The sequence below is a fragment of the Lissotriton helveticus genome, chromosome 10 (assembly GCF_964261635.1).
Source record: "Lissotriton helveticus chromosome 10, aLisHel1.1, whole genome shotgun sequence".
Lineage (NCBI taxonomy): Eukaryota > Metazoa > Chordata > Amphibia > Caudata > Salamandridae > Lissotriton > Lissotriton helveticus.
In genome coordinates this window covers 26,926,819-27,196,014 of record NC_136071.1, presented here as the reverse complement: position 1 = coordinate 27,196,014, position 269,196 = coordinate 26,926,819, and the positions used below count along the sequence as shown (strand labels likewise).

Genomic DNA, 269,196 nt, shown 5'->3' with positions numbered 1-269,196 from the left:
ATCTGCCAGGCACTGGGTGTCCGGTTCATAACAGCATCAGATACTCGTGTTAGACCCCGGGTGTGAGTAGTACATGGTATATCTGCCAGGCACTGGGTGTCCGGTTCATACCAGCATCAGACACTCGTGTTAGGGCCCAGGTGTGAGGAGTACATGGTATATCTGCCAGGCACTGGGTGTCCGGTTCATAACAGCATCAGATACTCGTGTTAGACCCCGGGTGTGAGTAGTACATGGTATATCTGCCAGGCACTGGGTGTCCGGTTCATAACAGCATCAGATACTAGTGTTAGACCCCGGGTGTGAGTAGTACATGGTATATCTGCCAGGCACTGGGTGTCCGGTTCATAACAGCATCAGATACTCGTGTTAGACCCCGGGTGTGAGTAGTACATGGTATATCTGCCAGGCACTGGGTGTCCGGTTCATAAAAGCATCAGATACTCGTGTTAGACCCCGGGTGTGATTAGTACATGGTATATCTTCGAGGCACTGGGTATCCTGTTCATACCAGCATCAGATACTCGTGTTAGACCCCGGGTGTGAGGAGTACATGGTATATCTTCCAGGCACTGGGTATCCTGTTCATACCAGCATCAGATACTCGTGTTAGACCCCGGGTGTGAGTAGTACATGGTATATCTGTCAGGCACTGGGTATCCTGTTCATACCAGCATCAGATACTCGTGTTAGACCCCGGGTGTGAGGAGTATATGGTATATCTGCCAGGCACTGGGGTCAGGTTCATAACAGCATCAGATACTTGTGTTAGACCCCGGGTGTTAGGAGTACATGGTATATCTGCCAGGCACTGGGGTCAGGTTCATAACAGCATCAGATACTTGTGTTAGACCCCGGGTGTTAGGAGTACATGGTATATCTGCCAGGCACTGGGGTCAGGTTTATAACAGCATCAGATACTCGTGTTAGACCCCAGGTGTGAGGAGTACATGGTATATCTGTCAGGCACTGGGTATCCGGTTTATATCAGCATCAGATACTCGTGTTAGACCCCGGGTGTGAGTAGTACATGGTATATCTGTCAGGCACTGGGTATCCTGTTCATACCAGCATCAGATACTCGTGTTAGACCCCGGGTGTGAGTAGTACATGGTATATCTGTCAGGCACTGGGTATCCTGTTCATACCAGCATCAGATACTCGTGTTAGACCCCGGGTGTGAGGAGTACATGGTATATCTGCCAGGCACTGAGTGTCCGGTTCATAACAGCATCAGATACTCGTATTAGACCCCGGGTGTGAGGAGTACATGGTATATCTGCCAGGCACTGGGTGTCCGGTTCATAACAGCATCAGATACTCCTGTTAGACCCCGGGTGTGAGGAGTACATGGTATATCTGTCAGGCACTGGGTGTCCGGTTCATAACAGCATCAGATACTCCTGTTAGACCCCGGGTGTGAGGAGTACATGGTATATCTGTCAGGCACTGGGTGTCCGGTTCATAACAGCATCAGATACTCGTGTTAGACCCCGGGTGTGAGGAGTACATGGTATATCTGCCAGGCACTGGGTGTCCGGTTCATAACAGCATCAGATACTCCTGTTAGACCCCGGGTGTGAGGAGTACATGGTATCTCAGTCAGGCACTGGGTGTCCGGTTTATAGCAGCATCAGATACTCCTGTTAGACCCCGGGTGTGAGGAGTACATGGTATATCTGCCAGGCACTGGGTGTCCGGTTCATAACAGCATCAGATACTCGTGTTAGACCCCGGGTGTGAGGAGTACATGGTATATCTGCCAGGCACTGGGTGTCCGGTTCATAACAGCATCAGATACTCGTGTTAGACCCCGGGTGTGAGTAGTACATGGTATATCTGTCAGGCACTGGGTGTCCGGTTCATAACAGCATCAGATACTCGTGTTAGACCCCGGGTGTGAGGAGTACATGGTATATCTGTCAGGCACTGGGTGTCAGGTTCATAACAGCATCAGATACTCGTGTTAGACCCCGGGTGTGAGGAGTACATGGTATATCTGTCAGGCACTGGGTGTCCGGTTCATACCAGCATCAGATACTCGTGTTAGACCCCGGGTGTGAGTAGTACATGGTATATCTGTCAGGCACTGGGTGTCCGGTTCATAACAGCATCAGACACTCGTGTTAGGGCCCAGGTGTGAGGAGTACATGGTATATCTGCCAGGCACTGGGTGTCAGGTTCATAACAGCATCAGATACTCGTGTTAGACCCCGGGTGTGAGGAGTACATGGTATATCTGTCAGGCACTGGGCGTCCGGTTCATAACAGCATCAGATACTCGTGTTAGACCCCAGGTGTGAGGAGTACATGGTATATCTGTCAGGCACTGGGTGTCAGGTTCATAACAGCATCAGACACTCGTGTTAGGGCCCAGGTGTGAGGAGTACATGGTATATCTGCCAGGCACTGGGTGTCAGGTTCATAACAGCATCAGATACTCCTGTTAGACCCCGGGTGTGAGGAGTACATGGTATATCTGCCAGGCACTGGGTGTCAGGTTCATAACAGCATCAGATACTCGTGTTAGACCCCGGGTGTGAGGAGTACATGGTATATCTGTCAGGCACTGGGTGTCCGGTTTATAACAGCATCAGATACTCGTGTTAGACCCCGGGTTTGAGTAGTACATGGTATATCTGTCAGGCACTGGGTGTCCGGTTCATAACAGCATCAGACACTCGTGTTAGGGCCCAGGTGTGAGGAGTACATGGTATATCTGCCAGGCACTGGGTGTCAGGTTCATAACAGCATCAGATACTCGTGTTAGACCCCCAGGTGTGAGTAGTACATGGTATATCTGTCAGGCACTGGGTGTCCGGTTCATACCAGCATCAGATACTCGTGTTAGACCCCGGGTGTGAGGAGTACATGGTATATCTGTCAGGCACTGGGTATCCTGTTCATACCAGCATCAGGTACCCGTGTTAGACTCCGGGTATGAGGAGTACATGGTATATCTGTCAGGCACTGGGTATCCTGTTCATACCAGCATCAGCTACTCGTGTTAGACCCCGGGTGTGAGGAGTACATGGTATATCTGTCAGGCACTGGGTGTCCGGTTTATATCAGCATCAGATACTCATGTTAGACCCCGGGTGTGAGTAGTACATGGTATATCTGTCAGGCATTGGGTGTCCGGTTCATACCAGCATCAGATACTCGTGTTAAACCCCGGGTGTGAGGAGTACATGGTATATCTGTCAGGCACTGGGTGTCCGGTTTATAACAGTGTCAGGTACCCGTGTTAGACTCCGGGTATGAGGAGTACATGGTATATCTGTCAGGCACTGGGTGTCCGGTTTATAACCAGCATCAGATACTCGTGTTAGACCCCGGGTATGAGGAGTACATGGTGTATCTGCCAGGCACTGGGTATCCTGTTCATACCAGCATCAGATACTCGTGTTAGACCCCGGGTGTGAGGAGTACATGGTATATCTGTCAGGCACTGGGTTTCCGGTTCATAACAGCATCAGATACTCTTGTTAGACCCCAGGTGTGAGTAGTACATGGTATATCTGTCAGGCACTGGGTGTCCGGTTCATAACAGCATCAGATACTCGTGTTAGACCCCGGGTGTGAGGATTACATGGTATATCTGTCAGGCACTGGGTGTACGGTTCATAACAGCATCAGATACTCGTGTCAGACCCCGCGTGTGAGGAGTACATGGTATATCTGTCAGGCCCTGGGTGTCCGGTTCATAACAGCATCAGATACTCTTGTTAGACCCCAGGTGTGAGTAGTACATGGTATATCTGTCAGGCACTGGGTGTCGGTTCATAACAGCATCAGATACTCTTGTTAGACCCCAGGTGTGAGTAGTACATGGTATATCTGTCAGGCACTGGGTGTCCGGTTTATAACAGCATCAGATACTCATGTTAGACCCCGGGTGTGAGGAGTACATGGTATATCTGTCAGGCACTGGGTGTCTGGTTATAACAGCATCAGATACTCGTGTTAGACCCCGGGTGTGAGTAGTACATGGTATATCTGTCAGGCACTGGGCGTCCTGTTTATAACCAGCATCAGATACCGTGTTAGACCCCGGGTGCGAGGAGTACATGGTGTATCTTCCAGGCACTGGGCGTCTGGTTTATAACAGCACCAGATACACGTGTTAGACCCTGGGTGTGAGTAGTACATGGTATATCTGTCAGGTACTGGGTGTCCTGTTTATAACCAGCATCAGATACTCGTGTTAGACCCCAGGTGTGACTAGTACATGGTATATCTGTCAGGCACTGCGTGTCCGGTTTCTAACAGCATCAGATACTCGTGTTAGACCCCGGGTGTGAGTAGTACATGGTGTATCTGCTAGGCACTGGTTTGCCTGCCACGCCATTCCAGTATAGGCCCAGCCATATGCAAATCAGCCTTGACCCTGTTCCTCATGGAAACAGTCCCGCCGAGTTGCCAGGCCAGGTCCTCCCTGGACCGGAACCAAGCATCCTGGGGCCGTCCATCATCTCCTTGTGTTTGCTTTGTTCACCCTAAAATGGCAGGGTATGCTCAGACATGGGTCCCTTGCTCACTTTGCCACTGGATTCAAGCTAGCCTGGCTGATGAGGGGTGATAGCCAGAAACCGGTCCCAGGATGCTTGTTTCTGGTCCAGGGAAGACCTGGCTTGGCAATTTGGCCTGGACTGTTCCCATGAGGCACAGGGTCAAGACTGATTTGAATATGGCTGGGTCTGGACTGGGGTGGTGAAGTGGCTCCTCGTTGAAGCGCAGGCCCAAATCAAAATTGCTTGCATTACCTACAGAATGCTGCACTTCTCCTCACCCTCCTAGCTAAACAACAAATAAAAAAAATTCGAAGCAAATAGGGGTTCTAGAAATGTCCAATACCTGTTACTGGAACACACCCCATTAGGTACTGGCATGGTTTGCGGTTGGGGGGGTGGCCACATAGGGGGGCATACTTAAAAAAATAATAATTGAAACCTACCTTTCTACTGGGTCACGTGTCTTCTCTCCTCCTGCTCACCTGCTCTCCTGTCTCTGACAGGAAGCAGGCAGCCAGGCTCCCTCCCCTAAGCCAATCACACCGCTCAATGCAGCATTGTGATTGGTCGAGACGGCGCCCAGTCAGGGGCTAGTGGGGTGGGCATGTTCTCCATGCAGGCTGCAATGGAGCCTGCATGGAGAAAGTCAGAGTGCGCATGACTAGTTTGGGCGGCCTGAGAGGGCTGACCAAACAGTCTTTGCGCACTCAGGAGTGGGCAAACCACTCCTCCCCTGTCCTGCTCTGAGAGCAGAGCAGCCCCGTCCACAAAACAATATTCATCTTTTGGCTTCTCAGACTGCGAGAAAGCAGTGGGGCGACGCTCCTCCTCCATAGCCATCAGTCGAGAATGATACATAAACCAGTTTTTCTCTGGAAGTGCCACTGGAATCTGGAACTCTGGGCCTCCCTCCCTCTGTCTCTAAACTCCTGCCTAGCAACCTTCAAGAAGGACCTCAAGCCCCTCCTTTTTGACAGACATCTGGGTTAATTCACCCTCAACCAGACTTATGTACCCGCTTCATGGCTTTGTGACCTGCCTTCGTTAGTTCACCCCACCATCTAAATTGATGGTATAAATGTTTATTTCCTCTGCCCAATTGCTGTGGCTGTTTCTTGTGGTTACTCCTACGCACATCTACTGAAGAAATTGTTTGAGCTTAATTACTAGTAATGTAACCCGCTGTAACGCTTATATCCCGCTTGTTGTAAAGCGCTCTGATGCCGTCAGGCCATGTCCGTGCTATATAAAATTGCCAACAAAAATAAACACCACCCCGGAAACTGAGAAGAAACTCTTCTACTCATGAAGGATCAAGTGGGAAGACTTCCTGGCAAGGATGTATGCTGCCTGTTCAGCCAGAGACCTAGAAAACAAGTGTGCAGAGACTGGGAGCTGTGAACTGCTACACAGCCCAGATGTGTGCCCCCCTGCATACAGCCAGGAAGCGGGCGTGACTCATCCTGTTCTATGCCCAAGGATGGTGAGTGGCCCACATACATGAACACTACACCATTGCATCCTTTTTTTTCACCCACTGCTTTTGAGAGGGATGTATGTCGTTACAACGCATGCTTTTTCCACGCATGCCTTTACAATGCAGGTTTTACAACGCAAGTCGTTACAACGACTTGCGTTGGGGGCGCTGGATAGTGGAATAGTTTAACTTACTATTCTAACTCCAGTCCCCGTGGATAGTAGGGAAGGTTTTGGATGGTAAATTAAACTATTCCCTATCCTACAGCGCCCTCCAGCGCAAGTCGTTGTAACGACTTGCGTTGTAATACCTGCTTTGTAAAGGTACTGAGTGGAAAACGTTTCGTTGTAAAGGATGTTTACCTTTGAGAGGCCAGTGCACCTGAACACTACATCAACAATGACTTGTTCAATGACTGACAACCACCTGTCACCCATTGGCCTGACCTTTATGGACTGAATCATGTCTTCAGGTGACTGTAGGGCACTCAAGGCCTGTCGGTCTCCGCTTCAGGTACCGGCTGCCCCATGTTCCACAGGTGGCCTGCTACCCTGCTGCCTGTCAACCTTCTGTGTCAGGACCATGCATCCCATGGCCTCAAAAACCTGTGTGATCACTGTCCATCACCCCCAAAAAGGACAAAGAGTGCCCAGTATTGGACAGCGTTAAACTCGAACACTTACAAGTCAGCGCTCCATCGTGGATTATTCCACTGATTGTAAACCCACCTCTGTGCAGATTAAAGCTCAGTTTAGTTAGATAGTAATTTAAGATGCAAAGTCAAATAATATTGTTGAAACCTTAAAATAAATTAGGTTAGCAGGCATATTTCCTTAAAAACAGTACAATTCTTACATCTTTTCCAAAATAATAGCTGTGCTTGGACCATTTAATTGTCTTGAGTAACATATAAAACTTTATAAATACATAAATAAAATATGTGCAGCCTGAGCTAGACATTCTACTCCCCCACTATCCTCAGAAATAAACCTTGACTTTTAAACCCTGCTCCTCCCTCAAAGAGGAAGCCTTGGAATAACTGTCAGCTTGCAGCTGTCTCTAGTTCCTACCTTTGCAGCGACAGGCGCGATACTTGTAACAAGGAGTATCTAGGCCCTAGATGTTCAGGCTCTGGATATCTGGCCTGGCACTTTTGAGCACTTTTAGCTCAGTAGTTTAAAATGGGCCAGGGAGACAAGAAAGAAACTGTGCACGGTTTGCGAGAACCTGAATGTGAGAATTTGTCAACACTCACTCCAGGTAGAAATTACAAAAAGTACACTCAGATCCCAAGGGCAGGAACTGTCTAGGAGGGTAGACATGGAGTACCCGAGCAAGAAAAGATCAGTACAGTTTATGAGGGCTACCTGGATGAATGACGCCTGGTACCCTTACCTGGACACATTACCTAATTATTGGCTCAGATGCGAAATTTTAAGATTAAGAATTGCATTAACGGAGGAGCCAAGCTCGCGATCGTAATGGTCGCTTTGTAGCTCGGCTCCGTCAGCCTTCCGGCCTGACTCGCATATCCTGCTGCATATCCTGCCCCGAGACGACACACTCGAGAAGAAACAGAAACGTAACGTGTTGCTCCTACTCACCGTCTGACCTGGAGGCTCCTGCGTGCTGCGGTTCCGAAGTTGTGCCTCCGGAGGGACCGGGGCCTCCGCGGTGATGAGACCGGGGCCTCGCCTATTGGACCCAGCCTGGCGTTGATGTAAACGTCGGCCCCGGCCGAGAGAGTGAGCCACTGGCGAGAGGCCATTGTGCTCGCATCCCGGTGGTCCTGATCCGGGCTTGCCTTGGCGACCGTGAGGCTGGTGCGGGGCGCGGTGCTCCGAGGACTGATCGTGTGAAGAGGTCCCCCCGCCGCTGCTCCGTCCATCCACCCTGGAGCCTCGCGCCCGGGCTCTGTTCGTCAGACACGCCAGCGATAGTACAGGCGGACCCCCGACTTTGGCGGCTCTCCTTTCTGCACCAAGGCTGCCATTAGTGGGACCCCCTTAGTACCTGAGGGAGTCCGCATCTGTGGGACTGATCCGAGAGTCTCGGAGGGTGGTAACGAGGCTGAATCTACAAAATGGCGGCCGTCGAACTAGGCCGTGGATATCCTCAAGACGGCGGACTTGGGTTGCTGGACTGCACGGGGGCCTGGACATGTGTGCGTGAGCCTACAATTGGCGACGTTCTTGACGCATTACGATCCTTGCATGCGGCCTTGGCCCCCGGTGCCCCTGGGGGATCGGTGCGGTCCGCCGCCATCTTAGATGGATGGTTCTTCATGGTCCCCTCTCGTCTCAGTGATGCCACTGCCTCGCCCCCCTCGGTCGCGACGAGGGTTACTACCGCTGTCCGTCGTCAGGTCTGCCAGCAAGTGGCTTTGGAACCTCCTGCGCTTCAATGTTTGGAGTTTGGGGACTTGGATATCGTGCTGGGGCCCGATCCTACCCGAGTGCCCGAGAAGCATGGTGGACTGCTGCATATCTTTGCCTTGATGAGGTCGTGTTTCTGTACTGCAGGGGAACGCCCGCTTTCCCGAACGGCGAGACTGAACTCCTGTCTTTTACTGCCCTTGTTAACATTGTTGGGACACTTGAACTGCATACCCGGACTTTTGTTCCCTTGCCTATGGATTGACCTCCCTGGCCTGCGTTTTTATCGGAATTTCTTTCATTCGTGTGATTGCCCCGCACCGAGTTGCTCACTTCCCGCTGTCATGTGGTGGGTGGTAATTGTGGCTAAGAAAGGCCTGGGGTTAGATACATTGCTCCCGGTGGATTGCTGCTGTACAGATCCGTGGCGCAGTTGCCCGTATACATAGTGCTGTGGGTGACCCCCTTGTAAGTTTTATGACGCTCGAGATTGTGTCGTTTTCGTTTAAACGTATTACAATTGTATGGTTGGGCGGAGGGCTGAGGCCGACCGTTTTGTCTCTGCTCCTTTACTCCTCCCTCCTACTTCTTTCTGTCTTCATGTCCTTCTTTTTGTCTCTTTATTCCTCTTCTCTCTCTTGTCTCTACTACATTTCGGGTTCTGATTTAGGGCGACAGGCACGCTGCTGGGGGGGTAGGCTGTAGCCTTCTGCAGGGGTGCTGGGTGGGATGGGTGGGATGGGTCTTATCTGCTGTTTTATTTTCTTTAGTTCTATGGCCCTTTTGTGTCTCTTATAGGAGCGCCGCGTCTGTCCCTGCCTCCCATGGTATGATTGGGGTGGGGTCTGTATCATTTATTTTATTTTATTTATTCAAAGTTTTATATAGCGCGAACAAGATCCTTACAGATATCAGAGCGCTTCACAAAGACAGGGTAGGGGCAATAGGAGTGAACAGAGATAATGGGAGCAGTATAGTAGTCACTAACATGGTAGGATAATAGTAACATAAATAAAGCATATCAATATACACTCAGGTAAACAAGTAATATAAGACGGTACAAGTCATTGATCTCAACACAGAGGTGTTCAGGTGCACCTTGGGTGTGTGGATAGCTTAATTTGTGGGATTTGTGGGACGGGGGTGAAGCACTTGATGATCTTGAAAGCAGAGGGGATGCATGGAAAGAGAACCATAAGGTCAGAGAGGCAACTGTGACACCACAAGATTGGTCCTATTGCTCTTGCTCACCCTGCAGGTCTGTCCTTTAGCACATTACCCTACCCCACAGGATATCTACAACCCAAGCAGTAGTCTGGTACAGGCGCAGGACAGAAATGTAGAGAAAATACACCCTGCTTCAAAAGAAAATAAAAGCCTGATCTTGAGCTGGGGTAAGGGAGGGATTGTTTTGGGCCACACGTATAGCATCATACTAGGAACTTACCTGAAACCCCATACCTCTTAACTTACCCAAAACTGCTGATAAACATCTAACTCTGCCACCCAAACAGTCCCCAACGTTATAACTGCTACACTTAAGACACTGCTATAACTGTACACTTGGGAAAGAAAAGCCATGGCTCTCTGCACCAATCACTTTTTTTGTGGTCTAAGCGTGCCTTACATTTGAAGTGATGGATGAGCCAGGCATGCAACCTTTAGTCTGGATATTGGTAAATGAGGCGTCCACCTTTGGGAAGTGGGACTAGCTGTGCTGTTAACCCATTTTCCCCACCTTCTGTCCCCACCCATGAAACTAATCAAAAGTATAAAATATGGGAAACCCTACTGTGGCTATGTAATCCAGCAGCCTCCGATGCTGCTCCCTATTCTCACGAAGTCTCATGTGACTACATAAATACAGTTTAACCACAAAATGTAAGACAGAAGGGAGAATGAAGTGTCTGATTGGGGAAGGGAAATACGGAAAACATCGCTGCTCTCCTTCTTGTGGCTATGCTGCATTTCAATTGCGACTCCCATCCCTTCCTCGTTGCTAATAATCCTGCTCTTTTATGTGTCCTTGCTACGGGGTGCTTGTATCGGCGCGGCGTTCTTCTCTTTCAGTCTGTATTTTTCTTTTTCCCCTCTTCCTTCCCCTCCCCTCCTCCTTTTTTCTCTCCCAAAGGTTAGTATGACGGGTTAGTTCTAGTGATGTCAATATTCCGGTTCCTTTGTTCTGTTTCCGATGTACTACTGGGTGGTGGTTGTGCATAAGATGAGTCTAATTGAACATTGATTTGTGTTAACCGCATCTGTTTTCATACTGATGTATACTGTAGTGACACTCCTCCGCATTGCTGCCCTATAGCTTTCTTGTAGCCACTGGTTTGCTTTGGGAACCCGGATTCATTTATGCTGTAACCGAGCCTGTTATACTCCTTATCGTAATATTATAAAAATTAACCTTCTTTGTTCCTGTTTGCGGGCCGTCCAGATCCTCCCCCCCCTCCCCTTTTTTGGGCTGTATTGATTGCGCTCCTTTATGATTGATTCTGTATATTTTCCTTCTGGATTTCTTGACTGCTCTATCGTGTCATGGCCGGCCGGACTGGTTGTAGGCCCAGATTTGTATATCCTTTCTGTACAAATAAAGGTTTAAAAAAAAAAAAAAAAAATTTGCATTAACCCTTGGTTGATAAATGAGAAAACAAAAGCAGAAAGGTTGCAGCCTGATGGCAATTGTGTATGAGCCTTAGGATCGAAATGTGACATCCCGCACATATTAGTAGATTGAGTGGCTGTTTTAACCCAGCGGAAATTATTTTTACGTCCCATTTTTTTTAAAATATGGTATTGTATCACGGGCCCACGCTGTAGACCTACTCACTGATATGCCCAATCTAGATATTGCAATTGGAAGATATATGAAGGCTGTAAAAAGTTATTTTATGGAAAAGGGAATTTGAGAATATAGGTGTTAAATGTATTGGGTCTATAGCGATTTTAAAACATGATCTCTATTAATTTGCACTTATTTATTAATCTAAAGCTTTCCAACTTCTAACTTTTCATTTTTATTCATAGTAGGGATGTGTTGATAATGTTTACACTATGAATTTAGTTACTATGTCTTACTGTATGAATATCTGTGTGTCCTATATTCACTGCCCAATGGTTACCTATTTTAATGGAGTTACTGATGGATTTGTGATGATTTTAGGCTATTTATAATATGTTGTTTTTATGCTGTTTGAAGAGCAATGGTCTAATAAACGTTGCTTTTTGACTTGACTTGACTTTGGGCAAGCGCTGATGGATCTTCGTCTTCCACCCAATGAAGCACTAAAGCCAGCAACAAGTTAGTAATTGTCTAGTGCCTAGTTACGATGGCAGACACCGCACGTGTTCTGGTCTCCATTGCTAAAAGGAAAGGCTCAGAGAACACCCATGTCCGATACAGGGAGAAAGTAAAGAGCTCGACCCATCCATTACAAAAGCCCTGCTTTGAGCTCTGTAGAGGATCAATAATACAAACACATTACCCATCCCAAACCATTCGAGGGCCTTATTTAAGACGGCCCAGTGTACCTTATCAAATGCCTTTTCAGCATCCAGGGTCATTGTTGCAGCTGTTCCTGAGAATATCTGAAGTCAGGGATGTGTAGGCATCTCAGCATTGCATCTCAAAGGTGGCTTCTAGGCACTGTATACCATTAAACTGAAATGCTCACACACTTATGCCGCAGACAGAAGTATCTTGGGAAAGTGCTGAGGAAGACGCAGTAACCCTGACCCTCAGGGGAGGAGCCTCGACAGGTTCAGAACATCCCCTTCCTTAATATTTTGTCTGTGTCCCCTCATAGTCTTTTCTTCTTCTCACCTTTCCTACCTTATTTTTCATTCTATCCTGTCCTTTCTTTTCTAATACCACAGTTTTCCTTTTATTGCTGCGTCTCCTCATGCATCTTAATTATTATTCTGTTTGTTTATTTATTTTTTCGAATTTATATGTTAGCGCACAGCTACCCCCAAGGGTTTCCCGGCGCTATTTGGAACAGTAGAGGGTAGAGGGGCCTATTGGCTAAACCTCAAAGTTTTGAGTGATCTACGGAATAGGAGACGGTTAGATTGCATGCGTAGCAAAAGAGGCAGGGCATTCCATAAGATGGGGCAGAGGTGGGAGAACGAACGTCCTCCCGTTCGAGCTAACCTAATTTTAGGGGTTTGAAATTTCTCTTGTGTGGAGGACCGGAGGGTGCGGGGTGGAACGTAGGGGCTTGCTAGGAGTTGAAGGTAGCGTGGACATTTCACATGCTTAATACGAAACATGTAAGTCAGTGCCTTGAACTTGATCCGTTTCTCCATAGGAAGCCAGTGGAGGTCGGCCAGCAGCCCAGACGACGGGGCAGTTCTCGGTGCGCGGCAAAGCAGTCTAGCAGCTGAGTTTTGTACACGCTGCAGTTTGCGTGTTACAGCTTTATTGGCTCCTAGATAGAGAATGTTCCCGTAATCCAGCCTAGATGTTACAAGGGCTTGGATTACGGTTCGCTGGGCGTCAGGAGGGAGCATCCACACAATCTTCCTCAGCCATTTTAGGATGGTGAAACAAGTGGCCGCAACCTTGGTAGCTTGTTGCCGCATAGAGAGGGTATTCTCCAACACCGCCTCATTCCCTTATGTTCCTTCCTCTCACTCCTCACAAGCCTTCTTTCCTTCCGTACAGTCACCTCTTCTCTCACATCATTCGTTCTTTAATTCAACGTTCTCTCATACCTATTGAGTCTGTTTCTTTCATTGTTCTATTCTGTCAGGTGGTATATTTCATTTTTATGTTCTTAAATACAAACACATTTTGTAAGGTACACATTCTACCCTCTCAGGGTTCGGAGTGCTCTGTACTTTGAGTAAGTACAGTGGGTGCAGTATCAGATGTTCAATATTGCAGGAACATTTTCAAGGCCAAATATGCTGTTTCCATGGAAACAAAGTGGAAGCAATATTGAGAGTGCAACGTTGTGTAATCAGATACACAGTGAACAAATACAGGTATTACGTACAATAGGTTTAAACAAAAAGTGAGAATGGAGATTAGACTGAGAGCAGTACAAGGATAGTAGGCTTTCAGGCCTTTTGTAGGTAGATGCGATGAAAGTAGAAAAAAACAATGTTGAATCTGGATTTGCAGACAGGCGAGGGGGAAGTTATCATACAGATCATATACTTAAGAGGCCCAGCGGTCATTGTTGCGCCTTGTACCTCTGTTCTGTCACAGCGGCTCGCTCCAAGGTGCAAACTGGCAGATGCATCAACGTAGCCTTTTGCTATTCCTAAATAGCGATTTTTAAGGAATCGCTATTTAGGAATAGCAAAAGTCTATGCATGTAGGATTCGCTATTAAAATAGCGATTCCTAAACATTCCTTAATTGCTACTCGCAAATTGCTAGTCGCAATTAAGGAATGCTGTCCCATTCATTCCTATGGGCCTACAGGCCCTTAGGAATGTATTGGAAATTGCATGAGCAATTTGCGAGTACCAGTAGGTACCAGTAGGTACTCGCAAATTGCTCATGCAATTTCAAGGGTGCAAGGGTGTCAAAATGACACCCTGTTGCACCCCTTAAATTGATCTCTGCACATATGTTGTGCACACACATGCCCTAAGGGCATGTGTGTGCACAACATGGAACTTTGAAAAATGCACAAAAGTGCTTTTTTCAAAGTTCTAGCAAATTACCATGAAGTCCAACTTCATGGTAATTTGCTACTCCTATTAGCGAATTCGCTATTTTTTTGACTTTCATGCATTGCATTTAAGGAATCTCAATTTGGGATTCCTTAAATGCAATCGCAATTTAAGGAATCTCAATTTAGAGATTCCTTAAATTGCGATTTTTGCATTTGGGATGATGCATCCCAAATGCAAAAATACTGGGAGCAAAGGGGCAGATTCTGAGAATCTGCCCATTTGCTCCCGGTATTTACTTTGATGCATCTGCCTGAAAATGTTTGGTGGACAGGTGCAGTCAGTCTTAGTGGCCATTCATCAAACTTTTAGTTTTTTATATTTTTCAGAAACAAACACCCAAAACAGGAGTTTGTTTCTGAGAACCAAAGATCTATTGAACCCCACATCATATGAACTTTCTCTTAGTGTGTGTGTGGGGGGGTTGGGTCAATATTTGCTTCTTTCTGTTCCTCTCTGTCAAGCTCTTTCTGGCAGTGACAAAAAAAATCATCACTCTGCCTGCTCCAAATGAAGAGGGTTTTGGCTTTAATCTATCAGCCTTTACTTCCTGAGAACGTCAGAGGAAACTTTCCGTTGACCAGTGGTGTAGCAAGGTCAGGTGGTACCCGGAGCGGAAAATTTCTTGTCACCACTGGCTTGACAGAATGGTAAAAATATGCGTTTAAAACATACATTTTTGAGATTTTGTCACCCCCCTCAGTGATGACACTTGTCACCCCCGGCTAGACAAAATGGCAAAATATGTGTTTTGAACACATATTTTTCCCATTTTGTCACCCCATCAGTGATATTAATCCATGGGGTCGCACACTGCTCCACCCACCAGCGGGTTCGCCCCTAATGCGGTTCGATTCAGCGTGTGTGCTTCTTGTAAAGTCCCAAGTGTGTGTTCACCGTTGTGCTGGCCATCCCTGGACACGTGTTTCTGGGTCGTTACCCTTCATCAGCAGGGAATAGGCGTACGTATGGGGTTGCTGTGTAGGCTGCCAAAAGTGTTCTCAGGTCTGGTACCTCTCCACGGCGCGCAGGTGCGTGATCCCGAACTCGTCAGCTCAACCTGATCAAGGGAGCCTTAATAAACAGTAATCCATGGGGTCGCACACTGCTCCACCCACCAGCAGGTTCGCCCCTAAGCATTATGGTCAATGCGGTTCGATTCAGCGTGTGTGCTTCTAGTAAAGTCCTGAGTGTGTTCACTAGCTCTGTTTCAAGGGGTGCACAAACCCTAGGATGTTTATACAAAATGCGTTCTCTGGGCCATATTCACAAATCATTGTTCTTGTGTGAGTTTGGCACAACTAGACTTTTTACACTCAAGTGCAAAACTACTTTTAATTTTCTCAAAAAGCTATTTTACACCTGGGAAAGGATTTATTCACCCAAAGATTTTTTTGTGAGTAAATCTACTCACAGGGTTGGAGTGGGTGTTCCGTGGCTGTAATGCCCTATGAGTTTGTGCACACATTTCTATTTAATCAATTCCCACCCTTGAAACAGCCATATATGCATTCCTGACAAAGGAGAGCAGTAAATCTCTTTCCAAGGTAGGAAATAGATTGGAAAATCCCAAACATTGATGGGGTTTTGGGGGAATGGGTTACTCCAATAAGGAAAAAGTATTTGTGGCTTAGAGAAAAGAGAAAACAAAAAATTAGCTAGTGGATTTGCACTTGTTTGGTAGGTTTTTGCATGCAAGAATTTCACAACTATATTTGTCTATGCGTAAATGAGATTTCCAAGAGATTTCCGGGAGCACGCTTGAAAACCTGTGACTGTGGAGACGAACAGCATAAACTGTATCTCCGTGAGGGAAGGGTGAGTGAAGAGGTATGCTCGGGATAGAGGTATGCCTGGGCGGGAAGGTTGGGCGGAGACGGATCCCTGGGAGGGAAGGGTGGATGGAGGGGTATCCCTGGGTGGGAAGGGTGGACAGAGAGGTATTTCCAGGTAGGAAGGGTGGACGGAGAGGTATCCTTGGGTGGGAAGGGTGGACGGAGAGGTATTTCCAGGTGGGAAGGGTGGACGGAGAGGTATCCCCGGGAGGGAAGGGTGGACGGAGAGGTTTCCTCTGGATAGAGGTATGCCGGGGTGAGAAGGGTGGGTGGAGAGCTATCCCCGGGTGGGAAGGTTGGACGAGAGGTATCTCCAGGCAGGAAGGGTGGATGGAGCGGTATCCCCAGATGGGAAGGGTGGACGGAGCAGTATTCCCGGATGGGAAGTGTGGACGGAGAGGTTTCTCCAGCTGCGAAGGATGAGCGGAGAGGTATCCCTGGGCATAAAGGGTGGATAGGGAGGTATCTCTGGGTGGGGAGGGTGGACAGAGAGGTATCCCCGGGTGGGAAGGGTGGATGGAGACGTATCATGGAGAGGTATCTCTGGGTGGGAAGGGGGGTAAGAGGTATACTTGGGTGGGAAGGGTGGGCGGAGAGGTATGCATGGGTGGGAAGGGTGGATGGAGAGGTATCTCTAGGTGGGAAGGGTGGATGGAGAGGTATGCATGGGTGGGAAGGGTGGATGGGGAGGTATCTCTAGGTGGGAAGGGTGGGAAGAGAGGTATCCCCGGATGGGAAGGGTGGGTGGGGAGGCATGCACGTGTGAGCAGGATGGACGGAGAGGAATCCCCGGGTGGGAAGGGTGGGCGGAGAGGTATCCCGGGTGGGAAGGACGGTATCCCCAGGTTTGAAGTTTATTGGGTTGTACATGCTGACCAGGAGTGAGGCTTCATTAAAGTCTAATTGGACAATTGAGGCTGGCGAAGAGTGTGACTCTCTTGGGTCAGTGCTGCCAGAAGGGCTGACCGAGGGTAAAACCATTAATGTCTAAAGGGGTATTGGGTATTTCGTGGTATGAGATGAAATGAAGCCCTATGGACCCCCAGAGGCTGGAGGAGTGAGACTGTAGAGCCAATGAGGCTAGCCAGGAGTGAAACTCTAGGTCATAGAACACGGAGCCTGGCTAGGAACAATACCCGATGGAACGGTGGCATCACCAGGCCACTGAGGCTTGGCAGATGTGAGGCGCTGTGGAACACTGAGGGTGCTCATGAGTGAGACGCTGTGGAACACAGAGGCTAGCCAGGAGTGAGACCTAATGGAACACTGAGGGTGGGCAATTAAGAGACTCTGTGATATACTGAGGGTGGCCTGGAGTGAGACCCTTTGGAACATAGAGTCTGGCGAGGAGTGCGATCCTATGGAACATTGAGGGTAAGCAAATGAGCGACTGCGTTAAGTATTGAGGGTGGCCTGAAGTAAGACCCAGTGGATCACTGGGACTGGCTAGGAGCGAGGGCCTATCAAACAGTGAGACCCTATGAAGCCCTAGGGCTAGGTAGATGTGAGAATCTGTGAAACTCTGAGGCTGGCCAGTAGCAATGTTCTTCCAGAGTGTGAGAAACATGTCGGTGGGTGAGACGTTGAGTTTCATCCTGTGACCTCGCAGAGAAATATCAAGGCATCTCATTCAGCAGACACCAACCAGTTCAGAAACTTCAATGCAACTTCAAACCCAAGAAGCAGGCCTGGAAGAAAGAAAAGGGTGTCACACAACGAAACAGCTCAGAATCTCGCTCTTTACCCACCTACAATCAGAGTTTGTAGCAGGAAAGAGGCCCTGGCATGAATGTGGTTTAATTTTTAATGCAACACATTCAAAGACAATTTTACCGCAATTCGGCAGTTTTAAAACAGAATATACGTAATATATATGTGTAGTTAAAAAGCTAGCATTGCGGATTTTACGATCACTATTTTGTCAACATCACTACAATCCTATAAAAAAAAATGTTTAAACCGAGATATCTGAGTTGATCCTTCTCGTTAATGCGTTCAGGCTTTTGCACAAGTAACTATTGTTTGTTTGTCATATTCTAATAGTATAAGTGCCGTTTGGTACTGGCATTAACTATAGTAGAAGGAGATAGTGATTTGTGATAAACGGAAGCACTGTGAATATTTTGTGTATTTTTTGTATAAAAAACTATGAACTTAGGCAATAAGCCTGTTTTCTTAATAAAATCAAGATAATATATGCAATTTTGTGTGTGAATGTTATATGTAGAGTGGTTTATCTAAACTTTCTGACAAGGTCTTGAATACAATTACATTGAGGAACACAGAAAGGAATTTTCTTTTTGTTTTACTACTTGGCATATTAAAAGCCAGACCTATTGGCTTTGACAGTGCTTGCTGTATAATGCAGTCAATACCCAAGGAATGTTAGAGCGGTTTGCACAGTTTGAAAATGCATGCGTGAGCAAGCACAGTGCATATTTCGATTTTTACCCAGACTTTCCATTGCATTTTGTAAACGTATTAACTTGTTACATGCACTGCTCTGAGCCATAAGCGTCAGAGGAGGGGGTAACGCGGTACTTGGGCGCGGCTCCTTCTGTCTGGCTCTCCCTCCCGCAGTCACTCCCCCTCCAGAGCCACACACAAGTCTCAGACTCAGCGGGGTGGGCGGGCAGAGGCTCTGATTGGACAGCCCATCGCCTTCTCCCATCTGATTTGTTACTTAGACGTCCAATCAGAGTGCCCGTGCGGCATGCGCGTGTCAGCTGCCAAGACGTCCATCATTCATATAAATACAATACGCGTGCGGCGCGCGGGGTCAGCGGCCGCGCACGCGCACTCTCCCTCCAGCCGGGACAAACCCTGGAGCGGCCCCGGGAGCGGAGGACCTGCGGCGGCTGCGGAGGTGAGACGGGGCCGGGGGAGAGGGGCGCCCGGCCGAAGGGACTGCAGGGCGGGGCAGAGGCCACCGCGCACCCGCTCCAAGGAGAGCATCGACTGGAGGCCGGCGGGGCTGGAGGGGGTCCCTCACACACCAGGCAGAGCGCGGGGCCTCGGAGGGGCCGGCAGGGCTGGGGCAGAGTTACGCTTGCAGGAGTGACCCTAAGGGTAGTATGGCTGGTGCAAAATGCTTGCAGGGGTGACTTAAGGACAGTAAGGCTGGGGCAGAGTCACGCATGTCACGCTTGCAGGAGTGACCCTAAGGGCTGTGAGGTTGGAACAGTCACTCATGTTACGCCTGCAGGAGGGACTCGAGAGGACAGTGAGGCTGGTGCAGATGTCACGCTTGCAGGAGGGACTCTAGAGGCAGTAAGGCTGGGGCAGATGTCACGCTTGCAGGAGGGACTCGAGAGGACAGTGAGGCTGGTGCAGAGTCACGCAGATGTCACGCTTGCAGGAGGGACTCCAAGGGCAGTGAGGCTGGTGCAGAGTCACGCAGATGTCACGCTTGCAGGAGGGACTCCAAGGGCAGTGAGGCTGGTGCAGTCACTCATTTCACGCTTGCAGGAGGGACTCCAAGGGCAGTGAGGCTGGTGCAGTCACTCATTTCACGCTTGCAGGAGGGACTCTAGAGGGCAATGAGGCTGGTGCAGAGTCCTGCAGATGTCACGCTTGCAGGAGGGACTCTAGAGGGCAGTGAGGCTGGTGCAGAGTCACGCAGATGTCACGCTTGCAGGAGGGACTCCAAGGGCAGTGAGGCTGGTGCAGTCACTCATGTCACGCTTGCAGGAGGGACCCTAAGGGCAGTGAGGCTGGTGCAGTCACTCATGTCACGCTTGCAAGAGTGACTAAAGGGCAGTAAGGATGGTGCAGAGTCACGCAGATGTCACGCTTGCGGGAGGGACTTTAAAGGGCTGGTACTGTTACTCTCGTGCCAGGCTTGCAGGAGTGACTCTAAAGGGTAGTAGGCTGGTGCAGAGTCACTCGTGTCATGCTTGCAGGAGTCACCCGAAGGGTAGTTAGGTTAGTGCGAAGTGGCTCGTGTCACGCTTGCAAGAAGAGTGACTCTTAAGGACGGAAAGGCTGATGCAGATGTCACGCTTGCAGGAGTCACTATAAAGGACTAGTAAGGCTAGTGCAGAGTCACTCATGTCCCGCGTGCAGGAGTGACTGTAGGACAGTGAGGCAGGTGCAGTCACTCATGTCACGCTTGCAAGAGTGACTATGAAAGCTAGTGAGGCTGGGGCAGAGTCCGTCACTCGTCACGCTGGAGGCACGTCTCTGGGTGTCTGGGAGGGCTGGGGCCAGTCAGTCACTGTCAGACAGGTTTGTTGGCGTCATGAAGGCCCCCCTTTAGCATCAGCGCCTTTGCATCTTCGGTGTCACCCCTTCATGTAAGAAAGGCTGTACTATATATAGATTTGCAATGACGTGTGTGCACTTCCCAATTTATGGTTCGGTTTTGGGCTGTGAGTTAAAGGACTCTGAACCCCCGGCTTTGAAGCCCAGCTCACCTGCTAGACCGCAGCATTGTGTGATCCTGGGCAGAAAGCTAGGGCTGAGATCACTATCTACCCAAAATAGGAGCGCTTCGAAACAAGAAGTATTGTGGGCGCTAAGAACCCGTCGACATTCACATGCACTGGTTGAAACGGTCAGAAAACCGTTAAACTCGTTAAGAGGCGGCGGCCGAGCTCTTTCCACTCGTGGAAACTCCATTTGAATGTCGCCCCCTCCTTCGGCGCCGAAACGAGGCCGCTCTGTACCCCCGGCCCCAGGGAGGGTCTAGCAATGAAGGGGCCCCAAGGAGGGTCTAGCAATGAAGGGGCCCCAGGGAGGGTCGAGCAATGAAGGGGCCCCAAGGAGGGTCGAGCAATGAAGGGGCCCCAAGGAGGGTCGAGCAATGAAGGGGCCCCAAGGAGGGTCGAGCAATGAAGGGGCCCCAGGGGAGGGTCGAGCAATGAAGGGGCCCCAGGGAGGGTCGAGCAATGAAGGGGCCCCAGGGAGGGTCGAGCAATGAAGGGGCCCCGGGGAGGGTCGAGCAATGAAGGGGCCCCAGGGGAGGGTCGAGCAATGAAGGGGCCCCAGGGAGGGTCGAGCAATGAAGGGGCCCCAGGGAGGGTCGAGCAATGAAGGGGCCCCAGGGAGGGTCGAGCAATGAAGGGGCCCCAGGGAGGGTCAAGCAATGAAGGGGCCCCAGGGAGGGTCTAGAAACCAGGGCCCCAGGGAGGGTCGAGCAATGAAGGGGCCCCAGGGAGGGTCGAGCAATGAAGGGGCCCCAAGGAGGGTCGAGCAATGAAGGGGCCCCAAGGAGGGTCGAGCAATGAAGGGGCCCCAAGGAGGGTCGAGCAATGAAGGGGCCCCAGGGGAGGGTCGAGCAATGAAGGGGCCCCAGGGGAGGGTCGAGCAATGAAGGGGCCCCAGGGGAGGGTCGAGCAATGAAGGGGCCCCGGGGAGGGTCGAGCAATGAAGGGGCCCCAGGGGAGGGTCGAGCAATGAAGGGGCCCCAGGGGAGGGTCGAGCAATGAAGGGGCCCCAGGGAGGGTCGAGCAATGAAGGGGCCCCAGGGAGGGTCGAGCAATGAAGGGGCCCCAGGGAGGGTCGAGCAATGAAGGGGCCCCAGGGAGGGTCTAGAAACCAGGGCCCCAGGGAGGGTCGAGCAATGAAGGGGCCCCAGGGAGGGTCGAGCAATGAAGGGGCCCCAGGGAGGGGCGAGCAATGAAGGGGCCCCAGGGAGGGTCGAGCAATGAAGGGGCCCCAGGGAGGGTCGAGCAATGAAGGGGCCCCAGGGAGGGTCGAGCAATGAAGGGGCCCCAGGGAGGGTCGAGCAATGAAGGGGCCCCAGGGAGGGTCTAGCAATGAAGGGGCCCCAGGGAGGGTCGAGCAATGAAGGGGCCCCAGGGAGGGTCGAGCAATGAAGGGGCCCCGGGGAGGGTCGAGCAATGAAGGGGCCCCGGGGAGGGTCGAGCAATGAAGGGGCCCCAGGGAGGGTCTAGAAACCAGGGCCCCAGGGAGGGTCGAGCAATGAAGGGGCCCCACGGGAGGGGGGGGGGGGTCTGGAAACCAGGGCCCCACGGGAGGGGGGGGGGTCTGGAAACCAGGGCCCCACGGGAGGGGGGGGTCTGGAAACCAGGGCCCCACGGGAGGGGGGGGTCTGGAAACCAGGGCCCGACGGGAGGGTCTGGAAACCAGGGCCCGACGGGAGGGTCTAGCAATGAAGGGGCCCCAGGGAGGGTCGAGCAATGAAGGGGCCCCAGGGAGGGTCGAGCAATGAAGGGGCCCCAGGGAGGGTCGAGCAATGAAGGGGCCCCAGGGAGGGTCGAGCAATGAAGGGGCCCCAGGGAGGGTCTAGAAACCAGGGCCCCAGGGAGGGTCGAGCAATGAAGGGGCCCCACGGGAGGGGGGGGGGTCTGGAAACCAGGGCCCCACGGGAGGGGGGGGGGGTCTGGAAACCAGGGCCCCACGGGGGGGGGTCTGGAAACCAGGGCCCCACGGGAGGGGGGGGGTCTGGAAACCAGGGCCCCACGGGAGGGGGGGGGGTCTGGAAACCAGGGCCCCACGGGAGGGGGGGGGGTCTGGAAACCAGGGCCCCACGGGAGTGGGGGGGGTCTGGAAACCAGGGCCCCACGGGAGGGGGGGGTCTGGAAACCAGGGCCCCACGGGAGGGGGGGGGTCTGGAAACCAGGGCCCCACGGGAGGGTCGAGCAATGAAGGGGCCCCAGGGAGGGTCGAGCAATGAAGGGGCCCCAGGGAGGGTCTGGAAACCAGGGCCCCAGGGAGGGTCGAGCAATGAAGGGGCCCCAGGGAGGGTCGAGCAATGAAGGGGCCCCAGGGAGGGTCGAGCAATGAAGGGGCCCCAGGGAGGGTCTGGAAACCAGGGCCCCAGGGAGGGTCTGGAAACCAGGGCCCCAGGGAGGGTCTGGAAACCAGGGCCCCAGGGAGGGTCAAGCAATGAAGGGGCCCCAGGGAGGATCTGGAAACCAGGGCCCCAGGAAGGGTCGAGCAATGAAGGGGCCCCAGGGAGGGTCGAGCAATGAAGGGGCCCCAGGGAGGGTCGAGCAATGGAGGGTCGAGCAATGAAGGGGCCCCAGGGGAGGGTCGAGCAATGAAGGGGCCCCAGGGGAGGGTCGAGCAATGAAGGGGCCCCAGGGGAGGGTCGAGCAATGAAGGGGCCCCAGGGGAGGGTCGAGCAATGAAGGGGCCCCAGGGGAGGGTCGAGCAATGAAGGGGCCCCAGGGGAGGGGGGTCTGGAAACCAGGGCCCCAGGGGAGGGGGGGGGGTCTGGAAACCAGGGCCCCACGGGAGGGGGGGGGTCTGGAAACCAGGGCCCCACGGGAGGGGGGGGGGTCTGGAAACCAGGGCCCCACGGGAGGGGGGGGGTCTGGAAACCAGGGCCCCACGGGAGGGGGGGGTCTGGAAACCAGGGCCCCACGGGAGGGGGGGGGTCTGGAAACCAGGGCCCCACGGGAGGGGGGGGGTCTGGAAACCAGGGCCCCACGGGAGGGGGGGGTCTGGAAACCAGGGCCCCACGGGAGGGGGGGGGTCTGGAAACCAGGGCCCCACGGGAGGGGGGGGGTCTGGAAACCAGGGCCCCACGGGAGGGGGGGGGGTCTGGAAACCAGGGCCCCACGGGAGGGGGGGGGGTCTGGAAACCAGGGCCCCACGGGAGGGGGGGGGTCTGGAAACCAGGGCCCCACGGGAGGGGGGGGGTCTGGAAACCAGGGCCCCACGGGAGGGGGGGGGTCTGGAAACCAGGGCCCCACGGGAGGGGGGGGTCTGGAAACCAGGGCCCCACGGGAGGGGGGGGGGTCTGGAAACCAGGGCCCCACGGGAGGGGGGGGGGGTCTGGAAACCAGGGCCCCACGGGAGGGGGGGTCTGGAAACAAGGGCCCCACGGGAGGGGGGGTCTGGAAACAAGGGCCCCACGGGAGGGGGGGCCTCTGGAAACCAGGGTCCCACGGGGGAGGGCCTCTGGAAACAAGGGCCCCACGGGGGGGTCTGGAAACTCTGGCCCCACTGGGGGTCGGACAATACGGTTTTCTGTTTCAAATTAGTTTTGGGGTGGGGGGGGAGTGGGAGGCAGTGGAACTAAGAGAGGTGGATGTTTAAGGATTTACGCCCCATTTCATACTATATTAGATTAGCTAAAGTAAGCATGCTGTGTCTTCGTTGTAGCTCCAAACAGACCAGCTTCGGGGCGCCTTTGCCTGGGAGCTGAAGTGCAATCACTTTCACGAAGCCAGGCTGCTGCAGTGTGAACTCCCTGTAGCGCCACATTTCCTTATGATGTGCTGCGCTATATTCGTGTATGTTCTACCATTCTGTATTGTATAATGCGTGCGTTCATATGGTGTAGCTCAAATGGAATTATATTTTGTTCTAATGTCTAGTAACATAGAACTGTTCCACTTCATGACTGTAAAGTAGGTGGTGTTAAGGATAAGCAGGACGCTGGTTGAAGGTTCATTAATTATTTATTTGGGTAAGTACAAATTAGGTAAAGGAGCGCCGGCCGGCAACCTCCGGTCATTCACTGTTCTCGGCGCGCAATGCGAGGATGCGCGTGCATCCGCCAACATGGCCGCCGCATGTCACGTCTACGTGACGTGCATAAACTAGAGCGCACACTACATATCTCCCCTTTTTTCCAAACTTTGCTGAGTCACTTACAGTTCAGTGTCCAACTCCAAATCTCGAAATCTGGAAGGTCTTACCACCTGCCTTCCACTCCTCGAAATCCTGATCGGGTTCTCCATAGTCTCTTGGCTGTGCCTCTCATGGCCTTCTGCTCCTTCACTCATAGCTCCACCTTCATTCATGCTTCTCTCCGATATGTCAATTCCTGTTCCTTCACTCCCGTTCTCTTCTTCTTCTCTTTCCGTCCCAGCTCCTACTCCGTCTTGCTGCTCACTGGTACCTTGTCTCCTCTCTTCGTTCGAATCATCCGTGTCTTCCCATTCAGTTCCATGTTGCTCCCAGCCCAAAACTTTGTTGCACCTGGCCATGCGGTCCTGGGACCACACATTCCCATCACTCAGCAGGGCCGCTCGATCATACACTTCCACCACTTGCATCGGCTTGCTGTACTTGCTGTCTCCTTTCTTCTGTAGAGTGGCTAACTTCACTCGCACCCACTCTCCTTCTTCCAGGCTTGTCCTTTTAACATTCCTTCGTTTATTGTAATGATTGCTGTAAATTGTCTGTGCTCTTTCCAGGTTGGCCCGCACCACTGCAGGGGACCATTCGCTGGTGACGATCTTTTCCTTCCAGATCCTGTTGTCATGCGTGAATGGTTCACGCCCCCTCAGTATTTGGAATGGGCTGTACCCCGTGCCAGTGGGGGTTATTCTGTAGGCCCACACCATGTTCTCCAGCGCTTTCTCCCAATTTTGTTCACTTGATATGGCGGCTTGTATGGCTCCCATCACCACCCTGTTAAATCGCTCCACTAAGCCGTTACCGGCCGGATGGTAGATTGCCGTGTGTTTGACAGTGATGCCATTTCTTTGCATGAACTTGTTCCACCTATCCGACGTGAACTGGGGCCCATTGTCACTCAAGATCGATTTGGGTATTCCTTCCCTAGTGAAGGTCTCTGACAGAAACTTTATGATGTTTTCCGTGTCCATGGACTCGTCCACTCTCAACTCCGGCCACTTTGAATATCGGTCCATGAGTACACACACATACTTCTGTGTGCCTTGGTCATCTAGGACAGGTCCCAAAATGTCCACAGATAGTTCTTCCCACGGGTTAGAAGGAAGGTCAAACTTCCCTATCGCTGGCCTCAAAGGTTTTAAGGTCTTGTCTGCCCGTTGACATTGCGGACACCTTGGGGGAATCACCTTGTCTCCTCTGTAAACGAATACCCCCTTGTCTCCTACCGACAGTTCTTCCCGCACTTCATAGTACGGCCTGAGGCTCGCCTTCACGTTCCTTTTATCTGGCCATCCTTGTACAATGTGCACCTTTACTTCCTTCATGTCAGTGTCCTCCTCGTATGACTCTGGCCATTCTTGTTGGCTAATTAATTTCTCTTGGTCTTCTATGAGAGCTACCAACTCTCCCCCGTCTGCAGGGTCTTCCTCTCCAGGCTCCATGGCGGATGCCCTACTCAGGTAATCCGCTACTCGGTTTCGGTTCCCAGGGATATACTCCACGTCATACCTGAACTCAAGTAGTTTTAGGGACATTTTGGATATCCTGGGGGTGGCACTGGCGTGTCCACTCGATGTTAGCACCTTCACCAATGGCTTGTGATCTGTTTTGAGTAGGAAACGTGTTCCCCACAGAAATTGCCGGAATCTCGTCATGGCCCATACCACCACCAGCATCTCCTTCTCAATCACGCTGTATTTCCTCTCTGTGTCCGTCAATGCTCTGGATGCAAAACTGATTGTCTCCATTTCCCCTCTTCCTCTGTCTTGCATGAGTACAGCGCCCAGGCCCTTGTCACTGGCGTCAGTCGTCAGTACGGTGTTGCCTTGTGGGTCGTAACCCTTGAGAGGAACTGCTCCTGTAACATCCTTTTTGATAGTCTCGAACTCTGCTTGGGCTTCTGGTGTCCACTGGAACACAGTGCTTTCCCTGGTTAGCAGCCTCATGTTGTGGGTCTTAGAGGCGAAGTGTACCACGAATTTGCTGTAGTACTCCGCCATCCCCAAGAACGACCTGACCTCTTCCTTGTTCCTGGGGGGCGGTGCATCCGCGATGGCCTTTACGTTTTCAGACTTGGGTGTAACGCCTTGTTGTCCGATCTCATGTCCTAGGTATGTTACTGATTGTAGGCCCAACCGGCACTTTGTCCACTCCGCTGTAAGGCCCTTGTTCTCCAGCGTTTGTAACACGTTCCTCAGCTTCTGATCGTGGTCCTGTCTGTCACGCCCCATCACCAGGATGTCGTCCTGGAAATACTGGACATCCTTGCAGTCCCTGAATAGTTGGTGCATCATTTTCTGGAAAACTGCAGCCGCCGAGGCCAGCCCGAACGGCATACGACAGAACTGGTAACACCCAAACGGGGTGATGAAGGATGTAAGGCTTTTACTGTCCGGGTGGAGTGCTATTTGGTGATAGGCCGATGTCAAGTCAATGGTGGAGTACCACCTTACTCCTCTGGTCTTTGCCAACATTTCTTCGATTCTGGGGAGGGGAAATTTCTCCACCACAATATTTTTATTCAGTTCTCTCAGGTCCACACAGAGCCGGACCTTCCCATTAGGCTTCATTACGACCACTAAGGGCGCCAACCATTCTGCACATGTTATCGGTTCTATTATTCCCTTCTTTTCCAACTCTTGGAGCTCTTTCTGGACCGCATCTCTTACCGCGATCGGTACATTCCTCACTTTGTGAGCTACCGGGATGGCCCCTTCCTTGAGCACGATCTTGTGTTGGAATTTTTCCATCCGTCCCACCGTGCCTCCAAACACTTTTGGGTAGTTCTCCTTCCACTTCAGGTCCGGCCATTCCTCTTGCTCCGTGAGCAATATTTGTTCTTTGCCTCCTGGATCCAGCTTTATTCCTAGGTCGCCCTGGTCTAGCCATCCTAGGACGGAGGGTCCTTTCTCTGCAATGTACAGCTTGCACCATGCTGATCGGCCCCTGAATTCGAACAACAGACGTCGGAACCCCACCATTGGAATGCGGTCGCCATTGTAAGTGACCGGCCGAATGTCTAATTTCTCCAACTCTGGGACCAACTGGGGTCTGAACGTTTCTTCCCACACTGCACGTTGGACAATGGTGAATGGGGATCCGGTGTCTGCCACCACCGTGATGGTGATCCCGCCCATAGACATGTCTAGGGTGGGTTTTGTGGATTTCTTCCCTTCTACACTCAGTACCTGGTCGTAAATGCATAGGACGGTAACCACCTCTTCCTCTGCAACCTCCTCCAGGTCTTCTTCGCCTTGATCGATGCATTTCACCATTCCCTTGGGATGTTTCTTCCTACACACCTTCTCATAGTGGCCTAAGATGCCACAGTGTAGGCACTTAGCTCTGAACGCTGGACATCTTCTATCGCGTGCGTCATGGGACCAACTGCCGCATCTGTAGCACGATTTCTTGCTGTCATTGCCTGTTTGCTTTCCTTGCCATCTGTTTGTTCCTTTGGCTGCTGGGTCTTTGCTTCTCTGGTCCTTGCGGTGGTCTCCCTCTTGTATCCTGTTCACCATCATTGGGGTGGCTACGTCTTTCTTGGTTGCGTCGGCGCACCTCCTTGCGAGTTCCGCCCTCTTTACGATGACCATTACATCTTTGAGCGTGGTGTCGCCGCTTGCCCATAGTTTGTCTTGGACGTTTGTGCTCGTCGTATGCATCACAATCTGATCCTTTATGAATTCGTCTTCCCACAGTGCATATTTACACGGGGCAGCTAGCTTCCTCAAAGCCGCCACGTATTCTTCTATGTTTTCTCCAGCCCGTTGTTTTCTCTGCTGGAAGTTAAACCTGTCCACTGACACACATATAGTGGGGCGATACCGTTCGTCCAGATCTTCCAATGCATGGGCATATACATCCTTATCGGAGTCTTCTCTCTTTTTGGGCACCAGACTTTTGTAAATCCTGAGACCTTCCGGTCCCAGGTTCAGTAACAGGATACGTTTCTTCCTCTGGGGGGTGAATGTTTCTTCATTTTCGTCCTCCAGGACCCCAATGAAATTATCGATGTATTCTTTCCAATCCTCCCACTTCATCAGGGGATCCCCAGGTTTCGGTAGAAATTGCACTGGTGCAATTGCATAGCCTGCTGGCGTGCTCATTCTCACCTCCTTGATCGCTGTCGCTTTGACGTCCTTGCTGGTGGGACTCCCCGGGGTGCTGTCCTTCACTTCCGTAATGGTGTCCTCCTGGGGACTCTTATATCTGGTCCCCACCTCCTCTTCCTTGGTAGCCAGCGCTGTTCCTCCCAGTCGCTGTGGCGTGGGATGGTCTGCACTGTGGGCTTATCTACTGTGGGGCGTAGTGCTGCCTCTCCGGCCCCTGCGCTGCCTCTCCGGCCCCTGCGCCGCCTCTTGGGTGGCCTTGGCTCTGCCACGCTCCTCAGACCTTCCTGTACCTTAGTGGGCTCCGCCGTTCCCCTTATGCCACTGGCCAGCTGGGCTACGTGGGGCAGCTCTGCGCTGTGGCTGGAGGGCTGCCTACCCTGCTGCTGCCCTCGTGGGGGGTCCGTGTTTTCTTCCTTCCGAAATCGTCGGCTGGAGCCTCCCGACCTCGTCGCCACTGTAAAGTAGGTGGTGTTAAGGATAAGCAGGACGCTGGTTGAAGGTTCATTAATTATTTATTTGGGTAAGTACAAATTAGGTAAAGGAGCGCCGGCCGGCAACCTCCGGTCATTCACTGTTCTCGGCGCGCAATGCGGGGATGCGTGCGCATCCGCCAACATGGCCGCCGCACGTCACGTCTACGTGACGTGCATAAACTAGAGCGCACACTACAATGACGTAAAAACATATCATGGAAAGTTCAAAAACCACGCAGCACGCGACTCTATCACCACAGATAAAGCTCCGTAGCATTCAATCCCATATACTCATGCGCTTTCACACTATTACCTTAGAATAAAGTATGACATAGCATGGCCTGACGTCACACAACATTCATGCACTGCACGCACTAAAAGACAAATGGAAAGAGGACGTGGGGACACCGATTGGCGATGGAGCCTGGCTTTTAGATGGCGTCCAGAAGGTCTCCAGGAATGCACGTTTTACATTGATCAACTTCTGTTTAATTCCTAGGGCCATATTTTACCCCCGGCAAGATTAACACATTTGTCCCCGCATGGCGAGGCTACGTCCCCCAAAAGTCCTACACACTCACTCCTCCATTTCTTGTGCGCTTGTTTCTTCTTCACCGGTACCAGTGCTTAATTTGTGCGGTGGTTTCCGGTGTTCGGCACTTGATTGTCAACACCAGCACTTGTCACAGTCTGCCACATGGTGGCGCAGTTTGTCTGATTTAGGGATTAACACAACAACAGTTGTTTATTAATTCACTATGCATTCAAATTACTGATACCCAAGCCATTATTATAGGTTTGGGGGCTAGAATAGCTTGGATTTTCACACTTGTAGGAGTGTGGTGCTTAGTAGTTGTGTTGGTACTGGCATTCGCATAATAGGAGTACTCCAGGACTGATCCTTGGAGCAGGGGACTAAGCGGCTTGTCCTAAGTGTGGATAGCAGATGAATGCACACTAGCACCGATGAAAGTGCTGCCCCCTCCCCCCCCCCCCCCCCCCCCGGTGGAAGGGATATCCCCCCCTCACAAACTGGGAATACATTGGTCCAGTGTGGGTGACAGCCCTGCTGGCATAAGCTGCTTGTGCCCACTCCACACAGGCGTATCTTTGTGATAAAACTGCCCTATTCCTGTGGGGCTGGCATCCACCAATAGCCTTGTTTCTTTCATTGGATTAAAGTGGGCCAGGGTGGTCCCTGCTGTCAGTGCATCTTTGGTGTTCTGCAAAGATGCACCATCATCTTCCTCCCACACACAGGTGATAAATTATTTTGTAAGTTCCCGAAGAGGAGCGGTGAGGGCAGTCATGTTTTTGATGAAACACCCTCAATAGTTCACCATGCCCATGATGCTTCTTACTTCGGGCACGGAGGTCGTGGCAGGTGTTGATATGTCCTTCACCTTGGCAGGGTTGGGGGCCAGTCACTCTCCTGCAAAGTGGTACCCAAAGGGGCTGATCTGCCTCAGAAGCTCACAATTCTCTCAGTGGAGGGTATGAGCACTGCTAGAGTCTCTTGAGTACCTTCCAAAGGTGGGTGGGCTGCAACTTCATGGTTGAGCATAGACCAAAATGATGTTGCTTACATCGATAACCCCGGTTAGACCTCATAGGACTTCCCATAAGGTGCTCTGGAAGACCTCTGCAGCACTGGATACTAACCAATAGTCTTTTGTATCTGCTGAGTTGTGGAGAGTAGAGATATATGTAGTAGTAGTATATGTAGTAGACATTTGTACTTGCTACCATTCCTATGAGTTTAGAGTTTATCCGTTTGTGTCTCTTCCTTTAGTGACTTTACAATTTGCAGTTTTTTTGTGTGTATCTCTTCGTTGTGTGACTTTACAACTTGTACATTTGCAAGTTTTTCAACACCTTCGGGTAATGTTCGTTCTATATAAAATCGCATTAAATAAATAAATACAAATAAAAAAGGTGGTAATGTACAGGGACTCCAGATCCAACAAGAATTGGCGATACCAGAGGTCCATATTGGAGAATCAGCAGGACCTTGTTGTTTCACTTTAGTGTCTTTCCAGTCAGGTTGGCAGATTTGGGAGAGGTATCTCTACGCAAAGCCTCACCCCCACTGGTTGCTTGTGGGTGGGTCACAACAATTGATGACAGCCAGAGAGTGGGGCCATCCACTCTTTCAATGATGTCCTCCTCTTCAAATGTCCGGAGTTCTGCTTTGGGAGAAATCTGGAACGCCACACAACGGTGTCGCAAAGCCATGGGTTGCACTGACTGGTCAAAGTGGAATTTCAGCATTCTCTGCTTCAGGCATCCAATCCCAAGAAAGAGTTCTTTAAAGGGTCTTGGTGAACGCACCCCCCTGTATGAACTGCCCTGAGATCTCCATTCTGTGACATAAAGTGCACGTGTTGCAGAGCTCCTTCAGTCGGCTTTAGAAAGTGTCCACAGACTCATCGGGGCTTTGCTTAGTTTAACAAAGGAGGCATCTTTCTAGTTTGGATTAGCCATAGGCTGAAAATGAGACAGCTTCCTAATGTATCATAAAAGACCTGGGGTCCTATTTCCAACAGTTTACGTAATAATTTGTAAATTTCCTTCCCTGCTAGGTGAAGAAGGAAAACCGCGTTTACAACGCGGGGATTACATCGTGATGCTATTACATTGCGGTTTTTACAACGAGTTGCGCTGGATGGCGCTCTAGGACAAGGAATAGTATAATTTACTATCCAACACCTCCCCTACTGTACGTAGACAGGAGTAGTATAATTTACTATTCCAACTCCAAAGGGCAGCGCCCTACAACGCAAGTCGTTGTAACAACTTGCGTTGTAAAAACCGCGATGTAGTGTACCGCAATGTAAATGTATGCGTTGTAACATCATACATCCGGTGAAGCATAGGGCATTTATTTGCCCTCCACTCTGTGGACGCAAAGTACAGTGTAAGCCTTTCAACCTTCTGTGTTTACTCTGGTGCTTGTGCAGATGGCGCCCTTACAAATTACTTATTGGCCAAGATGGACGCCCTGGAGCTCGAGTCGTTGGCTCTGTGCTTTACCAGTAGTGTGGGGTCGGTCACACACTGCTTCAGGTCCCGCCACAACCACTGCAGCCAGATGTTCAGAGTTCTTTTCGCCTCCGCTGCGCCCTAGTGGAGTCTCTTTGGTTGTCTGGCAAAATATCGTCTACAGAAATATTGTGACACTGTGATATATATTGAAATTATCGTCCACAAAATATTAAATTGCCATGCTTTGTATGTAAACTACAAAAGTATCTTTAAATTATAGTTCCTATCACATTGCTTTGTCAGTGCTTTAGTAAACCAGTAGTGTCAACTTGCTCAGACTGAGTATCTGAGTGGTGGAGTTTCCAGAAGTGTGACCTTCTCCCACCAAGGCCGTTTCACTCCTTTACTACATCAAGTAGCATCTGCTCGCCCCAGTAAAGCCTTTTCGGTGCTGGTATATGAACTTGTTAATTATTACACACTGTTTTTCATTTTCCTTTTTTACGATTTCATTTTACAACCTGCTATTTTAATGCTAAAACATGTTAGTAGTGACTTGCGGGTTGAATTCGAGTTGCACCGGTGGTACCAGTTCTCTCAAGGTTTAGGAGCACATGTATCAAGCTAAATTGCGATCGCAAACGCTAAAATTCGCTGAATTTCAGCGTTTGCAATCGTAATTTAGCTGTGTGCAATGTATGAGAAAGAAACCCACTCGCAAAATAAGGAATTGCAAAATTTGCGATTCCCTATTTTGCGATTGCATTTAAGGAATCGCAAATTGTGATTCCTTAAATGCTATGTAGGAAGCACATAAGTGTGATTTGGCCGTAAGGTAGCACAAATTACCACCAACTTCAAGTTGGTGGTAATTTGTGATTTCTTTGAAAAATTCATTTTTTTGCATTTTACAAAGTGCCATGTGACGCACATACATGCCCTTAGAGCATGTATGTGTGCCACATGTGCACAAATACATATTTTAGGGGTGCAACAGGGTGTCCTTTTGACACCCTGGCACCCTTGAAATTGCATTCTCAATTTGCGATTCTCTAATTGCTAATTGAGAATGTCTTCCCATTCATTCCTATGGGCCTCCTAGCCCAGAGGAATGAATAGGAAGGTATTCCTTATTTGCAAATCTCAATTTGCGATTCGCAAATAAGGAATATATGGGATTCGCAAAATTATTAGCAAATCCCACATACATAGCATTTTGCGATTCTCAAATTGCGATTCGCTGAAAATCGCAATTTGAGAATCGCAAAACAACATTTTGATACATATGGCCCTATGTGTCTCCTGCACCCATGGGTGCCACTCAGACCTGTGTGACCTGGTAGTTGACTCGTGAGCAACTCATGGCAAAGCAAGCTCAGCTTTTTATCCTTTCGAGTTCAGTGAATTGCAGTAGTAATGGTGTTATTTACAGTGCTTAAAAGCACTTACAATATTAGGTGCTAGATAAAAGAAGCTAGTTATTGTGTGACCTATGGAGAAAAGATAAATGTGTGCAGAGCTGGTGGCGAATTTATTTTGAATTTCTCAATAGTGTGCTGGGAAATCTGCACGTCTTTATTTACCATCTCCTGTGGAATATGCTTTACTCCTCAGAGCCTATGATTCAAGACGAGACTAGCCACCCCCTCCCCCAACCCCAGCCTGGATTACAGCTCACACTGCCTGAGCTCAGCAGTGGGAGGTGAGATGTGTTCTTTTCTTCTGTCTTGTAAAGATTCCTTCAGCTCTATTTTCCTCCCCCGTATTTTCCGTAATATTTGTACAACCTTTGACGTAGGGTGTCAGCTCACAAGTCGCTGACATGGTAATTCTACCAACCTCCTTTTATGAAGTCGTTTTAAGTCTGATTGACAGATTTGTCACAATATTGACAATGAGGATTGCATGGTAGGTTGAATAAATGGAAAAATATTGACGTCTCTTTTCCTGTCACTCCTTCTCTTTGACGCTGCGCGCGTCTGGTGACATGTATCACCAGCAGATACTGAGTGCCTGACTTTGGATGTCAGCCATATATGACGTCCGTCACCAGGTGACCCTTTTGCATCCCTGTCAGACCCTTGGTACCTTCCAGATCCTGGCACGGGTGACATCATCTCCTTCCCTCCTCAAGGCCTCCTATGGCTGGCACAGGATATGTCCGTGGGCTGTGCGCATGCGCACCGCAGCCCTGGCCGCCTTTTCCTAAAGTTAGACACTGGTGAGCACGGGGTGTCTGGGAGGGGCAGTGCCAGGCGGGGACAGGTGAGGCCTGGCAGCAGGCGGGCGCGGTCACTGCCCCGCACAGAGGTATTGATTTCTGACGGCGCAGGGTAAGAAATGTGCCCTGAAAGAAAAATCTACCCAGCTAAAGGCAGATCCGGTGGGCAGTGCGAGGAGGCACAAGTGGCGAGCTGGGCACGAGGCGGCAGTGAGAGGAGCCACGAGAGGAGAGCTGGGCACTGGTGGGAAGTGTATGAAACCGCAAGTGGTGAGCTGGGCACTCGTGGGAAGTGTGTGAAACCGCAAGTGGTGAGCTGGGCACAGGTGGGCGCTGTATGGAACCGCAAGAGGTTTGAACAGCTGGCAGTAGCAAGCGCTGAGCATCTGGCACGTGGGGGCAATATAAAAAGCCGGCAGTGCTGGGCAGTATGTGTCGCTGGCAGTGCAGGGTATTTTGAGGAGCTGACAGTGGGGATTCTGGGGTGCACTGTGCCACTGGTGGGCACTATGCATAACTAGCACTAGTGCAAAGGGTGAGGCGCTGACACTGGTTAGTGGTGAGCAGGAACTACACCACTGGGCCGTGTAGTGGGCTGCTGCTGGTGGGCAGTGCCGGGAACTGGCACGGGGTGGGCAGTGCCGGGAACTGGCACGGGGTGGGCAGTGCCGGGAACTGGCACGGGGTGGGCAGTGCCGGGAACTGGCACGGGGTGGGCAGTGCCGGGAACTGGCACGGGGTGGGCAGGGCCGGGAACTGGCACGGGGTGGGCAGGGCCGGGAACTGGCACGGGGTGGGCAGGGCCGGGAACTGGCACGGGGTGGGCAGTGCCGGGTATCGGCACGGGGTGGGCAGTGCCCGGAACCGGCACGGGGTGGGCAGGGCCGGGAACTGGCACGGGGTGGGCAGGGCCGGGAACTGGCACGGGGTGGGCAGGGCCGGGAACTGGCACGGGGTGGGCAGTGTGCGGAGCTGGAAACGATGGACAATGAGGGCCGCTAGACTCTTTTGCATATGGCGTGCTCCTACCTGAGGTTGGCATGAAGGGCAGAAAAATGCTGGAGCGGAATTCACGGATTCCCATAGATTGCCAGTGACCGAGGTTCATTCAAGCATTCCACCAGCCACTTATTTGTGTGCCTCGATTACAGGATCTGGCGGGCACTCTGAGAAGCTGGCACTGGGGAGCCTTTTGAGGAGCTGCCCTGTGAGAAGTTGCCAATCGTTGCCCTTGCACTGACTTGGCACCAGTAGGCACTGTGGGAAGCTGCCAGGGGTTGGCTGTGGGCAGAGCGGATTGTGGATGGCAGTGTAAGAAATGGCACTGCTGGGCAGCGTGAGTAGCCACCACTGGTGTGAAACTGGCACTGGAGGAGCCGTGTACGGAACTGGCACTAGCAGGCAGTGTGTGGAGATGCCACTTGTGGGCACAGTGAGAGGCGCTTCCATTAACTCCTCTTTCACCGGCACCATTTCCTCGCTTTCAGGACAGAAAAGCGCCTAGAGGCGAAGAAGTACTCAGTGGCGCTATACTTGCTCACACATCCCAGTACTAGTGAGTCCTATTAACCGGTATGAAACTAACATCTTTTGTTTGAAGCGCCAAGAAGCTGCACGATTGCTGCGTCAAGCTCATACAATGCAAGTAATTAAGCAATTAACAAGTAATTAGTTTTGGTGCAGTGATCCTGGACAGAATTTGTATAATCCGAAACCAGTACTAATTAAACTCTACACTATTCCCCTCCACGGGGGCACGTGGAGGGGGCTTTAGAGTATATTTCAAGGTCTGTCTCCTGGTCTACTCTGTTCAGGGCTGGGTGCATAAATAAAAAAATACTATACCCTACTATTTATTACACAGTGGGTATGAACTTTGTTCAATATTCACTCCTTTCCACTTCCACTTAATGGTTTTAAGATTTAACCCCTCAGTCCCCAATAATAAAATCCTCTGAATTTTTATGGTCTTTCCACATCCCAATGTAAGTTTCAGTTTTTTTGTAGGGGGGGAGCAGGGGGGGTCCTACAGATTCCTACCAGTCTTATAGGAGGATAGTTTCAAATAATGCTGATTATCTGCTGAAAAGCTAGTGTCTCATCCTTTTCTTTAAGATTAGGTTCTTCTGATGCGTACAACATCAGGATGAAACCTCAAACACGAATCCTACTGAGGCAGGGCAAAGATAAACCCCTAGATTCATCAAAGTCCCGTTTTGCGAGTAATAGCGATTCATAAGGAATCGCTATTAAGGACTTGCAAAACGGGATTCATGTAGGAATTGCAAATAATATTGCGATTCCTACATCTTCCTTATTTGCGAGTAGCAAATTGCTAATCGCAAATAAGGAATAACTCCCCATTCATTCCTATGGGCCTAAAGGCAATTAAGGATGCGATTTCAAGGGTGCCAGGGGTGTCCAAAGGACACACTGTAGCACCCCTGAAAAGCAAATGTAGCCAGATGTTGCGCGCACACATGTCCAAAGGACATGTGTGTGTGTAACATAGCACTCAGAAAATGCACTAAAGTGCATTTTTCTGAGTTTTCGCTATTTACCACAAAGTTACAATTCGTGGTAAATAGCGGCCAAATATTGCGAATTCGCACATTAAAAATGGTTGAATTGCATTTAAGGAATCTCAAATAGAGATTCCTTAAATGCAATTCCTCGCAAATATGCGATTTCGCAATTACCGATTTTTGCATTCGGGATGATGAATCCCAAATGCAAAAATTGCGCTCGCAAAGGGCCAGATTCTCAGAATCTGGCCCTTTGCGAGCCGATTTTTCTTTCATGAATCTACCTGTAAGTTGTTCCGAAATGTAGAGAATCCCCAGTGTTGTAGTAATTTTTCGGTCACGAATGCACAAAATAAGTTACTTCCTCAAGATATAATCAAACCTTAAGGTACAATTATCCCTTGTGATTTAAAATAACAGCTGGCGGTGAGAACTGCTTCATATCTCCCAGATGTTTCAAAGCCTCTTCGGCACTTTACCCCCTGTCATATTTAAGTAAGAACCCGGTGTGTCTGCATCAAAGAAGGGGGTAATCAGAGGAGGGGCAGTGATCTGGAGGGTGATGGGTGCCAGGCAGAGATGTTGGGGTACGAATGAAGGATGCTTCAAGATGGGGAATAGATGACATGGGACTTTTTTGGCAAGGACGCTGCCCTCTTCTAAACAAATACACGTCATGAAGGCGGAAGGATGTGGCAAAGCGGCCCTGGCTGCACCCGGAGCAGAAACCAGAGGGCCCGATTCATAGAACTAACTTAAGACAAAATCCTAAACTTACTACCATTTTGGTATTCACAGAAGGCACTTACTCATTTCGGTATTCACAGAAGTTAGGAGTCCTAACTTTACTACTCCTAAACTGAGAAAAATCCTAATGTAAGACTTTCGGTGTTCACAGAAGGCATTTAGGAGTCCTAAAGTTAGTAGTCCTAACTTCTGTGGATACTGAAATGAGTAAGTGTCTTCTGTGAATACCGAAATGAGTAAGTGCCTTCTGTGAATACCGAAATGAGTAAGTGCCTTCTGTGAATACCGAAATGAGTAAGTGCCTTCTGTGCCCGGTCCCTACCCATTCTGCAATACCTGGCTTTCAAAGTATGCCTCGAGGCACGTGCCTCTGATCCGTGGAGACGCCACCCCACCGACAAGTGGCGGCTAGGCAGGGACATTCTGGAGTCTGCCTTTGGATTGTATAACCTGCGGGTGGGGACATTATCTGTAAAGTAACCTGTTCCCATTAAACTATGCAAATAAGAACAGTACACATACGCAATGTCCTTTATACTGCCACTAGCATACTTTCATTTGCAGACATTACACAAAAGAATACGAAATTACGCGAAATGTCACGACTCGCAGTCTTCGTCTAGTTTAAATTGTAACTTTTATTACCAGCTGGACCTTGGGCCTGCCCACCTGCAGTGCTTGGCACAAGGCTGATGCCGGCTGAGATAACCGGTGCCAATGTCTTGGTTTCGCTGAGAGCCTCATTTTAGGAGGGGGGGGGGGGTCAACCAGTGAAGTCGGCCCATGCCTGCCCAGCTGCCCAAATCACGAGCTTCCCCAGACACGGAAGTGAAAGCCTGACTTCCTGTTTTACAGTAAGTTTCTTCAATAACTCTACAGAATCTCTCTACCTCATTTAGAAGGAGGAAGGGCGGAGCCCTGGAGACGCACCGGGGGTGCAGCTGCAAGGCCTGAGATTCATCGCCCAGTCATTCAGAGCGGAGCCCGAGATGTGTCCGACTTCCCCCCCCCCCCCCCCCCCCTCTCAGAGGTGTGTCTGACTCCTTCCCAGCCCTGTCTGCCTCTCACGTGTCTGAGATGTAACTGACTCTCCCCCAGCCCACCCAAACTTTCAGAGGGGAGTGTGAGGCCATTCTGACTTCGCCTCGCCCCACCGGCCTTGCCCCGCCAGCTATCAAAGATGAACTTGCGTTATAGCTGTGTTTGTCCCAGCCCTACTGGCCTTTCACAGGGGAACCCGACACGTACCTAACTGCCCCAGGTAAGCTTGGCAGGTCACCAACTGACTTGGTAGGAGTGAGGGCAACTCTTTTTCGTACGACCTGACCTCATGACATTGCTTTAGTGGCAGAGCCTGACATACGACTGACTCAGCCCCAACCCACAGACAGAATCCATTTTTAAAAATATATTTTTATTGAGAAATACAAAAAGAGAATTGCACAATAAATCAAATATGGCCACGCTGTAAAATACTATGAAATGTTAACTTAGATATTTATACACAAAAAAATACAGATATTAATAGATACAATATCGGAGATATTGATAATGCATCCGGCAATCTTGGAAGGAAGACCTGAAAAGAAATCCTGGAGAGAATGAAATAGTGAAGGTGGACAGGGCAGGAGACCATATAGATAGAATACAATATCTATTAAACCACGTATTATAGGTCGTTGGAAGATAGTAGATATATCATACAAATCCACAAATATAACATTTCAAGTTGAGAGATTCCTTCTAATTCAACAATTTTCCAATAGATGAACAGTAAGTCCTAATTAAAATTACTGTTAATGGCTAAAGCATCAGCAGCCCTAATGATAACCGCAACAGCACGAATATAAATAAAGATAATGAATTAATAACATGACGAAAAAGGAAGGAACTCGCTTATTCTAATTTCCTAATTAGAAGGAAAAAACATAAGTATTACCAGAAATAGAATATGTATGAGCTAGAAAAGGTTTCCAAATTTGGATGAAAATTCCAACATTGCCCTGCGATCTGTAAATGAGTTTTTCATATGACGCCATTTTATACATTTCAATAAACCATTCATCATGTGTAGGTCTTTTTTTGTGATTTCCAATGTTTTAATATATAATATTTTGCTACAGTGAGTGCGATAGCCATCAATTGTCTCGTATGGTTTGTTAGATTTGGGAGATCAGTAACATCTCGTAATAAAATTCCGTTAAAGGAATGGACACCTGTTAAAGCTCTGTGTAGAGAGGCAGTTATGGAAGACTAATATTCCTTCATTATTAGACAGCGAAATAAAAAATTTAGTGTATCGCAGTCCTCCTGTGGGCACCTCCAACAGGTAGAATGGTGTAGTAAACCTGCAGTCTTGAGATTTTGTAGTGACCAGTTATAAAGGATTTTGAAAAGAGAACATTTCATTCTGGCCTCTCTGATTCCTGTACCTACGTTCATAACAAAACCCGCCCATTCCTCATCGGAATAAGCTTCAGTGAGTAACCCTTGCCATGTGACATGAAGTTGTGCTAGTGATGGGCATGAGTGTAGTTTATGTACTATGAGATTATAAAATCCAGAGACCTCTCCTTTGAATCCCTTCCTACATTTTCAGTATTGTCATAGCCATAAGTTTCTTTTTTTGGCACAAAACAATAAAAGTTTTGTAACTCTGGGAAAACCTCAAGAATCCATGGATATGGTCCTAGTCTACTAAATAGAGCTTGTTTTGGGTGCATTTCCCCTCCGGGGGGCTAGGGGATTGAAATTCAGTCTGAAGCATTTGAGGTTTTAAAAGCTCACCTTCTAAAGTGAGTAAGTGATCCAACATTAGAATACATGGCCTGTCAAAAATATCCCAGGAAATAGAATGTTTACCCATTCTAATATCAGCGTTATGCCTTATGGGGGCCGTTTTATGTAGTCTCAGGTTACTCTCAAGGAGTTTGTGGGCGTGTATCCAAATCTTAAGCGTAGATTAAATAATAAGGTTGGAACTTTGTAAAGCAGGTATTTTATGAGTATCGAACATTTCTAAACCTGAAGTTGCCTGTACAGATTGTCTTTCAATAAGAACCTGAAGTGTGTGTGTGTGTGGGGGGGTGGGGGGGGCAATCCTGTCTGGGACAAAGATGAACCAATTGCGATAAATGGAGGGCTGTATAATAATGCTTAATGCCCGGCGGTAAACTAAGGCCACCATATTGCCTGTGAGCAATCAACTTGGAGATTTTAACCGCAGCGGCAATTCCGCGGCGGTGGTTTAGCGCAGTTGGCGGGGCCATATCGCCCAACGGATGTGCGCAGCACTACGGAGGTAGTGCTTGCGACGGCCGCTGGCCGACAGAAGCATGGAAGGGGTTAAGTCTAGGTCTCGGAGATCCCCAATAAAAGGTTTTAATAACTTTGTCAATGTCTCGCAATATTCATACGACCGAATCCATCGTGGTACATTCCAAATACAAAATCTCTGTCTGCAAACGGTTATTAGTTGCAATTTAGCATTTCGTGTTTTGAATCTTTGTACTTGAGGTTTGGGGAAGGAACAATGCTGAGGTCAGAAACATTTCCAAGCCATGTTTGAGCTGGAGGTGGAGAGTCTGGAGCACAAGAGAAGGAAGTCTGTTTTAGTTGGATTAAGTGTGATTGTTGTGGCACAGCCTCAAGATCACACAGGTTGGGAGAGGTGTGCAATGGTGCAGTGGTGAACATGAGGGTGGTCAAGACTGGTGCTCATAGTAATTACCAGTGGCTGAAAATAATCCAAGCAGTCTTCCCATCAACTTTGTTTTTCCCAAGAATATAGGCTATCGGGGCCAATGAAAATGTGTGATATTGCGGCCGGGACATTTTTCACATAATTATGTTTTTGCTGCATTTGCCACACAAGCCATAATCTGATGCATAATCTACAGGTTTTAACACCAAAATAAAATCATTTCTAGCTCAAATGGTTCAAAAATTACATGTGTTGTCACGTACCGGAAGGCCTTTTACAAAGATTAACTGCATCTTTCTGTGCTTATTGCGAAGTATAGGTGTTAAATTGGTACCAATGAGGTGCAATTTATACTCACATTGCTAAAAAGTGTAAAAATGAAAAAATAATGAAATGATACTATCACAAAATGTGCTCCATTACGCCGCATAATTGGCCTTTCCTTGGCGCATAATTTCATCAACCCTGATGCATAATTTGGCTCTCCCCGCCGCATTATTCCAGTGGCGCTGATTATAGGCCGCATCCATAGCAGAGGATTCGATTCCTGAACTCACTATTCGACCGCAGCACAAAATTCTGCCCCTGTGACCGTTCTTCCTTTAACGTAGTTTGTGTCCTATAGATTTTATTATGTGGGTATGTTTGTTTCAAGAATACGTTTCGCCTCCCCAGGTCTCAGGAATAGGTGGCCTTCACCAGGACCTGTTATGCAAACTCTGGATCTGAAGCGGTGTGTCTGATCGGGAGAGAGATGAGGGTTCCCAGTGCCCTGGAACTGGTGCTGTTCTGGCTCGTCTGTCGCGTGGCCACCCCTGTAAAGATCTGTGCCTTCAACGCCAAGCGCTTCGGGGAGGCAAAGTTGGCCAAAGGTCCCATCCGTGACGCCATAGTCAAGGTAAGAGGCACTAGTGGTGCTGGGGAGGGGGCGTGGGGGCAGTAGGTTTCCTGCTATCAGATGTACTCCTGCAGGTTCCATATTCACCAAGAAAGACCAGAACGATGCAGAAGTGATTACGTCTACATCGTTCTGGCCCTTCTTGGTGAATTTCTGCTGAGATGTGGAACAATGGCGCCGGCTCCCCCTCTCCATACTAGGTGGGACAGCCCTATATAAAATATTGTACCTCCCCAAGTACATGTTGGAGGTCCCGACTACTTTTTTCAGTCAGTAGAGGCAGAGGTTCGAACGTTTGAGGGGTGGAGGCACTCCACGGTCTGCCCTTTAGAACTCCGATGAGACAGACCAGGGGCGGGGGTATTATAGCTTTGCCAGACCTAGGTTGGTACTAGTTGTCGGCCTGCCTGCTGGAGGTTAACGACTGGTCCTATGTGGACCAGAGGGAGCCGGCCCTGATGCCCGACAAAAGTGCATCGGAGCCCCACTGTTTCAGGCGGTGGCTCTACTGTACGGGGAGATTGACGACCCCGCAGAGCTTATGGATCTAGAGGCTCATGCCACGGAGGCTAGGCTGGGCGGGCAGAGTAGCGCTGAGACACTGCTGTGGGACTCAAGCGCATTGGCAGAGTTAGGTGGGGTTTCCGGACCCAGGCAGTGGGACAACTCTGGTATCTCGAAGTTGGGAGCCCTACGGGGAGGCACAGGTGGTTGATGTTCACGGACCTACAGAGTCAGTATGACATGCCAAGGGGACAGTCCCTGCGTTACAAGCAGGTAAAGTGTGTCCCAATAGGACAGATCACCCGGCCCCAGGACCTGGGAGATGAGAGCCTATTGAAATGCCGGACGTTGGGGGGGCTCCCCGCATAAGCACGCCGTGTGCATGATCTATCCCGGGTCCTCATGTTGCACAGATCATGCATGTTCTATCCAATCCTGTCCCTCACGTTACACAGATCATACAGGTTTGGTCTAGCCCAGTCCATTTTACACAGATCATATAGGTTCTCTCCAGTCCAGTCCCTCACATTACGCAGTTCAAACCGGTTTGGTCCAGTCCAGTCCCTCACGTTACACAGATCATGCATGTTCTATCCAGTCCCTCACGTTACACAGATCATGCATGTTCTATCCAGTCCCTCACGTTACACAGATCATGCATGCTCTATCCTGTCCAGTCCCTCACGTTACACAGATCATGCATGCTCAGTCCAGTCCCTCACGTTACACAGTTCATACAGGTTCTATCCAGTCCTGTCCTTCATGTTACACAGATAATACAGGTTCTGTTCAGTGTGGCCCCTCACGTTACACAGATCATACAAGTTACGTCCTGTCCCTCGTGTTACAAAGATCATACAGGCTCAGTCTAGCCCAGTCACTCATATTACACGATTCCTACTGGTTCGGTCCTTTGGTCCAGCCCTGTCCCTCGCGTTATACGGATCAAACCGGTTCTGCCCAGTCCAGTCCATCTTACACAGATCCTACAGGTTCTGTCCTTTGGTCCAGTCCAGTTCCTCATGTTACACAGATGTAGGAAGCTGGCTCTGTATATACTAGGAAAATGAGTGTCCCTAAGGTCAAGTCCTTCCGTTGATATGGTCTTAACGAATTAGGTACCCACTGCAACTAATTAATAACAGTCACCACATGCACCTATGGTATCCACCAAATAAAATATGTATCATGTGTATCAGAAATTTCAACTGACTAGCAGCGTGCAGTTTAGAAAACACTCCCTAGGAAATCGTGCTCTTTATACTTTTGACAGTCTATAACAGCACTGCAACACATAGATTCTTAAAAAATAGCATAAACTACAATGTAAAAAGACATACATTTATTACACTTCACAAGTTAAAAAGAGTTCTAAACATACAATTGTTATACAATGCATAAATCATATTAACAAATACTATTGGTTTACACAATGAATTTAAAATTGTTCATGAGAACAGTAGTCGACGCGGCGTTTCGGTTAAAAACCTTCAGGACAGTCTCTACAAGGAAACACAGAATTACTAAATAGTAATACAGTAATGAATACAGATGCTTATACACATACGTTAATTAATATGACTGTCAAAAATTTCTAAAGAGAAGGCACATTTTACCCAAACATGAGCCTTAAATCTCTTAAGAATCGTTGCTAATTCACAGGCTTAGTATGGTCTGATACTCATCACAGGTGGGTAACACAAGATTACATAAAGTTTTTGGTATTCTTAAAATGGGGTCTATTTCGTGTATACAGTCAGTGTATTCAGACTTATCTTGAACAGAATTAATTTAATAAAGAACGATGCAATATATATTGCATCGTTCTTTATGAAATTCATAATAAGCACATTATTCGTGGTGCTTAGTAGTTTTTATAATGAAAACAAACCCCACGCGATTCTTTAGCACAATCACCACAAGATAACAGCTGGTAGTATCAGTCATTCTGTTCAAGATAAGTCTGAATACACTGACTGTATACACGAAATAGACCCCATTTTAAGAATACCAAAAACTTTATGTAATCTTGTGTTACCCACCTGTGATGAGTATCAGACCATACTAAGCCTGTGAATTAGCAACGATTCTTAAGAGATTTAAGCCTCATGTTTGGGTAAAATGTGCCTTCTCTTCTCTTTAGAAATTTTTGACAGTCATATTAATTAACGTATGTGTATAAGCATCTGTATTCATTACTCTATTACTATTTAGTAATTCTGTGTTTCCTTGTAGAAACTGTCCTGAAGGTTTTTAACCGAAACGCCGCTTCGACTACTGTTCTCGTGAACAATTTTAAATTCATTGTGTAAACCAATAGTATTTGTTAATAATATGATGTATGCATTGTATAACAATTGTATGTTTAGAACTCTTTTTAACTTGTGAAGTGTAATACATTTGTCTTTTTTTACATTGTAGTTTATGCTATTTTTTAAGAATCTGTGTTGCAGTGCTGTTTATAGACTGTCAAAAGTATAAAGAGCACGATTTCCTAGGGAGTGTTTTCTAAACTGCACGCTGCTAGTCAGTTGAAATTTCTGATACACATGATACATATTTTATTTGGTGGATACCATAGGGGCATGTGGTGACTGTGTTATTAATTAGTTGCAGTGGGTACCTAATTCGTTAAGACCATATCAACGGAAGGACTTGACCTTAGGGACACTCATTTTCCTAACCTTTCCCCTGGTCCCAGACCTTTTACAGGGGGCCTCCTATATTTTCTGTATATACTAGACCAAAGTGAGATATAGTGTGCACAGAGTCCAGGGAGTTCCCACAGGTTTAACAGAGGCTAAATTAGTTAAGTACTCGCAGTTGTCATTGTGGTAGTGTCTGCGAGCAGTTAGGCTTATCCAGAGGGTGTGTTAAGTATTTTTTGTATCACTCACTCAAGGACTGATAACACACACTCCGAGACAGAATCCAGACCAATTGGGTAAGCATAAAAAAGGTATACTTATATTTTATTTCTAGAACCAAGGAGGACTTGGTACAGGTAGTTAAAATTTACTTTCAATTGTAAACCTTTACACAGAAATGCAATCGGAAATGGACTTGCAATTGTTATAGGTTGGTATGTTTTTAAAAAAAAAAAAAGCAGTTTAAATTACACCAATTACTTTTAGGATACTTTTTGATTACTTTCAGATTACATCGACTACTTGGGGTGGTATGCCTAGATAACACACAGAGGGCTCTCACACTACAAGTAATGTAAGACTTTTAAAGGTTTGTAGTTTAGTTATTCTTTCTCCATACAAACATCAGTTCAACTCTTAAAACAGTTTTAGGGTCAAAAACACACAACATTGATCCCTATGGGAGAAAAATGGTTATCGGTTTCACAGGTAAGTATTCAACTTATGAGTGGGTGTTTTGGAGGTAAGAACCAAGGTTCCCCAAGGCCTAGGTAGGCGCTCAAGTTGCAGCACTGGGGCGGCCGGGTGCAGAGTGCAGGGTTCCAATGTTAGCCAATGGGGCTAAGTGGGCCTTTGGTTAGGGGCTGCTTATGAGCAGGCCACTCTGGTGTGGGAGCAAAGCTCCTGGAGTAAAGGTCAGCCCTGCAGGGGCCAACAACAGCATCGGAGCTGCACCACCAGCGGCACTGGGGCGGCCGGGTGCAGGGTGGCAAGAAGACTTCGGGGACCCTGTGATTCTCAATGGAGACCTTCGGTTTGGCAAAGTTGCTGCAGGCTCGGGCAGGGAGGCTTCCTGAAGGCGACCACTGACTAGAGAGGTAAGTTGGGATCTTGGGGGGATGCCTAGACACCATTGGTTGGACCACCCAAGGCCGTGGGGCATTGGGTGCAGGGTGTCTTTTGGCGTCGGTTTCTTTACCAGCGCCGGTCGCGGGGACCCTTCAGGTTGTGGCTGCAGGCGTCATCTTGAAGCTTGAGGGAGGTGGGGATCACCAGATCCCAGGTCAGGATCGCTGGGGAGACCTTCCTGTGGTGTTGGGCCACTCGAACTCTGGTTATGGATGTAAGGTGCAGAATCATTGAGTCGCCCGAATCCGGATTCTCTGGGTGAGTCTTGGTTTGAGCAAATCTGGTGCTCACGGGAGGCAAAGTCGGTTAGTTGGGTGCCGGCAGGTCCTTCGGGCTCGGGGGGGGGGGGGGCGGGGGGGTTGCTGGCTGCTGGATTTGCCGGGGTTCTTCCTGTAGGCAAGTTGTAGATGGGACAGGCTGGTAGGGCTGGGGCCAAAGCAGTGGATGTCGTTTTCTTACTGGTTCAGCACAGCTCTTCAGTCCTTCTTTCTTCCTCAAATCTGAGGAGGCAAGGTTCAGGGTTGCCCCTAAATACTAAATTTAGGGGTGTATAAAGGGGTGTACAGGTCGGGGCCACTGGGTCCATTCCTTGGGGAGGGTAGACCCCCTATTATGCCACGCTCCAGTGGGAGGGGGCATAAGCCTCTTCTTAATTGGCTGGGTCCCCTCATCTTCAAGATGGTGGGGACTCAGTTGTGCTTCACCTCGCCTTCCCCACCTGAGGGGTGGGTTTGGCAAAGGTGTACCCACCTCTCTTCCTAGCTTGGTTTTCCCACAATTTTCCAACCCAAAGTGAGTAGCAGAACCAGTGGGAGCCAGTTGCTGGGGGCAGAAAAAGGCAAGGACCGCTTCCAAAGGTGGCAGGCCTTTGAAGCTTCCCCTTTGTGGACCCAGCCCATCCTAGGGGAGGAGGCAGGAAACCTCTACCTAGGATGGGCTTTGTTTCTTGACCCAGGGGTCCAGAAACCTGTCTGGTGGTGGCAAATGGCAGGCAGCCATTCAGGAACCACACCAGGGTTGGTCGGTTTTCAGGGGGCATCTCTGATACTCCCTGAGAGCATTTTACATTAAATCCCACACTAGCATCAGTGTGGGTGAAATGTGCTGAGAAGCTTTCTACCAGACTTCCCAGTTTTTAGAAAAACAATTATGGAGCTGTGGAGTTCGTAATGACCAACTTCCAGACTTTACTCTTTATGGCTTTACTGCGCTTACAATGTCTAAGAATGGACTTAGACACTGTAGGGATACAGGGCTCGTGCCACTCTACCCTCACCCGAGGGCTAGTGCACCCCGCTAGAAGGGTGACTTACCTAGGCCTCCGGCAGTGGGTTCCAGGCATGGCACACAGGAATGTGTTCCATGTCGACTCTTTACTTTTCTCTGTGCCAAAACACGCAGCCTGCAATGGCAGTGTGTGGGTGTTACAGTGCAAGGCCCCTAAGGGTGGCACAATAGGTGATGCAGTCCAGAGGTCTTCCCTGGTCACAGTGCCCTTGGTACACAGGCTACCTTTTACTAGAGGCTTATCTGTGGCAATCGTGGGTACAAAGGTACAGTGGTGGGAAAGAACACAGGCCCTGGGACCCTGATTAGCAGGGACACAGGGCACATCAAGTCAGGTTGCATCAGATATCAGGCAAAAAGTGGGGGTAACCATGCAGAAAGGGGCACTTTAATACAACAGTTAACATCGGTATCGTCCAGTCCAGGTTACACCGATCATACAGGTTTGGTCCAGTCCGGTCCCTCGCGTTACACGGATCATACAGGTTTGGTCCTTTGGTCCGGTCCAGCCCCTCATGTCCTGCAGATCATACAGGATCCATCCAGTCAGTCTCTCACGTTACACAGATCATACAGGTTCAGTCCAGTCCGGTCCCTCAAGTTGCATAGATCTTACAGGTTTGGTCTAGTCCAGTCCATGTTACACAAATCATACATGTCCAGTCCCTTGAGTTACCCAGATCATACAGGTTCAGTCCAGTCCGGTCCCTTTCGTTACACAGATGATACAGGTTCAGTTCCGTCCAGTCCCTCATGTAACGCAGATCCTACAAGTTCAGTCCAGTCTCGTCTCTCAGGTTACACAGATCATACAGGCTCGGTCCTCCGGTACACAGATTGTGCATGCTCACTTCTCAGTGACACTGGGATTATACAGGCTCAGGCAGCTGTGACTCTGCTTACAAAGGTCACATAGGTTCATCCTCTCTTGAACCCTGCTTTTTACAGAGTTTTGCACAAGTTGACTTATGACAAGAGTCCAGTGCGAGAGGCATGCCCGCAAGTTGGTGGGTCCCTCTAAGGTTCCGTTTGTTACCTCATGTACTGACCCAAAAGTGTTGGGGGGATGGAGGGGCCCTGCTGGTGATTTTAGCCTCATTTCCAATGCTCATCAGTGCCCCACTACGCACACCAGCATAGGCAGGGGCCATCTGGGAGGACCCTGGCTGTGTCGGGGCCCTGCTGTGGTCTCAGCCCATCACCGCCCCCTTACTAACGCCCATGCCTGTTCTCGCCCCCAGATCGTGGCGCGCTGTGACATCTGCCTCCTGCAGGAAGTGCAGGACGCGAAGGGGAGAGCCGTGGTGGCGCTGATGAAGGAGCTCAACAGGTGAGCAATTTGGGGATGGGGGATGGTCAGGGGTCCACTCATGGCAGAAGCCGGGCAGTCCTACGAAGAAGAGGGGAAGACTAAGAGTGGTGTGAGATGGAAAGAGGCAAGGCCTGATGACGTGGACTAAGATACACCTCTAGACCTGCACCTGCGCAGACGGAACAGAAGGTTCGACCCAGAAAGGGCCGCCATTGGGTCACCCCCTGTTCAGCTCTGGGCAATGGCGGAAGGCAGAGGCTGAAAGTTAATATAAGGGGTGCACTTGGCAAGATTAAGGGGCAGTTGCAGACTGTGGTTGCAGTATTTATTTATTTATTTATTTATTTATTTATTTATTTATTTATGTCATTTGTAAAGCGCCTGAATCTCCCCATCCGGGGTATCTCCGCGCTATGACGGCCTTGGCCAACTAAGCCCAGTGTTAAAACAGTGAGGTTTTTAATTGCTTTCTGAAGGATAAGTAGTTGGAGGAGAGAGTCGAATATGGATGGGGAGCTGGTAGGATTCTGGGGTGTTGTGGCGGATGAGTTGACGGGGTTGGGAGTGGGTGGTCAGCTTGCCTTGCAGGCAGGGGGGAAGGAGTGGTGTGCGCAGAGTGTGAGAGTCCACCGGAGGATGGACCCTCAGTGCAAGCTGTGGGGATCAGTGGATGAGGTTTTGGATGGCGTAGGATCCTTGGAGGCAACCTCGCAGCTTGGGAGTTCACTCAGGAGAGACTGGGGGTTGGTGGTAACATTGGGTCCAGAGAGTGACTTCAGGACCAGGGAGTCTGAAGGACTGACTCAGAGGCCTGGGTCTGAGTCGGGGGGAAGCACTGGTGCTCGGCCTCCGTGGCCTAGTGGTCAGACCCCACTGGCGTCCTGCAGAAGGGGTTGTTTGAAAGTAAGAGGCAATGGGTCGGAGGAGTGAAGGCGCGCCTGTGAGCACAACATTTTTTAACCCCTCTTCTTTCGGACAGGGTTCATGGTGCCGAGGCCTTCAGGTACATCAGCAGCGCATCGCTGGGCAGAAAAAGCTACCTGGAGAAGTACGTCTTCGTGTACAGGTGAGCGGCTTGGAGGATGTCCCTCTTCTCTCTCCTCCTGAAGCATACGTCATCTCACCAGCACCACTGCCTTTTTAGTTAGGTTATGTGATTTGCATATTATGCACACTTGCCAATTTTGGCTTCTGGATGCTCTTCGCAGTGTAGCGACGCCCTTGTCTGTTTTCCTCGGATGGTCTCCCGTCTGGGGTATGGATAGATTTTCCTTACTCGTGTAGCGCCGAGCAGATGCTGCATGTGGGGGCCTCTTCGCTGTCCTGTTCGGGGGGGGAACGTAGTTTACGACACCACTTTTAGCACGCAGTGCTATTACAACGCGGTCTTTAAATCGCATTCTATTACAACGCATGACTCTGGGGGGCGCTCAAGGATAGGGAATACTTTTAATTTACTATCCAACACCTTCCCTAGTGTCAACGGGGACTGGTGTTGGAATAGTAAATTAAAATATTCACTATCCAACACCCTTTTCTGTTTTGCGTTGTAAAAGAATGCGTTATAAAAACCGCGTTGTTACAGCATGCGTGCTAAAAGCATGCGTTGTAACAACGTACATCCCCTGTTCGGGGACCTATCCTGCTCATTTTTGGTGGTTTGCCCTGTATGCCCTGATTGCACCACTCTGCCCCGTATTTCGCTTTGCACCCTGTGCTCACTTAACCTTTATGATCTTCACCCCTGTACTTTTGGGGTCTCTTTTAGTGTAGATTCTCCCCAACCTCCTACGGTTGCTGAGGCCACATGTACGACAGGTTTTTATCGGTCACAAATGGAGAATCTGGCCATTCGCGACTGGTAATAGCCTTTTGGCATGTACTAACCCTATTTTGCAAGTCGGTAAGCTATTACTAACTCGCAAAATAGGGTTAGTGAGTCGGTATTAGGAAGGGCTGTGTCAAGGGCGCCCTTCCTAATAGCGAGCCACAGGGGGATGAATAAATGTTTTGTGATCGGAATGCGGTCGCAAAACATTTGCAGTTTACGGCCTACTTCAAGTAGGTCCCACACTCCACTGCCTACGCTTAAAAAATAAAACTGAAACGTTTCATTTTTCTTTTTGAAACTCATTCCGATTTCCTTTTAAAGAAAAACAGACCATTAAAAAAAAAAAAAAAGTTGCTTTATTTAAAAGCAAACTCCAACATGGTGGTCTGCTGTCCCCAGCAGGCCACCATCCCTGTGGTAACAAGCCATTCCCACGAGTCGCAAATTGCGACCTGCCTCATGAATATTGGTGGGGCAGGTCCATTTGCGACCCACCGGGAATCGCAAACCGTGTCAAACACACGGTCGGATAATTGACATCACAACGCATGCTTTCACAACGCATGCCATTACGACGCAACTTTTACAACGCATACCATTACAACGCATAGTGCTTTGGGGCGCTGGATAGTGAATAGTTTAATTTACTATTCCAACTCCAGTCCCCGTGGATAGTAGGGAAGGTGTTGGATAGTAAATTAAATCTATTCCCTATCCTAGAGCGCCCCCCAGCGCAATGCGTTGTAATGGTTTGCGTTACAGTTGCGTCGTAATGGCACTGTGTAGTAAAAGTTGCGTTGTAAAGGTTGTCTCCCCACACGGTCTACCATCGCATTTTGCAACTTTCACAAATAGTCATAATTAGGGAATCGCTAAATATAGCGGTCATACATGTGGCACTTAGCTTAGTTTTTGTGGCGGGGTCCAGGTTTTGTTGGGCGCCACTGATACTATATGGGAGAAGCTCTGCATCCAGCCTGTCAGTCCTTGATGGAGGATGCTAGATGCTCTGGCCCAGTCCCAGCCCTGTAGTGTAAGTGCAGGTGGGACGTCCCCTTTCGCTCAGGCATGTCCATGGATACTGAGGCGAGTAACTGCTCCTCTAGAGAGAAGTCATGCGCTCATGCTTTTACTGCATGTTCTCTGGTGATGCAAAGAGACGTTGTGATGCGTGGTCCCACTTGAAGAATACACAGTAGAACGATCACAACCTGTCTAAAGTGCTTCCTGTTCCCATGACCCGGACACAGATCATGGAAACAGGAAGCAGTTGGGAGGTAGCGATATCACTTTTTTGCTGCATATTTGCAAAGTCGCATACTTAATTTCAGCGAGGGACTAGGCAGGTTTACACTACTGAAGGTGGCCGCTTTGTGCTTCCCGGGGGTGTTGGGAGTTAGGTTTGCCAAAATGTGTGTTGCTGGTTCCTTTGTGTTACCATGGTAGCTACTCCAACAGAGTTGTATTACAGGTGGGGCCAGCGTCTGAATCCCTGTTAGTTTGGGTATGACGGGCACAATTGTTTGCCTTCAAGGGTGCCCAGTGGCCCCATTCCCTGCTCTGGAGGAGCCAGGCTGTTCGCCATTTGAGTCCTCCAGGGTTCACATATGGAATCCAAATTTACTTTGTGATGTCAGGTCCTAAGGGAATGAGGTCCACTTCTTCCAACAAGACCTGACGCCAGCACCTCCATGAGTCCCAGGGGCCAGCAGCATCGTTCCAGCTAGAAACCGGCCGGGGAGCTGGCATCTCCCTCCAGAGAGAGCATTGAAAGGCATCGAGACATCCCGAACCGGGGCCCCGACGAAGCGCCAGCGCCGGACATGCTCTAATCCCATGATTTTACCATTATTTCCATGGTGGACTCTTCTTTCTATACATGTTCTCTCCCAAGATTGTGTCTTAAACTACTATGGACTCCTTTGTATTTGTAATCTTTGCCATGTTCTGAAAGGGTAGTGTTGGACTTGGCCGCCTACCCTAGGGTGAGCAAGGGTCAGCGTAAGAGGCCGCAGATCCGGCTTTGGGCCTCATTGATGATGCTTATGTTGGCAGGGGCTAATATGGTGGTAGGGAGTGGGGGGGTGGCTACAACAACTTCCCGAGACCTGGCTCGGGCTGTGATCACCACCCTTCTGGGGAGACAGCCACGACAACGCGGGCTTTACACTGCGCGGCCATTACGACGCTGCCATCACGACGCAAGTCGTTACAACGACTTGCGCTGGATGGCGCTAGATACTAAGGAATAGTAGATTTGCTATTCCAACACCTTCCCTACTGTTGCGTAGGCTGGACTTGGAATAGTAAATCATACTATTCCAAAATCCAGCGCCTACAGTGCAAGTCGTTGTAACGACTTGCGTTGTAATGGATGCGTCGTAATGGCAGCGTGGTGTAAAAGCCCACGTTGTCATGACGTACATCCCAATCAGTTGTGGTAAAGTATGTGTGCCTCTGACGTCATCTCTACCTTTGCAGGTCAGACCAGGCCGAGTTGACGGACACATACCAGTATGAAGACAACCACCCGGAAAGGCCAGACATCTTCGCCCGCGAGCCGTTTGTCGTCCGTTTCAATTTGCCAACCTCAGGTACAAGACACTAGGGGGCGGGGTACGGGATGACAGGTGGACAGAGTGATGTGACTAGCAGCTCCCATGTTTAGGCAACCAATGCGAAGGCTGGGCTAGAGGTGGGCCGGGGGGGGGAGAGTGGGGGGGAATTGCCAACAATCTGGAACCCTTAAAAGACAAGTAGGATCAGCGTAGACTCAGTCGCAAGCTGGGCAGTCAGCCTAAGTAGCTCACCCTGGGGCAGGAGGTTCAGTAACCTTTGGGATGGAGATGGGGGGTGAACTCCAAAAAAGTGCATACAGGAAAAATAAAGAAATATGTGCAGTCGATAAATGAAAGGAGAGACCACGTAAGTGGGTTCTGGGGCCAGATGTCGGATTCACCTATGCAGACATTCTGGCCTCCGAAAAATCCATAGAACCATAAAGGTCATTCCACCATTATCCGTTTTAATCCTTTTAATGTAAATGCTTGAAATTGAAGCCTATACATTTTATTCTGCATTTCAGTAATCGCGATTGCAATGATTTTAATTAATTGTGCAATAAATTCTATTCTGTATGCAGACCACTCGCGCCATTTGGCATCATTACTCAGTATAGCTCCTACACTTGTGCTACATAGGGCTGAGGAACTATTGTTAGGGACTGGCAGGGTCCCTCACGGTCTCTAGACATCAGAACGAGAACCAGCAGCCAACTGCTGTCACAGCAGAGGAGGTATCGAAGCCAGCAGGCACCAGCGGCCTCTTTTACAGCAATACTGCACTGACACCTGAAACAGGAAGTCCCGCCTCCAGGAAGAATGAGGAAGTAGGTCTAGTCATTGTGCCCAATCCTAGATCCCTTCTCTCCAAGGATGAAGTCATAGTTCAGGACAGACATTAAAGACAATAGAGGGAGTTGTTGGTAGTCTGCAAGAGAAGAGAAACTTAGGGCTTTCTCTGGCCGGTTAAGCGCATGTCTTTCCTCTCAAGACAGGACTGCTGTTAATGTGATAACACAGCACCTGGGCCTGCATAATAAAATCTAAGGACCCGACTTAAAGTTGGGAGGGAATGTAAAATCCTCCTGAATTCTGCAAGGAAGTGCTGAATCCACAGGGGAAGCCATTGCTGGAATCTCCTTCACCAAGGGAATTGTTTGGTGGGTGATTTACCACTGGTGGAGTCTCCTCCGGATTTAGGGCCTCATTTATGAAATGTGTTGCATCGCTGCGTGAAAACAGCGATGCAACACTTTTCAGTGCACCCTCCTTGCGACGCCATGGGTGCACTGTATTTACTGTACGCCACTCCATGTCGCAAGGATTTACAGACACGTCGATATTTCTGACGTATCTGTAGGCACAGTAATGACGCATTACTGGAGTGTGTCGCAAAAGTGACGCTAGTCCAGCAATGGGTAATTTCACATGGGCAAGTCCCATGTTTAAAGCGCCTACGCCAGAACAACGCCTGCTATGAGGCAGGCGTAAGATTTTTATGCAGTGGCGTCCTAAAAGTGAAATCTTAGATTTCACTGCAACACTTTTACAAGCCTTTCTTGTGCAGGAATGCCCACCCTGCATACATTATGCCTGACTTGGGTATAATGTAGGGCAGGGCTTTACAAAGTGATGCATCTGCTTAGATGTGTCACTTGGTAAATATGGCACAATGTGGCTCATTTCCTATGCCGCGTCACAAAACGTGATGCAACAGCGATGCAAAAGGCTCATAAATAAGCCACTGAGATTCTCCTCAGGAAATCTCAGAATGTTCCATTCCCACCCAAGTCTGAACCAGGCCGTGTCTCTCTGCAAGTAGGGTATAGGCCCCTGTACCCTGTGCATATATTAGCTACTGTAAAGTCCAGATTACCATTGCCGTCATCAGCACAAGAGGAGGTGTCCTGCAATGACCTTCGAGCCCCCTCGCCCATGTCCACCACTGACTTATCTTGCCTTGCCTCTCAGTTCTGAAGGACCTGGTGCTCGTGCCACAGCACACCTCGCCGCCGGACGCTGTTAAAGAGATCGACGCCCTTTACGACGTCTTCGAAGCCGTGAAGGACCGATGGAAGCCCGAGGTAAGAACAGGTTACTTTGTGTGGCACTTCACTGCTGTCAGGTCTCCAGTGGTTACTGCACAGAGTGGTACTTCATCGCTATCAGGTACTCTAGTGGTTACACCACTGCGTGATACATCACCGCTATGGTTATATCACTAAATGGTACATCACCTCTATCAGGCACTCCAGTAGTTACTTCACTCCATGGGACATCACCGCTTTAGGTTGTCCAGTGGTTACTTTGCTGCATGGTGCATCACCGCTATCAGGTACTCTAGTGGTTGCATCACTGTCTGGTACACGCACGCGTCCTACCTGGTCCTCCAACACGCTTCCTGCTGGTGCCACGTGGGCGCGTGCAGTGGCATAGCAAGGGTACCAAGGAACCTAATGCATCGGTTGGTTAGTAAAAGACAGCGATATATGTGGTGTATTGTGCCCCTCGAGTGTCTGAGCCGTGGTGCCACTGCACATTGTACTATTGATGGCTATGCCCCTAGCCAGCTGTTGGGTAGTGAAGGACAGCTGTTACTGGGGTGCAGGGGCCACGTGCTCTCCTTCCAGAGGTCAGGGTTGTTCATGTGAGACGGGCAGTTCCACCGGTAACGCAGACAGTTCATTCATGGCCGCTGCTCTTCTTTTCCAGAGCATCATGTTTCTGGGAGACTTCAATGCGGATTGTGACTATGTGGCCAAGAAGAGGTGGCCCCTGATCCGGCTGCGCACGGAGCCCGGCCTGGCGTGGCTCATTGGAGACGAGGCGGACACAACGGTCCGAGCCAACACGAACTGTGCCTATGACAGGTAATGGGGTTACGTCCATTGTGCGACCAATGGGGGGGGGGGGGTGCACCAGTGTATTCCCCTGCAATAGTGCAGGCCACACTATCTACTAGGAACAGGTCTCTGCGACCCCTCCAAGAAACACTTGCCTCCACCAACCTCTCTGAGGACACTGAACCAAAACACCCAGCACTGGGTCCCCTCTCAGGGGACAGCTCCACTTCCTCCCCCACTCCTTGTGGTGTCCTGGAGGACTCTTATCCCTGTGTTCAACCTGCTCCCCACCAATGTCTTTCATAGCCACTGTGATGTGCCAGCAATCAGCCCTAATGCAAATCTATGTACTGCATCTGCCCCATCACAGAGACTCATCTGCCCCAGATATGTCTTTTCTCACTCAAATGCACTCCTTGTCTCGCACTTTCCCTCAATGACACCTCTCCTTCACCACTCCTACTCTGTTAAACCGCATGCCTCCCTATACGTGGCACACTCCGCATGCCACACCTGCCCCATACACCTCACCTACCGACAACTCTTGCCTCACACTCATACCCTGCCAACACTTCATGTCCAGACTCCTCCCGCTGCCAACACCTTGCCCCACACCCTCCACTGCCGACATCTCTTGCCTCAGACTCCTCCTTTGACAGCACCTCTTACCTGACACTCCTCCCCTGCCTACACCTGTAGCACCACACTCCTCCCCTACTGACACCTCTTGCCACACATAGCTCCACTAACACACCTCCCCTCACACTCCTTCCCCGCTGAAATCACTGTCCCACACTCCTCCCCTGCCAACATCTGTAGCCTCAGACTCCTCCTTTGACAGCACCTCTTACCTGACACTCCTCCCCTGCCTACACCTGTAGCACCACACTCCTCCCCTACTGACACCTCTTGCCACACATAGCTCCACTAACACACCTCCCCTCACACTCCTTCCCCGCTGAAATCACTGTCCCACACTCCTCCCCTGCCAACATCTGTAGCCTCAGACTCTTCTTCTGACACCTCTTGCCTCACTCTCCTCCCTTGCCTACATCACTCTTCTTATGCTCCTTCCCTGCTAACACCTTCCATCTCACACTCCTCATATGCCGACACCTCTCGCCTCACACTCCTGACCTGCCGACACCTCATTTTACACTCATCCCTTTATGTTTGCTAATTTACCCTACTTGTAACACTTTTTTTTATCTTTTGACAAATTCAGTAAATTGATTTGAGGACAAGAACAGCTGACCTACACGCAAAAGTTGTTTGATGTATTTTTTTCTTCTACATGTTGTGTGAGAACAAAGCAGGTCAGAAGGAGTACATGTCACTGGGCAGCAGCAAGAGTCTCTCCTTAAACCCTGTGTCTCCTGCTCACTGTTGGAAATGCTTCTACTGTGTAACTAATCTAAGGATAGTCAACAAACGGGTGTCTGGGCACTACGGGCGCACTCCTCTGGGTATCCCTAGATGTATGCAAGAATTAACTCATTATGGGGCCAATGGGAAGAAATAAAGAGGCGAATAAACACTTTCAGAGAAACCACAAAGATTCCATCAATAAGGGTTGGTAAAGCGCAACTACTCACCTGTGAGGGTCCCAGGGCGCGGGTGGGGGGCTCAGTTGAGTCCTGGATCATCCGAAGAGCCAGGTTTTTAGGTCCTTCCTGAATTGAGGCAATAAGTGTGCATAAACCCCGGGGAATTCTACCTTATATAAAGTTCAGTAGTGGATTCCAATGCTAATCCAGGGTTCTTTATTGCAATCTTCAGAGGCTGTCAGAAATATTGTGTGCGGGGCTACCCTCTGCCTTAAAGAAGGTAGCATCAGTGAACTTGGATGGTCAAGCCTGATGACGGATGAGCTCCCACGTCTTGCAGTTCTCCACACTCCGGCACAGCCCAAATGTTGAGTCTCATAAACACTGAAGGTCCCAAAATGAATCCGTTTTAAGATTTAGCCTTCCCTTGGAGAGGATCTCCTTTCACTTGATGATCATGGATTTACTCATTCCTGTTCTGGTGGATGTCAGCCACTGAGTGCTGGACTCTGGCACACTCTTCCCCCGGTGGGACACTCTTTTAGACCTGTATTCCAGGTCCTCCAGCCATATGACAGCATCCAGCATTTCCTTATCTCATCCCTAGATACACATCACCTTCATCTCAGATGTGACTGATATTGTCAAGGTATGCCATGGATTGCCCATTCCAGCGGCAAACTCTTACAGTGTAATCCTAAAACTAGACTGTCAGTTTTCCTTTCTGCTAAGTCGAGAAGTAGAAAGCTCAGATGAATAAATGCGCATACGCACAAGTGGATTAAACCATTTCTTCCCCCACAGGATTGTTATATACGGAGAGAAGCTCAGCAGAGAAGTCATCCCAGGTTCAGCCGGAGCCTACGATTTCCCACAAATCCTGGGTCTCACGGAGGCTGAGGTAAGAGTGAATTGTCATCATTTGAGATTCTGTTCGGTGGCTAAATCAGATTGGGGTCTTGCTGCTGCGTTAATGTGGTCTAGTGGTTTAATTGAAATGTGTGGTTTGTTAGCCAGGTAGAGGTAGGACTACGCGGTTATGCTGAAATGTGACCTGGCGTTTACCGTAAAATGTGATTTAGCGGTTGTGTCATTGTTTCATCCGCTGATCTGAGATGTGCTTTTGTGGTTATGCTAAATTAGGAGTTAGTGGTTATCTTTAGGTCTGGTCAATTTGTTTAGTTGAGATGCCACCGGCTGGTTCAGGTGCCGCCTTACCGTTCAGCTACCATGGGATTTTGTGTCTGAGTGGAGATGTGGTTATTTAATTCGAGATTTGTCAACAAGTTGCATTTGAAGTTGTTTAGTGTTGAATGTGAGCTGCCGTCAAGTGGCTGGATCCATTTGTGTCCCATGTAATTGTTGACCAGCTTCGCAAGTAATTCTGCTTAAGAGGCTCCTTGTACTAAATACGGTCAATGTCATGGTGGGTTAAAGAAATGGGGAAATCATGGGAAGTAGGAGAAAGTATAAGTTCGAGGCATGTGGGCTGCTGAATTCATATCTTTGCATAGATCGCCGCCTAGTGTTGGTCCGGATGATTGCACCTTTGTTGTCCTGGAAGAGTCTTCGAAGTATCACGAGATAGGTGACTCCTCCCCTGGACTACAGTGCGCATGGGCATCTTCTCCATCCTCAGATTGTTTTTTTTCCGCCATTGGGTTCGGATGTTATTCCTCTACTCCAACTTAGGAATCAAAACTAACCTACTGTCTACGGCCAAAAGGCCTTCTACCTCAACCGTATTCTCGTTCGGTACTCCTTGACTCGTTTTAACTTTCCATCTCGATCCGGTCGTCGATGCGGGCCGTTGGGCCTTTTCGACGCCACGTGGGACTGCTGTCGATGGAAAGGAGTCAGTTCAAAATGTGACCGCAATGCCTTTCACTCCTCCTCCTCCTCTCTATCCTAATATGCCTTTTGTGCCCTACTCTCCTACACATTCACAGTATGATGAGGAAGAGAACATGGGGGTAGATGCTCATGGCAATGTTGATGAGCCACAGGATCCTGATGCACAAGATCCTGATGCACAAGATAACCCATGGGATGACAAACGATCCATATGATCCACAGCCCATCCCAAACACCTCCACATACCCTACAAAACCGTCGCCTACTGACGACACCATTCTCTTCAATCAATTGATAGATAGGGCAGCAAAATATCACAATGTGGACATGCACACTGACCCCATAGAAGAGGACTTTTTATTTGACACCTTTTCTACTTCTGAGAAAAATGTCAGGACACTTCCTATGTTAAAAGGGGTACTCAAACATGCGCCAGAGATATTCAAAGATCCAGCCAGAGCGCGTGTACTCAATCCCAGAAAAGAGAAGAAATATAAGGTGGCTCCATCTGACCCCACCTATATCAAATCCCAACTGCCTTTAGACTCACTTGTAGTGGCAAACGCCCGAAAGAGCCAACTCACAAACTGGAGATGCTCCCCCTCCTGACAAGGAGTCTAAGATCTTAGAAGCCTCAGGCAAAAGGGTGGCCTCACAAGCTGCAAATTCATGGAGGATTGCAAACACACAGGCTTTATTAGCACGCTATGATAGAGCGCACTACGACGAACTTGAAGGTTTGCTACAACATTTACCAGAACCTTTTAAAGCTAACGACCTCATTCAGGAAGGCAAGTTTATAACTAATGCTTCCATTAAATGTGCGTTAAATGTGCGCTTGATGCAGCTGATACAGCAGCAAGATCCATTAATACTAGTGTATTACTACGCAGGCATGCGTGGTTACGCATCTCTGGTTTTAAGAACGAGGTGCAATTCACAATCCTCAACCAACCAGTTAACCCAGATTTCCTGTTTGGTCCAGCAGTAGACTCGATCTTAGACAAAATGAAAAAAGATACTGAAACTGCTAAGTCTATGGGCGCACTTCAGTTTCAACAACACAGAGGTTCCTTTAGTCGCTCCTCCTACAGAGGCTCCGCAAGAGGCAACACATCACAGGCTTCCTCTACATTCAAAAGTAACACCCAGAGTACCTTTTAATAAAGGCTCCAACCGAGGGGGTTATAGGGGAAACAATAACCAGGGCAGGGGACGTGGCAGCAATAACACCAGAGCCTCCACGGCCACCAAACAGTGACTTTATCACACTCCCTCCGGACCACCCAACACCGGTCGGAGGCAGAATAAAACAATTCCTACCAGTCTGGAATGCCATTACCACAGAAAGGTGGGTGAGACAAATTATCCAGTATGGTTACTGCCGGGAACTCACTTCTACTCCACCCAACATACCACCCAAACATCGTCCTATGTCCAACGAGCACACATCACACTGTTGCAACAAGAGGTCGCGTCCAAGCTAGAAAAGTGAGCCATAGAGCCAGTCCCTTTTCAACATCAAGGGACAAGAGTATACTCTCTGTATTTCCTAATTCACAAGAAGGATGGGTCCCTCAGACCCATTCTAGACCTCAGACCGCTAAATCAATACATGCTCTCAGAGCATTTCCATATGATTACTCTACAGCAAGTACTCCTGTTACTCCAGCAAAACGACTTCCTTGCTACATTAAACCTCAAGGACGCATACTTTTGCATACCTAGACATCCAGCTCACAGAAAATACCTCCGGTTCACAATAGAAGGCCACCTTATCAATTCAAAGTTCTCCCCTTCAGGGTATCTACGGCCCCAAGAGTTTTCACAAAATGCCTAGCGGTTGTAGCAGCACACCTCGGAAGGCAACACATCCAAGTGTTTCCATACCTCGGCGATTGGCTCATAAAGGCCAACTCGTACGCGCAGTGTGCAAGCCATACGTCAGATACTCCAGCTGCTGCACAGTCTGGGGATTTCCATAAATTACCCAAAATCACATCTAAAGCCCTCCCACATACAGCAATATCTGGGAGCCACAATAGATACCTCCGTAGCAAAAGCATATCCAAATCTAGCCAGAATAGCCAATATGCAGACTCTCATTCAAAAGTTTCAGCCACAACACTCCTTACCAGCTTGAGTGTTCATGCAGCTCATAGGCATGATGGCCTCCTGTATATTCATTGTCCCTCATACCCGACTTCAAATGCGTCCACTGCAAGAATGCCTAGCAAGGCAGTGGAACCAAGCTCAAGGACGATTAAAAGACCTAGTGTTGGTGGACAGTCGCGCTTACAACTCTCTGCAGTGGTGGAACCCACAAAACCTTTCCAAGGGGCGACTGTTCCAAGAGTCGGTTCCACAACTAGTACTAACAGCGGACGCATCACTGACGGGTTGGGGAGCCCACCTACTTCAATTCACAGTTCAAGGGCTCTGGACAATCAAACAAAAAACACTGCACATCAACCACTTAGAGTTACTCGCAGTGTTTCTAGCACTGAAAGCTTTTCAGAAGTATTTGCACAACAAGACTGTGTTGATCTGGACGGACAACGACTGCTATGTATTACATACAGAAGCAGGGAGGGACACACTCTCGTTATCTCACCTAGCACATAGCATATGGAGGTGGGCAATTCCAAAGAACTTCTTTCTCCTAGCAGAACACCTGCGGGGAAAGACAATCAGGTAGCAGATCTGTTAAGCAGGCACAGCCAACAGCTACACGAATGGGAGAATCACCCTCAGGTTCTCAAACCATTCTTTCAGCAATGGGGGCATCCAGAGATAGACCTGTTTGCCACAAACAAACTCAAAATACCAGTACTTTGCCGCCAGGTTCCCACATCCGATGGCACAGGGCAATGCGATATGGATGAACTGGTCAGGCAGATTTGCATACGCTTCGATCAGCCCCACTGATTCCGCTGGTGGCACGCAAACTACGCCAGCAGTCACTCACAATGATCCTGGTTGCTCCCACATGGGCAAGACAACCATGGTGCACAACGTTTCTGGAACTTTCAGTAGTTCCCCCACCAAAGGCTGCGCCTCTCACCCCATCTTTTAACTCGGAATCATGGAGAAATCAGGCACCCAGATCCCAATCGGATGTAAATGTAGATGTACAGGAATTTATATAGCGCAAATCACCGAGCGGTTTCTAAGCGCTTGCTTAGGGAACCCGTCCTGGTATTCCCCTGTGAGATAACCCCGGCAGGGTATCCGCAAGGTGAAAGCCAGGCATCCCGCCGCGAGGGGCCGTTGTGGAGATTAAGCAAGCTATTGCCCAGAGTCGCAGAGTGTGAACCCGTCAATCGAGTAGGCACCGGAGTGAGAATTGTCGAGTCCATGGACATTTTAGGACTCAAGACCCCGCTGAGCCAGGAATTGACCCCTGGTCCCTGGCTAACCTCTGCTTCCAGGTCTGCCTCCTCTAACCAGTGAGCCACACTTCTCCACTTCAATCACATACAATCAGATGAACCTAGCGATCACATACAATCAGATGAACCTAGCGATCTGGCTCCTGAAGTCCTAGAGTTTGGGTTCCTTAATTTGCCTCCTGATTGCATGAACATTATCAAGGAGGCAAGGCCTCCAACTACTAGAGCATGCTATGCAGCTAAATGGAAGAGATTTGTAATTTATTGCAAAAATAACCAAATCAACCCATTAGATGCTTCCATCCAAAACCTTATCTGTTACTTATTGCATCTTCAAAGATGCAATTTGGCATACTCTTCTATAAGATTACATCTTGCTGCTATGGCAGCTTTCCTCCAAAATAGACAACACATGTCTTTGTTTAAAGTACAGGTGGGTGGGGTCCGCTGCACTCCACAGTAATTATAATGGTCTTGAAGGTAATCTAGAATGTTCAATGATTTAGGGTGCTCAGGGTGAACCCCATCTGTCCGGGTGGGGCAAAGAATAAATGTAACAGAGAGAACCTTACAAGCGTAAGGTGAAAAACCTGAGCACTCCTACGTGCTAGATGAATGCCAGTTAAACAAAGGTATTCAAAGTTTTAATCACGTTGTAGTATAATGCATAGAATTCATCATTCCGAATCAAAAGTAATCCCTTAGATCAGGATATCTCAAATTAGACATGGCATAATGCTTCCATGGTCACAAAAGTTCAGTATATCATGATTGAGAACAACATGAATCAATGTCCCCGATGCATTTCGAGCTTGAAAGCTCTTCTTCAGGGGGTCAATGTGTTCTAGGAAAAAGGAGGAGAATGCGACATTACTAATCAGGGCCCGAGTGTTTTAAGACTGGTCAAAAAAGGTGGAAACAACCAATAGACTATGAGGTGAACGTGAGGTTGCTGCGAGAAAGTAGTAAATAATGGTGAAAGGAGTGGAAAAAAGTACACATGGGAATTCCAGAAATTGTGAAGTGCCGTTGAAGAGCCCCGCGTGTGAGGTGATTGTGCCATGCAATGGTTAAAGGAAAATCGGTAATGTGGCGTCTGAACAGTCAACAAAGAATTGCAAAAAAGAATTGCAAAAAAATGCGCAAGAGTGACCCGATATTCCATTCCCATTCACCCGAATCACCCTTCGGACCCACCACCACCACCACCACAATCCACTTTCTATTTCCTTCGTTGATGACACTACGCGCATGCACGAAATTCCTTTTCACTTCTGCACTCCCAGGGCGGCGTTTCACTGTGTTTGCAGCCATTGAACTCACTCGTTCACCGTGTTTCTCTTGAGGTAAGCTGTACCGGCATGACACGCATTTTCTCTTTAATGACCCACTCGATGTTGCTTTGATCACATTCGCAGCCTTTTTAACCTGCACGCACACTGAGTTACACTTTGGGTCAGCTTGACCGGCATGTTACGTTTTTAGTTCATGGAATATCGGGTCACTCTTGCGCATTTTTTTGCAATTCTTTTTTTGCAATTCTTTGACTGTTCAGACACCACATTACCGATTTTCCTTTAACCATTGCATGGCACAATCACCTCACACGCGGGGCTCCTCAACGGCACGTCACAATTTCGGGAATTCCCATGTGTACTTTTTTCACTCCTTTCACCATTATTTACTACTTTCTCGCAGCAACCTCACGTTCACCTCATAGTCTATAAATATTGGTTGTTTCCACCTTTTTTGACCAGTCTTTTTTTTTTTTTTTTTGCAAAACCTTTATTGTTACTTAAGACAGTTACAGTCACGGGCCTACAAACCATCACGGTCGGCCATCATGACCGAGGCGGTCAAATCAATTAAGCCATAAAAATGCAGAAATCCGCCTCCCAAATGGTCTGTTGTAACTCAGAGTACTCGTATCACATTGATAACCAGGATTAAAGAAGGTTTCTTTTAAAATTAAAGAGCAGGATCCGATGCCGTACAATTAAGCCAATACAAGTCAAGGGATGTTCATAGAACAGGACATGCACAGTCAGGACTATTGTAGGTAAGATATGAGCACTGGTGTATATAATCAGGATAAACAATAAACAGTACATTTAGCCCACCGAATCACTGTATGCCCGCTGTAACAAAGCACTGGAAAAAAATCGACCCTTATTATCTAAATTAGCAAATCACATGGAGAGTTACCTCAACTCTGATCCCAGGAAAGAGAGGAAAAGAAGAAAGTTACAGAAAAGCAAATATGACACAAATAAAAAGGCCATAGTAACAAAAAGGGAACATAAACAATAATACCCCCCACCCTGCACCCCTGCATACGGCTACGGCCCACCCCCCTAGCAGCGTGCCTATCGCCCAGTGTCAAAAACCCGAAATATAGAAGGAAGAAAAATGGAGAGGAATGACAATAATCTACACAAACAGAAGAAACAGGGAAAGCAGAAAAGTTAACGAAAAACCCCCACGATAGGGAAAGGAAGAAAACATTGGAGGGTCCCCAGTACGGGCCCCTGGCCCCCCCCCACCCACGTAGCATTTCAATTACGCCAGAATTATTAACAGAGCCTCAAGATACCAACATAAACAGGATAACAGTCGCCGCTCAGCTTCTCAATTCACGCAGCTATGATGAAAGTCCCCCTGTGTATCACCAGCAGAAATCAGAGTACCACTATTCACGTAAATCCACACAGCCCTAATCATAAACCTATCCCAGTCCATGTGGTGCAGGGTCGGGCAATCAAAGTACCGGAGTAAACAAACAGGCCAGTCCAAAAGAAGCTGGAGATCTTGCAATTCACCAGCATACGACACACTCGAAAGCCATCTACCGCCACTTGGTCGTTCACGATTCTGAGAACAAAGGTAATTGCAAAAAGAATAGTCATGACGCGGTTTCTGGGTCTCATGATGAAGCCAGCCATCGGAAAGAGCGTGAAAGGGAAAACGATAAACACACATCCGATGGTGTCTCCAAAGAAACCATGCACCCATGGAACCAGGTGTTTCTGTGTCGATCCACTTGGAACGAACCGGGAGCCCTCCAAGTACAAGCCCTCCCTCTCAGCCATCGATAGTCATCTCCGCACCCCACAGCAAAGTCTACACGGAAAACTGTAGAAGGGGCCACACACACAGTCTCATAAGGATAGTACCAGCATCTGGCTTTCTTTCCATTCCACATACACCGGGGTGTCCCGGTATCGATCTATTCCAGATTTCGTCCTTCCAATACACAGGGGGTATCCGGTCCCAACCCCTCGATCCTCAGTGCAGAATGCCACCGCCATGGTCGGGTATGTCCTATCGAGGCACTACCTCCAAAAGGGACTCCCAGCATGAACGCCGCCCAAACGAACACCAGTGCCACCAGCCCTTGACATAGAGAGGAGCATAGTACCACCGCGTCCTCCACGCTGCACACAATATGGTCGCCATTTCCACTTCCCCACTGATGGTCACATATGAGCTCCTCCCCAAAACCAAAAAGTTACGCAGCAGCTTTGTGCCTCAAGTGGCCACGATCACCTGGAGTGCGGGATGGAAACAGCTGCACGCGGGCAAACCAGGGTTCCGTTTGGGAACAAAGAACGGCGTCTAGGCCGCCATTGCATCAATCAGCAGCCGGGGGGGGGGGGGGAGCATGATCGGCATATAGGGGTAGCGTGGTTCGTGTTCACCAGGCTCCATGGATCTAGCGCTGGATGCACACTCTCGGGGATGGGCTGACCTCCATAGCGGTAGACCGGCACCTTCCGGGTCTGTAAGGCCGTTGTTGGTGCACTCGCGGGCGGCAGCAGCATCACGCGGGGTCCCGGCTTCATGTCTCGTGCAGGCCGCAAAATACGAAGGGTCATATCTCCATCTTCAGGGCTCGAAAAACCCTCGGAGTCGGACACAGCAACTCAGCACCCCTTCCGACGTCCGGGAGCACCGTCGCAGCGCAGGATAGCCGACAGGATCAGGCGGCGGGGGAGGAAGGTCGACAGAGCCGGGAGCCCGGGCGACCATCTTGGTCGCCGGTCTGGCTCCGCCCCGACCAGTCTTAAAACACTCTGGCCCTGATTAGTAATGTCGCATTCTCCTCCTTTTTCCTAGAACACATTGACCCCCTGAAGAAGAGCTTTCAAGCTCGAAATGCATCGGGGGCATTAATTCATGTTCTCAATCATGATATACTGAACTTTTGTGACCATGGAAGCATTATGCCATGTCTAATTTGAGATATCCTGATCTATGGGATTACTTTTGATTCGGAATGATGAATTCTATGCATTATACTACAAAGTGAATAAAACTTTGAATACCTTTGTTTAACTGGCATTCATCTAGCACGTAGGAGTGCTCAGGTTTTTCACCTTACGCTTGTAAGGTTCTCTCCGTTACTTTTGTTTAAAGTACCCCAATCAAAGCTTTTATGGAAGGACTTAAAAGGATAATCCCTCCAAAGCACCCACCTTCACCAGTCTGGAACTTAAATATAGTACTTACCAGACGTATGGGACCTCCGTTTGAACCACTACATTCATGTGAATTACAATTTCTAACTTGGAAGGTGGCATTTTTGATTCCCATTACCTCCCTCAGGAGAGTGAGTGAGCTACAGGCATTAACCTTTCAAGAACCTTCCATGCAAATACATAACAATAAGGTAGTGCTTCGTACTAACCCTAAGTTTATGCCAAAAGGTATATTCACTTTCCATATCAATCAGTCCATAGAATTGCCAGGTTTCTTCCAAAACCCGCAGTCAGTGGCTGAGAGCCCTACACACACTAGATGTAAAAAGGGCTCTGCTATATTACGTTGACAGAACCAAATAATTCAGAAAAACAACGCAACTATTCGTTGCTTTTGCACCACAACATAAAGGGAATCCCATCTCAAAATCGGGAATAGCCAGATGGATAGTTTTTTTTTTTTTTTTGTTTTTTTTTTAAAGACCTTTATTACAAGTTGTTAATCACACACAGCCAATTGCCTACAACCCTGGGGCCGGCTGCCAAGCAATAGTTCTATTATATTGACTTATTGTACATACATTACTAAACATGTCCACGTTAATTCCGGCCTTATAATGCAGATCATGAGGTCTAGCGTTTTTTTGTAACATGTTGTAGATTGTCAACTTCAAATATCAAAAGAAATAAATTGTAGTTTAACAAAAAGACTCTGTCAGGTAACCTAGTTCAGTGGTAATGTAAAATTTATATCACGGTGTTTATAGACTCAAGGGACTAAATGACTCTTATCTCCCTTAAAGTAGTTCTTACAGCTGGATCATTCCTCCTCGTCCGTATTCAGTGACAGTAAGTAGTCCGATAGAAAGCACCAGAAGTCCTTGGGCCTGACTTTTGCAGGCAATTCCTCTTCGTAGGTTTGCAATTTGTCTCTACAGCTGGCCATATCTAGCAGCCATCTGGATGTCTTGGGCACCTGCTTACTGTGCCAACATTTTGCAATCTGTCTCTTGGCCAATAACAGTGCTATTGCACAAAATTTACGTCGTGTAGCTCGGAGTTGCTGTATCACACCCAGCAGACAAGTGCGAATTGTGCATGCTATCTCAACCCCAAGCATAGCGGACAGTGCCTTTACCACTTCCAGCCAGTAATCATGTACCGCCGGACAGAACCAAGCCAAATGTGCAAATCCCGCCCGTTCCCCATTACATCGTTTTCACCGGTCAGTGTCTTGTAGCCCAAATTTGTACATGTGCTCAGGTGTGTAATACGCTTGATGGACAAACTTGTAATGAATAATTCTTAGATTCCCATTTGGAGTGAGTATTTGTGTCAATGCACAGGTTTGTTGCCATTCATTTTCAGATAGTGGTTCCTCAAGCACCCTGTCCCATCTTGTTTTGGCCTAGTCAGTGGTGTACGGTATCTCAGCCATTGCTGTGGTGTATAGCCGAGACACTAGGTGAGATACATCCTGTGTGGTAATGACCAGCTGTAGTGTGTTCAGGCTATCGGGTTCAATAGGAAATGTTGGGTAGTGTGCCTGCATTGCACGCTTCAGCCTATAGTGCGCGAATTTAAACATGGGCGTTTTATTTTGGATATACTCCAGGTGTTCTGTGTTAACAAAAGAGCCCTCATGGAACATGTCCCCCATTTTTTCAATACCCACTTGTTGCAGTATCGACATGCCTACTTTTTCTCCTGTGACTGATAATGCCTGATGGTAAGGTAAAGGCATCGCAGGTGCGTACAATGGCGTTTTATGCGCTAGTCGTCCCAGTTTTCTCCAAGCCTTAATGGTGGTGTCGACTGTGTTAATGTCCTGTGCATGTAGGGGCTGTCGGATATGTGAGAGCATAGATGTCAATGGTATTAGGGAAGCATCACCCTCCTCAATAGCGGTGTGCGTGAGATATGGTACTACGTGAAACCAATATGCAGCGTATTGCGCTTGAGCGCATAAGTAGTACAAAAAAAAGTCCGGCACCCCGAAGCCTCCCCTGATATACGGAAGTGTGAGTGTCCTAAGGTCGACACGTGCTTGCTTACCAGCCCATATAAGTTTTAGTACAAGTGTTTTTATACGGCGGAACACTGCTGCTGGTGGTTCAATAGGAATGTTATTAAAAAGGTACAACAGCTTAGGGAGTATGTTCATCTTTACGATCGCTATACGATCCGCTAATGATAGTGGTAGTTGTATCCAGCGTGCTATCTTATCTTCCAGTTTGGATATGGTTGTGCCATAATTTGATCTGATAACCATTCGGAGTCTCTGTGATACAGCACGCCTAAATACCTCACAAGGTCTGATTGCCACTCCAAAGGATAGTCAGTTTCTTGAGGGGTTGTCATGTCTGTCAGGGGTATAATTGAAGACTTGGACCAGTTTATGGCTAGTCCAGAGTATCCACCAAATTTGATGTATTCACGTAAGATTGGGTTTAAATGTGTGTTGGGGTCGCGGATATATAGCAACATGTCGTCTGCGTATAGAGAGATGTGCAAAGGTCTGGATGGGAATTGAAGCGCTGATTCTTTGTAATTTTGTCTTATTATGCAGGCTAAGGGTTCAAGTGCTAACGCGAATAACAGCGGTGAAAGTGGGCAGCCCTGCCTGGTGCCACGCTGGATAGGGAATGAATCTGACACATAACCATTGATTCGTACTCTGGCACACGGTTTCGTGTATATGAGTGATACCCATCGTACAAATCGTTTTGGGAGTCCCATTCTATGTAAAATAGTAATCAAATATTCCCACTCTATGGAGTCAAAGGCCTTAGCGGCATCTAGCATAACCGCAACTGCTTTTGTCGAAGGATGAAGGTAATGTGAAAGGGTGAACAACGATCTAGTGTTATGGGAAGTGGAACGTGTAGGGATAAACCCTGCCTGATCTGGCAGGACCAGTTTCGTCATTAGTGGTTTGAGACGTATGGCAAGTAACTTCGCCAGTATTTTAGAGTCTGTGTTAATAAGTGAAAGCGGTCTGTAGGAGTCGCACACCTCCGGATCCTTAGTAGGCTTGAGGAGTGCTATTATTGCCGCTTCTCGCAGCGTTGGAGGTAATTCTGACTGTTCGAACGCTGCTCCATACATTTCCACCATGTGTGGGGCAAGTATGTCTACAAATCGTTTGTGAAATTCATTAGTGTACCCATCGGGGCCGGGTGCCTTCCCATTTGGGAGAGATCCAATCACTTCAGTCACTTCTACCGTGATGGGTGACGCCAATAGTTCCCTCTGTCCATCCGATAGCCAGCCTATTGCCACATTTTCTAAATAGCTAAAAGTTTCTTCCCCCGATGCTATCGGCCTTGACCTGTATAGATCCTCGTACCCTACCGCAAAACATTTTAATATGTCCGTAGCCTGTGTGTGAAGCGAACCATCATCCGCTTTAATACGTAGGATAGGTGTGTGCCCTTTGCCCTCGCAAATTTTGGCCGCCAGTATACTGCCTGGTCTGCCCCCTTCCCCATACGACCTGGCTGAGTTTCTTATCTAAGTACTTAATTTCGTCGTCGACGAATGTCTGATGTTCTGAGTGTAGTGTTCTCAGTTCCCCCAGAATGGCGATATCTTGGGCGGCTTCATAGGCCAACTCCAGTTCCCTCATGCGTGTTTCACAACGTGTAATTTGTCTTCGGATATCTTTTAAAATACCTATTGTGGTGCTCATGCATACCCCCCGTATCGTGGCCTTGAATGCTTCCCATAATAGTCCCGGGTCCTCTACCACAGGTTCGTTTATTAGGAAGTATTCTTCGATCGCTTTGTGTATGGTGTCTGCGTAAATCACGTCTGTGAGTGCGCGGGAATTAAATCTCCAGTGAAAAGGCGGTGTGATAAAGTTTGGCAGTACAAGGGTCAGTAACACAGGATTGTGGTCCGATAGAGTCCTGGGCAAGATCTGTATATCTCTCGTCCACAGCGCAATGCCGTCCGACCCCAGCCAGTAGTCTAAGCGTGACCAGCTATGATGGGCTGCGGAAATGTGCGTGGCTCCCGGGGCGTCAGGGAACTTGTTCCTCCATATGTCTGTCAATGAAAGGTCTGAGAGCATGTGTTGAAGTTTGGCCCTGGCTTGCTTATGTGGTTCCAATGAGTGTGAGGAACGGTCCACCCCTTCCTTCATCGTTACGTTCCAGTCCCCCCCGCATATAATGTGAGTATTCGCTAGTGTTTGGAGGTGTACCCACAGTTCCTGGAAGAACTCCGGGGCGTCTGTGTTTGGGCCATACACATTTAGAAGTGTTATCTTATGCCCACGTAGCATGCCTGATACGATAACATATCTGCCATTAGGATCACTTATAGTTGTATGTACCGTAAAGTTCACCCCTCTGCGGATTAGCGTGATCACCCCTCTCGAGTAAGATGAGTAGGTAGCCACATATGCGGATTCCGACCATCGTCCCCCTATCTTTGCTTGTGTATTAGGTGCAATGTGTGTCTCCTGCAATACAGCAATATCTACTTCCCATCTCTTTAAGTAAGCAAACACCTGTCTAATCTTTTTCGGTTGAGTCAAACCCCGGACATTCCACGAGAGGAGGTTGACACGATTTCTATTGGTATCTCCAACTACCTGTGCCATCTATAAAATCTCTGGATCCATCGAAATAGCAGATGATATTCAAATACGGAATATAACTTCAACACCCCAGTTGAATCCAAGTGCATTACAACCGTCTCTCGTCCATCCACACCTCGTAAATGAACATATGGTACCTGCGTCTGTCTCAAAACCTGAACAATTCTCCCCTGTCCCCCTCCCCCACCCACTCCAGCAACCCAATAATGCCGAAGCCATTTCCCCATTGTACCTACCCTTAAGAAAAAGTAAGCCAGTAACAAAAAGAAAAAATATAGCAAACAAACAGTCAAATGTATACAACTTTGGTGGGGTTACCCTTTTGGAGGTCCGCCTAGGGCACAACTCTTCACCCAACGTAATGGGTGTGGGCGACTCACATAACTCTAATACACGTGTGTGATGTCTATCCAATTCGACACCCCACATTAGACCCGGTCTCTCTGGCGTGGTAGTGATACAATGTTTTATAGATTCGTGATCTAGGCTCCCTCATACGTGGTCATCCACGCGGCAGAATTACATCGCACTACACCAGACACCTCTGGACCCTCAGGTGAGTGCTGTTGCAGCGCGATCTTGCAGAAATATGTAGTATTCTAATTGCCTTCACGCATTTAGTTCCATATGTGCCATTGTTAGAGTTTGGTTCAGGCCCAATGTACGCCAGTAAAGAGCCTACAATCCATCGGCCCAGAGGGTCCGCGTATTCTGTCTACCTGGGGTTACAGAAACAGATATTCTTACCATAAGTTCGTATATTTCCCCCTCCATTCTTACTCTGCTCCGTCTGATTCCGCGTGTTGATCATCCCGTGCCCGTTGCTTGTTTTGCTGTACCACCTTTTTAACAAATTCCTGGGCTGCCTTTGGGGATGGAAACACCACTGCTTTGTCATTCCACGTCACCCGCAGCCTCGCTGGGTATAGCATGGAATATCCTATGTTCAATTCTCGGAGCTTGGCCTTAACAGATGTAAATTCCTTCCTCGCTTGTTGAACCGCCACTGTGTGATCCGGGTAGAACTCTAGGGTGTTTCCTTGATGCGTTATTTTCCCTTTCTCACGTGCTAGCCGCAGAATGGTGTCTCTGTCGCGGTAATTGAGGATACGTGCCACTATCGGCCTTGGAGTCGCTCCTGGTTTTGGTGTTGGCGCCAAGGATCTGTGGGCTCTTTCAACTATGAAAATGTGAGATAGCGCCTCTGTGCCAAAAATGTCTCTGCATAGTTGCTCGATGTAAATCTCCATCTTGCCCGTGTTTGTGGATTCTGGCAGGCCCGTGATTCGTACATTATTGCGTCGCGAGCGCGCTTCCAAATCTTCCTCCTTCGCTTTAATCACTTCCAGGACGCGTTCCATTCCGGTGCACTTGCTGGTCGTGGCGCGTGATTCATCCTCCACTGTGGATATTCTGGCTTTGGCGTCATTCAGTCTTTCCACATGTTTCTCAAGTTTGTCTGACATCCCGTCCATTCTGCATGTTAGGTTATCTAGTTTCCCGTTTATGTCTTGGACATTTGCTTGTATGGACAGTAATATCTTCTCCATGTTGGATATAGGTTCCATAGCTGGCGCCCCTTCCCCTTCCGGCGCGTGGTCCGTGACTTTTGGTGTTTTTTTTGTTCTCAAAAGAGATTTTTTTGCTGCTGTTTATCCGGCTTCCCCATCTTAGGTGTTTCAGGAGGTTCTGTAGTCGCCTGTTGACGCTTGGGTCTGGTGGTCCTGGTAGCCGCCACCGCAGTCACACCCTGAGTGACGATCCCGTCACAGCGCAGTGGTGCACCAGTACCTTCAATTACGTGCTCTCTCCTCTCGCCTATCAGGAGCTGCTTGCGACTACAGTTCTTCAGCGGTGGGTGCCCGCACTTGTCGGATCTGTCACCTCAAAACAGTCTATGAACACCACTATTAGGCCCCCTGCAAATCAGACCCTCCGATGTTACAGGGTTTCAGTTGCTCCGCCGAAATGTTGGACGTGGCAGCACGTGTATTTTGATGTGCACAGGATGACAGGGTATCCCTGCTCTAGATTTGCCGCCTGATTTGTGTACCTTCCCAGACAGGGCTCTCGTTCCCTAAGACTATGCTCGGCACTATGTGGCAACGCAATCCGCCTCAGTGGTGCTGCTTCACTGCGCGTGTGTCACAGAGACCTGGGCCATAGACTGCTGGCTCACATCCATGCGTCGGCCCCTGCCGCGACGCGAACTCCAGCGCCACAGACCCACTCCTCGCAGTTGCCCAGGTATCCGCTCGGTATATGATCTGGGGGGGGTCGGCAGGGGGGGCCAGCAGTGGAGTCGCGCCGCGTCCATGAACCGGCGGTCAAGTTGCCTCGCTGATCAGGGTTCGTGACTGTACCGTATTCACCTAGTGGTATAGTCACTGTGCGCTTCGGGTCAGATGTGCTTTCCGCTGTGCCTTAGACTCCGACGTTGACGTCTGTGCCATCCAGCCTGAATTGTGCCTGTCTCCGGTCCCCACAATAATACTCCTCGTTGCGCCCCTGGGCGCCGCCATTTTGACCATTGCCGGTCCGCGTTTCTTAAAGGGGCCACTCACTGTTTCACCGCGTTAGTTCCCGGTCACTCGGTCATTTCATAATCGGCGAGCCGGTGGTCATGTGGGCAGAACTCACATTCCATCATTTGATGAGTCTCAGAGGGCCATCTTGATCGCGGTGTCGTGGCAATCAGCAGTCACTCGCTTCGTCAGCCGCCATCTTATCACCTCTCGACACACACAGCAGAGATTTGCACCGATTCATGTCGATATAGCGCAGCATGGGTACCTTGACTCGCCGCATTAGGGCCGGTATGTATTCATCTCCCCGAATCTGTGGTCATTGGTTGTCTTGGGGGTCGAAATAGACCGCTCTAGTCGCGTTCTGCGAGCCGCCCGGCGGAGCTGTGTAATCACCCAGCCATTCCGCTGTGCGCCCCCTAGCGCCCCCCTAGCCAGATGGATAGTTAAATGAATTCAAATATGCAACCAAAAAGCTAAACTCACACTAAGTCTCCCTAAAAGCACACAACGCGTAAAATGGGGGCATCCATGGCATTCCTAGGAAACCTTCCCCTAGAAGAGATATGTAAGGCAGCTACATGGTCTACCATACACACTTTCACCAAACACTACTGTGTAGACGTGCAATCCAAGCAGCAAGCTGCTGTAGGCCAAGCTGTCCTTGAAACTCTTTTCCATACTGCTGCAGCTGGTACAGGAGACCACCGCTAGAGGAGATACTGCTATACAGTCTATGCACAGATATGAATTCAGCATCCCACATGCCTCGAACGGAATATGCTACTTACCAGTATGCATCTTTTCTTGGCATGTAGGGCTGCTGACATTCATATCGCCCACCCTCCTCCCCGGTGCCTGTCACAGCTGCAGTACTTTTCTACATACATTTACATGGACATCTTACTTTTCTATACTCTTTCTTTGCCACTATGGCGAAAAACAATCTGAGGATGAAGAAGATGCCCATGCGCACTGTAGTCTAGGGGAGGAGTCACCTATCTCGTGATACTTCGAAGACTCTTCCAGGACAACAAGGTGCAATCATCCGCACCCAACACTAGGCGGCGATCTATGCACAGATATGAATGTCAGCAGCCCTACATGCCAAGAACAGATGCATACTGGTAAGTAGCATATTCCTTTCTAAGAATGTTTTTATTGCTATTTGTCTATGGCATTTTAGGAACTTGATCACATTACTAAGTAAGTTGTGTAGTGTTGCAGCAGCAGTGAACTGACGGAGTAGGCAGTCCTGGTGGGCTTGTCTGCCTGCAGCATCTCTGTATCGATGTATCATTTATTTGGGTACCGGGCTCATTACGAGTACTTGTCTCATCCTTCTGTCTCCCGCCAGGCCCTGGAGGTCAGCGATCACTACCCAGTCGAGGTACAGCTCAGCTCGATCAGAGTGGGAAACAATGGACAGGACCAGCTCTCGCGGCCGGGCACCCCAACCCTGCTCCTCCTGGCTGCAAGCCTGATGATGGGGCGCTTCTCCTGAGCTACCTTCTGGACACAAACATGCACCCCCTCCTCAGAGAGACCCAGGACTGGTGCACAAGAGGAGGAGGAAGAAGCGAGCTCTGACACCAGCCTCAAAAAAGGTTGGGCTCGTGAGAGGACCTGATGAAGACTTCACATGCCGGAGCCCCAAGATGATCCTTCCGACGTGTCTCCAAACACCGGCATCTGTGGAAGCCAGAAGAGAATCGCCTCCTCTTCAGAGGCGCCAGTAAGGCCATCGCGGGTGTCCCTTTATACCATCACCGTGGCAAATGTCCTCAAGACACCTTTTTAGCAGCCACAGGAGGAACTTGACCGAGAGCATGCTCCCACCCTCATCGGGGGGAATCTTATCAAGAGCCCCGTAACCCACATTTGTGGAACCCTACCAACTGCCCTATACACCTGCATCGGAGAAACACATCAAAAGTTGCATTCATCTTCATCAGGGAAACCTTAGAGCCACTTATACCTCTATATACCCTCATCAGAGGGAACCTTATCAGTGGGCTCCTAAACCTTCATCGGGGGATCCTTATCCAGGGGGTCCTACACCCTCATCGGGGGGATCCTTATCAGCGGGCTCCTACACCTTCATCGGGGGATCCTTATCAAGGGGCTCCTACACCTACATCGGGGGATCCTTATCAAGGGGCTCCTACACCTTCATCGGGGGATCCTTATCAGTGGGCTCCTACACCTTCATCAGGGGATCCTTATCAGTGGGCTCCTACACCTACATCGGGGGATCCTTATCAGCGGGCTCCTACACCTTCATCAGGGGATCCTTATCAGTGGGCTCCTACACCTTCATCAGGGGATCCTTATCAGTGGGCTCCTAAACCTTCATCAGGGGATCCTTATCAGTGGGCTCCTACACCTACATCAGGGGATCCTTATCAGTGGGCTCCTAAACCTTCATCGGGGGATCCTTATCAAGGGGCTCCTACACCTTCATCAGGGGATCCTTATCAGTGGGCTCCTAAACCTTCATCGGGGGATCCTTATCAAGGGGTTCCTACACCGGGGGGTCCTTATCAAGGGGCTCCTACACCTTCATCGGGGGGATCCTTATCATGGGGCTCCTACACCTTCATCGAGGGATCCTTATCACGGGGCTCCTACACCTTCATCGAGGGATCCTTATCACGGGGCTCCTACACCTTCATCGGGGGATCCTTATCAAGGGGCTCCTACACCTTCATCGAGGATCCTTATCAAGGGGCTCCTACACCTTCATTGGGAATCCTTATCCAGGAGCTCCTACACCATCGAGGGATCCTTATCAAGGGGCTCCTACACCTTCATTGGGAATCCTTATCCAGGAGCTCCTACACCATCGAGGGATCCTTATCAAGGGGCTCCTACACCTTCATCGGGGGATCCTTATCAAGGGGCTCCTACACCTTCATTGGGGGATCCTTACCAAGGGGCTCCTACACCTTCATCGGGGGATCCTTATCAAGGGGCTCCTACACCTTCATTGGGGGATCCTTATCACGGGGCTCCTACACCTTCATTGGGGATCCTTATCAAGGGGCTCCTACACCTTCGTTAGGGATCCTTATCAAGGGGCTCCTACACCTTCGTTAGGGATCCTTATCAAGGGGCTCCTACACCTTCGTTAGGGATCCTTATCAAGGGGCTCCTACACCTTCGTTAGGGATCCTTATCAAGGGGCTCCTACACCTTCATCGGGGGATCCTTATCAAGGGGCTCCTACACCTTCATCGGGGGATCCTTATCAAGGGGCTCCTACACCTTCATCAGGGGGATCCTTATCAACGGGCTCCTACACCTTCCTCAGGGGGATCCTTAACAAGGGGCTCCTACACCTTCGTTAGGGATCCTTATCAAGGGGCTCTTACACCTTCGTTAGGGATCCTTATCAAGGGGCTCCTACACCTTCATCGGGGGATCCTTATCAAGGGGCTCCTACACCTTCATCGGGAGATCCTTATCAAGGGGCTCCTACACCTTCATCGGGGGATCCTTATCAAGGGGCTCCTACACCTTCATCGGGGGATCCTTATCAAGGGGCTCCTACACCTTCATTGGGGAATCCTTACAAGGGGCTCCTACACCTTCATTGGGGGGGATCCTTATCAAGGGGCTTCTACACCTTCATCTGGGATCCTTATCAAGGGGCTCCTACACCTTCATCGGGAGATCCTTATCAAGGGGCTCCTACACCTTCATCGGGAGATCCTTATCAAGGGGCTCCTACACCTTCATCGGGAGATCCTTATCAAGGGGCTCCTACACCTTCATCGGGAGATCCTTATCAAGGGGCTCCTACACCTTCATCGGGAGATCCTTATCAAGGGGCTCCTACACCTTCATTTGGGGGGGGGTCCTTATCAAGGGGCTCCTGCACCTTCATCGGGGGATCCTTATCAAGGGGCTCCTACACCTTCATCGGGGGATCCTTATCAAGGGGATCCTACACCATCGGGGGATCCTTATTAAGGGGCTCCTACACCTTCATTGGGGAATCCTTACAAGGGGCTCCTACACCTTCATTGGGGGGGGATCCTTATCAAGGGGCTCCTACACCTTCATCGGGGGATCCTTATCAAGGGGCTCCTACACCTTCATCGGGGGATCCTTATCAAGGGGCTCCTACACCTTCATCAGGGGGATCCTTATCAACGGGCTCCTACACCTTCATCAGGGGGATCCTTAACAAGGGGCTCCTACACCTTCATTGGGGAATCCTTACAAGGGGCTCCTACACCTTCTTCGGGGAGATGCTTATCAAGGGGCTCCTACACCTTCGTTGGGGGATCCTTAACAAGGGGCTCCTACACCTTCATTGGGGAATCCTTACAAGGGGCTCCTACACCTTCTTCGGGGAGATCCTTATCAAGGGGCTTCTACACCTTCATCTGGGATCCTTATCAAGGGGCTTCTACACCTTCATTAGGGGATCCTTATCAAGGGGCTCCTACGCCTTCATCTGGGGGGGATCCTTATCAAGGGGCTCCTACACCTTCATTGGAGAGATCCTTATCAAGGGGCTCCTACACCTTCATCTGGGATCCTTATCAAGGGGCTCCTACACCTTCATCGGGGGGATCCTTATCAAGGGGATCCTACACCTTCATTGGGGGATCCTTATCAAGGGGCTCCTACACCTTCATTGGGGGATCCTTATCATGGGGCTCCTACACCTTCATTGGGGGATCCTTATCAAGGGGCTCCTACACCTTCATTGGGGGATCCTTATCAAGGGGCTCTTACACCTTCATTGGGGGATCCTTATCATGGGGCTCCTACACCTTTATAGGGGGATCCTTATCAAGGGGCTCCTACACCTTTATAGGGGGATCCTTATCAAGGGGCTCCTACACCTTCATAGGGGGATCCTTATCAAGGGGCTCCTACACCTTCATAGGGGGATCCTTATCATGGGGCTCCTACACCTTCATTGGGGGATCCTTATCAAGGGGCTCTTACACCTTCATTGGGGGATCCTTATCATGGGGCTCTTACACCTTCATTAGGGATCCTTATCATGGGGCTCTTACACCTTCATTAGAGATCCTTATTATGGGGCTCCTACACCTTCATTAGAGATCATTATCATGGGGCTCTTACACCTTCATTGGAGATCCTTATCAAGGGGCTCTTACACCTTCATTGGAGAGATCCTTATCAAGGGGCTCTTACACCTTCATTGGAGAGATCCTTATCAAGGGGCTCCTACACCTTCATAGGGGGATCCTTATCAAGGGGCTCCTACACCTTCATTGGGGGATCCTTATCAAGAGGCTCCTACACCTTTATAGGGGGATCCTTATCAAGGGGCTCCTACACCTTTATAGGGGGATCCTTATCAAGGGGCTCCTACACCTTCATAGGGGGATCCTTATCAAGGGGCTCCTACACCTTCATAGGGGGATCCTTATCAAGGGGCTCCTACACCTTCATTGGGGGATCCTTATCAAGGGGCTCCTACACCTTCATTGGGGGATCCTTATCAAGGGGCTCCTACACCTTCATTGGGGGATCCGTATCAAGGGGCTCCTACACCTTTATAGGGGGATCCTTATCAAGGGGCTCCTACACCTTCATAGGGGGATCCTTATCAAGGGGCTCCTACACCTTCATAGGGGGATCCTTATCAAGGGGCTCCTACACCTTCATAGGGGGATCCTTATCAAGGGGCTCCTACACCTTCATTGGGGGATCCTTATCAAGGGGCTCCTACACCTTCATTGGGGGATCCTTATCAAGGGGCTCCTACACCTTTATTGGGGGATCCTTATCAAGGGGCTCCTACACCTTCATTGGGGGATCCTTATCAAGGGGCTCCTACACCTTCATTGGGGGATCCTTATCAAGGGGCTCCTACACCTTCATTGGGGGATCCTTATCAAGGGGCTCCTACACCTTCATTGGGTGGATCCTTATCAAGGGGCTCCTACACCTTTATAGGGGGATCCTTATCAAGGGGCTCCTACACCTTCATCTGGGATCCTTATCAAGGGGCTCCTACACCTTCATTGGAGAGATCCTTATCAAGGGGCTCTTACACCTTCATTGGAGAGATCCTTATCATGGGGCTCTTACACCTTCATTGGAGAGATCCTTATCAAGGGGCTCCTACACCTTCATAGGGGGATCCTTATCAAGGGGCTCCTACACCTTCATTGGGGGATCCTTATCAAGGGGCTCCTACACCTTCATTGGGGGATCCGTTTCAAGGGGCTCCTACACCTTCATTGGGGAATCCTTACAAGGGGCTCCTACACCTTCTTCGGGGAGATGCTTATCAAGGGGCTCCTACACCTTCGTTGGGGGGGATCCTTATCAAGGGGCTTCTACACCTTCATCTGGGATCCTTATCAAGGGGCTTCTACACCTTCATTAGGGGATCCTTATCAAGGGGCTCCTACGCCTTCATCTGGGATCCTTATCAAGGGGCTCCTACGCCTTCATCTGGGGGGGATCCTTATCAAGGGGCTCCTACACCTTCATCTGGGATCCTTATCAAGGGGCTCCTACACCTTCATCGGGGGGATCCTTATCAAGGGGATCCTACACCTTCATTGGGGGATCCTTATCAAGGGGCTCCTACACCTTCATTGGGGGATCCTTATCAAGGGGCTCTTACACCTTCATTGGGGGATCCTTATCATGGGGCTCCTACACCTTCATTGGGGGATCCTTATCAAGGGGCTCCTACACCTTCATTGGGGGATCCTTATCATGGGGCTCCTACACCTTCATCGGGGGATCCTTATCATGGGGCTCTTACACCTTCATTAGGGATCCTTATCATGGGGCTCTTACACCTTCATTAGAGATCCTTATTATGGGGCTCCTACACCTTCATTAGAGATCATTATCATGGGGCTCTTACACCTTCATTGGAGAGATCCTTATCAAGGGGCTCCTACACCTTCATTGGAGAGATCCTTATCAAGGGGCTCTTACACCTTCATTGGAGAGATCCTTATCAAGGGGCTCCTACACCTTCATAGGGGGATCCTTATCAAGGGGCTCCTACACCTTCATTGGGGGATCCTTATCAAGGGGCTCCTACACCTTTATAGGGGGATCCTTATCAAGGGGCTCCTACACCTTTATAGGGGGATCCTTATCAAGGGGCTCCTACACCTTCATAGGGGGATCCTTATCAAGGGGCTCCTACACCTTCATAGGGGGATCCTTATCAAGGGGCTCCTACACCTTCATTGGGGGATCCTTATCAAGGGGCTCCTACACCTTCATTGGGGGATCCGTATCAAGGGGCTCCTACACCTTTATAGGGGGATCCTTATCAAGGGGCTCCTACACCTTCATAGGGGGATCCTTATCAAGGGGCTCCTACACCTTCATTAGAGATCCTTATTATGGGGCTCCTACACCTTCATTAGAGATCATTATCATGGGGCTCTTACACCTTCATTGGAGAGATCCTTATCAAGGGGCTCTTACACCTTCATTAGAGATCCTTATTATGGGGCTCCTACACCTTCATTAGAGATCATTATCATGGGGCTCTTACACCTTCATTGGAGAGATCCTTATCAAGGGGCTCTTACACCTTCATTGGAGAGATCCTTATCAAGGGGCTCTTACACCTTCATTGGAGAGATCCTTATCAAGGGGCTCCTACACCTTCATAGGGGGATCCTTATCAAGGGGCTCCTACACCTTCATTGGGGGATCCTTATCAAGGGGCTCCTACACCTTCATTGGAGAGATCCTTATCATGGGGCTCTTACACCTTCATTGGGGGATCCTTATCAAGGGGCTCCTACACCTTCATTGGGGGATCCTTATCAAGGGGCTCCTACACCTTCATTGGGGGATCCTTATCAAGGGGCTCCTACACCTTCATTGGGGGATCCTTATCAAGGGGCTCCTACACCTTCATTGGGTGGATCCTTATCAAGGGGCTCCTACACCTTTATAGGGGGATCCTTATCAAGGGGCTCCTACACCTTCATAGGGGATCCTTATCAAGGGGCTCCTACACCTTCATTGGGGGATCCTTATCAAGGGGCTCCTACACCTTCATTGGGGGATCCTTATCAAGGGGCTCCTACACCTTCATTGGGGGATCCTTATCAAGGGGCTCCTACACCTTCATTGGGGGATCCGTATCAAGGGGCTCCTACACCTTTATAGGGGGATCCTTATCAAGGGGCTCCTACACCTTCATTGGGGGATCCTTATCAAGGGGCTCCTACACCTTCATTGGGGGGATCCTTATCAAGGGGCTCCTACACCTTCATTGGGTGGATCCTTATCAAGGGGCTCCTACACCTTTATAGGGGGATCCTTATCAAGGGGCTTCTACACCTTCATAGGGGATCCTTATCAAGGGGCTCCTACACCTTCATTGGGGGATCCTTATCAAGGGGCTCCTACACCTTCATTGGGGGATCCTTATCAAGGGGCTCTACACCTTCGTTAGGGATCCTTATCAAGGGGCTCCTACACCTTCATAGGGGGATCCTTATCAAGGGGCTCCTACACCTTCATAGGGGGATCCTTATCAAGGGGCTCCTACACCTTCATTGGAGAGATCCTTATCATGGGGCTCTTACACCTTCATTGGAGAGATCCTTATCATGGGGCTCTTACACCTTCATTGGAGAGATCCTTATCATGGGGCTTTTATAACTTCATTGGGGAGATCCTTATCATGGGGCTCTCACACCTTCATTGGAGAGATCCTTATCATGGGGCTCTTACACCTTCATTGGAGAGATCCTTATCATGGGGCTCTTACACCTTCATTAGAGATCCTTATCATGGGGCTCTTACACCTTCATTGGGGGATCCTTATCATGGGGCTCTTACACCTTCATTGGGGGATCCTTATCATGGGGCTCTTACACCTTCATTGGGGATCCTTATCAAGGGGCTCTTACACCTTCATTGGGGGATCCTTATCATGGGGCTCTTACACCTTCATTGGGGGATCCTTATCAAGGGGCTCCTACACCTTCATTGGGGGATCCTTATCAAGGGGCTCCTACACCTTCATTGGGGGATCCTTATCAAGGGGCTCCTACACCTTCATTGGGGGATCCTTATCAAGGGGCTCCTACACCTTCGTTAGGGATCCTTATCAAGGGGCTCCTACACCTTCATTGGGAGATCCTTATCATGGGGCTTTTATAACTTCATTGGGGAGATCCTTATCATGGGGCTCTTACACCTTCATTGGAGAGATCCTTATCATGGGGCTCTTACACCTTCATTGGAGAGATCCTTATCATGGGGCTCTTACACCTTCATTGGAGAGATCCTTATCATGGGGCTCTTACACCTTCATTGGAGAGATCCTTATCATGGGGCTCTTACACCTTCATTGGAGAGATCCTTATCAAGGGGCTCTTACACCTTCATTGGAGAGATCCTTATCATGGGGCTCTTACACCTTCATTGGAGAGATCCTTATCATGGGGCTCTTACACCTTCATTGGAGAGATCCTTATCATGGGGCTCTTACACCTTCATTGGAGAGATCCTTATCATGGGGCTTTTATAACTTCATTGGGGAGATCCTTATCATGGGGCTCTCACACCTTCATTGGAGAGATCCTTATCATGGGGCTTTTATAACTTCATTGGGGAGATCCTTATGGGGCTCTTACACCTTCATCGCGGGGGATCCATATCAAGGGGCTCCTACACCTTCATTGGAGAGATCCGAATCAAGGGGCTCCTACACCTTCACTGGGGGATCCTTATCATGGGGCTCCTACACCTTCATTGGGGGGATCCTAATCAAGGGGCTCCTACACCTTCACTGGGGGATCCTTATCATGGGGCTCCTACACCTTCATTGGGGGATCCTTATCAAGGGGCTCTTACACCTTCATTGGGGGATCCTTATCATGGGGCTCTTACACCTTCATTGGAGAAATCCTTATCATGGGGCTCTTACACCTTCACTGGGGGATCCTTATCATGGGGCTCCTACACCTTCATTGGGGGATCCTTATCAAGGGGCTCCTACACCTTCATTGGGGGATCCTTATCATGGGGCTCTTACACCTTCATTGGGGATCCTTATCAAGGGGCTCTTACACCTTCATTGGGGGATCCTTATCATGGGGCTCTTACACCTTCATTGGGGGATCCTTATCATGGGGCTCCTACACCTTCGTTAGGGATCCTTATCATGGGGCTCCTACACCTTCATTGGAGAGATCCTTATCATGCGGCTCTTACACCTTAATCGGGGGCGTCCTTATCATGGGGCTCTTACACCTTCATTGGAGAGATCCTTATCATGGGGCTCTTACACCTTCATTGGAGATCCTTATCATGGGGCTCTTACACCTTCATTGGGAGATCCTTATCATGGGGCTCTTACACCTTCATCTGAGAGATCCTTATCATGGGGCTCTTACACCTTAATCGGGGGCGTCCTTATCATGGGGCTCTTACACCTTCACCGGGGGGATCCTTATCATGGGGCTCTTACACCTTCATTGGAGAGATCCTTATCATGGGGCTCTTACACCTTCATTGGGAGATCCTTATCATGGGGCTCTTACACTTTCACCGGGGGATCCTTATCATGGGGCTCTTACACCTTCATCGGAGAGATCCTTATCATGGGGCTCTTACACCTTAATCGGGGGCGTCCTTATCATGGGGCTCTTACACCTTCACCGGGGGATCCTTATCATGGGGCTCTTACACCTTCATTGGAGAGATCCTTATCATGGGGCTCCTACACCTTCATTGCAGAGATCCTTATCATGGGGCTCTTACACCTTCATTGGAGAGATCCTTATCATGGGGCTCTTACACCTTCATTGCAGAGATCCTTATCATGGGGCTCTTACACCTTCATTGCAGAGATCCTTATCATGGGGCTCCTACACCTTCATTGCAGAGATCCTTATCATGGGGCTCTTACACCTTCATTGGAGAGATCCTTATCATGGGGCTCTTACACCTTCATTGCAGAGATCCTTATCATGGGGCTCTTACACCTTCATTGCAGAGATCCTTATCATGGGGCTCTTACACCTTCATTGGAGATCCTTATCATGGGGCTCTTACACCTTCATTGGAGATCCTTATCATGGGGCTCTTACACCTTCATTGGGAGATCCTTATCATGGGGCTCTTACACCTTCATTAGAGATCCTTATCATGGGGCTCTTACACCTTCATCGGAGAGATCCTTATCATGGGGCTCTTACACCTTCATTGGGAGATCCTTATCATGGGGCTCTTACACCTTCATTGGAGATCCTTATCATGGGGCTCTTACACCTTCATTGGGAGATCCTTATCAAGGGGCTCTTACACCTTAATCAGGGGGGTCCTTATCAAGGGGCTCTTACACCTTCATTGGAGATCCTTATCATGGGGCTCTTACACCTTCATTGGAGAGATCCTTATCATGGGGCTCTTACACCTTCATTGGAGATCCTTATCATGGGGCTCTTACACCTTCATTGGGAGATCCTTATCATGGGGCTCTTACACCTTCATTGGGAGATCCTTATCATGGGGCTCTTACACCTTCATCGCAGAGATCCTTATCATGGGGCTCTTACACCTTCATCGGAGATCCTTATCATGGGGCTCTTACACCTTCATCGGAGATCCTTATCATGGGGCTCTTACACCTTCATGGGAGAGATCCTTATCATGGGGCTCTTACACCTTCATTGGGAGATCCTTATCATGGGGCTCTTACACCTTCATGGGAGAGATCCTTATCATGGGGCTCTTACACCTTCATTGGGAGATCCTTATCATGGGGCTCTTACACCTTCATCGGAGAGATCCTTATCATGGGGCTCTTACACCTTAATCGGGGGCGTCCTTATCATGGGGCTGTTACACCTTCATTGGAGAGATCCTGATCAAGGGGCTCTTACACCTTCATTGGAGAGATCCTTATCATGGGGCTCTTACACCTTCATTTGGAGATCCTTATCATGGGGCTCTTACACCTTAATCGGGGGCGTCCTTATCATGGGGCTCTTACACCTTCATGGGAGAGATCCTTATCATGGGGCTCTTACACCTTCATTGGGAGATCCTTATCATGGGGCTCTTACACCTTCATCGGAGAGATCCTTATCATGGGGCTCTTACACCTTAATCAGGGGGGTCCTTATCAAGGGGCTCTTACACCTTCATCAGAGAGATCCTTATCATGGGGCTCTTACACCTTCATTGGAGAGATCCTTATCATGGGGCTCTTACACCTTCATTGGAGAGATCCTTATCATGGGGCTCTTACACCTTCATTGGAGAGATCCTTATCATGGGGCTCCTACACCTTCATTGGAGAGATCCTTATCATGGGGCTCTTACACCTTCATTGGAGAGATCCTTATCATGGGGCTCTTACACCTTCATTGGAGAGATCCTTATCATGGGGCTCTTACACCTTCATTGGAGAGATCCTTATCATGGGGCTCTTACACCTTCATTGGAGAGATCCTTATCATGGGGCTCTTACACCTTCATTGCAGAGATCCTTATCATGGGGCTCTTACACCTTCATTGCAGAGATCCTTATCATGGGGCTCCTACACCTTCATTGCAGAGATCCTTATCATGGGGCTCTTACACCTTCATTGCAGAGATCCTTATCATGGGGCTCTTACACCTTCATTGCAGAGATCCTTATCATGGGGCTCTTACACCTTCATTGCAGAGATCCTTATCATGGGGCTCTTACACCTTCATTGCAGAGATCCTTATCATGGGGCTCTTACACCTTCATTGCAGAGATCCTTATCATGGGGCTCTTACACCTTCATTGCAGAGATCCTTATCATGGGGCTCTTACACCTTCATTAGAGATCCTTATCATGGGGCTCTTACACCTTAATCGGGGGCGTCCTTATCATGGGGCTCTTACACCTTCACCGGGGGGATCCTTATCATGGGGCTCTTACACCTTCATTGGAGAGATCCTTATCATGGGGCTCTTACACCTTCATTGGGAGATCCTTATCATGGGGCTCTTACACCTTCACCGGGGGATCCTTATCATGGGGCTCTTACACCTTCATCGGAGAGATCCTTATCATGGGGCTCTTACACCTTAATCGGGGGCGTCCTTATCATGGGGCTCTTACACCTTCACCGGGGGATCCTTATCATGGGGCTCTTACACCTTCATTGGAGAGATCCTTATCATGGGGCTCCTACACCTTCATTGCAGAGATCCTTATCATGGGGCTCTTACACCTTCATTGGAGAGATCCTTATCATGGGGCTCTTACACCTTCATTGCAGAGATCCTTATCATGGGGCTCTTACACCTTCATTGCAGAGATCCTTATCATGGGGCTCCTACACCTTCATTGCAGAGATCCTTATCATGGGGCTCTTACACCTTCATTGGAGAGATCCTTATCATGGGGCTCTTACACCTTCATTGCAGAGATCCTTATCATGGGGCTCTTACACCTTCATTGCAGAGATCCTTATCATGGGGCTCTTACACCTTCATTGGAGATCCTTATCATGGGGCTCTTACACCTTCATTGGGAGATCCTTATCATGGGGCTCTTACACCTTCATTAGAGATCCTTATCATGGGGCTCTTACACCTTCATCGGAGGGATCCTTATCATGGGGCTCTTACACCTTCATTGGGAGATCCTTATCATGGGGCTCTTACACCTTCATTGGAGATCCTTATCATGGGGCTCTTACACCTTCATTGGGAGATCCTTATCAAGGGGCTCTTACACCTTAATCAGGGGGGTCCTTATCAAGGGGCTCTTACACCTTCATTGGAGATCCTTATCATGGGGCTCTTACACCTTCATTGGAGAGATCCTTATCATGGGGCTCTTACACCTTCATTGGAGATCCTTATCATGGGGCTCTTACACCTTCATTGGGAGATCCTTATCATGGGGCTCTTACACCTTCATTGGGAGATCCTTATCATGGGGCTCTTACACCTTCACGGGAGATCCTTATCATGGGGCTCTTACACCTTCATTGCAGAGATCCTTATCATGGGGCTCTTACACCTTCATCGGAGATCCTTATCATGGGGCTCTTACACCTTCATCGGAGATCCTTATCATGGGGCTCTTACACCTTCATCGGAGATCCTTATCATGGGGCTCTTACACCTTCATGGGAGAGATCCTTATCATGGGGCTCTTACACCTTCATTGGGAGATCCTTATCATGGGGCTCTTACACCTTCATGGGAGAGATCCTTATCATGGGGCTCTTACACCTTCATTGGGAGATCCTTATCATGGGGCTCTTACACCTTCATCGGAGAGATCCTTATCATGGGGCTCTTACACCTTCATCGGAGAGATCCTTATCATGGGGCTCTTACACCTTAATCGGGGGCATCCTTATCATGGGGCTCTTACACCTTCATTGGAGAGATCCTGATCAAGGGGCTCTTACACCTTCATTGGAGAGATCCTTATCATGGGGCTCTTACACCTTCATTTGGAGATCCTTATCATGGGGCTCTTACACCTTAATCGGGGGCGTCCTTATCATGGGGCTCTTACACCTTCATTGGGAGATCCTTATCATGGGGCTCTTACACCTTCATCGGAGAGATCCTTATCATGGGGCTCTTACACCTTAATCGGGGGCATCCTTATCATGGGGCTCTTACACCTTCATTGGAGAGATCCTGATCAAGGGGCTCTTACACCTTCATTGGAGAGATCCTTATCATGGGGCTCTTACACCTTCATTTGGAGATCCTTATCATGGGGCTCTTACACCTTAATCGGGGGCGTCCTTATCATGGGGCTCTTACACCTTCATTTGGAGATCCTTATCATGGGGCTCTTACACCTTCATGGGAGAGATCCTAATCATGGGGCTCTTACACCTTCATTGGAGAGATCCTTATCATGGGGCTCTTACACCTTCATTGGAGAGATCCTTATCATGGGGCTCTTACACCTACATTGGAGAGATCCTTATCATGGGGCTCTTACACCTTCATTGCAGTGATCCTTATCATGGGGCTCTTACACCTTCATTGGAGAGATCCTTATCATGGGGCTCTTACACCTTCATTGCAGAGATCCTTATCATGGGGCTCTTACACCTTCATTGCAGAGATCCTTATCATGGGGCTCTTACACCTTCATTGCAGAGATCCTTATCATGGGGCTCTTACACCTTCATTGCAGAGATCCTTATCATGAGGCTCCTACGCGTTCATTGGAGAGATCCTTATCATGGGGCTCTTACACCTTCATTGCAGAGATCCTTATCATGGGGCTCTTACACCTTCATTAGAGATCCTTATCATGGGGCTTTTATAACTTCATTGGGGAGATCCTTATGGGGCTCTTACACCTTCATCGCGGGGGATCCATATCAAGGGGCTCTTACACCTTCATTAGAGGATCCTTATCAAGGGGCTCCTACACCTTCATGGGAGAGATCCTTATCAAGGGGCTCTTACACCTTCATTGGGAGATCCTTATCATGGGGCTCTTACACCTTCATTAGAGATCCTTATCATGGGGCTCTTACACCTTCATTAGAGGATCCTTATCATGGGGCTCTTACACCTTCATTGGAGAGATCCTTATCATGGGGCTCTTACACCTTCATTGGAGAGATCCTTATCATGGGGCTCTTACACCTTCATTGGAGAGATCCTTATCATGGGGCTCTTACACCTTAATCGGGGGCGTCCTTATCAAGGGGCTCTTACACCTTCATTGGGAGATCCTTATCATGGGGCTCTTACACCTTAATCGGGGGGGGTCCTTATCAAGGGGCTCTTATACCTTCATTGGAGAGATCCTTATCATGGGGCTCTTACACCTTCATTGGAGAGATCCTTATCATGGGGCTCTTACACCTACATTGGAGAGATCCTTATCATGGGGCTCTTACACCTTCATTAGAGATCCTTATCATGGGGCTCTTACACCTTCATTAGAGATCCTTATCATGGGGCTCTTACACCTTCATTAGAGATCCTTATCATGGGGCTCTTACACCTTCATTAGAGGATCCTTATCAAGGGGCTCTTACACCTTCATTGGAGAGATCCTTATCATGGGGCTCTTACACCTTCATTGGAGAGATCCTTATCATGGGGCTCTTACACCTTCATTGGAGAGATCCTTATCATGGGGCTCTTACACCTTAATCGGGGGCGTCCTTATCAAGGGGCTCTTACACCTTCATTGGGAGATCCTTATCATGGGGCTCTTACACCTTCATTAGAGGATCCTTATCATGGGGCTCTTACACCTTCATTGGAGAGATCCTTATCATGGGGCTCTTACACCTTCATTGGAGAGATCCTTATCATGGGGCTCTTACACCTTAATCGGGGGCGTCCTTATCAAGGGGCTCTTACACCTTCATTGGGAGATCCTTATCATGGGGCTCTTACACCTTAATCGGGGGGGGTCCTTATCAAGGGGCTCTTACACCTTCATTGGAGAGATCCTTATCATGGGGCTCTTACACCTTCATTGGAGAGATCCTTATCATGGGGCTCTTACACCTACATTGGAGAGATCCTTATCATGGGGCTCTTACACCTTCATTAGAGATCCTTATCATGGGGCTCTTACACCTTAATCGGGGGGGGGGTCCTTATCATGGGGCTCTTACACCTTCATTGGAGAGATCCTTATCATGGGGCTCTTACACCTACATTGGAGAGATCCTTATGGGGCTCTTACACCTTCATTGGGAGATCCTTATCATGGGGCTCTTACACCTTCATGGGAGAGATCCTTATCATGGGGCTCTTACACCTTCATTGGAGAGATCCTTATCATGGGGCTCTTACACCTTCATTAGAGATCCTTATCAAGGGGCTCTACACCTTCACCGGGGAATCCTTATCAAGGGGCTCTTACACCTTCATTGGAGAGATCCTTATCATGGGGCTCTTACACCTTCATTGGGAGATCCTTATCATGGGGCTCTTACACCTTCATTGGAGAGATCCTTATCATGGGGCTCTCACACCTTCATTAGAGATCCTTATCATGGGGCTCTTACACCTTAATCGGGGGCGTCCTTATCAAGGGGCTCTTACACCTTCATGGGAGAGATCCTTATCATGGGGCTCTTACACCTTCATTGGAGAGATCCTTGTCATGGGGCTCTTACACCTTCATTGGGAGATCCTTATCATGGGGCTATTACACCTTCATTGGAGAGATCCTTATCATGGGGCTCTTACACCTTCATTGGAGAGATCCTTATCATGGGGCTCTTACACCTTCATTGGGAGATCCTTATCATGGGGCTATTACACCTTCATTGGGAGATCCTTATCATGGGGCTCTTACACCTTCATTGGGAGATCCTTATCATGGGGCTCTTACACCTTCATTGGAGAGATCCTTATCATGGGGCTCTTACACCTTCATTGGGAGATCCTTATCATGGGGCTCTTACACCTTCATTGGGAGATCCTTATCATGGGGCTCTTACACCTTCATTAGAGAGATCCTTATCATGGGGCTCTTACACCTTCATTGGGAGATCCTTATCATGGGGCTCTTACACCTTCATTGGGAGATCCTTATCATGGGGCTCTTACACCTTCATTGGGAGATCCTTATCATGGGGCTCTTACACCTTCATGGGAGATCCTTATCGGGCTCTTACACCTTCATTAGAGATCCTTATCAAGGGGCTCTTACACCTTCATGGGAGAGATCCTTATCATGGGGCTCTTACACCTTCATTAGAGATCCTTATCATGGGGCTCTTACGCCTTCATTGGAGAGATCCTTATCGGGCTCTTACACCTTCATTAGAGATCCTTATCAAGGGGCTCTTACACCTTCATTGGAGAGATCCTTATCATGGGGCTCTTACACCTTCATTGGAGAGATCCTTATCATGGGGCTCTTACACCTTCATTAGAGATCCTTATCATGGGGCTCTTACACCTTCATTGGGAGATCCTTATCATGGGGCTCTTACACCTTAATCGGGGGGGGGGGTCCTTATCAAGGGGCTCTACACCTTCACCGGGGAATCCTTATCAAGGGGCTCTTACACCTTCATTGGAGAAATCCTTATCATGGGGCTCCTACACCTCCATTGGGAGATCCTTATCAAGGGGCTCTTACACCTTCATCGGAGATCCTTATCATGGGGCTCTTACACCTTCATCGGAGATCCTTATCATGGGGCTCTTACACCTTCATTGCAGAGATCCTTATCATGGGGCTCTTACACCTTCATTGCAGAGATCCTTATCATGGGGCTCCTACACCTTCATTGGGGGATCCTTATCATGGGGCTCTTACACCTTCATCGGAGAGATCCTTATCATGGGGCTCTTACACCTTCATTGGAGAGATCCTTATCATGGGGCTCTTACACCTTCATTGGGGGATCCTTATCAAGGGGCTCCTACACCTTCATTGGAGAGATCCTTATCAAGGGGCTCTTACACCTTCATTGGGGATCAAGGGGCTCCTACACCTTCATTGGGGGATCCTTATCAAGGGGCTCCTACACCTTCATTGGGGGATCCTTATCAAGGGGCTCCTACACCTACATCGGGGGATCCTTATCAAGGGGCTCCTACATCGGGGGATCCTTATCAAGGGGCTCCTACACCTACATCGGGGGATCCTTATCAAGGGGCTCCTACACCTTCGTTAGGGATCCTTATCAAGGGGCTCCTACACCTTCATTGGAGATCCTTATCAAGGGGCTCCTACACCTTCATTGGGGATCCTTATCAAGGGGCTCCTACACCTTCATTGGGGATCCTTATCAAGGGGCTCCTACACCTTCATTGGGGATCTTTATCAAGGGGCTCCTACACCTTCATTGGGGATCCTTATCAAGGGGCTCCTACACCTTCATATGGGAGATCCTTATCAAGGGGCTCCTACACCTTCATCAGGGGATCCTTATCAAGGGGCTCTTACACTTTCATCGGGGGGATCCTTATCAAGGGGCTCCTACACCTTCATCGGGGGATCCTTATCAAGGGGCTCCCGCACCTTCACCGGGGGATCCTAATCAAGGGGCTCCTACACCTTCATATGGGAGATCCTTATCAAGGGGCTCCTACACCTTCTTCTGGGAGATGCTTATCAAGCGGCTCCTACACCTTCATAAGGGAGATCCTTATCAAGGGGCTCCTACACCTTCATCGGGGGATCCTTATCAAGGCTTCTACACCTTCATCAGGGGGATCCTTATCAAGGGGCTCCTACACCTTCATCAGGGGATCCTTATCAAGGGGCTCTTACACCTTCATCGGGGGATCCTTATCAAGGGGCTCTTACACCTTCATCGGGGGATCCTTATCAAGGGGCTCTTACACCTTCATCGGGGGATCCTTATCAAGGGGCTCCCACACCTTCATCGGGGGATCCTTATCAAGGGGCTCCTACACCTTCATCGGGGGATCCTTATCAAGGGGCTCCCACACCTTCATCGGGGGATCCTTATCAAGGGGCTCCCACACCTTCATCGGGGGATCCTTATCAAGGGGCTCCCACACCTTCACCGGGGGATCCTTATCAAGGGGCTCCCGCACCTTCACCGGGGGATCCTTATCAAGGGGCTCCCGCACCTTCACCGGGGGATCCTTATCAAGGGGCTCCCGCACCTTCACCGGGGGATCCTTATCAAGGGGCTCCCGCACCTTCATAGCGGGGAACCTTATCAAGGGGCTCCTGCACCTTCATAGCGGGGAACCTTATCAAGGGGCTCCTGCACCTTCATAGCGGGGAACCTTATCAAGGGGCTCCTACACCTTCATTGGGGGATCCTTATCAAGGGGCTCCCGCACCTTCATAGCGGGGAACCTTATCAAGGGGCTCCTGCACCTTCATAGCGGGGAACCTTATCAAGGGGCTCCTGCACCTTCATAGCGGGGAACCTTATCAAGGGGCTCCTGCACCTTCATAGCGGGGAACCTTATCAAGGGGCTCCTGCACCTTCATAGTGGGGAACCTTATCAAGGGGCTCCTAAACCTTCATCGGGGGATCCTTATCAAGGGGCTCCTACACCTTCATCGGGGGGGATCCTTATCAAGGGGCTCCTACACCTTCATCGGGGGATCCTTATCAAGGGGCTCCTACACCTTCATCGGGGGATCCTTATCAAGGGGCTCCTACACCTTCATTGGGGAGATCCTTATCAAGGGGCTCCTACACCTTCATTGGGGAGATCCTTATCAAGGGGCTCCTACACCTTCATCAGGGGGATCCTTATCAAGGGGCTCTTACACTTTCATCGGGGGGGATCCTTATCAAGGGGCTCCTACACCTTCACCGGGGGGATCTTTATCAAGGGGCTCCCACACCTTCACCGGGGGATCCTTATCAAGGGGCTCCTACACCTTCATCGGGGGATCCTTATCAAGGCTTCTACACCTTCATCAGGGGGATCCTTATCAAGGGGCTCCTACACCTTCATCGGGGGATCCTTATCAAGGGGCTCTTACACCTTCATCGGGGGATCCTTATCAAGGGGCTCTTACACCTTCATCGGGGGATCCTTATCAAGGGGCTCCCACACCTTCATCGGGGGATCCTTATCAAGGGGCTCCTACACCTTCATCGGGGGATCCTTATCAAGGGGCTCCCACACCTTCATCGGGGGATCCTTATCAAGGGGCTCCCACACCTTCATCGGGGGATCCTTATCAAGGGGCTCCCGCACCTTCATCGGGGGATCCTTATCAAGGGGCTCCCGCACCTTCATCGGGGGATCCTTATCAAGGGGCTCCCGCACCTTCATAGCGGGGAACCTTATCAAGGGGCTCCTGCACCTTCATAGCGGGATCCTTATCAGTGGGCTCCTAAACCTTCATCGGGGGATCCTTATCAAGGGGCTCCTACACCTTCATCGGGGGGGATCCTTATCAAGGGGCTCCTACACCTTCATCGGGGGATCCTTATCAAGGGGCTCCTACACCTTCATCGGGGGATCCTTATCAAGGGGCTCCTACACCTTCATTGGGGAGATCCTTATCAAGGGGCTCCTACACCTTCATTGGGGGATCCTTATCAAGGGGCTCCTACACCTTCATCAGGGGGATCCTTATCAAGGGGCTCCTACACCTTCATCAGGGGGATCCTTATCAAGGGGCTCCTACACCTTCATCAGGGGGATCCTTATCAAGGGGCTCTTACACTTTCATCGGGGGGGATCCTTATCAAGGGGCTCCCACACCTTCACCGGGGGATCCTTATCAAGGGGCTCCCGCACCTTCACCGGGGGATCCTTATCAAGGGGCTCCCGCACCTTCACCGGGGGATCCTAATCAAGGGACTCCTGCACCTTCATCGGAGGATCCTTATCAAGGGACTCCTACACCTTCATTGGGGATCCTTATCAAGGGGCGCCTACACCTTCATCGGGGATCCTTATCAAGGTACTCCTACACCTTCATTGGGGATCCTTATCAAGGGGCTCCTACACCTTCATTGGGGGATCCTTATCAAGGGGCTCCTACACCTTCATCTGGGAGATCCTTATCAAGGGGCTCCTACACCTTCATCTGGGAGATCCTTATCAAGGGGCTCCTACACCTTCATATGGGAGATCCTTATCAAGGGGCTCCTACACCTTCATTGGGGATCCTTACCAAGGGGCTCCTACACCTTCATATGGGAGATCCTTATCAAGGGGCTCCGACACCTTCATCAGGGGGATCCTTATCAAGGGGCTCTTACACTTTCATCGGGGGGGATCCTTATCAAGGGGCTCCTACACCTTCATCGGGGGATCCTTATCAAGGGGCTCCTACACCTTCATCGGGGGATCCTTATCAAGGCTTCTACACCTTCATCAGGGGGATCCTTATCAAGGGGCTCTTACACCTTCATCGGGGGATCCTTATCAAGGGGCTCTTACACCTTCATCGGGGGATCCTTATCAAGGGGCTCCTACACCTTCATCAGGGGATCCTTATCAAGGGGCTCTTACACCTTCATCGGGGGATCCTTATCAAGGGGCTCTTACACCTTCATCGGGGGATCCTTATCAAGGGGCTCCCACACCTTCATCGGGGGATCCTTATCAAGGGGCTCCCACACCTTCACCGGGGGATCCTTATCAAGGGGCTCCTGCACCTTCATAGCGGGGAACCTTATCAAGGGGCTCCTACACCTTCATCAGAGGGGATCCTTATCAAGGGGCTCCTGCACCTTCATTGGGGAGATCCTTATCAAGGGGCTCCTACACCTTCGTTAGGGATCCTTATCAAGGGGCTCCTACACCTTCATCAGAGGGGATCCTTATCAAGGGGCTCCTGCACCTTCATTGGGGAGATCCTTATCAAGGGGCTCCTACACCTTCGTTAGGGATCCTTATCAAGGGGCTCCTACACCTTCGTTAGGGATCCTTATCAAGGGGCTCCTACACCTTCGTTAGGGATCCTTATCAAGGGGCTCCTACACCTTCGTTAGGGATCCTTATCAAGGGGCTCCTACACCTTCATCAGAGGGGATCCTTATCATGGGGCTCCTACACCTTCATCTGGGATCCTTATCAAGGTACTCCTACACCTTCATTGGGGATCCTTATCAAGGGGCTCCTACACCTTCATTGGGGATCCTTATCAAGGGGCTCCTACACCTTCACCGGGGGGATCTTTATCAAGGGGCTCCCACACCTTCACCGGGGGGTCCTTATCAAGGGGCTCCCGCACCTTCACCGGGGATCCTTATCAAGGGGCTCCCGCACCTTCACCGGGGATCCTTATCAAGGGGCTCCCGCACCTTCACCGGGGGATCCTTATCAAGGGACTCCTACACCTTCATCGGGGGATCCTTATCAAGGGGCTCCTACACCTTCGTTAGGGATCCTTATCAAGGGGCTCCTACACCTTCATCGGAGGATCCTTATCAAGGGACTCCTACACCTTCATTGGGGATCCTTATCAAGGGGCTCCTACACCTTCATTGGGGATCCTTATCAAGGGGCTCCTACACCTTCATTGGGGATCCTTATCAAGGGGCTCCTACACCTTCATTGGGGGATCCTTATCAAGGGGCTCCTACACCTTCATCGGGGGATCCTTATCAAGGGGCTCCTACACCTTCATCGGGGGATCCTTATCAAGGGGCTCCTACACCTTCATCGGGGGATCCTTATCAAGGGGCTCCTACACCTTCATTGGGGGATCCTTATCAAGGGGCTCCTACACCTTCATCGGGGGATCCTTATCAAGGGGCTCCTACACCTTCATTGGGGGATCCTTATCAAGGGGCTCCTACACCTTCATCGGGGGATCCTTATCAACGGGCTCCTACACCTTCATCGGGGGAATCCTTATCAAGGGACTCCTACACCTTCATTGGGGATCCTTATCAAGGGGCTCCTACACCTTCATCGGGGAGATCCTTATCAAGGGGCTCCTACACCTTCATTGGGGATCCTTATCAAGGGGCTCCTACACCTTCATCGGGGAGATCCTTATCAAGGGGCTCCTACACCTTCATCGGGGAGATCCTTATCAAGGGGCTCCTACACCTTCATTGGGGGATCCTTATCAAGGGGCTCCTACACCTTCATTGGGGGATCCTGATCAAGGGGCTCCTACACCTTCATTGGGGGATCCTGATCAAGGGGCTCCTACACCTTCATTGGGGATCCTTATCAAGGGGCTCCTACACCTTCATCGGGGAGATCCTTATCAAGGGGCTCCTACACCTTCATTGGGGGATCCTGATCAAGGGGCTCCTACACCTTCATTGGGGGATCCTGATCAAGGGGCTCCTACACCTTCATTGGGGGATCCTGATCAAGGGGCTCCTACACCTTCATCGGGGAGATCCTTATCAAGGGGCTCCTACACCTTCATCGGGGAGATCCTTATCAAGTGCCCCATACATCTTCATTGGTGGAAACCCTACGTCGTTGTGGGAACCCTATCAAAGACCCCATACTCCAAGGAGAACCCTACCAACTGCCCTATGAACCTGCTACAGAGGAACCTTATTGAGAACCATATACACTCGTATCAGGGGAACCTTATCAAGAGTCCCATACACCTGCATCAGTGAGAACCCTATAAAGTGCCCTATACACCCACATCAGGTGAACCTTATCGATCACCTTATACACTTGCATCAGGTGAACCATTTCAAACACACTGGCATCAGGTGAATAAAGTCAAAGCCGCATATTGCTGTTCGGGACCTATTTCTTGACTGCCAAGGAAAAAGTGTCAAAAGTTTACAAAACTCAAGCCAAGTCATTTCAGTGACACTCAGTAAGTCCACACCTCGCAGACTTGACGTATGTGCCTTCAGCACCACATCCGGGCTCTTTCCCAACGCGGGGCCCTGAGTAAAGCGCTCACAGTTTCAATGGTTTGGGGATGTTATGTGGCCTTCAGCTTGTCACCTCTGCAGTCTTACACCACAATGACACAGCTTCTCATTCTTCATCGCTTCTTCAAAACTTGGGCTCATGTCTGGAGAAACATTCCCAGAGACTGCTTACTTGAAGCGCTGCCGGGGTCCCGTGTAGCGAAGCTACATAGGGTGGTGTTACTCCTAGCGGCGTTATTTATGTTAACTTGCACTAACAGAAATTTGGTTTTAGAATTCGAAACCTGCATTTTAGCCTTTCCTGCCACTTCCACTCAGGCCCTCTCTCAAAGGGAGTCTAGCTGTTCGTTCTTGTATTCAGTTGTAAAACAGACTGGTCAAAATGATATTCTGGGAATATTGCACTCTTGTTCTCAAGAAATTGTCCTGCTTGCATTGTGAATTTCTGTGCAAAGCAAAGTTTTGGGAGACGTTTCTAGGTTATACTTCGTGAAAAAATAACAACTAATATGTCAAATCGTATTTTCTTCCTGAAGTAAAGGTATACTTTATTACGTTTCTACAAGAAAAAATTTAATTTTTAACTGCCAAATTTCTGTTAAAAAACCGATATGAAATTATTTTAAATAAGTGCAAATGTTTTTTAAAGCTCGCAAAATTCCTATTTAAAATGAGCATAGAATTGCCCATGAACTAAGTGCAATTATCTTTTTCACTGTACATATTTTGTTTAAAAGTATTGAATATATCTGTTACGTGTATTGAATCCTCTAACCATTTTTGGCACAACTGATTTGAAAAAATGTCCAGAAATGTTTTTAAACGTACCTAAAATATTTTTTTAAGAAAATGATTTGAAGCTCTATTCTTAAAGATCCATCCTTAAACCTCTTGCATGCTGATGACGGCCCCCATCCGTCATGCACTACGGCGCTCGTGTGCTGATGACGGCTGGGGGCCGTCATGAACCCTCCCACTCGCGATTTTGCCGCACAGGCGCAGAATCGCGGCAGCATGCAGGGGGTTAAAAAAAGCAACACTTGTTTTCAAAAGTGGCATTTAATCATTTCAAACTATGCTTGCAACTGTTTTGCGAATCTAGCAGAAATGTTTTTTTTTAGAAATATATACAAATTCCAAAGAATTATTTTTATATATTGCACAGATTTTGTAACCTAACTGGGCAGAAATATATTGGATGAAAATGTACCAAAATCTTTGAAAAAACTTACATTATTTATTGTAAATGTTGTGTAGAATTATTTGAAGTTTGCAGTAGTGTTTTTAAAGCCTGTGCAGAATTCTTTGAAAAGGTTTGCTCAATTCTTTTTCAAAGGGTGTAGCAATGTGATTAAAAATTATATAAAATTCTTTAAAAGTGTGTGCATAATTCTTTGAAAAATGCTTCTTAAAAATATTTGTATTTTCAAAAACAATAAGGATGTTTCACCTTGATTTACAGATAAATATCAGGTAGATATATCTGACATGCTTCCTTATAATTCTTAACATATAAAGCAACATTTGAAACGTATTCACCTTGTATCATTTCCTGAGGGTGATTGTGTAAATAAGTGATTGCATGTGTGCCCTCAGTTCACGAGTGTAGCTTCAGAGAGGGAGGGGTGTAGGGGGGAGGGGGAAATCTGCTATGTTTGTCGGTTTTTCTCTGTTCTGATTTCAATAAGAGGTTTAAACGTATTGATTGTTTTGATCAAGGACTTAAATATATACAGTGGCTCTTTAACCCGCTTACTGCGGCGAACATTCTGCTGCGGTGCGGGAGTTCTGATGAGTGGGTGGGGCTTCGTCGGCCAACGGTTGTGCGCAGCAACTGGGAGGTAGTGCTTGCGTCGGCCGTTGGACGACGCGAGCACAGAACGGGTTAAAGAAGTAGGAAAGCTGCTCCCACAGAAGTACTCCTTGAAGGGATGCAAATGTTCTACTTTTTAGAATTCAGAACCATGGGCCGTAGCGGGCTTGGCACGCTGTGCCACGCATAGGTTTCCTGGCATACCACTGACAATCAAACACCCAAAAGGTGGTAAAGACGAATGCATGCAAATAGTCTAACCACTGGCTCTCCCTCGCAGTAACATTCCAATCCATCATTTTTTACCCTCTGTGCCACACTAGAAGGAAGGCCAGATTTGGGGTTTGGCAGATATAATAAAAGCAGACAGAGTGGTGGGCTTTACACACACCACCCTGCCTTTACTCCGCCCGCCAAATTTAAAGACTGATGTCCGCCAGCCGGCATAAAGACATCTCTATTCATTGGAAGGAACCACCAAAGCTTTTTTTTTTTTTTTTACAGTAAATTCCCAGAAGCTGTAATTTGTTTTTGAAAAATAAAAAACAGCTAATGACCCCCACAACATTTGAGTTTTTTCCCATGGTGTGGGGTCATTTTTTCTTTTTTTTTTTTTACTGTCCCTCACTGTAAGAAAACACCTGGCCGTGGCAGACAGTAATCAAAAACCATCCGACCATCTATTTTATATAGGTCGGATGGATTATCACTATTAGCACCTACTCCATTGGAGGAAGTTTTCCAGCAATGAAGTCAATTTAATCCATCCACATTAAAGTTGCGTTCTGCGCAGCTACAATTTAGGCAGACGGGTCTTAGATTTGGCCGGCAGAGTAGTCCGTCACCACTGCATTGGAGTACATGTCCTTCAATCTCCAAATTAGCCCCAGAGGCCCACCTAATGCAGGTCAGTACTGACCCTGCTCCTCATGGGAACAGTTCATTCCGATCCTTAGTCACCCATCTTGATCTGTGGTCACCTCGCCAATTCGCCCTGTGGCCCACTGCTTTGTTAGTTGGAAAATTTGAGATTCACCCCCCCCGAATATCAGACGCATTGCCACACAAACATGAGAGAGAACATAGCTTAGTCAGTTACCATACGTGTCCAACCAGAAAAGGGTAGGGGTCTGTAAGTCTCCCTCGTCCATATTATGCAACAGTGTTTGATTCTGACTCCTGCAGAATGTATTTCGTCCCCAGAGTGCATCACAAGTTTCAGTCTCAAATCATTACATCTGCTTCCAAAGCAGCCACAGCACAGAGACTGCCCTCCTCACCACCACAGACTACATCTGCTCCCTCCTTGTCTGAGGCAAGACCACAGCCCACATCCTACCAGACCTATCAGCCACATTCGACACCGTCTCCCACCGCATCCTAATCACCAGACTCCATGACTCTGACATCCGTTAAAAAGCTCTGGACTGGATCTACTCCTTTCTCACTGGCTGGAACCAGTGCGTCAGACCACCACCGTTCCTCTGAGAACCCACGTAGATCAGCTGTGGAGTACCCCAGGGTTCCACTGTGAGCCCCACCCTCTTCAACTTCTACATGGCCCGCCTCGCAGCCATCGTCAGAAGCCATGGACTCAACATCGTCTCCTGCGCCCACACCCAGCGAATCCTCTCCTCCACCAATAAACCCTCAACCACCAGAACGCACTCTACGCCGGCACCACCCAGAACCAGCGCAAGAAACTACAAAACATTCAAAATGCCACTGCTAGACTGATCCTCGACATTCCCCACCGCAGCCACATCAAACACCTCCGACAACTCCACTGTCTCCCAGTCAACAAGAGTCACCCTTAAGCTCCTCACACAAGCCTACAAGGCCCTCAACGACGAAACACCAGCATACCTGAACCACCGCCTCGCATTCCACATACCCAACAGACCACTCCGATCCTCCCAACTCACCCTCGCCTCCATCCCAGGGTCCAAAAGACCAGAACCGGAGGAAGGTCGTTCTCCTACCAAGACTTGGAACTCCCGCCACCTCCGGCAATCCGTGTCGCTGACCCAATTCAGGAAGGACCGCACCGCAAGACCTGGCTCTTCGAAAGATCCTCCACTGAGTCTGTCTACCCCCAGCGCCTTGAGACCCTTACAGGCGAGTAGTCGCGTGTTACAAGCCCCTTGATTGATTGTGGAAGAGGTGTGGCGCTGCGGCCAGGGCGTATGACATCAGATGCTGGGGCTCAGTTTGATCCCCGGCACCGGCGACAGGTCAGCCCAGCACCATGCGACTCTGGGAAATAGCTGCCTTAATCTTCCCGACGTCCCCCAGCACCGGGATACCTCCGGGTAGCTGTGCGCTTTTCAAATACTGGATTTACATTTACATTGATGGTCAGGTGTTATATTTACTGCGGACAGCTTGAGCTCCAGGGACAGCAGATTACAATGAACGCCAGGGTTTAAATCAATGGCATATTGTACATGTTTTAACAAAGGATCTTTCTCCCGCTGTCAAAATGTCCTATTGTCCACGTGTGGCACGTTCCTCTGCCCCTGTGTTCTGAGAGTCCCCGCAATCGGTTTCAGCAGTTTGATAAAGCACCAAGGAGCGGAGGAGAGGTCAAATGGTAGGGACATAAATCTGAACACCTACTCCTGCCAAAGAAATTGTAGATATTTCTGGTGACTGTGATAAATTGAACCGTTGGGTAAGTGTCCTTCAAATCTAAATGCGTCATCCTTTCTCCTGGAAGGAGAGTGTCCCTGAGACTGACTATTGTCTCTTTTGAAACTACGCTAAAGTACATATTGATCGAGATCCTGCAAATTTATTACCAATCTTGTTCTTTTTCTGCACTGGAAATATTTTGCTCAAACCCTCAGGGTTGCAGCAAACTAGGATCTGTCGCTCCCTTCAAGAGTAGCTCCTGTACCTCCAGTGAAATCATATTCATTTTCTCTTGGGGAAACTGTATCTGGGTAGAAACACAAATTTGAGATCAATAGAAATCTTATTTGGAATCCCTGGACTGTCTGTAGAATCCAAGGATTGTTTGAAAGTGTACCCCAGTTTTGTGCAAAAGAGGCCAAGCTGGCCCCACTAAGGGGAGAGGAGAATGCTTACCTTGGATTCCCTCTCCCCTTGCTGGCCCACTGTTGACAATAAAGTATACTCCCCTTCTCTGCAGACAGAACATTGACTGCAGATACCCCTATTGCTGACTGTAGAAGTAGGACCTGAAGAAGGCCGCATGGCCAGCGAAACGTGGCTCAATTTCGCAGGCCCTGGGAGAGTCTTGGCCAAACACTCTTACTAACGAGGAATGCGCCTTCTCCAAGGATGCAAAGACTGGTATGTATCTCCCTATTTCCCTGATGAAATTATACCAGAGATTCCTGGTCATTAGAGCCATCATCACAGTCCATAAGTTTTGTGTTGATTCTTATCAGAAGTCATTCACAACTCTTATAAGAAAGACCAGCATTTGCATTTTCCCTTTTAGGCCCATTAAGAAATAATCTCTTGATTTAAGGGTTCTCCGGTGTTTTTCACATGTTCCGCAAAGCCCAATATTTTTGTGATCCGACTCGGGGTATCCAACATTTTGTCCTGGCCTGAATGCCATGATCTCGGCGGATCTTTTTGTTCCTAGCTTAAAAATCTAGAAGAGGGCTTGTGGCCTTGTTGTCCTCCATAATGGGCCTAGGACATTAATCTCCCATCTTGGATCTGGTCGCCCTATGACCAGGATTACTCGTCCTAGGTTTGGGAAGCTAGTCTCCTCCACGAGTGCCAGCGAAGACCATTCAGAAGAGTCCGGATGTTGTAGTAAACCTGGGTCCAGCACAGGGTGCCCGGGCATCCAAAGTTACATCATGTAGTTTATCAACCGCTTTCAATTTCATAAGCACATAATTGACCTCACCATCAACAGTATAGGATGCATCCATTGCCTAAATGGACTCTCCGTTGGACCACCAATGGTCTGGGACCTGCCACGGTGACCACAGGGCATCCTCCCTCTGCAGAACAAAACTGCCACAATGACTACCCTCTCATCACTGAGGGGACTTCCAGGGAGTAGCACATGCTTGTTTTTTGTCAATGTCTTCCCACTTTACTTATACACCGCCCTTAGCTGTTGGGAGAAAGGCCTCCTACTCCCTGCAGCCTGGACCAGAGAATGGCTACTCCTGCAGGCTGGGTCAGAGAACTGCTGCTACTCCCTGCAGGCTGGGTCAGAGAACTGCTGCTACTCCCTGCAGGCTGGGTCAGAGAACTGCTGCTACTCCCTGCAGGCTGGGTCAGAGAACTGCTGCTACTCCCTGCAGGCTGGGTCAGAGAACTGCTGCTACTCCCTGCAGGCTGGGTCAGAGAACGGCTGCTACTCCCTGCAGGCTGGGTCAGAGAACGGCTGCTACTCCCTGCAGGCTGGGTCAGAGAACGGCTGCTACTCCCTGCAGGCTGGGTCAGAGAACTGCTACTCCCTGCAGGCTGGGTCAGAGAACTGCTACTCCCTGCAGGCTGGTTCAGAGAACGGCTACTCCCTGCAGGCTGGGCCAGAGAACTGCTACTCCCTGCAGGCTGGGTCAGAGAACTGCTACTCCTGCAGGCTGGGTCAGAGAACTGCTGCTACTCCCTGCAGCCTGGACCAGAGAATGGCTACTCCTGCAGGCTGGGTCAGAGAACTGCTGCTACTCCCTGCAGGCTGGGTCAGAGAACTGCTGCTACTCCCTGCAGGCTGGGCCAGAGAACTGCTACTCCCTGCAGGCTGGGTCAGAGAACTGCTACTCCCTGCAGGCTGGGTCAGAGAACTGCTACTCCCTGCAGGCTGGGTCAGAGAACTGCTACTCCCTGCAGACTGGGTCCGAGAACTGCTACTCCCTGCAGACTGGGTCCGAGAACTGCTACTCCCTGCATGCTGGGCCAGAGAACTGCTACTCCCTGCAGGCTGGGTCCGAGGACTGCTACTCCCTGCAGGCTGGGTCCGAGGACTGCTACTCCCTGCAGGCTGGGTCCGAGGACTGCTACTCCCTGCAGGCTGGGTCCGAGGACTGCTACTCCCTGCAGGCTGGGTCCGAGGACTGCTACTCCCTGCAGGCTGGGTCCGAGGACTGCTACTCCCTGCAGGCTGGGTCCGAGGACTGCTACTCCCTGCAGGCTGGGTCCGAGGACTGCTACTCCCTGCAGGCTGGGTCCGAGGACTGCTACTCCCTGCAGACTGGGTCAGAGAACTGCTACTCCCTGCAGACTGGGTCAGAGAACTGCTACTCACTGCAGACTGGGTCAGAGAACTGCTACTCACTGCAGGCTGGGTCAGAGAACTGCTACTCCCCTCTGGCTGACTGGGTCAGAGAACTGCTACTCCCTGCAGGCTGGGTCAGAGAACTGCTACTCCCCTCTGGCTGACTGGGTCAGAGAACTGCTACTCCCTGCAGGCTGGGTCAGAGAACTGCTACTCCCCTCTGGCTGACTCAGAGAACTGCTAGTCTCCACTGGCTAAGTCACAGAACTGCTACTCTCCACTGGCTAAGTCACAGAACTGCTATGCCCTTAAGGCTTGGTCGGAGAACTGCTATGCCCTTAAGGCTTGGTCGTAGAAATGCTACTCCTGCAGGCTAGGTCGTAGAAATGCTACTCCTGCAGGCTGGGTCGTAGAAATGCTACTCCTGCAGGCTGGGTCGTAGAAATGCTACTCCTGCAGGCTGGGTCGTAGAAATGCTACTCCTGCAGGCTGGGTCGTAGAAATGCTACTCCTGCAGGCTGGGTCGTAGAAATGCTACTCCTGCAGGCTGGGTCGTAGAAATGCTACTCCTGCAGGCTGGGTCGTAGAAATGCTACTCCTGCAGGCTGGGTCGTAGAAATGCTACTCCTGCAGGCTGGGTCGTAGAAATGCTACTCCTGCAGGCTGGGTCGTAGAAATGCTACTCCTGCAGGCTGGGTCGTAGAAATGCTACTCCCGCAGGCTGGGCAAGAGAACTGCTATTCCCTGTGGGCTGTGTCGGAGAACTGCTACTCCTGCAGGATAGGCCAGAGAGCCGCTATTCCTTGCAGGCTGAGAACTGCTACTCGCATGGGAGGGGGATGGGGGAGTTGTGCTCAATTAAAGGAAAAAAGAACATACCTTGCTGCCGGGTCCAGCGTCTCTGCTCTCCTAGTCTTGACTCGAGGACCAGGAAGCACAGCCAGGGTTCCCTGACCAATGACCATGCTGTAGTGCAATGCAATGCAGTGCTGTGATTGGTCTGAATGTCCTGGTTCGACGCTCAGCCTGGGAATGGGGGCCTGGGAATGTTCTCCAGGCAAGCTTTAATGCAGCCTGCATGGAGAACAGAGAAAGTGCTCATGAGTGTTTTGGGCGGTCCTAGAGGGCCGACCAAACAGTCATGTGCACTTATGGGAAGTTAGTGGGCAAACCACTCCTCCCCTACTATGAGAGCAGCCCCGCCAGTCCCCAAAGCAGCACAGAAACATAAAATTATAATAACTCTAAGTTATCATTTTATGTTTCCTTTACGTTGCAGTGCACTGCTTAAAAGGAGTGGGGCGACGCTCCTCCGCCATAGCAGAGGAGCCGCCTCTGCTCAGGACCCACACTTACTAACAACACAACAGACACAGCGTAACCAATGTCTGCAACAAATTATACACAAGTAGCCAGAAGCTTGAAACACACACACAGCTACATCAGGTAATGTAAATGTAAATGTCATGGTACTTATAGAGCGCACTGTCACCAGACGGTCACCTTGCGGTGTCGCCTATTTGGCTTCCTGGCGCTGATACTCATACCGCTGTGGAACCCCTCCTGGCTTTCCCTGTGAAGTGTCCACTCCTGGGCACCCTCGGGGTGAAGCCAGGCATCCTTAGCGCTGATGGAATACATCGTAAAAGGGGACCTGAAAACAAGCATTTGCATTGTAATAGGTCTCGCATTTGTGAAACTTAGAGCTATTGGGATGGTAAACCTAAAAGGGGTGCCAGGCTGAAACATAAAGCGTGGCGCCTGTCTACATGAACATTATGCTTGTGGTGGCCCACATGAAAGCGGGTGCCGTGCTATAACATGAGACGCAGAGTCCTTGTGCAAAAATGTTATGCGAGCGGCGGCCAGTGAAGCGGGCACCCTGGTGAATCACTATCAGGAAATAAAATAAGCAGTACCTAAAGGAACACATAACCACCTACCACCCAAGTGAACTGTAGTTGGCCGTTGCACCTCGGCTTACAACAGAAATTATGTAATGGGAGCACTAACCAATAAGGAGCCAGGAAAAAAGAGCAACGTAGGAGTGAACCAAAGCAAGCAGCAGGCGGGATTACACTCCGTACAGTGAATACAGCAGGACTACCAGACGGCGCATGCGCGCTGCGCAGGCTCGACCTAAACAGCAAAGCACTTCACTCATGTAGCAGCAAGAAAAGAGAACTTTTATTATGGACTACGCCTCCTAATAGAGCATGTTATCCTTTGTTTGTGTTATTTCCTGCCTTGGGGAGTAGGATTATGGGATACGTAGATGACTTTACCTGTGCTATGATTAATAACCCGCAAGAAGAGAGACTGCATGATAGAGCTTCCTCTCGTATAATAACATTGAAGCAGGACACAAATACATTTCAGGTGAAAGAAGCAGTTCTGACTCGCTGCAAAGATTGGTGGATGCAAGGCGAGCCGTGGTTTACCAACCTGGGCCCTGGGATCTGGTGTGATCCCACAGTGTCTGGAAAAATCTCTTTCAACTACAAGCGGGAGACGGCAGAGCGCGGATTGTATTATGGATGGACAAAAACACGGAGAAGATGCCCATGCGCACTGTAGTCCAGGGGAGGAGTCACCTATCTCGTGATACTTCGAAGACTTCTCCAAGACAACAAAGTGCAATCATCCGGACCCAACACTAGGCGACGATCTATGCACAGATATGAATTTCAGCAGCCTTACATGCCAAGAACAGATGCATACTGGTAAGTAGCATATTCCTTTCTAGCAGCACTGACCCTTCACAGGACAGAGCTGTGGTCAGGGCCTGCCCTTGCCTGGATAGTGCCCGGAGCGCCTCCTCTTCATGTAGGTGTATGCCACCCACCCTCAGCCTACGGTGAGGGTGCCACCTCATACCACCTCACTCCTCACCTCATCTTAACCACCTCTAACTGACCTCCTGCTGGGCACTAACCTTTAAGTACCCCCCTTGGCTTCAGGTCGGTGGAGGGACCGATGCCCTTGACTTCTTCCACCCTCTCTTGTGAACTTTTGGGATGGAAGAGGAGGGTGAGATGAGCCCACAAGATGAACAGATTTTCACTGCATCTGAGATAGGGAATGATGAAACACTTATCTTTGGAGCTGATCAAATAAACGCAGATTCTCACTGAAGTAGTCAAATAGTTGATAACAGCAGTGTAGTGGTACCCTCTACAGCTCCCAGAAGCTGCTCTGCACAAAGCAGCGCTCTAAACTAGGTCACATGTAGAGATCCGGTGTTAGACCTTCTCCTTAGATGTGACAGCCATCTGTGAGACTCCTTCGCGGTGAGTGCTTCAGACATGTCGAGGTTCTGGTGCCCGCAGACACTCAAAGGATGCTGAGGAGAGAGGGGAGGACCAGGTGAGAGGAGACACCATAGACCACAGACAAAGATGAAGCTGAGGAGGAATGTGTGTGAGGAGACAGGCCCTAAGATGTTATGTTATACTGCATTTCTAAAGCGCACAGCTACTCAAAGTATCCCGGCGCTGCTACCCTAAACCCCCCCCACCCACCAGCTGAACAAGAAGATGGACTTAAAATAGTAGTGTTTTAAGGTTCCTTTTGAAGACAGCCGGATCCGCAATCCTCCTACGAGCAAGAGGAAGCTCATTCCAAGCTAAACCAGCCTTACGGGTGAAAGAACAGCCCCCTAGCCTCTGGCGTAAAAAGCGCGGGTTCTGAATAAGAAGTTGATCCGAAGACCGCAAAGTCCTGGAAGAAATGTAGAAAGAAAAGCGCTTCTGTAGATATAGAGGTCACAATCGATACAAGGCCCGATGGACAATCACCAGCATTTTAAATTTCAAGCGGGCCTCAACAGGGAGCCAGTGAAGGTGGCGCAGAAGGACCCGCACGCTTTGCCTGGAAGAAAGACCCCGAAGGAGACGCGCAGCCGCATTTTGAACTACCTGTAACTTTTTTATCAGATAGCCTGGACATCCCACTAAGAGATCAGGGCAGGAGGCTGCGAAGGGACATGTGTGAGGGGGCAGACACCATGGAACCAGGTCAAGCGGCTGAGAGGTATGAGGTTGGCAGACACACTGGGGTCAATGCACAATGATCAGGAAAAAAGGTTGTGAAGGAGCAGGGTGTGGTAAGGATCGTGTCTTCCAGTGCAAGACCCTTTTCATTCCATTGAAATCATCACAATACGTCCACCGTTCATCACTTGTTACATGTGTTATTGAACATGTAACAAGCAATACATTGAAATGCCATCAAATGCACGTTTCTAGCGTGTACTTTTATCCTGTAAATGTGTAATAAATATGTCTGATGAGCAAGATCAGTCAAATCCCATTTAATGACAATTTATTGACACTTAAGGTAAGAAATGATTCCAAGAATGTCATAAATCTTATCACTGTTTACCTCCATAATTCTATTACTTTAATCAATCACTTGCTTTTAGGCTTCTTTTTTTTAGTTTTAGGTTCTTAAGCACATACAGTACAGGTTCCATTTTACACATAGTCTCCGTTTAAGTCAGCCTGTCCAGCTTGTTTACCTTAGCCCCCAAATCCATTCTAGGTAATGGAAGGCGCCATCTTAGACCATGGAGGCTGCCATCTTTGACTGTGGAGGTTGCCATCTTAGACCATGGAGGCTGCCATCTTAGACCATGGAGGCTGCCATCCTTGACCGTGGAGGCTGCCATCTTTGACCGTGGAGGTTGCCATCTCAGACCATGGAGGCTGCCATCTCAGACCATGGAGGCTGCCATCTCAGACCATGGAGGCTGCCATCTTAGACCATGGAGGCTGCCATCTTTCCTCAAATTATGCAGAATCATCAACAAGTTTGCCTTTGATGCTGATGTCATTGGTGCCTATCTTTCCAAGAACTGTGAAAGTGTCAAGTCCTTCAGATAAAGACATAAAAAAAAAAACCAGAACGACATCAATCTGGGACAGGTGCCTTTTTCAAAGGTCATATAACAACCATACCCCAAATAATGTAGTTTATATTTATATATTTTTACATTATTAGCACATCCACGAATGTACATGATTATATCAAAACATTCCTAAGGTGACATTAACAATTCCATCTTAGGTAAGATATAATATATAAGGACTACCACTTGACCACTTGGTTAGGAGAGAAACTTCACCCAGGTCACAGACGCAGATCCAGATGAGTACGGCACCAGATTCCATCACGGCCGAAGAAGCCTCCAGTAAGACTCCCCGGGGCTCTGCAAAGGATTCCATGCTGCCCTCACTACTGGTGCCAGGATTGTGTTCTATCGTAGGCACAATCGCCTCCCTCTTGGCCCCGTGCTCAAAATAGCTGACAAGCTCTTCCAAACAGACAACAAACCCTGTTGTCCAGGTATGCACGGCGACTCTGAAACTCGGACTCATTATTTATTCATCTGCTAGAACTAGTATAGTGCTTAGAGATAGCACGGTGAGCGTTTAAGGGCTACAAATTTTGATGTTACAATTTTTCCCTGTTTTCACTGCTATTAAAAGGCGTGGCTGTTTTTTATTATCTGCTGTTATGTTACCCATATTGTATGCCCTAGACTCCGGCATTTTAAAATATTTTACAATAAACATGTTGGAATACATATTCTGTTTCTAGGGATCTTGAGTGTGTGAATCATTAATGAATGATCGCTTGGATTACCACTGCTCCCTGTTAGTAACCCAAAAGCACTGACACCCCCTCTTTAATGTACTGGGTGGGGTTGCATTGGTTTCCACCTTTAGCAATGGTGCATTGAACTAAGTTCACTCGTGTCACCCGGGGGTGTGAAAACAAACCTTGTAGAGCTCACCCAGAGACTCTGCAACATTTGGGGGCAGATTTACGTTGCCTGACGCATCTCTGCAAATCAGCAGAGATGCGCCAGGAAAGAGGCGGCACGCAAGTTTATCCTTGCGCCACCCATGATGCGCCACATTTACAATGTGGCGCACCATGGCGCAGGAATAAACAGATGCGTGTCGTATCTAGGGCGTGAAGTTGGCGCAGTGCTGAAGTTGTGTTGCATGCGGCACGCAACTCCAGCACTTTTCCAACTTGCCCCATCTGTAACGTGGTGCGTCAAGCCTTACGCCTGCTACAAGCAGGCGCAGGGTTTTGATGCATCAGCGTTGGTAAAGTGATTCATTGAAATCTTGTAGATTTCACTGAGTCACTTTTCAGGGTCGTTCCTGCGACGGAACGCCCCGCCAGCGTGGAAACGCCCACATGAAACCTGACGCAGGTTTCATGTGGCGCAGGGCCTTACACCGTGACGCATCTCCATAGATGCGTCACGATGTAAGTATGTTGCAACAGGGTTTACGCCTCCGCTGTGTCACAGAAGTGTCGCAACGGAGGCACAAAAGTGGCCCAAGCCCAACATAAATCTGCCCCTTGGTGCTTCAATATCCAGCGTTTGAATTTTATGGACTTTTTAGTCGTTTCTAATCGCACACTCAAAACACCAATTTTACGCAAAAAAAAATGGATGTCCAGCATGTTGTTGGTATGACCCCTACTTCTTAAATAGAGAGCACCATTAAACATAGGCGTGTTAAGCGCGTGATTGATAAAAGGTTATTCCCCATTTGACTTCTGAGTATAAATCTCATATGTATTGAATCCGTTTGCAAAGGTGGTGCAAGTAGCTGTTATCGTGATAGGAGTTATTTCAAGCCACAAACAAGTCTTTTGCTTGACGTGCTCCTACCTGGAAGAGGGGGTGAAGCCTTGCAGAGCTGCGCCAGAGGCGAGGACAGGCCGTGAGGAGAGCCCTGTGTGGGGGACGCTCTCCTTGGCCTTAGGTGCTGCACACATGTGTAAAGGGCCCAGAATCCTAACTTTATGAAAGTGGGAAGTGTGTGAATGGACCTGGAAAGAGGACAGAGAGAGATGGGGCCGAGGAGATAAGTGGGTGACAGACAGCCTAATGGTTTCAATATCTTACTTTCTAAACATCCAGGAATGTTGAAAAATAATACAAAGGGACAGATTTACAACTTCTGGCGCATCTCTGCTAATGCTCCGTCCATCACCACCCCCTTTTGTACCACTTTGTTCGCCATAAGTTGGCAGGGTATGCTCAGACGTGACTTCCTTGCTCACTTTGCCACTGGATTCAAGCAAGCCGGGCTGAAGACGGCTGGAATCCCAGAAACCGGTCCCAGGAAGCTGTTTCCAGTCCAGGGAAGGCATGGCTTGGCAGTTCGGGCTGGACTGTTCCCATGAGGCACAGGGTCAGACTGATTTGCATATGGCCATGTCTGAACTGGGGTGGCAGAGTGGGCTAAAGAACGGTGATGGATTAAACCCAGATCTGTTGACTGGGTGTGAGTGTTTGATTGCTTCAGATGCTCCGTTCATCGCCACCCCCTTTTGTACCGCATTTACAATGCGGCGCAAGGAGGGGCAGATGTGTGTCGCATCCCCCAGCGGAAAGGCGGCGCATTGCTGGAGCTGCGTCGCAAGCGCGACGCAGCTCCAGCAAGGCTCAGGTGCCCCTATGCCAAACATACTGCGTCAATCCTTACGCCTGCTTCAAGCAGGCGCAGGGTTTTGACGCAGCATGGCCGTAAAAGTGACTGAGTGAAATCTTGTAGATTTCACTCAGCCACATTTCCGAGGCGTTCCTGCGCCGGAACGCTCCCCGCTGCGCTGGGACGCCCACATGTGGCGCAGGGCTTTACACCATGACGCATCTCCCAGATCCGTCACGTTGTAAATACAATGCACCATGGCGCTGGCTTTGCGCAGCCGCTGCGTCACAAAAGTGACGCAACGGTGGCGCAAATGTGGCGTACGGAGGTTGTAAATTTGCCCCAATATATTTAAGGGCAGATTTACAAGCCGCTTGGGCCACTCTGCGTCATTTTTAACATGGGAAAAGTGACATAAGGGTGGCGCAAGGGACTTGTAAATAAGCCCCTAAGTGCCTATGTTAGTTTGTTATTTTAACTTCGCTTAAAACAGATTTTCAAAGGTGTGAAAAAAGTGTATTCAGCTTTACACAGGCCCGGATTCAGTGTGCACTGTGTGCGTGCACGTGACGACACGGTGTGCACTCCAGCTCCTCTCCGGCTGTCCCAGGCTTCAGTGAGTTTATTCACTCTTGCTTTTGTCTCTCCAGCTCTGCCGGGCCCTCCCCGCTGGCTCCCCCCACCGTGAATTGTTATGAGGTGGTGAATGACAGGGGGGCGGTGGGGGCGACGTGAACCTTCCACGAGTGCGTGCCCTCAGCTGCGTCACAGCCCCCAAGCGCTACATATTCTAGACACGGGCTGCTGACAGAGCGCTGACAGGGCAGCACGTGTGCGCCACACACCAGGACAGGCCGAGCGCTGGGCCAGTGGATACAGCGCTGCGAGGCGGCCAGAGGACAGCTGTGAGGGAGAGGAGCTGTCACTGGGAGAGAGCAGTCACTGGGAGAGAGAGCAGTCACTGTGAGAGGGAGCAGTCACTGGGAGAGCACCAGGGAGAGGGAGCAGTCACCTAGAGAGGGAGCAGTCACTGGTAGAGGGGGCAGTCACTGGGAGTGGGTGAAGTACCTGAGGGGGAGGGGGTGCTGTAACTAGGGGTGCACCAGGAAGAGGCTGGCATTACTGGGAGAGGGTGCTGTCACTGGGAGAGGGAGCAGTCACTGAGAGAGGGAGCAGTCACTGGGAGAGGGTGCTGTCACTGAGAGAGGGAGCAGTCACTGGGAGAGGGTGCTGTCACTGGGAGAGGGGGCAGTCACTGGGAGAGGGGGCAGTCACTGGGAGAGGGTGCTGTCACTGGGAGAGGGGGCAGTCACTGGGAGAGGGTGCTGTCACTGGGAGAGGGGGCAGTCACTGAGAGAGGGCCCTGTCACTGGGAGAGGGAGCAGTCACTGGGAGAGGGAGCAGTCACTGGGAGAGAAAGCTGTCACTGGGAGAGAAAGCAGTCACTGAGAGGGATCTGTCACCGTGAGAGGGAGCAGTCACTGGGAGAGAGTGAGCAGTCACTGGGAGAGCACCAGGGAGAGGGAGCAGTCACTGGGAGAGAGAACAGTCACTGGGAGAGGGAGAAGTCACTGGGAGAGATACCAGTCACTTTGAGAGGGTGCTGTCACTGTAAGAGAACAGTCCCTGACAGAGGGAGCAGTCACTAGGAGAGAGAGCAGTCACCAGGAGAACATCAGGGAGAAGGTTCAGTCACTGGGAGAGGGAGCAGTCACTGGGAGTGGGTGAAGTACCTGAGGGGGAGGGGGTGCTGTAACTAGGGGTGCACCAGGAAGAGGCAGGCATTACTGGGAGAGGGTGCTGTCACTGGGAGAGGGAGCAGTCACTGGGAGAGGGTGCTGTCACTGGGAGAGGGAGCAGTCACTGAGAGAGGGAGCAGTCACTGGGAGAGGGTGCTGTCACTGAGAGAGGGAGCAGTCACTGGGAGAGGGTGCTGTCACTGGGAGAGGGGGCAGTCACTGGGAGAGGGGGCAGTCACTGGGAGAGGGAGCAGTCACTGAGAGAGGGAGCAGTCACTGGGAGAGATACCAGTCACTTTGAGAGGGTGCTGTCACTGTAAGAGAACAGTCCCTGACAGAGGGAGCAGTCACTCACAGAGGGAGCAGTCACTAGGAGAGAGAGCAGTCACCAGGAGAACATCAGGGAGAAGGTTCAGTCACTGGGAGAGGGAGCAGTCACTGGGAGTGGGTGAAGTACCTGAGGGGGAGGGGGTGCTGTAACTAGGGGTGCACCAGGAAGAGGCTGGCATTACTGGGAGAGGGTGCTGTCACTGGGAGAGGGATCTGTCACTGGGAGAGGGATCTGTCACTGGGAGAGGGAGCAGTCACTGAGAGAGGGAGAAGTCACTGGGAGAGGGTGCTGTCACTGAGAGAGGGAGCAGTCACTGGGAGAGGGTGCTGTCACTGGGAGAGGGGGCAGTCACTGGGAGAGAGGGTAGTCACTGGGAGAGGAGGCTGTCACTGAGAGAGGGAGCAGACACTGGGAGAGAAAGCTGTCACTGGGAGAGGGAGCCGTCACTTGGAGAGGGAGCAGTCACCGGGAGAGAGTGCTGTCACTGGAGACCACCAGGAGAGGGAGCCCTCACCGGAGAGCACCTCACGAGGCTTGTGTGAGAGCGCCACCGCTGGGGAGCACGTGGGAGAGCGCGTCTCCGACTGCACGTGCAGGGAGTGAGCGATGCACGCAGGTAGGTGGTGGTGCCCTGTGCACCAGTGTGTGGTTGTGAGGGACTGCGGGGTCTTAATCTGGAGATTAATATGTCTCTTTTACAGCAGGACCAGGGCCGGCTTCATGGCGGTGCGACCGGTGCGCCCCCACCTGGCGCTGAGCTCAGGAGGCCCTGTGTTTAGAAAGAACTTAGGGGCATATTAACAAGGGCTTCATCTCCGCTTTTTTGGCTTTAAAAAAAACAAAGTAGCGGAGATAAAAATATTGCCCTATCAACAACAGGGTGCTAACATGCAAAATCGCATGTTAGCACCCTTTTTCACTACGCTTCCCTCTGCATCTCTAATGCGATGCAAAGTGGGCGTTCCAGAGCAAAATATTAGGAGAAATGTGGCTAAGAGACATTTCTCCTATTATCATGCTTCACGCTAACCCTGTTAGAGACAGAAAAAGCAGTGCTAACCACGGTTAACGCTGTTTTTTTACGTCTGCTAATTTTCAAATTTAAATATGTAATTCAATGGGAGGTGGATTACATGGCTAAGTCCAGAGCCGGACTGGCCATAGCGGGCACCAGGCGTTTCCCCGGTGGGCCGCTGGGGTTGGGGCCGATTTTTGCCCCTGGGGGCTGTGTTTGTTACAGGGCAGTTTTTGCAGCATAGCTGCAAAATCGACCCCTGTAACAAAATCGGCCAAAACCGGCTCTGGTAAACAGCTCAGCCTCTCCCAGGGGGGCCGGCCAAGCTCTTTGCCAGGGCCAGTTTTGGTTCCCAGTCCGGCCCTGGCTAAGTCCACCACGGGCTATCAACAAGGATATCCCTATCCTTGTAATTTTATCACTGCATTACCAGCGATAACCTCCCAAAATGCCGCTATGGCTGGATTTTTTATCGGCTAGGCGATTAGCGTTGTTAATGACGCGATAACCAGGCGATATTATCCAGCGATAGCGGGCGTTAAAACAATTAACGCTAAGCGCCTTTAGCGTGAATTTTCCCTGTTCCTTGTTAACCGCATGCGCGCTAGCGGTTTTCCCGCTGCGTGCTGCGTTTTTTAAAAACCCGCGTTACATGACGAGCTCAGCTCATCATCAGCGTACGACAGGCGTCGCTGATGACCAGCTGAGCTCATCGTCAGCGTCGAAGGGGTTAATATGCCCGTTAGGCGTTTAAAAGTGCCTGCTGGTGTGTCCAGCAGTTTTCAGGCATCAATAAAAATGTTAAAATAACTCTGGTGATTAGTGTTCCTGCTGGAGCATGGCCAGTTTTGTTTAGTGTCAGTTTTGACTCATCATAAAGTAGTACAGAGGGTAAGGTGCCTGCTGCAAAGAACACGTATCATGCAGATCACAGAACTGTATTTTAAGTGGATAGCTCAGTGGGTTGCTGTTTATGTTGCAACCTGAATATAGCAGAGTGACCGATGAATTGTCATCAAAGAGCTGCGTGCAAACTGGTGTAGGTTAGAACATTATGGAGCATATTTACAAAGGGTTATCGCCACCAGAACATCACTTTTTCTGACGTTCTGGTGATGTTAACTCCTTTGGCATATTTACAAGGCAATGTTAAGCCACTTACCTTAATGCTGCCTTGTAAATAATGCCCTTATTCACGCAGCACTTAGCGTGAAAGGGGCGTGCAATGGGTGTTGCAGTGGGCATTCGGCCGCAACACCCATATCTTTTTTACGCTGCCCATATTTACAAGGTACCGGGAAGCACCAAAATAACTGCCAGGGAATGCCTGATCTTAAGCAGGCGATACGAGGAGAAATGTTTTATTGCTCCTCGTATATTGCTCTTTCCACGTGTGCTGCATTCTGCTGCATACATAGATAGAGCAAATCCCCTGTAAAGATTGTTTATACGCAGGAAGGTGTTCCTTCCTGCACATAAACAATTGCCCCTGCAGCGCAGGCACCTTAGCAAAATGGTGCTAGGGTGCACGTGGTGGTGCTACGCAGCTTTTTTCATTGCAGCGCTAGGGGTAACACAAGGGTGCGCCGCATTCTGCGAATACAATGCATTCCGGCATTTGGAAATTGTCAGAGCGTGGTGTTACCAATTTGGGCCTAACACTGCGCCCTGCCAGCTACTTGTAAATAGGCCCCTAGGTTTTTTCCCTATTCTTTTGTTATCCCAATGTTGCTAAAAAAGAGTTTATTTCCATAGAAATACATTCTTATTAGTAAAGCCAATCCTAGCCCAGTGCTTAATTGGAATGGGTGGATTCCTGGCACTTCATTCTCAACACCGACACTAATGAGACTCCAACACATGGTGGCGCTATCTGTCAAATTTTGAGATGAGCACAACAGTGTTTAATATGTCAATATATATTAGAAATTAATAATACCGGCCACCCACACAATTCTTATAGCTTTAGATGGCGTGGATAAATCTGAATTGTCACACTTGTAGGAGCACGGTGGTCAGTAGTTGTGTTGTTAATGACTTTGGTGGCGCTGGCAGGGGCAATGGGCAGAGCGGGCTGCAGTGTCCTCTGGAGAAGGGTTCTGGCACTTACTTTTGTTTTACAAATTAAGCACTGGCCTAACCACTGTGACCTAGTTTAAATACTAAGTTTATGTTTCTCCAGAACAAACACCCTTAAAATATATTAAAAGGGGTGGGAGCACACTGCTTCACCTCCCATCATAGTTCGCCCCTAAGCATTATGGTAAATGCAGTTCATGGTACATGCTTACTTAGATATTTACTGGAGTATTTCACCAAAGTTGGTGCAGGTTAGTGCTGTAAATCTCTAGACACGTGTTTCTGGATATCATCAGTACAGATGAAAACAAATTTAATCTGGGGTTGCTGAGCAGGCGGCCACAATCCTTTCAGGTCTCAGTACCTCTCACAGGCGCGCAGGTGCGTCTCCACAGGCTCGTCAGCTCAATGGCTCAAGGGAGCCTTTTCAAAGAGAAAGGGGCGAGGGCACGCTGCTCCACCTCCCAGCACATATTACCTACCAGTATGGGTGACATGTGGGCCCTACACTTGTATTTGTCATTATTTTATGCAACATTTCCTGTAGGTTTGACCTTGTCCAGATACTTGCTGTATGCCTGGAGATTAAGAAATAGGAAAATTAAATCCCCCACAAAATAATGTAAGTGATTCAGTGCTGTAGTGGCCTGTGGTGACTTATATTTAATTTAATTGATGACATTTTATATTTAGAAAAAGAAGATATATATGTGTATATGTGTGTGTGTATATATATATATATATATATATATATTTTTTTTTTTTAGCCCATGTGAAGAAGCCACACACAGGGGAGCTTTCACCTTCTTTATCAAGGATCGCAGGAAAGCCTCCAGTGCACCTCACACACACATGTAGAAGCCTGTAGGGAAACATGTAGGGAAGAGGTGTGGCGCCGCGGCCAGGGCGACTGACGCTGGAATCTGGGGATCACGGTTCGATCCCCGGCTCCGGCGGGAGGTTAGCCCAGCACCGTGTGACTCTGGGCAATAGCTTGCTTAATCTTCCCGACGGCCCCCCAGCGCCTAGAGACCCTAACGGGTGATGGTTCGCGCTTTACAAATGTGGATTATTATTATTATTATTATTAAGGAGTTTGTCGAGAGACAGTGATTTGTTTGAGGGCTGTCCACAAAGAAGCTTTAATTCACCCATTTCCTTCTAGCCTCATTGCAGTGACAAAGCTTTTTCACTCTTGTCAACCGCCATGGCATATGCCAAAGAGCTCTGACAGTTCCGCAAAAGGGTGGGGAACTTGTACAGATTAACGGATCGTTATTTAGATCAATGCAGACGTGCAGGAACCCCAAAAAGAAACCTATGGAGTTGTGCGCAGTATGCTGTGATTAAAAGACATCTCCTGAAAAATGTAAAATATATGCCTTTATTTATTTATCTGGAAACGGGCTTTGCATTCTGAATGTAAGCGTTACCCCGCCAATACATACTATTTAAGGACGGCCCTTTCTATAGTATGTATATAGCCAACCAGCAACACCCGAAAGATTTATTAGAACAATTCAGAGATCAACCTCTAAAGCCATTTTGCGCAAAGCGCCCAGCAAAAACCTCACCAATGCCTGCATATCTAAGATCCTATTTATTTACATGTTGGTAGCCTGTTCAATGGCATAGATGTGCTCGCTGAATGAAAACAAGCACTGGCAAAGCCAACAGGTCTCTTGTATGCAAGATCTATTGACTTTGTCAAAAAATGTTTTAGCCTTATTGTACAGCAGCGCCAGCTTCAATCCAGCTTGGCTGAAAGTAAAAAACAAGTGCTAGGACGAGGTCAATGCTGGCTGTATCATACAGCTGTTTTTCTTCACTTTCATTCATGTTGCAACATGGCTAAGAAACATTGGCAAAGCCAATAGATCTCACATAGGCGAGACGTACTGGCTTTGCCAGTGCTTGTTAAATTTAGCCTTTGAGAGCAGAGCTGTCAATTAAGCCTACTGCCTACAATAAGCATAGATTCCAGTGGGCTTTGGGGCCGCCCCTTTCATACATTGGCTTTCTCCCACTAGCCTCCTTCAGCCAATGGCTTCAAAGATTCTCAACCATGTCTTGGCTCCGCCCAGTGAAGTGTACATCTCTCACCTAATGCTACTGGCTGTTTGGATGTACCCTTCTGCTTCCATCTGTGTGCGTCTATTGAACTGCAGGAGGGACTATTTTACTACTATAGCCCTCTTTATTTGAAAAAGAAATGCAACAGGACTATATCAAAGGCAAGAAAAACCAATTCAGTAAATCTTTACCTTCAAGGGGTTAGTGTTCATGCCAAAGCTTTGTGAGTTACTACAAACATGCAAGTTTGTGGGTGTTGGCCTTGTTCACAGGTGTCCCCACCCTGATGCATGCATCCCATGCCCCTGTGAGCAGAGGTGCACGTGTGGAAAGTTCTATCACCCTGAGGAAATATTCTCCAGGAGTAAATCCGCGTATGTGCTCAAATTCAGATTAATGATGTCAATTTGCCTCATTAAAGTTGAAACCAGTCCTAGGATGCTTGTTTCCGGTGCAGGGAGGACCTGGCTTGGCAGTTCGGGCTGGACTGTTCCCATGAGGCACAGGGTCAAGGCTGATTTGCATATGGTCAGGTCTAAACTGGGGTGACAGAGTGAGCTAAAGAATGATGGATTCAACTCAGAACTCTTGACTGGGGAGAATGTTTTGATTTGTTCAGTATTCCGTCCATCAATTGTGTGTCTTTTGCTTTCTCGCCCTAAGTGCGCCGGGTATGCCCAGACGTGGGTCCCTTGCTCACTATGCCACTGGAATCAAGCAAGCCCTGCTGATGAGGGCTGAAAGCCCGAAACTGGTCCTAGGATGCTTGTTTCCGGTCCAGGGAGGACCTGGCTTAGCAGTTTGGGCTGGACTGTTCCCATGAGGAGCAGGGTCAAGACTGATTTGCATATGGCTGGGTCTGAACTGGGGTAGCAGAGTGAGCAAAAGAATGATTGATTTAACCCAGATCTCTTGACTGTGGGTGAATGTTTTGATTTGTTCAGCATTCCATCCATCAATTGTGTGTCTCATTAAAGTTGGTACCTTCACCTTAGCGAACCTGAGATGCACAAGTAACTATGCAACTCTGCCCCTATGAGTCCAAGCACAGCACCACAGTCTGCATTAGCTTTACTCCATTGGAGGGAGGTAAAATTCTTATAAGCTACGTACCTTCTACTGGTAGCGGGGGCAGAGCATATTGCCAGGGGCAACCGTGGCCTTGTGAGAAAGCGTGAGGGTGAATTAAACACAGCTACTTACAACAGATGATGGACATATGCTGAAATCATAAGAAAGTTTTTTTAAAGTTTTTAAAAATCCGATATGGACGAAAAGTGACACACTGTTAAACACGTCCATGCGCCCACAGTACGTTAAGTCTTCCAGGATCCAGAGCTCACCCCGAAAACTGTAGATCTAAACAGAGGTGCACAACGCGATCTGCCCAGATTCATGCATTCTTGTTAATTCCAGAACTGTGCACGCATTTTTTTTTTTTTTAAATGGAAGATTCTCAGGCGTGGGCCTAATGCTACGAGCACACTATATGGTGACATTTTTTTTTTTACCAATATTTCCCTAAGGGGAAAACCTTTTTCTGATTGGAGAACCACCATGAAACACAAGGGCCGGACCCAACACAGCCACTAGTTCCTGCCACCTACAAGAGATGTTTATGTGTTTCCTGTGCGAGAATCTACCTGCTCAATGCATGTAAATCCCTCAACGCTTGGAGGTTGCACGGGATTGCTGCAAGGAACTCCTACGCGTCCTCTCGCTGGGATCCGCGGAAGCTGGGACAGGGAGTTACCCCCACACCAGATATTCTAAAAAACCTGGGGGCATATTAGGACGATATCGCCGCTTTAGCTGCACTTTTTCCCGTGAAAGCGGCGATATTTTTATCGCCCTATTAGCAAGCTGTCGCTAACAGCAGTTAGCGACAGCTTGTAGGCGATAGCGACCGGAACGGGGCCCGCTTTGCATGTCAGTGATATTTATCGCTAATGACATGCAAAGTGGGCGTACCCAACCTGTTAGCAACTTAAAACAGTCGCTAACACAGCTATCGCCTATTAGCAAGCCAGGGGAAGCGATAAAAAAATCCAACGCTAAGCGCGATTATCGCCAAAACCTAACGCCTGCTCAGACCACTTCTTAACTTGTATATCCAATGGGAGGTGGATATTCAGGTTAAGTCCCCATTAGCGATGATGCCTGAATATCGCTGGATTTCCAGCGATATTCACGCATTGAGCCGCTATCGCCAGATATTTCATCGCTTTGGAGATAAACGTTGCTAATAGCACGTTATCTCTGCGATAATATCCGGCGATGAAAAAAATGCGCTAAGCACATCTAACGATAATTATCGCGATTTGTTGCTAATATGCCCCCTACAGCCTTATCCACAAGCTGCATTTTTAGTACATTTTGTATAACTACAAGAGTACCACAAAATGCTATTCACAAACTGCACTTCTAAAGTAATACAGCAAAAAACAACAAGCATTCGCAAAGCCAATTGATCTTTCCTACGGGCGAGCTATTGGCTTTGGCAATTGGGTGGGCGGTGGTGAACAGGATTGGTAAAAATAGGCGGTATAAAGTGGCCTGCGCTGGCCCCGTCATAGAAACATTTCCTTTCCTTTTGTCTGTTAGGGGGGTTAGGAGAAACAGGGACCTGTTGGTAGGGAAGAGAAGGCAGACCACAGAGCCAGCTACAAACGATGCACTCTGTAGAGTGACTCAATCTCGGTGCTGGCTCAACATCCTGTGACTCTGGGCAAATTACTTAACCCTACCGTGTCTACATGAAATGAACGGGTCCTTGTGCAATGTAACTGGTGCTCATGTAAAGCGCTCCAGTAACTTAGACAAACTGCAACAAATAAACAAATCAGAGGATTTCATGAAGCAGGATGGGACAAAGACATCTGGCCTCCCGCACATATATAATGCCTCTGTTTATGAGGTGTTACCTTACCATCGCTCACCCACGCCAGTGGGAGGGAGAGGCAACACGGAGGCAACATGCGGACACGGACAATGGGAGGGTGCGAGAGAGCAGACGACAAAGCCAGCTACAAAAGATGCACTCTGTAGAGTGGCTCAACAAAAAGAAAAAAATAGCTCCCTCTAGCAGTTTTGCACATCGCGAGTCCCTTCCCTGGTGAGGGGTGAACCGTGAGACATTCCAAGCTGCCAACAGCACTGGTAGTCTGGGGAAAGTAAAACCGCACGGTAAGGAGATGGGGACACGTAAAACGGTCATGACCACCAGCCGCAGTTGGTAGTGGGAGTACCTGCCGGGCAGTGACGCGGGGAGGGGTAGGGACAGGGTGGGGGTAGTAAACTATGGATTGCAGAGGTTTGCAGGTAAGTCAACATATACCATTTTTAAAAATCGTTGCGCGCACTGCATCGCATTTGGGGATGCAGTGCACGCAACAAAATTTGTTTTTTAACCCCTTTGCTGCGGGGGGTAATTCCCAGGCTGTGCTGGGGGTGGGGGGCGCGCACAGGGTCCGCATGCTCATGACGAGCTCAGCTCGTCATTAAGCACGGCGCTCCTGTGCTCATGACGAGCACAGATGCACCCGTTCCCGTGGAACGCTAAGCACAGCAGGGGAATTATCCCCGCATGCAAGCTTTCCACGGCTCATAACGAGCTCAGCTCGTCATGAGCATAGAAGGTGTTACATTTATTTTATTCAATCCGTAACGAAACTTGTTAAGCGCTCTGATACCTGATATCCTCGGGTCTAGTTTGCGCTATATAAACCCCCCCCCGGCTAAAAATAGCTATAACATTGGCTTGGGTGGCAGTTGATAGTCATTTTTATCAACGCCACCATGTGGCAGACTGGTAAAAGCCCCGGTGTAGACAATTACGTGCCGGTGCTGAGCACCGCAAACCACTGGCTCCAATTAAGCACTGGTTTTGCTTAGTTATGGATGTAGGAGAGTGGGGTCTGCAATCCTATGGTCACCCCAGATTTTTGCTTTTTGCTTCACTGATTTACGACTTTCCCTGGCTGTGGGCCTGCTAATCAGACCCACAGCCTAGCTGTTCTCTCTCTAAATTGACAAGCATGTACCTTAGATGCATTTACCAATTGGTACTGGGCCACCTTATCAGTCCCTGTACAGTATGCCTTAGGTATCCAGGGCATAGGTGTACCAAGGCCTACCAGGGGCTGCAGCATGTATTATGCCACCCCTGGCTGGCCACCCAAATCTGACACAACTGGCTGCACGACAGCTGGGGCAAGGTGGTGTAAACACCCTTTGCTGTAGATATAGTATACCTATATCTAAACCTAAAATGGACACATATATTCCTATCAGTCACTCCTAGAGAAGGCCTTATCAGTCCTGAAGGCAGAGTGCTTGGAATTATGTGAGATGGTCTCTGGCATGAGCTGAGCCCGTTTGCAGCTTGCGGAACCAAGTCCTAATAGCTGTTCCATGATAACGCTATACCATATACTCTTAAGTGCATTATAATCCTCGCGGTTAAATGCTAACTCTGGTATAACATTATCAAAACATGTCGAGTAAGGTGTCATACGAATTGGAATACTACCCCCTCGCCAATTCTGGCGAAGGGGGTAGCATTCCACCCTTCTAGAGAGACACGACATGTATGTAACTGTAAACCCCGGTTAAAGTTAACTCAAGCCTCAGCATCACAAAATGGATGCTGCCACCACAGACACAAGTCTGACCTCCTGCTGCTGGGAGTCCTTCCAGCGAGGGAGGCTCAGACAAAGGGTTTCCTGCCTTGGGAGGTGCTAGCACCACCCCAGACAGGATTTTGTGTATTAGGTAGGCCAAGGCTGAAAGGAATGAGACATGCCTGGGGCACACAAGGTGCCCTGTGCATACACCGGTTCCAACCAGTTGCTGGGGCACTCCAGCCCCAGCTCTGGCGGGAAACTGGACTAAGGATAGGGGGTGTAACCACCCCCCTTCCTGGTCCCACCCAGGGGAGGGACCTAGTCGTAGTGCAGCCCCCTTTAGGAGAATAAAGGTAGGAGCTGGTCCCATTCCAAATTAGATTAATCTTGACAACCTTCCACGAAGAAACTCTTGACCTTCGACCTCCTGAACATCAGAAGACTGAAGAATCTCCCCTATGGTCAGGGGGTGACCATCCTGCTTCGCAGGCACCATCAAGCTCCTGTGCGGTTTGCTGTAAAGTCCTTCCAGCCCGGAATCCGACCATTCAGCTCGACAAGACCCGGACCTCCAGATCCCTCTGACCTCTACCCACATCCACAGCACAGCTGGGACCCGTGGGTGCGACGAGCAACGTGGAGACGGCCATCTTGAAGAAACCTGCACAGCGCTTCCAGCACGACCCCTGAGAGTTCCTCGAGTGAGTGCATTGGGGACTGAGAAGTCCCACACCGACGCAGCCCCTGCTCCAAAGACCAGCCCCCCAGCATCCCCGTGATCTGCGTGGGGCCTCTTTTGCTTGGTTGCTGCTTTCCTGTTGTCTGGTCACTTGCCGGCTGGCTCGTGACCTCTGAGACGACGACCCGAAGATTTCAACACTGCTAGTCTGGTCCCCCAGACTGGCCCTTGCTTCCTGGTCCACACCAGACGCCATCTTTGTTCCACCGCGTGGCTTGCATTAGCCAAGGCCTATTGTCCAGATCGACGATCCGACACCGCCAACAGCAGCAGACTACGTGGGACAGCTCGTGCCTCCAGCCTGGTCGTGAAGAACAGCTCCTGGTCCGCGCAGCTACAGAGAGAAGCGACCCTTCCTCCACCTGAACGCGGCAACAGCATCTGGTTCCCTCCTGGTTCCAGCACCGTCACTGGCTAGTGACCAAGACTCTGTCCCCTTCCCTTTCAGGACTTACTTCTTCCCAGTTCCATCCTTGGAACCACCGGACTCCTCCATCTGCCTGCCTGCCAGCAACTCTTTGTTTCAGGCATCACCGGGATCAACGCAGCAAACCCGACACCACTTCAGCCCTATGCACCCGCAGCCTGTGGGTTAGGTAACTAAAGCTTCTGGGTGCTGAAGTCAGTGTTCACTATCCTAGTGTCCAGGTCCACTGTTGTTTTCCCTCCATCCTGCCGGGTTCGTCCGGAATCCGTAACTTTCTAAATTGTAAGATCCATAGACGTTGGTACGCATCCCGCGTGAGAGTTCCCACTCTGCACGTGAGTCCTGTGGGCCTCCTGCTCCGTACTTACCTAGTTCGTAGTGTAGTCCCACCGATCCTCCAGCCTCTGGATCTCCTTACAGTACTTGCCTTCCTCGCATTCCATTGTTTTGAGTATATGGTTTGTCGTGCCCCTAAGGCACTCGTGTAAATATTGTGCGAACTCGTATTTCTTTTGTAGCATTGTCATGTGCTTAGCCCTCTGACCTCATAAAGAGTTCAGAGGTGTATGTTAGTTAATAAATATCCTTTTATTTTCATAACAACCTGTGTGGTGTCCTTTCATCTGGTATTCAAGGGGTTATATTGTGGTAAAACAGCTGGCTTCACATGCCAAAAGAGTTTAGCCTAAGACTGCTTTTGTCCACGCTACTAGGATAGCTGGTCTATAAGGTTGACTTACAACCAATCACCATAAGGGGTTGTTTGGACTGATACAGGGTGATCACTAGAATTAGTGAACATCATATATCAGGCCAACTTCTCACATTGGTGTGCAGCGGTTGGGATTTGAGCTTGCTGTTGTTTTACCAAATATAATCTTGTAATATCATTTGAAAGATCACATAAGGTACCTAGGTACATATAACAAGCTTAGAAATACTCTGAGTTCTACTGAACCAGCTGTTGTAGTGTAACAGGGCTTAGCACACCCTGACTACAACTCTAGCAAGGGATCAGTAGGTAAACCCATAGTGTAGGTAGGTGCATCACTTACACCACACTAGAAAGCATGTCTACCCATGGAGAGTCCACAGAGACTCCCCTAGTGGTTAGTGACCCTCCACAGGTCCTTTCCAGATATGCAGCTCTCAGTTTCCAGGAGATGAGACAATTGTGTACCTCTAGGAAATTGAAACAGGGTTCTAACCCCACCACTCCTTTTCTGTTAGGTCTCTTAGAGACTTATGATGCTAGAAAAGCTACTCATACAGATGGGAGCATGCCAGCCTTAGAAGGTACCCTTGGTGATCCTGACCTCCCTGAAACTGAGGAAGTAGAGGAGGAGGAGGATGAAGAGGTTCTTTCTGAGGATGAGGCAGACAAGGGTCCTAAGCTAGTCAGCAGACTTACTAGGGCCAACGTAGACCTACATAGGGAAGGATCTGGGGGACCCCCAGTACTGACCCTAAGCAGGCCTAACTTTGGAGGTAGAAGAGATAGGTCTCATTCTAGGGACTCCAATATATCTGTGCACTCTCATGCCTCTTCTCAGAGGAGAATGACTTCTCCTCAGAGGAGAATGACTTCTCCCCAGAGGAGAATGACTTCCCCTCAGAGGAGAGAACATGAAGCAAGGATGAAACAGGCTAATCTGAGGATCCAGAGGGAAGAACTTGCCCTTGCCAAGGAGAAGCTTGCCTTTGCTAGAGAGCAACAGTTGAGTGGGGTAGTCCCCACTGGTGGCAGCAATATCCCTAAGGATAAAGACAGGAGTTTTGATACTAGACACCTGAGTAAGATAGTGCCCCCCTTTAAACAAGGGGATGACATCCACAAATGGATGACTGCTTTGGAGAGGGCCTGCACTGTCCAGTGCATCCCCCAGAGTCAGTGGGCAGCTATATTGTGGCTCTCCTTTGAAGGTAAAGGTAGAGATAAGCTCCTCACTACTAGAGCTGAGGATGCTAACAATTACCAAGTCTTGAAGAATACACTGATTGATGGGTTTGGCTTAACAACTGAACAGTACAGGTTGCTGTTCAGAGACACCCAGAAACTTCTGTCTCAGGATTGGGCTGACTTTGTTGATTGTGCCACTAAGGCTTTTGAAGGCTGGTTACTGGGAAGTAAAGTTACTGATTACACAGGATTGTATAATCTAATTATGAGAGAACAAATCTTAAATAATTGTCAAAATCAGTTGTTGCATCAGCACCTTATTGACTCAGATCTGACCTCTCCCCAAGAATTGGGAAAGAAGGCAGACAGATGGGTCAGGACAAGGGTCAAGCAGCAGAACCAGAACCAGGGTGGTGGCCAAAAGAAAGCAGACCCCAAGGGTAATGAGAACAAACAGAATGACCAGAAGTCTTCAACAGGGCCCCAACAATCTAAAGAGGGTGGGTCCCAGAATTCCCCGAATTCCCAAAAGAAGAAGAATAATGGTCAGAGGAAACCATGGTGCCAATACTGTAAAAGTAATACTCACTGGTTTAGTGAGTGCAACAAGAAAGGCCCAACTCCTACCACTACTGCCCCTAAGGCATCTGCACCCCCTAGTACAGTTAGTAGTGGTAGTAATCCTCCCAAGGCTGTAGTGGGGTTAACCCTGGGAACTGAGGCGGGTTCTGACTTTAGTCAGGATACCTACTCAGGCTGTTCTTGTTTGTACTGGGGACATGGATATGACCCCTACAATAAGTCCCAGTACTCTGGGCAAGTACAGGCAGACGCCTTTAATCAATGGAAAAATGGCCCAGGCCTACAGGGACAGTTGTGCCAGTGTCACTATGGTGACACCAAACTTTGTGGACCCTGACCAGGTAATACTAGGTTCAGACTACCTGGTGACCAATGCTAGCAATGCCACTACCTCCCATAGTATGGCACTTGTTAATTTCTCCTGGGGAGGGGTAAATGGCCTCAAAAGGGTTGTTGTTAGTTCAGACCTCCCAGTGGACTGTCTTTTGGGCAATGATTTGGAATCCTCCTTATGGTCAGATGTGGAGTATAGGACTCATGTGGAAATGTTAGGTTTATCAGCACATGTCCTTGCTGTGACTAGGTCACAGGCCAAGAAATGCCCAGCTGAACTAGTGCTGGATCCTGGAAGAATGGACCGGACACTACCCAAGAGAAAGGGCAGTAGGGGTAAGGTTGACCCTTCCCCCCTGCCTCAGGTGGAGGATCAGCTCTCTCAGGAGACTGACCCCAAGACCCCAGAAGGTACTGTCCTAGAAGAGCTTGAGCCTGAACAGGTTGAGTTTCTTGGGACAGGGGGGACCTTCCAGGGCAGACGTGAGGCAGGCACAATTAGACGGTTCCTCTCTTGAATCCCTCAGACAGCAGGCTGCTGCTGAGGCTGCAGGGAATGCTACAGGTGCCCATAAGGTATATTGGGACGATGGACTCCTATAATCTGAGGCAAGAGACCCCAAGCCTGGTGCTACCAGGAGGCTGGTCATCCCCTTGTCTCTGAGAGGTTTCCTTCTCACCTTAGCCCATGAAATTCCCCTTGCAGGTCACTTAGGCCAGAACAAGACTTGGGACAGGCTTGCCCCACACTTTCACTGGCCTCATATGTCTGAGGACACTAAAGACTTTTGTCGCTCATGTGTCACCTGCCAAGCCAGTGGCAAATCAGGTGGCACAACAAAGGCCCCCCCTTATACCACTACCTGTGGTGGGGGTTCCCTTTGAAAGAGTGGGGATTGACATTGTTGGACCAATGGGCCCTCCAACAGCATCTGGGCACAGATTTATACTGGTGGTAGTGGAGCATGCCACCCGGTATCCAGAAGCTATTCCCCTTTGGACCACTACAGCTCCTGTGGTGGCTAGGGCCCTGGTTGGAGTTTTCTCCAGAGTGGGGTTTCCTAAGGAGGTTGTCTCTGACAGAGGTGCAAACTTCATGTCAGGATACTTGACTGCTATGTGGAAGGAGTGTGGTGCAAATAACAAATTCACCACACCCTATCAACCACAATGCAATGGGCTTGTTGAAAGATTCAACAAGACCCTCAAAGGGATGATAAAAGGGTTACCTGAGAAGCGTAGGCGAAGATGGGACATCCTTTTACCCTGCCTTCTGTTTGCTTACAGAGAGGTCCCACAGAAGGGGGTTGGTTACAGCCCTTTTGAGCTTTTGTTTGAACATCCAGTAAGATGACCCCTATGTCTTGTGTGATGGGAGTTACCTCTCAAAAAGCCTAAACTTGACATAGTGGACTATGTACTTGGTCTCCGCTCCAGGATGGCAGAGTACATGGAGAAGGCATCTAAAAACCTGGAGGCCAGCCAAGAACTTCAAAAAGCTTGGCATGACCAAAAGGCTGTCCTAACTGTTTACCATGCAGGACAGAAGGTGTGGGTGTTGGAGCCAGTGGCCCCAACAGCTCTCCAAGACAAATGGTCTGGACCCCACATCATCATTGAGCAAAAGGGAGAAGTCACCTACTTGGTGGACATGGGAACTCCCAGGAGCCCTCACAGAGTACTTCATGTGAATAGGCTCAAAGCATTTGTTGACAGGGAGGACATGGGCTTGCTCATGGCCACAGATGAGGGACAGGAGGAAGAGAGTGACCCTCTCCCAGACCTGCTCACTCAGGACCCTGATGATGGGTCAGTAGATGGTGTAGTCTTTTCTGACAGCCTCTCTGAGCATCAACAAAAGGATTCTAAGCAAGTCCTTCAATCCTTCAGACAAATGTTTTCTCTGACCCCCAGTCAGACAAACTGGTGCACACATGAGGTGGACACTGGAGACAGTCTGCCTATAAAGAGTAAAATCTACAGGCAACCTGACCACGTCAGGGACTGCATAAAAACTGAAGTACAAAAGATGTTGGAATTGGGAGTCATTGAACCCTCAGAGAGCCCTTGGGCTAGTCCTGTAGTTCTAGTGCCTAAACCTCACACCCAGGATGATAAGAGAGAGATGAGGTTTTGTGTAGACTACAGGGGTCTCAATGCTGTCACTAAGACAGATGCCCATCCAATACCTAGGGCAGATGAACTGATAGATAAGTTGGCTTCTGCAACTTTCTTAAGTACATTTGACCTAACAGCTGGTTATTGGCAGATCAGGTTAGCTGAGGATGCCAAGGCCAAGACCGCATTTTCTACCCCAGGAGGTCATTACCAATTTGTGGTGATGCCCTTTGGTTTGAAAAATGCACCTGCCACTTTTCAAAGGTTGGTGAACCAAGTTCTCACTGGGTTGGATGACTTCTGTGCAGCATATCTAGATGATATTGCTGTCTTTAGCTCCACCTGGGAGGATCACCTGATCCACCTAAGGAAAGTTTTAGAGGCCCTGCAAAAGGCAGGCCTCACTATCAAGGCTACTAAATGCCAGATAGGGGAGAGTCAAGTTGTATACTTGGGCCACCTTGTAGGTGGAGGCCTAGTTCAACCTCTGGAGAGCAAGATACAGACCATAAAGGACTGGGCTCCTCCAACCACCCAGACACAGGTCAGAGCTTTCTTGGGCCTGTCTGGTTATTATAGGAAATTTGTCAGAAATTATGGAACCATTGTGACTCCACTTAATGACCTGACAAGTAAGAAAATGGCAAAGAAAGTTCAGTGGACAGTTAGCTGTCAGAAGGCATTCGATGACCTAAAGCAGGCCATGTGCACTGCACCTATTCTCAAGAGTCCAGACTACTCCAAGCCTTTCATTGTCCAAACAGATGCTTCTGAGTTGGGTGTGGGAGCTGCTCTTTCTCAACTAAATATTGATGGTCATGACCAGCCCATTGCTTTTATAAGCAGAAGGCTGACCCCTAGAGAGAAACGTTGGTCAGCTATTGAGAGGGAGGCCTTGGCTGTGGTTTGGGCCCTGAAGAAGTTGAGGCCATACTTGTTTGGTACTCACTTCAAGATTCAGACCGACCATAAGCCCCTCTTATTGCTAAATCAAATGAAGGGTGAAAACCCCAAACTTCTTAGGTGGTCCATTTCCCTACAGGGGATGGACTTTACAGTGGAGCACCGCCCAGGGACTGACCATGGCAATGCAGATGGTCTCTCCAGGTGCTTCCACTTAGAACAAGACGACTCACCTGGTCAAGGTTAGTTTAATGTCCCTAAGTTTGGGGGGGGTTATGTAGGAGAGTGGGGTCTGCAATCCCATGGCCACCCCAGATTTTTGCTTTTTGCTTCACTGATTTACGACTTTCCCTGGCTGTGGGCCTGCTAATCAGACCCACAGCCTAGCTGTTCTCTCTCTAAATTGACACGCATGTACCTTAGGTGCATTTACCAATTGGTACTGGGCCACCTTATCAGTCCCTGTACAGTATACCTTAGGTATCCAGGGCATAGGTGTACCCAGGGCCTACCAGGGGCTGCAGCATGTATTATGCCACCCCTGGATGGCCACCCAAATCTGACACAACTGGCTGCACGACAGCTGGGGCAAGGTGGTGTAAACACCCTTTGCTGTAGATATAGTATTCCTATATCTAAACCTAAAATGGACACATATATTCCTATCAGTCACTCCTAGAGAAGACCTTATCAATCCTGAAGGCAGAGTGCTTGGAATTATGTGAGATGGTGCTCTGGCATGAGCTGAGCCCGTTTGCAGCTTGCGGAACCAAGTCCAAATAGCTGTTCCATGATAACGCTATACCATATACTCTTAAGTGCATTATAATCCTCGCGGTTAAATGCTAACTCTGGTATAACATTATCAAAACATGTCGAGTAAGGTGTCATACGAATTGGAATACTACCCCCTCGCCAATTCTGGCGAAGGGGGTAGCATTCCACCCTTCTAGAGAGACACGACATGTATGTAACTGTAAACCCCGGTTAAAGTTAACTCAAGCCTCAGCATCACAAAATGGATGCTGCCACCACAGACACAAGTCTGACCTCCTGCTGCTGGGAGTCCTTCCAGCGAGGGAGGCTCAGACAAAGGGTTTCCTGCCTTGGGAGGTGCTAGCACCACCCCAGACAGGATTTTGTGTATTAGGTAGGCCAAGGCTGAAAGGAATGAGACATGCCTGGGGCACACAAGGTGCCCTGTGCATACACCGGTTCCAACCAGTTGCTGGGGCCCTCCAGCCCCAGCTCTGGCGGGAACCTGGACAAAGGATAGGGGGTGTAACCACCCCCCTTCCTGGTCCCACCCAGGGGAGGGACCTAGTCGTAGTGCAGCCCCCTTTAGCTGAATAAAGGTAGGAGCTGGTCCCATTCCCAGTTAGATTAATCTTGACAACTTCCACGAAGAAACTCTTGACCTTCGACCTCCTGAACATCAGAAGACTGAAGAATCTCCCCTATGGTCAGTGAGTGAGCATCCTGCTTCGTAGGCACCATCAAGCTCCTGTGCGGTTTGCTGTAAAGTCCTTCCAGCCCGGAATCCGACCATCCAGCTCGACAAGACCCAGACCTCCAGATCCCTCTGACCTCTACCCACATCCACAGCACAGCTGGGACCCGTGGGTGCGACGAGCAACGTGGAGACGGCCATCTTGAGGAAACCTGCACAGCGCTTCCAGCACGACCCCTGAGAGTTCCTCGAGTGAGTGCATTGGGGACTGAGAAGCCCCACACCGACGCAGCCCCTGCTCCAAAGACCAGCATCCCCGTGATCTGCGTGGGGCCCCTTTTGCTTGGTTGCTGCTTTCCTATTGTCTGGTCACTTGCCGGCTGGCTCGTGACCTCTGAGACGACGACCCGAAGATTTCAACACTGCTAGTCTGGTCCCCCAGACTGGCCCTTGCTTCCTTGCAAAAGAGAAGCACCCCGGACCCTCCTGGTCCACACCAGACGCCATCTTTGTTCCACCGTGTGGCTTGCATTAGCCAAGGCCTATTGTCCAGATCGACGATCCGACACCGCCAACAGCAGCAGACTACGTGGGACAGCTCGTGCCTCCAGCCTGGTCATGAAGAACAGCTCCTGGTCCGCGCAGCTACAGAGAGAAGCGACCCTTCCTCCACCTGAACGCGGCGACAGCATCTGGTTCCCTCTTGGTTCCAGCACCGTCACTGGCTAGTGACCAAGACTCTGTCCCCTTCTCTTTCAGGACTTACTTCTTCCCAGTTCCATCCTTGGAACCACCGGACTCCTCCATCTGGCTGCCTGCCAGCAACTCTTTGTTTCAGGCATCACCGGGATCAACGCAGCAAACCCGACACCACTTCAGCCCTATGCACCCGCAGCCTGTGGGTTAGGTAACTAAAGCTTCTAGGTACTGAAGTCAGTGTTCACTATCCTAGTGTCCAGGTCCACTGTTGTTTTCCCTCCATCCAGCCGGGTTAGTCCGGAATCCGTAACTTTCTAAACTGTAAGATCCATAGACGTTGGTACGCATCCCGCGTGAGAGTTCCCACTCTGCACGTGAGTCCCGTGGGCCTCCTGCTCCGTACTTACCTAGTTCGTAGTGTAGTCCCACCGATCCTCCAGCCTCTGGATCTCCTTACAGTACTTTCCTTCCTCGCATTCCATTGTTTTGAGTATATGGTTTGTCGTGCCCCTAAGGCACTCGTTTAAATATTGTGCGAACTCGTATTTCTTTTGTAGTATTGTCATGTGCTTAGCCCTCTGACCTCATAAAGAGTTCAGAGGTGTATGTTAGTTAATAAATATCCTTTTATTTTCATAACAACCTGTGTGGTGTCCTTTCAGCTGGTATTCAAGGGGTTATATTGTGGTAAAACAGCTGGCTTCACATGCCAAAAGAGTTTAGCCTAAGACTGCTTTTGTCCACGCTACTAGGATAGCTGGTCTATAAGGTTGACTTACAACCAATCACCATAAGGGGTTGTTTGGACTGATACAGGGTGATCACTAGAATTAGTGAACATCATATATCAGGCCAACTTCTCACAATGGATTTGCCACATTTTCCACATAATCCACCACCTGCTCATAATTAGCAGAATTAAAGAAAAAATAATATGCATTACTGTGCTGTGGTAGGACTTACTAATGGTCATCTTTCAGTAGCTTATTGCTGTGTTTCAGTGTTGAAGTGATACTAATGAAATGAAACCTTTGCTAAGACATGGGGCCCGATTCACAGAACTAACTTAAGACAAAATCCTAAACTTACTACTTTTGGTATTCACAGAAGTTAGGATTTTGTCTTAAGTTTGTCTTAAGACAGACTTAAGTTAGGATTTTGTCTTAAGTTTGTCTTAAGACAGACTTAAGTTAGGATTTTGTCTTAAGTCTGTCTTAAGACAAACTTAAGACAAAATCCTAACTTCTGTGAATACCAAAAGTAGTAAGTTTAGGATTTTGTCTTAAGTTAGTTCTGTGAATCGGCCCCACTGTTAAGATGGGTGAAAATACCAAAATAATGAAGTAATACTGTCACAAAATGTGCACGTTAGGCTGCATGCCTTGCCTTTTCTTGCCGCATTGTTTATCTTGGGTGCTCTCACACAGGGACACTCGCCACGAGGGTGAATGGAGCTTGAGTAGCGGCTGTTATGTACTACAGACCTCACGCTGCCAGTCACGCTTCACGTGTGAGTTCAGGATCCAGTCAGCTTGCCAATAACATGCCATTGATTCTAAGAGTTGTGATTGGCTATTTGGTCTGCTGCTCCTATTGGGGCAGGACCAAGGCTAATTTGCATATTGTTGGTTCCTCTTGGAGGTGGCATGGTGGGCAGAAAAACGATGGACTGGATTGCGGCCCAGAGTAATTACCTCACGCTGAGTTTAATTCAAGCATTCCACCCATCACTTTTATGACTGTCCTCAGTGCGAGGTTTTAAGTGCAACAGGTATGCCCAGACGTAGGTCTCATGTTCACGATGCCAGAAGACAAAAGCTGCACCCACTAAAAAGTCCCAAATAGGCTGAAATCAGTCCCAGGTTGCTCGTGTTCAGGCCCAGGGGGCACCGGGCTTGGAAGTTCAGGCTGGACTGTACCTATTGGAGCAGGACTGTTACTGGTTTCTGTCTGAGATGGCATGAGATGGCATAAGATGGCATTAGATGGCATAAGATGGCAAGAGATGTCATAAGGTGGCATGAGATCACATAAGATGGCATGAGATGGCATAAGATGGCATGAGATGGCATGAGATGGCATAAGATAGCATGAGATGGCATGAGATCACATAAGATGGCATGAGATGGCATGAGATGGCATAAGATGGCATGAGATGGCATGAGATGTCATAAGATGGCATGAGATGTCATAAGGTGGCATGAGATGGCATGAGATGGCATAAGATGCCATAAGATGCCATAAGATGGCATGAGATGGCATGAGATGGCATGAAATGGCATGAGATGTCATAAGATGGCATGAGATGGCATGAGATGTCATGAGATGGCATAAGATGGCATGAGATGTCATGAGATGGCTTAAGATGGTATGAGATGTCATGAGATGGCATAAGATGTCATAAGATGGCATGAAATGGCATGATATGGCATACGATGGCATGAGATGTCATGAGATTGCATAAGATGGCATGAGATGTCATGAGATGGCATGAGATGTCATGAGATGTCATGAGATGGCATAAGATGGCATGAGATGGCATGGTGGGCAAAGAAACAAAGGATGTGAATCAAAGCTACTAGCCGTGTCTGAGATTAATTCAAGCATCCCACTCAGTACACACTTACTGTATGCGGAGTGGAATTTACATCCACCAGAAGACAGTGCCTTATATATTTACTTTGACAATAGGTTGGTAGTGAATACTTTGCATCTAATGTTTTTGTGGGTTCATGTTCCGACCATGATATTGTGACGTACAACCCTTCTCGCCTGGGTAGTAGCTGTTTCTCCCTCACAGGTGCAGCTCCTGCTGTGGGAGGGGCCCCTGTGGAGGTGAGAGGGTTGGATTGAATTCCCACCAGTACCTGTGCAGCACAATGGAGTTTCCATTTGCTAACATGGCCGCTGTCGACACACCTTCAAAGTGGCATCACCTGGTCTGTGCCCACCTATCGTGACAGAGGGGGCAGCGGTTACTGCATGTCAGGGGCACTGCACTCACCTCTCCAGGGGAGGCCACCCAACTTTCCACAGCAGCCTCTCTGGGTGCTGATTGCCACCTTCTAAAAGGCAGATCAGAGGGGCAACTCAGCCTCTTCTTCATTAAATGCCCCCACCGAGGTGGGTGGTACTGATGCGCACTAGAAGACGGTTCAGCTCAAGATGTACTTTGCACATAATAATAATAAATAATATTATTTTTATTAAATAGCTTTGGTAATACACCAGGTCTACATGTGATGTTATTATTGATGGATATCAGGGGCTGTACTATGATAAGGGCGCACTCTCCTTAGTAGCGCCATGGCGCACTTTAAAACAGGTGCGCCGGGTGCAAACAGGAACAGTGCACCCCTATTACAAAGAAAGCACTGCCCCAGGGTGGCATGAACTCGTGCTGGCCTAAGGGCAGAGCACTCAGTGAAATACAGAGCGGCTGCCTCAAAGCCCCCTCTGTGTTACTCTGTGCAGGTGGTGCCCGCCTGCACTTTGAAGAGAGCGCCCCTGCAGGTGGGTGCTGTCAGTTACTGCAGGTGGATGTCTGGGGGGACACTCTTTCTCGCCTCCAGCGGGCTGCCTTCAGGAGGTGCACTGAGAGTGTGCCACCTTTTTGTGGCGCACTGTGAGTGCCCCTGCTAAGGGCCTGTTTGAATCTGCCTCCACGTCTATAATACGGAGAGGGCGCAGGGGCAAAGTGATTCCCTCATTTGCATGTAGCCACACCCCATACAAATAAGGAACACCCCCTCAGGATAGCGCTGGCACTGAGCGGTCCTGTACTATATGTAAGGGTTCTGAGTGGTGCCACAGCTTATAAAGGTCGCAGTGAGCGGTCAAATACTATTTGTAAGGGTTCCGAGTGGTGCCACAGCATATAAAGGTCACAGTGAGCTGTCCTGTACTATATATAAGGGTTCCGAGTGGTGCCACAGCATATAAAGGTCATAGTGAGCTGTCAAATACTATTTGTAAGGGTTCCGAGTGGTGCCACAGCATATAAAGGTCGCAGTGAGCTGTCAAATACTATTTGTAAGGGTTCCGAGTGGTGCCACAGCATATAAAGGTCGCAGTGAGCGGTCAAATACTATTTGTAAGGGTTCCGAGTGGTGCCACAGCATATAAAGGTCACAGTGAGCTGTCCTGTACTATATATAAGGGTTCCGAGTGGTGCCACAGCATATAAAGGTCGCAGTGAGCTGTCCTGTACTATATATAAGGGTTCCGAGTGGTGCCACAGCATATAAAGGTCATAGTGAGCGGTCAAATACTATTTGTAAGGGTTCCGAGTGGTGCCACAGCATATAAAGGTCGCAGTGAGCGGTCAAATACTATTTGCAAGGGTTCTGAGTGGTGCCACAGCATATAAAGGTCACAGTGAGCGGTCAAATACTATTTGCAAGGGTTCCGAGTGGTGCCACAGCATATAAAGGTCACAGTGAGCTGTCCTGTAATATATATAAGGGTTCTGAGTGGTGCCACAGCATATAAAGGTCGCAGTGAGCGGTCAAATACTATTTGCAAGGGTTCCGAGTGGTGCCACAGCATATAAAGGTCACAGTGAGCGGTCAAATACTATCTGCAAGGGTTCCGAGTGGTGCCACAGCATATAACGGTCACAGTGAGCGGTCAAATACTATTTGCAAGGGTTCCGAGTGGTGCCACAGCATATAAAGGTCGCAGTGAGCGGTCAAATACTATTTGCAAGGGTTTCGAGTGGTGCCACAGCATATAACGGTCACAGTGAGCGGTCAAATACTATTTGCAAGGGTTCCGAGTGGTGCCACAGCATATAAAGGTCGCAGTGAGCGGTCAAATACTATTTGCAAGGGTTCCGAGTGGTGCCACAGCATATAAAGGTCGCAGTGAGCGGACAAATACTATATGTAAGGGTTCCGAGTGGTGCCACGGCATATAAAGGTCGCAGTAAGCGGACAAATACTATATGTAAGGGTTCCGAGTGGTGCCACAGCATATAAAGGTCGCAGTGAGCGGTCAAATACTATTTGTAAGGGTTCCGAGTGGTGCCACAGCATATAAAGGTCACAGTGAGCGGTCAAATACTATTTGTAAGGGTTCCGAGTGGTGCCACAGCATAGAAAGGTCACAGTGAGCAGTCAAATACTATTTGTAAGGGTTCCAAGTGGCGCCACTGCATAGAAAGGTCACAGTGAGCGGTCAAATACTATTTGTAAGGGTTCCGAGTGGCGCCACAGCATATAAAGGTCACAGTGAGCGGTCAAATATTATTTGTAAGGGTTCCGAGTGGCGCCACTGTATAGAAAGGTCACAGTGAGCGGTCAAATACTATTTGTAAGGGTTCCGAGTGGTGCCACAACATAGAAAGGTCACAGTGAGCGGTCAAATACTATTTGTAAGGGTTCCGAGTGGTGCCACAGCATAGAAAGGTCACAGTGAGCGGTCAAATACTACTTGTAAGGGTTGCGAGTGGTGCCACAGCATAGAAAGGTCACAGTGAGCGGTCAAATACTATTTGTAAGGGTTCCGAGTGGTGCCGCAGCATATAAAGGTCGCAGTGAGCGGTCACATACTATTTGCAAGGGTTCCGAGTGGTGACTCAGCATATAAAGATCACAGTGAGCGGTCAAATACTATTTGTAAGGGTTCCGAGTGGCGCCACAGCATATAAAGGTCACAGTGAGCGGTCAAATACTTTTTGTAAGGGTTCCGAGTGGCGCCACAGCATATAAAGGTCTCAGTGAGTGGTCAAATACTATTTGTAAGGGTTCCAAGTGGCGCCACAGTATATAAAGGTCACAGTGAGCGGTCAAATACTATTTGTAAGGGTTCCGAGTGGCGCCACAGCATATAAAGGTCACAGTGAGCGGTCAAATACTATTTGTAAGGGTTCCGAGTGGTGCCACAGCATATAAAGGTCGCAGTGAGCGGTCAAATACTATTTGTAAGGGTTCCGAGTGGCGCCACAGCATATAAAGGTCACAGTGAGCGGTCAAATACTATTTGTAAGGGTTCCGAGTGGCGCCACAGCATATAAAGGTCACAGTGAGCGGTCAAATACTATTTGTAAGGGTTCCGAGTGGTGCCACAGCATATAAAGGTCGCAGTGAGCGGTCAAATACTATTTGCAAAGGTTCCGAGTGGTGCCACAGCATATAAAGGTCGCAGTGAGCGGACCTGTACCATAACAACTGACCAACATATCCACCGCTCAAATTACTTTCATATTTTCACTATACTAATTCACCACTAACCCTTTATGGGTTCCGTTGTAGCGTGCTACTCGCCGAAAAAGTGCTTCAACACCCCATCAGGGGTAGCAAGCCCTATATAAATGCAAACCTTTTTCCCTCTTCAATCCCTCCACTATCCTTCTCACTCCAAATAACTAAAACATATCCACCACTCAAATTATGTTCATATTTCTCTATACTAATTCGCCACTAATTCTTTATGGGTTCCGGAGTATTGTGCTACTCGCCAAAAAAGCGCTTCGACGCCTTGTCAGGGGTAGTAAGCGCTATATAAATTCAATTACAATACAGTACAATATATTCGTCAGCGCTATGAGTTCCACAGAAGGAGCCGTACAAGCTTCTGCGACCCCTTCTGTAATATCAATATATGCCCTGGGAGTGCATTGTATAATACGTAGCCAGATGTTTATTGCTACCAAATCAGTGGTGCTTATTTTATAGACCTCAGAAGGATGAAAGGCTTAATGAGCCCACCGTTATTCAAATCAGTGACTCCATGGTGAAACACAGATCCCTGCTGTGGATTTGATAGTGATCGAACATCCTAATCAGGTGTTTTATTCATTCACAGGGCCGAGAGTGCTACCTGGTCTTGGTGACAGTCCGCGCGGTAGTCACATCTGGCACTGACGCTTTCCGGCGCGTGCAAGATGAAGGTCCTAGCTTTTCTCTCTGTGGTCTTCCTCCTGGGCCCATCCGTGGCCAGAGCGGCCTTCAAGATCTGTGCCTTCAACATCCAGAGCTTTGGAGAGGCCAAAGCAGCCAACAAGGCGGTCATGGACGTCCTGGTGAAGGTGGGTCTTCTGCAGGGCCAGGGGAGGGTGGGGGTTCCTGATTGGTGGGAGTAAGAAGAAAATATTTTTCAAGAATTTTTTTAGACTGTGTTATGCTGGTAAACAACCTTTACAATGCAACTTTTACCACGCAGTGCCTTTACAACGCAACTTTTACAACGCAAACAATTACAATGCATTGCGCTGGGGGGCGCTCTAGGATAGGGAATAGGTTTAATGTACTATCCAACACCTTCCCTACTATCCACGGGGACTGGAGTTGGAATAGTAAATTAAACAATTCACTATCCAGCGCCCCAAAGCACTATGCGTTGTAATGGTATGCGTTGTAAAAACCGCGTTGTAAAAGCATGCGATGTAAAAGCACGCATTGTAATGTCATACATCCGTTATGCTATCCCATGCCAGGCTAGAGTAACCAGCTATATGCGAGGGTAGGGTAGCCTGTGTTAGATCCAGCTCTGCTAAACTTAGCCATGTTCTGCTCTTTTAAGCTAGGCTGGGTTAGGTTAGGCCAGGGGTCTCCAACCTTTCCCACAGTGAGAGCTACTTCTGATCATTGAAAATCGTTGTGAGCTACTACCTAATATTGGTAGTCCATGAATTTACACAGAGGTCAAATAACTGAAACACTGCCCCCAGGGTACCCCAGCCCTGCCACAGGGTACACACAGCAAATGGCACATCTGGGGCCCTTAAGAAGTAGTTCTGTCCCTTTGCTATTGAGGCAGCAAAAGGGAGAAAGAGGGAGATATAATGAGAGAGACAGAGGGGTGAGAGAATAAACAGAAAGAAGGTCTGACTGAGAAAAAAAGGCAAGAGAGAAAAATGAAAATAAGAAAGAAGCAGAGAAAGGGAAAGAAAGAACAAAGGAAAGGAGAGTAATGTTGAAGAAAATCAAAAATAAAGAAAGAATGGATATGAAGGAAGAAAGTCAAAGAATAAAATGAAACGGAAGAAAAAACAATGAGAGGAATGAAAGGAGAGGAAGAAGGAAAGAATGGCAAATGTAGAATTAGAAAGAGAATGAAGAGCGCGAAAGAAAGAGAAAAGAAAAGCAAGAGAAAGAAAAAGAACAAGAAAAGGGTGGCATTTTTGTATTTTAAATTGTGTTGTGCTATTCTATGTTATTCTAGATTCTGCTAAGCAATGCTTCCTAAATTATGCTACGCTCTGCTAAGCAATGTTTTGCTATGTTATGCTAGACTCTGCTAAGCAATGCTTGCTAAATTATGCTAGGCTCTGCTAGGCAATGTTTTGCTATGTTATGCTAGGCTCTGCTAAGCAATGCTTTGCTATGTTATGCTAGGCTCCCCTAAGCAATGCTTTGTTATGTTATGCTCTGCCTAGCAATGCTTTGCTATGTTATGCTAGGCTCTGATAAGCAATACTTTGCTATGTTATGCTAGGCTCTGCTAAGCAATGCTTTGTTATGTTATGCTAGGCTCTGCGAGGCAATGCTTTGCTATGCTATGCTAGGCTCTGCTAAGCAATGTTTTTTATGTTATGCTAGCCTGAGCAATGCTTCGTTATGTTATGCTAGGCTCTGCTAAGTAATACTTTGCTGTGTTATACTAGGCCGAGCAATGCTTTGCTATGTTATGCTAAGCTCCGCTCAACAATGCTTTGCTCTGTTATGCTAGGCTCTGCTAATCAATGCTCGTAAATTATGCTAGGCTCTGCTAAGCAATGCTTTGCTATGTTATGATAGACTCTGCTAAGCAATCCATGCTAAATAATGCTAGGCTCTGCTAAGCATTTTTTGCTATGTTAAGCTAGGCCCTGCTAAGCAATGCTTTGCTATGTTCTGCTAGGCTCTGCTAAGCAATGCTTTGCTATGTTATGCTAGGCTCTGATAAGCAATGCTTTGCTATGTTATGCTAGGCTCTGCTAAGCAATGTTTTGCTATGTTGTGCTAGGCTCTACTAAGCAATGTTGTCTATGTTATGCTAGGCTAAGCAATGCTTTGCTATGTTATGTTAGGCTCTGCTAAGCAATGCTTTGCTATGTTATGCTAGGCTCTGCTTAGCAATGCTTTGCTATGTTATGCTAGGCTCTGCTAAGCAATGGTTTTCAATATTATGCTGGGCTGAGCAATGCTTTGCTATGCTAGACTGTGATGATCAATGCTTTACTTCCTTGTGCTGAGTTAGGTTATTTAAGGCTGTGCAATCAATGCCATATTATATTATGCTGTGCAAGCTGTGATATGTTATGTTGTGGTATTCTATGTTATGTTGCTAGGCAACGTTAAGTAATGCCTTCTTCTGATGTATTATTTTAAGTTGTGTTGATTAGGCTGTGCAGATTTATACTATGTTATGCTATCTATGTTATGCTATGATATGTTTGGCTTTGTTATGTTAGGTTGTGTTACGTTAGGTTCTGTTGTTACCCTATGCTGAGCAGAGCTGTGCTAGGCTATGCTTTATCATGCAGCGCTATGCTACGTATACAGACGCCAAGGATGCTTTCGCCAGGAGGTTATCCTTCCAAGACCAGCTCACTTACAAGCATCAGCCAATATTACCTCCAGCCTCCCTCCAAGCTAGAAAGTATCTGAGAAGAGAGGGCAAGGATTGGATGAGCAAGCGCCGGAGGCTGGTGGATCAACCAGGAACAGAGCTCATAGAGGCCTCAGAAAGAGACAAGCAGGCGCTGTGGTGTAAGCAGAGGTATGTCACAACCCACCCCCAGTGCAATGACTCACCGCTGCAGTGACCAGGGACACCCCCTGACCCTACCCCGTCCCCTGGGCAGGTTCACTATTCCAACTCCAGCCCTCCCAGTGAAGAGGTGCCTCCCTGTAATGCCTGTCACAGCTGTGCTGGCCTCTCTTGCACCTGATTACAGAGGGCAGGCTTCTCTGTGTGACAAACTAATGTTCAAGGAAGCTCGGAGCCCCCAGAGCACAGTACAGTGACTTCCGGAAGAGGCCCTCTGAGGCTGCACACACCCAGGCATTGCGTCATCACTGTTTACTTTTAGCGCTGCCTGCTGTCGGGGTTTATTTTTTTTGGTAGGCGTTCCACCGCAACACCCATTGTTTTTTACGCTGCCCCCTATTTACAAGGGTGGCGTAAATAGGAGGCAGCGCCAAAATTAAGAGAAAAACCTGGTCTTAAGTTGGCGAAACGAGAAGAAATCCTTTATTTCTCCTTGTTTTAGCTTTTTCCATGTGTGCTGCACAAGGCTGCACACGTGGAAAAAGCAAAATGCCTTGGATTTTTTTATGTGTAGGGAGGTGACACTTCCTGCACATAAACAATTCTTTAAAAAAAATGACATTTTGTAACCTCCATGTGTTCTGCATTAAACAGCACACCTTGAAGTGACAACATGGCATTTCAGGATTGTTTATGTGCAGGAAGGGACACCTTCCTACACATAAACAATCCTCCCCTGCACGCAGGCACCCTTGCACTATGGAGCAAGGGTGCCTGCGTCGGCACAACACTGCTAAGTTTAGCGCCAGCGCAAGGAGAAACACAAGGCTGCACCATATCCTTGTACATATGGTGCAGCCTTGCGTTTCTGAAGTGTCGGAGTGAGGCGTTAAGCCATGACGGCTAACGCCTCACTCCGCCACATCCTTGTGCATATGCCCCTGAATTTCGACTGTTTACAAAATCCACACAAAGGTGCCATTCCAGTGTAGTACAACCATCTCTCACCCCAAGGGTGACGTGGGAGCAGACAGTTTTTTATAAGGGGCTTTGAGGATCACAGTCAATGACACAACATCTGTGCAGTCATGAGAAGCTCTGAATCAGGGAAACACCAGTTTGCATTGAGTGCTGTACAAGTGCAGAGCTTGGGAGAGTCAAACAAGCATTTGCAATGCAATCGGTCTCGCCTTTTGGCCATGTAAGCCTTTAGCCATGAAGCAGATTGTCAGCAGCTGGGGGCCAGGAGCAGTTCCACCAGGATGAGGGGAAGGCAAACAGCACTCTAAAAGGGCCATGCTGTGTTTTTTAATAGCCAAATAAAGAAAGAAGGAGTGGCAGGGTGACAAAGTTGTCTTGACATAGAAGAAAGACTAATAAAGCAAGTGATTTCGAGCCGTGTAAGTCTAAAAACTTTACATTGCAGAAGTTCCACGTTGCCTTATACAAATTTATAGATAATTATACCACTAGTAAATAAACATTTCAAGGCTCGGTTCGTGCGCGGGATCCAAGATGGGCCTTCGGATTCGCTTTCGATCTTTCTGCCCTGAGTGAGGAACACCCAGAGATGTGTCGTACCTCATCTGGACACCTCTGGAACCTTAAAAGAATAAAGAATAAAATGATGTCAACGGTGGGATTTAGTGAGGCATCCAGGGAGAAGGTAAGAAGACCTTGGGAAACATCCTTTACATCGCGGTGGGTACACAGCGATGCAGTTGCAATGCAGCCGTTACAACGTAAGTCGTTACATCGACTTGCGCTGGATGGTGCTATAACCTAAGGAATAATAAGATTTACTATTCCAACACCTTCCTTACTATACGTAGACTAGTGTTGGAATAGTACATTTTACTATTCCTAAGTCCAGCGCCCTCCAGCGCAAGTCGTTGTAGTAAAAACTGCAAAGTAACATACCGCGATCATTTTGATCGCATTGTTACATCATATATTCGAACACCATGCATGCCTTGTGACCGCCCGATGAGATGGAGGTTTTGGGGCCGCACTCGGATTCTCTAAACATCTCTATAGACCGGGGGTGACCCCGCTCCCAGGGCACTGGCCAGCAACTCCAGGGAGACCACTCCAGGAAAGGGTGGTCCACGACTGAAGCAAAGGGGGGGGTCTACAGCTAAACGCGATAAAACTGAAAGTCCACCTGAGAAGGTCAGGAGGCAAATCCCTCCAAAAGAGTTATTATTTTACAAGCTTTACTCTACCATTCAACCACTGGCCTTACCTTCTTAGACGTCACCCGATGGGGAAACATCCTTTACAACGGAACCGCTACAACGCGGTACCGTTACGACGCAGTTTTAACAACGAAAGTCGTTACAACGACTTTCGCTGGAGTTCGCTCTAGGATAGGGGATAGTTTAATTTACTATCCAACACCTTCCCTACTATCCACGGGGACTGGTGTTGGAATAGTAAATTAAACTATTCACTATCAGCGCCCCCCCAACGCAAGTCGTTGTAACGACTTGCGTTGTTAAAACTGAGTCGTAAGGGGACGCGTTGTAACGGTACGCGTTGTACCATCATACATCCACCCAATGTCATGCTAGTTTGGAGATGCAGGGTCTGTGTTTACGCTGAGGTGTCCTTGCACTCTCCACGAATGGCTGATGCTGATTGGACAAAAAGGAGTCCTTGGTCCTTGGAAGAAGGGTCCTTGGACACAGGACATTTCCCATCCAACTTTCTAACATGTTCGATGCATTTTCTCTGCACAGATCCTGGTGCGGTGCGACATCAGCCTCATCCAGGAGGTCCGTGACTCCAAAGGGGAGGTCGTCCCGGCGCTGATTAAGGAGATGAACAGGTAACCGCGTCCATGGGTGGGTGAGGTGGGAGTTTGCGCTCATCTAGTATCCATGTGACAGTCCAGACTTCCTTGCAATGGAGATCTCTGCACCCAGGCCATTCTGATGTTCTTCAAATGTCCAACCAGGAACACAAATTGACATCAAATGCTTTACCTTTTTAAGACATAATCCATTATTGTCCAACTAAGCCTGTAGGAATGAATTAGACAGTGGCCTTGGTTTTAGCAATAAAACAGCCTTTAATATTTGTAACTACTAAACAATAGTGATGTGTAGTCCAGCACGTGCAAAGACCCAGACTTGGGCTTTTAATGTGAAAATAAAACTCAGTGTTTATTTAGTTATTTATAAAATTTTATATAGCACGGACTTGATCCCGAAGGATATCAGAGCGCTTTACAATTATAGGGAAAGGTAAGAAATCAAAACATGAGTCTAACATGGGGAGTATAATAGGCATTGAATCCAATAGTGCGCACATAACCGCTCATTTATGAAACCTGAGTGAACGAGGAGAGGGCGATATGATGGAGCATAGTGCCAGGACACCGTACGGTAACAGTGCGCTTTACAAATGTCAAAAAATAAAAAATAAAAAAAATTATATAAGGGGAGTATGTGAGATAATCATATACAAGAATTATAACCAATACCAAAATAATAATCGATACATGAGTCAAATGTGGCGTCTAATAGGCATTGTTGAAGGTGCTCAGGTGACCCTCCCTGTCACTAGTCGGTCCTGATTGGAGGAATCCCTTTTCTGATCAGGGTTACACTCGTGGCACATGTTGACAGGTGAACCCCTAGAGTGCCAGTGACAAGGTTCATGGTCTTTGCATTATATCTGCTTGGGTAATGTGAGCTGCAAACCAGCAGTATCATGTGCAGAAGGGTGGCATTCTGAAATCAGGACCTGAGCTCAAAGGTAGTTCTCTCTTTAATTGCCACCTCCATACACTTCATTTAGGGGGTCTTGGTCCACTTAAATCTGCTCCAGTTAATCCTAGGGAACTTAAAATACCTGCCAAAGGGTGACGACAGAACTATGAGACTTCACTAGCGAGAGCCACGGTGGATCCGCACGCTGAGCCAATCCCGGGCTTGATGATCACTTGACTGGTAGTAAGCAAGTTTGATTCAAAGCGTCTGTCTTAAAATAATATTTTGTCTCTTGATTTTGCCCTTCACTTTCGTTTGTTCTCTTAACTTTCTCTAATCTGTGTTTTTCTTGGTTTAGTCTACTAATTTGTTGAGCTGCAAATTTGTTTATCATACGTTTGGAAATTATGAACAAATGTTGACGTTATCACAATTGTACCTTTTCCTTTTAGAGTAAAGGTTAGTCTTTCTTTTATGTCTAAAATCTTCCACTGTGATATACTACATTAGAAGAATGAACTCTATATGTTTTTCAATGTATTCACTGTTCTATTATTGGTATCTAATGATATATGTTTTTGTAGCTGAAGAGAAGTATGTGTCCTGTAACTGGACCCAGGATTCAGAACCCTTGACCTTCTTTATAGATTAAAAAACTGCAATTATATAAATGTTTTAATTATGGGCACTTCTGGATTCCTACATATGTCACTGATAAAAGGCAAAGTCAACTTGGTGGTCCAGTTGCTGCCTCCCAAGGCTGGATATTGTTGGATACATTTTGGGTGTTTTCTGAATCACTTCATATTTACCTTGCCGAAGAGCAGGCGTAGCCTTGAAACTTGTCCAATGGCCAAGGAATGGTTTTTATTGGAGATGGCTTTATAGCAGCGATAGCCTTTATTTATGTGGCTCTCGGCTCAGTACAGCTTATATCACCTGTCTCTTTACCGAAGAATTGAAAGTCATGTTTCATGAGCTGACTAGATTTTGAACTTGAATCATATGGAAATATTTTGACTGGTACCTTTCACATCATTGAAAACACGTGAAAACCCAATGTGATGAATTCTTTTGAACATTATAGTTATTCTGCTGAAGGCGGTTTCTTGACACTGAAAGAAGATTTACTCAAAATTCCTTTGAAATGTTGGGTGGGATTCCTGTGTTATTGATTGTAGGCTGATATGGTGTGCAAACGCTGCTCCGTCAACCATCCATTGCGTCTACTGGACATCATCTAATAGTGCCAATTGTCTTCCAACCACAGTATTCTTCAGTAGGGAAGGGACGTCAGGCCAGATGTACGAAACCGCTTGTGTGCGATTTACTAATAGCGAATTTTTGAGATTCGCTATTAGGAAATCACAAACTGCAATGTATAACAGTGTGTTTGATACTGTTAGCGATTCGCAGTGGGTCGCAAACGGACCTGCCTCATTAATATTCATGGGGCCGGTTGCAATTTGCAGCCCATTGTGAATGGCTGCAATCACAGGGACGGTGGCCTGCTGAGGTCAGCAGACCACCATGTCTGTGATTGCTTTTTAAATTAAGCAATATTTCTTTTTGTAATGCAGCCCATTTTCCTTAAAGGAAAACAGGATGCATTTGAAAATAGAAATGAAAAGCTACCTTTTCATTTTTTAAGAGTAGGCAGTGGTCCATGGTAACTGGAAATGTTTTTTTGGCCGCATTTCTAGTCGCAAAACATTCATACATAACAGTGCTATTAGTATTAGGAAAGGACACCTTAAACACGCCCATTCCTAATACCGAATCGCAAAAGCAAAATGTGATTCAATAACCGAGCCGCATTTTGCCTTCTGTACATGGCAAAATGCATTTTACCGGTCGCAAACTGCAAAGGCTCGTTTCCGACCGGTAAAATGCTTCGTAGAGCTGGCCCGTCATCCCTTACTTTTAAGATACCCCGGCCGTGATTACAAGTTGGGCAGTTAATTCCATCCAATGCGTAAATCCCTGTTTACACACAGGATGGAATTAGGAGTTTGGTTTTATTTAACGCAACTGATAATTATCGGATGTGTTAACTAACCCAACATTAGTTACATTTCGGTAGGTCGAACCATATGGATTTTGGTGTGTTAAAAACCAAAATCTGCATGTTATTCCCCAATAACTCGTAATAGGCGCTACTTATCGCACCAGATAAACAATGAAACCCGGGGTATTGTTATTTACCAGGTGCGATAAATATTAACTTTGCTTGTAATCCGGACCCTTCTCTCTTCTTCTATAATTTATCTCCGTCAGTGGGAGTGGGAACGTCTTCAAGCTGAACCTATCACAATACAAAGGGATGGAATGACGCCCTCATATGTACGCCCCACTATTTACCTGATTGCTGGGGAGAAGATCTTAGCCCTCAAACTTTCATTGCTTAGATGAAAAGAAAGGGCGGCTTCCTCCTAAATCTCTAGTGCAAATTGCATCTAGTGGTTCCTGTTTTTTGAGGATATGTATCCTTGGAGGCATCTCTGCCACCTTCCGTCAGCCGCGGTTTGATGGCCATGTTGTGTCCTCTACCTCTTCTCCAGACAAGAGTCCATACAATCTACCCTCCCACAGTTTCACGGTTCGATCCCTGGCTCCAGCGGCAGCTCAGCTCAGCACCATGTGACTCTGGGCAATAGCTCACTTAATTAACACACCGGCCCCCAGCGCCTTGAGACCCGAAAGGGTGAGTAGTCCACGCTTTACAAATACAAATACGAATTTTCACCGTATGCCCTGAAGTGGCATAGAAGACAGATTCTGCAAGGGTATCACAGCTACATCCTCTTGTATCACATGTGGGTTGAGACCTTTCACGGTGGTGCCCGCCGCCAATACACGGTCAATAGAACACCGTAGACTACAAGATGACCTCGCTGGGGATTATTGCGTTCTTATATAGCGTGTAGCTACCCCTAAGGTTTCCCAGCACTTAGAGGACAGGTAGAAAAGCTTGGAGAAGATCGCTAAACAGCCAGGTCTTCAATTCTTTACGGAAGATCGATAAGGAGGCACGGCATCTCAAAGACTCGGGGAGGGAGTTCCATAATCGGGGACCCAAAAAGGAGAAGGAGCGGCCGCCCATCCGGGATGGTGGACTGCAAACAGAAACATTCCTGGGTGGACCAGTGATCCTGAATATGCAGGCCCAGCAAACTGCCCACGGCAATGTGAGGCTGGGGGTTCAACCTCCACTGGAAATGGTTAAGAAACTTAATGCAGGACACAGGGTTGAGGGGCGATCAGAGAAAACAGGAATACTGAGGAACTTACGCTGTGTTTTCTCCCCTCGGCAGGTACGATGCCTACCACAAATACCGCTACCTGGAGAGCAAGCGGCTTGGGCGGAACAGCTACAAGGAGCAGTATGTCTTCATCTACAGGTAGAGCACTCCCTCCGTCCTGGCATCTCATTCTGGTTCTAGTTGGCTCATGTAAACCTGAGATCCTCTATAAAAATCCTAATTGCCTTGAGAGAACATCTTAATAAATATGATCCAGAAGAAAACTGAACCAGCTCAGTTTGTTTTCTTGCAGTCCTGAAACTCCTACCCTTGTGTTCCTCACCCAGGGCCTGATTCACAGAACTAACTTAAGACAAAATCCTAAACTTGCTACCATTTTGGTATTCACAGAAGGAACTTACTCATTTCGGCATTCACAGAAGGCACTTACTCATTTCGGTATTCACAGAAGTTGGGAGTCCTAACTTTAGGACTCCTAAATGCCTTCCGTGAATACCGAAAGTCTTAAAGTCAGGATTTTTTTCAGTTTAGGAGTAGTAAAGTTAGGACTCCTAACTTCTGTGAATACCGAAATGGTAGTAAGTTTAGGATTTTGTCTTAAGTTAAATCTGTGAATCGGGCCCCCAGAGTCTACCTGGAAAAGAAGACAGGAGGTGTTTAATCCACCGAGTCAGCTCATGCGGGTAGTGAAGATATGTTATGTTATGATGCATTTATAGCGCGCACGGATACTCAAGAGTGTCCCGGCGTGAAGTGCTATTGTCAGAAGGTGAGGAGGCTAAGCATACCTAGGCTTAAGATATCCACTTGGGTGGGACCGGGCTGTATATTTGCAATGTTTGGAGTTATCACAGTTTCCAGCAAGCTCACCTTAAATTCTGAGGTTTTGTTTCTTCCTTTTCAATAGGCCAGACGTGGTGGAGGTGACGGACACGTACCAGTACGTGCAGGGTCAGGAAGACCACGAGGAGGATGCTTTCGCCCGAGAGCCTTTCATTGTTCGCTTCTACTCTCCAAAAACAGGTGCCTCCAGGGTAGGAAATGCGGGCTGGTCAGAACAAACCAACAGCAGATCCGATGAAGAGGATATATTGTCAGTCAGTCAGCAGCGTACAAGGCACACGCACACCATGGGAAGCGCCTTCACCACTTATTAAAATCTATATTCAGAAGATAGACCTTGGTGTTAGACAATAGTGCTTGAGTATTGCGAGGAGCTATGTGTGGGTCAGACTGTGGGGATGTACGTTGTTACGACGCGTGGTATTACCACGCGGTCCGTTACAATGCGTATTTTACAACGCAAGTCGTTACCACGACTTGCGCTGTAGGGGTGCGGACTTAGTAATAGTTTAATTTACTATTCCAACTGCAGCCTACGTACAGAAGGGAAGGTGTTGGAATAGTAAATCTACTATTCCTTGTCCTTTAGCGCCCTCCAGCGCAAGTCATGGTTACGACTTGTGTTCTAAAATACGCGTTGTAACGGTACTGCGGGGTAACATCCGCGTCGTAAAGGATGTCCCCGTACTGTGGTGCCAGTTTCAGTGTGGAGGGAGGACACCCTAAACAACTGTTACCATCGGGGGCGGTGCAAGCAAATATCCAACTGTGAGTAAGTGAGTGTGTGAGAAAGAGTGTGATAGCGGGGGCATGAGTGAGCAAGCGAGCAAGAGTGAAAATGGTGGAATACGTAAGCAGGTGCATGAGGCAGTCGTATGTTTCCTAAGGTGTCAGAAGCTTTTGTGGGACCCAGGCCACTAAAGGCATGACAGGCCTCCCTCTGACGCATGAACACCCTATCTGAGGAAATGGGGTGTATCATATGGTGCCGTTGTGCGGCCTCACTGTGTAATACACCTAGCAACCTCTTTAGTTACAGTATGTTTCATTTGTGAAACCTTTAGCTCAACCCTGGGGCTGTGGCTCTGGGCAGGCTAAAGTAATACGCGTTGAGCATTTAAACAGCACAAAAACCATTAAAAAAGAAATACACAAGAGACCAAAGAAATCCGACACTTATTTATAAAAATAGATTGGGTTTTATATCATTATTGACACCAAAAATGAAAAAGATCCACCAGAGGGTTCGAGAGATATGGAACTTACAAGGCGCAGTAAATATGAACCTTTTACTCAGCGGCGATTAAGCACTGGCAAATTCAACAAATTTGACACTTGGAAACTCTTTTGAAGAAAACTTTGGCAAGTATCAAGGGGGTTATCTTAGGTGACCAACTTCTGCAGGGAGCCAGTCAGAGGGAACCAGCAAGGCCCTCAGAAACAGTTACCTCCATTAAAAAAACTGCAGTCACTTCCAGTAATTGTATCCCCTTGCCATATGGAAGTGGTCCTGATGCAAGGGATAAAAGTTGCTAAAAATGCTCAAGGATGCTGTGGAGGCGTGGCAGTGGATGGAGGTCTTCCTGAGACTACTCCTGAATCCACAGGCTTGGTGAGGCAGTCCTGACCCCTGGGGCTGATGTCTTTCGGAGTAACCGCAAGCCTGGCAGCAGTCCAGTTGTCTGGTATCACGTTACTGAGGAATCCTTGTTTGGGTGATAACTCGCCTTCTGGGTGACCACCCCGTACTCTGACAACTCTTCTGGGTCCAGCAGTCTCAGGGGCAACTTTTGGGAGTAGGGTTCTGGCCCCTAGTGCTGCACGGCAGCGAAGAGCGTTGATTACAAGATTTGAGCTACCAACTCGCCCCAGCAGGCGTCTTCAGATGTTGTGGCCTTGTGCTGGAAACAGGTGGTCAGCCAACTGACCCTTGAGTCTCTTGCTTTGGCTCGGCTCCAGAGTCACCTTCTGCATGAGCAGGACAAAGCAGGCACAGCCCCTTCTCTTTTACAAGCCACCAGGTTCAGCAGGTGCAGTCCACGTCGGTGCAGACTACCTTAACCAGGTCCTTGGTCCAGCAGGGCAGTCCTTCCTCTGTTCTCTTCTCCAGTCCATTGAGACCTGGGTTCTGGGGGCCAGGGGTGGCCTTGTTATGTTCAGGAAATGCCCTCAGGGGAGGTCGTAGTAACTATCCAATGGGCTGCTGGGTTCCCTCCCTCTCGATGACTACTTCTTGCAAAGTGTGGCATCTAGCAATCACAGAAGGCTCTGTTCTGCCCCCTCTCAAGATGGCAGAACCCCTCTCTAAGCGTGTAGAGTTCCCGAACCCAACTCAGAGGTGTGACTACCAACTCCTGAAAAAACAGTTTGACAACTGGTTTCCCCTCTCCTGTCCCTGGTGCCAGCCTGTCTGTCTAAACAACAGAGCAGTCCCTCTTCCAAGTGTTCCCCATTTCCCTTTCAAAGGCATCTTCTCTTTTGAAGCTCTCCTTTGGGGCCAAAACCGTATGACTTCCTTTCAGGGTGAGTTAACACCTCTCTCCCCGCATGTTTCTTCTAGTGTCTCCTTTCCCGGGAGTCATTCACACATCTCCCCAGGAGGGCGAAGGCTGTCTGTGAGGACAGTCCTTGTTTGCAACCGTAATCGGGCACTCACTGGAAACCTTTGGCAACTAAAGAAGCAACTTCTACGGTTGCAGTTTGCCCACCAGTGACGTTAAATCTGAATTAACTCTTAAATCAGAATAAATTCACAAATTCTTTTGATACCTTGCAGTACCAACTTTAGTAATCCCATTAAGACGTTAGCTGGGCTGAGATGTCAGCCTGTAACTCTGTACTTGCCTATGGGGCTACTACCCTTTCCACAGAAAGAATGGCAATTTAGGGTTTTTACTGCTGGCCTTGCAAACGTACATGTTACACTTCTTAATATAGAGAACCCTGACTTAAAGCTCCAGAGGCTACCTTATGGGTGAGCTATATATATATTAACAAGCATTGGAAATGCAATAGGTCTCGCATTAGGAAAGTTTGAGCAATTGGTATTGTAAATGACACTTTTTTTATTTATGTGTTGGTTTTGAAAATAGCAAAAGTAATAGCTTTGTCAGTTACAATGTCAATAGTTTGAACTTTCGCAAATGTGACACCTATAGCATTTGTAATGCAATGTGTGTTGTCTTTACGTGACTTAGATGTATTGATATTGCAAATAACAATGGCTTTTAATTTTGTAAATAATTAATACTTAAATAACATTTATTGTAATTTATAATGGCAATAGCTTAAACGTTTGTAAATTAATTTTGTGAAGATTATGTTCAGTGTATTTTATTGTGACGAAAATCCAAGAACATTGCATTTGCACCTGGTGGTGGATGTGGTGGTGGTGGGTGTGGTGGATGTGGTGGTGGATGTGGTGGTGGATGCGGTGGTGGTGCATGTGGTGGATGTGGTGGTGGTGGATGTGGTGGTGGATGTGGGGGTGGATGTCATGGTGGATGTGGAGGTGATGGTGGATGTGGTGGATGTGGTGGTGGATGCGGTGGTGGTGGTGGATGCGGTGGATGTGGTGGTGGATGTGGTGGTGGTGCATGTGGTGGATGTGGTGGTGGATGTCATGGTGGATGTGGAGGTGATGGTGGATGTGGTGGATGCGGTGGTGGATGCGGTGGATGTGGTGGTGGTGGATGTGGTGGTGGATGCAGTGGTGGTGGTGGATGTGGTGGTGGTGGATGGGGTGGTGGATGTGGCGGTGGATGTCATGGTGGATGTGGAGGTGATGGTGGATGTGGTGGTGGATGTGGTGGTGGATGTGGTGGTGATGTTGGATGTGGTGGTGGATGTGGTGGTGGATGTGGTGGTGGATGCGGTGGTGGATGCGGTGGATGTGGTTGTGGTGGATGCGGTGGTGGTGGTGGATGCGGTGGATGTGGTGGTGGATGTGGTGGTGGATGTGGTGGTGATGGTGGATGTGGTGGTGTTCAGTGGGAATTTGCCGGACAATTTACATTAAGATGTTTTATACTTCATGGACATTTTCAGGGTTGTCTTTGCTTTGTTGTGAAAACTAAAGGGCAGACTCTAAAAGTATCCGATTGCAGGCGAGGAGCCCTTAACGCTGGGGGCCAGGAGCCCCTCCGGGTTCTCATAATAATCAGCCACGGATCAAAGCAGCGCCTGGGCGGAAAACAAAGAGAACCCCGTGGAGACCTCCAAGCGCCTTTGATTTCAAGCAATGCCTGCTGCAGGGGTGGGCCCGTTGCGAACAGCATGGCGGAATTAATTCAATTCAATGGTGTGGCCAACAGTGATGGGGAGGGGCAGGGAGGGAAGGGGGCGAAGGGGGCAAGGGTAAATATGGACATGGAGGGGGTCGGATGAGGGAAAGAAGAGAGGATATTGAAGGCAGGGACGAATGACGTGTTTAGAAGAGAGAGGAAACGAGAAGGGAGGGCTGAAGTGAGGGGGAGGAGGAAGGGGATGAAAGGATGCTGAAAGGCGGAGTAGGAGTAGAGGTTACGAAAAGAATGAAGGAAAAGAGGTCAAGCAAAGGCATGAAGCAACTGAAGGACAGAGGGGAGGCAGAGAAGGGGGGGGGGGGAGGAGAAATGCGACAAATGTTTTGGGTAAAAAAAAAAAGAGAGATGGAGGGAAGGCAGGGGAGGGGGGAGAAGAAATGCGACAAATGTTTTTTTTGTTGTACTTTATATTTGCCTGGCTATATACATATATTCAAGCATGTACTCCATTAGGTAGGCATGGCTGTGGAGAGGTCAGTAGCACGTCAGGCATCGGCAAACCTTTTGGTCAGATTGGGAAATTAAAACAAGTTAAAACGGTGAGCCACCGTTCTGAAAGTAAATGCGCACATGGTGTACTGCAAATGAAAACAAGCAGCTCATTAGGAGTGGTGGGGGCGGGCACAGAGAGACAAGGGGGGAGTGGATGCTGGAGGGGGAGGTGTGCTGGGAGAGAGAGTGGCGCTCTTCTGCCCCTACTTTCAAAGCTGCCATGACGATGCGACACGGCGGGCAGGGGAGGGGGCGGAGCGGGTAAAACAATAAATAAACACGACGGCTGGACGAGAGAGAAGGGGTGGGGGGAGGAGAAATGCGACACGGCGGGCAGGAGAGGAGGGGGCGGAGCTGGGGGAGGCTGTGAGATGTGCACGCGCTTTTAAGCTCTAAGCGCACGCGCATTGAGCTTAAAAGTCACGGGCACTGCAAGGAATCGCCACGATTCCTTGCAAGTTAGTTAAAGAGTGGTTAAGCCCCCATAGTCTCGCAAGCTCGATGCGCATGCGCATCGACAGGCGAGACCTAAAAAGCGAGGACTGGTCTTTGCCATTACCTTAAATAGCAAAGTCGAGTTAGCAGCTTAAAACTGCTCGACCAGTCTGCAGCGGCAGTCTGGGAGACATGTTTCACCTTGTCACACACAGGGTAGCACAACAAGTGCTGCAGCGCAAGAGAAACACTTCAACTTACAGGCCCTATGTACCTGTATCTCATAAATGAGACCACATACTGGGGGCCTCATTTATGATAAATGACCCATCGCTGCGTGAAAGCAGCGATGCGTCACTTTTCACTGCACCCTCCTTGCGACATTCCTGATGCGTCATATTTAATGTATGACGCATCATGTCGCAAGGAGTTACAGATACGTCTGTATTTCTGACGTATCTGTATGGCGCAAAAGTGACGCATTGCTGGAGTGTGTCACAAAAGTGACGCAACTCCAGCAATGCGTCCTTTCACATGGGGCAAGCCCCATGTGAAAGGGTCTGTGTCAGTCTTACGCCTGCTGTGAGGCAGGCGCAAGATTTTGACGCAACGCCGTCCTAAAAGTGACGCCGTGAAATCTAATAGATTTCACTGCGTCACTTCTACGACCCTTCCTTGCGTCAATACGCCCCCCTTGCATACATTATACCTGGCGCAGGTATAATGTGGCGCAGGGGTTTACAAAGTGACGCATCTACCTAGATGCGTCACTTTGTAAATATGACTCAACAAGGCGCATTTTTTACGCCACTGGTGCGTCACAAAAAGTGACGCACCGGCGGCGTAAAAGTGACGCATAACCTCATAAATGAGGCCCCAGGGACTTAGAATAGTATATGCTTAATTGGCTTCTCCCCAATTGGCATAGCTCAACTTACCTCTAAGGTCAGAGGACATGCACGGAGTCCTGATTAACAGGGCTCAAGGCATTTCGGAGCCATTACATTAGTACCAAGAAGCCACAATGGGGGCAAAAAGTGGGGGTGAAATCTGCAAAAAGGTTGTTTCCTCACACTTTGTTCAAAAGAAAAACAAACTTCTGTAATACATTAAAAGGCAGTTCAAGTTTTTGGAGCCATCTAGTGGTGACTGGCATGACCTGCATCATCATGAATATATACTTAGCAGAGACAGTGCTGGGCCCTAAGAAGAGCAGGGCTTGGGCAAAAAACCCTGGCTGCTCACCACTTATGATAGCCCAAGACTACTCAGATGCAGGTCTGGCGCTTGGCACGGGCAGGGTGGACAGCTGCCCAAGGCCCGCACTGTGCTCAACAACCTAAGGCCCCACACCCCTACCTGTGGGTGTAGTCCCACCAACCATCACATATTTTGCTGGTTCATCCTGACATCATGGCTCCTATGTCCTGTCCCACTGTCCGATCACAGGCGTTACGGGACACTCATTGTCTCACATTTTTTTTTTCTCCGCCCGACTTTACCCTGTCGAAGGACAAGGAACTTTCGCTCTTTCGGTCCTTCATGAGCTATGAAAAAGGTGCTTGTCTGGACAGTGGTCCGACTGGACCCAGCCATATGCAAATCAGTCTTGACCCTGCGCCCCATGGGAACAGTCCAGCCCGAAATGCCAGGCCCCTTGATTGATTGATTGTGGGTTTCTAAAGCGCTAGAATCGACTCCCGAAGGAGTATCTCTGCTCTGAAGACCGCTGGGGAACCTGTCCTGGCTTTCCCTGTGAGATGATCCCTTCTGGGTATTTCCAGGGTGAAACCAGGCATCCCCGGCGTATGTGGGGGCCGTTGTGGAGATGAGGCAAGCTAATGCCCAGAGTTGCCGAGTGTGTTCCCTGGTTAGAGTAGGCACCGAGGCGAGAATTATCGAGTCCGTTGACCCTGGTCCAAGACCCTGCCGCGTCGGGAATTGAACCCTGGTCCCGGGCCGTCCTCTGCTTACGGGTCTGCTGCCTCTAACCAGTGAGCCACACCACTCCTTGGAACCGGTTTCGGGGTATCACCCCTCATCAGCCAGGATAGCTTGACTCCTGAGGCACAGTGAACAAGAGACCCATGTCTGGGCATACCCTTCCTCTTAGAGCGACAAATATAGAAAGCTGACAGAAGTCCGGGAGAGTATTATTTGCCCAGGATCAATCAGTTTGTTGAAATTAGCAGACCTGAGACTGCATCACACTGCTGCATGCTGCAAAGGCTTTCACTGAAAGAAGGGAGAGGAACCGGAAGAGGGTGCATGGATGGTGAGGAATGTTCAGAGAGGAGATTTTGAAAGAGGTGAATGGACTTTCAAAGGAAGGAACCTGGAAGGGGGCAGTGTGTGAGAGGGGCGTCCAGTCAGATGGGGGAAGCCCCTCCCCTCCTTCAAGGCAGGAAGCTCGATGTGTGTGACAATTAGGTGAAACATAATTAAATGATGTCTTGAGAAGGCACTGGCTGTTCATAAAGAATTGGAACTGCAACCGAAAGAAAGAAAAACATGAAACACTTGCAACTGTGCCACCATTCCACAGGAAACCCCACACAGAAACATGAAAAACAGAACAAAGACCAAAGTTCCATGTTCTGAAAGAAATAGCTATTTAAGGCCTCTCATTGGCTGGTGCATGAGGTTACAATGATGCACCAGGTTACAGACATTTATGATCTTTGGCCCCACAGAGCAGAGCTAGCCCTCAGAATGCACAGAACTTACTGGCCCAACCCCTGCGGATGTATGACATTACAACGCATGCTTTTACATCGCATGCCTTTACAACGCGGTTTTTACAACGCAAACCTTTACAACGCATAGCGCTTTGGGGTGCTGGATAGTGAATAGTTTAATTTACTATTCCAACTCCAGTCCCCGTGGACACTAGGGAAGGTGTTGGATAGTAAATTAAACGTATTCCCTATCCTAGAGCGCCCCCCCAGCCCAATGCGTTGTAATCGTTTGCGTTGTAAAAGTTGCGTCGTAAAGGAGGTTTCCCAACCCCTGCCAATCCGAGCGATGCTCGGGCTGGACAGAACTTTCAGGCTGAGCCCTCACACCACAGGGGTAAACCTCAAGCTATGTAAATGTTACAGGCCCAACCCCTCACGCCCCTGCCATCAGAACTATGTCATGGGCTGGACAGAACTTTCAGGCTGAGCCCTCTCCCCGCAGAGGCATTCAAGGGAGAAGCCAGAAAACTAAAATATCCCCCACTATGAACCAAAGGTCCGATGGCACCAAGCAAGTGACTCCAAACCTCCGTAGAAGAGCTCCCTTGTCACTTCCATCCAAGCATTTATCCATCATCATTTCACCCTTCATCTACCTGCTGATATCCACCATTCTGTTATCTACCCATTCTTCCACTCATCATTCAATATGTCACCATTCCATCCCTCCATTGGCCATTTAATCCATCTATCTATACTTTCACACACCCATCATCTATGCATGCATTCATCCATGCATCTATCCGTCATTTGGCTTACCCATCCATCAATAATGCCTTTCAGCCATCAATTGTTCTTTTTGTCCATCCATCATCCCTCCATCCTCTCAGATTTCCATTTAATCTATCATTCATCCATTCATCCAGCTACGCATACTTTCACTCACTCATACACCCACCCAGCCATCCATCCTCTCACTCACTCATCCACACAATTTTGTACCCACTCATAAACCCAAACTTTTACCCACTCATCCTTTCACTCATCAATTCTTTCACACACCCATCCATCTTTTAACCCATTCATCTAATCATTCTATCCATCCTTTTACCCACCCATCCTTTCATCCTCTAATCCATCCACTCGCCACCTTTCTCTCCCTTTTCTAGAAACCCACTTTCTTTCTTCCTTTTAGTTAATTATGCTCTCTTCTTGCCAAGTTGCAGATAAGAGGTTCAAAAAATCAGCACCCCAGCTGTAGCTGCTACAGTGGTAGCTTCACTACGCCCCTCGTGGTATTCCTCAAGTTACGCAGATTTTACAGGCTCAGGCCCCAGACAGCAGGGCTGCCCCTCAAGTTAAACAGACTCAGGTATAGACTACTGTGCCTCGCGTTGCATGAGCCGTACAGCTTCGAGCTCCAGGGAAGTCCCTTGTGCAAGACACAGCTTAAAGCCTCCAGCAGCAGAGACATCCCTAGTGCAAGCTCATTTTACAGGCTGTGACAGCAGATCTATCTCTTGGGTACAGAGCAGGACAGGGGGGGGGGGTGTCCACGCGAGCCTGCAGCTTTCATTGAACCGGAACCAGGCTAGACTTAGTGACAGGTGCTGACTTTGTCCCAGTGCTGGCCCCAGGGACACTTTGTTCATAAACCTGCAGGTGAGGTATCTTACTTTCAGCTCCAGCTACGCCCAACACAAATGCCTCACTTAAAGGGCCAATAGCACTACTTTTGCTCAAGTCTCTTCCTGTCTGGGAGCTAGCTAGAGCCTATCACCTTGATGACAGGAAACAAAGGCAAGATGCTTGTCACTTTATAGGCGTTGAAGAGTTAAATTAAGATTTGGTCAGTTTTTTCCAATTTTGTTTGGTTTTCTAAGCTTTATATATAAGCAATATGGATACACGCTAAGAATGTTAGAACAATCTGTCTGTATTAGTAATATAACTGTTTATAAACAAGTTACTAATAAGTCTTTATTACTACCCGAAGGAACCCTTTTCAACAAACCTAGAATAAGGAAAGATTCAGAAAAATACAGGAAGGTATCCAACTTTTGCTTTGCAGTTTGCATGCAGCTCCTTGATGCCAGGACATATTTCTCTGAGCTATATTCCAAGGATTGTAATGTGTGAGCTACATGCCACCCTGGATTTCTGCAACTGAAGTAGTAACCCAGTGAAATATTTACATTAAAAAAAATCTGTGGTTTGTCCGTTACACTGTCCACTTTGGAGCAGGTACATTAACCTTCTAAGGTACTTATGAGTCAACTCTGTGACTAGACTGACTACAGATTTTCCAACAAGTGCACTGACCACCAGAGTTCTCTTACCCAGTGGTCAAAGTGGGGGGGATCTGAGAGGCCGACGAGCCCCTGCTTTTTGTAAAAATCCAACCGTCCTGGGGCTGTTAATTCCGAGAGTTGAAATCAGGGCTCGAGTCGGGGTACCACGCGGGTGGACAGCGTCCACCCACTTATTTTACCGGGAGCTCGATAACTGGAGCAAATGGAGCCACACATTCACTCTTTGGCCTCTCTGGGGCGAGATCGGAGCTTATTCAGAACGCTGCTCACGCGCTGGCTTCTCTGATGCAATCGCATCTAAGGGGTGAGCGAGGGGAGGCAATGAGTCTGATGGTGCAAGCCACCTTTCGTGACGTCACTTCCTGTCGTGATGTCAGCGTCCCCCCCCCCTTCTTTTTTTAGGACTTGTGCTCTAGTTGAAATGCTCCAGCTGAAATATATTGCAGGAAGTCTCCTGTGCTGTGAAACTGTGGGAGCCACAGACAGCTAAACAAGCCTTGTATTTAGGGTGCTTGCTTTCGAGAAAGAAATGTAAATGTGCTCAAATGCTTGCCTTTGATTGATGGGATCACTTGAAGCTTCTGGATGACAGATTTATTCTTTTTGAGAGATAGTGTGAGGAGGTTTCCGTGTAAGCTAAGACAGTTATGAAAAAAAATGTACACTACACACAGTCTGGGTGTAACTAAAATCTATATTTTGGAAACACTTTTCTATCTTAAACTTTTTTGCAGATTTGTTAGCAGCCTATCTTATGCTGTGTTATGCAAATGTAAAATAATTGCATACATGTTCCCAGTGCTTTCTGTCACAGACAGGGACCTTGTAGCACGAAACATACACACGTCACTATTCTCCACTGCACCAAGCAGACTCTAGGGCAGAATTCTTCAATCTGTGGGACGCGCCCCCCTAGGGGGGGCGCTACACCGTCTCAGGTGGGGCGCGCACTCCTCCGTAAATCTCACCTTTGTCCTCTACTGATTGAAGAAACAAACGGCAGAGTGGAACTGCAGGGACCCGAAGTAGGGGTGAAAACCATTAAAGCCTCATTAACAAGAAAAAGGTATTTTAAAGTCCTGTGAAATACTCGGGGCTGTGTGCACAGGAAGCTGTCTCATCCAGGCTGCCACACACTGGGTTTAATTCCTACAACTGAAATGCTTTACCTGCAGTGGGAGGCAAGGAGCCCCCTTTCTAAAACTGGAAGCAACTATTTCAGAGCAGAGGAGACTCCTTGCCTCACACTGCAGATGACATGAATGTCTGTTACTTGCTTTCAGTTTTAGCAGAGAAGGCTTCCTGCCTCTCACTGCAGCTGAAGCATTTCAGCTCTAGGAATTTAACCCCGTCCAGGGAGGGACAGCTCTTCCCAGAAAGGTGACAATGTTGCTTTTTAAATTACACTGGCAGGAGCACAATGATCACAGGGCTAAAAGGGCTTTAAGTTGCCAAAAGACAAATCCCAGTCAGGTGTTTAAACAGCCTGCAAATTGCTTCTCTTGACACTAAATATGGGTTATAAAGAAGTATGTATTCATTTATGATGTGACTTTTCTGTCTTTGTTCCCTTTTATTATCAGTCATATCATTCAGGCAGCCCTAAAACACAATTTGAAGTGCTCTCTATTTATATTTGCCGTTCAGAGTATGCACTGATGAGTGCTGAAAATAGAGCTTTAGGTGACTGCTTATTTTTGTACCACCTGGGACATCAAAATAATGAGCTGGGAACCCTAATCATAAAACTGGAAGTTTGTTGCAAGATCAGCCCAGTATTTATTTCCTCCACCCCGGTCCCTGGTTAATGCCATAATAGCAATAGTTTAACTTATATCTGAAACCCTGCGCTGCCGTCAATAGCACTCTGAGTTACTGCAAGTGTTTGGAAATGCACCCTGCATCTAGACAACTTGCTCCTCATTCTCGCCCTTCACTTACATGCTCACCCTGCACTCACAGCGATCACAATTCCCTCACACTGACCCCCATGCACTCACACCATTCACCCTGCACTCAGTGATCACCCTGCTCTCACAATGCACTTGCACGGTTTCCCCTGTACCTCAACCTGCAGCCACACAAGCACACTACCCACCCTGCACTCATGTGACACTTCACTCACCTGTCCCCCTAAACGGTTCAATCTGCAATCTCACTTAAACAAGCCCATCACTAGCCATGCATTCATTAGTCCCACTCTGCACTAACATGCACACCCAAATTCATATGGTCACCTCACTCACCCTGCAGTCACTCCACTTACTCTACTCTCACACTGTTGCATACCTCACTGTGCACTCACATGAGCACTCCTGCCACCCTCACAGCACAGAGGGTTAATGTCCCTGCTACAAAGAAGGTGTACCATGCAGATCAAAGAACTGAGGGGCATGTGTTCAAGGAAGTTGCGGAGTGAGGCGTTAGCAGTCATGGGTTAAGGCCTATCTCCGCACACTTAAGAAACGGAAGGCTGCACCATATTTACAACAATATGGGGCAGCCTTGCGTTTCCCCTGCGCTGGGGCTACACTTAGCAGTGTAGCGCCAATGCAGACACCATTGCGCCATAGTGCAAAGGTGTCTGGGGCAGGGAAAATATTGTTTATGTTCAGGAGGGGGACCTTCCTGTACATAAACAATCTTTAAATGCCATTTGTCTCACTTCCATGTGCGCTGCTTAATGCAGCACACACAGAAATTACAAAATGGATTTTTTTTTAAAGAGTACAAATACAAGGCATTTTGCTTTTTCCATGTGTGCTGCACAAGGCAGCACACATGGATGAATCAAAAATGAGGAGAAATAATGCATTTCTCCTAGTTTCGCCAGCTTAAGACCCGGTGTTCCCCTGTTCTTAATTTTAACGCTGCCTCACTTTTACGCTGCCCTTGTAAATAGGGCGCAACATCAAAATCAGTGCCTGTTGCAGAGGGACGCCCACTGCAACACCCACTGCCCACCCTTTCACGCTAAGCATAGTATGAAAGAGGCCCGTATTTACAAGGCAGCGTTAAGCCAAGTTAAGTGGCTTAACTCTGCTGTGTAAATACGGCAATGCCCCTATCACCACCACAACGTCGTAAAAAGTGACGGTGTGGTGTCTATAGGTGCTTGTACATATGCCCCTGAGTATGATGAAACTATGAGTAGCACTATAAAAAAATTATATGTTTGCCAGAAAGGTGCTATAGAGAGATGAGGTGCATTGTTGGTGAGTGGTAGTGAGGGAATTCATGGAGAAGGGGGAAACACTCATTGTTTTGAACATCATTTGCCGGATATGGCCAGGGAATATGCGGGTGGCGGTCGATTATGTAGTGTACCAGATTCCAGAAATTTCTGTCAGGTGGTGGGGGGGCCCGACATTTAAAAAAATTGAGCTGGGGGGGCTCAACCTTCAAAAGTTTGAAGACCTCTGCTCTAGGGGGACATCTTACACAGCGCCAGGACGCCTTTGGGCAGCAGCGCGCTTTATAAATGTCAATAACATTAATAGGATTGAATTCTGCTGCCCTCTGGTGCAGGGTATTAACTAATAGAGGTTTCATAATCTACGAGAGTGCATTTCCCAACTTGCTTGCATTTAATTTTCATTTAAATTGTGTGTTATTTTATATGTAGTTACCTGAAGGTTTAAGACAGAAATGTCACAGAATGTTTTGGTTTTTTTAGCCACGCCTTTAACCACGCCCTCGCGCTCACTCACCCCACCCTCACTGCTTGCAGCATCACAGTTCCTTTACTGTGTTAATGCACTTCGACTGCTGCTCATACCTCTATTGTTCCACAAAACTTGGAGGTACATAAAAATCTCTGTAGCAGGTGCCTTAACCTCATGATATTTTACACGTTTGTGACAGGTGAGGTAAAACACATTTACTAGCACATTTGCCCTTGTCTTTACGGCAGAGTTTTTAGTTGTTTTTAATGCATATTTTACTGCCAAATTCTGCTCCTCATGGCTCCACCTCCTTTTAATGCAAGTCCTTCACCTTCAGTTTATGGAATCCTGAGGTATATTTGTTCCATGTCCAGCACTGCTCGAGTTCCACTGGTCTTACAGGCTCATACTCCAAGCTAGACCTCAGATTACACACGTACCTTACAGGTTCAGGGCTCAGGCAGCAGTGTCAGCTCTCATGTTCCCTTTACAGGCCTGCCCCTGAGGCAGCACAAATGCATTTACATGAAAGGAAGTACGGGGCTCACGCACGCTACCACAGCGCCCTCTGCTGGCTATATAAGGTTTTGCACTTACATCTGACAATGTCATCCTGTTGTGGTTTCTTTCTTTCCACAGTTATCAAAGACTTCGTGCTGGTGTCTCTGCACGCGTGCCCCCGGGACGCCGCCAAGGAAATCCACAAGCTTTTCCGGGTCATCGAAGAAGTGCGAGAGAAATGGAAGACGGAGGTAGAGCGTCAGTAGCATGGTGCAGGGGGATGGGAATAGTGGACTGTTTAAATGATGGCAGAGTTTAATTTTGCTGTTTTTCAATTCAAACAAAAACACAGCTTTAAAAAAAGATTAGAAAAGTGTTTGTAGAAATTTAAAAAAATATAAAAGAAAAATCATAATCAGCTTGGGTAAGGAGGAATCTGTTGCCAGTACATTACTGTCACATCTCCCATGTCCATGTGTAATGTGCTTCTCCAGGTGAAGTTTTTAGGGCGAGGCCTCCGCCCACGTAAGTGGGAGGAGTTTCGAGATCCTAATGTTAAAGAAGAGAAAAAAAAGTATCTCCTAGGGCTTTGGCGAGACAAATTCCACACATTCCTTAGCGTGTTCTGTCATCTGGCCAGTGATTTGTCTTCGTTGTGTTGTCGTTTTAATAGGCTTGAAGTGATAGGGTAAATGTAGTTTTGTTCCGCCATCTTGGGCATTTTTCGTTCGTGCTCGCGCAAAGAAGTACATTAATTATAATTAGGAGCTGTCAGGGTGCCTCCGTAAGTGAATCCAGATGGCCGGGCACGTTCACCATTCAGCAGCGCTCAGCGCGCAGCTGCTGCATGCCAGGCCGGGAAAGGGCTTCATCAGCCTCACTCATCCGGATCACAAACTCGGATCCTCACCATGATGGAACACACCCCTTGCTGATCTAAACTGTTCCAGTTCAGACTGGGCTTCCACACGCAACTCTTATTTCAAAGTTCAGGTAAGGTAAACCGAACTGCAACTCCAAGCTATATTTGTTTTTTTGGTTTCGTAATTGAGGCCAAGACCGAACTTTGCAAAAAACACAGGCTGTGAACACATTGTGTGTGTTTTAATGTTGCACTTCGTTGTAAATCCTTGACATACCTTTTTTCGCACTTTGGCTGCAGCTTGTATAAAGAGACTCGCCATCCTAAGTGTGCAATTCATTCCTTTCTTAGTTCGTCTCACCTCCTCCCTTCTTTTCTACTCTCCCCCCGCCCCTCCTATTTTCTTGCCATCGCTGGTTGCACTCTCTCCTCTCCGCTACTACTAATACCCGATGCCAGCTAGCTCCGCCCCACCCCCCGTCCCTCTACCTCACACCGCGATTCATTCTCCCTGCGATTCCTTCTGCCCCTGCTACATCACCTCAGCCCCCCCCTCCCCTCGCTGCAGGCGATGCACCCCCCCGTTCACCAGCTTTTGCTCTATGTAATGGCCCAGGGCGGCCAGTTGTGCCCCTCCTCTGTTGCTACAGGTATACCCTCCTCTTTGCTCTATTCGCCCCTCCCCAATGCTGTCTGTGCTCTGATGCTCCGTGCAAGCACATTGTGTTCTTCTCCACTCCTCACATGTCCTAAAAGCAGAGCTCAATGTTCAGGAGCAACGTGCCCTCCCTGCATCCCCCACCCCGCCCTCCTTCCCATTCCTGCTTCCCGTCTTGCTGCACAAGCCACTGTGTGTACATGACAAGCATTGCCACATAAAATCCATAGGATGCATGGAATGTTAGTCTTTCCAGCAATGGGTACATTAGTGCCCAGAATATTTACATAAATCTGTCCCCTCTCTCTTGGCAGGCCACTTGGACGGTTAATAATAGGCTTCGTCCTCTTTCTTTTGCTGCTCTTCCCTCCATCCTTGACTCCAGCCTGGGCTCCTTTCTTCCATCTCTCCCGTCTAGCGCTCCCACTCTGCAGCCCCCAGCCCCAACCACCCCTTCCGTCCAGCCCCCAGCCCCAACCACCCCTTCCGTCCCACCCACTCAGCCTTTTTACCTCACAACCTTTTCTTAACCCACTACTCCATTTCTTGTACCTCCTTTATATTGCCCAGTTACTTTCTATCTCCCACGTGGCCTTGGCCTTTCCTCCACCCATACATCCTCTACTTCCCATGCCTACATCGTTTGCTAGTCTTAGTGAATTCTCTCCCTTGCCCTTCCCATCTGTTGATCCATTCCTCTGGCTCTTTCATTTCCTGTATTTCCACTCTCAGCCCCTCAGGGGACCAGCACCACCAGTCCATGCTGTATGATCTCCAGTTTTACTGACCATGACATCTTGACTTTGATATATATTAGGAAAATAAGGTTGTCATGCTGTTCTCTGGTCCAATACATGTTGTTTTCTATGCGATTGCACAAAAGGTGGGTGGCTTTCTCTTTAGTGAGAACAGTGACCTCCCTAGGGTGCAGAAGACCCAGGTTTTAAACCTCAACCCTGCAAAGCTATTTATGCTTTAGGTTTGGTGACTCTGCTTTGCCCTGATGTAAATGCATTATAATAGATACTAAGCACTAGCCAACACAAACTCCCTTTAATAGGCCTTCAACTACACTACAACTGTAAACTGCTACAATTGGTAAAAAATAATTCCTTAACAGGACATTTTGTGAGAGTGCAGTTTGAGAGTGTAGTTTGAGAGTGCAGTATGAGAGTTGAGAGTGCAGATTGAGAGTGCAGTTTGAGAGTGCAGATTGAGAGTGCAGTTTGAGAGTGCAGTTTGAGAGTGCAGTTTGAGAGAGCAGAGTGCAGTTTGAGAGTGGAGAGTGCATTTTGAGAGTGCAGTTTGAGAGTGCAGTTTGAGAGTGCAGTTTGAGAGTGCAGATTGAGAGTGCAGTTTGAGAGTGCAGTTTGAGAGTGCAGTTTGAGAGTGCAGTATGAGACTTGAGAGTGCAGATTGAGAGTGCAGATTGATAGTGCAGATTGAGAGTGCAGAATCAGAGTGCAGAGTGCAGTTTGCAGTTTGAGATTGCAGTTTGAGAGTGCAGTTTGAGAGTGCAGAGTGCAGTTTGAGAGAGGAGAGTGCAGTTTGAGAGTGCAGATTGAGAGTGCAGTTTGAGAGTGCAGTTTGAGAGTGAAGTTTGAGAGTGCAGTATGAGACTTGAGAGTGCAGATTGAGAGTGCAGATTGATAGTGCAGTTTGAGAGTGCAGAGTGCAGTTTGAGAGTGGAGAGTGCAGTCTGAGAGTGCAGATTGAGAGTGCAGTTTGAGAGTGCAGTTTGAGAGTGCAGTTTGAGAGTGCAGTTTGAGAGTGCAGTTTGAGAGTGTAGTTTGAGAGTGCAGTATGAGAGTTGAGAGTGCATTTTGAGAGTGCAGTTTGAGAGTGCAGTTTGAGAGTGCAGTTTGAGAGTGCAGTTTGAGAGTGTAGTTTGAGAGTGCAGTATGAGAGTTGAGAGTGCATTTTGAGAGTGCAGTTTGAGAGTGCAGTTTGAGAGTGCAGAATCAGAGTGCAGAGTGCAGTTTGCAGTTTGAGAGTGCAGTTTGAGAGTGCAGAGTGCAGTTTGAGAGTGGAGAGTGCAGTCTGAGAGTGCAGATTGAGAGTGCAGTTTGAGAGTGCAGTTTGAGAGTGCAGTTTGAGAGTGCAGTTTGAGAGTGCAGTTTGAGAGTGTAGTTTGAGAGTGCAGTATGAGAGTTGAGAGTGCATTTTGAGAGTGCAGTTTGAGAGTGCAGTTTGAGAGTGCAGTATGAGACTTGAGAGTGCAGATTGAGAGTGCAGATTGATAGTGCAGATTGAGAGTGCAGATTGAGAGTGCAGAGTGCAGATTGCAGTTTGAGAGTGCAGTTTGAGAGTGCAGAGTGCAGATTGAGAGTGGAGAGTGCAGATTGAGAGTGCAGATTGAGAGTGCAGAGTGGCAGTGAGTGCAGACTGAGTGCAGAGTGACAGTGAGTGCAGACTGAGTGCAGAGTGACAGTGAGTGCAGACTGAGTGCAGAGTGACAGTGAGTGCAGAGTGACAGTGAGTGCAGAGTGACAGTGAGTGCAGAGTGACAGTGAGTGCAGAGTGAGTGCAGAGTGAGTGCAGAGTGACAGTGAGTGCAGAGTGACAGCGAGTGCAGAGTGACAGCGAGTGCAGAGTGACAGCGAGTGCAGAGTGACAGCGAGTGCAGAGTGACAGCGAGTGCAGAGTGACAGCGAGTGCAGAGTGACAGTGAGTGCAGAGTGACAGTGAGTGCAGAGTGACAGTGAGTGTAGAGTGACAGTGAGTGCAGAGTGACTGTAGAGTGAGTGCAGAGTGAGTGCGGAGTGACAGTGAGTGACAGTGAGTGCAGAGTGACAGTGAGTGCAGAGTGACAGCAGAGTGACAGTGAGTGCAGAGTGACAGTGAGTGCAGAGTGACAGCAGAGTGACAGTGAGTGCAGAGTGACAGTGAGTGCAGAGTGACAGTGAGTGCAGAGTGACAGTGAGTGCAGAGTGACAGCAGAGTGACAGTGAGTGCAGAGTGACAGTGAGTGCAGAGTGACTGTAGAGTGCAGAGTGACTGTAGAGTGCAGAGTGACTGTAGAGTGCAGAGTGACAGTGAGGGCAGAGTGACTGTAGAGTGAGTGCAGAGTGAGTGCAGAGTGACAGTGAGTGCAGAGTGAGTGCAGAGTGACAGTAAGTGCAGAGTGACAGTGAGTGCAGAGAGACTGTAGAGTGCAGAGTGACTGCAGAGTGCAGAGTGACTGTAGAGTGCAGAGTGACAGTGAGTGCAGAGTGACAGTGAGTGCAGAGTGAGTGCAGAGTGACAGTGAGTGCAGAGTGACAGTGAGTGCAGAGTGACAGTGAGTGCAGAGTGACAATGAGTGCAGAGTGACAGTGATTGCAGAGTGACAGCAGAGTGACAGTGAGTGAAGAGTGACAGTGAGGGCAGAGTGACTGTAGAGTGAGTGCAGAGTGAGTGCAGAGTGACAGTGAGTGCAGAGTGACAGTGAGTGCAGAGTGACAGTGAGTGCAGAGTGACAATGAGTGCAGAGTGACAGTGATTGCAGAGTGACAGCAGAGTGACATTGAGTGCAGAGTGACAGTGAGTGCAGAGTGACAGTGAGTGTAGAGTGACAGTGAGTGCAGAGTGACTGTAGAGTGAGTGCAGAGTGAGTGCGGAGTGACAGTGAGTGACAGTGAGTGCAGAGTGACAGTGAGTGCAGAGTGACAGCAGAGTGACAGTGAGTGCAGAGTGACAGTGAGTGCAGAGTGACAGCAGAGTGACAGTGAGTGCAGAGTGACAGTGAGTGCAGAGTGACAGTGAGTGCAGAGTGACAGTGAGTGCAGAGTGACAGCAGAGTGACAGTGAGTGCAGAGTGACAGTGAGTGCAGAGTGACTGTAGAGTGCAGAGTGACTGTAGAGTGCAGAGTGACTGTAGAGTGCAGAGTGACAGTGAGGGCAGAGTGACTGTAGAGTGAGTGCAGAGTGAGTGCAGAGTGACAGTGAGTGCAGAGTGAGTGCAGAGTGACAGTAAGTGCAGAGTGACAGTGAGTGCAGAGAGACTGTAGAGTGCAGAGTGACTGCAGAGTGCAGAGTGACTGTAGAGTGCAGAGTGACAGTGAGTGCAGAGTGACAGTGAGTGCAGAGTGAGTGCAGAGTGACAGTGAGTGCAGAGTGACAGTGAGTGCAGAGTGACAGTGAGTGCAGAGTGACAATGAGTGCAGAGTGACAGTGATTGCAGAGTGACAGCAGAGTGACAGTGAGTGAAGAGTGACAGTGAGGGCAGAGTGACTGTAGAGTGAGTGCAGAGTGAGTGCAGAGTGACAGTGAGTGCAGAGTGACAGTGAGTGCAGAGTGACAGTGAGTGCAGAGTGACAGTGAGTGCAGAGTGACAGTGATTGCAGAGTGACAGCAGAGTGACAGTGAGTGCAGAGTGACAGTGAGTGCAGAGTGACAGTGAGTGCAGAGTGACAATGAGTGACAGTGAGTGCAGAGTGACAGTGAGTGCAGAGTGACAGTGAGTGCAGAGTGACAGTGAGTGCAGAGTGACAGCAGAGTGACATTGAGTGCAGAGTGACAGTGAGTGCAGAGTGACAGTGAGTGTAGAGTGACAGTGAGTGCAGAGTGACTGTAGAGTGAGTGCAGAGTGAGTGCAGAGTGACAGTGAGTGACAGTGAGTGCAGAGTGACAGTGAGTGCAGAGTGACAGCAGAGTGACAGTGAGTGCAGAGTGACAGTGAGTGCAGAGTGACAGTGAGTGCAGAGTGACAGTGAGTGCAGAGGGACAGTGAGTGCAGAGTGACTGTAGAGTGCAGAGTGACTGTAGAGTGCAGAGTGACTGTAGAGTGCAGAGTGACAGTGAGGGCAGAGTGACTGTAGAGTGAGTGCAGAGTGAGTGCAGAGTGACAGTGAGTGCAGAGTGAGTGCAGAGTGACAGTGAGTGCAGAGTGACAGTGAGTGCAGAGTGACAGTGAGTTCAGAGTGACAGTGAGTGCATAGTGACAGTGAGTGCAGAGTGACTTAGAGTGCAGAGTGACTGTAGAGTGCAGAGTGACTGTAGAGTGCAGAGTGACAGTGAGTGCAGAGTGACAGTGAGTGCAGAGTGAGTGCAGAGTGAGTGCAGAGTGACAGTGAGTGCAGAGTGACAGTGAGTGCAGAGTGACAATGAGTGCAGAGCGACAGTGATTGCAGAGTGACAGCAGAGTGACAGTGAGTGCAGAGTGACAGTGAGGGCAGAGTGACTGTAGAGTGAGTGCAGAGTGAGTGCAGAGTGACAGTGAGTGCAGAGTGAGTGCAGAGTGACAGTGAGTGCAGAGTGACAGTGAGTGCAGAGTGACAGTGAGTGCAGAGTGACAGTGAGTGCAGAGTGACAGTGATTGCAGAGTGACAGCAGAGTGACAGTGAGTGCAGAGTGACAGTGAGTGCAGAGTGACAGTGAGTGCAGAGTGACAATGAGTGCAGAGTGACAATGAGTGACAGTGAGTGCAGAGTGACAGTGAGTGCAGAGTGACAGTGAGTGCAGAGTGACAGTGAGTGCAGAGTGACTGCAGAGACAGTGTGTCAGGGTGCACATTGTGTGAGTGTGCAGAATGAGTGTGCAGGGTAAACAGTGTGTGACTATGCAGGGTGACATTGGGAGTGTGCGGGTGAGCAGTGTGTGAATGTGTAGGGGCAGTGTGTGAGTGTGCAGAAAACACCACACACACATACACCACACACACATAACGCACACACAAACCACACACCTCAGTCTCTCAACACCACACACTTGTCACCACTCAACACAACACACTCACCACCACACTCACTCCCCAGGCTCACCCCCACAGACTCACCACCACACACTCACCAGCACACAGAAAACAACACACACAACAACACACCCCCAGCCGTCAATGAATGCTTTCACCATGCACAAACACCAACAACCATCATCCATCTGTGCACGCTTTTACCAAGCACACACCCACCAGCCGTCAGTGCACCCTTCCACCAGGCACACACACCTCCAGCCGGCAGTGCACTTTTCCACCAAGCAATCGCAGTATGGTACACTTTACTTTTAAACATATTCATATAAAGCACAGCATGCCACCATTGGTAAAATTACAATTCAACCAAGATACTTCCACTACACACCACATGCACACACTCCATAACACATGGCAAAAAGACATTGGCATTTACAATGCCATTAGCTCAAACTCAAATAAATCCGAGCCCGATTGCATTTCTAATGCTTGTTTATTTTGAATTCAGGGACTTTTAGTTCTATTTTATAATGAATAAAAAAGACTACATGTCCCATAATTCAAAGAAACAAAACCTGGACTAGAGCAGCATAGCATCACAGATGCCAATATTTTAGAAGAGAAAAGATGGAGATTTTAAAATAATAATCGCAAGACTGTATTTCTCCCACTGACCTATAGTTAGGCGTAGCCAAAATAAAGCCATTTTGGGGTTCTAAATTCATTAATTTCCCACCTGAATTGGGCCTATTGCCATGTAAGCATCTTGCCATGTATGCGTCATGCCATGTATGCGTCATGCCATGTATGCATCATGCAATGTATGTATCATGCGTTAACCTGTGAAACTTGGCAATGCTGCACTGACCAGGGCCCATTAATATATTTCCCCAATGTATTTTGTCGTGTCACATGATGAGAGGGAGGGAAATAATCACACAGAGGTAGTGGGTAACTGGCCTGCACCCGCCTTCACTTTTAGCCTTTTTATTAAACTCCTGACGTCAGAGCACCCCTGGGGGAAACAAACACCCCTTCTTTTGATTGATTAGTGTATCTGGTCCATACAACCCACGACACTATAGTTAGCCTTGAAAGACGGGGGCGGTATAGGGTGGAGTGCAGAGTCTTTCTCCGTTGTCTAGGGTGAGCCGTATTTGACCCTAGAAATGGACCCATACATGCCAACATTTTAGAAGAGGAAAGCGGGAGATTGTAGAAAAAGAATTGGGAGAATTTATTTCCCCCATTGGCTTCTATTGATGCAGAGGCAATTCCAGGCTGGAGACAGCCAAAATAAAGCAATTTTTTTGGGCATTAAAAATCGGGAGTCTCCCACCCGAAATGGGGCATGTCTGTGGACCCCACAATCTATCAGAAACCAAGTGGCACGAGAGACTGCATAGCTGCTCAGTGTCCCAGGTCCATACGTGATGAGCTGCTCCAGGACAGATTTTTTCTTTGAATTCTGGGACTTAACCAGGACTTACAAATACCAATATTCAAACAAAAACCTGAACTGGAACAGGGCATCCCTTATGGACCCGGGGAACTTGGCAGGGCTGGGAGTGAGATAAGTGGCCACGTGGGGATGTGACACTGCTTAAGGTGGCCAGGTTTCCGTTATCACTTTGCAGGACACTTTGTGCACATGGAGACAATTTGCACATGTGGAGAAACCAGAAGGTGTTTATTGGGGAAAAGTGAACTATGAGGCACAGCTTATTTTTGAGGGTTTCATTCTAAACCTCTCTCCTCTAAATTGGGATGTATGTAGGAAAAATGTAACAAGTTACTGAATCGCATTTTGCTTTTTGAACATTTGAAAAAGTATATTTGCTGTTGCGAACGTCCCGATTCTGCGAATTGGGCCGCTTGTGATCACAAAAATGCTTTCTACATCTGGCCTCTGATTACTATTCATACTGTATTCGAGTTTCAATCCGCTTACCACCTCCTGAAGCAAGTCTTGACTGCTCACTATTGCAACTTTTAAGAGACGAGTTAAAAAAATTAACAATTCTGGTACACAAATTGAAAGAAATTGTCTTACGCTTTGAAACACCAATGGTAAATATCAGTTTCTACTAGGCATAATGTCTAGAAACCACCTTCTGCCACAGAATTGGCCATTGAGCATGATTTAGCCCTAGAACTAGAATACTTGGCATCTAATCTCAGCTTTACTATTTCACCCAAATATGCAGGAAATAAACACTGTATTCTAAAGCTGGGCAGGGCCCACAAAACAGTGACTTTTCCTTGGAAGGGCAGTCTCCTGGCCTTGCCATCAGAATCACTGCTATTCCTGTTGTGGTCTAGTGGACTAGTGGGAAATGTGGACCCAGGATACACAGCTTTTTATCACAGCCTCTCATTTAGACATTGTGTGCTCTTGGGCAGATATTTTCTGTACTTATTCCCCATCGCTCCTTTTTGGCGAGATTGGGAGTATTTAGAGTCAAACCGAAAGCAGCTAGTATTCGTGTGTTTAAGAAAATGGACTGCATATTGCCTGGGAGATGGAGAAGTTCCTAGTCTCAAGGTATATTTATCAAAATGCCATATGGTGTGTAGCCTTTGCAGCAATAATCAGGGTGCTGCAGTCTGAGGCCCACTGCTTTAACAAACTGGTTGATCCCGGGCGACTCATACTCTCCTTCCAATCCAATCAGATTTATAATGTGCGACAAATCACCCGTGAGGGTCTCGAGGCGCTATCCACTGACCTGACAATATGTCAGTACTCTAAAACACACTTAATGGAACAAATACACACTAAGGGACAGATTTACAAGCCCCTTGCGCGTCTTTTACGACGCCATTGCGTCACTTTTGTGACACGGCGGCGGCACAAAAGATACGTCATGGTGCGGGGTATTTACAACGTGACGCATCTGGGAGATGCGTCACGTTATAAAGCCCTGCGCCAGAAGGAGGTGTTCCTGCGCAGGGAGGGGCGTTCCGGCGCAGGAACGCCTTCTAAAAGTGGCTGAGTGAAATCTACAAGATTTCACTCAGTCACTTTGGGGCCCATGCTGCGTCAAAACCCTGTGCCTGCTTGAAGCAGGCATAAGGATTGACGCAGCATTAACAAGATAGGGCCCCCCAGGGCATTGCTGGAGCTGCGTCGTGCTTGCGACACAACTCCAACAATGCGTCACTTTTACGGCACAGATGCGTGAGGCATCTGTGCCGTTTTTGCCCCATGGTGCGTTGCATTTTTTTTTTTTTTTTTTTTGCAGAGTTTTATATAGCGCGAACTAGACCCGAACCGAATCAGGTATCAGAGCGCTTTACATATTTTTCCAGTTACGTTACATTTTTTTTTTAACGTTTTACAGTGACTTTCATTTTAGGCACGGGGAGATTAAGTGATTTGCCCAGAATCACAGGAGGTTTTGGCGTCGTTACCGAGACTCGAACCCAGTTCCTCCAGGTCCGAGGTCGAGCGCCCTAGCCGTTAGGCCAACTCCTCTCCCATTGTAAATGAGGCGCATCCATGGTGGCGGAGGCATGGCGCACAATAAGTGGCGCATCCCTGCTGATATGCAGGGATGCGCCACTTATTGTAAATATGCCCCTAAGTCCTGTCTCCCAGGTCAAGTCCCCAGCATGGCAGTCATCAACACCCTCAGGGCTGTTTATCAGCAAGAGGCTGGATTTGCATTTTAATCATTGAATCTGCTCCTCAAGGACACCTCCAGTGCTACAGTTCCCACCTCGCAGTGCTCGATAGGTTCCACTTTTGCAGGCTGTAGTGGTTAAAGAGTGAGAATTTGTTATTCTTTCAGAGATATAAAACAGGCAGGGAACTAAAATGCAGGACAATGGGTGTCCAGTTGTGTCTCTCTGGGGGCAGAAAGGCAGGAGTCACAACTGCAGGACAAACCTGCAAAATAGTGGACGATTGGCCACCTTACGCTGCCCAGATCAGTGAGAAGAGGGAAGGCAATGACCAAAGGAACCAGGCAAGTGGTAGGGGACAGAAAGCACCAAAGAAGACCACAGAGAAAGGGTAAACACAAATGGTGGGTGTGGGAGTACATGGGGACCTTGGGATGTGGGAACAGGGGTCTTACCACAATACTGAAATGAAAACAGCAATATGTAGAAATTATAAAATCAAAAATAACTTGAAGGTCAGATAAACAACATATAGAAATAAATGGGAAGAAACCAAGTCACAAAATGGAAATCCAAAAATATAAAATTGAGTTTAAAAATTCAAAAGAAAGGAAACATGGACAAAATTAGTCTCTGGAACCGTACTGCACCGTTGCTGAAACATTTGTGCTGACTGAGTTTGTCAAACTGCTGTAAGTGTGCAGGGGTGCTGGAACAGTTGTGAGAGTGGGGTGCTGGCCAGCAACATCAAATCACTGAAGACATAAGGTTGTGAAAAAATCAAATGCTACTTTAAAAGCAGGAGTATTTAATGGGAGACTGGAATTTAGTACAAGGGTAGAGAGTTTTGGAGCAGGTTTGTTGTGTAAGTTATTGTCATGAAAATTATGCTTGGATTATCATTCCAATGTGTGCAAACATACCACACTTTATCCCAGCATAATGTTTGCCCACCTTGAAGAAAACCTGTAAATTCCTTGATTCAGATGACCATGTTTGATTTTTCCATTGACCAAAAACCTTGACTTTCACAGAAAGCCATGAGTTTGCTGTATTATTTTGGCGCGCTTACAAACACACGTAGCCCTTTGGCAGCAGTGTTTCCTACACAATCAAAAGACGGTATTGGAAGGTTTATGCCCTCCACATGAGGGCAGGTGGTGACTGGACTCTCCCCTGCCGCCAATGGGAGTCCGCCTCTGCCAGAAGTTGGGTGCACTCTTACTGAATAAGGGCCCGGCCTTCTTGGGTGGTACATAAAGCCAAATGGGTGAAGGTAACACAATGATGGTTGTTGACAATGAATAAGAAAGTAACTAGCACAACTGGGTTTGGGCTCCCAACAGTAAGGCCAAGCCACTGACCGAATAGAAAACGAAACAATTGCCAGTACTGTTCAAATAAATCCTACTCATTCAGCTACGGCACATTGGATTTAAACACATACGGGCCGATTCACAGAACTAACTTAAGACGAATTCCTAACCTTACTACTTTTGGTATTCACAGAAGGCATTTAGTAGTCGTAAAGTTAGGATTTTGTCTTAAGTTTGACTTAAAACAAACTAAAGAAAGACTAAAGACAGACTAAAGACAGACTTAAGACAGACTTAAGACAGACTTAAGACAGACTTAAGACAGACTTAAGACAAACTTAAGACAGACTTAAGACAGACTTAAGACAAATGTAGGATAGACTTAAGACAGACTTAAGACAAATTTAAGACAAATTTAAGACAAAATCCTAACTTAAGTCTGTCTTAAGTCTGTCTTAAGTTTGTCTTAAGTCAAATTTAGGACAAAATCCTAACTTCACTCCTACTAAATGCCTTCTGTGAATACCAAAAGTAGTAAGTTTAAGATGTTGTCTTAAGTTAGTTCTGTGAATCAGGCCCAAGGTGGCTGCGAGACTAACAGTTCAGTCTGAATTAATCAATAGATTTATTTTTTCTAGAATACATTCGCTGGTTAAATTTCACCAAATCTACATTTTGGACATCTACAATGAACAAACAAAACAATGTTCACTTTTGATAAAACATTGAACTGTACATATTTATAATCATTCAATACTCACAGTCACTCACCATATCAAAGATCCCACCACTTCACACTCACAGACACAACCAGCATACACTATTTACAATCGAATCCTAAATACAATAACATACAAGAGCCATAGATGATAATTTTGTCAAATCACATCAATTTGCAACTATGTTAGAAATTTGAAGATCTTATGGCTGGACAAAATGGTCACTCTGCCCTTCCAGCTCATGTTACCTCACTAGACACAAAACTTATTTTGTACAAGACCTAAAGACAAAACCTAATTAAACATTGAATGATAAAACTGGATTTCACTTTGTAACATAACAGATGGATGTCTGGATGCTAGTGAAGGCAAGAGGTCCTCAATGAAGGAACGGTGATGCTTTCTTTTTTTGTCTAAGATTCGCGTTTGGTTCAGTTACCGTAAATCATCACCTATCACCAGTGGCGGTGCGTCCATTAGGGCGCTGGGGCGTTGACCCACAAGCTGCGCCTGCAGCTCCCTCTGCGGCTCTGTTTGAACTGACAATGCATGTCAGTCAGCATGACGCTGGACCACCATCCCCCTTCAGAGTTTGAAGGGGGGTGGGCGGTCCGGCATCAGGCTGACTGACATGCATTGTCAGACCAGTGGGTGGCGCGGAGCGCACAGCAGGCAGCAGCACAAGTGCGCATGTTGAGTTTAGGGCGGGGAATTTTTCAAACCAGCCCAGTCATGCGCACTAGTGTTTTGCTCTGGCTGGCGGCTGCGCATTGGGAGAGCGAGGGTTGATCAACGCCGCAACCCTCGGTCTCCTAATGGGCGGGCTGGTGGGAAGTATCCCTGCTAAGCCAATCCTGGTGCAGCTGGAGCAGTGTCAATATTGGCTGAGAGGGGTTGGTGCCAGTGAGGCGGCTGTTCCTGTTTAGAAGAAGTTGAAGGCACCAAGGCGGGACCCCGGCCCAGGACCCGGTCAGGGAAGTTTTCTTTTTATTTAATTTTAAACTCCCCCCGCTTCTTCTAGACATGTGCACAGTGTTATCTGTGCTAACCAGTTCTGTGTAATCTTGTTTTATATGAGGCACACCGCTACTCCGGTCCTGGCTATATAAATACAGTAATAATAATAAATAAAAGTTCAGCAATCATAAATAAGCAGTGCTGAGCTTAAATTGTTAGCTTCTGTGTGATCCTCTTCACTAATGTTGCCAGAATTTCTTTGAGACATATTGGACCACAAAAATAAAAAAACATAGGGCCTGATTCACAGAACTAACTTAGGACAAAATCCTAAACTTACTACTTTTGGTATTCACAGAAGTTAGGATTTTGTCTTAAGTTTGTCTTAAGACAAATTTAAGACAAAATCCTAACTTCTGTGAATACCAAAAGTAGTAAGTTTAGGATGTTGTCTTAAGTTAATTCTGTGAATCAGGCCCATAAACTTGAACAGCATCCAGACTATGCATAATTTTTTTTAAACAAAATGGTCCCCACTGGGAATCCTGACATACGGCTATTACAATGGTTTACAAGTATATACGCTGTTAAGGTGCTATGACTGAAGTAAATGCTTATATGCTACTATCTAGATTTTGTTTAAAGATCTTTGTCCATAGATGAATTAGGGAGCCATTATGACAGATACTTTTGGCAAAAAATAATAAATAAAGATTGAGGTGGGCTTAGTGTGATGGGAAGGAAGTGGGGATGAGACAAAAGTGTGGTTGTTTGTTTAGGCGGCGGGGGCTGAAGAACGAAGGCAGCCGTGGCTGGGTGATAGCTCAGCATTAGTACATGTGAAAATAAATAGATTAATTTCCACTGGTGGAACAAATCAGATTGAGGCACATTTTAACTGGAAAAATGTCATGTAATAAGGAGTGGTGAAAATGGTCTGAAAGAGCAGTAAATTAAGAATAAAAATGGGAGTAGGAGAACTCGATTTGTCCTCACTTCAATGTTTGCCCAGAATGCATAGACATTCATATTGGCAGGAAGGGCGCACAATATTTATTTATTTATTTTAAAGGTTTTATATAGCGCTGGCTAGACCCGGAGGTATCAGAGCGCTTCACATGAGCATCAGATCATAGTTACAGGTTACATCGTTACAAAGGTTACACAGTTATTATAGCATGGCAACATAGTTACTTGTGAGGTCGAGATAAACAATACGCACAAATACGTAAGGGGAAAAGCAGGCAGGGGGAAAGATTCAGGGGAGGGGGAAGGAGCTGGGGAAGTAGACAGGTAATGTACAACATATGTGCATAGATTGAGTTCAGGGGTGCAACAGGGTGTCCTTTGGACACCCCTGCACCCTTGAAATCGCAATCTCAATTTGCGATTAGCTAATTGCGAATCGCAAATTGAGATTGTCTTCCCATTCATTCCTATGGGCCTTTTGGCCCATAGGAATCAATGGGAAGGAATTCCTTAATTGCGATTCGCAATTTGTGAATCGCAATTAAGGAAAAATAAGGATTATAACCCTAACAGTGAAAATATGTCCAACAATGGGGAGTAATGAAAAGATGCACTTACATAAAATGGTGATGTAAGACAGCCTTCAGATCTGGGAAGAAAAGGAAAGGCGGCACCTCGTTAATTAAGGGATGCCACCCTGGACATATTTTCACTGTTAGGGTTATAATCAATATCTCCTCCATTATAGGACCTGAAGTAATTCTTCCTTTGAGAGCGTTCTCACCCCATCATCCATCTCGGAGACGAGCAACACCTGGTATGTCTTGTCTACCATTTTAGTGTGCTCAATTATTAAATTTTTTTTGACTCAAGCACCTTATTTAAAATGTAAACTCATTGTTCATCAAATAGGTTGCCTGCCCCGTCCCCGTCCTGATGAAGACCCCCGAGGCAAGGATATAACTAACGCCTGCAATTACTAGAGGGTCGAAACGTCAACAGCTTTTATGTTTATTCAGCTTCACCCCATGATCTGGTCATTTATTGTGATATATGGAGCATGATCTTTACCTAATGATTTATTGAACCAGTGGTCTTTTGCTTTGTCTATGTTTGGACTTTGATATATAGTACAGTGAGGCCGCTAGGCAGGTTTTTATATTGTCACTATCCTATACCCACACCACCTTGCATTATACCACTTCCCTCCCTTCCAGGGGCACTATGAATATTTTGTGATTGTGTATTTAAACTGATGATGATTAACATATACCTACATTGTGAATAAACAACAATGCAGGTCAATTGAGTTTTCTTATTATTATTTAATTGTTTGAATTTGTTGCTCCTTACTGAATAAGGGCACGACCATCTTGGGTGGTACATAAAGCCAAGTGTTTGAAGGTAACACAATGATGGTTGATGACAATGAACAGGAAAGGTCAGAAATGTAATGGATACACTGGAGACCATCATTGCAAGGGGCAGATGTAGTGGCGGGGGGAGGGTGGATTGAGGGAAAGGGCAGTGAGGCAAACAATACTAATTTAAACAAGTCTGGGTAAGTGGGACACAGCTGAGGAGGTGAGTTTTAGGACCAGTTTTAAAGAGCGGTATGAAAGGTTTGGCCATAACGTCAATAGTAAGAGCAACACTCCCTCGCCTATTACATTCCATTTAAAACTCAAGCTCTGCTTGTGCAGGAAATGGAACTCTATTATGACGCGAGGACCTTCGATCCAAAGCATCAAGACATGACGACAGCTGGTCACTGACTTATTCATCCTCTGTGACCACTGCCCTCCAGCTTGAGGCTTTCCAGGTTTCCTATCTCTGATGTCACTCTGCCCTGCCAGCTCATCTTACCTCAATAGAAATAAAAGTTATTTTGAACAAGACATTTTTTAAATTTTTTTTACAGAGTTTTATATAGCGCAAACTTGACGCAAATCGGGTATCAGAGCGCTCTACATAGCACCAGTTGCATTACACGAGAAAACATTCATTTTAGTTAGGCACGGGGAGATGAAGTGATTTGCCCAGAATCACAGGCGTCATTGCCGAGACTCAAACCCAGTTCCCCAGATTCAAAGTCGACTGTCCTAGCCGTTTGGCCAACTCCTCTCCCTCACATATACAGGTGATAAAATTGGATTTCACTTTGTAACACAGGTGGATGTATGTATGGATGCTAGTGAAGGCACGAGGTCCACGTGAAGGAACGGTAATAATTTATTTCTTTTTTAGTCTGATATTTGTGTTTGGTTCAGATACGGTTAATCGTTACTTTTCGCAAAATCACTTATTCATAAGTCGCAGGTAACAAACTTGACAACACGTATACAAGCTATCCCTCTGCCCTTTAACATGTGAAGGAAAAGGTCATGTTAGTCAAAGTATATTTACAAATGTATTCAGCAAAGTGCTCCTCTTTCAGATCCTGGCGAAACAGAGAAGAAACATTGTTAGATGTCCCTCCTGGGCTCCCCAGGGGGCTGGATATCCCCTTCGGCCACTCACATCCATTAATTAGTGCATCGTCTTGCAGGAGGCTGTGGATCATCTAGAAACAGGCCAGGGTTGATGTCTGTTCCTTCCCTGCTACCAGATGGTTTCTTGGAAATAGAAAAACATCTTTAAAGCAGCACAAGAGGCTCCAGAAGCCTCTAGGTCCCTTCCACTAAGTGCGTTCCTGGCAGCTGCCCACACTTTACAAGTCTGTGCTGAAGCTCATCGTGGGTACCAGAAGCTCAAGCTCTTTGCCTGGGGACCTTGCAGGTCTTCGGCCTGGGCGCAAGGGTCTCGCTTCTAGTCCAGAAGATGATTTTCCCAGATTCTTCCCTGAAGTGCTTGGTGAGCCATTTTCTGGTTTCCTCCATCATATCCCCCAAGCTTTAGTTTGTGCCGCTGCCTTTGCTGCCTTCTGACCTTACTCTTCTTTTCCCATGCAGCAGCTCAGCTTGCATCCTGGAAGAAAGCTTTGGAATCCTTTCTTCTCCCATTCCCAATCAGCAGTGCTATGAACAAGGTCCTTAAGGGTACTCCACTCTATATGTGCCACTCTGAGGTTCTCGACTAACTCCTCGATCCCCAGCAGGGTGCAGTTCAGTTTCCAGTACCCCGAGCCAGTGGGGAACTTACCTGTGAGTTACCCCTTCAAAATGATTTCTCTGCAGTCAGAGAAGTTACCAGCAACCATGGAGCTTCAAACAGACTTTACAGCTGAGGAGGAGAATAGGAAATCAATCCGGGAACTCATGCAGTTGTCGTGGCAACTCCAGGTCAAGTCCTGGCATTTGCTCCCATACCTCTGATAACGTTCTCCAGGGATGCCTCGCCCACCATCTCTGTCGGCAGTCTAGACATTGCATCCTTCCGTAGGTGGCATTCTTCATGCTTCATCATTGGGCTTCTCCTTCCACCAGCTCATAGAGTGCAGCTCCTGAGCTGTTTATCTGAAGCTTTCCCCAGCATCCTTCAAAGAGCCTGAACAACCCAACCCCGGAAAATAACTGTGCCTCCCCTCAACGTTTGAACTAACCTACCATCCCTACCTCCGAACCATATCAGACATCTATTTTACTCCACCATTGTTTATATATTATCACCATACAAACCCGTTGTTTTCTTCATTTCCCTTGTTGACTGTTTTTAAATGTTGATGTGCATATGTTATGTTATGTTAGTTGTTTATTTATTCAGCGCACGTACGCCCGTGGGCTTCATGGCGCTATTGAACAGTGGGTTTGAAGACATAACACAGCAAGGCATTTTCGGCAGTCATCTATTTAGAGTATGCCTGTTTAAAAAGCCAGGTCTTGAAAGCATGTCTAAAAGAAAGAAGGTTTTCAGTTTGTCGCAGGGATTGTGGCAAGGAGTTCCAGAGGGAGGCTGCAAGGTAGTGAAAGCTGCTGCCTCCCTGACGTTTTTTCTTATACTGGGGTACCAAAAGTAAATCTTTATGGGCTGAGCGAAGGCTGCGTGAAGGGATATATTTGCATATCAGCTGCCTTATAAATTTCGGGCCCTTATTTTGCAAAGCTTTAAAAATAATACATCCGGCCTTGGATGCGGCTCTCTGCGCCACAGGCAGCCAGTGTAGTTCTTCTAAGCCTGGCCTGATGGACTGCCACTTAGGTTGCTTATAAATAAGCCTGGCTGCCTGATTCTGCAGATACTGCAGTCTTTTAAGCTGACCAACTGGAAGACCCAGATAAAGACTGTTCGAAAAATCAAGGCGGGATAAAACCAAGGCGATGACTGCCTGAATCAGAGCCGAGTGGGTTAAAAAATGGGCGATTTTCCTTATCTTTCTCAACTGGAAGAATCCAGAAGAGACTACCGTTCCTATCTGGCTTTTCAGTGAGAGATCCTCGCTGATGGTTACCCCCAGACTCTTGACGGAGTGAGATTTGCCGGGGGGATTTCCCAAGTCCAAGGGCCAAAAATGAGGGCCCCAGCTGATTTCGCTTTTCCCGGGCAAGACAAGTTCTGTCTTGCCCGGGTTGAGCTTAAGATGGTTCAAAGGCATCCAGCTTTGGATGTGGGTCATAGTGGCTTGGAATTCTACAACTGCATCAGGAGAGCTCAGGGAAAAAATAAGTTGTAAATCATCTGCGTAGTTGTATATTGTGACATTGTGATTTTTCAAAGAATACAACAAAGGGAGCAGATACAGATTAAATAATAAAGGGGACAGGGAAGAGCCCTGAGGAACTCCACAAGAGGTACTGATTTTGGGGGCTGTGAACATACCTAACCTCACAGATTGAGTGCGTTCAGATATGAAGGACGGCAGCCAGCTCAAGGCAGGGCCCCTGAGGCCGACCTGTTCGACACGGTCGACCAAGATGGAATAGTCAACCGTGTCGAACGCCGCCCTACAAATCAAGGAGCACCAGAGCCTGATGTAAGTTGTTATCAGCATTGGTTATTAAAGTATTCTGGACTGTAAGTATAACTGTCTCTGTCGAGTGGCAGGGACGGAACCCTGCTTGATTGAATTCTAGGTATTCAGTAGATTCAATAAAATTGGAGAGACAGTTGGTGACATGGGCCTCCAAAATTTTCGATAGGTAGGGTAGAAGGGAAATAGGCCTATAGTTTGTTAGGTCCAGTGGATCAACGCCCGGTTTTTTAATCAACGGGATCAGTAGTGCATGTTTAAAACTACTAGGGACCTTACCCTGAGTAAGAGATTCATTAAGTAAGGGAAGGATGCTCTGGGGAATGGTGCGTCCTATTTCTTTAAAAATGTAAGGTGGACAAATGTCGTCGGGCGATCCCAATTTGACTCGTGTGAGGAGTTCAACAAACATTTTTTAATCAATAATAGGAAAAGTGTATAGTGTCGAAGGATTGGAAAATTATCGTCTAAAGGGGTAGGGGTGGGAGAGCTAGTTATATTTTGTTTTATTTTTGCGATTTTTTCACAGAAAAATTGGTTCAATGAATCACAGAGTTTCTGTGTGGGAACTGTGGGGGGAACTGTCCTGTCGTCATTGCACAAGTCGTTCACAATGCTGAATATTTCTTTAGATCTGTTCACTGAATTCAGGATTTTTGCAGAGAAATATTCAGTTTTGTGTTGAAGCAGAACCTTTTGGTACGCCTTTCTAGCAGAACAGTAAATTACCCTATCAAGTGGTAAATAGTTCGCTCTCCACTTTCTTTCTTTTTGTCTGATTTCGAGTTTTAGTTTCTTTAGGTCTGAGGTGAACCATTTATGAGCATCGTTCCCTCGAGATCTACTAAAACTAATCAGGGGGGCATGACAGTCTGCGACTTGGCGCAGCCACTGAGTGAGCGTAGTTTTGGCTGTTTCTATGTCTTGACTTTGCACGGGGAGGGAAGAGTTCAGTGAGTTTAAAAATGAGGGTAGGTCCATGGTTTTCCATTTCCGGATTTCTCTGCCTTCTTTGTAAAATAGGTTTAGCGGCCCCCTTGATGGAAAATGAGAAATAGATCGTGAAATGGTCTGACCAACTGCAAGGGCAAATGGACTTTAGCTGTAAGGGCAGGTTAAGTGACCAAATCTGATCTAAGCTGTGGCCCTTCTGATGGGTTGGAGTGTGTATATGCTGGTTCAGGTTTAGATCTGTTAATAGGTCTGTAAGTTCAGCTGCCTGGGGGTCCAACTTTGCATTATCGAACCAGTAATTTAAGTCCCCGATCAGAAGAATTTTAGAATAATTGGTAACATGAGAGGCAAGTTGTTCTGTTAGACTTAAAGGAAATGTGGCCATCGACTGGGGTGGGTGGTACAACAGAACCAGTACTAATGCTCCACTGTCAGTATCCAGCTTAATGACGATGTTCTCCGTATCTGGAAGGAGTAGAGACGGTAGTTCTCTAAATTGGTGGGATTTGAGAATAATAGCTGCAACTCCGCCCCCGGTTTTCCCAGGTAGGCGGTTGGCTGAGAGAATGTAGTAATCAGATGGTAAAGATACGAGTATGTCTGGTAAAGAGTCTGGAGTGAGCCATGTCTCAGTCAATAAGAGCATATCTGGTTTCTCGGACGTTAATAGGAGAAAGATATCGATCTGGTGTTTAACCATCGACCGAGTGTTGAGGTAAATACATCTGAATTCTTGTGTAGGGCCGGTGGTAGTTGGGTTCAATATATTTATAGGTATTAGATCATCAGCTGAGATATTGGTGTTCACTATCTCCAGCTGAGAAATGCGCTTGAGTGTATGTGGGGATAGTGGGGGGCGCGAGTTAGCATTAGGTTTAAATGCGATTAACTCAGAAGAGGAATAAATGTGTATTTGGCCAGAATCTGTGGCCCCTGGTTCCGGACGCTCGCGGACGGGCGCAGACGGTGTGGTATATAAATAAATAATACCGGATCTATTTTTGAATGAATGAATGAAATAACAGATAGCTCAATAAAATAAGAGTCAAGATTCGAGGTAGTAGGAGTTTCTGCAGGTTTATTACAGCATAAGGACAGGATCAGGACAACCTGCATAGAACAGAGGTGACAGGGCCCAGCAGGACAACTGGGGCCCAGCAGCTGCCGGGGCTTGATCTGGGATGAGCGCGCTAACTTTTAATAACAATACATGGACTTATATACATAGCGCAAACACATAGCATTACATTGCAGTAGGCGTAACAGTGGGTGGAGCAGAAGGCGTGACGCGTAGCAGTCGCGAGAGATAACAGTAAAAGTAGGTGTAACTGGGAGTATACATAGACATGTGATGCAAACGTAACAGAATATGTCATGAATGGGGCGGAAACATTGGAGGGGGCTACCTAAGGAGCCGGGACCTCTAACCTAATGGTGCGCGAAAACTGGCAATGACGTATTACTAGGAGAAGCTGGGGGCTATGAACTCTGTGCTAGGAGCAGAGACTAGAGTCTGGAGGGTCGGAGCGACATGTACCTAAACCCTATCTGGTATCTGATGTTTAGGGAACATGTTGATATAAACTAGAAGTCATGAGGGGAAAAGCTAACTTGACTCTAAGACTGGACCATGCATTATTCTACATGTAGTGCGTGATGAAGAATATTAAATGACCGTTAATACAGTATTTCTCTAACGTGGAGCCGACTAGGCTAGACAATGACGGAAACTATTGATGCAGTTCAGTAGCTTAGGAATGCAGAGAAGGAGGACTGAACTGATAGCTGGAATCATAACATACTTTTGGCAGACTCAGAGGCAGAGCCAAGCTGCACCGGGCACTGCGAGGCAGGAAGTAAGTGAAAGGTCGAGGATACAGGTGGGGGCTGTATCGCTCCTCAGCGAGGCTTTCAGGAGACAGGAGCTGAATCTGATGTCCGGGCCCTTTTGAGGCCTGGAAACGGGGACTTTATTATGGAATAACGTGCACACTGGGAAACGTGGCAACGTAGCTTTACATAGGCCTGATATTCGTAGTATTCACGAGGACTGGAAACTAGCATACTAAAGGTGGACACAACTGGAATTGCGTCATTAATCGGACATGGGGAATAACATATGCATATTGGTCATGCACACATAACATATGATGGATGAGGCGTAGGGACACAGAACATGGCAAAATTTACTTTTCCACATTCCCTCCTTGTCACTACGTTTCCATCAGGAAACATCAATTTTCATGATACCATCTATCATTTCATACAGTACCATTTGCTCGTCTCGAATTGTCTTGGAACGGGATTTAGAACGGGGCTTGGGACTAGGAATACAAGAGGTAGCACACATGCTGCAAATCGCAGGGCCACATTGTATACAGAGGCAGCAGCTAAATATGATCGCTACTGCAATACCTAAAAAGGACAGGACTTTCCATCCCCATGCGGAAATTATATTCCAGAACCAACCTGACCATGTCCAAGTGCCTGGATCTTGATGTAACAGATGGGCAATTTTATGGAGTCTGGTTATAGCTGAATAAACAGACGGCGCGTTATTTGGAATGAAAATGCAGCAACTAGATCCGATGACTCTACAGGCCCCGCCCCTATCGGCCAGTATGACGTCAAGGACGAGACGATTTTGCAAAACGACAAATCTCATAGCAGATTGTTCTTCGGTTAGGTTACCTAGAGCAGAGGCAGTCTCATTTACTACAGCTTCAAGGGTTCTTGTTAACCTACGGATCAGTTTACTATTCTGGACAGGTCCTACAAAGAAGAAGAAACCTTTATTGAAATCTGTATACTGTTCTAGAGTAGTTTCAGTATAATCGACAATTGGGGACTCCCTTCTATGTCTAATGTGTACTAGATGTGTGTTTCTGTGATAATCAGATGGGGCTAGGAAAACAGGTGGCAGTAGGAAAGCAATGTAACAGGTTCCCTCCCAATCGAGGGGCAGACGGACATATGCAGTTTGACCACAAACAAAATAAGAATGACGTGAGGCTTTAAAAATAGATTTCCCACTGTCACTATACTTGATAACAGTAGTACATTCACTATGTCCTACGTGTACAGAACCATAACTACGGACACATAATTCACCTTTAACTGGTAATACTGAAATAGCAGGTAAGTCTGGAGTAGTATCAGACTGAACATTCAGGACCATGAAATTCGACGAATAGTTACCTAAATTATATACTTCATTTTCTAGATCTAAACCTGTTCTGTGGGGGAAACCTTGCTTGTCTGAGAAACATGTACTGTTAAGAAAAGACATATCTGTTGAGGATGACGTTAACGTGGACCATGCTCCACACGAACCATTGTGTGAGAATGGATAAGGAAAGAGTGGCAGAACTCCCTTCGAGGTCTGGAAAGGGGGGAGTCGACCACACACCCAACAATTAGTGGCATTGCTGGTCTGGTGTGAATAATGTAACATACGGATAAATGTGTTGTTGCACATAGCGAGGCGGTAAGAATATTCGTGAGGAGGTAGATCACTAAACATGTGCTCTACTGTAGCATTAGCAGACATATTAGCATGAGGAACTGGAAAATACAGATAGAACGCATAGCTGGTGCAGGAAATCAAAATGCTGATGAATAATACGAAACTCAGAAAAACGATACATTGAATTGAACTTCGACTAACTCTCTCACTATGGGGGTCTATTTTATACATGTCAGAAACAGTCTAACCGTTTCACCTAGGGGAGGACTTATACAATCAAACTGACTGACTTATTTTACTAGACCTGAGCTTTAACTTATACTCCTGTTGCGGAGTTTTCTCTAACAAGGGAGGGGTTGTAATAATGTCTTGTGCGGGACAGTCCTTAAGAGCAATATTCTGGCAGTCTTTCAAATCCTGGGAAATGTTTTTAGAAACGGATTTTAATCCTTTAAAAAGTTTAACATGAGAAAGGTGGATCCATCCTTTTCTGCCTTCCAACTTGACGGCGGTACGGGTGGTCAAGAGGACCTGACGTGGCTCCTTCCAACGAGGCTCCAACGGACTTGATCTGTCAAAATTTCGGACCATCACTAGGGAACCTGGAACGATTTCATGCGGTGCCACCTCGGTATTGTCTGGAAAGGCGGCAGCAACCTGTGAACGACATGAGTTGAGGGCAGACATCAAGGAAGCTAGGTAATCTGTCAGCATATTACATGAAACATCGGTAATACTTCGGGGTCTAGGAGTACCCCACATGTTAGGGGGGCGGCCGAATACGACCTCATACGGGGACAGACCTGATCTGGAATGTGCGACCATGCGCATATAAAACAAAGCGACTGGCAGAGCTACTAGCCAGTCCACACCTTTTTCCTTACAAACCTTGGCAATGCGGATTTTCAGGGTCTGATTATGTCTCTCGACTAGACCGGCTGCTTCAGGATGGCGTACACAATGGAACTTCCACTGGTACCCTAACAACAGGGAAACGTGCTTCATCAGTTCAGATGAGAATGGCTGGCCGTTATCAGAATATACGACTCTAGGGAGTCCATATCTAGGGAAAAATTCACGAACCAACTGCTTGGCAGTGGTCGCGGCTGTGTAATCTGGGACTGGATATGCTTCTGTCCACCTGGACAAAGCGCATACAACTACAAGGACATACTTGAAACCTCGACATCGCTCCATCTGAATATAATCCATCTGGAGGACCTCAAAAGGGTGGTCAGGGGGCTGGAAACCACCTTGTTCCACCGGGACACTTTTACCTGGATTAAACTGACAACATATCATACAGGTACGGACTTTCTGCTTGGCTGCAGCTCGTAAATGCTTGTTGAACCAAATGTTCTGGATACTGTCTAACATAGCTTTTTCTCCTAAATGTGCTGGACTATGTGCGGTACTGATAATGACTTGAACCATAGAATCGGGGAGAAACCATGTGGCTCTACCCTTCGTTAACCATCCTTGATCTGTCTGGACCCCTCCTTGTTCAGACCATTTCTTGATTTCTTCAGGAGTAGCATGTAACTGGATATCTATGACATCTTGAGTAGGGTCCTTAACTGTCATGCATGTAGTCGGATCTGGAGTATGTGTCTGATTAACTGGAATGTCTGGAGTCTGTGCTGTAAGCTTGGCTGTGCGGTCTGCTAGATCGTTGCCTTGGGAAATAATGTCAGTAACTTTCGTATGTGCTTTACATTTCATGATAGCAATGGATGTCGGTAAATGTATGGCATCTAACAGAGCTTGAATAAGGAGACCATGCTGAATCTTGGTTCCATGAGAAGTCATGAAACCTCTCTCCTGCCAGAGCACTCCGAAGTCGTGTACAACTCCGAATGCGTAACGTGAATCTGTATAAACATTAACTTTCAGGTTCTTGGCGTGTATACAGGCTTGTGTCAGAGCGACTAGCTCTGCTGCTTGAGCGGACAGGGTATCAATACGGTGTGTTTCAATAACTTCGGTGTCAGTAGTCACTGCATACGCGGTGACTAGTTCTCCTGTACTAGTTCTCATACATGAACCATCCACATAAAGTGTCAGGTCAGGATCTGGTAACGGAATGTCTGTCAGGTCTTGTCTTGGCTTTGTCGTAATGTTAACTACTTCCACACAGTCATGTGGGTCAGGATTTGAACTAACTGATGGTAACAGTGTAGCAGGATTCAGAACGTTGCAGCGTCTAATTTCTATGTGTGGCTGGAACAGTGTCAATTCATAACCTGTTAAACGTGCAATGGTCAAGTGCTGAGTTTGTGTTCGGTTTAAGAGAACTTCCACGGAATGTGGAACTTGTACTGTCAGGGAATGTCCTAAAACTATGGAATCACTTTGTCTGATAGCTAGTGCTGTGGCTGCAACTGACTTGAGGCACGCAGGCAACGCCTGGGCGACTGGATCTAATGTGCTCGAAAAATAAGCACAGGGCTTGTATTGTCCTGCTTGATCTTGTGTGAGAACAGATAATGCTGTACCTTCACGTTCAGTAACGAAAAGTGTAAAAGGCTTACTATAGTTCGGTGTAGCTAGAACTGGAGCTTGACATAGGGCTTTCTTTAACTCGTTGAAACTAAGTGTATGGTCAGATGTCCAAGGGAGGACAGTCGATACGGCTGCCTCCTGTGTCGTTAACTGTATCAGTGGCTTAGCTAGAAATGCATACTGGGGAATCCATTGTCTACAATAAGAAGTAAGGCCGATAAAGGCACGTACCTCCTTCTGGGTTCTGGGCTGGGGAAGACTCGCTATTAACTGGATACGGTCTGGTGTCAACTGCCTACCCCTCTTGGACAGCAAGTGTCCTAAGTATACCACTTGCTGGACACAGAATTGAAGCTTCGAAGGTGACACCTTGTGCCCCATCTCGGCTAGAAAATACAGGACTGTAAGTGATGCTCGCTCGCAAGCACGTTCAGAACGGGCTGTGATCAGTAAATCATCGACGTACTGGAGCAGGGCAGTGTCAGTTGGCATATGAATGTTGTCTAGTTGTCTCTTGAGTGCTTGACTGTAAATACTAGGACTTTCTGTGAAACCTTGAGGAGCGCGTGTAAACATATAGCTCCTTCCATTTAAACAAAATCCGAAAAGAAACTGGCTGTCTGGATGAATTGGAACACTAAAAAATGCATTCTTGAGGTCTATGACAGTGAAGAACATGGCTTCGGAATCAATGGCTGTTAACAGGGAAGAAATGTCTGGAACAACTGGGTACTGAGGAATAATACATTTATTAAGCTCTCGTAAATCAATCACTAATCGATATACTGGGGGTGCATTCGGATCAGTACGTTTCATGACTGGAATGATCGGAGAATTGCATACATTGGAGTCAGTTTCTACAACTACTCCTTGAGCCATGAGCTCGTCAATAATTTTGGATAAGGCTGCTACAGCCTCGGGTGGCAATCTGTACTGTCTGATTCGGGGTAACACTACACCTGGTTTGAGAGTCACACGATGGGGTGTGATTTGCATGTAACCTACATCAGTTGGACCTTGCGCCCATAAGTGCTGTGGAACATTAGACAATCTTGAATCAAAATCTCGTAATACATAGTGACCCTTAAAGTCACGTAGGAACAGACGTATTCCCTCTGGGGAACAGCAAATAACTGCACCTAATTCTTTCAGTGTCTTAATACCTAATAGGTTTTCTGGACATGACTTAGTAAGTAACAGATCAGTAGTACGGGACAATGGACCTACTTCTAGAGTAACTGGCTTAGATATCTCATTAACTATTGGCTTTCCTGAAAATCCAAGGGAAACATTTCTAGAGCCTGAGAGCGGAGCCCCTGGAACTTCGGCATGACTAATTGTGGTCCTACTTGCCCCTGTATCGATCAAAAACTTTCTGTCTTTCCCTAATACTTGACTGTGAACATAGGGACCTTCTTGATCTACAGGTATCTCGATGAGAGGCAAGCCTACCTCCCTCTCTAGGCTGTTTCATGAATATGGCTGGTACTCTGGATACTCAGACTGTGCATACTGGTACATCTGCGATGTAACGTGCTGTGTTGCAGCAATAGGCTGCGGTGCGGGAACTGTCTGTTGTGCATTCTGTGACTGAGGAATCTGTGAAACTTGTTCTTGTCTAGGCGGACGTGGTCTTTCTTTAGTCTTACCAGTAGCTATGTTATGTTTCAGAACTGCACACTCGTTTATAAAATGACCTGGTTGTTTACAATAATTGCAGTTCCCTTTAGCGGGTGCTGCAGGATGACTGGCTTGATTCGGACCCCTCTTCTGACTGTCTTGAGGAACAGATTGTGCAACTAGCACTTTCATTTTCGTGTCTTTCATACGTTTTCTCTCGTGTTCTTGCTCTTCCCTGATTCTATTCTGGTGGTACTGGAGCATCTGGAGCATCTGGGACGGAGTATTTGCTTGCCAGGTGCTTTCGACTTTCAAAACTCGATTTTTAATTTGTGGACTTGAATTCTCGACTAATTTAGTAACGAAAAGGTGAGGGTATGACTCACTACTTGTCTTGAGGCCACTGTTAATACTAAAACATTTTTCAAATCTAGAATAAAAATCACTAATATCTTCATCTTGTTTCTGTTTACAGGCTGAGATTGCATCCCAGTCTTCTTTTCTCGTTGTCAATAATCTGGGTAAAACTTGAATCAATAATTCTGGTAATTCTTTACATTTATCTCCAAGACCGGTACCTGGTACTCGAGCCTTGTCTTCAGCTTCTAGAGCTGTCCAATCGATCTTTTTCTCTCCCACCTCCCATTCTTTTTCCTTTAACTTTTCATACACCCCTGCGGGCAACAGGACCTTTAACATTTTAATGATATCTGGGTAAGTATATTCTCCCATACGGAGCATGTCTTTTAATTCTCTATGGAACCCCGCTGGATCTTTGTCATGACAGGGAATTAATTTCTTCATTTCAAGAAGTTCCATCTTTGAAATCGGAGTGTATACAAACACTCGTTGCATTTCGCCACCCGCCCCTTGGACTGGGTGGACTTCTCGTAACGGATTCTGTCTGTCTATGTAAAATGATTTACTTTCTGGGGGTGAGACATGAACAAAATGCGGGTTCAAAAACGTTCTATATTTGTGGCGCTGTTCTAGAATGACACTAATTAAATCGGTACCTAGACCTCTCCATCTATACTGGAGTAACTTGTTCAGGATATCATGCAACGGACCTGGATCAGAATGTTGACCCTCATACAGAGTAATGAGGTGCTGGATCATATACATACCCACCAGTCGTTGCTCGGCTGGGGGCAGTTTCAGAAACATTTGTGCCACTATTTCGTCTGGAAAAGTGGTAGAATCAGTAATCCATCGGACTGCTGATCGGGCTAGTTCTTGTTCATGCATGGTACTTAACTCACTATAACCGATTCGTGATTTCAGAATGTGATCGGTAGCTTGAAATACTTGTTCTAGAGAACCTTGTTCTGGTGCTGGATGATGAAAAATAGACTTGTGTTCTAGACGTAAATGGCGATCTGGAAATCTAGATTTTCCTACATACGCTATTCTGGCGGAATTCTCGTCTACCTCTTCAGGATCAGAGATACTTTCTTTCTCGCTTACTTGTGCTGCTTTACGCTGTTCGTGTAACCTTATTATTTCTTTACGAATTTTCTTGTACATACTCTCCATGGCACCGACGGTCTTGTGCTTACCCTCGGCTATATTATCACTCCACCTTGTCAGGATTCTCATTTCGGCGGAATCTTTAGACGGGTAATCTTGTTCTCTTATTAGACAATTGATCAGGAACTTTAATATCATGAGCTGGATCTCGGCTTTCCTTTGAGACATAATCTCGCCAATACTTTCTGGATCATCCCCTGTACGGATGAAACGATATATTCTGTCTAGATCTTCTTTCATATTCGGTAAGGTGACTAGATACTCGGTCACTCTCCTTACACGTAAGGAATATAAAACCATATTATATTCGCCTGGAACTGGATCATAGACACATTCGTTAAGGGTTTGCCTGATTTCTGTAACAGACTGATGTTTGGGCGTGCGCTGTAACGCTTGAGCATGTAATTCGAGTAATGTTAAACGCTTGTGTGGCGGCGGGGTTTGAGGAGGACCTCCTCCTGCGGCCCCTAAACTAGAATCGTCGACTGACATTCTTCGTCCTGGCAGGGTCGGTAATTGTAACGTGGGCTGGACTTGTATGGCGGGCTGGACCGGGGGTACCGTAACAGGTACTCCGGTGTCTGGAAGAGCAGGAAGTGCCTGATTTACAGGGACTGGCGGAGCGCGAACAGGATTTGCATATTCTGGGACTGTGTCGTCCAGATAGGACGAAATAAAAATATCAGCTGCGGTCGGTTTGTGACGTAGCTTGGTCGGAACTAATGGTGGCGGGAAATTACTAGATGCCTCTGGGGTCGCTTTTGGCAAGCCCTCGGCGAGAAGAGGATACATACCCTTAATAAGGGCATGCCTCTGTCTGTCTGACTGTTCGGCTTTGACTCGTTCACCTATCTCGATTAATTCTCTTTCTTGGGCTCGTTCTTGGGATTCTCTACTTAACTCTGACTTTCTGACTTCCTTTTCCGTTCTTCTATGAGCTTCCTTGCGCCATAACTCGATGGCATCTTTCTGTGACTGTCTGGCTTTCTTTTTCCATAATGCTTCTTCTACTCGCATGATACATTCGGCATCCCATGTACCCGATACGGGCCATCTATACTTTTCTTCTAACTGTTTGGTATACTCTACCCATAAATCTAGATACAATATGGCGCTTATGCCATGTTTCTGATACATAAAATGACCTGGACTGTCCCTCGGCGGAACAGGAACTGCTTCTTCTAATAAACCCTTTCTCGTTTTTAACTGTCGTAACTTGGAAAAGAGCGGCATGACTGAACTGTAATCTGGACACAATACAATACACAATGAAAACACAAAATCACGTCGCACTCATACCACAACAGTAAAATACATAAAGAACATTATAAATAACAGTTCGAACAGAATATTACCTGAAATACTGAGAACAGAAATACAAGAATTTTCTCGAGAACGGAACAGACTAGAGTTACTGGATGCACTGCTGTAACAGTACGGAACATACCGGTCCCATAAAGGGACGCATCAAGACCCGTATCCACCTAGGTGAACACTTCGTTTGTGAGTCTGGGCACCACCAACCCACGGACCAGGAGTCAATTTAGATTGGTCCTGTCTAGATACTACCCCAGCAATGGTACTCACCGGGCAGCACGGAACGGAAGGCCTCGGACGGGACTGGACTGCTACGACGACGGACTTCGGACTTCAGTTACGGGTGGGCCTCCGGATACCTCGGACCTTGGACTCTTGGCTTGGGCTCTGGTCGGGACTCGCCGCGTTCCTCCACCGTCTCGTTTGGATGCTGGACCGCCTCCTCCGTCTCCTCCGTGGGCCTGAGGGATACTTGAAGCAGAAATATCTGCACGTGGCCGGTATGGTTCCGTCACGGCTGCAGAGGGTCAGGGGGTCGGCGTAGCTTCACCGACGCGTGGGGAAAGGGCAAGTCCCTATTCGGGCGCCATTATGTGGTATATAAATAAATAATACCGGATCTATTTTTGAATGAATGAATGAAATAACAGATAGCTCAATAAAATAAGAGTCAAGATTCGAGGTAGTAGGAGTTTCTGCAGGTTTATTACAGCATAAGGACAGGATCAGGACAACCTGCATAGAACAGAGGTGACAGGGCCCAGCAGGACAACTGGGGCCCAGCAGCTGCCGGGGCTTGATCTGGGATGAGCGCGCTAACTTTTAATAACAATACATGGACTTATATACATAGCGCAAACACATAGCATTACATTGCAGTAGGCGTAACAGTGGGTGGAGCAGAAGGCGTGACGCGTAGCAGTCGCGAGAGATAACAGTAAAAGTAGGTGTAACTGGGAGTATACATAGACATGTGATGCAAACGTAACAGAATATGTCATGAATGGGGCGGAAACATTGGAGGGGGCTACCTAAGGAGCCGGGACCTCTAACCTAATGGTGCGCGAAAACTGGCAATGACGTATTACTAGGAGAAGCTGGGGGCTATGAACTCTGTGCTAGGAGCAGAGACTAGAGTCTGGAGGGTCGGAGCGACATGTACCTAAACCCTATCTGGTATCTGATGTTTAGGGAACATGTTGATATAAACTAGAAGTCATGAGGGGAAAAGCTAACTTGACTCTAAGACTGGACCATGCATTATTCTACATGTAGTGCGTGATGAAGAATATTAAATGACCGTTAATACAGTATTTCTCTAACGTGGAGCCGACTAGGCTAGACAATGACGGAAACTATTGATGCAGTTCAGTAGCTTAGGAATGCAGAGAAGGAGGACTGAACTGATAGCTGGAATCATAACATACTTTTGGCAGACTCAGAGGCAGAGCCAAGCTGCACCGGGCACTGCGAGGCAGGAAGTAAGTGAAAGGTCGAGGATACAGGTGGGGGCTGTATCGCTCCTCAGCGAGGCTTTCAGGAGACAGGAGCTGAATCTGATGTCCGGGCCCTTTTGAGGCCTGGAAACGGGGACTTTATTATGGAATAACGTGCACACTGGGAAACGTGGCAACGTAGCTTTACATAGGCCTGATATTCGTAGTATTCACGAGGACTGGAAACTAGCATACTAAAGGTGGACACAACTGGAATTGCGTCATTAATCGGACATGGGGAATAACATATGCATATTGGTCATGCACACATAACATATGATGGATGAGGCGTAGGGACACAGAACATGGCAAAATTAACTTTTCCACAACGGGCTTAACTCAGGCGCAACTCTGGCGCGCCTTCGTCACGCCCGCTGCGCTCCCGTTGACACATGGCGTTTTATGGGAGTGAGCCTCGGGCAACTGGACCGCTGACTCTGGTTCCAGTGCTCTTCAGGCTCCTCCCAATATGGCGCCCGCTCTCTCCACCAGACCGGCACAGGGAGCCGCGGTAGGGGAGCCGCCCTCCACACTAACGGCAGGGGAGCCGCGATGGACCGGGGCAGAGGGGGCCCTAAGCAGCAGGTAGGATCACAAGAATGTTCAGCAAGTTAATACAGTACGGTACAAATCTTAACAGCGAGGCGCCTGCCTTTAGATCTGCAGAGCGCCGCAGTATTGATGAAGCAGAACTTTAAAAGCAAACAGGAAATAATAACAAAATAAGATAAGCAGCCTAAAAGTTATAGTGCACAAGTTTAAAATAATTAGATTGTGCCGTAGTAATTGCCCTTAGACGTGCTGCCTTTCCCAGTGGCGCCAAGCAGCTGCCACCAGCCTGGAATCCACTCTGCATACTCTGTAAAGCGCTCTGATCCCCTCGGTTCAAGTTCGGGCTGTATAGAACTCGAGATAAATAGGAGTCTCAGGTTAAAATCATGCCACCTAAGTTGGGTGAGGGCTTTTCCTCCTTGGCTGCTTGAGTTGATCTTCTGCTGTGCTGAAGGTCAATAGAAACGGGTGCGGCCATGACGAGCTCAGCTCGTCATCAGCACATGAACACTGTGCCTCATGACAAGCTGAGCTCGTCATGAGCATGGAAGGGGTTATTATTATTATTATTGCATTTCTTGAGCGCTCAGCTACCCGTAGGTTTCCCGGCGCTATGGGTGTGAAACAATATTAAAAATGAGAAGGGAAGGAAATCAGCAAACTTACATATTAAAAAGCCAGGTTTTGATTCCCTTACGGAAGGTAAGAAGGCACATTTCGGAACGCAGAGGGGGGGGTAGAGAGTTCCAAAGAGAGGGCGCCAGTAGAGCAAAAGAGCGACCACCCATTTTTGCTCTCTTGATGCGTGGGATCCTGAGCTTATTCTGGGTGGAGGACCTAAGTGTACGAGGTGGAAGATATTGCTGCACCAAAACAGATAGATAGGGAGGGGCTTTTCCTGTCAGAATTTTATGCATAAAACATAAAGCCTTGAATTTAATCCTGCTCTCAATCCGTAGCCAATGTAGATTACGCAGGTGGGAAGAGGTTGAGGCTCTGGCGGGTAGATTGCAAATCAGGCGAACCGCCATATTTTGTACTACCTGGTACTTCTTAGTGACCTCCTTACAGGCACCTAGAAGTAAGATGTTGCCGTAGTCCAGGCGTGAGATGACAAGAGCCTGGACTACAGTTTTCAAGGTGTCAGCCGGCAGCATCCATGAAATTTTCCTAAGCCACCTGATGATGGTAGTACAGGTGGCAGAGACTTTCACGACATGCTGCCTGAAAGACAATTGATTGTCCAGGAGGACCCCGAGGTTACGGGCAGACGAGGTTGGAATGGGAGGAGGGCCCATCTCCGGTGGCCAATGATGTGGGCCCCAGAGCGAGGTGTCGGAGCCAAACAGGAGCAGTTCTGTTTTCTCCCCGTTTAGTTTCAATTTATGCTCCAACATCCATGCCGCAATCTGCTTTAGTCCAGTTTGGAGAGAGGAGAAAGGGAGATGTTTGTTGGTGGAGAGAGAGTAGATGACTTGAGTGTCATCAGCGTAGGAGTAAATAGAGAGACCTGCCTGTTCCGCCAAAAAAGCAAGGGGTCTCACATATAAATTGAAAAAGAGAGGACTAAGAATAGATCCCTGAGTGACACCGTGCTTAGAGGGAAAGATAGAAGAGATGGAAGTAGAGGAAAAGACTTGAAACGTGCGATTAGATAAAAAGTTAGAGATCCAGGCCAGGGCAGCACCATCGACACCCACCTCTCTCAGGGTGGACAACAGGATGGAATGGGAGACGGTGTCGAATGCGGCACTCAAGTCAAGCAAAATGAGTGCCACCGTCTCCCCGTTGTCCACTTTCTGCCTGATGGATTCCGACACACCAAGGAGAGTGGTTTCAGTCGAGAAGCCAGCCCTGAACCCGGATTGTGAGCCATGAAGAAAGTTAGAGGACTCCACGTGAAGATTAAGCAAAGAGTTGACATGTTTCTCCAAAATTTTAGAGAAACATGAAAGCAACGAAATGGGGCGAAAGTTAGAGGGGTTGTTGGGGTCTAAGTTGGTCTTTTTTAATAATGGGACCACCATAGCGTGCTTCCATTTGTCGGGCACGATCGCTTCAGAAAGGGAGGCGTTCAAGACTTTCAAAATAACAAGGAGTAGAGAGGGATCCAAAGAACTCAGGATTTGAGGGGGCATAGGGTCGAGCGGAGACCCAGATTTTATATCCTGTAAATACTTTTTTAAGAGCGGAAGGGAAATGGGATCCCAGGCGAGAAGTTTGGGAGGCATGGGGGTACTACAGGAGGACGTGACAACTGGGGGGGTATCAACAGATAAGACGACATGGGTGGACACAACGGGAGAGGAATCGAAAGTGTCATAGATCTTCTCGATCTTTTCGACGAAAAAGTTGGCCAAAGCTTCACACTGGAGGTTGTCAAGAATGGGGGCCTTGGGTGTAGCAGAAGCCCCTGACAGCTCCTTCACGATTTTGAACAGAGCCTGGGGTCTATTCTGTGCTGTAAGAAGCGTGGTGTTCGCAAAGGAAGCTCTCGCACTATCACATAACGTATGGTAGATTTTAAGAGCGGCCTTATACTCTGCTTTCTGACCTGCATCATAATTGGAGCGCCATATGCGCTCCAGTTTTTTGCATTTAGATTTTTCCAGGCGGAGAGCGTCAGTAAACCAGGGAGCCGGTGGATGAAGAATATGTCGTTTGTTCTTTTGCATAGGGAGACAAGAGTCCAAGGCATTAGTCAACCAGCGTTTGATAGAAGGAAATTCCTCTGTAGACAGGTTCATAGACAGGGGAGGCTTGGAATTAGAAAGACACAGATTGAGTTTGTCTGCATCTAGACGTTTCCAATTCCTACTGTCTTTAAGGGGATGAGTGGGCATGAAGGGGTTAGAAGAGGCCATTTCGATAGAAAAATTTACAATAAAATGATCCGACCAGGGGACCTGTAATGAGGATAGATACGAAATGGTCGAAAGGTTGGAAATGATAGGATCTAAAAGGTTGCCGGCCTTATGGGTAGGATCAGAGTTATGGAGCTGAAAAAGGATGACCACAGCTTTTCAACTCTTCCAGTGCGGTGTCCCCATTCTGGCTTGTCTTTGCATTCAGAAAGGAGTACTTTAATGATGAAGTCAGTAATTGGAGAGCATACTCCCTAGCTTTTTATTCCTCAGTGTTCCCTCTTCTTGTGAATAGTGGCTTCAAATAAGCAGAGAGAACACGCGGGCGAGGGTGAGACTTCACTGGTTGGTTTGGGCCACCTATAGGTCCATGTTCAGTTTTATTCTCCTCATACTGGGCCCGATTCACAGAACTAACTTAAGACAAAATCCTAAACTTACTACTTTTGGTAATCACAGAAGTTAGGATTTTGTCTTAAGTTTGTCTTAAGACAGACTTAAGTTAGGATTTTGTCTTAAGTTTGTCTTAAGTCTGTCTTAAGTTTGTCTTAAGACACACTTAAGACAAAATCCTAACTTCTGTGAATACCAAAAGTAGTAAGTTTAGGATTTTGTCTTAAGTTAGTTCTGTGAATCAGCCCCTGTGTGTCCTCAGTGAGGACTTCTGCTTCAACCCACAACATGATGTCTTGTCCTTCCGCTGGTTTGCTTTCCCGCAGTCCATTGTTCTCTACGTGTAGCCTTTGTTGTTTTTCTTGGAGTTCTCTGGTGCTTCTGTTTGGGTGCCCTCCCCCCCATCTGCAATGTCTTTGTCTGAGTCTGTAGTGATATACTCGTCATCCTTGAGGGATCCAAAGAGCTTCTTCCTTGTGTTGAGGTGTGCCTTCCTTTGCCTTACCCTTTCCTGCTTGCCCTCAGGTCTGGCTGCTCCACCTTGTCGGTCTGCGTCAAGTCTGGGCTTGCTTTCGTTGAGGGTGCGTTAACTTCCAGGGCGGCTTCCATCTTCCTCCCAGACCTGTTCCGCCTCTTCTTAGTCTCCCGCTTTCTTCCTTGCATTTGCCCTGAAGGTTCCCGGACTCGACTCTGATCTTCAGTCACCGCTGTTTGACTTTATCTTTCCCGGCTTCTATCTGGTCTTGGCTTTGCCAATGCCCCCAGTGCAGGTTTAGTTTCTGCTTCCTGGGTTTCCTGGGGTGATGTTGGCTCATCTCAGACCTTTCCCCTCTGTAGTTCCCTTTGGGAAGGGGGTTTCTTGCTATGGCTTGGCACTCAAGTTGTGGGGGTTGCGCTGTCCTTAGCTTCGCCTCTGTCGGTCATCACGCTGTTTGTCACATTCATTTCTTTATGTCTGATATGCATTCTCTACAGAAATCAATCATGTTTTGTTCCTTTTTCCCCAGTGCTGGCAAAGCCATTAGGCCTGTCTTTAATGTGATAAACAGCCTTCCTACATGCAGGACATGTAAACAGCATCTGTTAATGCCGCTATTTGCATACATTAGCCAGACCCATAGGCTTTGCCAGTGCTTGTTTCACAGACAGCAATAGTCACTCAATAAAGGGATAGACAAAGGTTTTGTCTCATGTCCAAATTCGTATTGTCACTGACAATTCTTATATAAATGGTGTTTGCTTCGAAATCAATCAGTAGATCTGTAGAGCGCTTCTGGTCACCCGTTAGGGTATCTAGGCACTCGCCTCTGGGCTCGGCAATAAGTCGGCTATGCAGAGAGTGGCAGCTGGTAACCTAAAAATTTGGTGAGACAACCAACCAACCACTGACCAACATGAGGTCAACCCCAAAGCTCCAAAGCTGTGAGTTGTGGCTCGTCATAAACAGTGTTTATAATAACTAAGGCTCCCTGTTTTCCGTTTTTACGGATTTTTACAGATAAATGCAGACAGAAAACAATGTGTTTTCTGTCTGCATTTATTTTTTTTAACCTTTTCAGCGCGACCGCGATTCCCCCTCCGGTGCTGGGCCGTAATAAAAACGGGTGTGGTCGTGACGGAACGGTTCCGTCATGAGCACAGCTCAACCGTAGCTCATGACGGAACCGTTCCGTCATGAGCATGGAAGGGGTTAATGGGTAAATACAGAAATTGTGCTGCTTTAAAGTGACTCTCCGTGCTGTCTTTCATGAATTGTAGCCCAACAGCTGAGCAGATGGACAGCATGGGAAATAAAACAAGCATTGGAAATGCAATAGGTCTCGGATTTTTTTGAGTTAGAGCTAATGGCATTGTAAATGGCAATGTCTTTTCGCCATGTGTTATGGAGTGTATGCATGTGGAGTGGAGTGGAATTATGTGGGTTGGATTGGAATTGTAGCAATGGTGGCATGCTGCGCTTTAGATGAATATGTTTAAAAGTAAAGTGCGCCATACTGCGATTGCTACAATAGTTAACTGTGGATGCGTTAACAATTGATGTGTGCACTGATGGCTGTTGGTGTGTGTGCCCTTGGAAATGGTTCACTGATGGCTGGTGGTGTGTGTGCTTGGTGGAAGCGTGCACTGCCGGCTGGAGGTGTGTGTGCCTGGTGGAAGCGTGCACTGCCGGCTGGAGGTGTGTGTGCCTGGTGGAAGCGTGCACTGACGGCTGGTGGTGTGTGTGCTTGGTGGAAGCGTGCACTGATGGCTGGTGGTGTGTGTGCTTGGTGGAAGCGTGCACTGATGGCTGGTGGTGTGTGTGCTTGGTGGAAGCGTGCACTGCCGGCTGGAGGTGTGTGTGCCTGGTGGAAGCGTGCACTGCCGGCTGGAGGTGTGTGTGCCTGGTGGAAGCGTGCACTGACGGCTGGTGGTGTGTGTGCATGGTAAAAGCGTGGACAGATGGTTGGTGGTGTGTGTGCCTGCTGAAAGCTTGCACTGACGGCTGGTGGTGAGTGCGCCTGGTAAAAGCGTGCACTGACGGCTGGTGTTGTGTGTGCCTGGTGAAAGTGTGCACTGATGGCTGGTGGTGTGTGTGTGTTTGGTGAAAGCATGCAGTGACGTTTGGTGTTGTGTGCCTGGTGGAAGCCTGCACTGACGCCTGGTGGTATTTGTGCCCGCTGAAAGCGTGCATTGATGGCTGGTGGTGTTTGTTCCTGGTGAAAGCGTGTACTGATGGCTGGTGGTGTGTGGTTGTGTGTGTGGTGGTGAGTGTGTGGTGGTGTGTGTGGTGGTGAGTGTGTGGTGTTGAGTGTGTGGTGGTGAGTGTGTGGTGGTGAGTGTGTAGTGGTGAGAGAGTGGTGTGTGTGTGTGGTGTGTGTGGTATGTGTGTGTGGTGTGTGTGTGTGTGGTGTGTTTGTGGTGTGTGTGTGGTCTTATGTGTTCTCCAGTCACATTCACTCTGCAGTCAGTCTGCAGTCACACTCCCTCTGCAGTCACACTCACTCTGCAGTCACTCTGCACTCGCACTCACTCTACACTCACTCTGCACCTACACTCATTCTGCACTCACTCTGCACCTGCACTCACTGTGCACTCACACACACTCTGCACTCACACTCACTCTGCACTCACTCGGCACCTGCACTCACTCTGCACCTGCACTCACTCTGCACTCTGCACTCACTCTCTCTGCACTCTGCACTCACTCTGCAACTGCACTCACTTTGCCCCTGCACTCACTCTGCCCCTGCACTCACTCTGCACGCACTCTCACTCTGCACTCATTCTGCACGCACTCTGCAGTCACACTCACTCTGCACTCACTCTGCACTCTGCACTCACTCTGCACTCACACTCACTCTGCACTCACACTCACACTCTGCACTCACACTCTGCACCTGCACTCACTCTGCACTCAGCACTCTCTCTGCACTCACTCTCAATATGCACTCATTCTGCACGCACTCTGCACTCACTCACACTCTGCACTCACTCACTCTCACTCTGCACTCATTCTGCACTCACTCTGCACTCTGCACTCTCTCTCATTCTGCCCTCAGTCTCACTCTGCACTCATTCTGCACTCACTCACTCTGCACTCACTCACTCTGCACTCACTCTCACTCTGCACTCACTCTGCACTCATTCTGGACTCACTCGGCACTCACTCACACTCTGCACTCACTCTCCACTCACTCTGCACTCACTCACACTCTGCACTCACTTTCACTCTGCACTCACTCTCACTCACTCTCACTCTGCACTTATTCTGCACTCACTCTACAGTCACTCTGCACTCACACCCTGCACTCACTCTCACTCTGCACTCACTCTCACCCTGCTGGCCTCTCAACCTCTGCAAAGGGCTGCAACTAGTCACTGCGCTTTGGTAACTTTTGAACCGGTAGAAACAGTTTTAATTTTATCTAGAAGCTACTGATAATGCAGCAGATGACGGATGGATGGTGATAACATCAATAATTATGAGAAAAACACGGCAGCCGCAGATTTGCGCCAGTGGCCATGGTTATACTTAAACTGTTCCATTGCTATTTAATCTCATATCAAGTTCCCTCACGTTACTTTACGTTATGGTATATTTTATGCTATGTTTTATGAGACCAAGGAAGGATTCAATATCGACTACGAACTCCTTGTTGTATATAACCCCAACAAACTAGGTACAACATGTGAAACAACTAAAAACCCATTAATTTGATTCTGAAGTGATCGAATGTGATCTCATTTACGTGCACCTACATCTCGGGTTTTTTGTTTGACTGCGATGTTTTGAAATGAACACAAGGCTGTGTGTTGAAAATGCATTCAAAACGTGGGCATTAAAACACGGAAACACCGCCTGGAAAGTTAAGCTCCCCATTTCGTGAAATATATGATCCTGCCAGAGTAGAGTGTCCCTCGGGCAATGGGAGAGCGTCAGCCTCGGCCAATCCCGACGTGTCTGCATCTGTGTCTGGAAAGAGTTTCTGCGAAGGAAAATGTGTTGTACCTTTCTGCAGAGAGGCGGCTTGGGGAGGGGAACACGCTGGATGCTGAGTGTTAGTGCACGGGGAACGGAGGAGAAACTCGCAATCCAGCTGGATAGGGCTGACAATGGCAAGAGAAACACCGTGACAGTGGCACGGCAGAGAAAGTTATTACTTTTTGTTCTGTTCACTGGAGAAGGAGATATATATGTATAAACTAAAAAGCCTGGAGGATGAGAGAGCCGGTGCTGTGGTTACCTGGCCTAGTTCTGCTGTCCCTGTCGTCCCAGCAAACAGTTTTTGCCCCTTGCCCTCTCCCCCATGTCCCCAAAACAGGCACCTATGATACGAAAATGAGAGCCCCTGATGAAGGGGTCACGTTGAACCTGTGCGCGTGATGAGATATCACCTCCTGCGTGTGAAAGCGTGAAAGGAAGGTGCGTGTGTGCATGGGCGGCCCATGTTCACTAGTTCTCCGGCATCGCTCTTAGCTGACAATACTCCGGAGATTATACGCTATACATCTCAACAGAAGCAGTGCGGGGAAGAGCGTGACACCAGGGCTCACAAGGACTTCCCCCACACAGGTGTGTGTGCACGCATGTGCACTTTGTGGAACTGCCGGTGTAGGAAAGTACACTAGAGCGCGAAAGGCCTTGGAGTCAGCTTTTAAGTCAGTCAGCAACGGCTCCACGGAAACGAAGTGCGAGGAAACCCGTCCTGGGAGTTATGCGCCTAACTCCGTGTTATAGGCTTTCTAAGCGCTGCATTGCGCCGCCAGGAGCAGTGCGCCCTGAGTCGAGTTTAGATGCAGCGGCCAACTCACAACAAGGTTTCCGGGAGGCGGCATGCGCACACACACAGCTGAGAAACAAGGGGGGCCTGGGGCGAGTGCAACGGGGGTGGCCGCGCAGTCATCGTGCTCAGCTTTCCACTACACAAACAAGATTTGGCCAGGAGCCAGCATGCGCACACACACAGCTGAAATATAACAAACTGGAGAGTGGTGCACGTGCGCCCAGCATCTGTCTTCAATTACCGCGGGCCCTGACAGCTGGTAATTGAAGAAATATGCCCTTCTGCTGCGCGTGTCCGCACGGAATATGCACTAGGCGGAGCAACTCTAAAGCCTATGGCCTATTGCGTGCTCTCTTGTAAAAACACACGCATGCAAGGGCCAATTGCCATGCAGCTGGCAAAAAAAAAACAGCAAAAATCACGAGCTTTCTGGAATTCGGTAGGTACGATTTTCGAAGCCCTCAGAAAAGGACTCTTAGGCCACGCCCACTTCGTGGGACGTAGGCCGAACCCTAAACAGGATGACATTTCTTTATCCCCTTGGCTGTGGCGGTAATTCCGCCTCAGCGCTAGGGGGAGGGGTGGCCGCGTGGCGCTTCGCGGCGCCGCCATGCTCGTGACGGAACCACTCCGTCACGAGCCTTGGGCGTGTTGTGCTTGTGACGGAGTGGTTCCGTCACGGCCCCGCCCGCTCAATGGAACGCTTAGCGCAGGCGTGAAATCGCTGCCGCGCAGGCGTGGCGGCCGGGCCGTGACGGAACCACTCCGTCATTAGCACAGCCCGTCCGAGGCTGGTGACGGAGTGGTTCCGTCACCAGCACCCAACGGGTTAAATAAGTGCATATGTCAACATACATTTGTGGTATAATGCTAATATTTGCCAGTAGATGAACTGTTATATAATATTTGTCAACTTAAATAGCTAAAACACGAGAGACATCAAAGTATGAGGGCACGTCTATCATTTAAATAAGCATGAAAATTTACAGTTTTACAACTACATTTATACGCAAAACACAAAATAAATATGGATAAATACAGATAAAATCGCCCAAAAATAAATATGGATAAATACTGACGGAAATGTTAAAAAAATAAATACCATAAAACCGGGAGTCCTATTTATAACGAACCACGACTGAGAGCTCTGGCTTTGAGGGCGAGGCTGAAGGCAGTGCTTGTCAGTTGGAAAAAAATAAAAAATAAAAATAAAAATTTACTTAACTGCTCCGCAGACTCGCCTCCTTCTCCCGTCCTCAATCTTCCATCCCTCAGTCACTGCAGCAATTGAAGTCTCCACACCAATCCAGACGCTGCTCTTATGCTGCTGATAATTTCAAGCAGCTTGAGAGAAGCACTAGGATTGGCTCTAGCAGGCTGCCTCGACTCTCCTGCAGGCACCGGTGGCGTGTGCCTGCTCTCCACCCAGTTGTCTAAGACAGCTGGGAGGAGAAGTTTAAAGTGCGCATGTCAGGCTGGCCATCGCAAGACAGCCGGCCAAAATGACATGCGCACTCTAAACTGGTGGAGTGAGAAACACTCCCCTAGCAGCAGTGACCCCGCCGCCAAATACGACTGGCTGGGGAAAGGGACAAAGAAAATGGTGATAAATTCATTTTATTTACATTTTTTCCAACTTTGCAATGCTGGCAGCTGAGGGGCGACGCTCTTCCACCCTAATGGAGGGACCACCGCAGTATGTAGATGCTGTAGTCGGAAAGAGAGTGAGCAGACTCCTTGGGGCTGCTGGTATTTTTCTGAAGTGACTGTTGGTAAGAGTGGATGTTTATTTGCTTCTGAGTGCAAAAGCCTGCTTATTAAGGTCTAGCACACACATTGCTAATGCTCCGCTCAAAAAAAGAGCAATTTTTAGAGCCCTGCTCTGAGGAGCTGTGCAGATCACAACAGATCCACAAAATGCCCTGAGGGGTACACACCACTCACCCTGCCCTCTCTGTCTCCCTAGAACATTATGCTACTGGGCGACCTGAACGCCGCATGCGCCTACCTGACCATGGAAGACCGGAAGAGCATCCGGCGGAGCAGCGGCGACCGCTTCCACTGGCTGATCGACGACAAGGCTGACACCACCGTCAGCCAGAAGACCCACTGCGCCTACGACAGGTAGGGAGACCTCAGGGTTCAGGGTCTGGTGGTAGGGTTGGGCACCGCCTGCTGTCCAGATGGCCTGGAGGTGCCACTGCTGGACTCTCGGTTTGGTGACTAAGAGCTTGATATAGAACTTGGCGGACAGGTTACTCTGTTACATTGGTGACGGATATCCCATCCACCGAAATATAAATCCTATTATTTCCAACGGGATTTAGATTTTGGCAGATGGGATATCCGCCACGTTTGTGTTGGAGTAACCTGTCTGCCAATATCTAAATCAGGCCCTTAGAAAGCGATGCAGAAAACGATGACATATAGAAAGTGGTGGTTTGTTTGTTTCGTAGAGAAGTGTATTTATGGTTTGCTTTACTCTGGTATGTTTTTTAAGCTTTACGTAAGTATGTTCTTGACTTGAAGATCATCTATGCCTAAACGGCTTGGCCCAGCAACAGATTGTCATGTAGTGAAAACAGAGGATTTTAATTTGTGCAGTAACTTTAAAAGTCTGTTGTACTTGATAACCATCAGTCAGATGTCAGACATCCTTATATGCAGTTGGCACTATGCCAACCATACCAACATTTAGAGAATCTATGGTCAATAGGGAAATCAGTGTCAAGCTTCAGGCGAGAGCAGTAAATGAACAAGTCTTGTGGAAGACATGGCCAACCATTGGTAAACGCAGGGGGACAGGGCTGACTCCAAATCCTGTCCATGCAATAAATACACTACTGAATTCAAGGCCGCCCAGCCTCCCCCAGCACGTGCAGACTTCAAGCCCCCACTCCTAGTCCCTAAGACCTTCCTTTTAGCCTCTGCCAAACTTACGGGACCGAGGTGGCCCCAGCTAGCCTCCATGTAATATACTGCAGACTTTGGTAACCCCAGCTTCCACCAAACCCAGGGGTGATTGATACCTGCTTGCCTCCACCTAATACACTGCTGAGTTCAAGGCCCCTCCCACCCACGAGATTCCATCAAACTCAGTGTTGACGTCATCTTGTCACGTCCATCCCAAAACAGACTGCAAAGGCCTTCAAAGGTCCAGTTCTGCCTGAAAGGTATTTCTTCCTAGACGTGGTTGCACCCACCAATGGGTAACTTCTTTCTTCACCTGGCGACAAGCCGCAGTGATGTCATGATCCTGTCATGCCATGGTAAAAGCCTTTCCATGAAATTGTAATTCCCACCACAATAATACTCAATCAAACTTTTGTGTTGTAGCTAGAAAACTGGGCTGTCCAGTTGTAAGACTGGGACCATTGTTAGGGGCCATTCCTGGGTCTGCATTCAAAGGCCTAGGAACCATCTACAAAGGCTTGAGGTATCTTAATGGTACAGTGTGGGAGACAGAACGCAGGTTCCTGATGCTCCACCGCCTCAGATATGTGGCTTGCTAACCCTCTCTTGAGCATTGCGTGGTACTCGTACAGAATTACGTTCAGTTGACCTTACAAAATGTAAACAAAAACACAGACTCTAGTTTCAGACTCTTGCCATACACTCTGCTCTGCTTCTGCCCTCAGGATCGTGGTCCACGGAGACGAGTTCCTCCGCGGCGTGGTTCCCGGCTCCGCCAAGCCGTTCAACTTCGCCAAGAAACTTGGGCTGTCCGAGGAAGAGGTAAGAGCCCAGACCGAGGCCAATGTCTGCTTAAAGGGAGTGGAGAGGGGAGTACAGACTTCATGCTTCTAGTCTAGGGGTTCTTAACCTTTTGATATCTGTGGACCCCCCACTTAATCATTACTGGAAACCTGGGACCCCCCACTTAGTCAATAGTGTAAGTAGGGGACCATCACACAATCATGTTTGGAATTCATGGACCCTACTGAGTCAATACTGGAAACCGGGGACACCGGCCTAAGCATTTTCAATGATTGAACTGCAAAACAATACACAAATAAATAAGGAAATAAGCATTCATTAAACAAATACACAAATGATTAAATATTTTATTAAATTCACAAATGAATATAAAAAGAATCGCAATTTTAATTTTAATGGGATGGTTGTAGCTTTTCTAAATTCAATAGGGGCCTCTCATTGTCCGTGTTACATTCTGTTTGAAGCACTTGCACTACTCCCACGAATAAATCTGAGGATACTCATTTAATCTTTAGCCTCTCATTTTAAATTCCTTCACATTTACTGAATGATTTAAAAATTTCCATTTCATATTTTGCTTTTTTATTCATATATACTTTATTAATCTATTAATATTACTCAATATTCTAAGCAGTCGCTGGCGGACCCCCAGGGATCTCCAGACCAAAGGTTAAGAACCACTGTACAGCACATATGATTGCCAACAGCATTGCTTCTGTATGTTTATAGCGTAAACTCACCTAATACAGCACCTCTCTACACCTGAGGTCCGAATGATACGGGTAGCAAGAAGGGTGTGTGAAGGTTGGAGGGTTGGACTTCAACCATTTCATAAATATTTTAGAACTATGTCAACTTCAAAGTTTCTTCTAAGTTGTTGAGAAATACAGTAAGATTTTGATAACAAAATACCTTCAAAACCTGCTTTTTCTAAGAATTATCTTGCAAAACATTTTGTGACTAAAATCTCAGGCAAAAAAAATTGAGGATATTTCGCTTACAGGGAAAGTTTTTAAAGGTCACAAACTTTGCAAATTCTTCAAGTTGCACAATTTAGTCACTCTCACACAACTATGCCAGCATAACTATATTTTCACACTCCCCTATTTGTGATGCAACAAATGATGTACTTCTGCAGACATAGTGAAATCAATGCACTGCTGTAAGCGTGGGCTCCTTACCATTCCTAGTTCACCCCGTTCTCTAACATATTTGTTGAGCCCAAAGTTCTCTATTGTACCACCTGCCTCGTTTAACATCTTACAGAACTCTACCTTTTTTATATATTTTCACAAACTTCTTTATTTGGAAATTTCAGTACCGAAAATAAATAGCACCAACACTAACATGAAAACACTAACGTCCATTAGGAGAACAATTTCTGCATCTGCGACTAAACTAAGAGAATACGTAAATAACTTACAAGCAGCAAACATACAGTTGAAAAAAGCAACCCTTACAAGGTAAACTTACCCTTATTGTTGTTTCACCAGTCGCGGCCGGCATGACTCGCGGGTGGGGGTTGGGGCTCATGGGGGACGGGGGGATAATTTTAAAGAAAAACTTACCGTCGCCAGCCATGTTCGGTCCCGCGTCACATCTTCGCTGCTCCGAGTCCTCGCAGTCAGCCACCTTCCCCTCCCCTAAGCCAATCACTATGCTGCAATGGGGAGGCCATTTTCTCCATGTAGGCTGCACTCCTCCCTGCCCTAGAGCAGGACTGCCCACCCGCCTGACTCCCATCCAAATCCTTCTGCTTTCTTGCAGTGCGAGAAGCAGAAACATAAAATGGTATTTATAAAACCATTTTATGTTTCTGCTTCTCGCACTGCGAGAAAGCAGTGGGGCGACGCTCGTCCGCCCACATGGAGGAGCCGCCCCTGTGTTCCACTTGAAATACATTTTAGACATTGATTCCAGTTTGGAAATCCTTTGCAGCCACAGAAATATATCTAACTTATTTAAATGCTTCAACACACATTCTTGCAAATTTACTAAATGTGGAACTTTCCTACAAATTCTGAGACATTTTCAAAGTTTCATGAAGATTTTCTATCTCTGCCACAATTTAGAATCCTTGCAGCAGCGTCTACAGAAGCATGAGATAGGAAGGCAAAATGACTGGGGCCTACAAGTTGGGGGACACGTGGACCCCTGTTAACAGATGCTCCAACTCACAATAGTACTAACTGAGGGGCATATTATCAACACAGGCGATAAAATTATCGCTGCTTTTATCGGCAGAAAACTGCCGCAAAAGCGGCTTTAGTGGCAGTTTTCTGCCGCGAAAGCGGCTTTAGCGGCAGTTTTCTGCCGATAAAAGCAGCGATAATTTTATCGCCTGTGTTGATAATATGCCCCTGAATTCCTAATTTACTATCATGTTTGCTCGGTGGAGTGGCAGACTACCGTGAGCCCTGGGTCCCATGTCGCAACAGGGAAGCTGCCGCGGTCCCCCAGTGCGGTTTATATCCTCGCCCCTATAACTGAATGCAGCAAAAACTTGTGTCCTCATAGGGGCAACAACACACAATGGGGCAGAGGTACAGAGACCCTACTATCAAGACAAAGAGAGAAAGATGTGAGGGTGAGGTACAGAGAATGTTTTTCCAAACATTATTTATAGATTTTTAAACAAGAAACGAATAAAATAGAGAAATGAGCATTACATTGCTTTTTATAACAAAAGGTACCAAAGAAACCATTACTCTGATGCATTGCGCAACTCATGGGAAAACTCATTATTGGAGATGAGTACGTAACAAACAATGCACTTTAACATTTTCACTCAATGACCTCAGGATATTCATTCTGGAGAGCGGCCCTCTGCTACCTCATCACGGCTCGTTCTATGGGTAGGGTCTGCAGAGTTGTCCTCCTCCCCAGAGGAGACAGAGGCGGGACAGAGAACCTAACATGAAGACCTATGTTTTATTATCTGCCCCCAGTGCAAGCCGAAGCTGCCCAAGCATGGCCGGCCCACCCAAGTGGGGTACAAGACCTCCCCCAGCACCCACCGGGTCCTTTCAGTAGCTCAAGTAGATAGCTTCCATATGCTCTTGTCATATGTGACTATTTGAGATGAGGCAAAGAAAAACCACGAGCGGATAGAGTCTATATGCACGGCGCAGTCGCCTCATCTCAAAATGGATTAAACCCAGATCAGTTGACTGGAGGTGAGTGTTTGTATTGTCAACGCTCCGTCCATCACCAAACACTCACCTCCAGTCAACTGATCCCCTGGGTTGGTATCTTTACTCCACAGGTCGACCTCCAGGGGGGTTCTGATATTCAGGTGGCGGATGCTGTCCATGTCCCGGAGCCACGCCCCAGCACCCAGCCACGAGGGCAGTCGCCATGTATTCTCCGGGGTCTGGGATGCTCTTGAATCTGAGGTTCCTGAGTACAAAGTCTCTGGCACACATTCCAATTGTTTCTTAATGGGGCGCAGGGCCACTGCAAGTGCTTGCTGCACAGTCTGGGGGACTTTCGTCTCCATGGCTCTATTCACGGAAGCCTGGACCGAGGCATCCAATGCTTCCACAATACTATCTTCTAGGACAGCGTCCTGCTGTCCTTCTGATGTTTCCTCCCCTTCTGCCTGTTCCTCCTCAGGGTACTTAGCCCAAGTTTCCATGGTGCTATATAGCCAATAACACAAGGGATTAAACCCTGGCAGAACTGGGGGTGGTGGGGGGGGGGGGGGGGGGGGTCAGCCCACTGCACACAAGCAAGTAAGACAACTCAAAACGATACCCAAACCCCCTCAGCAAAGCTGTATTCAACAGGGCCAGAGACCCAGGTCCACAATACACAGAGCGTGTGCTCACTCAGGACCTCGAAATTTCTACAACCAGAGCTGGCGTTATCACGAGAGGCAAGCCGGTGTGTGAAAACGCGCAAAACGCGCGTTCCTGTAAGCCTTGGTAACGTGCCGAGGCGCGCCAACCAAAACGCTACCAAAATCCACTGAAAAACAAGCCCAAAGCGTGATCGATACAACTTCTGGTTGCCTTTCTGCGTTGGGGATTCATTGGCCCACAGTATTCACAGCCGTGCGCAGTTCTGCAATTTTCCTAGTCAAGTCTGCACAGAGCTCGACTAAGCCTCTGGAGAAGTATTGCATAAGCACATCTATGAGCTCTGCTTTGAAGGTATGGTGGCTCTCCAACAGACCTGATTTGGTGAGTGCCATTGTTGGTTCCAAGGCTGCAGAACCCGTCCAGGACATATCCAGATATTTAAGAAGGCTGCTACGGGATAACATATTCTTTTTAAGGGGCATGAATACCCCCTCCTCGTATCGAGCATGGCCGGGCCGGTTCACAGGAGGTCCTACAGTGCCCGGGCAGAATCACCAGTGGCACCCGATCATCTCAAGTACTGGATCACATGTCCCAGGCGGCAATGATCTGAGGTCTCTTCCATGCAGCAGTAGGGCCAAGGGACTGCCATCTTCCCCCCAGGAGGGTAGGTCATGTTCTCCAACACAACAGTCCCTAGCAGGTCCCAGCACAATGCTGCCCCATAAAGGGGGGATCCTGCAGTGCTCACAGTCTGCATGTACAATGTTCCTAGCTCCACATGCTGCTGCTCTTCAGGGCCCAATGCAGCTGGGCTGGTCAACAGCACACCTCAGGTCTCTTGTTCTCCCCCCCCCCCTCCCCAAGTGCACACCCGCTGAGTTTTGGGGCCAGCATGAGCACTCTTCTGCCCTGCAGCACCAGTCGGGGTCCACACCCATTTCAGCCTACCCTGGCTGTAGGCACATGGCAGCTCCACCGCAGCTGCAACAGTCACCTATAAGTAGGCCACGGGCATGCAGCTTGTAATCCACCAGCCCGCATTGCCGCACTTCCACATGCCCCAGGACCCTCACGGAGTCTGAGTCCTCACATTGCCCCCAGGTGTGCTCTGAGAGGGGGTTGCAACGCCAGCAATCACTTCCCAGTTTCTATGAGAAAGCAATGCGCAACCGCCGCCTGGCTCCCCACTGACAGCCCTCTCTCTGTGACTCGTGGCCCAGCATCCCCCGAACACTACAGCCACTCAAGCTGTCCGCCCCATTCCATCGGATAATGCCCGGGTTACAGGGTGCTCCAGAGGTGCCCCCGGGAACTCCAGTCTTCAAAGGCATAGTTGTGGGTCGTAGTCGAGCGTGGAAGTGGGCAGAGGCATTCAGGCCCTCGAGAGCCGGATGCAACTCACCTCTCTGCCAACTTGGCCACACCCCTCCAGTATGTTTCTAATAGTTCCTCCTCTGCTTCTGAGTCTGTATGTGAGGATCGCTCATTTTTCTCCAACTCCTGACCATAATGCTCCCGGTGATAAATCCTCATCGACTCTTTTTTAATCTACAACCACTCGCTCCTGACCCTAGAATAATGGCAATGAATTTAGCAAATCTGGATGTCCTTTGATCCTATTACAGTGACAATCATTCAACTGGTAGTCAGTGCCATTGCCCAGGCTCTGAATGAGGTGTAACCTCTCCCTTTCTTCCACCATCATTTCTCTCTATTGCCATTGCTAAAACAGCCTGGTGCAAATCCGTCCATTCTGCCAAATGTTAGACCTTCTCTCTTCCTTTTCAAAGTAATTGAATCTGCAACTGGCCAACCACTTGCAGTTTCTTGCGTGTAACTCTTTGCTTGGTCAAGCTCTGGCTGGATTTCATCCTGTGAACGGTCCACAGCCAGTTCTCAATGCGGCTATGAAACGATCTCCGTGCTATCTTGGATCGGTGCGGTGACGCTGCCTTGATATTATTGTATCTTTCTGCAGCATTTGATATTGTTTCTGACCCCACTTCCAGACTCATAACCCAGCATTTCACTGGATTGTCTCTTTCTCATCGAATCTTGTTCGGCCTGTCATTCTTCTGATATTGCTGATCCGCAGGGTTCAGCTCTTAGCCCAACCCTTGTCAACATACATATGGCTCCCATAGCATTCCTTAGTCGTTCTCTTGGTTCCCTGTTTTAATGCTGTGTTGATGGCATCCAACCGTTCAGAAGACTGGATTCCAGCCTTACTTTGCAACACGCTTCTCACCATCTCACAATGGATGCAAAACATCTATCTGAAGCTGGCCACCAAGAAAATGGAGGTACTGACCTCAGGGCATCCTGCTTCACTGTTGTCGGAGTCTTTATTGCTACGTTTAATAGGTCGTCCACTACGTCGTGCCACCCAGGAGAGAAACCTTGGTATAATCTGCCTTTTACCCCTCACATTAGCAGTGTTTTCAGATCTTTTTTCTGGTGCTCAAAATCTTGTGTAGATCCCTCTTCTTGCTTCTTTGTCTTTTAGAAAAACTGTGATATTGTCCAGGGGTGACCATAGCAACACTACTTGTCTTAGTTTGTGAATTTCCTCTCTCAAGACCCTACTCTTTCATAGCAACGCTGCTAGATTAATTTTGGTGTCTCCTTATGATCTGCTTCTTCCCAGTTGGCCAGATGTCCTGTATTCAAGAGGATCCTTTTTAAAAGCCTTGGTAGCTGCCACAAATCATCCATAAAGTGGGGTCCATCTGCCTTCAAACCAGATTTCAGCGCCACTCTCCACCCAGAATGCTAAAATCATCAGCTGAGCTGCTTCTTGTTCCCTGGATGAGGAGGTCAGGACCAGCGGAAGACGTTTTTATTACTTTTCTGCTAAATTATGGACCACTCTCCCTCTGGCATGGCACTCTGCAGCCAATCCAACTGCTTTCTTTAAACACATGAAGACTTGATTTGCCCCCCTTTACCCCAGCTGTCGCGATCTGCTTACCTTCAGCCAAGGGAGTCGTCTACAGGAAGCAGGTCCCATTTATTCACTCAAAATAGGGAGATGAAGTGAACTTTGTGCAACTTGCATACAGATCCTACTCATTAAATGAGCTTACTGTCTACATTTTGTCTTTTTTACTTTCAGGAGCAATGCACAATGAATACAGGGACTACATTTTGATTTAGATTGCTTGAAGGTGTGTGGTTTTGAATTAAGAAACAATAATATATATGTCCCTTCCGCCTTCACGGATTCTTGTGTTTCACACCTTTTTCCCCTTATATAACGGATTGCTTTTTCTGCACCTTTTACATGCATTTCTATTGAATTGGTCTCTTTCTTCTGTCAGCCCAATGCCTCCAACATGTTGATTTTGTTGTGTTCTCTACAGGCACTGGAAGTGAGTGACCACTTTCCTGTGGAGGTGCACCTTCGACCAGATCGCAGGACAGACCGTGAACTTTGACCTGCCTTTGCCACTGGTACAGCATGTAAAGACGGAGAGAAAAAACATTATCAGCAATGCAAGGAAGCGGTTGAACCATTCTGCAGTTCCATGTCGCTGGACCCCAAAGTTTCTCTAGTACAGTGATTCTGAACCTGTGGTTAGGGGGCCCTGGGCGTCCGAAAAGCCTACTCGGAGGGTCCCTAAAGCTTATTCAGAGGGTCCCTGACTGCTTAGAAAATTAAATAATATTAACAGATTAATAAAGTGTATATAAACGAAGAAGCAAAATGTACAATATTAAATATTAAAACATTCTGTAAATGTGAAGGAATCTGAAATTAGAAGCTAATAATGTAGTTAGTATCCGCAGATTGATTCATGAGAGTAGAGCAAGTGCATTAAAAATAATATAATACAGACGATTAGTGGCCGCAATTGAATTTAGAAAAGCTTAAACTTCCTTTCAAAATGCTGATTGTTTTATAATTGCTCATGAATTAAATAAAATATCTAATCACTTGTGTATTTGTTTGATGAATGCTTATTTCTGTATATTTTCTGTATTGTTTTGTGGTTCAAATCATCGAAAATGCTTACGTGGAGTGGCTCAGCTTTCAGTAATCATTAAGACACCCCAGATCCCAAAAAGGATTCAATGGGGGTGTCTGAACTCCAATAATGTTTACACCAGGTGTCGTCAGAAGGTTAAGAACCACTGCTCTAGAAGATGGAACAACTAGTAAGACTTGTGAAAAGCAGGCAGGTGGCTGTATTATAATATGAGAAACTGAGCTGCGGGGGCAAGTGTGCTCTTAAAACAACAGCAGCCACTCCTGGTGATAACTCTGCTGCCATAAGCCCATCAGCCCTTTTCATGGGGTGCAAAATAAATTGACTGGCAGAACCAAGGAACGTGACACAATAAGCATAAAGAGTAGATGGCAGCCTGCATAGTGCATGCGCGCTCTACATACGCAATATGCAGATAGAGATATTTATATATTAATCAAGTGAGTCTTATGGAGCACGACTGGTCACCCCGGGGGTCTCCAGGCCCTGGGTTCGGCGAGCCTTGGATGAAGAGCCATGTCTTGAGCTTCTTCCTGAAATCCTCAAGCGAAGTGGAGAGGTGGTCGTTCCAGGACTAGGTGGCTAGGTAGGAGAAGGAACCCCTACAGTGGCTCCGACAAATGCAGGGAATGTGGGCCAGGGTGAGGAGCGGAGCTCCCTGGCCGGTTGGTGGAACATCAGGTAGTGGTTGGTGTAGGTGGATCCGGTTCTGTGGAGGGATTTGTAGGCTTGTGTGAGGAGTTTGAAGAGGCATCTTTCCTGGATGGGGACCCAGTGGAGAGCTTTACAGTAAGGTTTGATGCTGGTACTTCTCAGGAGGTTGAGGGGGAGCCTTACTGCTGTGTTCTGGATGATCTGGGAGTTGGTTTAGGAGCTGTTTGGTGGTTCCTGCATGGAGTGCATTGCCGTAGTAGTCGAGGTTGCTGGAGACAAGTGCTGGATGACCGCTTTCCTGGTGGAGATGGGGATCCATCAGAAGATCTTGCGGAGGGTGTGGAATGAGGCAGAGGAGACCGCATTGATCTGTTACTTCATGATTTGTCGGTTGCGTGCATGGTCGGTGGAGGTAGGTGAGAAGCAGAGTTTGGTGGGCCACTAGGTGTCGTCCTAGGGAGAAGGCTTATGTACAAAGATTAGTACTTCCGTTTTGTCCAAATTGAGCTATAGGCAGTTGGACTTCATCCAGATGGTGATGTCAGACATGGTGTTTCAGAAGTTAACTCTGGTGGTGTCAGTGTCTTCTGAGACGGATAGGATGAGCTGTGTGTCATCAGTGTATGATAAAGTTCAGGATCATCATCTGTGGGACAGTCTGCATTATAATCCTTCCGGGGGTCTTCATGTGAAGGATGACTAACCCTCCCACCATCCCCCTGATCATCAGGCAATTGTGGCAAATTATTAGTAATTAGTAAATGCTGTTTCGGGGGGAAAGGAGGTGATGAGAAGGGTTAGTACCAACATGTTTCCTTTTTAAAGGAATGTGATAAGTGTCCTCAGACTCAGATCTGAGTTTATGTGGCAATTTGGTTGCAATGTGTCCAGTTTTTGGATTAATGTATAGTTCCTATAGTTTTGGATCCGGTTTTGCAGGCCGGACGTCGAAAAGGGGCTCCCTTGGTGGTATCAGAGCATCTTTATTTTTTGGTGCCGAGGGTTCCAGAGACGGTTTCGGTGTGGAAGGAGTTTGGCCCGAGACTGGTTTCGACCCCAAAGGTTTCAGTTCAGTGCCCGAGTGAGGACGACTCGATCCAGAGCCGGAAGACTTTAACATGTGCCGGTGCAGAGCCCTAATGTGGGGTGTTGTAAAAATGTTCTTGGTGCCAACCGTGGCCCAAAGGTAGAGGTGGGACCGGAGTGTTTTTCTTGGGCTGAGTAGGACTTTGGGGCAAGGGAGGTTTGGTACTCACGATACACTGACATTGCGGGTTGTCTTCACCCATATCATAAAAACAAAAATCACGCTGCAAAACTACTCCTTCCAGTGACCTTTACATTTTGCAGCAATAATCTTTTCTGGGTTCACATGCTGAGCACTGATTTTGTAGCAGTCTCTTGGGAGGCTAAGATGAGTGTGTACTTGCAAACAAGTGTCCTAACATTTTGTCCTGTTGCGATGCCTTCTTGGGCCCACTTTAGTTATCCATTTTTGTTTTACATTTTATTAAGTTTTAGGTTGACAGTTTTAGCAAAGGGGCTCCTTACTGGCTTGAAGGTCTACACAGTAACATTTTGCAAAAGTATGCACAGAAGACTATGTGGCTGCTACGCAAATATTACTTAGCGACACATTCCCCAAGTAGCCCTTTTCAAGCAGGTTCTTGGCCCTTTCCTGAAGTTGTGCGTCAGTTGAGTTGTTGGCACGGTCTACCCTTTAACAGTCACCTTCGTAACTAGTGAGCCTTAACCCAGTGGTTCCCAAACTGTGCGCCGCGGTGCCCTGGTGCACCGTTATCAGTAGCCAGTGGCGCCGCTCCTTTGGGAATAAATCGGTCATGTGCCAGCCCATTTGCAGGGGCGCAGTCTTCTTCCTTTTCTGAGAGGATTAAAAGGACAAAAGAGGAGGCAAAGGTGCGGGCCACGTGCAAGAGAAAGATCCTTCGTTTCTGCTGCATGAAGAGAATTCATCTGCCCTAGCACCTGTAGTGCAACCTCCTGGCCTTAGCACAGAGGACGAGCTCTGAGCCTTTGGTCTCCACCTTTCTCTTCTTTTTCTCTCCCCTTATCTTTTCCTTCTCGCTTCACTTCCCCCTCCCTCAGTTTTTCTCCCCTTGCTGTCTTTTACTCTCGCCCCTTCACTCACTCTTTTGTTTCTCTTTCAGTTCTCTCTTTATACACGTTTCTTTGACCTCGTGTTTCTCTACCAGTCTTTCTTCTCCTTTTATAGCGCACTGATGGCCTTTTTCCCCATGGTACCCTCCTAACTATAATTAGTTTTTACTTCAGTTAAATGATCCACAGAAACTCTTTTTTTAATGAACCAATAGAATCATGCAGATTACTAATAGCTGTAAGTCAAAGCTGATACAACTATATTGTTCAGGTAAAAATAAGAAATTTATTATAATTGGGCTTTCCTGTTTTCAGTTTCTATTTTTGGTAAATTCTGGTGGGGTTTTTTCAATCTTAAAAAACAGTTATCAGTGGTTACACATTTTCGCGCCACTAAAAACAGAAAAACAGTTTTTCCGGTGTTTATCGAACGTTCTGCACTGAAAGAACATGGTATATAGACAGTGTACTTATAGTGTATATGAGGTCCAAATAGATTTTTGCAAATTAATCTTATTGTAGTGCACCACACAATACTTCTTCAGTGAGTCTTTGGGTCATGTGCGCTCGCTCATTCATTCCCATGTAAACTTCTGTGAAAAGGCCCTCTCAGCATTCTTAGCAGATTGGGCTGAGAACCATCAGCTAAGGGGCACAGTTGGGATGACTTTCATTGATGCCACATAAAGCACGAAATGATAAATATTTGCGTTTTAGTTCCTGTGCATTAGAAACCAGTGCACCAGAATGGAATAAAAAGTCAATAGCATCCCTCATTAACTATTAGGATTGTAAAGATGCTTTCAGCATACCATCTAACAAATGGCAAGGATCTACTACAGAGAATCACTTCAGCTCTGGTATCAATTTTGACAGGTCATCACACAACTTTTTTATATACGTAGCTGAATCACTGCAAATACAAACAATATCACTCCAATCTTTGTTGAACTTGGAATGAACCTTTTTTTTCCAGAGCATTACAAGTGACACTGCGTTCCATGTTTTCCAAAAGTCTGGTGTCATGTTTTCACCACTATCCCAGATGCTTGGTGATATATATACTATCAGCAAATCAAAAGGGAGAGAGAGGACTAGGTAAGCCAGTCCGGGTCCCCTGGTTATATGTAGAAATATCAATATAGGACTAGCTACGTTGTATTTAGTGGAACTCAGAAGGTATATCTGCGGGCAAACCCTTAGGTTTGGACATGAAGCCCTCACACACCAACCTAGTTGGTGTCATGCTTCATCATCGGGCCCACCACAGTGACACCGAATGTGTCCCGGGTGTGCTGCGACTCCAGATTACTGAGGAGCTGGTATTCTTGCTGAGTGTGCAGGGCTTCATGTCCAAACCTAAGGGTTTGCCCGCAGATATACCTTCTGAGTTCCACTAAATACAACGTAGCTAGTCCTATATTGATATTCCGATATATATACTATACCTTGCATTGAATGTTTAAAGCCTGCGGTGTTGGCAATTCACCGATCAATACTGACCCACTAGATACTATGGTCTGATGTATTAAGGGTTTTTACCCATTCTCTGTGGGTAAATGTGATGACACATATGAAACCAGCCATTTTACCTATCGGTGAAAGAATCAAATGCAACCAAAATATCAAATACGAGTTTGATATTTCCTGATTCTCTATAGTTCATAAAATAATTAAACTAGACCTAAAACATAACACTAAACCCCTGCATCTTTAGACCAAAGGTCACAAAACTGAAAAAGTAAAAGGAAGAAACAATATTTTAGTGGCATCCCTAAAGAACAAAACTCAAGCAGAATAATGTTAGCCAGTCTCTTACTGCTACTTGTATAACAAAGTTACATTGTATTGACCCCTTCAGGAACAAAACAATGACTTTCACTCTTTTTCCGTTCTTTGAATGGAATTTATTTTGTGGTTGTCCAGGTGTTTTTTCAGTGTTTGTGTTTTCACCGGTGAGGGCTATTTTTCTTTCAGTGGGGTTTTATCAGTTAATATAGGTTTAAATATAAAACCCCACAGCCTAATTATAATCGAACTGCCCAGCACACGAAGCCAGCCTGAGAGTTTCTATGGTTGGTATTTGCATTTTAATTATCATATTTAAGAGCAGGAGGCTGACACTTTGTATAGAGCTGTTGCATGCAACAACTCCAAGCGCCTCGTGATATGGAACCTTCAGTCAATCTTAGCTTTTTAGCCATCATAACTTTGAATTTTGGTACTCATTGGTTTGTTTACTTTTATATTTATGGGAGAGTGAAGAGGGGGCTTGCAATGAGGGGGGAAACAGAAAAAGTGCAAGAAAGAGTGGAAGGACACAGGAGAGTGAAAGGGGGAGATCGAGATGAGGGTAGAAAACGAGTGAAAAACAGAGGAAAGACAGGAGTGAAGGGGGAGCTTGAAATGATTGGGAAACAGAAAAAGTGCAGGAAAGATTGGAATGACAGGACACAAGAGAGAAGGGGGGATTGAGATGAGGGGAAGAGACACAAAAGGAGAGTTAAGGGGGAGCTTGAAATGAGGGAGAAACGACAGAAAAAGTGAAAGAAAGTGGAGGAAAGAGAGGACACAGGAGAGTGAAAGGGGGAGATTGTTGTTTCCCCAATCATCTCAAAGTGAAAGAAAGATTGGAGGCTGGTCTTGCTTACATCCCCCCACCGGTAACAAAAAAAAAAAAAGGTGGGGAGCCACGGCCAACTAGGTCAAGGGAGCCACGGGTTTAAAAAGTTTGGGAACCACTGCCTTACCGATTGATTCAGTTTTGTGCAATTAATACACAACTGCCCATCCCACATCTAGGGTCGTTTTTTCGGCTTGCATTTTGGATTGCTGTTAGACCGGACCATCTTTGGTGTGGTATTCACCAAGACTTTGCGCTTTCTCTACCCTGCGCCTACTGACCTTGTTTTAGCTGGTACTTTACATGGTAAAATTTGTACTCACCCAAAAGGCACATTTACTTTAAGTCCCTAGTAAATGGTACATGTATCGAGGGCCTGTAAAGTAACCGATTTAAGCGTGCTGCAGTACTCATTGTGCGCTTAAAGTAGCACTGTAAAACATGGCTTAGGCCTGCCACAGAAGCCTGCTGTGCAATTTCAAATTGCCATTTCGACCTAGCAAATTAAACCTTTTGCTAAACCATTTCTAATGCTTATAAGTCACCCCTAAGACAGGCTTCTACACTCATATGGCAAGTTGCAGGGTATTTATTAAACCTGGGTGGAGTTCAGCAAAGAAAAAAACCTCAGCCGCAACACACGATGCTCTGCGAGCGGCGGAGTTTTCAGGAAATGCAGTTATCGGTGATTCAGTGCCAGGTGTTTGCCTGCACTGTGCAATCACAAACTGCATCGTGCACACGCTGCTTCCTTTCTGGCACTTCAGCAGCTTTCTCAAACCGAGGAGTAGAGTATACGCGACCACTTGCAATGAGAAATCTGACCGCCTGCGTTGAGAAATCTCTCCAGGTTGATTGTAATTTAAAATACTCTTCAATGGTAAAGTTGGACTTTAAATAACTAAGCTGGAAATAGCACATTTTGCAGGTTTGCATTAGTCTTCCATAACCAACTGCACCTTTATGCCAGAATCACAACTGTTTGTGGCTCTCCTGATGTGGATTTCTTCCTGACAGGAGACAAAAAGGTCCTTGGATGCCGGGGGCATTCCTCTCCTGAAAAGGATTTGGGGTGGGGAGGGTTATGTACCCAGCCCTTCCTGAACATCAAAGAGTAACATTTGAGCTGTGACTGTCCGACTTCTAAAGCTGCCTGCACTGTCACTAGCAAGTGCAGCACACACTTGGACTTACCTGTCTAGGTCTCCTCTGTAGAATAGTGTTAAACCCGGGGAAGGTTAGACAAAGGAGGCATCCCTACACATCGGCTGGCATTGGATATAAAAGTGGCTCCCTCAGAACCTCCCATCAGAATTCTTCTGGACCTATGAGGAAGATTCCCAAGAAAGACTGCCCTGCTGTCTGAGACCTTGATCCCTTAAACTAATAAACCAATTACTTGGTTGATGAAAGTAAATTGACTGATCACACTTAGTGAAAACTGAATTTGCTCTCATTACTACAGTTAACTTGTGGATTCACATGTACGGCTGCTGTGACACAAGTGGCTATATTTTGGGGTGGAAGAGTGAATGTTACGGTGGCATGTGTAACATCTTGCTAATGGCTAGGCTGCTGACCAGTGCCCGCATGGTAAGGCGAGGAGGGCCACATGCAGCCCCCAGGCCACACACTGCACTAGTGCATGAACCTGTACAACAACATGACTAGCTTTTTTGTGGCGTGTCTTCCTGTGACATTAAATATCAGCATGGTTCCTGGCAGCAGATATTGTGCCCCACTTTTGAAAAATGTCCTTTACTACCCATTCTTTTAGCCCCCACTTGTGCGCGGTGCTTGCCTGCCTGGTGGAGTTCCCTGGGAAGGTGCACCATGACTAGTGTTAGCCGTCTCTATGTAGCTTGTGCTATCTGGTTAGCACACAAGACTTTTTGTTCCTCCTTGTCCGTTGACTAGCTGTACATTTTGAAAAATGCATAATATCCACTGGGGGGAAAAGACTAAACGGGAAAGCCTACCTATGTCTAGATTACCCAGATTCCTGTAACTATCACTTTATATAAGCTTTGTGAAAGTTTTTAAATCTTTCATTTCTGCATTTTCATAAATTAAACAAATAGAACTCCACATATTACAGTTTATAGGCATTCTCAAAAGAAAAGATTAAACACAAATGTACACTTGGGAAAAGTGCCCCAGGACATCCGTATGTAGGCGGGACTATTCAGTGCTTATGATCAATGGAGATCCCCTAAAGGAGAAGCATGTTATAGAGATCTGCCAAAGTAGGACAGTGTAGTCCAAGTGGAACTGCGCTACACTACAATGCCCAAACGACACAGGTAGAGCTAGTGGATATCAGCAGTAATCCATACCCACTAAACCCTGAGCACTAGCGTCTGTTGGCGGAAGAAATGTACATGCTGCTGGAGGCCAAACAAATTGTCCAGAGGAACAAATAATATCTGTGCCTACTGCAGGAAGCATCCACACAGTAACACTTGCAGCTCACTAACAAAGATTCAGACTCTTAACCCTCCGTATGAACTACTCCCACATACGATTCGTCAACAGCAGCCATCCAGTAAAGGTATTAGAGTTGAACTTGCTGCTATACAGACATGCCAACACCCTTTGCAATTCCTAAGCGCACAGTTCCAGGACACTCCTCTTTCCACACCAAAAAGACCAGATAAACAGGGCTTTCTCCCCAGGTTGCTAGTTATTCAAACACTCTAAAAGCCTCCTGTTACATAATAGCTCTAGCTTGTGAATACTCACCTCACCAAAAGACTACTCGTCTTTGGAACAATGATAAAGGATGAGGGTTGATCACCACAGTCAAACAGGTTAAATACATTGGTTTCAAAGATTCTTGGGCTTTGTGCCCATCGCGAGCTGCATAAACGGAAAGATATTTAATCAAGAATGCATACAAGTCTGTGCCAAAGAAGACCAATGTGAGCTCCATTAAAATGGGCATTTTCCATGGTTGTACCAACATTTTGCTTACATGCAATCTTGTCCAAATCCTTCCAAGGTTTTTGAAAACTCCATCAAGCTTAACCTCTCCTGCTCACCTGTGAACCATGAGCTACGCCTTAAAGCTCCTCTAATCCCCATTGAGCCCCTACCAGTGGCCCAATGTTCAGCCACCCTCCATCAGGCTGCCACCCACCTAAAGCAATGACGCATAACCAACGACGAAGAAAAACCAGTGGGGAAACCAAAGAAAAGATCCATGATGTTTATTCTGGTTTTCAAACGGCACTGTTGAGGGATTACACCCTCTCCACATTTAGGCAGCATGAAGGGCACGCCACCTGTTCAAGGGGCCTTTAGTGGGGATGTACTTCACACCACAGCCATCGGGCACAAGACGCTTCTCTGCACACATGCTCTCGAACTCATCCGCGTTGAATTTGGTGAAACCCCATTTCTTGGAGATGTGAATCTGGGTAAAAAAAAATTAAGATTGCGTCAGAAAAAAGCTCATGTTTATGAAAAAGTATCAAGCAAGACTGAAGTATTACTCAAGTAAGAGGATCCGTCCTACATAAGTGACAGAGGACCCACAACAATTATGTGCACTAACTTGTCTCCGGGGTCCCTTAGAGCACTCCATACCAGAGATGGAGCACATACACAACCCCAGATGTCACTGTATGCAGCCATTGCACACCACCTCCCCACAGTAAAGGGAGCTGGTCGGCTTAATTGACTGCAAAAATTAAATAGACAATACTACCCTGGCATTGAGAGCATGCAAACTACTCTTATTTATAGTTTTATATAGCGCGAATTTGAATTGGCTAAGAACAAGCGGAGTATCAATACTATCTGTACGAATCTCCAATAGAGCTGAGCTTAAGTCGCACAAGTACTAGTTGACTTACCTTTTGGCGTCCGGGGAACTTGAACTTGGCTCTACGCAGAGCTTCAATCACATGTTCCTTGTTGGAAGCCTTGGTGCGGACAGACATGATCACCTGCCCGATGTTCACACGGGCTACAGTGCCCTGGGGTTTGCCAAAGGCTCCACGCATTCCGGTCTGAAGTCTGGAAGGAAAGAATAGCACTTGGTTAGCCATGTCCAATAGCCGCTATATAGAAAGTGCCCTAATACAGCTCCTTTAAAGTCCCCTCCGGTCCAGCAATAAACCCATGAACTTCAACAACAAGAGCTATAAAGTGTGCAGGGAAGGAAAATGTTACTTGCTCAGTTAGCTTGTTTGCGGCATGTAGTGTTGTAGATTCACATGTCCGCCATCTAGTGTTTGTCTCAGAAAGGTGCAATTTTTCCTCTCCAAAGAAGTCTTACAAGGCACAAGGCATGGGGACTCTTGCTTGAAATGTGTATGACCCTCGACTCCATTGTTAGATGGTTTACTGCTAGGAAGGATAGGACTGATGTGTGAGGATTTTGTATCCTAGTGAGATGACCATGCAATAAGGTAATGTGCACATATTTGTAATTCTAATCCGCACAGGTATCTAGGGAGGGTGGGCGCATGTGAACCTACATCACTACATACCACAAACAGATGCTTACTGGGTAATGTTTGAAGCACGTTTGGCTGTAGTTACACAAGCTTAACAGACTAAAGCAGTTTTCTTCCATACACAGTGGCTAACCTGTGTGGGTTGCAGACTGAAATAAGGTTTAGAACCGCATTACCCACATTGGCTTGCTGTCGTACCATGACTACACATTAATGTTTTGGAAATGTGTTTCCAGAGGTTAGGAAATTTGCCCCTTTTCTTGCCGTTGCACCCACTAGTCGGGTGGTTAAGGGACCCTTTATGTTGGGTCAAAAGGGAACAGCTCATTTTTTTATTTAACCAGGGTGTAATGACAAGTCCTTTATTGGGTCCTTAAAAATATCTGTTGTGGGTCTATGCATAACTTTAATCACCAACAGGTATTTTGCCAAGTGTTGAGTGGATGACTGTCTCCTAGAGGAAATCATCCTCCACTGGTTCGGTGTGGATTAAACCTTATGATAACTAGCTGCCCCACCTGGTAGGTCATAATATGTAGTGGTATCTGGAGGGGAAGGTTTTGCCGGATACATGTTCGGGTCTGTCTCAGGGGATTTGTGGCAAGTGTCCCATAAGTCATCTTGGCTGGAGGTGGGGAGCGAGGGGTCGGGTAGTAGAACATTGGTCCCCATCATCTCAATGGTCTTCAAAAAAATAGAACCCTCTGGGCAATAGTGTGGGTCTGTGGGAGGTTAGTGTGGGTCTGTAGGAGGTTATAGTTCTGGAGTGCGCTCCCTTGGTGCCTGTGGTGGTGGACTGGTGGCCTTGTCACCCTTTGATTTGGTGGCAAGACGCTTCCCAGAGCATCCTCAATAGTTAATGGTCTTTTGGCTGGCTTCTATTTTGTGTGGAAGTGTAGTCCGGATGGGACTGATGTCAGGGTGAATCACCAGCGGTTTGTCTGGATTCGACCTGGTCTTGCAATAGTTTAGTACAGATTGCACAGTTTCGGAGCTACCTTTTGTTTGGCAAAAATGTTCATTCTTTGGTTCCAAAGCTGCTTCCGGCAAAGAGGGTTTCGATGCAGAACGAACGAATGAAGCAGCATTTATAAAGCACATGGCTACCCATGGGCATCCCAGCGCTAAAGACTACAAGAAGCTTCTAAAACGTATCTGGGGAAAAGCCACGGTTTCAACATCTTGCGAAAGTTTAGATCGTTAGTTTCCTTCCGCATCTGAAGCGGGAGGGGGTTCCAAAGCTTGGCGGCATTGCAAGAAAAAAAACGACCTCCACTCTGGCTTTTAATCCTTGATACACAGCCAAGTGCAGTTCACCCGATCGTAAAGGCCTGTTAGCTTGCTATAATTTAGCTAGGGAGGAGATGATCTTAGGTCCTTTCCCATTAAGCAACTTGTGAGTGATACAAAGTGCTTTGAAGTGGACTCTTTCCCGAATGGGCAGCCAGTGCAGAGCTTTTATGGCGGGTTTGGGTCACAGTCGGTAGGGAATTCCCAAAAGGGTTCTTGCCGGACAGTTCTGAATCATTTGAAGTTGAGAGCACCGCCTCTGGGGACCCTAAGTAAAGTACATTACTAAAGTCCAGGCGTGATAAAATAAGCGCCCGACTACAAGTTTTTTGCTTGAAATGGAAGCAAAGGGAGTACTTCACGAAGCATTCTAAGCATGCTAAAGCAAGCGGCAACTACTTTCCTAGTTTGGACTTCAAGAGTGAGATCTGTGTCCTGCCAGAACCCCAAGCTTTTTATGTATGGTTTAGGGGAGGGTGCTAATCCCATTGAAGTCGGCCACATCTCAATTGGTCTAAATAATGCCAGATTACCAAGGAGCAAAAGCACTGTCTTGTCTCCGTTTAGCTTCAAATAGGAGTGGTTCATCCATTTAGCCACTTCAAGACAAGTGCGAAGGCAGGGAGTAGATGTATCAGAATGGTTAAGTGAGACCACTAGCTGAGTGTCAGTGTATGTTATGATGTTCACTCCATAAGGCTGTAGGATTTCTGCCAGTGGAGCCATATAGGCATTAAAAACGTTGGGCTTGACGAGCCCTGTGGGACTCCACATAAAAGAGGCCAGGATTTGGAAGTGGCTTTGCCCTCAAATACCTGGAAGGATCGCCACTCCAGGAAAGATATCAGCCAAATTAAGGCTGTTCCCGAGATGCCCAAATTTGAGGCGGTCAATTAAGTTACGGTGATTCACCGTATCAAAGGCCGTGCTCAAATCCAAAATGATCACGGCAGATGAACCTCCTGAACCGTGGATTTTTCTTGAATCTTCCATGACTGCAAGGAGCGATGTCTCTGTGCCGTGGTAGGAACAAAATCCTGTTTGAGTTGGAGGAAGGAGGTGGTTGGATTCAAAATAGGCAGAGAGTATAATATTTACATGTTTCTCCAGGATTTTACTAATTCCCGGGAGGAGGGAGATTGGGCGATAGTTGGCCAGACAGTCAGGGTCTAAGGTAGATTTCTTTAGTAAGGCTCTGACCATAGCTTTTTTTCCAAGAGAGGAGGGGGGGGGGGGGGGGGGGGGGGGGGGGACTACTCAGACAGAATGGACGAGTTAATCAACTCTAAAATGACCAGACCAACCGTCTGTTACTTGTTTGTGGATCAGGATCATTGGGTGAGCCACTTTTTATTCGATTAACAGTGGCTAACAGACATTTCTAGTCCATTATGGGGAAGGCTGCTAGACATTTTCTTATCCTCTGTATGAGGCTTAACATGCAGAGTGTCTCTCGTCCAATGTTCTTGGTTTCGGTGCCAAAGCAGAGCGGTATCTGCGCTAGAGCTCGCGATTTAAAGTTTCGGCTCATGGTCAATGGGAATGGGCCTTGTGCTGCTCTTTCGGCACATGGCCTAGGTGTCTGGTACAGCTATTCAGTGCAGACGATGGCCCGAAGGCAGTGGTGGCCTGTGTAAAGGCTTCAGTCGGTCACAACAGGAGAGCCGACCCTGCGGGATGGTTTGTTGAGGCTGTAGCCAGGATGGATGGAGCACAGTACTTAGTTTGTCCTGGTGGAAGGTTCTTGATTGAGCTTTGCCACTGAACTGTCACTGAAGGGAGCTCTCATTCGCTGCAGAGGCCTGGGTGTGAGCCCTGTGGTGAACTACTTCGCATCCAAAGATGTCCAGAGTGTCGACTGTGCGTCTTGACATGGAGTCTTACATTCAATAATGTAGTGTCTTTGACCGGAAGAATTGATAGACTTCTGATGACCTGGGGAACGGCACGTTACACATCAGGTTTTAGTCTGTGTAGAAAATTGGCATGGGCAAAATTGAGAGGGCATCCATTCCATCACCACAAGGGATCAGAAATAAGGACTTGCTCCGAAGGCCTACTGGGCCTCAGGCGGCTGGAACATATAGACAAACAACCAATGTAGGCTATGAATAACCACGATCAATGACAACACTTATAGTAAACCCCTAGATTCTAGTTTCGACAAGGTCTAGTTGGAGCAGAGGAGTATACGGCAACCAAACAGCAGAGAAAAAAAAAAAAAAACGATTGAGTGGAAGACCAGGCACATTGCAAGCAAGAGGCGTCAACGTGACTCAAATGACGTTAAAAAAAACACTTATGCCAAGGATGCGCAACTACAGCCACACATGCCTCAAACCAAACGTGTCCCTGCATTTGTCTCCAAGGTCCCTTCAAGCTCTCCATAAAAGAGATGGACACCCTCCAACAGCTGCTGGTGAAAATAAAATGTATGGCTCCTTTATACCTACTAGGACTTCTACAAAGCTGAACCCATCTTTTTATCATCAAATCAGGTTACATGCAGATAAGAATTCTTTTGCTGACAGTCCCGCTTTAAATTATCCAGATTATATAACGGACTGGAACTATCACGTGTTCAGGGGAACAAACATTTGTCTCCAAGGTCCCTTTAAGCTCTCCATACAAGAGATGGAGCACATACACAAACCCAGGATGTCACTGTATGCAGCCATTGCACACCACCTACTGATAGCGGCAGAAGCTGGTCGGCTTAATTGACTGCAAATATCAAAAAACTGTCCCCACACTGGGGAAAGTGCACAACTGAAAAAAGCATGAACTCCACTGAGGGGGATGGACATGTCAATTCAATGCGCGTGCATCATGTATAAATCTTTCCAGTGGTAGACTAAACTAGCTCACATTTAAAACCAAACTATTATTTACACCTCTAGTAAAATGTAAGTGTTGCCATGTGTGCCACAATCATGAATACCTCATTGCACCTTCACACGCTTAAGCGGTCCTCACCTATCAGCACCGGCACAGGACAACATTTTGTTGATGCGGATGACGTGGAACGGATGCAGGCGCACTCGGATGTGGAAGCCATCCTTGCCACAGCTCTTCACCATGTACTTGTTGCAACAAATACGGGCAGCTTCCAGCGCTAGGATTCAAAGGAGGAAAGAAGAATATATCAAAACATACTCTTCCCTCAATAGTTTTGCACGTATCATTAATTTTGAACACTAAACATGCCATGTGGCGGGTCTACCTTGAAGTAATCGGGTACTGTTCTAGCACACTACACCTGCTGCATGTTAATGAACCCTTTTGCTCACTAGACTGCACCCAAAACATGAGTCAACAGATAAAGCAGATTTACTTTTGAGTTAGACAAGCAGCAAGCTGTGGGTGCCACATGTGAAAACGAGTACTACAGCAAACAAGCCTTTAACCTATACAACAGGGGAGAAGTGTGCAACAAATATCCACTGGCACTCAAACCAGTGGAAACCAGCTGCCTGGATCCGGTGCTTACCTTCAGAGGACAGCTGCTCACATTCATCAGACACCATGTGGCCGCATAGTGGGAACTCGTCCACCTTCGCCTTCTTTCTGCCTAAATCGAAAATCCTAATCTTGGGATCTAAAAGACATAGCCAGACCATAATTACAACTGTCCTTAAAATCACCACAAATCAGTTTATATTTAGAAACGAAAAACGTGACAGCTAGCCTAACAAGATCACGAGCATTTCACTTAGGACAGGCACTAGTATTCTAGAGATCCGATGTGTGCAAACCATCTATAATAAAATGATGTTCTTACCGATTTGCATTGCAGCCCACACTAGCAGTTGGTAGAACCCACTGCCAAGAAACAATACGGATTGACGGAGTCGAAATAAGCGAAGTCAAAGGTACACTCTTTCTAAATGTGTATGTTATGGAGTACATTGTGCTTTGATATACTCAAGCAACACTATCAGATACAGGTTAATTTCAAACTGGATAGGTCCATTCATCAAGAATGGACAAACAAAAGGCTAAAACTAACTTTATTTTGGATCCAAGTCAAATCCATCCCTATGACAAGAGCAACTCAAGAGTACGACAGGACAGCACGAACTTCAGTATTACGAAGATACATGAACTTTATTATTCAATAGAAGCTCAAACAGGTTTAGTAAACTATTTCGACTCAAATTAAAATCTGAAAAAGCTTGAAGAAAACAAAAAAGCTTACCAGGAACACCCCTGCAGAAACGGGATTTGGGGTAGGGCTTGTTTTTGCAGTATCTGTAACTGGATACAATTTTAACTAATTACTCGTTTGATCCAAAACAGTAAAATTAAATGTACAATGATGTAATTCCTGTGATGGTTACCTCGATTTTCTATAGCCCAGTTCCCAAACAACCACTTATGTGCTTACCTAGTTCTGTTTTCAAACATGTATGAATTTAAAACCAAAATCATGCGCCTCTAAAGAAAGACTACAGCTTACGCATGCATAGTTTCTTCACTGTATACAAAATCACACCGAGACTGTACATGCAAACATAGGTCACTGGTGCGGATTTTAGAACTGAAAACAAGTATGACAAGAGCCTATAGGAGAAATTGGGAGGAGTGTCAACAAATAAACGGTAAATAGAGGGGAAAAGGGGAACTTGGCAGGACCTGCAATCAGTATATGTACCCTGGGAAGCAAGAGGTTTTACCCATGTTTGATATTTTATTATCCAAGTCTTCCCTGTAATCTTTTCCTGATTGGCATGTGTAACATTGCCCCAAGTCCATTTGGGGATAAATACTATTGTCTGGTTAGTTAAAAGGAAACATTCTCTGCATTGGGTAAAGGTGGAGATGTTCATTGGCCTCAACCAGATCTTAACTAAAATCTAAAGAAAATTTAAGGCCCAAGTTACTCTACTATTAAGTTTCATAGCTACGCCCTTTCACTTGGGAAAGGCGTGAGCTTCGTAGCATCACAAAGTTTCGTTATTCCTCTACCCATCTGGAGGCGCAAGGTTACCTTCTCCAACAGTTCACTCTCCTGATGAACAAATGAGTCTCTCCCCCCCCCCTTACTAGGCTGTTGTGGGCTCCTTGATTCAGGATAAAGAAAGCATGGGTCTCCACCTAGTTCCAAGCCCGTAGAAAAGTATTTATTAGAGTTAGAGAGAATAGTTTTGCCGGTGGCTCTGTACTGACAACCCAGCAGTAGATTTGAACTAGGCTTGCTCACTCTTAGGAGGGCCTGGATATCTATTGCCAGCTAGGATTGTGAATATTTAAAATTCCCTGAATGTTGATGCCCTGAATGTGGTCTACAGTTGACTTGGGCAGAATCCTGAAGCCCCACTTAAGACTACTGTAATTGTATACATCCTGGTTTCCTAATGGCTTCTAAGATTGATACCCTCCAAAAGCTGTTGAAAATAAAAGGTATGGTTCTATTATACCTACTAGGACTTCTACAAAGCTGAACCCATCTTTCTATCATGAAATCAGGTTACATACAGATATTCTGCTAAAACAGTCCTGCTTTAAATGATCCAGATTATACAATTGACTGGAACTATCAAGTGTTCAGGGGAACAAACGTTACAAACACATTTGTCTCCAAGGTCCCTTTAAGCTCTCCATACAAAAGATGGAGCACATACACAAACCCAGGATGTCACTGTATGCAGCCATTGCACACCACCTACTGATAGCGGCAGAAGCTGGTCGGCTTAATTGACTGCAAATATAAAAAAATTGTCCCCACACTGGTAAAGTGCACAACTGTAAAAAAAATAAAAAAATAAAAATAAAATACTAACGAGAATGGACAACAAGGCAATTCAAAGTTGGTGTACCATGTAGAAATCATTTTAATGATCGATTCTAAACTGGAGTAAAATGGGGCACACTAGCTCACATTCAAAACCCTACGCGAGAGGTATTCAATCTGTGGGGTGCAACCCCAAGGGGGGGCTTTGGAGTCATGGGAAGGGGAGCAAATATTCCTCAGCTGGAGTGTCATTCAGGGACTCGTGCTGTAAAATCGAAGCCTGGCAGGCAGCTAAACAAGCCGTTTTGCCAGCGTGCTGCGTGCCTGAAAAATGCAAATGTGGTACTGGCTTTAATTGATCGAATCACTTGAAGCTTCTTTTTGCTTCGTAGCACCAAGAGTTAACAGAGATGTGAAGTGCACACTTGTAATTGTATTTACATAACGCTTACTATTCCCGAGGTGTTCAACAACTATGGTAAAAAAATACCTTTCGGTTCGGTCTGGGCATTACAAAAATCTATTTTGGAAGCACCATTTTGCCATAAAAAGTTTTGAACATTTTGTAGCAATCCATCTTATAATGCAATCCGAGTAGAAAATAACATTTTGCATATTCAGAGTTTTCTGTCACCTCGTAGCACTAAAAATACACTATTCCCCACTGCACCAACCAAGATTTAATTGTGGCTCTAAGGTTGCACAGAGACCTCTGTAGTGCATTAACTAATTGAGGTTTCATAATGAACTGTAGTACATTTCCCCCTAACAACTTTATATTTTTCATTTAAGCCGCCTGCGATTTTATATGTAGCTACATGACGGTGAAAGACTTGAAAAACTTATAGAATATTTTGTTTTCAGCCACATCTTTGACCCCCACCCCTCAGTCAGACTGAAGGCACATCAAGCCCTCCCAAAAAACCATGACTGAGGCAAACTAATATAACCAGGAGTCAGTTTTTGCTAAAATAGAAGCATCCGACCTTAATGTTAAAAATAAAAATATTTTCGAACAGAATGAAAGATTGAGACCACTCCCAACCCTGGAATTAAGGAAAGTATCCTACTTGAACCTTGCAGTTCATCATTATGATTGTAAATGGTAGGTTTGAATTTTATTTGGATGAATGATACTCCACAACCGTGCACTAAAGTTGCATCCCATGCATTACAGCCATTATACCCAGGGCCACTGAAAATCTGCAGCCGTCAATTTTTGCATAATTATAGTTTTGCTGCATAATCCAAGGATTAAAAAAAAAATGTTATTACTTAAAACGTTCAAAAGTTAAATCAGCAACACGTGTTGTTACGGTAAGGCTCTCTGAAAAGCTGGACTGGTCACCTTTTAGTTGCTTATTGCTATATTTGGGAGTTAAACTGATGACACAACCGAAGATTGATTATCACCCTGGAGAAAAACAGGCTCATCCATCATATAAGTTAAGAAAGATGTTCCCCGAATAGGTGGTGTCAAAAATATGCTTTGTGAGAAATAAACTATTGTGCACTTTAAGGTAATTTGTTTTTGTAGACCTTTTAACTTTTTTGTAAGCCTCTGACACTGAAACAGTCGCCCACAAACCTCTGGGTTGCTGAAAACTATTTTATATCAGATACCCAGTGTAAAAATGATTTGCTGCGGAAATTGTGGGCATTTATGGTATTCGATAAGGAGGTTCCAGGCTCTAATAAAGTTGGTCTTTAGGGGGTGCTTACGCCTAAAGATTCGTTTGGAGCGGGGGCGGGATTCAGCATCAAAAAGTTTGAAGCCCTCTGCCCTAAACTAATACTCTAACGATAATGGACAAGTCGCATCATGGGATACTAGGTCGTTATTTAAAAGCACGTGGTGGCAGCTGCATCACCATGGTGCCTAAATGTGAAGGCCCCATAATGACATGACAAACACATGAAAGCTCGCCTAGATTGCCACACAGAAAACAGATGCACCTGCAATTATTTGATATTGACGTCACAAAAAGAAGGCTGTCAGAAAGGAGGGGCTACTTTTAATAAAAGCGTGATTAGCATGCAACTTACTTTGCTAAAGACAAGCACAAAACTCCCATGTCAAGAGAGCAGTAGCAGCCTTAACCTGATCTGTGTGCCACCGACAGGCAGGGGCCACCCTGGCTCGACTAGTGCCACGACAGATGACTCATGCACACACTGTTAATGGCACCATGCCCGGCTCAACTTTAAGAGCGTCTAGAGGTGGGGGCTTTAATTGCAGTGCCGACTGGGGCTTTGTGGCACTATGTGCACCCTGGGCCAGTAATATTGCGTTCCTAGGACACCTTCTAAGACACCCTGGTACCCCCCCTAGACTAACACCCTGGTGGTGCCCCCATACTAACACCCCCCCTTTCATAAACTCACCCGGCACCTAGCCCCAACACCCTCCCTTAACCACATGCCTCGCACGAAAGGGGCCTCACAACCTTTCCTGGAAACGTGCAACTCCTTCCCACTCCGGACAGAGCCCCTCCAAGGCCCACCACCTCTTACCCTCCCCCCCAGGCAGCACATGGTACACCCCGGGTCTGGTCACTTACCATCGCGCGGGACGGCGACCCATGGCGGCTGCTGCTGGTCACCTGCGGAGTAAGAGGGAGAACCGTTAGCAGAGAGCGTGGGGGTCTGGACGGAGCACAGATGACGAGGCGGGGGGATAAACCCCGACGAGGCCGGGCCAGCTCAGCTCAGCCGCCGCCATTTCACTCACCTCGCCGAGCGGAAAGAGAGAGGTCCCGCGCAGGCGCGCTGCATATAAGTCTGGGCCTGTCCCACTGGCACTCACTTCCGGCGTGGCGGACATGTTTGAACGGGATCGAGGCAGCAAGCAACAAGCGAAGAGACGTGGGCGTGAATCAAACGGCCATCTTTCCACGGGCAACTTCTCTTATAACCAATGTAATGCGTGACTTTGCACCTCAAAACAGACTTGCTGAGGGAGTCCTTAACAGCAGACACAGGAGCGGCGTCCATGTTGGATTGGGAACCTTCCGTTTAAAGCGGGTCTGACTTTCTATGGACTATTACGTCTTTAACATTTACCATGCAAGGACGTGGCTGTTTCACATAGAAAGGCGGTCTGCATTTAAACTAGAAGAAAGAACAAAACAAATGTGTCGCGAGGACCTCCGGCACACTTCTTACACAGAGGGGATATTAATATTATTAATAATAATTATCATTATTGGATTAATATTATTGTATTATTATTATTTAATTTTACTCTACTCCATGTCCTAACAACTAAAGACATTTTACTCATTTGATTTCTAAAGTTTACAACCAAAAACTGCCTCAATATTTGTATCAAGACTTTCTGAAGCAGTTTGGCAGATGAAACTTTAATTTTAGGAGCTGTAGCTTCCTCCCCATTCCTGGGGCATGTGTAAAGGTTTGTATTATGTACCAGTTCTCATACGTAATTTTATTAATTGACTGAAGTCCCTCTTTGCTTTTCATTACTGTTTGACTTAAGCTGTATGACATACTTACCTGTTCTATGTTCTTGGCGTGCGCACCTTCAAACATGATTATGTTTGAAAGTGCATCGCTCGTGATGTCGACCTTCAACGAAGCATGTAAGTTATTGAATAGATATTAACAGCCCATGCTTCGTTGAGGATGGACACACTCACATGGTCAAGCTGTTGTGCTTAATAAACTTACCTCTGGATTTGTACTTCTACCTGGTCCGCTCATCTTTTGAAATCACAACGCAGCACTTCCACATTTGTCGACGAGTTTTCTGCAGCTTTTCCACTATTTTTGTGCACTTGGCTGAATCTCCTGTTCGTCAGCCTTCCTCCGTCGACGATCTGCTTCTTTTTAATCTCCGATGATCTCTAGTTGATGCCCGCATTCGACCTCTTACTCCGCGCCGGCTCTGACCTACACAGCAACTTTTACACATTTAAAAAAAAAATCTTTTTATTAGTTTCAAAACAAAGAAGGAAATAGACATATCAGGTGCCATACATCCAGACGTAATAATAAGGCGAACAGACGTAGATACAGGATAGATGCTAAGCAATGAAGAAATGGTTGAGATGCCTACGCTAATGTACGAGAAACAGGATGTGCCACAATACAATATACAATTCACATTAAGCGCAAGCCCTCAAAGTCTGCCCACACATATAATCAGGATAGTAAATGAAGCATGAGCACCAGATATTAGAATACCAACAAAGTCAGGATGTTCCACCAACTTGGGGAGAGGGGTTGGCCTAACGGCTAAGGCGCTCGACCTCGGACCTGGGGAACTTGGTTCGAGTCTCGGTAAAGACGCCAAAAACCCCCTGTGATTCTGGGCAAATCACTTAATCTCCCCGTGCCTAAAATGAAAGTGTGTCCTCATGTAACGTAACTGGTGCTATGTAAAGCGCTCTGATAACTGATTCGGTTCGGTTCTAGTTCGCGCTATATAAAACTCTGCAAAAAAAAAAAACTATACTTATAAGGAAGTGAAAGAGAGTGTGAAGAAAAGGAAACCAGAAAAACAAAAATAAGGACAAAACAATAAACCCATCCCCCCACCCTGCACCCCTGCATATGGCTATCGCCTAACCCCAACTAGCAGTGTACCTGTCGCCCCAACTAACTATGTACTAAAATTAGAAAAATGGAGGAGGGCATCTTCATACATGCCCCCGGTCTCCCCTCCCCCCCCCCCCGCCAGAACCAAGAATCCCCGGATTAAGGCCTCGAAATCTATTAAGCTGCAAATACGTAGCGCAACAGGGGAAACTTCGAACACCGCCCAACCTCCCGAAAGCATCATGATTGCAAATCCCGTGTCCAGCAATACCCGATGTCAAACTCAATCACACAGTCTCATCCTTGACCCTTCCGATCAGACATGTGACCCCCTTCCGGACGAACTGCCGCTTCCGCAGGATAGTCAATGCACAAAAAAGCTGTAGCAAAGTTCAAACCGAGACGTAGCAGAGAGATGAAAAGGCTGAGAACTCCGCCAAGCCTAAAGACTCCCCATACCGTCATGGACTCCCAAGATTGTTTATTCCGCCATCTTAGTGGTGCCGATGTATAGGGTAGTGACGCAGTTTCGAACCAACAAAAGTTCCCATCAAAAGTCTCCGAAAAAGGGAGCATCAAATTGTCCTTCCATAGTCGGTAACGATCGTAGGCCCGACAATCCATTTGCAGCATCAAGCTTGCTCTCATCACCGAAAACACTGGTTCGAGGCTCCAACGCCTCCCATAGTTCGGGGTCTGCTTCCTCCATCGAAGTGGCCATTTTGGGTATCTCAAGTAGTTCAGTTTCTTGCGGTGGACCAGGGTCCAGTCCCATCCGCCCAATTCCAGACAAACACGCAGTCAATTTGTAAATGTGGGCTTCAACGCAAACATGAAGTGACCCTATGGCTGCCAACACAGTTCGTAGTGACGGGTCACTCTCGGTCCGCTCCACAACTCCTCGCTCGGTTTCGGTCATATTCGCGTCCCCAGATAGCCCGGTCTCCCCGGGGGGAACAGGTGGGTGTGGAACGGACGACTTCAGAGGGGGACTGATCGTTGAGGACAATAACAATCCAAACTCAGCCACGGCAGGCGGAGATCCCAACCCCGCGAACACCGGCGGGGCCCTAACCGGGCCGCCGGGCCAGGGACCCCCGTCCACCGCTCCAATGGTACGTCGTCACCCCTCCTTCGATGTTCACCCATTCAGCCAACCATCGTCAGATTCGATCCAAGAAAAATTTTCCACCTCGGTAGACCGGACCCTGTCACACAACCGCAGCCGATGTTGTTCAACTGAAACCTGGCTGGGCCAGTACTTGAGACCCCGGCTTCCAAGCTGGTCTAGGCCGCAAACTGCCACACAACGTATCTTTGTCTACCAAACTGGTAGAAATCCCGGAATTGCACCATTAAGCTCCAGTCAGGTTCATACACACGGAGGCTGGGCGCAAAATCAGGATAAATAACAGGATCTTCTGGCAGGAGTCGGAGGTCGGAGGAGCCGGGAGCACACGCAGCCATCTTGTTTGCTAGCGTAGCTCCTCCTCCACTTTTACACATTTTTGAAGATTTTCCACCTTTCCTCAATGGACGTCAGCTCCTGCGTTTGGCTCTACGTCTTCAAGCAAATATGATGACATAATCACGCAACGTTTGGCGGCCATCTTGGGTGTACCCTGGAACTTCTACACCTCCGCCTAGTTCTCCAATTTCATCATCACGCTGTCACGTGACGGCGACCATATTGGATTGCACATTTTCATCGTTTACAAGCTCTCCTCACAAGCTTCTTCCTCTCTCTCCTTGGATCGTCATTATTTACTGTTTCTTCACCGGGCTCTCATAAAAAGGTAATTACTTATTAATTTAATTTACCTTCTACGGTTTTAAAACATCAACAATGTTTTAACTGTTTACACACCCTACTTGACCATTTGCCTCATAATACTTCATAAAGAGACACTTTGGCATTTCAAAAATGTTTTTTAAGGGGATTCCTTTGCCAATACAAAGACATTTATATTTTTAAAGAACTGCCTCAACGTTACTTGTGCTCACAATCACAAAGATTTATTTGCCATGCCTTCCAATCAACAAATTGTGCATTTAACTCATTTTCTTCCTGCACCTGGTAAGCCCAAAGAGTCTTGGAAAATTTGGTTTTGCAGCTTTGAAAGTTATCTTATTGCTATTGATGCTGATGAGAATTCTTCCAAACGCAAATTAGCAATTATTTAAAGACATTTGGGTAGTGCTGGACTTCAAATCTTTAATACTCTTCCTCCCTCTATTCCACCAGCTGGTGCTGGCTGGAATCCCTTCTCTGATGCCATTCAAAGACCTAATAAGACATTTTTTAGAGCAACCCAATATAGTTTTGGAAAGATTCAATTTCATCAAGATGAAGCAAGATCCCAATGAAACAGTGGAAGAGTTTTTTTCTGTCCTAAGGAACTTGGCAGCAGATTGTAACTTTGGTGCTTCTCTTGTCATGCACATTAGAGATCAATTTATTTATAATTGTTTTCACAAAAAGATACAAGAACGTATTTTGAATTTGTAGGAAGCTGGATTTCTTTTGCAGTACCCCCCACTTTTTACCAGACCACGGATGCACTTTGACTTGATGTGCCTTGGGGCCCTGCTAATCAGGATCCCAGGGCCTGTGTTCTTTCCCAGAAACTGTACCTTGTACACCCAATTGGCACCCTGGCCACAGGTCAGCCCCTGGTAAATGGTACCACAGGTGCCCAGGGCACTGTGACCAGGGAAGACCTCTAAGGGCTGCAGCACTTATTGTGCCACTCTTATAGGGTCTGTACCTTCACACTCACACACTGCCTTTGCAGGCTTTGTGTTTTGGTGCAGAACAAAGGGAAGAGTCAACATGGCACACATCCCTGTCTGCCATGCCTACATCCCACTGCCCTGTCATAGGTCAGCCACCGCTCTAGCTGGGTGCACTATACCAGTGGTGAGGGTACAGGTGCATGAGCCCTGTATCCCTACAATGTCTAAACCCATTCTTAGACACTGTAAGTGCAGTACTGCCATTAAGAGTATATCGTTCTGAGAGTTTGTCATTACGAGCCCCACAGCACCATAATGGCTTTACTGAAAACTGGAACGGTTGGTATCACACTTTTCAGCACATTAAACCCACACTGATGCCAGTGTGGGATTTAATGAAAAATGCACACAGAGGGCATCTTAGAGATGCCCCCTGAAAAACGACCAGCCTCTGGTGGGTTCCCTGACTGGTACACACCAGCTTGCTGCCATGAGACATGTTTCTGTACCCCTGGGGGGGGGGGGTCTTCGCTCCCTGAGCCCAGAAACAAAGCCTTTCCTGAGCAGAGGTGTTCACACCTCCCCCAGGCCAGGAAGAGCCATGTGTGGCAGGGGAGCTTTAAAGCTTGCAGCCTTTGTAATGTGACCCACAGCCTCTCCTACTATCAGGTGCAAGCCCCTTCCTGTCTCCCCTCCTTTTCGACAGGAAGACAGGTGGGTCAAATTAGAGCAGCCCAGAAGGTGTGTCCACCTCTGCCAACTCCACCCCTCAGGTGGGAGAGGCGTGGTGAAGCCCGCTCTTTAGTGCCCACCATCTCGCAGATGGCAGGCATTTCCCAATCAGGATTAGGGATTGTGCTCACTCCCCCACGTGGGGTGAGCAAACCAAGGGTGTAGTCACCCTAAGGTCAGTAGCCCATTGGCTACTGACCTCAAGACCCCTAAAACACCCCTAAATACAGTGTTTAGGGGGCAGCCCTGAACCAAGAAGGCAGATTCCCGCAACCTAAGAAGAAAAAGGACGAAAGAAGACGCCCAGCAGAGGAGACTGCAGAGAACAACTGACTTGGCCCCAGCCCTACCGGCCCGTCTGCAGTTTCCAGAGATCCTGTGCCAAAAGTCACCTTGTCCTGCAGCCAGTGATCTCCAGAATCCTGGGAGGACTGACTGCCTTCAACAAAGACCGGATCTCCTGTGAACAGCAGCTCTGTTCAAAAGAAACTCCGAAAACAGACTCTGACCCTGCTGAGGACACAGAAATCTGACGCCTTGAACAACCACTGTATCGTTGCCTACGACCCGAGTACAGGTGGCCCACCGGTCGTAGCAAGGCTCCCCAGTGCTCCAGAGTCTGAGCCCACCGTGGGTTGACCCCTCTAGGACTCCCCGACGTTGCCTGCAGCCTCTGCATGGAGACCCTCCAACAGAGAGTGGCACGTAAGGTGAATTCCGACCTCAAAAGACACCCCTGCATCCAGCCACCCTGCGCTCTGGAGAAAAGAACCCGAGGTGCACCTACATCCTGAGCCCTCCAACTTATCTGCCCAGCTGTTGGTTCTTCTTGGAAGTCTGCCTGGACCTAGCCTGCAACTGAAAACCAAAACCGAAAATCCACATTGAAAGCTACGGGGCACCCATCGCCGAAACCACACTCTGCACCCAGCCGCCCAGTGCCACTGAGGGTGCCCCTTCTGTGCTAGCTTGAACCCCCATTTGCCCTGAGCTTAAGTCCAGGAGCTTTGCTCCCACAACACAGGGTACCAGGGTAAGAATTGGGATCACAACAAGGTATGGTGTCACAACTGTCAAAAGTTAGGCCACCATACTCTAGCTATCCTAAAACCAAGGTCCCTTGTGTAGCTCCAGGGGTTGCCAGCATAGCTTTTGGAGGGTAGTTCCTCAGATATGGAAGTCCTCCTAGCCTTCAACTGGAAATGGGCCCAAAAGGTGAGTTGGGGATTCCAAAGGGGAGTAGACACTTCCACCACCTACTGGTGAATGGAATTCCAGCCACTGCCCTGAGAGATACCTGTGCCAGTCACACTGTGGTCCATGACAGCTTGGTACTCCCAAACCAGTATGTCCCAGGGGAAGCAAAAAGAGTGAGAACTGTCCCAGGGGTTGTCACTGTTAGGCCTGTGGCTGTAGTCCCCTAGAAATAGCTGGGTCCCTTAGTTAGAGAAAGGTGGTAGTCAGTAAAGACCTCCCCCTTGATTGTCTCCTTGGGAGTGACCACCCAGAGGATGGACTGAGCCAAAGAGAGGTACTGGTCCAGTGCCAGACCTCACCCAAGCAACCTGGGGGGGGCTGAACCTGCAGTTAGCGCAGCTAAGCCCCAAAAGAAAAAGAAGAAACAGTGTAGGAAAGGTGGACAGCTGTTAGCCACAGTTCCAGTGGGCCAGGGAGATTCTATCCCAGTAGGGGACAACTCCAAAATTGGCACTGGTGAAGTACTTCCTAACCAACAGAAAGACCTGACTAGTCAGACAACTGTCCAGCCTGAGGTGGTGGCTCCTCAGCTGACAGAATAGAGGGTGGAAGAAGGGTGTTCACTACCAAGTGTAGTGGCCCACACCCTAAAACAGTGACAGGCAACTAGAACCCAAAGAAGCCAGTAAAGTAGCCCCTTCACCTATCAGTGAATAGCTAAAGCTGTGGTTCTGGACACTGACAGCTGTCAGTATCCTCTGCTGGGTGTTAGCCTTCATGGCAGCACTGTCCTTGGCATGGTGGCCTAGCCCCCTGCCAAATAGCAAGTTAGGCCCCCTGATCCTATTGGTCATGGTGGGGTTACTGAAGCTGTGGGTAACCTCTGTGGGTAAGCTAGGTTTTGTCCTAGCTAAGCTAGAATTTGCAGAGGTAGGGACCTCTGAACCCAAACTAAAAAGAGGGGGTAAAGACGCTAAAGAGCTAGGAAAAGAGCATTGGCAATTATGTCCTGAAACTGTTGAGGTAGGCCAGCTCCCCAAAGGGACTGGCCTGGACAGAAGGATGTAAGGCAGAGTAGGACCTGCAACTTTTGAATCCACTTCCTCTACTCTTCCTCGCCTGAAAGACTAGGAGGACTCTCCCAGGTTTGGCTGAGTCTCCTGGCCTGTGGGGGGGGGGGGGGGGGGGGGGGGGGGGGGGTTCGTAGGAATCTTGGTTTCTGTTGCAGAAACCCCCCACTTTTTGCCAGACCACTGATGCACTTTGACTTGATGTGCCCTGGGTCCCTGCTAATCGAAGGATCTCCCCAGGTTGGCCTCATGCCAACGGCGAGTGGTTTGTGCGAGCCCTCACAAAAACGATTGTGATAGCACAGGCTGAGCAACGGTGTGTAGAGAGGGCGATCTACACTTTTCGGAAGGACTATCATGTGACACCCCACTCCACCATGTTGTTTTTTTTTCTGCTGGATCGTCAATGTCATTACCCACCATCTAACTTGGGAACACGCCCCGGTGCGGGGGAATCGTGACCAAGCACACAGAGAGGAGCAGAACTGCCAGGCATCCCTGCACAGGTGGGCCCAGACACCGAGGCTCTCTGTGGGTGATTGGGTGCTCCTCAAAGACCATCACCCAGGAAGCAAGTTCAGGCTGCCATTTAAATAGAAGCGGGGACAATTTTCGGGCGGGAGAACTCTAAATTAAAGCCATTTTTGTCTTTAAAGTTTGTGCGTCTCCCACCAGAACCAAGTCTGTTGATATGCATCCATTTCTGCATTTTTATATATTAATTTGATACATGAGCTTCGACATGCTACACTCTTCTCCCGGCTGTGAAACAGGCATGTCAACCTCTTGAACTAGTAATGTGGGTGAAGTCAGGCCTGTAAGAGGATAATACTATTCGGTGAATGGGAAATGCTCATGGAAAAAATGGGTGACACCCACCAAAGGTAGGTGAGTTGCTAGGTATGGTGAAACTGTCATCGACATGTTGGAGGATCAGCTCAGTGAGTTTAACTTTTGTGACTTGAACAAAGCGGTGATGAATAGGTCACGACTTTGAATCCTGGTAAGGTAAATGAGCCCACTTCTCTTCATTATCTGACAGTACAGTGAGTGAAGAATTGGGGGACTATTTTATTTTAAACTTCTCTGGATGGAAAGTTCCCAATTTTAACTACGTGGGGCCTGTTAGATAGGTATGAGCAAACAATTGAAGTACTTCACCTTCAATAGCCGCTCTGTCTTTGTTCTGTCCTTAAGAATGGTAATCAGTAAGGAATGAATGACAGTGTCAAAAGGAGCAGAAAGGCCTGGAAACATTAGAAAGGAAGAGTGTCCTGCACCAATGAATCGCAGAGCGTCACCCAACCCTGTCAAAAACTGGAGGATTGTTCAAGAAACAGTTGGCCAAGATGTGTCGGGATAGCTGAGAAGATCAGTGCAATATCCAGTTCATACAGCACAACGTTTGTAATCAGTCTTCTGCGATATTTACCATTCTCAACGCGCTGTTCCATTAGACTACCTGTCCACAGCCATCTGAGTAATCAACTTCAAGTTATATGAGCCAAAGCCATATGATCCGTGCTCAGTGCTTGTTGTGACGCAATGCCTTCAAAAACATATTTCAATTATAATTCTTTTCCAGCAATATTTATTTATCAATTTATATACTTCAACGCTTCATTAATCCACGTGTGTATCCATCCAATCGCCTTTCTTTTGAATATATGTTGTAATTCTCATATTGACCATGTCATGCCCAATGCATTTCGGACAACAAGGTCCTTCTTCAGGGGCACACTAGTTAGTCCACAACAGAACAAATACTTATGCTAAAAGAAATCACTCATGATTATAAGAAACCACCATTAAATGTTTAGCAAAAATCATAATTGAAACCCAGATGTGTAGGTGGTGGACATTTGGAGGGGGGGGAGGGATGGGACGTTGGGGATAGTTAGTAAATGTTGGGAGATTCCATAGCGGGGAGAAGAGGAAAAGCAGACGAGTACATTTCCAGGAGAGAAGGTTACACCAGATACGCCTTACCAGGCCTCGAGAATTCTTCTTTTTACCGCCGCCCGACCCCCGGGTTGTGGGCCTCCAGGCTGTGTATAGAAATAATTGGAGAGGGAAGAATGGAAGAGCTAAGAGGTGTTAATTCTGTGATAAAACTTCTGTATTGAATGTCTGCAATAAAAACTATTTTTCATAAAAAAAGAAACCCAGATGTGAATCACACTGTGCACAGTGCTATATGCTAGCTTCATAACTCCGTAACTGATTCACCAGTTTTTAAACACTAGTGCATGTGAACGAGTGATTAAACCATAAGTACCAACACCAAATATTAGAAAAAACAATGAGTTAGAACAGTGGTGGTTCAGTAAACTTTGCAACAGTAGCTGTGTGTATGCAAACACCATTGACCCCTGCTTGAAATATATGCAAATTCTAAATATCTTCAACAAAACTATGGTCTCCCAAAGTGCTGCAAGCAAGCTGCGTATCCCGTGCTTACCGCTGTGTCTGCTACAATAGGTTCAGCAGTTTTAATAACACCAATGCATGTGCAGAGTGAGAATATATTCACACGCTGAGCATTAAAGAGAATTCAGCTGACCCACAAGGGTCCCGTGACACACTCTAATACAGAGAAGAAAAACAATATCCTAACTGGTAATAATTCAGAGGCAATTATGTATGTATGCCAAAGGAATTACAGTAGCAAGAATAAAAGGAGACTCAAATTGAATTAGGTTAGGGGTGTTATTCACCATATATTTCAGGCAATAGTTCATCAGGGTATACAGTTGTAGCAGCACTGTATGAAAGAAATCATGTAACAACCCAAAGGCACTTGGTGCAAAACAAATATATATACAAGTGAATAGAGGTGGCGACGCACGTGATTAAGTGAACAGCGTGAACTGCACAAGGTTGACAATTGTGTGAATAATATACAGTGGTAGACGCAAAAATGGCAATTTGTATTGACTGTATTCGTAAATTTGCAATTTCTAGTGAGCCATTGTAGATGGTGCGCCTTATATTGTGCTGTAAAGTCAACAGCGTTTCGATCCTCTTCAATTGGGATCGTCTTCAGGACGGGGTTGTCCAGTTCGTAAAGTGCTGGAGGCACCGCATTGGAGGCGGGTGCCTGAGCGCGTTTAGGAAGTGTCAGCGTCTTCCTGGATGTTATGTCGGTGGGAGCCTGGAGAACCATCAGTGGAAGTCTCCGGGGGTCCAGGGGAGAAGGAAGTTCTGTGAGAGTAGTACCTGAATAAATCGTGGTAACAGCTTAGGACTGGATCCGGGGGCCTAGTATTAGCTGCGGCGTTAAAAAGAAGATAAAAAGCCAACACGTGTTTCGTCGCAATTAGGGCGACAAAATTTGTTTGCGGACTCTTTGGATTTGTTTGCTGTACTCTGCAACTTATGTAAGATAAGGACAAACTGTATGGTGAAAACCTGGATTGGAAAGTGAAAGGAACTGCGTTTCTGAACGATCGTGATACTCCTTAGAACCCCTTTGTGGGTCGGAATTAACACCACATTGACAAGTTTTAAACTTGAACAATATAGCCTTGAGAAAGTCGCAGGATAACGCCCTAATTGCGACAAAACACGTGTTGGCTTTGGCTGAAAACACCAGAATAAAGCTTGAACAAAGAAAATTAAAAGAAATTGTGTATATCCTGTTTTTACATTAATGTATATGCTTGTCACTAATAGGGAAACCTTGTTACAACCTAAACGTGTGCTAGGGAGTTGTATTTATGTTTTAAGAGCTTTGCTCTTGCTTAGTGGAGTTTAGTGGTTCTCCATACCTTTGAGCACCGTTAACCTAATTCCTAAAACAATAGACAATTAGTGCAATCCTACCTTGAGGCGCCGAAATCCCTATACGCATAACCAATTTTCTTGTATCTCTACATCCAGAGCTGTTTTGCCCGTATTGTCTTCCCTCGTAAGTCTTTGTAACCATTGGATCCCCAATATTTTAAATCTACATTGCACCACTGAACATAAAATAAGGAATCGGATACTGTTAACGTAGGAACCAGGGTGTTCATAATAGATGGGGATGGGTGGCTGATTCCCTGATATTGTAATTTATTCAAAATTTGGTAGCATTCCAGGTTAGCCTCCGGTTCATGGGATATTGTTTTCGTACTTCTGGTTCATTCCACAACAGGATTACATGTGGAACTAGAGTTTTGTCCCCGCCATCTGATTTATGTATAGCACTGGAGCCATTTGTGCCACCCACTTCTTTGTGTACCAGTTCTTAAGAGGTTGAGCCAATAAAGAAGAAAAAGCTGACATTATAACTTCCTTCGCAAGAAGAGCATTAATCTGTGCTCCCAGGACTTCCTTGCTTGCCTTGTGTGGACTTTTAGGTAACAGTGTTTACTACAAGTCCACACTAGTGGTAGCTGCATTCTATAAATAAATCCAACAACAACAAAAATAAAATTACCACATTACACACCTTTGTCAAGAGATTACCCAAAATATTTATTTATTTATTTATTTATTTATTTTTACAATTTATAGAGCGCGAACAAATGCCCATAGGCGTCTCGGCGCTAGAAACACTGCGTAGAGTTCCCACAGAGGCTAAATCGGCAGCTGTTATTGACCAAACAGCCAAGTCTTTATTTTTCTGCAAAATTAAATCAGGGACGAGCTTTCTCTGATGGCTACTGGCAAAGAGTTCCACAATCTAGGAGCGGCCACCAGGAAGCGCCTATCGCCCCAAGTGACTGTTTTGGTACGCGGTATAATAATAAAAGTAAGTTGGTTTATACGCATCTGTCTTTTTGTGTCTATGTATCACATTATTGTTAGAATGTTTGTCCCTGTGGGTGCTTGCAAGAGTGCATGCAAGTGTATGAGTTTGTGTGGATGGGCGTATGTTTTGTTTTCTGTGTCTATGAATATATATGTTGGTATATGTATGGGGGGTGTATAGGTATGTGTTTATGTTTATATGCTTGTAAAGCGCTCGCTTGCCAAGGTGTGTTGGCGCTGTGACGTGTGGATGAAGAAGGGACATGATAGGGTCTATACGGCTGTAAACAGCCAGGTTTTGAGACTCCTCCTGAAGAGCTGAAAGTTAGGTTGGAGCTTCATGGGGAGCGGCAGACTGTTCCAGAGCTTCGCCACACAGTGTGTTATTGCTTTACCCCCCCCCCCCCCCCTCCCCCCCCCCCCCATCTCACCCTCCTGATCTTTGTAGCTTTGATCAAACCAAGACTGGCTGACCTAAGATTGCGGGCAGGAACATATAACGAGAAAAGATCTTGTAGGTCCTCTGCTCCCCCACCATGAATTGCCTTATGTACGAGGCTTAGGGTTTTGAATTCGATGCGTTGTTCGATAGGTAACCAATGCAATGATCTAATACCGGCCGTGGTTGGCGGTCCTCTAGGGATGCCCAGTAGAATTCTCGCTGCGGCATTTTGCAGAGACTGCAGTTTTTGCATTGCAATAGTCCAGCTTAGATAAAAATAATGCGACCATCACTGTCTTTTGTAGCTCTTGCGGGATGTATGGGAACATTTTCCTCAGAGTTTTCAAAAGAAGAAAACACGATGAAGTGAGGCTGTTTACCTGAGGACCAAAATTCAATTTTCCATCAAAAATAATCCCTAGGTTTCTGACCTTCTCTACTGGAAAGGGGCATTTTCCGGCTTCCGTTGGCCACCAGGATTGATTCCACAGGGGCTTGCCTGACCCGAATTCCATCACCTCAGTCTTATCTGTGTTGATTTTCAGATAGCTCTGACTCATCCAAGCCATAATCTCAGTGAGACAGGTGTGAAACCTGCCGCTGCGGTCTCTGGCTGACTGGCGATAGAGATGACAAGTTGAGTGTCGTCAGCGTACGAGACAAGAGCAAAACCATGTTTCCTCACGAGATTCGCCAAAGGGGTGACGTAGATGTTGAACATAGTCGGGGAAAGAGCGGATCCCTGCGGAACGCCACATGGGAGGTGGAAACTGTCCGAACTCATATTGTCCCAAAACAACTTTTGCTCTCTTGCCTCCAGGAAGGAGGACAGGAGGGCCAGGGTGGTCCCCCCTACCCCATATGTCCCCCAGCCGCTGCACCAAGATGGTATGATTTACAGTTTCAAAAGCGGCTGAGAGATCAAGGAGCACAAGAACCGCTCTCCCCCCCTCATCCACCACCCTGCGGATCTTTTCAGCGGCAAGGATTCGGGCCGATTCGGTGGAATGGCGTGGACGGAAGCCGTGTTGAGAAACGTCCAGCAGATGGTTTGTGTTTAGATATTCAGTCAGCTCTGTATTTAGATGTCTCTCCAGAACTTTGGCCGCAATTGGTAGACCAGCAATAGGTCGATAGTTTTTTAAGTCACTTTGGTCCAAACTGGGTTTCTTCAGAAGGGGAGTGATAGACGCTGCCTTCCACATGTTTGGATAACAGCCGGAGGCCAATACTTGGTTCAGAAAAGGGGAAAGCTGTTTACAGATCGTATGAGCTGCTTGATGCATGATAGAAGGGGGACAAGGATCAGTGGGGGCACCTGATTTTATAGAAATAGGAGTTTTAGTGTTGCTTCGATGTTTATAGACTGAAAACAAGTCAGTTTGCCGAGGGAGCGTGTTGCCGATGTTTTTAAGTCCAAAAGTTCTGAGGCTATAGGGAAATCATTATAAATTCCTTGTACCTTCTGTTGAAAGTATTCCGCCAAGCTATTGCAAAAAGTTTGGTCAGGCTTAAAAATACTATCCTGTTGAGGTTTAGTTAATAGTGTTCCGGATTTGAAAAGTTCCTTTGTTGGATTTCCTGTCTCCTTAATTTTTGTAGTGAACAACTATTTTTTTGCAGCAGTAATTGCCTCCTAATATTGAGAAATAGTACAATTGTATGTGACTTTCTTTTGACTATCGTAGTCCTGCCTCCAAAGACGCTCAGCGCTTCTACAGCATACCTTTAAGCGTTTAAGCTCTGGGGTGTACCATGGCGACGATATTTTGACTCTTTTTACCATCACTAGTTTTTTCGGCGCAACCTGGTCGGCAACTGTCAACAGCCAGTTATTAAACTGCATGGCCGCCCCATTGTTGTCGGTTGCTGCAAAGGCAGGAAAAGAGTCAAGAGCTGACTCAAAGACGCCCTCTTTTAGTTTGCCCCACCGCTTAATTGAAACTTTGGTTGATGTGGCCTGTGTGCTGGAGTGCAACTGCTTTGCTTTAAGGCAAAAATAGATAGCCTTGTGGTCGGTCCATGGGAGTACAGACTGGACAGGGTGATGTCCAGGTTGCTGGGAAATATCCCATCTAGCGTATGCCCTGCCTGATGGGTGGGTTCTGTTACAATTTGGTTAAGGTTGAAAGCCTCAAGATTGTCAAGTAACCTAGCAGTATCGATATTAGCTCTGGATTCTAGATGGTAATTAAAATCCCCAAGAATAGTGAGGGAATGCGAATCTGTATACGTTTCCAGAAGTGAAAAAATATAAGGGAATGGCCCGACAATCCAAGGGACAGGGTACTAAAGAAACAAGTAAAATACAATATCCCTTGGGATCAAAGGTTCATTTCATACATCCATCCATGCATTCACCACTCACTTTGACAATACTACTGTGCAATCTAAATCTGTGCGTAGTATTGGATTACCAACCTCCCTATCTTGGGACTTATAAAGGCACCTAAGTAAGATGCTGTTACAATCTATACGTTTTATTGATATCAGCAATTTAATTAAAAACATTAAAATCTCACATTGACATAAGTACATAAACAATGATATCACAAATTGTCAGAATGAAAAAGATATTTAAAAAAACTTTTTTAAAAAAACAGAAAGAGACACCAAGTTCCGTGATTTCAATCAATAATCATCGGTGTGTCAATCCAAGGGAATCACAACATGTCCATAATCCAATCGATCAGTTCTAGGATCGGGTTCCGTGAATTTGACATATATAGCTAATGCGTCGACGCGTTTCGGTGTATTGTCTCATAAGAACACCTTTTTCAAGACCACAGTTTTGTCTCTTTCTTATTCGATCAAGTTTAAAATTATCTAAACAAAACAGAATAATAAAATTATGAAAAAATATCAACATTTTGCATCAATACCTGTTTTAAGATCTACAAACTGTACAACTTCTCAGGTGCCAATAACTTCAAAGGAGTTAAATTTCATTTACACATTAAATCCTATCTATGCCCTTGGTGGGACCGCTCATTAGCATAATAGACGCTACGTTCAGAAACAATATTTCATTGTGGAAATTCGAAGGATACAATTTCAAGAAAGACAAAACAATTGTCATTATCATGATGGTAAAAAAATACCTACTGTTCCATGGACGCATACAAAGTCCGGGAACAGTAGGTATGTGCCTTTAAGAATGAGAATATGTGTGAATGTATGAATGAGTATGATGGATAGGACACTACATTAGGAACAGAATCCCAGAATAGGTGGTCCTCATAGGGTAATACAGTGAACTTACGCACATTAGTGTATATATTATATTTTTTTACCATCATGATAATGACAATTGTTTTGTCTTATGAGACAATACACCGAAACGCGTCGGCGCGATCCTCTCCACCTGTATTTTGAATTGATTGCGATCAATAATCGCTATCCCGCCCCCTGTCCTGTTAGTAGAAAGCATACCCTACTGGTAGGACAGTACTCCAGTCTGGTATTGAAGTCGTGTCCGTCCAGGTTTCGGTTATAAAAACTAGATCTGGGGTGGCGAGTTGAATTAGGTCTTCCAGTTCATGTTTGTGCTTAACTGCAGAACGGGCGTTAAGCGACAGGCACTTAAAGTGCTCCTTAGGTGTTGCCTTAGAAGCCCTGGGAGTCTTGTGTATGTCTTTCACCCTGCCTCCCTTCTCACCACTGTTGCCAGTACCAAGCTCTAGTTCATCCCCCCCATTACTCAATTTTTTGATGGAGGTAAGGGTCGGGCAGAGATTACGCTTAATTCTGAACGAGCAGTTCTTACATCCAGCTTCTGTCCCTGTGATGTTGTACGGAGATATTGAATGGAGAGCACACGTACCTCTTTGAAGCTCTAACAGTTGTTGCCTGCCATATGAGTAAGCTGTGATTTGGGCAGGGGTTCTGGCGCTGGCCGCGGTCTGGGCGCAAATGGGCTTGCCCTTGGCACGCCAACGGCGCGCCCGCTGCGCGGACGCTCCAGCATGCCAGATATAGAGGTGGAGTGCCTGGAGACTAGAGCAGAGTTATTCAAACTGTGGGGCGCGCCCCCCTGGGGGGGCGCGATGCCATCTCAGGGGGGGGCGCGCACTCCACTATAAAATTTCACACTTTCATTGTTTCCCACGGCGGAGAGGCAGAGTGGAGCTGCAGGGGCCCTTAGAAGGGGTGAAGACCACCAACGCCTCATTAACATGCAAAAGGTCTTTAAAAGACGTGTGAAGTGCTCGGGTGCCTGCGAAGCTGAAGCTGTCTCATCCCGTGCAGCCACCCAGAGACGCAGGAGGGGGGGGGGACGAGAAGCCCTTTAAATCCAATGGACGTTGCGCGCCTGTTCTTCACCCATTTCAAATGGGGCTTTTGGAATAGAGAACAGCAGCCGATTAGAAGAAGCAGTCCAGTCGGGCCTTTCTTATTTTGATTCTGGTACAAGTAGTCTTGATTTGGTTCTCGCAGTCTTTTTTTTATTCCATTATGAACCGTGGACTACAAATATCATACCACAAGGGAAACCATGGCACTGGATGAGCTAGTTATGCGCGCTCGGATTCAAGCAGCCACGGCGCTGTAGACTTCAGTGCGCATACCTTCGGCAATAACAGCTCTCAGAGGGTTCGATGTGCGGGGAATAAGTGTTAAGAAAAGTTTGGAACTCCAATACCCATTTATATTCAGAGAATCCATTAAATAAACAGCACAATATCGTCGAGCACAATATGGACCGTTTAAAGTAAAGCAGCACGCAACTATTTATTCCCATTTAACGTGTAGTGTAGTTACAATCACTACGAAATCACACGTAAGATTACACAAACACTTGCGGTGAAGACAGTTAAGGCCTTTCCCGCCAATCCTTCTGTAGCCATATATTCATTCAAACAACAAACATACCTCCAGCCTCCTACCCAAAGTGCTTCTGCTTCTTCCAAATGCACACCTGCAACGATTTATTCCGGATACAGCAAGCTGAGCAGGGTTGCACAGGGTAAGACTCTCTCCAGAACAGAGCTGGCTCTATCAGGGGTCCCCCTTAAAGGCTGGGACCCTGAGCCAGAGCCCACGTTGCCTATGTCTTAAAACTTCTCTGCCAGGGAAGACACATGCTACATACAACCTGTGTATCAAATAAACTGCTTACCTCAATGCCTGGCAGAGGGTGTCAACCGCTTTTTTTCATGGAAAGAGAAGCTGTGATAGGATGGGCAGTGCAGGAATGGGGAGTTTTTTCTGGGAGGTGAGAATGGGGCAGTGCTGCTTAGGATGGCCAGAGTTAAAATTGTTTTTTTTTTATGCCATTGGACAGTGCTTCTCAGTGGAGAGCATAGTCTTTGAATGGTACTCATTTTATTGACCACAGAAGTTTCTTTGAGGAGGCTTCGCAAGAATTAAGTGCAAACCTGTAACGATTTGCACACATTTTATCTTGAAAAATGTAGTTTTGGACTGTGTAGTAAGCCTCTGTCATTTTACCACACAAACTTGCAAACCTGCAGTTTTCTAAACACTCTTACTGTGTTTAACATTATTAGCCAGATATGGACTGGGAAATGCGGATGACGGTCGATTATGTAGAATACCAGGTTCCAGAATTTTTTGTCAAGTGGTGGGGGGCCCGACATCTAAATAAATTCAGCTGGGGGGGCTCAACCTAAAAAAGTTTGAAGACCTCTGGACTAGATTGTCAACCCTGGTGCAATGCGGTCCCGGTTGACTTCCGGTTCTCGCAGGGGCCGAACGCTGGGTTGCTGGCAAAGATAGAAAAAGTTTGCGCTGTGAGTAGTTGGCCTGGTATATGATTTTCACTATTCTAGTGAACACCTTGCACCAGTCCAAACAACCCTTATGGTGATGGTTGTAAGTCAACGTTATAGACCAGCTATCCTAGTGGTAGCGTGGACAGAACAGTCTTAGGCTAAAAGACTCTTGAGGGCGTGTAAAGCCAGCTGTTTTACCATATATAACCCCTTGAATATCAAATGAAAGGACACCACACAGGATATATATAAAATATATATGTATTTATTTACTAACACACTCCTCTGAACTCTTTATGAGAACAGAGGCAAAAGCACATAACAAGATACTTAGTCAGATTACGTTAAGTTGCACAATTTACGGTTAGGCCCTAGGGACAAAGCAAACCATATACTAAGAAAGTGGTATAAGTACCACGTCACAAGAAAAGGAAAGGCCTAGGGCCTAGAGAATCACTGGGGCTACACTATTTGAACCTTAGGTTAGGAGTAGGAGGCCCACAGGTGGCGCGTGCAGTGTCTTTACACACACGCATGAGTCAATGTAAAGTCAATGGGAACTTAGAAGTTAGAAAAAGAAGGATTTAGGACACTTCCAGTTTAGCTAGGAGGAAACAACTAAAAACCTAGACACTTGGATAGTCAATACCCGTGGGAGCACCGAAGTACTCGCGTTACCTCATCCACGGACGGCGGGTGCATAGGTGTGAAGATGTGTTGGGATTCGTCGTTGAAGCCTATGGAGACCTGGAGAAAGATGCTGCAGGCGACCAGGAGGAAGATGTCCGGGTGGATCCAAGGGTGGATCGAGGATGAAGAGGACCTGAAAGCAGAGGAGACAGAGTCAGCGTCACTAGCCAGTGATGGAGCGAGGTGATGAAAAACTTTTTGTTTAAACTCACAAAGTTAAACTTCCATAATAATTGTAACAGTATTAACAAGCATGTGGTGATATTATTAATCAACTTAGTTTTAAGATGCATTCATTCAAAAAACACGTGGGATTAACTTATGTGCTTAACGTTGCAAATGCGAAGAAAATAATAAACTAACCTTGTCTATTGTCTTTGTCAGTATTAAGTGCGGCTGTTTAACTAATGGCATGTGCTTATTTTGTGTGCTTACGTTATGTCTTACGTTATGTCTTTTCTGTGACAAAAGCTCGTGGAAAATCCCTGCGGTCTAAAAGAAGAAGGTAGATATAAATGCTGCTTTGTGTGCTCAGCTAGGTAACATAAATTAACGGGTTTTTAATTAGCAAAGGGGGTGGGTAACAGAATGGGTCTCAATTCTCTAAATAATTGATGTCTTGTGTTTGTCTGAATAATAGTTTCCGAGTGAGGCCTAAGGCATGCAAAAGAAATGGCGTTTCGAAAACTTGTCCAGAGTGGAGCCTTGCACATATTCAGAAGTGGAAAACGTTTGCCATGTTGACATTCTTGTCAGAAAATGCAGTTTAATAAGTTGTGCTAAATGTGCTCTTGGAGAAAAAGGCTCAAGGACAGGAAACAAACCAGCAAAATTGCTAAGGCAAGGAAGTTGTGAACTGTAACTCGAGAGAAATGTTTCTCTTTTGAGGAAGCCAAATGACACGAAAGCAGAGGACAAAAGGCTTAAGAAAAGCCTGAACTTGGTTTAGAAACGGAGATGACCTAATGCCTTAATTGTGGACTGACATGGCGCAGCCAATGAGCGGCGTGGATTTCTGAGAAAATATGTAATTTGTAGAAAGTTTAGCTAGATAGAAAGGTATAAAACCTGACCTCATGGGCAGGAGGGTGCCTGCTCGTTTCCCGATTCCTGATTGACGTGACATGCTTTCGGATTTCTGGCTCACGTAAGGACAGCAGTCTTGAATTGATATTTCCTTTCTAGGTGGAGCAAGAATAGTCAGGGAAATAGTTTGAGGGAATAGAAACTGTTATTTTGCTTTAATTCATGCTTACTGATTTGCTTTGAGGATGTCAGTCTAATAAATCATTTCCTTATAAATGCTGCTTTATTATTGCTAATATAATAAAGAGTTTTTATAAAATGCTAATTCTTGAATAATAAAGTTAAAATAAAAATTAGATTTTGAAACCACAAGCTGGTCTTGTTTATTCATGGTCTAGTTACCATCAGTTGATCCATTTACCTAAGTAACTTAATTAAATTTGTGCAGAGATACAATACAGAAACAGGATTCTGCGGAGGTGAACAGGTAAACAGATCGCCAAGAGTGAATGTGTCAAATGTTTCACAACCGTATTGGTTAAATGAAAATGGAGGGAGTGATTCTGAGGATTACTTATGACGGTGCCTGAGAGAGGAGGAAGAGTGTGTGCTTGGAGCCACTCTTGAGGTAGATCAGGCTGGTCCATTTGTAAATGGTAAAGTGAATGATGTAGAAATCACTTTTCTAGTAGACACTGGTGCTACCCGTTCTACTGTTAGATCAGTGGAAATAGAAAACCTGCCTCTCTCTGGTGACAAGATCCAAGTAGTTGGTGTAGCTAATCAACAAATTAAAACAGATTTAACAGAACCAGTTGAAGTTGAAATTGTTAAATTAAGGACATGCATAGATTTGTAGTTTGTGACAGCAGTCCTGTAAACTTGTTAGGAAGGGACATCCTTTGTAAGATGAACTGTAAAATATATTGCTCACCGGATGGTATTGAGCTCCAAACTCAAGAAGAAGATGGGCTTTATAAGTTAACAATGTTAATGGTTGAAGCAGAAGAAAGCAAATTATTTCCTGTATGTGATAAAAATAATATACCTGAAGAATTAAAAGAGACAGTAAATGCTAAAACTTGGGATTTCACTGGAAACGAAATGGGTTTGATGAAAAATGTAGATCCAGTAAAAATATCAGTAAAACAAGGAGTAGATTATCCAAACATTCCTCAGTATAAAATGAAAGCAGAAGTTATTGAAGGTGTCATTCCTGTAATTGATAAATTCATAAAACAAGGTGTTCTAAAAGAAATTGAGAGCAGTCCATGTAATTCACCGATTATGGGAATCAAAAAGCCAAATGGAACTTTCAGGATTGTTCAAGATCTGAGAAAGGTTAACAAAATAGTTGTTCCGTGTTGCCCTGTTGTGCCTAACCCAGCGGTAATTCTTTATCAGATTCCGCATGATGCAGAATGGTATACAGTTATAGATCTTTGTAATGCATTCTTTACTGTTCCATTGCATCCAGAAAGCCAACAAATTTTATGCGTTCAGGTTCCAAAATTGTATCCTAACATGGTGTCGTATCCCTCAAGGGTACACAGAAAGTCCATCTATTTTTAATCAGTTGCTAAAGAAATCCTTGGAAAATCTAGATTTACCTGGAAAATCAACATTAGTACAGTATATTGATGATCTCCTTGTGGCTGCAAAAACATGAGATAACTGTGTGACCGATACCATTATTCTTTTAAATCATTTGGCAGATGAGGGACATAAAGTATCTCCTGCAAAATTACAGCTTTGCAAACAAGAAGTGAAATACCTTGGTCACAGAATTGCAAAAGGAATTAGGCAAGTAACTACTGAGAGAATTAAAATGATTCAGGCAATGCAACCTCCAAAAACACAGAGACAGGTCAGAATGTTTCTAGGATGGTAGGTTATTGTCGTCAATGGATTAGTGGATTTTCAGTAATTGCAAAACCACTGCAGAGATTGACAAAAGCAGACATAAAAGACCCGATTACCCTAACAGATATTGAGTGAGAGGCTTTTGAGCAGTTAAAGAAAAGTTTGTGTGAAGCTCCAGCATTGGGAATGCCAGACTACCAAAAGGAATTTGAGCTATATTGCAGTGAAAGAGAAGGATGTGCTTTATCAGTTTTGATTCAAAGACATGAAAGATTGAGAAAGCCAATAGCGTTTTTCTCAGCTGTTCTTGATCCTGTTGCAAAGGCATTACCAGGCTGCTTAAAAGCAGTAACTGCAACAAGTGTGAGTTTAGAACAAAGTGAAGGGATAATAATGGGATTCCCTGTAAAAGTATATGTACCTCATTCAGTTGAAATTCTTCTCACTAGAAGCAAAACACAGCATTTGACAAGTAACAGGTTAACAAAATATGAAAAAGTTATTCTCGGATCAGATAATGTATCAATTGCAAGATGTGTGAATTTAAATCCTTCCACATTATTGCCTGATGGAACTATAACAGAAATCAGAAATTAAAATGATATTGATCATGAATGCTGGGATGTATTAGAATATTGCACTAAACCCAGACAGGACATAAAAGATGTCCCATTAGCGAATCAGATTATGTTCTATTTGTTGATGGTTCATGCTTAAGAACAGATGAAGGTGTTCTGAGTGCAGCATACTCTGTTTGCACAGTTGCAGATGTAATTGAAGCCTCCTGTCTCAAAGGAATTCGTTCAGCTCAAGTAGCAGAATTGATTGCTTTGATTCGTGCATGTGAAAAAGGAAAAGAATTAAAGGTTACCATAGTGACTGATAGTCAGTATGGGTATGGCGTAGTTCATGACTATGGCCAGCTTTGGTCTCAAAGAGGTTATTTAACTTCAGCGGGAACTCCTATCAGGAATGCAAAATTGATCAAGAGGCTGCTTGATGGTATTAAGCTACCAGAGAAAATTGCTGTTGTAAAATGCACAGCACACAAGAAAGGTGATGACTATATGACAAAAGGAAATGCATATGCTGATGAAATTGCAAACTTTTGTGCAAAAAATAATATGTCCATTAATCGGGAGAAAAACAATGAACATGTTTTGAACTCACTTATGCTAACATCTGTAGTTGAGACATGGCAAGGAGTAAAAGATTTACAAGATGAGGCAAGTGATGAGGAAAAAGACACATGGTTAAAAGCAGGTTGCAGACAGAGAGAAGAAGATGAGATTTGGGTTTACAAAGATGACAGACCAGTTATGCCAGATAGCATGATTGCTGACATGGCTCGAATGTATCATGGTCCAGGACATATTGGAAGAGATTCAATGATCAGATTGTTTAGGCAGACATGGTACAATCCAAAGTTCAGACCAATTGCAGAATCTTTTTGTCAGAGGTGCTTGATCTGCCAGTAGATTAATCCAAACAGAAAAACAGTTGTGAGCATGGGAACCATAGGACGGGAGGGTGGTCCTTTTACCAGATTACAACTTGATTCATTGACATGCCACCTCATAACAAGTTAAGATATGTTTTAGTGATAGTCTGTCTGTTTTCGAGATGGGTGGAAGCATTCCCAACACGTCACAATGATTCAGTTACTGTGGCAAAATTGCTTTTAAGAGAAATCATACCAAGGTATGGATTTCCAGTGACGGTCGAGACTGATCGTGGCACACATTTTGAAAACAGATTGCTAAAATTGATTTGTGAAGCACTAGACATAAAGCAAAAGCTACACTGTGCTTACAGACCAGAAGCATCAGGTGTTGTTGAACAAGTGAATGGTACAATCAAAAATAGAATAGCAAAAATGTGTTTAGCTACGGGAATGAAGTGGACTGATGCACTTCCACTTGTTTTGATGTCTCTGAGAAGTACTCCAGATAGAAAAACAGGTTTAAGCCCCCATGAAATTGTCATGGGCAGAGTTATGAGACAAGCATTTGTTTCAGTTGGTAAACTATTGAGCATTAATGATAGCGTCATATTGTAGTACTGCAAGAATCTATCTGACATGGTGACTTCTGTTTTCCGTCAGGTGGGAACTGAAGTGATAACAAAAGAAAAGGAGCAAGCTCATGATCTGTTACCAGGAGACTGGGTGAGAACAAAAGTTCATCGAAGAAGAAATTGCCTAGTACCCAGGTGGCAGAAGGCAAGACAGGTGATACTTGTTACAACAAATGCAGTAAAGTGTAGAGGATTGAAGAGATGGATTCATGCTAGTCATACCATACGTGTGCCAACACCTGAAAATCCTGACGAAGGTGACACTACAGCTGATTCAGATTCTGAAGAAGAGCCTGAAAGAAATCCAGATTCTGAAAATCGACAGGAAAGTCGACATCTGGAAAATTCAAATGCGAATGAGGCATTGAATGAAGAAATTGAAAAGATTGTGATACAAGACTCCGAAAATGATGAAGAGTTGCTAGATCAAGAAGCAGAAAAAGAAGCTGAAAAAGAGGTAATTCAAGATCAGGAGAGTATTGAAAAGCAGATTGGAAGCTCTGGAAGAAGGAACGAAAATTCTGAATCTGGGAAGTTGGAAGTAATTGAAGAAGAGGAAGAAGACGAAATTCCGAGTACCAGTTATAAGGATGATGTTCCTAACAGAGTGAAACTGCCGAGTAAAGAAGTACCTGGATCTAGAGCTGACATTACAGAAAGCGAATCAGAAGAAAGTGATGATGAATCCAAAGTGAAAAGTTCTAGGAAAAGAGCTTGGAGAGCAGAGTGTAATCTGACTGAACCAAAGAAGAAATTATTTAGAAAAGGAGATATTTGGCCAAATGAAAATGAGAGTCTAAAATTCAAATTGGTGAACAGATCAAAAGAGCAAGTTAATGAGGTCTCAAGTCAGAAGGGAGGAGACTCAGATAAGAAAAATCAAGCAGGAAAGAAAATACAAGTGATAAATAATAGAGCAAAGAGAGTAATAAAGGCTAATCAAAAGTATAAGTCACCTGAGTGGACTTATATTATTATCCCACCAGTAGTTGAAGTGAATAGCAGTAGCCAAGAAGATTTAGATGATACAAATGATAATGATTGATTTTGTTCTGACACAAGGTTGAAGAAATTGTGTTAAGAGACACAGGGTCGAAGAAATTGTGCTAGCTCGAAAAAAACACATCAATGTAAGACATAAGGTCGAAGAAGAGCTGTTAGAAAATAGGGTTTTCTAAAAAAATTTTTTTTTAAAAGTAAAAAAGAGGGGTGTATATTGTAATTGTTTTTTTTTTTTCACAACAACTTTTTATTTTTATTTGAGGTAAAGCAGAGCAAAAAGGCGTGGTTCTCCACAATCAGGAGAGCGCCACCAAACATTGCAGCATAGTGTACACACATCATAAGAGAACCAAGGAAAAGAAGAAGAAGTCAAAGTAAGGATCCCTCTCCCCTACCCCTGTCCCCCCCAACACCCAACACCCCCATCACCCACCCCTTATCCCACCCTAACCCCATGCACGTGCAGTAGACACTCAGTAACATTGGTCGTAAGGCATGACACAGCAAGGAGGCACCAGGCACCATTATCTACAACTCTTCCTCTTGCACCTCCGGGGGATCAAGAAGCAGCCCCCTGTTCTCCGCCCATCTCTTCCAGATCTTAAAATGCTTATTGGGACAGCCCCTCGCCTCAAACACAGGTCGTTCCAATCCCATATAAAAATCTAAGCCGGCCTTCCATGCACACAGGGGGGGGGCCCGGACACTCCTCCACGCCCTGGCTAGGTCCCGCTTAGCCACTATTAAGCCCAGCAGCAATAAGTGGCGCTTGTAGATGTTCCCACCCACGCCCTCGAGTACATGGAGTAGGCCCAACCGATGGGTGCGTGGGAGGTCCCACCCCAAAACCTCAGACAAACAGTTCCATACGCCCCTCCAGAATCCAATCAATCTAGGGCATGACCACACTGTATGCAGCAGCGTACCCACCGTCGCGCCACACCGCAAACAATCCGACGAGCCAATCAGTCCAGCCTTCCAGAGCCTCTCTCGTGTATAATAAGCCCTATGGAGATACTTGAATTGAATGAGGCGGAGCCTCATCGCTATCGCGGTTCCACGTGGGGACTCCAGGGCTTCCCTCCAGTCGTCTTCGTCTAGGGGGCCTACGTCAGCCTCCCATGCGGCTTTCAAAGGCAGTAAGGTGGAGGAGCAGTGGGTCACCAACGTTTGATAAATACGAGAGATTTTCTTGTCACCCAGGTCCCCCATGAATATCTTAGCTTCGATGGGGCTGAACTCAGGGAGCGAGTCAAGGTCCGCGATACTGGGTGTAAGTGCATGTCGGAGTTGCAAGTAACGGAAGAACTGAGTCTGGGGCATTTCGAACTCAGCACTAAGGTCCTGGAAGGACTTAAGAGTAGTCCCGGACATGACCTGTCCCAATGTCGATATCCCAACAGCATCCCAGCCGTCGAACCCAGAGAGAGTCATCAGGCTGGGGAGTTGACCGTTATGCCACAACGGTGTCTCAGCAGTTAGCCTGCCCCACCAACCCATACGACGTAACGCCTGCCGCCACACCGTGAAGACCACCCTCGTGACGCATGGCAATATTCGCCGCAGCCGAGCCGAGTAGAGCACCGTGTGCAAGGTATGGTCGCCCATCAATGAGCGCTCCAGGGCGTAGGCCGGGTCCCCTCTATCACCATACCACCATTCATTAAGTACGAGCAACTGTGAAGCCTGATAATATGACATCAGATCTGGGGTGGCTAAACCTCCACAATACGTGGAGAGGAAGCACGTCTTCAGGGCAACTCTGACTGCGCCCCCGGCCCACAGATAGTGACACAGGGCGGAATTAACTTGCCGAAACCACTGGGGAGGGATGGGGTGAGGGTAGTTCTGCAACTGATACAATAGACGGGGAAGAGCCACCATCTTAAATATCGCCGATTTGCCAAAAATGGTTAATGGCATCCGGGACCAAGTTTTAAGATCGTTTTGAACTTTGCCCCATACAGGCACAATATTACGTTCCCACGAAACACTGGCGGATTCAGATAGGAACACCCCCAAATACTTCAGACCATCAGTTGCCTGCCGTAAGCCTGATGCCCAGAGGCCCACCTCCGCCCTGCCTCCCAGCACCCAGAGGGTAGACTTGCCTACACTCAAGCTGAGACCCGAGACCTCTCCGAAAATCCTCATCATCTCCAACACTCGGGGCCCCGAGCGGTCCAAGTCAGTAAGAAAGAAGAGGACGTCGTCCGCATATAAGGCAATTCTATCGATAAGGGTTTCAGACCAAACAAAACCCCGCAGCTGTGCATCTATGCGAACCCACGACGCTAGCGGCTCCATGACCAGCGCAAACAAGTACGGGGACAACGGGCACCCCTGACGGGTCCCCCGTCCGATGGGAAACATCCCCGACGTGGCCCCAGCGACTCTAACGGACGCCGTGACATCTGTATAAAGCAGTGAGATGTACGACAGAAGCACCGGGCCCAGATTAAGGCGGGAGAGGAGCGCGAAAAGGTACGTCCAACTGCCGGAATCGAACGCCTTATGTATGTCTGCCAATAACAAAGCCGCCTCCTCTCCCAGGACCCCCCTCGCGTCCACCGCTGCCCGCGCGCGCCTAATGTTGTGCCGCGTCGCCCGGTGGGGCATAAAGCCTGCCTGGTCTGGGTGGACCAAGTCCACCATATAGGGAAGTAGACGATTCGCTATCGCCTTGGCTAGAATCTTGGCTTCTATATTTAGTAACGATATGGGGCGATACGAGTCATGTCGGTCAGGGGGTCTACCAGGTTTTTGAAAAACAACAATTTCGGCGTGGCACCAGTCAGGCGGCAGTCCGCCCCGCTCTCGTGCCGCCTCTAGAGCAGCCCGGTAATGGGTCCCGAGGAGAAGCTGGAACCTCTTAAAAAATTCACACGGGTAGCCATTCGGGCCCGGAGCTTTACCGACATTCAGTTGACCCAGCGCCTCCCCTAGCTCCTCCGCCGTAAGCGGAGCATCTAGGTCCCGTCTAGCCTCGTCGGAAACCGCCCGAGGGGGCAAGTCGTCAATAAATTTAGCTACGTCTTCAGCGCTGAGACTATCTTGTGGGGCATATTGTGACCTAAAATAATCGGCGAAGCTCGCTGCAAGGTCAGCCGGTTCCGTCATCGTCACCCCGTCCTCACCAGTGAGGCCCGGCAGCTCGATCGGCTGGAGACGCTGCTGACACAACCTATGGAGCATGGTACTGGACTTGTCTCCCCACTGGTATATCCTGCTCCGCGTGGCGAGCCACGCCTGTTGAGCCTCGTCCATTAGGAGAGTGGCATAGGACTGCTGCGCCTGGAGAAGCAGCCGCACCGCTACCTCGTCCCCTCCACCCCGGCTCCGCTGCTCTAGCTCCTCTACAAGTTTGGCAGCCGTAGTGGTCGACTCCCGACGAGCACGGCGGGCTTCAGCGCACCAAGCAATATCCACCCCCCTTATAGTAGGTTTCATGGCTTCCCAGACTACCACTACATCCATATCCTCTACTAGGTTCTCACGCCAATAGTGTGCAACAGCTTCCCGCAGGTGTTGGACATAAGAGGGCTGTTGGAGATGCCACGAGGACATCCTCCACCGGAAAGGTTGTTTCTTCGTCAGAAGGTCTATTGTGACTGAGACAGGGGAGTGGTCCGAGAGGCCCCTCGGAAGCATCGCCGCGCTGCGCACTCTACTCAGACAGACGGCAGGCATAAACACATAATCCAGCCTCGAGAACGAGCCATGCACTGCAGAGACATATGTGTATTCTCGCGCTGTCGGATGCAAATGCCGCCACACATCCATCCATCCCAATCCCTCAGCCATAGCCTGCAACCGGGTTGGGGAACTCGCAGAAGGACCAGCAAGCATTCCCTGCCGCCTCTGACGGTCTACATGCACATCCATTACCTCATTCCAATCGCCGCCAATCACCGCCAAGGACTCCGGAATATCATCCCACACCGCAAACAGCCTCTCGGATAGGGCCCACTGCAGGGGGGGGGGGGCATACACACTACCCAACACTACTGGTTCCCCGCCCACCATGCCCTTGATGAATATAAAACGGCCTTGTGGGTCCGCCCACTGCTTCTCGTGAACGTATGCAACTCTACGATGTACCAGTATAGCAACACCCCTAGAACCCCTGACAAAACCGGCATGAAAGACCTGATGATATCCAAATCTCTGTAGGCTAAGAACCTTAGAGCCCATCATGTGAGTTTCTTGGAGCAGGAGTACATCAGCAGCCTCCCTCTTTCCCCACCGCAGGACCGCTCCCCTTTTAATTACATCCAGCATCCCCCTGACATTCCATGTGATTATCCGAAGGGACTCCCGGGGGAGTCCGCGAGGCGAGTCAACCATAGTCAATTGAAGTCCAACATGATGGCCCCCGGTGCCATCGCCACTCCCCATGTACTCTTTCCATGTCTTCAAAATACAGCACGTGCATTCCCCCACCCCTCCCGTCCCCGACCCTCCCAACAACAACAGACCCCTCAGTCCCACAGCCCCAAACGGTCCCCAGCCCCAACTCAGCGGCCACAACCCTGACCACCCGCAACCCGCCTCCCCCCACCCCATACCTCAATGAACCATGAAGTACCTGTCGCGGCATGGGCGGTCTCGAGACCAGAACAGAGGGCCCGGGCCCACCCATACCAATGGATCCCAACATCCCCGAACAAGGAACCGTAAAGTCACCCCCCCCACCCTCAGTGTCCCTCTCTCTAATTGGAGAGTGGTAGCCCCTATCACATAGTCCCCGAACCCCCACCCCACAACTCCATCCACGTTCAGGAGACAGAAGCAGTACTGCCCCAGGGCAGCAGCATAGCCAGGCAAGCAATAGGGCTCAGGCAGCCCGATGAGTCCCACCAGAATTCACAGCATCAACAGTAGAATAGGGGAGCCAAGGCCCCGGAGATCTCAATGATCCGTGCCAGAGTGTTCCGAATCTTCGGTTCTACCACTGTTCTGTGTGCCATCCACCGAGGCCGCGCGCCTACGCGAG

At 47.6% G+C, this 269,196-nt stretch overlaps 3 protein-coding genes and 3 non-coding genes across 14 annotated transcripts; 2 read left to right on the top strand and 4 right to left on the bottom strand.

Moving 5' to 3' along the window:
- Positions 1-18,694: 18,694 nt before the first annotated feature.
- Positions 18,695-76,537, top strand: LOC144785803 (deoxyribonuclease-1-like 1). Of its 9 annotated transcripts, XM_078664633.1 has the most exons (10): positions 18,695-18,757; positions 33,638-33,725; positions 41,895-42,117; positions 48,926-49,014; positions 49,976-50,062; positions 53,309-53,421; positions 55,360-55,472; positions 56,101-56,258; positions 58,583-58,679; positions 75,991-76,537. In XM_078664633.1, exons 3-10 carry the CDS (start codon positions 41,974-41,976, stop codon positions 76,135-76,137), a joined length of 948 nt encoding a protein of 315 aa, XP_078520759.1. In that variant the 5' UTR covers positions 18,695-18,757; positions 33,638-33,725; positions 41,895-41,973; the 3' UTR covers positions 76,138-76,537. The 9 variants fall into 9 exon arrangements, with proteins under 9 accessions (XP_078520759.1, XP_078520764.1, XP_078520766.1 ...); XM_078664635.1 differs by lacking the exons at positions 18,695-18,757; positions 33,638-33,725 and adding an exon at positions 34,096-34,244; XM_078664632.1 differs by lacking the exons at positions 18,695-18,757; positions 33,638-33,725 and adding an exon at positions 34,221-34,365.
- Positions 76,538-123,529: 46,992 nt separating this feature from the next.
- Positions 123,530-219,408, top strand: LOC144785007 (deoxyribonuclease-1-like). Its single transcript, XM_078664126.1, has 9 exons — positions 123,530-123,805; positions 141,203-141,425; positions 146,833-146,921; positions 151,122-151,208; positions 151,978-152,093; positions 166,439-166,551; positions 209,910-210,067; positions 211,582-211,678; positions 218,829-219,408. The coding sequence occupies exons 2-9, from the start codon at positions 141,282-141,284 to the stop codon at positions 218,901-218,903; spliced, it is 879 nt and encodes a 292-aa protein (XP_078520252.1). The 5' UTR covers positions 123,530-123,805; positions 141,203-141,281; the 3' UTR covers positions 218,904-219,408.
- An 8,636-nt stretch (positions 219,409-228,044) lies between these two features.
- On the bottom strand, positions 228,045-239,007 carry RPL10 (ribosomal protein L10). Its single transcript, XM_078664631.1, has 6 exons — positions 238,899-239,007; positions 234,802-234,860; positions 234,094-234,201; positions 233,580-233,718; positions 228,708-228,870; positions 228,045-228,265 (listed from the first exon to the last, which is right to left on the bottom strand). Exons 1-6 carry the CDS (start codon positions 238,919-238,921, stop codon positions 228,110-228,112), a joined length of 648 nt encoding a protein of 215 aa, XP_078520757.1. The 5' UTR covers positions 238,922-239,007; the 3' UTR covers positions 228,045-228,109.
- On the bottom strand, positions 228,405-228,538 carry LOC144786329 (small nucleolar RNA SNORA70). The gene has a single exon (XR_013602134.1). It is a non-coding gene; the product is annotated as a small nucleolar RNA SNORA70 (small nucleolar RNA).
- LOC144786330 (small nucleolar RNA SNORA70) lies at positions 233,199-233,333 on the bottom strand. Its single transcript, XR_013602135.1, has one exon. It is a non-coding gene; the product is annotated as a small nucleolar RNA SNORA70 (small nucleolar RNA).
- LOC144786331 (small nucleolar RNA SNORA70) lies at positions 236,176-236,310 on the bottom strand. Its single transcript, XR_013602136.1, has one exon. It is a non-coding gene; the product is annotated as a small nucleolar RNA SNORA70 (small nucleolar RNA).
- Positions 239,008-269,196: the final 30,189 nt, after the last annotated feature.

What these genes read in the sequence shown, in the direction of transcription:
- LOC144785803 (XM_078664633.1), top strand. Translation starts at nt 41,974, where the DNA reads ATGAGGGTTCCCAGTGCCCTGGAACTGGTGCTGTTCTGGCTCGTCTGT. An exon ending in TCCGTGACGCCATAGTCAAG is followed by an intron (nt 42,118 to 48,925) that starts GTAAGAGGCACT and finishes TCTCGCCCCCAG; the next exon opens with ATCGTGGCGCGCTGTGACAT. An exon ending in CTGATGAAGGAGCTCAACAG is followed by an intron (nt 49,015 to 49,975) that starts GTGAGCAATTTG and finishes TCTTTCGGACAG; the next exon opens with GGTTCATGGTGCCGAGGCCT.
- LOC144785007 (XM_078664126.1), top strand. Translation starts at nt 141,282, where the DNA reads ATGAAGGTCCTAGCTTTTCTCTCTGTGGTCTTCCTCCTGGGCCCATCC. An exon ending in CTTCTACTCTCCAAAAACAG is followed by an intron (nt 152,094 to 166,438) that starts GTGCCTCCAGGG and finishes TTCTTTCCACAG; the next exon opens with TTATCAAAGACTTCGTGCTG. An exon ending in GAGAGAAATGGAAGACGGAG is followed by an intron (nt 166,552 to 209,909) that starts GTAGAGCGTCAG and finishes CTGTCTCCCTAG; the next exon opens with AACATTATGCTACTGGGCGA.
- RPL10 (XM_078664631.1), bottom strand. Translation starts at nt 238,921, where the DNA reads ATGGGTCGCCGTCCCGCGCGATG. An exon ending in GGTCGCCGTCCCGCGCGATG is followed by an intron (nt 234,861 to 238,898) that starts GTAAGTGACCAG and finishes AATTGTATCCAG; the next exon opens with TTACAGATACTGCAAAAACA. An exon ending in TGAGCAGCTGTCCTCTGAAG is followed by an intron (nt 233,719 to 234,093) that starts GTAAGCACCGGA and finishes TTTGAATCCTAG; the next exon opens with CGCTGGAAGCTGCCCGTATT.